We start from the raw sequence: 288,358 nt of genomic DNA, 5'->3' as shown, positions 1-288,358 counted from the left end.
CCTTATTCGGAAATCACCTGTGAAAAGCCTTAATTGGCCTTGAGGCTGACACGTCCTCAGCTTTCACCCAGGAATTATCCTTGGGACCGAAACCCTTCCAGGACACGAGATACTGCAACCTTCCTCTGTGACACCTGGAATCTAAAATGCGTGAAATCTCAAGCCTCATCAACTGGAGGAACAGTCGGCATCGCCTCCTTATCTGGTGTGTCAACTTTATTCAGTAAAGATACATGAAAAACTGAATTAATTCTCCAGGACGAGGGGATATCCAATCTCATCGCTGCCGACTTGACAACCTGAACCACTTTGAAGGGTCCTACAAACTTAGGCCCCAGTTTTTTAGAAGGGATCTTCAAACGCAGATTCCTAGATGACAACCGGACCATGTCCCCAACTGCAAACAACGCCTCCCTTCTTTTATAGTCAAAATATTTCTTTGACCTCCTATCTGCCTCTTTCAGATTATGGCATTGGTTCAAACCCTGTCCAAATTTCCAGAAAAACTTTCCTCCTCAGGCACCGCTGCCCCAATCTTTGAAAATGGACCAAAAGATAGATGCCTCCCTGTACAGCAAAAAAAGAAAGGAGAACACCCAGCCGAGGAAGACGTATGATTATTAAGAGCTAGTGGTACATATTCCGACCACACCTGATTGTCTGCTACAAAACAACCCAAAAACTGCTCGACGTCCTAATTTTTCCTTTCGGTCTGTCCATTGGACTCCGGATGATAACCTGACGAAAATGACAAATGAACCTTTAATTTGTCACAAAAAGCATGCCAAAAGCGAGCCACAAAGTGTGGTCCTCTATCAGAAACAATGTCCGTGGGAACCCCATGGAGCCTGACAATCTCTTTCACAAATGCCTTAGCTAGAGTCATGGCACAGGGTAATTTATTGAAGAGGACCAGATGACTAGGGTTGAGCGAAACGGGTCGTTCATTTTCATAAGTCGCCGACTTTTGGCAAAGTCGGGTTTCATGAAACCCGACCCGATCCCTGTGTGGGGTCGGCCAAAGTCGCGTTTCAATGACGCGAAAAGCGCCATTTCTCAGCCAATGAAGGTGGACGCAGAGTATGGGCAGCGTGATGACATAGGTCTCAGTCCCCACCATCTTAGAGAAGGGCATTACAGTGATTGGCTTGCTTTCTGCGGCATCACACACAGGGGCTATAAAGTGGCGTTCCCGCCGACCGCCATCTTCCTGCTGCTGATCTGAGCATAGGGAGAGGTTGCTGCTGCTTCGTCAGAAGCAGGGATAGCGTTAGGCAGGGTCCATTAACCCCCAAACCTCTTGTGCTGTAGCGATTTCCACTGTCCAACACCACCTTTTCTTAGCAGGGACAGTGGAGGCTACATTTTCTTTTCCTTAGCGCTGTAGCTCATTGGGCTGCCCTAGAAAGCTCCCTGATAGCTGCATTGCTGTTTGTACACCGCTGTGCAAACCATCTGCTTTTTTCAAAGCACAAATCCTGTTGTTCCTTCCTTTCTGCACAGCTTTCTTGTTTGTTTGTCCACACTGTTGACTTTTTTTGTGCAGCAGTCAACTCCTTGTTATTGCTGGCTGCCATACATTGCTGAGATTACTGCAGGGAGATAGTAATTGTAGTACAGTCCCTTTTTTTTTTTGTTTGTTTCGTTATATCTCTTCAAGCCACTTTCTGCCACAGAAAATAGACTCTAATACAGCGGGCCAGATTTATTCACTAGTCTCCCTGAAGAAAAAAAAAGGGTGCAGATTAAAATTGGCAAATCTGTATGAGTGCCACTCCAGTGTGTGCCACCTGTCTCAAATTGTGTGCCACATTAAACCCAGTGTGTAATACTGGGTCAGATTTCTTTTAAATTCTCCCTGAAAAAAAAAAAGTTGTGGGAGATTAAGATTGGCATTTCTGCTTCTGTGCCACTCCAGTGTGTGCCACCTGTCTCAAATTGTATGTCACATTAATCCCAGTGTGTAACACTGGGTCAGATTTCTTTTAAATTCTCCCTGAAAAAAAAAAATAGTGGGAGATTAAGATTGGCATTTCTGCTTCTGTGCCACTCCAGTGTGTGCCACCTGTCTCAAATTGTGTGCCACATTAAACCTAGTGTGTAATACTGGGTCATATTTCTTTTAAATTCTCCCTGAAAAAAAAAATTGTGGGAGATTAAGATTGGCATTTCCGCTTCAGTGCCACTCCTGTGTGTGCGCCACCTGTCTCAAATTTTGTGCCACAGAACATATACTGTATGAGAGTTGGCCCCATTTCTTCAATATTCTCCCAGAAAAAATAAAAAGGGGGAGATTTGAATTGTTAGTGTCTGCATCTGCGTCAGTCCTGTTAGTGGCATATCTGTCTGCCACTGAAGCTGTGTACTGTTATACATTGGGCCTGATTTCCCCTGCAGTCTGACCCACCTATAAAGGGATATATAAATCCAACAGAAGTTTGAGTTCACCTTGTAACTGGTTTTACAGTAACAAATACAGTTAGTTTGCTTACGTTTTTCAAACAATGAGGAAGTCTGGTGGAAGAGGTCGTGGCCGTGGGCGGTCATTGCCAGCTGGTAATGATGGTAGTGGTGGTGGAGCATCAGGTGGTCGTGGGAAAAGCAATATAGCACCTAAGTCTCGAGTTGTTGAGCCAGGTTCGTCGTCTGGCTACACAAGGCCTCGAACGCTCCGTTTTCTGGGAGTAGGAAAACCGCTTTTAAAGCCGGAGCAGCAAGAACAAGTTTTGGCTTTCCTTGCTGACTCAGCCTCTAGCTCTTTCGCCTCCTCTTCTGAAACTGGTAAATGTAAAAGCAGCGCGTCGTTAGTGGATGTTCACGGTCAGAGACAAGTCACTTCCTTTGTCTTATTCACCAAGAACAACAGAGAAGGATGCGTCAGGCGACACAAAGGGTTACTCCATGGAGCTCTTTACACATACTGTTCCTGGGTTAGAAAGTGAAACAGTTAACAGGCCATCAGCGTCGGACTGGAGAACCTTGGGCACACCAGAGAAAATCATTCTTGGGGCCCACTATGTAGCTACATAGAAATAGATACAAGACCACCAATTGTGCGGTAAAAAGCGCTAATATCAGGGTATAAGATAAGGTAGTTCACGTCTTAATAATGTAGCAAGGGTTGGGGTAGCCCCCTCACAGAATATAATGTAGCCCCCTCATAAAATATAATGCAGTCCCCTCTCATAGAATATAATGCAGCACCCCACAAAATATAATGCAACCCTCTCAGGTATGACGCAGTCCCACCATAGAATATAATGTAGCACCCCATAGGGTATAATGCAGCCCCCCCTCATATAGTATAATGCCACCCACCACAGAATATAATGTAGTCCCCTGAGAGAATGCAGTTCCACCACAGAATATAATGCAGCCCCCCATAGAGTATACTGTAGCCCCCTCATATAGTATGATGTAGCCCCAATAATATTATGTACTCCCCTGAGAGAATAATGCAGCCCCACCACAAAATATAATGCAGCCCCCCATAGAGTATACTGTAACCCCTCATATAGTATGATGTAGTCCCCCATAATATAATGTAGTACCCTGAGTATAATGCAGTCCCCCCACAGAATATAATGTAGCCCCCCAGGGCCGTATTTAGAGTTTCTGCTGCCCTAGGCACTTTTAGCGCTGCCTCCCCTTTTGGTGAGTATGACACTATCGGCAGTGACTTTGGCAAGAATTGCTGATGTGAAAGTCGCCCTTTTAAGCAGATCGGGCAGTTTTTCTGCATCTGCCGCGTAACGGATCACTTATGGCAACACTGCGTTTGGCCTCATTCATTCATTCCCTATGGGATTTGCGGCACTTGCCGTGATTTGGCAAATGCGGTGCCATACCTCCCAACTTTTGAAGAAGGGAAGGAGGTATAAAGTCTGCAAATTTTAGGCCACGCCTCTGACCACACCCATTTCACAACTAGTCACACCCATATCCACGTCTCAACTGCAGCCATTTAGCACTGCTGATCACACTGTTTTATATACAATAATTATAAGCAAACAAAAATGTGGCCACACAGTGCTCCATACTGTATAACGGCCACACATGATGCTCAATACTGTATAACGGCCACACATAGTGCTCCATACTGTATAATGGCCACACATGATGCAGCATACTGTATAATGGCCACACACAGTTCTTCATACTGTATAATGGCCACACATGATGCTCCATAGTGTATAATGGCCACACATGGTGCTCCATAGTGTATAATGGCCACACATTGCTCCATACTGTATAATGGCCAGACAGTGCTCCATACTGTATAATAACCACCCACACATAGTGCTCCATACTGTATAACGGCCACACAGTTCTCCATACTGTATAATGATCCCACATAATGCTTAATACTGTATAATGGCCACAAATGATGCTCCATACTGTATAACGGCCACACATGATGCTCAATACTGTATAATGACCCCCCTCCTGTATGCATGGCTCATCTCCCTCCCATCCCATATACATAGCTCATATTACCCCTCCTGTATGCATGACTCATATCTCCCCATGTATGCATGGCTCATATCCCCCCCCTGTATGCATGGCTCATATTCCGCCCCTGTATGCATGGCTTATATTCCCCACTGTATGTATGGCTCATATTCCCCACTGCGTGCATGGCTCATATTCCCCCCTGTATGCCTGGCTTATATTCCCCCCTGTATGCATGGCTTATATTCCCCCCTGTATGCATGGCTCATATTCCCCCCTGTATGTATGGCTCATATTCCCCCCTGTATGCATGGCTTATATTCCCCCCTGTATGCATGGCTTATATTCCCCCCTGTATGTATGGCTCATATTCCCCCTGTATGCATGGCTTATATTCCCCCCTGTATGCATGGCTTATATTCCCCCCTTTATGCCTGGCTTATATTCCCCCCTGTATGCATGGCTTATATTCCCCCCTGTATGCCTGGCTTATATTCCCCCCTGTATGCATGGCTTATATTCCCCCCCTGTATGCCTGGCTTATATTCCCCTCTGTATGCATGGCTTATATTCCCCCCTGTATGCATGGCTTATATTCCCCCCTGTATGCATGGCTTATATTCCCCCCTGTATGCCTGGCTTATATTCCCCCCTGTATGCATGGCTTATATTCCCCCCTGTATGCATGGCTCATATTCACCCCTGTATGTATGGCTCATATTCCCCCTGTATGCATGGCTTATATTCCCCCCTGTATGCATGGCTTATATTCCCCCCTGTATGCATGACTTATATTCCCCCCTGTATGCCTGGCTTACATTCCCCCCTGTATGCATGGCTTATATTCCCCCCTGTATGCATGGCTTATATTCCCCCTGTGTGCATGGCTTATATTCCCCCCTGTATGCATGGCTTATATTCCCCCCTGTATGCCTGGCTTATATTCCCCCCTGTATGCATGGCTTATATTCCCCCCTGTATGCATGGCTTATATTCCCCCCTGTATGCATGGCTTATATTCCCCCCTTTATGCCTGGCTTATATTCCCCCCTGTATGCATGGCTTATATTCCCCCCTGTATGCCTGGCTTATATTCCCCCCTGTATGCATGGCTTATATTCCCCCCTGTATGCCTGGCTTATATTCCCCTCTGTATGCATGGCTTATATTCCCCCCTGTATGCATGGCTTATATTCCCCCCTGTATGCATGGCTTATATTCCCCCCTGTATGCCTGGCTTATATTCCCCCCTGTATGCATGGCTTATATTCCCCCCTGTATGCATGGCTTATATTCCCCCCTGTATGCATGGCTTATATCCCCCCTGTATGCCTGGCTTATATTCCCCCCTGTATGCATGGCTTATATTCCCCCCTTTATGCCTGGCTTATATTCCCCCCTGTATGCATGGCTTATATTCCCCCCTTTATGCCTGGCTTATATTCCTACCTGTATGCATGGCTCATATTCCCCCTGTATGCATGGCTTATATTCCCCCCTGTATGCATGGCTTATATTCCCCCCTGTATGCATGGCTATATTCCCCCCTGTATGCCTGGCTTATATTCCCCCCTGTATGCATGGCTTATATTCCCCCTGCATGCATGGCTTATATTCCCCCCTGTATGCATGGCTTATATTCCCCCTTTTATGCCTGGCTTATATTCCCCCCTGTATGCATGGCTTATATTCCCCCCTGTATGCATGGCTTATATTCCCCCCTATATGCATGGCTTATATTCCCCCCTGTATGCCTGGCTTATATTCCCCCCTGTATGCATGGTGTTCTGTCTTCATACACGTTGATACAGTGTGTGATCCGACACACGGCATAAACCACTTCTGTCTCCCAAATAAGCAGACTGTTCTCTGTAGTCTAACTTGTTTATTGGTAAACATGAGCGCGGTAAAACTATAAGAATACAAATGATTTGAGTAAGTATTGGGCAAATAATAACATGACTGCAACTAACAGGGAAAGCATACAGCATGATGCAACTACTATAATAACTACATACAGCAGGTAACCTAAAATCACATTTCCTGTGTACTGGCTGCTATACAGTTAATCATACTCTATAGAATATTACATAGCAAGAACAAGGATAATGATCTTACCGGATAAACTTAACCGGAATGGCAAGTAAGTGAGGTAGTTCCAACACAACAGAAAAGCACGTGTGTCCAGGAAGAACACAGAGAGAAAATGGAGTTTCCCCTTCCCATGATACCTTGGTGAATCCCAGAATGCAACACTCTAATAATTACTGAAAAACACAGGTAATAAATTTAACCACCACTGGGTGGTGCTACAACACAGCAAAACCAAAACTATGGTATTAAACCTTTTTAAACCTAGATACGAAACCCTGACCTTCGCTAGAATGGGCAGAACACTCCCCGCTTGGCATCAACCGATGCCACCCACAGGTTCTTTTGGCGAAAACAATAAGACAAGTTCCGTAACTGGTCTGAGGAATAGTTTACTCTCCCCGGACTTGCCTACTTTGACCTCGACCTTACGCACCTTCCCATCTTTGCTTGGGAGTATCTTAGTGATGAGGCCTAGTGGCCACTCATTACGGTGAGACTGGCTGTCTTTCATGAGAACGGCATCACCGGTTTTCATGTTTGGTTTGTCTGTCTGCCACTTCTTCCTGGGTTGTAAGGTGGACAGGTACTGCTTCCTCCATCTGTCCCAGAAGGTATTGGAGAGACTTTGGACCTGTCTCCATTGTCATCTGTAGAGGTCCTTGTTGCTAAATTCTCCAGGTGGAGCGCTGAGAACGCTAGCTTTCTGAGTAAGTAACATGGCAGGAGTGAGAATGGTCTGATCCTCAGAGTCACTAGAAAGTGAAGTCAATGGTCTAGAATTAATGATGGCCGAAACTTCTGCCAGGAATGTGGTCAAACTTTCATGTGTGAGTCTTGCGCTACCTGCTTACAAGAAGATGGAGTCAAGGATTCTGCGTGCTATTCCTATCATCCTCTCCCAAGCACCTCCCATGTGAGAAGAGTGTGGAAGATTGAAAGTCCAGGTGTATCCCTGCTCATTCAAGTATCTTTCCACCCTGGTGGTGTCTAGGTTGGAAGGAATTTGAAGTTCTTTCACTGCTCCTACAAAGTTGGTACCTCTTTCGGAGCGTATGTGCTTCACGGGTCTGGTTGCATGGTCCACAGGATTGTGGTTTGTGGACACATAATGCCACTGTTTAGGGTTGGTGGATCTCCTGATCCTTAGCATCTGATTGCTGACATAGACATAGAAACGACGAGTTTCATTGCAAATGTACCCCAACACTACCTTGCTGTCAGTGTAGAACTCGATTTCTTTGACCTCCAGGTCCATTTCTGTCGAGATAAGCTCAGCTAACTCTACTGCTAACACAGCTGCATAGAGTTCCAGTCTGGGTACTGTGTGTTCACAGAGTGGGGCCAGTTTTGTCCAGCTCATAACAAGCCTCACGTGGCATTGTTCGTTGATGTCAGTAGTTTTCAAATACGCCACTGCTGCAATTGCTTTGGTTGAGGCATCGCAGAAGATACAAAGCCTTTGCATCTTGATTTCTGTTGATGGCACATAAGCATATGGTTGTGCAACGTAGAGACTTGACAGGGCTTCTAAAGAGTTCTTCCATCTTACCCACAAGTCTCTTTTCTCACTGGGAAGCGGATCATCCCAATCGGACGTCTCTTGGGTGAAGTCTCTCAACATCATTTTACCTTGGATAGTTACAGGAGTTACAAATCCCAGAGGATCGTACAAGCTGTTCACAACGGACAGGACGCCTCTACGCGTGAAAGGTTTCTCTTCTTCGCTGATCTGGAAGGTGAATGCATCCTTTTTCAAATCCCAAAGTAAACCCAGGCTCCGCTGCATAGGAAGGGAGTCCGTGCTTAAATCCAAGTCTTTTAAATCGGTTGAGTAATCTTGAGAGGCAAAGGCTGCCATTAGTTTTTGGCTGTTGGAAGCAATTTTGTGCAACCTCAAATTGGATGAAGCGAGCATTTCTTGCGCCCTTTTCAGGAGACTGACTGCCAACTCATCTGTGGGTGTGGATTTCAGGCAGTCATCTACGTAGAAATCCTTTTCCACAAAAGATCTTACATCCGATCCGTACTTTGCTTCACCCTCTCTGGCTGAATGTCTAAGCCCATAGATAGCGACAGCAGGGGAAGGGCTGTTCCCGAAGATGTGTACCTTCATACGATATTCCACGATGTCCTTGTGGGGGTCATTATCGGGGTACCAGAAAAACCTCAAGTAGTTTCTGTGTTCTTCTTTAACAAGGAAGCAGTGAAACATCTGTTGTATGTCGGCCATAAATGCTACTGCATCTTTGCGGAAACGAAGAAGTACTCCCAGAAGTCTGTTGTTGAGGTCTGGACAAGACAGAAAGACGTCGTTTAAAGAAACACCTTCGTATCTGGCACTTGAGTCAAATACCACTCTTATCTGACCTGGTTTCTTTGGATGATACACGCCGAAAATTGGTAAATACCAACATTCCTCGAAATCTTGAAGTGCAGGTGCAATTTTCGCGTGGCCACTCTGGAATATTCTCTCCATGAAGGTAAAGAAGTGTTCTCTTGTTTCTGTAGCCTTCTGCAGTTTGCGTCTAAGGGAGACAAATCGACTGTAGACAAGTTCTCTGTTGTTGGGTAAGAGTTGCCTCTGTGGTTTGAATGGTAAGAGTGCAACCCAACTCTTTGATTCATCTCTTACTATCTCCCGCTCCATGATGTCCAAGAACAGTCTGTCCTCTATGGACGTTGCTACCTGGTTGTCTTCTCTTGGCCTGTGGAAAACTGTGCACCCTATATGATCTTCCTCACCGTCGCATGCATGGTATTCACAGGAAGGATCTGACAAAGGAAAAGAGGAAGGGTAGACTAAAAATGGTATGCACAACCCCAAATATAAAGACAATCGGTAGCTACATAAAGCAAAACACCTTTATTAAACACCTCAAAAAACATGTTAAAAACATTTAAAATCAAATATCCAAATCCCTATACCCACCATATCCCACAATAAATGACAGTCCCATAATACAATATGTTAACAGTAAACATATATCCTACCCTAGGTGCACCTAATCAAATGTGCTCTCCTGCAAAATGTGCCTATACAGGCCGCAAAGGACTTGACCACAATATGTCGGTATCCACTGCTAATAACCAGAAAATGCAACATCAATGCCATACATGGTCCTAGGATAAAAATGTAGTGGCATACTATATAACAGCCGTGGATACAACCTGTCCTGCGTAAATTCTGGTATATGGAGATGCAGCGATGTCAAAAGGCACAGGGCACCACAGGGGTTAAATCCACATAGAGCCAGGGAACAAAAGAGCCCCAAAATGGCCCTGAGGTAGGAGGAGGATAGGGTGGGAACGCACCCCACGCGTATCGCTGCCGCAGCAGCTTCGTCAGGGGAAGTGAAGCTGACGAAGCTGCTGCGGCAGCGATACGCGTGGGGTGCGTTCCCACCATATCCTCCTCCTACCTCAGGGCCATTTTGGGGCTCTTTTGTTCCCTGGCTCTATGTGGATTTAACCCCTGTGGTGCCCTGTGCCTTTTGACATCGCTGCATCTACATATACCAGAATTTACGCAGGACAGGTTGTATCCACGGCTGTTATATAGTATGCCACTACATTTTTACCCTAGGACCATGTATGGCATTGATGTTGCATTTTCTGGTTATTAGCAGTGGATACCGACATATTGTGGTCAAGTCCTTTGCGGCCTGTATAGGCACATTTTGCAGGAGAGCACATTTGATTAGGTGCACCTAGGGTAGGATATATGTTTACTGTTAACATATTGTATTATGGGACTGTCATTTATTGTGGGATATGGTGGGTATAGGGATTTGGATATTTGATTTTAAATGTTTTTAACATGTTTTTTGAGGTGTTTAATAAAGGTGTTTTGCTTTATGTAGCTACCGATTGTCTTTATATTTGGGGTTGTGCATACCATTTTTAGTCTACCCTTTCTCTTTTCCTTTGTCATGTTCCATATGTAGACTAAGTATTGCACCCCTTGATGGTTATTGTGACATTATACATTGGTGCGCCCCTTTCTATCTTTACTCTTTCACAGGAAGGATCAGCTAATGGACAAGGTGGAGGGGCGTTGTGTGGCAATTCTTTAATCAGGAAACTGCTCTCGCATGGCTGGAAGAGAGACGGACGTCCATTCTCGAGGGTATTGGTGAGCATGCTGTTGACTGATGTCGGCCTGTGTGCTCCACCCAAACAGACGTCTCCCACAATGACCCATCCTAGGTCAAGTCTCTGAGCATATGGGGCGTTTTGTGGGCCGTTGATCTGTCCTCTAGCCTTGTGGACCCGTAGAATGTCTCTTCCGAGGAGTAAGACGATAGGGGCCCCTTGGTCAAGCTCCGGTATCAGGTGAGCTATACGTCTCAAGTGGGTGTGATGAGCTGCTACCTCCGGTGTAGGTATCTCAGACCTGTTGTCGGGAATTTGGTTACACTCCAGTATTGATGGCAAGGATAAGCAGGTTTGACCGTCTATAGACTCAACTTTGAATCCGGTCGCTTTTCTCCCCGCCGTCTCGACAGTACCTGCACATGTCTTCAAGGAGTACGGAGAACCGGGACCAGCAATGTTGAAGGTGTTGAAGAAAAAGGGCTTAGCTAGAGACCTGTTGCTCTGATCGTCCAATATTGCATATACCTTGATTGCCTTATCCCGTTGGCTCGCTGGGAATACTCTGACAAGACAGATCTTCGAGCAGGATCTTCCTGCTACAAATTCCTTGCAGATCTCTGTACATTGAGAAGTGACCACTGGGGTGTCAATGTCAGTGTCCGTCTGTTTTTCGGCAGACTCTTCTACTCGCGACGATACCCCTGAGGGTGGTCCAGGGTGTAAAGCCGTGTTGTGCTCCACACTACTGCATTCTGCGCATTTCACACTGGTTTCACAGTTCTTGGCAAAGTGTGAGGTAGTCGCGCAGCATCTGAAGCATATTTTTTTTTCCTTTAGGAAGCTCTTACGGTCTTCTAGAGGCTTCTCCCTGAAGGCTCTACATTTTAGTAGAGGGTGAGGTTTCTTGTGTAAGGGGCAGTGTTTGCTGAGATCCTGAGTAGTGTTGAGCGATACCGTCCGATACTTGAAAGTATCGGTATCGGATAGTATCGGCCGATACCCGAAAAGTATCGGATATCACCGATACCGATATCCGATACCAATACAAGTCAATGGGACACCAAGTATCGGAAGGTATCCTGATGGTTCCCAGGGTCTGAAGGAGAGGAAACTCTCCTTCAGGCCCTGGAATCCACATAAATGTGTAAAATAAAGAATTAACAATAAAAAATATTGATATATTTACCTCTCCGGCGGCCCCTGGACATCGCAGCGTGTAACCGGCAGGCTTCTTTGTTTAAAATGAGCGCGTTTAGGACCTGCGAATGACGTCACGGCTTCTGATTGGTCGCGTGCCGTTCATGTGACCGCCACGCGACCAATCAGAAGCCGCGACGTCATTCGCAGGTCCTAAATTCCTAGAATGAGGAGTTTAGTGCCTGCGAATGACGTCGCCGCTTGTGATTGGTCGCGTGGCGGTCACATGAGCGGCACGCGACCAATCAGAAGCCGCGACGTCATTCTAAGGTCCTAAACGCGCTCATTTCAAAGAAAGAAGCCTGCCGGTTACACGCTGCGATGTCCAGGGGCCGCCGGAGAGGTGAATATATCAAAATTTTTTATTTTAATTCTTTATTTTACACATTTATGTGGATCCGATACCAATACCCGATACCACAAAAGTATCGGATCTCGGTATCGGAATTCCGATACCGCAAGTATCGACCGATACCCGATACTTGCGGTATCGGAATGCTCAACACTAATCCTGAGGTTTGTCCTCCTCTGGAGAGGACTTACTTGCCCTGTAAGGAAAACCTGTGGAGGTAACATTAGTTTTGTGTACTGCCACTGGTGCTTTACTGGGTTTTACACCGGAGGCAGTGGTACATGACATAGTGAAATCAAAACTGGGGTCAGTTCTAACTTTAGCCTGCTGAGCAACAAAGTCTACAAACACCCTGAAAGGAGGAAATGGCACCTTATGAGCCTGTTTGTAACGGGACCCGTGACGGACCCACTTTTCTTGTAAGTTGTAAGGGAGCTTTTGGACAATCGGGTTGACACCTCTGGCAGTGTCCAGGAATGCCAACCCTGGTAGGTCACCTTCTGCCTGAGAAGCATGTACCTCCATTAACAAGTCGCTCAGTTCCCTGAGCTTTTGATAACCCTTATTTGCTATCTTGGGGAAATCATCAATTCTTTTATACAAAGCATTTTCTATAGCTTCTATTGAACCATAACATTCTTCTAGTCTCTCCCACACCATGCGAAGTCCTGTGTGTGGATATTTTATGTTAATGTTCCTGATTCTTTTGGCGTGTTCAGCTGACTCGCTCCCAAGCCACTTAACCAGTAGATCTAACTCTTCACTACTGGAAAGATGCAAGTCTCTGATGGCATTCTGGAAGGAGGCTCGCCATGCTCTGTAGCTTTCAGCTCGATCAGTGACCTTTACAAGTCCCTTCGTCACCAGCTCCCGGTGGGTAAAGAACCTTGCAAAGTTCATAGTGGCTGAGTCAGTGCCGACATGAGCTGGTGTGCTGTTGTCATGCGGTGTGTGTGGTGCATCTTCATACCTGGTAGGAGCTTCTGGCTTAGGAAAGTCTGTATAAAACCGTTCTGAAGCGAAGGGTGTCCCTGTCAGTCTGGGAGGAGGCCGTACCTTCTGTTCTGTAAGACGGTAGTGGTGGTCGACGTCGTTGCGCAGTATACCTTCCTGCTTCCAGTACGGTGTTTGGAGGAAGGATCTCTGGTAATCTGTATAGGCTGGTTGGTGTAACGGATCAGGGTTATCGTCTATTCTAGAATGTTGGTGGACATATTCTGAGACGCGTTGAGCTGGGTCCTGATGATCGAGGTCTGGTCCACGTATGTCGCTGTCACGCTCGGATTCAGGACACTCCATGGCTTCTAAGAACTCAGCTTTGACTACTGCGGCTGCTGCTTCTTTTTCAGCGGAAAGCCTTTCTAAGGTCGCTCGCAGGCGTGCTGTATCTGCGTCTCTATCGGCTTGCAGGCGGGCTCTTTCTGCTTCTTGCTCAGCTTGCAGGCGGGCTCTTTCTGCTTCTTGGCAGGCTCTTTCTGCTTCTCTATCTGCTTGCAGGCGGGCTCTTTCTGCTTCTTGCTCTGCTTGTCTTAACTTTAACTGCATCTCTTGTGCAGCGAAGGAGGATCTTACCTTCGACGCCTCAGCTTCTGCTTGGGCGAGGGTGACAGACCTTTTCGAGGAAGACTTGCTAGAGCGGCTTGTTTGGGACCTCGTCCTGAGTGAGGATGCTCGACTTGCAGACATTGTGTGTCCGTTTGCAAGCTGCAGGACGTCTCAGCGTGGGTAGGAATTACTTCAGCGTGGACTGAGATGTGTAGCGCTTGGCGGGCAATATGGCGGCCGCTGCGGTATCTGCAGGCTGTGCGGTGTGGTACAAGCGGCTCTGTAAGTGGTCTTTGTTATTGCTGGCGTCTAGCCTGGTTTTGCTAGCCTCCGCTGGTATTTAGCTTCTGTTTTACTGCTTGCTGGTATCTAGCCTGCGTTTTACTGGCCTCCGCTGGTATCTAGAATCCGTTTTACTGTTCTGTCTTCATACACGTTGATACGGTGTGTGATCCGACATACGGCATAAATCACTTCTGTCTCCCAAATAAGCAGATTGTTCTCTGTAGTCTAACTTGTTTATTGGTAAACATGAGCGCGGTAAAACTATAAGAATACAAATTATTTGAGTAAGTATTGGGCAAATAATAACATGACTGCAACTAACAGGGAAAGCATACAGGATGATGCAACTACTAAAATAACTACATGAAGACACAAAAGAGAATAGTAAAACCAAAAACACTCAGTTTGAAAAAATGTTGCAGTAATCCGCAAGTGCTAGTAAAAGATGTAAAAAACAGGGTATTTGGTTGATACTTTTTTGCAAAAAATGTATACTAAGCTGCTCTACCAATCTTCACGGTATACCCTTATCAGAGCAGTCCTAACTAATGTATGCAATCCCTATCTGATATATTTAAAAACCTGATCATCTGTATATAACCTGTGTGAACAGGGTTCAGAGAGGAAAAATCCATGTGTGCATACAGGGTAGAACAGCTTTTGTGCAGATAGCCCAAGAGGAGTGGTGGAACTCCCCAGTCTTGTAGACACAAGAGAACAATTATGGAAACAGGAACACATGGGCTACTTGCACAGTGAACAAGTCTGTATGATCATGTTCACACACCACCAAGAAACCTGAAGACACAAAAGAGAATAGTAAAACCAAAAACACTCAGTTTGAAAAAATGTTGCAGTAATCCGCAAGTGCTAGTAAAAGATGTAAAAAACAGGGTATTTGGTTGATACGTTTTTTGCAAAAAATGTATACTAAGCTGCTCTACCAATCTTCACGGTATACCCTTATCAGAGCAGTCCTAACTAATGTATGCAATCCCTATCTGATGTATTTAAAAACCTGATCATCTGTATATAACCTGTGTGAACAGGGTTCAGAGAGGAAAAATCCATGTGTGCATACAGGGTAGAACAGCTTTTGTGCAGATAGCCCAAGAGGAGTGGTGGAACTCCCCAGTCTTGTAGACACAAGAGAACAATTATGGAAACAGGAACACATGGGCTACTTGCACAGTGAACAAGTCTGTATGATCATGTTCACACACCACCAAGAAACCTGAAGACACAAAAGAGAATAGTAAAACCAAAAACACTCAGTTTGAAAAAATGTTGCAGTAATCCGCAAGTGCTAGTAAAAGATGTAAAAAACAGGGTATTTGGTTGATACGTTTTTTGCAAAAAATGTATACTAAGCTGCTCTACCAATCTTCACGGTACCGATACCCTGCTTGGGCTATCTGCACAAAAGCTGTTCTACCCTGTATGCACACATGGATTTTTCCTCTCTGAACCCTGTTCACACAGGTTATATACAGATGATCAGGTTTTTAAATACATCAGATAGGGATTGCATACATTAGTTAGGACTGCTCTGATAAGGGTATACCGTGAAGATTGGTAGAGCAGCTTAGTATACATTTTTTGCAAAAAACGTATCAACCAAAACTTAACCGGAATGGCAAGTCAGTGAGGTAGTTCCAACACAACAGAAAAGCACGTGTGTCCAGGAAGAACACAGAGAGAAAATGGAGTTTCCCCTTCCCATGATACCTTGGTGAATCCCAGAATGCAACACTCTAATAATTACTGAAAAACACAGGTAATAAATTTAACCACCACTGGGTGGTGCTACAACACAGCAAAACCAAAACTATGGTATTAAACCTTTTTAAACCTAGATACGAAACCCTGACCTTCGCTAGAATGGGCAGAACACTCCCCGCTTGGCATCAACCGATGCCACCCACAGGTTCTTTTGGCGAAAACAATAAGACAAGTTCCGTAACTGGTCTGAGGAATAGTTTACTCTCCCCGGACTTGCCTACTTTGACCTCGACCTTACGCACCTTCCCATCTTTGCTTGGGAGTATCTTAGTGATGAGGCCTAGTGGCCACTCATTATGGTGAGACTGGCTGTCTTTCATGAGAACGACATCACCAGTTTTCATGTTTGGTTTGTCGGTCTGCCACTTCTTCCTGGGTTGTAAGGTGGACAGGTACTGCTTCCTCTGTTATGAACAGGTGATTCAGAACCACAATGGACCTAGTGGTTAAGAGCACACAAAGTGACCTGACAGTTACCAATAACATAGGACGAGCTCTGAGACGTGGGAACTCTGCTGACCGCAATCCCTAATCCTATCAAACCACACTAGATGTAGCCGTGGAGCGCTCCTGACCAGTCCTAGGCGCCTCGGGCACAGCCTGAGAAACTAGCTAGCCCTAAGATAGAAATATAAGCCTACCTTGCCAAAGAGAAATTCCCCAAAGGAAAAGGCAGCCCCCTGTTGAGATGAAAATACAAACACAGAGATGAAATAGATTTTAGCAAAGTGAGGCCCAACTTACTGAACAGACCGAAGATAGGAAAGATAGCTTTGCGGTCAACACAAAACCCTACAAACAACCACGCAGGGGGCGCAAAAAGACCCTCCGTACCGACTAACGGTACGGAGGTACACCCTCTCCGTCTCAGAGCTTCCAGCAAACGAGAAAAACCAATATAGCAAGCTGGACAGAAAATAAAGCGAGCAAAATTAACACAAGCAAATCTTAGCTTATGCAGGATAGACAGGCCACAGGAATGATCCAGGAGAGAGCAAGACCAATACTAGAACATTGACTGGAGGCCAGGAGCAAAGCACTAGGTGGAGTTAAATAGAGCAGCACCTAACGACTTAACCTCGTCACCTGAGGAGGGAAACTCAGAAGCCGCAGTACCACTCACATCCACCAAAGGAAGCTCATAGACAGAACCAGCCGAAGTACCACTCATGACCACAGGAGGGAGCTTGACCACAGAATTCACAACAGTACCCCCCCTTGAGGAGGGGTCACCGAACCCTCACCAGAGCCCCCAGGCCGACCAGGATGAGCCATATGAAAGGCGCGAACCAGATCGGCAGCATGGACATCAGAGGCAAAGACCCAGGAATTATCTTCCTGACCATAACCTTTCGACTTAACCAGATACTGGAGTTTCCGTCTCGAAACACGAGAATCCAAAATCTTCTCCACTATATACTCCAACTCCCCCTCAACCAAAACCGGGGCAGGAGGATCAACGGATGGAACCACAGGTGTCACGTATCTCCGCAACAATGACCTATGGAATACGTTATGGATGGAAAAAGAAGCTGGAAGGGTCAAACGAAAAGACACAGGATTAAGAACCTCAGAAATCCTATACGGACCAATGAAACGAGGCTTAAACTTAGGAGAGGAAACTTTCATAGGAATATAACGAGATGACAACCAAACCAAATCCCCAACACTAAGTCGGGGACCCACACAGCGCCTGCGGTTAGCGAAACGTTGAGCCTTCTCCTGGGACAAAGTCAAATTGTCCACTACATGAGTCCAAATCTGCTGCAACCTGTCCACCACAGTATCCACACCAGGACAGTCCGAAGACTCAACCTGCCCTGAAGAGAAACGAGGATGGAACCCAGAATTGCAGAAAAATGGCGAAACCAAAGTAGCCGAGCTGGCCCGATTATTAAGGGCGAACTCAGCCAAAAGCAAAAAGGACACCCAATCATCCTGATCAGCAGAAACAAAACATCTCAGATATGTTTCCAAGGTCTGATTGGTTCGTTCATTCTGGCCATTTGTCTGAGGATGGAAAGCCGAGGAAAAAGACAAATCAATGCCCATCCTAGCACAAAAGGCTCGCCAAAACCTCGAAACAAACTGGGAACCTCTGTCAGAAACGATGTTCTCTGGAATGCCATGTAAACTAACCACATGCTGGAAGAACAATGGCACCAAATCAGAGGAGGAAGGCAATTTAGACAAGGGTACCAAATGGATCATCTTAGAAAAGCGATCACAAACCACCCAAGTGACTGACATTTTTTGAGAGACGGGGAGATCCGAAATAAAATCCATAGAGATATGTGTCCAAGGCCTCTTCGGGACCGGCAAGGGCAAAAGCAACCCACTGGCACGAGAACAGCAGGGCTTAGCCCGAGCACAAATCCCACAGGACTGCACAAAAGAACGCACATCCCGCGACAGAGACGGCCACCAAAAGGATCTAGCCACTAAATCTCTGGTACCAAAGATTCCAGGAAGACCAGCCAACACCGAACAATGAACCTCAGAGATAACTCTATTCGTCCACCTATCAGGGACAAACAGTTTCTCCGCTGGGCAACGGTCAGGTCTATTAGCCTGAAATTTTTGCAGCACCCGCCGCAAATCAGGGGAGATGGCAGACAAAATTACCCCCTCTTTAAAAATACCCGCCGGCTCAGGTAAACCCGGAGAGTCGGGCACAAAACTCCTAGACAGGGCATCCGCCTTAACATTTTTAGAGCCCGGAAGGTACGAAACCACAAAGTCGAAACGGGAGAAAAACAGCGACCAACGAGCCTGTCTAGGATTCAACCGTTTGGCAGACTCGAGATAAGTCAAGTTCTTGTGATCAGTCAAGACCACCACGCGATGCTTAGCTCCTTCAAGCCAATGACGCCACTCCTCGAATGCCCACTTCATGGCCAGCAACTCTCGAATGCCAACATCATAATTTCGCTCAGCAGGCGAAAACTTCCTGGAAAAGAAGGCGCATGGTTTCATCACCGAGCAATCCGAGCTTCTTTGCGACAAAACAGCCCCTGCTCCAATTTCAGAAGCATCAACCTCGACCTGGAACGGGAGCGAAACATCTGGTTGGCACAACACAGGGGCAGAAGAAAAACGACGCTTCAACTCTTGAAAAGCTTCCACAGCAGCAGAAGACCAATTGACCACATCAGCACCCTTCTTGGTTTAAATCAGTCAACGGTTTAGCAATACTAGAAAAATTATTGATGAAGCGCCGCTAAAAATTAGCAAAGCCCAGGAACTTTTGCAGACTCTTCAGAGATGTCGGCTGAGTCCAATCAAAAATGGCCTGAACTTTAACAGGGTCCATCTCGATAGTAGAAGGGGAAAAAATGAACCCCAAAAATGAAACCTTCTGAACACCAAAGAGACACTTTGACCCCTTCACAAACAAAGAATTTGCACGCAGGACCTGGAAAACCATTCTGACCTGCTTCACATGAGACTCCCAATCATCCGAGAAGACCAAAATATCATCCAAGTATACAATCAGGAATTTATCCAGGTACTCTCAGAAGATGTCATGCATAAAGGACTGAAACACTGATGGAGCATTAGAAAGCCCGAATGGCATAACCAGGTACTCAAAATGGCCCTCGGGCGTATTAAGTGCATTTTTCCATTCATCGCCTCGTTTAATACGCACAAGATTATACGCACCACGAAGATCTATCTTGGTGAACCAACTAGCCCCCTTAATCCGAGCAAACAAATCAGACAGCAGCGGCAAGGGATACTGAAATTTGACCGTGATTTTATTTAGAAGGCGGTAATCAATACAAGGTCTCAGCGAACCGTCCTTCTTGGCCACAAAAAAGAACCCTGCTCCCAATGGCGACGATGACGGGCGAATATGACCCTTCTCCAAGGATTCTTTTACGTAACTCCGCATAGTGGCGTGCTCAGGCACAGATAAATTAAACAGTCGACCTTTAGGAAACTTACTACCAGGAATCAAATCGATAGCACAATCACAATCCCTATGCGGAGGTAGGGCATTGGACTTGGGCTCATCAAATACATCCCGGTAATCTGACAAGAACTCTGGGACCTCAGAAGGGGTAGATGACGAAATAGAAAAAAATGGAACATCACCATGTACGCACTGACAACCCCAGCTGGACACAGACATAGATTTCCAATCTAATACTGGGTTATGGACTTGTAGCCATGGCAACCCCAACACGACCACATCATGCAGATTATGCAACACCAGAAAGCGAATATCCTCCTGATGCGCAGGAGCCATGCACATGGTCAGCTGGGTCCAATACTGAGGCTTATTCTTGGCCAAAGGAGTAGCATCATTTCCTCTCAATGGAATAGGACACTGCAAGGGCTCCAAGATAAACCCACAGCGCCTAGCATACTCCAAGTCCATCAAATTCAGGGCAGCGCCTGAATCCACAAATGCCATGACAGAATAGGAAGACAAAGAGCAGATCAAAGTAACGGACAAAAGAAATTTCGACTGTACCGTACCAATGGTGGCAGACCTAGCGAACCGCTTAGTGCGCTTAGGACAATCAGAGATAGCATGAGTGGAATCACCACAGTAGAAACACAGCCCATTCTGACGTCTGTGTTCTTGCCGTTCAGCTCTGGTCAAAGTCCTATCGCACTGCATAGGCTCAGGTTTACGATCAGATAATACCGCCAAATGGTGCACAGTTTTACGCTCACGCAAGCGTCGACCGATCTGAATGGCCAAAGACATAGACTCATTCAGACCAGCAGGCATAGGAAATCCCACCATGACATCCTTAAGGGCTTCAGAGAGACCCTTTCTGAAAATTGCTGCCAGCGCACATTCATTCCATTGAGTGAGCACAGACCACTTCCTAAAATTCTGACAATAAATCTCTATCTCATCCTGACGCTGACACAGAGCCAGCAAATTTTTCTCTGCCTGATCCACTGAATTAGGTTCATCATACAGCAATCCGAGCGCCAGAAAAAACGCATCAATATTACATAATGCAGGATCTCCTGGCGCAAGGGAAAATGCCCAGTCTTGAGGGTCGCCACGTAATAACGAAATAATGATCTTAACTTGTTGAACTGGGTCACCAGAGGAGCGGGGTTTCAAAGCCAGAAATAGTTTACAATTATTTTTAAAATTCAGAAACTTAGCTCTATTTCCAGAAAACAACTCAGGAATAGGAATTTTAGGTTCCAACATAGGATTCCGAACCACTAAATCTTGAATGTTCTGTACATTTATAGCGAGATTATCCATCAAAGAGGACAGACCTTGAATGTCCATGTCTACACCTGTGTTCTGAACCAGCCTGATATAAAGGGGAAAAAAGAGACAAAACACAGTGCAAAAAAAAAAAAATGGTCTCAGAACTTCTCTTTTCCCTCTATTGAGAAGCATTAGTACTTTGGGCCTCCAGTACTGTTATGAACAGGTGATTCAGAACCACAATGGACCTAGTGGTTAAGAGCACACAAAGTGACCTGACAGTTACCAATAACATAGGATGAGCTCTGAGACGTGGGATCTCTGCTGACCGCAATCCCTAATCCTATCAAACCACACTAGATGTAGCCGTGGAGCGCTCCAGACCAGTCCTAGGCGCCTCGGGCACAGCCTGAGAAACTAGCTAGCCCTAAAATAGAAATATAAGCCTACCTTGCCTCAGAGAAATTCCCCAAAGGAAAAGGCAGCCCCCCACATATAATGACTGTGAGTTGAGATGAAAATACAAACACAGAGATGAAATAGATTTTAGCAAAGTGAGGCCCAACTTACTGAACAGACCGAAGGTAGGAAAGATAGCTTTGCGGTCAACACAAAACCCTACAAACAACCACGCAGAGGGCGCAAAAAGACCCTCCGTACCGACTAACGGTACGGAGGTACACCCTCTGCGTCTCAGAGCTTCCAGCAAGCGAGAAAAACCAATATAGCAAGCTGGACAGAAAATAAAGCGAGCAAAAATAACACAAGCAAAACTTAGCTTATGCAGGATAGACAGGCCACAGGAACGATCCAGGAGAGAGCAAGACCAATACTAGAACATTGACTGGAGGCCAGGAGCAAAGCACTAGGTGGAGTTAAATAGAGCAGCACCTAACGACTTAACCTCGTCACCTGAGGAAGGAAACTCAGAAGCCGCAGTACCACTCACATCCACCAAAGGAAGCTCATAGACAGAACCAGCCGAAGTACCACTCATGACCACAGGAGGGAGCTTGACCACAGAATTTACAACATTCCTCCATCTGTCCCAGAAGGTATTGGAGAGACTTTGGACTTGTCTCCATTGTCGTCTGTAGAGGTCCTTGTTGCTAAATTCTCCAGGTGGAGTGCTGAGAACGCTGGCTTTCTGAGTAAGTAACATGGCAGGAGTGAGAATGGTCGGATCCTCAGAGTCACTAGAAAGTGAAGTCAATGGTCTAGCATTAATGATGGCCGAAACTTCTGCCAGGAATGTGGTCAAACTTTCATGTGTGAGTCTTGCGCTACCTGCTTACAATTAGATGGAGTCAAGGATTCTGCGTGCTATTCCTATCATCCTCTCCCAAGCACCTCCCATGTGAGAAGAGTGTGGAAGATTGAAAGTCCAGATGCATCCCTGCTCATTCAAGTATCTTTCCACCCTGGTGGTGTCTAGGTTGGAAGGAATTTGAAGTTCTTTCACTGCTCCTACAAAGTTGGTACCTCTTTCGGAGCGTATGTGCTTCACGGGTCTGGTTGCATGGTCCACAGGATTGTGGTTTGTGGACACATAATGCCACTGTTTAAGGTGGTGCTACAACACAGCAAAACCAAAACTATGATATTAAACCTTTTTAAAGCTAGATACGAAACCCTGACCTTCGCTAGAATGGGCAGAACACATGGCTTATATTCCCCCCTGTATGCATGGCTTATATTCCCCCCTGTATGCATGGCTTATATTCCCCCCTGTATGCATGGCTTATATTCCCCCCTGTATGCCTGGCTTATATTCCCCCCTGTATGCATGGCTTATATTCCCCCCTGTATGCATGGCTTATATTCCCCCCTGTATGCATGGCTTATATTCCCCCCTGTATGCATGGCTTATATTCCCCCCTGTATGCATGGCTTATATTCCCCCCTGTATGCCTGGCTTATATTCCCCCCTGTATGCATGGCTTATATTCCCCCCTGTATGCATGGCTTATATTCCCCCCTGTATGCCTAGGTTATATTCCCCCCTGTATGCATGGCTCATATTCCCCCCTGTATGCATGGCTCATTTTCCCCCCTGTGTGAATGGCTTATATTCCCCCCTGTATGCCTGGCTTATATTCCCCCCTGTATGCCTGGCTTATATTCCCCCCTGTATGCCTGGCTTATATTCCCCCCTGTATGCATGGCTTATATTCCCCCTGTATGCATGGCTTATATTCCCCCCTGTATGCATGGCTTATATTCCCCCCTGTATGCATGGCTTATATTCCCCCCTGTATGCTTGGCTTATACTGCCCCCTGTATGCATGGCTCATATTCCCCCCTGTATGCATGGCTTATATTCCCCCCTGTATGCCTGGCTTATATTCCCTCCTGTATGCATGGCTTATTTTCCCCCCTGTATGCATGGCTTATATTCCCCCCTGTATGCATGGCTTATATTCCCCCCTGTATGCATGGCTTATATTCCCCCCTGTATGCATGGCTTATATTCTCCCCTGTATGCATGGCTTATCTCTCTGCACCCGCACCTGCTCCTGCTCCTGCTCAGCGCGCTGGCTTATGTCCTCCTTCATTCCCCCCGTCCCTCATACTCACCTGTCCCACTGTACGGCCGTGCCGACATCCCTCGCGCTCTGTCCCGACTCCAGGCGGCGGTGGCGCCGGCGCAGCACCTTCTTCCTGCTTGAGCGGTCATGTGACACCGCACATTTAAGGTCATGAATATGCGCATATTCAATGACCTTAATGAGCGGTGTCACGTGGCCGCTCGTTCAGGATGAGCTGCAGTGCAGATGCCGAGACCATCGCTGGAGCAGGTGGGTGAGTATTCAAGGCGGGCGGCGGGGGGGCCCTGGAGCAGTTGGGGCCCTGCCAGTAGGTGTCAGTGCCAGGGCCCACCGGAGGATCCACCGGTTCCCCGGTGGGCCAGTCCGAGCCTGCAGGCCATGCCCATTACAAGTTGAATCGGACATGGAGTGCACAGATGCACAGCCACAGCCAGATTACTATGCTGTTCCTTTGACTCAGACCACAACATTGCCCTCGCGGTGTACTGATCCAGAATCAGACCCTGATGAGTCTATGGTGCCCCGTCACGAATGCTATACCACCGGCTTACACGGTGACACAGATGAAGTTGCACACGAGATAGAAGAGGAGGTCATAGATGACCCAGTTGCTGACCCCAATTGGCAGCCATTGGGGGAACAGGGTGCAGGCGGCAGTAGCTCTGAAGCAGAGGAGGAGGAACTGCAGAAGGCATCAACATCGCAACAGGTTCCATCTGCCACGCCCGTATCTGGCCAAAACCAATTGTAGGACAGCGTGGACATACGTTTAAAGAAGCTCAGTCTGCAATGCCTGAAAAGGTATCCGATAGTAGAAAGAGTGCAGTCTGGCATTTTTTAAAACAACATCCAAATGATCAGCGCAAAGTCATCTGTCAAAAATGTTCAACTACCTTAAGCAGAGGTCAGAATCTTAAAAGTCTAAATACAAGTTGCATGCGTAGACATTTAACCACCATGCATTTGCAAGCCTGGACTCAGTACCAAACGTCCCTTAAGGTTGTAGCACCCTCGGCCAATGAAGCTAGTCAGCAACGCTACATCCCTTCCCTCACTGTAAGCCCACCATTTCCCGCACCACCTGCAGCAAATGTGCAGATTTCGTCGCCAGGCCAAAGCAGTCAGGGAATCACCATTTCGTAGTAGGAAACACTGCATGTAGGGCACCAGCAAGAATACCATCTCCAACCCTCTCTCAGTCTGCCATGTCCACCGGCACCCCCGCTAGTTCCACGATCTGCAGCTCTCCAGTCCAGCTCACCCTACATGAGACTCTCGTTAGGAAAAGGAAGTACTCATCCTCGCATCCGCGTACACAGGGTTTCAACGCTCATATTGCTAGACTAATCTCATTAGAGATGATGCCCTACCGGTTAGTTGAAAGCGAAGCTTTCAAAGCCCTGATGGACTATGCTGTACCACGCTACGAGCTACCCAGTCGACACTTCTTTTCGAGAAAAGCCATCCCAGCCCTCCACCAGCATGTAAAATACCTCATCGTCCATGCACTCAGGCAATCTGTGAGTACAAAGGTGCACCTGACAACAGATGCATGGACCAGTAGGCATGGCCAGGGACGTTACGTGTCCATCACGGCTCACTGGGTTAATGTGGTGGATGCAGGGTCCACAGGGGACAGCAATATTGGGACAGTTCTGCCTAGCCCACGGTCTAGGAAACAGTTGGCTGTAGGCGTTCGCCCCCCCCTCCTCCTCCTCGTCCTCCTGCAGAAGCGAGAGCTCGTCCGCAGACCGCAGTCGCACGAGCACTTCATCCGCAGCTGCCACTGTTGCACACGAGGTGTGCCATTATGGGACACCTAGTAGCAAGCGTCAGCAGGCTGTATTGGCAATGAAGTGTTTGGGCGACAACAGACACACCGCGGAAGTTCTGTCCGAGTTCTTGCAGAAAGAAACTCAGTCATGGCTGGACACTGTACATCTTGAGGCAGGCAAGGTAGTGAGTGATAACGGAAGGAATTTTATGGCTGCCATAGCCCTTTCACAACTGAAACACATTCCTTGCCTGGCTCACACCTTAAACCTGGTGGTGCAGTGCTTCCTGAAAAGTTATCCGGGGTTACCCGACCTGCTCAGCCAAGTGCGCAGACTTTGCTCGCATATCTGCCGTTTGCCCGTGCACTCCAGCCGTATGCAGAACCATCAGCGGTCTTTGAACCTTCCCCAGCATCGCCTAATCATCGACGTTGCAACAAGGTGGAACTCCACACTGCACATGCTTCAGAGACTGTGCGAACAGAGGCGTGCTGTTATGTATTTGTGGGAGGATACACATACACGGGCAGGCAGTTGGATGGCAGACAGGGAGTTGTCAGGTGTGCAGTGGTCGCAGCTACAAGACCTGTGTTAAGTCCTTCAATGTTTTGAGGAATGCACAAGTTTGACGCACATAAAGGAGCAGGCGTCTGCAGCCGAGGAAGAGGGAAGCCTTGATGACAGTCAGCCATTGTCTGGTCAGGGCAGTCTACAGGACGAGGTAGCGGGCGAAGAGGAGAAGGACGAGGGGGATGATGGGGATGAGTATTTTTTGAATGAGGAAGCTTCTCCGGTGCCAATAGCAACTGGTGGCATTGCAAGGCCGGGTTCAGTTTTTTTTAGGGAGACAAGTGACGTAGATTTGCCTGAAACTGCCGCTCAACCCAGCACAACCGCAGATATGACAACTGGAACTTTGGCCCACATGGCGGATTATGCCTTACGTATCCTCAAAAGGGACCCACGCATTAGTAAAATGATGAGCGATGACGATTACTGGTTGGCCTGCCTCCTTGATCCTCGCTATAAAGGCAAATTGCAAAATATCATGCCACATGAGAGCCTCGAAAAAATATTAGCAACCAAACAAGCAACTCTTGTAGACCGTTTGATTCAGGCATTCCCAGCACACAGCGCCGGTGATGGTTCTCACAAGAGCTGCAGGGGGCAACAGGGCAGAGGTGTTAGAGTTGCACAAATCAGAAGTGGCGTTGGACAGAGGGGTTTTCTGACCAGGTTGTGGAGTGATTTCGCAATGACCGCAGACAGGACAGGTACTGCAGCATCAATTCAGAGTGACAGGAGACAACATTTGTCCAGCATGGTTACTAACTATTTTTCATCCCTTATCGATGTTCTCCCTCAACCGTCATTCCCATTTGATTACTGGGCATCCAAAATAGACACCTGGCCTGAATTGGCAGAATATGCATTGCAGGAGCTTGCTTGCCCAGCAGCTAGTGTGTTATCAGAAAGAGTATTCAGTGCTGCTGGCTCAATAGTGACCGAAAAAAGAACTCATCTGGCTACCCAAAATGTTGATGATCTAACCTTCATTAAAATGAACCACTCATGGATTTCGAATTATTTTGCCCCACCTTTCCCGGCTAACACCTAGCTGTCCTATAAAAAGGTCTTGCTTGTGGAATCGTCTTACTGACTGTTCCAATCTTTTAATTTGCAGCAGCTGTTTGTCCAGCATACAACATGTTTACACCTCCCTAAATGGGCTAACTCCCCCCACGGGGCCGTGGTCGTGCCACTTGGCGCAAGCACCCGTGAGAGTGCCGTTTGTCTGAAGAGGTGGGTGTGCCCGCTTTTGGTCGACGGCACTGCAACTGGGTCCCTCATAGTACAATAAAGTGTCTCTGGCGGTGGTGGTGCGCACCCAACGTCAGACACACCATTGTAACATGAGGGGCCCTGGGCCTGTACCACTGGCTACAAGAGAGTTCCCCCCCAGCTCAAACAGTGCTCTACCACTTGCAAAATTATCTCTCACAGCTCCACCAATGTTTAGTCTATGCGCTGACATCCTTCAATGCCTGTCACTGACAATACCAATTTGTTGACATGTATGATGCTAGTTAAAATAGTCAGGGTCAGTGTCCTATATTGACACCAGTAAATACTTAGCGCCAAATTGCTATGTTTGAAACTCAGCAGAGGAGCCCACCCCTGTACCTAAGTATGCCACCCTTTAGTTTTTGGGTTTTGTTGTTTTGTGAGACATTAACATCTATTTATTTTTTGGGAGTACTAACTGTGTCAGACACCCCTTCCAATCGTCCTCCGCTGACCACACCAATGCTGCCTGTGTACCTATGCAAGATAATGGAAACTGCTTTGAGCTTAATTTTTTTTATTTTAGGCCTCCTAAATCTGTCTGCGGTCTCTCCTTCCATTTGTCCTCCGCTGAGCACACCAATGCCGACCGTGTACCCATGTAACTTTTTGTCATCCTGCAGTGAGCCTACTTTGTGGTGTAAGGCCTACTAGCAGTTTCTGTCTGCACCACTTAATACAGCTGTCCTCCTCTAAAAAAAAAAAAAAAAAGGCGGATTTTCAGCTTGTCAGAATTATAAAACTGCATTGGGGCCACAAGTTTTGTCGTGGTCTACAAACTGAGTTTTCCGCTACTAGGTGTTCTCCAGGTTGCCTCTCCATAGCTTCTATCTTCTAGCTCTTGTTAAGTAGTTGTTGAAACAACACTGCTTTAGGCCTACAAGTTGGGTCTGGGTTGTAGAGACGGTGTCTGCCGCTCCAAGGTGTTCTCCAGGGTGCCTCTTCCGAGCTTCAATCTTCATGCTCTTGTTAAGTAGTTGTTGAAACAACACTGCAATAGGCCTACAAGTTGGGTCTGGGTTGTAGAGACGGTGTCTGCCGCTCCAAGGTGTTCTCCAGGTTGCCTCTCCATAGCTTCAATCTTCTTGCTCTTGTTAAGTAGTTGTTGAAACAACACTGCATTAGGCCTACAAGTTGGGTCTGGGTTGTAGAGACGGTGTCTGCCGCTCCAAGGTGTTCTCCAGGTTGCCTCTCCCGAGCTTCAATCTTCATGCTGTTGTTAAGTAGTTGTTGAAACAACACTGCAATAGGCCTACAAGTTGGGTCTGGGTTGTAGAGACGGTGTCTGCCGCTCCAAGGTGTTCTCCAGGTTGCCTCTCCATGGTGTTCTCCAGGTTGCCTCTCCATAGCTTCTATCTTCTAGCTCTCGTTAAGTAGTTGTTGAAACAACACTGCATTAGGCCTACAAGTTGGGTCTGGCTTATAGAGACGGTGTCTCCCACTCCAAGGTGTTCACCAGGTTGCAACATAATCGAAGCTGCATAGAGCCTATTTTGTTATTTTAGGCCTACTAAGTCTTTCTGCGGTCCCTCCTTCCAATTGTCCTCCACTGAGCACACCAATGCAGACCGTGTACCCATGTAACCTTTTTTAAACCTGCATCGAGCCAACTTTGTGGTGTAAGGTCTACTTGCAGTGTCTGGCTGCGCCACTCAATACAGCTGTCCTCTTTAAAAAAAATGACCTGCAATTATCAGGTTTTCAGCCTATCGGAATTTTAAAACTGCAGTGGGGCTACTAGTTTGGTTGGGGCCTACTAACAGTGTCTGCCGCTCCAAGGTGTTCTCCTGGTTGCCTTTTCTGAGCTTCTATCTTCAGGCTCTTGTTAAATAGTTGTTAAATGGAACAACTGCATTTGGCCTACTAGTTGGGTTGGGGCCTATTAACAGTGTCTGCCGCTCCTTGCTGTTCTCCTGGTTTCCTGTCCTGAAATTCCATTTTCAGGCTCTCGCTAAGTAGTTGTTAATGTTAGACTGCATTTGGCCTACTAGTTGTGTTGGGGCCTACTAACAGTGTCTGCAGCTCCTTGCTGTTCTCCACTGAACAAAGCTGTGCCGCCTGTTTACTACTGTTGCTTATTTTGAACTGCATTTAGAGTACTTACTGATTTGCGCCTACTCTCTGTGTCAGCCTCTCATTACAGTTGTCCTCTACTGAACAAAGCAATGCCCCCTGGTTAGTCCTGTTACCATTTTTGAACTGCATTTAGCCCACTTTATTCTTTGGGCCTATATATGTGTTTCCTCCTCATCTTGCCCATTGCCCAGCCAGTGATAGATGAGTCTGCTGGTAAATTGACCCATAACGCAACATTCCCCTTGCACGCTACACAGCCAGATTCTGACCCTGCTGAAAGTGAGGTTCCCCTTCCCGCCTACTATGCCACCTTACACGGGGACAAAGAGGAAGGTGCAGATGAAAGTGCAGGTTCCTTCATCAGGTGGGGGGGCATACTTGTTGGTGACGTCACTGGCACAGGGCCCCTCATGGTACGCAAAAGTGTCGCTGCCGGTGGGAGGCGCCCCCGCCGTGCAAACACACCACCGTAATTTGAGGGGCCCTGGGCCAGTGCCAATGCCAACAAGTGCCCCCCCCCCTGCTTGCTCAGGATCACAGCACTTGCAAAGTTGAAATACTTACCTCTCCCTGCTCCACTGCCGTGACGTGGTCCAGATTTCCTGGACCCACTAAATACTTGAACCAGCCCTGCCCCCCACAACTTTAGCCAAATGACCCCCAATTTCCAATGCCTTACTATTATTATAAGGTAAATTAAGATTGACAAGCTTCAGTAACAAGAATGTATGTTTTTGCCATTAAAATGGGCATTGTACATGTTTTCCTGGCCTCCACTCACTGCCGACTATGCTCTCCCATTGACTTGCATTGGGTTTCGTGTTTCGGTCGATCCCCGACTTTTCGCGATAATCGGCCGATTCCACTCGACTCGACTTTTGAGATAGTCGGGTTTCGCGAAACCCGACTCGACCCTAAAAAATAAAAGTCGCTCAACCCTATAGATGACACATCTTAATAAATCGGTTCACAACAACCCAGATGACAGAAAAACCCTCAGAGACCGGCAGATCAGTGATAAAATCCATAGCAAGATGTGACCATGGCGAACTAGGAACCTCCAAAGGGCACAGCAACCCTGCAGCCGGGGCATGTGAGTAGTGTTGAGCGATACCGTCCGATACTTGAAAGTATCGGTATCGGATAGTATCGGCCGATACCCGAAAAATATCGGATATCGCCGATACCGATATCCGATACCAATACAAGTCAATGGGTATTCTCATGTTTCCCAGGGTCTGAAGGAGAGGAAACTCTCCTTCAGGCCCTGGGATCCATAGGGATGTGTAAAATAAAGAATTAAAATAAAAAATATTGATATGCTCACCTCTCCAGCGGCCCCTGGACATCACACTGCTAACCGGGAGGCTTCTTTGTTTAAAATGCGCGCCTTTAGGACCTGCGAATGACGTCCCGGCTTCTGATTGGTCGCGTGCCGCCCATGTGACCGGCACGCGACCAATCAGAAGCCGGGACGTCATTCGCAGGTCCTAAAGGCGCATTTTAAAAAAAGAAGCCTCCCGGTTAGCAGCGTGATGTCCAGGGGCCGCCGGAGAGGTGAGCATATCAATATTTTTTATTTTAATTCTTTATTTTACACATCCCTATTGATCCGATACCGATACCCGATATCACAAAAGTATCGGATCTCGGTATCGGAATTCCGATACCGCAAATATCAGCCGATACCCGATACTTGCGGTATCGGAATGCTCAACACTACATGTGAGGCCTTCGACCTAGCGCACACAGTACACTGACGCACCCACTTGATGATTTCTCTTTGCCACCCTGGCCACCACAAACTTTGAGCGATCGACTTTCTAGTTTCTGAAATCCATGGATGACCAGCCAACCGAGATTCATGACATTCAGCAAACAAAGCTCCCCGCAAGGTTCTAGGCACAAATAATTTACCATATGGAGTGTTAGTTGGTGCAGCATACTGGGCCTCTAGGATGTTACTCTCCAACTCAGAACCCAATCCTGCCACCACCACCCCTTTCTGGAAAATAGATTCCTCCTTCTCAGTATTAACTGCTGAAGAGAAACTATGAGACAAAGCATCCGCTTTAACATGCTTTGTCCCAGGGATATATGTTACGGAGAAATGAAACTGGGCAAAAAACAGTGCCCACCTAGCTTGACAGGCATTCAAACATTTAACAGCATCCAGATACAGTATATCAGATTCTTATGATCAGTAAAAACCTGTATCGGATGTCTGGCCCCCTCCATAAAATGTCGTCAATGCTCAAACGTGAGTTTAACCCCTTCATGACCTTGGGATTTTCTGTTTTTCTGTGTTCGTTTTTCGCTCCCCTCTTATTTTTTGCGGGATGAGTTGTACTTTTGAACGACATCATTAGTTTTATCATGTCATGTACTAGAAAATGGGAAAAAAATTCCAAGTGCGGTGAAATTGCTAAAAAGTGCAATCCCACACTTGTTTTTTGGTTGGCTTTTTTGCTAGGTTCACTGAGTGCTAAAACTGACCTGCCATTATGATTCTCCAGGTCATTACGAGTTCATAGACACCAAACATGTCTAGGTTCTCTTTTATCTAAATGATGACAACAAATTCCAAATTTTGCTAAAAAAAACAAAAAAAAAAAACGCCATTTTCCGATACCCGTAGCGTCTTCATTTTTCGTGATCTGGGGTCGATGAAGGGCTTTTTTTTACGTGCTGAGCTGGCGTTTTCATTGATACCACTTTTGTGCAGATACATTCTTTTGATTGCCCGTTATTGCATTTTAATGGAGGTCTCAAGGACCTCTATGGTTAGAATGCAGAAGCATCGCTGACCCCCGATCATGTGACGGGGGTCGGTGATGCGCTCATTTCCGGCCCGATGGCTGGAAGCGCTGGTTAAATGCCGCTGTCTTCGTTTGATAGCGGCATTTAACTAGTTAATAGTAGCGGGTGAATCGCAATTTCACCCGCCGCTATTGCGGGCACATGTCAGCTGTTCAAAACAGCTGACATGTCCCGTAGCTAGCAACTCTCTGTTCCCAACATCATAGTTGAGCTCAGTCTCCGAAAAACTTTTAGAAAAGAAAGCACAGAGATGCCCCCCATCCTCTCCCTCCTGGGACAGAACTGCCCCCACCCCTACTAAAGAAGCATCAACCTCTACCAGAAATGGCTTGGTCTCATCTGTATGGATCAAAACAGGAGCAATAATGGGTAATAAAGGGTGATACAATCACCTGACCTAAGACAACCCAGCACCAGGGAAAAAAGACTAGCAGCGAGAAACCACCACAATAAGATGGCGGATGGTCAAAAACAAAACAGATTCTAACATTAACACTTGAAGGCTCAAAGTTCTCATAAAACATCTAGACAAGTTCCTTGGGGGGTCTAGTTTCCAAAATGGGGTCACTTATGGGGGGTTTCTACTGTTTAGGTACATCAGGGGCTCTGCAAACGCAATGTGACGCCTGCAGACCATTCCATCTAAGTCTGCATTCCAAACGGCGCTCCTTCCCTTCCGAGCTCTGCTGTGCACCCAAATGGTGGTCCCCCCACATATGGGGTATCTGCGTACTCAGGATAAATTGGACAACAACTTTTGGGGTCCAATTTCTCCTGTTACCCTTGGGAAAATAAAACAAATTGGATCTGAAATAAATTTGTGGTGAAAAAAAATTAAATGTTCATTTTTTTTAAACATTCCAAAAATTGCTGTGAAGCACATGAAGGGTTAATAAACTTCTTGAACTTTTTTTTGAGCACCTTGAGGGGTGCAAGTTTTAGAATGGTGTCACTTTGGGGCATTTTCTATCACATAGACCCCCTCAAAGAGACGTCAAATGTGATGTGGTCCCTAAAAAAAAATGGTGTTGAAAAAATGAGAGATTGCTGGTTAACTTTTAACCCTTATAACTTCCTAACAAAAAAAAAATCTCGTTTCTAAAATTGTGTTGATGTAAAGAAAACATGTGGAAAATGTTATTTATTAAGTATTTTTTGTGGCATATCTCTAATTTATGGGCATGAAAATTCAAAGTTGGAAAATTGCAAAATTTTCTAAATTTTCGCAAAATTTCAATTATTTTCACAAATAATGCAAGCAATATTGAGGAAATTTTACCAATATCATGAAGTACAATATGTCACTAGAAAATATTGTCAGAATCACCGGGATCCGTTGAAGCATTCCAGAGTTATAGCCTCATAAAGGCACAGTGGTTAGAATTGTAAACATTGGCCTGGTCATTAACGTGCAAACCACCCTTGGGGGTAAAGGGGTCAAGTGGTGAAAAAAAATTCCAAAGTTTGTTAAAAAAAAATTGCGCCATTTTATGATAACTGTAGCATCTCCATTTTTTGCAATCTCAATTTTGGTACAGATACGATTTTTTGATCTCCTGCTATTGCATTTTAATGCAATGCTGCGGTGACCAAAAACACATAATTCTGGCGTTTTTACTTTTTCTCGTGCCATTTAGTGATCGGGTTAATTTTTTTTCATAGTGATAATTTGGCAATTCTGAACACGGTGATACCAAATATTTGTGAATGTTTGATTTTTTTTTATTTTTATTTTTTGAATGGGGTGAAAGGGGGGTGATTTGAACATGGGAGACTAGAAGCTACCATAACCTGACCGACTCTGCTACATACAGGCGATGATCAGATTGCCTGTATGTAGCAGAATTGCGGACTTGCTATGAACACCGACCACCATGTCCATCACAATCCAGCAGTGACAACCATAGAAGTCTGCAGGTGGCCTCTGGTTGGCATGCCAATCCATTGGGGTCACCAATGGGTGGATTTCCGGCGTGGTTGCCGGAAGCGCATGTTAAATGTCACTGTCAGAGTTTGACAGCGACATGTAACGGGTAATAGCCACGGGTAGATCACGAATCCACCTGTGGACGTTCCAGGCACATGTCAGCTGTTCAAAAGATGTGAGCTCACCGCTGGAGCCCACATAAAAGGGAGAGTGTATGACAATGGCGTATTATTATGCCCGATGTCGGAAATGAGTTAATTGGGCCTCGTGGCTGCACCACTATTTTAGGCCTAACAATTTATACGAGGAAATCTGGCCTACTGATTTGCCAATGAAATACAGTTTTAGCACTAACAATTTGAAGTAGCTAATTGGGCCTTATGACTGCACCACTATATTGGTCTAAACATTTAAAACTGACACATATACCATACATAAATAGTGCACACTAGGTTCACACCACGTGAAGAACCCTCAACCTGATCACTAACTACCAGCGGAGGTTGGCACCCTAATTATATCAATACGAAAATGGTGTCCCCGTTCCTCGGTGGCTGACCCTTACTGCCCTGTTTAACCCTCTACATAAGTGAAACCAATCAACCACTCATGCATTAATGAGGATAAAGGTGAAAATTATCAAGGCCAGAGGACAACTAAAGCTCAATGTAGGTAGGTCTGTGTCAAATAATAGGTGAGTAAACCATTAAGCATCATTTAGATATTAAATAGATATAATGTTGATATCTGACATTAATTATGTGTATAAATAGTTTCTCTCCCTATAGTGTCTCCTGTGTAAATTGACCTGCCTAGCAGCGGAGGTTGGCACGTTGCTTGATAGCGGATATGGTGACCCTGCTCAACAATGGCCGACCCTGGGAGTCCCTATAATAGAGGATGTGACCACCAAGGAAGAATGCAGGCAGACAGCTTTGGTTCCATGATGAAGAATAGAACAATCACAATAAGGAATTAATGGTCTAGGAACAGTATATAAGATAACTGATATAAGGCAGAAAGCAGAAAGAGGTACTTATCATATCAGTAGCTTGTAACCTCTACGTGTTTCACCACAAATGGCTAATCAGGAGGTAGGATGAATTGATGCTACAAACTTTCAGCACCAGCACTAGCACAGGAGCGACCTCTATGCACTGTGCAAATGGTGCCGGCAAAGCAAAATTAAACTTTTTTTTTAAATGTAAAAAATTTTAAAAGAATACAAATAATAATAATATCAAAATCAAAACAATAAAAGTAAATATATTTGGTGTTGCTGCATCCGCAAGGACCCGACCTATGAAATTGTCCCACTAGTTAACCCCTTTAGTGAACGCCAAAAAAATAAAACAACAAGGCAAAAAACAATACTTTTATCATCATACCTCTGAAGAAACAGTGGAATAAAATGTGATCATAAAGACAAATATAAATAAACATGGTGCTGCTGAAAATGTCATCTTGTCCCGCAAAAAGAAGCCCCCATACAGATCCATCAGTGGAAAAATAAAAAAGTTTTAGCTCTTAGAATAAAGTTTTTCTCTATAAAATATTTTTTCTGTGTAAAAGCGCCAAAACATAAAAAGAGATATAACTGTGGTATCGCTGTAATTGTACTGACCAGTAGTATAAAACTGCCTTATCAATTTTACCACATGTGAAACTACATAAAAAAACCTCCCAAAATTCCTGAATTGATGGATTTTGTTCATTCTGCCTAACAAAAATCAAAATAGAAGGCGATCAAAAAAGTCTTGTGTCTGAAAATGCTACCAATAAAAACGACAACTCGTCCTGCAAAATACAAGCCCTCACATGACTGTCAGCTGAAATATGGAAAAATTATAACTCTCAAAATATAGTGATGTAAAAACTGGTTTTTCAATAAAAAGTGCTTTCTAGTGTGTGACAGCAGCCAAAAAAAACAAAAACGGATATCGATTTGGTTTGGCTGTAATCGCACCACCGCAAAGAATAAAGTCACCATATCACTTATACAGCATGAGGTGCGGCGTAAAAAATAAATACAACAAATTCTTCACCTGCTGTTTTGTTCACTCTACCTCCCAAAGATTGCAGTAAGGCTCGGTACACATTTATCCTGCTCTCTGCGCTGAGCTCTTAAAAGAGGGCTTCCATGTAAATCTATGAAAGACATGATTCAAATGGAACCTCCGATGGAAGATTCCCTATAATGAGGCAAATGGAGGCACTGTGGATGCCATAGGAGATCCAGCGCTGACCACCTTTTTAGGATTGCATAAAAATGCCATCTGCTGCAGTTTTGCGCACATCTGAAAAGAAGGACACCACTGAACAGAGGCCAGACAGAGTCCAGAGTAACTCAGCTGCCTCATTATAGTGAATGGATCCCTCGATGGTTTCATCTGAATCACGTTACTCGGAGATTTAGATGGAAACCCCTAAGTAAGTGTTCAGCATAGAGTGCTGGATAAATGTGATCCTAAATCTACTATATAAAGCTGAATGTGTGTATGTGTGTGTGTATGTGTGTGTGTGTGTATGTCCGGGATTGGCATCTGCACCGTCGCAGCTACAGCCACAAAATTTTGCACAGTCACACGTCTGGACCCCGAGAGCGTCATAGGCTACGTGGTGAGGCGAAATTTTAACCCCGCGCTTTCCAATTCACCAAACAATTTTGCCCCTATCTACATAATGGGGAAAAGGTGAAAGGAAAAGTGTTGGAGGCGTCGAAGCTACAGCCACAAAATTTTGCACAGTCACACGTCTGGACCCCGAGAGCATCATAGGCTACGTTGTGAGGTGAAATTTTAACCCCGCGCTTTCCAATTCACCAAACAATTTTGCCCCTATCTACATAATGGGGAAAAAGTGAAATGAAAAGTGTTGGAGGCGTCGCAGCTACAGCCACAAAATTTTGCACAGTCACACGTCTGGACCCTGAGAGCGTCATAGGCTACGTTGTGAGGTGAAATTTTAACCCCGCGCGTTCCAATTCACCAAACAATTTTGCCCCTATCTACATAATGGGGAAAAAAGTGAAAGGAAAAGTGTTGGAGGCGTCGCAGCTACAGAAACAAAATTTTGCACAGTCACACGTCTGGACCCTGAGAGCGTCATAGGCTACGTTGTGAGGTGAAATTTTAACCCCGCGCTTTCCAATTCACCAAACTATTTTTCCCCTATCTACATAATGGGGAAAAGTGAAAGGAAAAGTGTTGGAGGCAAATTGACAGCTGCCTGATGTGAACAAGGGGGACTTAAAGAATGAGAGCGATAGCGCCAAAGGGTATATACCGATCAGTTGCTAAGGTGGGGCCCCGACATGAGATACTCACCACACATGGGGATATGAACACACACACAAAATGCGCCACACACTACCACGTGCTTGAACACATATACCACCCTCAGCACACATTTCACCACAGATACACCAACCTCGCCACATAAAAGTCGAAACACAAAAGTCGCCGCTCAAAACTCACCACGCGCAAAACTCGCCACATGCAAAAACTAGGCTCACGCAAAACTCGCCACAAGTGCAAAACTCACCTCATGGAAAACTCGCCACACGCAAAACTTGCACACGCGGAAAAATTGCCACATGCACAAAATTTGCAACACATGCAAAAGTTGCCTCACACAAAACTTGCACATACTCAAAAGGCACCAGACATAAAACTTACCACGTGCAAAACTCGCCATGCGCAAAACTTGCTGCACACAACTTGCTACTAATAAATCGTTTTCACGGTTACAATTGTTTCTACGGTTACTGAAGTTGAGTGCTAGACTTTTATATTACACATATTGACGGTTTGTGAACCTAAGTCTTAGCACCAGTCTGTGAGCTGTGCACACGGTGTTTTCTCTTAACTTGCTACACTAACCTGTCACATGCAACTCGACACACAAAAAGTTGCTACACGCATGTTGCCACACAAAACTCATCTCACAAAAGTCGCTACATACATGTCGCCACACACAACTCAATACACACAACTTGACAGACGAAACTCGCCCTAAAACACACACAAGTCTGGTATTAGCCTTCAAAAATAAAAATCTGAGTAATAAGCAGACAAACTACAAGAGCAACAAATGTACCATATAGGAAATACAGCAGATGTCAGTCACATAACCTGTCTATTATGTGTATGTGTGAGCTAATATATACTGCCAGGGGGAGGGCTTCCTGTTGGCTGGGGATTTATCAGGCTGCCAATTTATCTTACAAATACTGAGGTAAAAATACTGAGCAAATAACGTGTTAACGAGGTCTAATACAGGAGATCACACAGGTATATACTATATACAGGGGAGATGACACACAGATATATACTATATATAGGAGAGATGACACACAGGTATATACTATATAGAGGAGGAGATGACATACAGGTACATACTATATACAGGAGGAGATGACATACAGGTATATACTATATACAGGAGGAGATGACACACAGATATCTAATATATAAAGCTGAATGTGTGTATGTGTGTGTGTGTGTATGTGTGTGTGTGTGTGTATGTCCGGGATTGGCATCTGCACCGTCGCAGGTACAGCCACAAAATTTTGCACAGTCACACGTCTGGACCCCGAGAGCGTCATAGGCTATGTTGTGAGGCAAAATTTTAACCCTGCGCGTTCCAATTCACCAAACAATTTGGCCCCTATCTACATACAGGGGAAAAAGGCAGCTGCCAGATGTGAACAAAGGGGACTTAAACAACAAGAGCGATGGCGCCAAAGAGTATATACCGTACAGATGCTAAGGTGGGGCCCCGACATGGGATACTCGCCACACACGGGGATATGAACACACACACAAAATGCGCCACACACTACCACGTGCTTGAACACATATACCACCCTCAGCACATATTTCACCACACATACACCAACCTCGCCACATAAAAGTTAAAACACAAAAGTCACCGCTCAAAACTCGCCACACGCCAAATTCCCCACATGCAAAACTAGGCTCACGCAAAACTCGCTACACGTGCAAAACTCACCTCAAGGAAAACGCGCCACACGCAAAACTTGCACACGTGGAAAAATTGCCACATGCACAAAAGTTGCAACACATGCTAAAGTTAATCCGATAAATAACCACTTGTATGAAAAATAAATGTCCGGGGACCCCGGAAGAAGGCATTCAGCCGAAACGTACGTAGGGACTGAGCACCTATAGGTATGTGGAGCCCCTTTTAATTATCTAGATCCTATTCATATTATTTTTGCCACTAGTGGTGTTTAAATAGCAGCGGATATTACATGGCACTGCCTGCACTTTAGTTTTTTTACCATCTCTCTTTCTGCTATGTGAGTTTACCAGTCCCAGTAGTTAAGTGTGCAATACAAAATATTAAGTGATACCTTTTAGTATATCCGCATTTCAAATGCGGTATTGAGTATAGTATATGCATTTTATATTTTTGCACCTTCTAATACGTTTGGTATTTGTACCAGGGACCTAGTTTTCTCTCCAATTATATGACACTGTTGCACCTTATATTGGCACACCCTATATTTTATGCTGAGATCTGCAGTGTGGTTTTGTGCTACATGAATAGCTAGTGTTACATTTTTATATAGTTGTATTTTTATTAGTGGTACTTTGTATATTATATTTGCTTGTGGTTGCATTACTTGGGACCCAGATTTATATTATATTGTCACTGTTGCACTTTATGTTTGCACATAATATATAATTTTTCTTCATTATATGCAGGAATTTTCTGCATATTCTATATTATATATATACACATTTTTTATATATTTTTTTATCTTTTTATTTTTCTAAATTTTGTATTTCACTTTTTACACATATCATAGTTGGGTAGTGCAACATATGCATATTATATATACTTTTTATTATGCACAGTAGTATCTGTTATATTTTATATATATTTTTATTTTTTATTTTAGTACTTGCAGTGTATAATATAGTGTGTATCTGGGTATCCATTAATATATATTTCTGTGCAATATTTTTGTGTAACTTTGTTGTACTGTATAGGGTCTATTTTGTGGGGTATTTTATCATACCATTATAGTGTGCTCTTATTTTTATCAGCCATATTGTGTATTATATTATTTTTCTATATTTTGTATTAATACAATTAATTATTTTTATATCAGTCTTTGTGTTGCACGTTTTCTTTGGGATGATTTATGCTAAAGTTGCCTCACACAAAACTTGCACATACTCAAAACGCACCACACATAAAACTCGCCATGCGCAAAACACACTAACCTGTCACATGCAACTCGAAACACAAAAAGTTGCTACACACATGTCGCCACACAAAAATCATCTCACAAAAGTCGCTACATGCATGTCGCCACACGCAACTCAACACACACAACTTGACAAACGAAACTCGCCCTAAAACACACACAAGTCTAGTATTATCCTTCAAAAATAATAATCTGATTAATAAGCAGACAAACTACAAGAGCAACAAATGTACCATATAGGAAATACGACAGCTGTCAGTCACATGACCTGTCTATTATGTGTATGTATGAGCTAATACATATACTGTCGGGGGGAGGGCTTCCTGTTGTCTGGGGATTTATCAGGCTGCTAATAGCAACCAAACACATCTCAGCTTCTACTTTGCTACAGTTAATTAATCTGAGCTCTGATTGGTTAATATAGGCAGGACATTCTCAGTATAACAAAGCTTGTGTGAGGTAATAGCATGTTAGGGTGTGTTGGTGGAAAGGCTGATGTCAGTCACATTACCTCTATGTGAGAGGATATAGAAACTGCCAGTTACAGACTATTTTTACCACAATTATGTGTATGTGTGAGCTAATATATACTGTCGGGGGGAGGGCTTCCTGTTGGCTGGCGTTTATCAGTCTGCCAATAGCAACCAATCACAGCTCAGCTTCTACTTTGCTACAGTTAATTAATCTGAGCTCTGATTGGTTAATATAGGCAGGACATTCTCAGTATAACAATGCTTGTGTGAGGTAATAGCATGTTGTTAGGGTGTGTTGGTGGACAGGCTGATGTCAGTCACATTACCTCTATGTGAGAGGATATAGAAACTGCCAGTTACAGACTATTTTTACCACAAAAATGCCTCATAAGAATAGGAATTCCATGGCACGAATATCAGCTGATGCGAAAAGAAAAGCTGCATTACGAGCCAATGAAAAATGTGAAAACCGAGAAACAAGGCTGACACACATGAGAACAGCAGCTGCTTTCTCAAGGGCCAATGAACTTTCTGAGGAGAGGGAAGCAAGGCTTGCAGACAAGAGAACAAGAACTGCTTCCTCAAGAGCCAATGAATTTTCTGAGGAGAGGGAAGCGAGGCTTGCAGACAAGAGAACAAGAACTGCTTCCTCAAGAGCCAATGAATTTTCTGAGGAGAGGGAAGCGAGGCTTGCAGACAAGAGAACAAGAACTGCTTCCTCAAGAGCCAATGAATTTTCTGAGGAAAGGGAAGCGAGGCTTGCAGACATGAAAACAAGAGCTGCTTCCTCAAGAGCCAATGAACTTTCTGAGGAGAGGGAAGCGAGGCTTGCAGACAAGAGAACAAGAACTGCTTCCTCAAGAGCCAATGAACTTTCTGAGGAGAGGGAAGCGAGGCTTGCAGACAAGAGAACAAGAACTGCTTCCTCAAGAGCCAATGAATTTTCTGAGGAGAGGGAAGCGAGGCTTGCGGACATGAAAACAAGAGCGGCTTCCTCAAGAGCCAATGAGTCATCTCAGCAGAGAGAAGGCCGACTTGCCGCTAAGAGAATTGCTATTTCTTCCACCAGGGCACAGGAAATGGTTGGAGATTTGAAACATGCTGCCTTTTGTTACCTGTCAGACATAAACTATCAGGATAATCCTAAAGTTCAGATAGGAAAAATGGATGTGGTTTGCATGTACTGCAGTACCCTGAAATGGAAAGATGAACCGCCAGGTTTATGCTGTGCAAATGGCAAGATAAAACTTCCACCTCTCCTGTCACCACCAGATCCCCTAAAGTCTCTGATGATGGGTACCAGTACAATATCAAAGCATTTCTTGGACAACATCAGGAAGTACAACTCCTGCTTCCAAATGACATCATTTGGTGCAACAAAAATGTTTACAACAGGATTTCTGCCGACATTCAAAGTTCAAGGACAGGTTTACCACTCAATTGGCTCACTGCTTCCATTACAAGGAGAAGAACCTCAATTTCTTCAACTCTTCTTCATGGAAAATGCAGAAGCAGAGGCTCAGCGGAGATGCTCTTTAATTCCTAACACTCGCCTTGATATTGTCACTATTTTGCAGCAGTTCCTTCACACCAACAATCCATATGTTCAACTTTTCAAGACTGCACTTGAATGCATGCCAATTGACGATTACAAAGTTGTAATTCGAGCTGACAAAACACCACAAGGTGAACATCAGCGACGTTTCAATGCTCCCACATTTGATGATGTAGCAATCTTGATTGTAGGCAATGATTTTCAAAGCCGTGACATTGTGCTTCAGAAAAGGAACAATAGTTTGCAACGAGTAGCAGAAACTCACAGGTCCTATGATGCACTGCAATATCCAATCATCTTTTGGCAAGGACAGGATGGCTATCACTTTGGAATACCTCAGACAGATCCTACAACAGGCAAACCTTAAGGAAAAAAAGTGTCTGCCATTGACTTCTATGCATATAGGATCATGACAAGATTTGCAGAGGAAAATCACATCTTGAAATGCAAACACCTCTTCCACCAATTTATTGTTGACATGTATGCAAAGATTGAGAGTGAACGTCTTTTATATATCCGACTAAATCAAAAGAAGCTCAGGCAGAGGAATATATTCACCTTAGAGATGCTGTTGCAAATGATGCTGATCCAAAAGAGTTGGGGAAAATGGTTATTCTTCCATCAACTGTCACTGGAAGCCCACGACACATGTATGAATACACACAGGATGCAATGACTTATGTGAGAAAGTATGGCCGTCCAGATCTTTTCATCACCTTTACTTGCAATCCTGCCTGGGAGGAAATTGGAGGGCACCTGTTGCCGGGCCAAAAATCAATGAATCGCCATGACCTTATTGCTCGGGTTTTCAAACAGAAACTTTCAAAAATGACTAATCTCATCACAAAATCACATATTTATGGTGAGACGCAATGCTGGATGTATTCAGTTGAATGGCAAAAAGGAGGCCTTCCTCACGTCCACATCTTGATCTGGCTGAAGCAAAAAATACAGCCTACCGAAATTGACAATATCATCAGTGCCGAATTGCCAGACCTTCGGATTGACCCATTGCTGTTTGACACCATCACAAAAAACATGATCCATGGTCCGTGTGGGAGTCTCAACAAAAATTCTCCCTGTATGATTGATGGCAGGTGTTCAAAGCATTACCCACGATCCCTGGTTCAAGAAACCCAAACAGGACAAGATGGATATCCAGTCTACCGAAGAAGAAAGCCAGGGGATGGTGGTTTCACAGCAAAGGTTAAAATGCGTGTTGGATCATCACTCCAAGAGATAGAAATTGACAACAGGTGGGTAGTGCCTTACAACCCTTTGCTCTCAAAAATCTTCCAGGCCCACATAAATGTTGAATCTTGCCACTCTGTGAAATCTATCAAGTATATCTGCAAATATGTCCACAAAGGAAGTGATCAAGCAGTTTTTGAACTCCAGAAAAATGGACCTATTATTGAAGAAGTGGAGGCATTCCAGATGGGCAGGTACATAAGCAGCAATTAAGCTGTTTGGAGAATACTAGGCTTCTCCATTCATGAGCGCTACCCACCAGTTGTGCATCTGAGTGTGCACTTGGAAAATGGACTGAGAATTTATTTTAACCCAGCAAACTTGCAGCAGCAGCTCCTAACACCACCTAAGACCACCCTCTTGGCATTTTTTGAGCTGTGTCAAAAAGACCCTTTTGCAAAAACAATTCTCTACTGTGATTTACCAAAGTACTACACTTGGAATGAAAAACACTGGAACAGAGGAAACGGGGCCTTGATATTGAAGGCTATCCAGGGGTGAAAGCAACTGATACGCTTGGTTACGTCTACACTGTTCATCCGTCAAATGCAGAGTGCTTCTACCTGCGCATGTTACTTCATGTTGTCAAAGGCCCTACATCATTTTCTGACTTGAAGACCGTCGGAGGCCATGTGTGTGAAACATTCAGGGAAGCTTGCCAAAGAAAAGGACTTCTGGAAAATGATGGACACTGGGACATGACCCTCAGTGAAGCTGCAGCCACACAAACCCCAAAGCGACTAAGACACCTCTTTGCTATTATTCTAACAACATGTAGCATTTCAAATCCTCTTGCGATTTGGACAAAGTTCAAAACTGATCTCAGTGAGGACATCCTCATGCAGATTAGAAGGGAAAATCCTCAGCAACTCATCAACTTCACTGAGGAAATGTTCAATGAAACTTTAATGCTCCTTGAAGACCAGTGCATAGCAATGTCAGGAAAAGCCTTACAGTTGCTTGGTTTGCCTGCTCCAATAAGAAATCCTGAAGGCATCCAAATGTGTAGGGAGATTTTCATAGAAACAAACTATAATATTGATGAACTGACAGCATGTGTGTCTCAGAACGAGCCAATATTGGTACCAGATCAAAGGGACGCCTATAACTATATTTTAAGTTTCAGTGAAACCAACAAAGGTGGGATTGTCTTCCTCGATGCTCCAGGTGGAACAGGAAAGACATTTGTAATCAACTTGCTCCTGGCAAAATTTCGACAACAAAAAAAGATTGCACTTGCAGTGGCATCTTCTGGAATTGCAGCTATGCTTTTAAACGGTGGCAGGACAGCACATTCGACATTCAAACTACCACTTAACCTGTCTCATAGTGACAGCCCCGTGTGTAATATTGCCAAGGGATCAGGACTGGCCAAATTGCTTCAAAAATGCAGTGCTATCATTTGGGATGAATGCACCATGTCACACAAAAGGGCTCTGGAAGCAGTGGACAGACTTCTGCAAGACCTGCGTAGCAACAAATATATCATGGGAGGAGTAGTTGTTGTTTTGGCAGGTGACTTCCGCCAAACACTACCTGTTATTCCAAGATCAACCCCTGCAGACGAACTCAATGCCTGTCTGAAAGCATCGTACCTTTGGAGAAAAGTAAACAAAATGTCACTGAACACAAACATGAGGGTCTACATGACAGGCGATGTTTCTGCTGGACTGTTTTCGAGCCAGCTGTTGACTATTGGAGATGGCAAGGCACCAGTAAACTCAACCACTGGACAGATCACCTTCCCAAGCAACTTTTGTTGCATTCTGACTTCCATTGAGGAGTTGAAAGCAAAGGTTTTTCCAAACATTCAACTCCACTTCAAAAATTCTGGCTGGCTGTGTGAAAGGGCTATTCTAGCTCCCAAAAATGACAGCATCAACAAGATCAATCTTCAAATTCTAAATCTCCTTCCAGGTGTGTGCACAACCTACAAGTCAGTAGATACAGTAATAGACCCTGCTCAAGCATTATTTTATCCAACTGAGTTCCTCAATTCCTTGGAGCCACAAGGACTTCCTCCTCACAACCTCTTTCTAAAACCTGGAGCACCTATTCTGTTATTGAGAAATTTGGATCCACCAAAGCTGTGTAATGGAACAAGACTCTTGATTAAGAACCTGTTTCCACATGTAATTGAGGCAACCATTTTGACAGGATGTGCCACAGGAGAAGATGTTTTCATTCCAACAATTCCTCTCATTCCATCTGATTTGCCGTTTGATTTTAAACGCCTCCAGTTTCCTGTTCGACTGGCATTTGCTATGTCCATCAACAAGGCTCAGGGACAGTCCTTGAAAGTAGTTGGAATCGATTTACAGTCTCCATGCTTTTCTCATGGTCAACTTTATGTCGCCTGTTCAAGAGTTGGAACAGCCAAAAATCTGTTTGTCTTTGCACCTGAAGGAAAAACTAAGAATGTCGTTTATCAAAAGGCTCTCGAATAGGTTGTAGAAGATTACTTCATATTACTTGGCCAATTTAGTTAAATCTATGTGAAATATCTCTGGTGCTGAAATATATGTTCTAAAATGCTTATATTATCTTAGTTTTTGCCTTTTAATAATTACATTTCTATCTATTTGTTTGGTGTTTTTTGTGTGCAGAATAAATTTTTGTTAACACATTCTATTTTGCTTACAGCAGTTATTAACCCGGGCGAAGCCAGGTAGTACAGCTAGTCTACTATATAAAGCTGAATGTGTGTATGTGTGTGTGTATGTGTGTGTGTGTGTATGTCCGGGATTGGCATCTGCACCGTCGCAGCTACAGCCACAAAATTTTGCACAGTCACACGTCTGGACCCCGAGAGCGTCATAGGCTACGTTGTGAGGCGAAATTTTAACCCCGCGCGTTCCAATTCACCAAACAATTTTGCCCCTATCTACATAATGGGGAAAAAAGTGAAAGGAAAAGTGTTGGAGGCGTCGTAGCTACAGAAACAAAATTTTGCACTACGTTGTGAGGTGAAATTTTAACCCCGCGCTTTCCAATTCACCAAACAATTTTGCCCCTATCTACATAATGGGGAAAAAGGTGAAAGGAAAAGTGTTGGAGGCGTCGAAGCTACAGCCACAAAATTTTGCACAGTCACACGTCTGGACCCCGAGAGCGTCATAGGCTACGTTGTGAGGTGAAATTTTAACCCCGCGCTTTCCAATTCACCAAACAATTTTGCCCCTATCTACATAATGGGGAAAAAGTGAAATGAAAAGTGTTGGAGGCGTCGCAGCTACAGAAACAAAATTTTGCACAGTCACACGTCTGGACCCTGAGAGCGTCATAGGCTACGTTGTGAGGTGAAATTTTAACCCCGCGCTTTCCAATTCACCAAACTATTTTTCCCCTATCTACATAATGGGGAAAAGTGAAAGGAAAAGTGTTGGAGGCAAATTGACAGCTGCCAGATGTGAACAAGGGGGACTTAAAGAATGAGAGCGATGGCGCCAAAGAGTATATACCGATCAGTTGCTAAGGTGGGGCCCCGACATGAGATACTCACCACACATGGGGATATGAACACACACACAAAATGCGCCACACACTACCACGTGCTTGAACACATATACCACCCTCAGCACACATTTCACCACACATACACCAACCTCGCCACATAAAAGTCGAAACACAAAAGTCGCCGCTCAAAACTCACCACGCGCAAAACTCGCCACATGCAAAAACTAGGCTCACGCAAAACTCGCCACAAGTGCAAAACTCACCTCATGGAAAACTCGCCACATGCAAAACTTGCACACGCGGAAAAATTGCCACATGCACAAAATTTGCAACACATGCAAAAGTTGCCTCACACAAAACTTACACATACTCAAAAGGCACCAGACATAAAACTCACCACGTGCAAAACTCGCCATGCGCAAAACTTGCTGCACACAACTTGCTACACTAACCTGTCACATGCAACTCGACACACAAAAAGTTGCTACACGCATGTTGCCACACAAAACTCATCTCACAAAAGTCGCTACATGCATGTCGCCACACACAACTCAACACACACAACTTGACAGACGAAACTTGCCCTAAAACACACACAAGTCTGGTATTAGCCTTCAAAAATAAAAATCTGATTAATAAGCAGACAAACTACAAGAGCAACAAATGTACCATATAGGAAATACAGCAGCTGTCAGTCACATGACCTGTCTATTATGTGTATGTGTGAGCTAATATATACTGCCAGGGGGAGGGCTTCCTGTTGGCTGGGGATTTATCAGGCTGCCAATTTATCTTACAAATACTGAGGTAAAAATACTGAGCAAATAACGTGTTAATGAGGTCTAATACAGGAGATCACACAGGTATATACTATATACAGGGGAGATGACACACAGATATATACTATATACAGGAGAGATGACACAAAGGTATATACTATATAAAGGAGGAGATGACATACAGGTACATACTATATACAGGAGGAGATGACATACAGGTATATACTATATACAGGAGGAGATGACACACAGGTATATACTATATACAGGAGCAGATTACCTACAGGTATATATTATATACAGGAGGAGATGACATACAGGTATATGCTATATATAGAAGATGACATACAGGTATATACTATATACAGGAGGAGATGACACACAGATATATACTATATACAGGGGAGATGACACACAGGTATATACTATATACAGGAGGAGATGACATACAGGTATATAGTATATATAGAAGGAGATGACATACAGGTATATACTATATATAGGAGGAGAGGACATACAGGTATATACTATATATAGGAGGAGATGACATACAGGTATTTATTATATATAGTAGGAGATGACATACAGGTATATACTATATACAGGGGAGATGACATACAGGTATATACTATATACAGGAGATGACATACAGGTGTATACTATATATAAGGGAGATGACAAACATGTATATACTGAGGTGAAAATGAGAGGTGTGAGGTGAAAATGAAAAGGTGTGAGTGCAAAATGAGAGGAGTGAGGGAAAATAGTGTAGTGATCGGAAAATGACAGATGTGAGGTCGAAATGACAAGTGTTAGGCGGGAATGAGGAGTGAGGGAGAAAATGAGAGGTGTGAGGGAGAAAATGAAAGATGTGAGGGGGAAAATTAAAGATGTGATTGGGAAAATGAGAGGAGTGATGGGAAAATAAGAGAAGTGACGTGCTATAACTAACCACAGATATTTACTATGCCCAGGCAACGCCGGGCTCTTCAGCTAGTGTTATATAACATAGTTCTAGCAAAAGGTTAAACTCAATCCACAAAAAAGCAAGTCCCCACTCAGATCCATCATCTGTCAAAGGAAATTTAAGAGGCTTTCATGTTACTGGTAGCACAAATGCTCTGGAAAAGTAAAATGGCCCCTTACCCCTTAAATGAAATTCAGCACCCAGAATATGTTGTGCAGTTATATGTACATATAATAGGTTCCATGTGAGATGCATGTCCCTAATGCATCAGCCCACAGGCTGTGCCCCTGGGCAGAGGGGACACGATATTCCCCTTTTGTCCGCCCCCCACCTTTGTAAATCCCACAGTTAAAATCGGCAGGCTCCGGCCACCTGCGGCTATTGTAATGTATGTCTGGCCTGCCGCTTTTCTATTGGCCTGCCCTCTGTATCTGTGTGATATATTCTGTGTCCTGTGAGTAAAGTGTTGTCAGACTGGAAATAGGTGGAGAAGTAGTGATCTTTTATATGTGCCCATGTAACCAAGGAACTCCAGCCAGCGTCCTTCATTCAGACTCCAGCCAAAGCAGAGTGAACCACCGGAAACACGGGGTGGTACTGAAAGAGGTACCCCAGATTGGTAGACCCTGTTACACTGGTGGCAGACAGCGGGATATGATACCCCTTCTACAGGAGGAAAGGAATGAATGGAAAACAACTACCAGAAGTTAAAGAGGACTACATTAAAAGATCTGGTGGAAGCCCGAGGGTTGATCGCCAGCAACAAAACAAAAGCGGATTTGATAGCAGCCATCATGGAACACGACAGTGCAGTGCCCCCCAATGTGAACGTGGAGGAGACTGAATTGCAGAGGGAGGTAAAGAACAGACTGGCGTTCTATGGCCCAAACCCTGCAGTAGAGATCATACGAGAGGTGATGGCTGATGTGTGTACTGATCTGAAGGAAAAGATGGCCGAGCGGACCAGGATAGAGCTAACGAAGATGGAGATGGCAGAGCGGACCAAAGTGGAGCTGGCCAAGATGGAGATGGCAGAGCGGAGAGAGGAGAGTCAGCAAGCAGGGGGAGCTCTGGCCTTTGACCAGGTAACTTCAACAGTAAGCCACAAAAAGATCCAGTATAATGCCTTCCGACAGTTGGGGGAGGCAGAGGAAGACATTGATGGCTTTCTGCAGGACTTTGAGCGGCAGTGTGCCCTTCATCAAGTGAAGCCGGAGGAACGGGTTCAGATTCTGGCCAGCAAGCTGACAGGCCGGGCAGCGGACGCCTATCGCACGGTACCTGATGAGGACTGTATGGACTATGAGTGGATCAAAGAAGTGATCTTGGCCCGGTATGCGCTGACACCAGAGGCATACAAAAGTTCAGCGGACTTATAAAACGTGTAACCGATACCCACACTGAATGGGCCTGTAAATTACGGCGGTCACTGTTACAGTGGGTACAAGGGAGCCAAGCAACCATTAAGGAGGACATCATCCAGCTCTTCTTGTTAAAATGATTCTTTAATGGACTAACTCCCGAGACAAAGGAATGGCTTCGGGACAGGAGGCCAACAACTCTTGAGAAAGCCGCTCATCTGGCCGATGAACATTATGATGCCAGGAGGACGCAGTTGTCCGGATCAAAGATGGTCACTAGGGGCCCACCCATGGACCTGGAGGGCCCCAAACCACCGAAGATTATAGGGGGGACCAGCTAGAAACCCGGCCTACCACAGTCCCCCTGGGGAGCAATGCCACACCTGCCGTCAGCTGGGCTACCTGCAAAGACAATGTCCCAACCAGACTCAGCATACCCAGTGGCCAAAGGCGGGAACAGCTACCTTCAGCCGGGCTGCTGTACACTGCTACCAAGGTGAAGCTGACCCGGCATTGAGGGCTACGACTAACCAAAGGGTGAAAGAGATGGAGGAAGTGCTGCATGAAGTAGACCCCGTGCAGGCAGCCCGGGCAGATAATCGACAACAGCATCGACAGGTCGTGTGGGTTAATGGGAAACGTATGCTGGGACTAAGAGATTCCCGGGCAACTTTGACCCTTGTGAAGCCTCATCTCGTCCGGGACCAAGAGAAGACGGACCGGACAATGGCAATCCGTGTAGCAGGGGGAGCTATACATCAACTGCCCACTGCCAGGATTCACCTGAACTGGGGAGTCGGGGATGGCCTTGTTGAGGTCGGCTTGATGAAGGATTTGCTGCAGACTTCTTGCTGGGAAATGACTTGGGGCCCATGTTGTCTGCATTCTCGGTTGCCTCTCTGGCTGAGACATATCCTGTGACCACCCGGAGACAAGCTCGAGCTGTGGAGGCAGAATCACACTCAGAGGAGGCCCAGGTAAGACATCCCAACCCTACACGTATTCCCATAGCCAGACATATTTCTTGGGCCACCCCTGATGAATTTAAGAGGGAGTTATTTGAGGATCGTTCATTGGTGGGATATCGTGGGAAGGCACAGGAGGGGAGAGGGGTACTGGAAGGGGAACAGTTTGTATTGAAGCAGGGACTCCTCTACCGGATCACAGAGCAGCACCACACAGGGACGAGCCCCACTATAAAACGACAGTTGGTAGTCCCAAGAAGTATAGACAGGAGTTACTGCGAATCTCTCATGACATACCCATGGACGGGCACTTCGGCGTCAGTTGCACCAGGCATAGTCTGACACAACACTTCTTTTGGCCGGGGGTAACCTATGATGTTCGTCAGTACTGCCAGACCTGTGACAGTTGCCAGCGCATTGGCAAGAGGGGGGATCGATGCATGGCCAAATTACGCCCCCTCCCCATTGTGGAGGAATCATTTAGACCAGTAGCGATCGATCTGATTGGGCCTTTAGCCAAACCCAGTCCGTCAGGGAAAAGGTATATATTGACAGTGGTAGATTAGGCCACACGATATTCAGAGGCGGTTTCATTACCTAACATACTGGCAGAGGCGGTGGTGGCTGCCCTGCTCCAGGTTTTCTCACGGGTTGGATTTCCCCGGGAGATTATCTCGGACCAGGGTACCCAGTTTACAGCAGAGGTGACCAACCAACTGTGGAAGCTGTGCGGCGTAAAGTCCATTAGAAGTGCCTCGTACCACCAGCAAACCAATGGGTTGTGTGAACGCTTTAACGAGACATTAAAACAGCTCATTGGGACTTTTACCAGGACCTACAGGGACTGGGAGAAATTCTTGCCACACCATCTGTTTGCCTATCGGGAGGTGCCCCAAAAAGCCATGGGGTTCTCCCCGTTCGAGCTGGTATACGGGAGACAGGTAAGGGGACCTCTAGACTTAGTGCTAGAACACTGGGAAGGGGAGGGCCTCATAGAAAGGGTACTTATTGTAGCCTATGTGCTGGAATTCCAGGACCACCTACAGGAGCTGACCCAGGCTGTACGTGAGAACATGCAGGCGACCCAGCGGCGCCAGCGTGTATAGTATGATCGGAGGGCCAGAGAGCACACCTTGGAAATAGGACAGAAGGTCCTGGTGTTAGAGCCCTCTAAGCAGAACAAGTTCCAAGCTGCATGGCAGAGGCCCTACCAGGTAGTAGGGAAAATAGCCGACACAACCTATAATGTCGCCGATTGTGACGACCCCAGGGTCAGCATGTTCCATGTGAATATGATGAAGCCCTACCGGGAGCGCCCTGAAGAGATAGTGGCCATCTGTGCACCTGAAGCAGAGGATTTAGCTGGACTTCCCTTGCCGGATGTCTTAGGGGAAAGGACTCAGTCTAAAACATGGGACCAGGTACACTTGGGTGAAGACCTAGGACCCCGGGAGAGAAAGCAGGTGGAGGAGTTGTTGAGGCAGCGACAGAGGATGTTTTCGGGGAGACCAGGGTACAGGTGCCTGGCGCAACACAAGGTGGACACCCAGGATCAGACCCCCCAGCGACAAAACCCCTTCCGCGTCCCTGAGTCTGTACGAGAGGGGATGCGACAAGAGATGTTGCGTTTAGGGGTCATTGAAGAGTCAGATAGTCCCTGGGAATCCCCCGTAGTGTTAGTGCCCAAGAAGGATGGGACTGCATGGTTTTGTGTAGACTATCGTAAGCTCAATGAGAAAACAGTGACAGATGCATATCCCATGCCGCGTGTGGATGAGTTGTTAGACCGGTGGGGGCAAAGTATTTGACCAGCATCGATCTATGCAAAGGCAACTGGCAGATTCCCCTTAGTCCTGACGCTATTCCCAAGTCGGCATTTGTCACCCCATTCTTCTTATTACAGTTTCGAGTTATGCCATTCGGGATGAAGAATGCCCCAGCGACCTTTCAAAGGCTGGCTGACCGGCTTCTGGATGGTCTCCAGGACTATGCTTGTGCCTACCTGGATGACATCGCCATCTACAGTGCGACATGGGAAGAGCATCTAAATCACCTAGAGACAGTATTGGACAGGATCCACCAGGCCAGGAATTACCCTGAACCCAAACAAGTGTCACGTGGGCAAAGCAGAGGTTCAGTATTTAGGGCATTGGGTGGGAAGTGGGAAACAGCGACCAGAACCAGCCAAGATTGAGGCCATAGCCAAATAGCCCACCCCACGCACTAAAACTCAGCTCATGGCGTTCCTAGGGACAGTGGGGTATTGCAGGAAATTCGTTCCCAATTACAGCAGCGTAGCCAAGCCCCTCACTGATCTGACTCATAAGAACCAACCCCGCCAGGTAACCTGGACCCCAGAGTGTGAGGAAGCCTTCCGACAACTAAAGGACGCCCTCACCAATACCCCTGTATTGGCCGCACCCGATCCAACTAAACGTTTCCTTGTTCACACAGACGCTTCTATGTTTGGATTGGGGGCAGTACTGAGCCGAGTCAGGCCGGATGGCCAAGAACACCCGGTAGCTTACCTGAGTCGGAAACTACTGCCCCGTGAAGTAAGCTATGCGGCCATCGAAAAAGAGTGTCTGGCGGTAGTATGGGCACTCAAAAAGTTGCAACCATATTTGTATGGATGACAGTTTTCCCTCCTAACGGACCATAATCCCCTTGCCTGGCTTAATCGGGTTCGGAGACAATGCCAGATTGCTGCCGTGGAATTTAGCCCTACAACCTCTGGACTTCACCATCCACTACAGAACCGGCAAACAAAAAGGTAACGCCGATGGACTAAGTCAACAAACGGAACTTGTACCAACCCCATAAACTTCGGTCATCCCCAAACCGATCCATTAAGGATCAGACTGTGCATGCCGATCGCGTCGCTGAAAAGGGGAGCCGATTTACGTGTTACGGAACCACTCAGCACCCAGAATATGTTGTGCAGTTATATGTATGTATAATAGGTTCCATGTGAGATGCATGTCCCTAATGCATCAGCCCACAGGCTGCGCCCCTGGGCAGAGGGGACACGATATTCCCCTTTTGTCCGCCCCCCCACCTTTGTAATTCCCACAGTAAATATCGGCAGGCTCCGGCCACCTGCGGCTATTGTAATGTATGTCTGGCCTGCCGCTTTTCTATTGGCCTGCCCTCTGTATCTGTGTGATATATTCTGTGTCCTGTGAGTAAAGTGTTGTCAGACTGGAAATACGTGGAGAAGTAGTGATCTTTTATATGCACCCATGTAACCAAGGAATTCCAGCCAGTATCCTTCATTCAGACTCCAGCCAAAGCAGAGTGGACCTCCAGAAACACGGGGTGGTACTGAAAGAGGTACCTCAGATTGGTAGACCCCGTTACATACTACATTTTGAATTATTGCCGCAACAATACCCCACCGATCGGGCTAAAGTGGCTTTTGCTGTGTCTCACTTGGAGGTGGAGGCTTTGGCCTGGGTGAATCCAGTCTGGGAGCGGGATGATCCTCTGGTTTCCCAACTCTCCTCTTTTTTGGAGATTTTTAGGAAAGTCTTCGACGAACCCGGTCGTCTGGCCTCTACTACTGAGTCCCTATTCAATCTACACCAAGGTTCTCTTTCTGTTGGCCAGTAAACAATACCGTTTCGTACTTTATCCTCAGAGCTGGGGTGAAACAATGGGGCTTTGGTGGGGGCCTTTTGGCGCGGTCTGTCTTCCCGAATCAAAGATGAGTCGCGGGTCGAGACACACCAACCTCCTTGGAGGACCTCATATCTCTTGCAACTTGCATTGATTTGCGTTTCCAGGAACGTCTCGGCGAAGCTGCTAGAGAGAAAAAAACCTCTCCATTTATCATCTGCCTCTCGCAGTCCTCCTCGTTTATGACTTGCCTCTTCATTTCCGGTGTTGGCACCAGAACCCATGCAAGTGGATCGTCTCAGGTCAGCAGAACAACGCCGTAAGGAGAGAATCGCACAGGTCTCTACTTTTACTGCGGCAGAGCTTCCCATCTCCTGCATTCTTGTCAGGTGAGGCCGGGAAACGCCTCCACCTAGGCCAGGTAAGAGAGGCCTCCCAAGGTATCACTGATTCCTCTCTACCTTGAACTCTTTTTGTTTTAGTAAATTTTGGTACAAGTCGTTTTTCTTAGGTGGCTTATATTGATTCTGGTGGGTGCAGCAGGAAATTTCATCCAGTTGGAGGCGGTCGAGAGACTTGGTATTCCTGTCAGATCCCTGGAGACTCCTCGGCGGATAGCTTCGGTCGATGGTAGGCCTTGTGGGAGACCGTTACCCTGGTCACAGAGGAGCCCTGCATCGGGAGAGAATTGCCTTCTACGTGCTGTCCTCGTTGTCTCATACATTCCTTTTGGGTCTTCCCTGGTTAAAAACTCATGAACCCGTCCTGAACTGGCGATCTGGTGATGTTTTACGTTGGAGTCATGCCTGTCACTCCAGATGTCTACTTTCCATTCAACCGGTGAGAAATCCTCGGTCTACCTTGGTACCTACAGACTTGCCTTCGGAATACTGGTCCTTTGCGGATGTCTTTGACAAGAAGGAGGCGGAGAACTTGCCCCCGCATCGCCCATACGATTGCCCTATCAACCTTGTTCCAGGTATTACTCCGCCCAGGGGTCAAATTTATCCACTGAATACTTTAGAATCGCAAGCCATGACTGAGTATGTTCAGGAGAACTTTGCTAGAGGTTTTATCCGGAAGTTTTCTTCACCCATGGGTGCTTCTTTTTTGTCAAGAAGAAGGATAGTTCCCTTCGTTCCTGCATCGACTTCCGGGGTCTCAATAATATCACAATTAAGAACAAGTACTCACATCCTCTTATTCTGGAGCTATTTGACCTTCTACGGGGAGCACATATCTTCACCAAACAGGGTCTGTGTGGAGCTTACAATCTAGTCCGTATTCGCTCCAGTGACGAGTGGAAGACTGCCTTTAACCCCTTCACCCCAAAGCCTGTTTTCACCTAAGTGACAGGGCCAATTTTTACAATTCTGACCACTGTCACTTTATGAGGTCATAACTCTGAAACGCTTCAACGGATCCTGGTGATTCTGACAAAGTTTTCTCGTGACATATTGTACTTCATGATAGTGGTAAAACTTCTTCGATATGACTTGCATTTATTTGTGAAAAAAACAAAAATTTGTCGGAAATTATTAAAATTTAGCAATTTTAAAACTTTTAGTTTTTATGCCCTTAAATTAGAGAGTTATATCACACAATATAGTTAATAAACAACATTTCCCACATGTCTTCTTTACATCAGCACAAGTTTGGAAACATCATTCACTTGAAGTGACTTTGAGGGGTCTATATAACAGAAAATGCCCAAAAGTGACACCATTCTAAAAACTGCACCCCTCAAGGTACTCAAAACCTCATTCAAAAAGTTTATTAACCCTTCAGGTGCTTCACAGGAATTTTTTGAATGTTTAAAAAAAATTGAACATTTAACTTTTTTTTCACAACATTTTTAATTCAGGTCCAATTTGTTTCATTTTACCAAGGGTAACAGGAGAAATTGGACCACAAAAGTCATTGTACAATTTGTCCTGAGTACGCCGATACCCCATATGTGGGGGTAAACCACTGTTTGGGCACATGGCAGAGCTCGGAAGGGAAGGAGTGCCATTTGACTTTTCAATGCAAGATTTGCTGGAATTGAGATCGGAGCCCATGTCACGATTGGAGAGCCACTGACGTGCCTAAACAGGGGAAACCCCCACAAGTGACATCAATTTGGAAAGTAGACCCTCTAAGGAACTAATCTAGATGTGTGGTGAGCACTTTGAACCTCCAAGTGCTTCACAGAAGTTGATAATGTAGAGCCGTAAAAAAAAATTCAAATTAATTTTCACAAAAAATGAACTTTTTGCCCCCAATTTTTTTTCCCCAAGGGTAATAGGATAAATTGGACCCCAAATGTTGTTGTGCAATTTGTCCTGAGTACGCTGATACTTCATATATGGGGATAAACCACTGTTTGAGCGCATGGCAGAGCTCGGAAGGGAAGGAGCGCCATTTGACTTTTCAGTGCAAAATTGGCTGGATTTGACATCGGAACCCATGTCGCATTTGGAGAGCCCCTGACGTGCCTTAACAGTGGAAACCCCCCATAAGTGACCCCATTTTGGAAATAAGACCCCCTAAGGAACTTATCTAGATGTGTGGTGAGCACTTTTAACCCCCAATTGTTTCACTAAAGTTTAGAATGTAGCGGCGTGAAAATTAAAAAATCATTTTTTCTTTCCACAAAATTATGTTTTAGCCTGCAATTTTTTTCCCCAAGGGTAACAGGAGAAATTGGACCACAAATGTTATTGTCCAATTTGTCCTGAGTACGCTGATACCCCATATGTGGGGGGGAACCACCGTTTGAGTGCATGGCAGAGCTCGGAAGGGAAGGAGCGCCGTTTGAAATGCAGACTTAGAAGGATTGGTCTGCAGGTGTCATGTTGTATTTGCAGAGCCCCTGATGTACCTAAACAGTAGAAACCCCCCACAAGTGACCCCATATTGGAAACTAGACCCCCCAAGGAACTTATCTAGATGTGTTGTGAGTAGGGTTGAGCAAAACGGATCGTTCATTTTCAAAAGTCGCCGACTTTTGGCACAGTCGGGTTTCATGAAACCCGACCCGATCCCTGTGTGGGGTCGGCCATGCAGTACGTGACTTTCGCGCCAAAGTCGTGTTTCAATGACGCGAAAAGCGCCATTTCTCAGCCAATGAAGGTGGACACAGATTGTGGGCAGCGTGATGACATAGGTCCTAGTCCCCACCATCTTACAGAAGGGCATTGCAGTGATTGGCTTGCTGTCTGCGGCGTCACAGGAGCTATAAAGGGTCGTTCCCGCCGACCGCCATCTTACTGCTGCTGATCTGAGCATAGGGAGAGGTTGCTGCCGCTTCGTCAGAAGCAGGGATAGCGTTAGGCAGGGTCCATTAACCCCCAAACCGCTTGTGCTGTAGCGATTTCCACTGTCCAACACCACCTTTTGTTTGCAGGGACAGTGGAAGCTACATTTTTTTTCCTCAGCGCTGTAGCTCATTGGGCTGCCCTAGAAGGCTCCCTGATAGCTGCATTGCTGTGTGTACGCCGCTGTGCAAACCAACTGCTTTTTTCAAAGCACAAATCCTGTTGTTCCTTCCTTTCAGCACAGCTATCTTGTTTGTTTGTCCACACTTTTGATTTAATTTGTGCAGCAGTCCACTCCTTGTTATTGCTGCCTGCCATACCTTGCTGAGATAACTGCAGGGAGATAGCAATTGTAGGACAGTCCCTGTTTTTTTTTTTTTTTTTAATTCTCCCTGAAAAAAAATATATAGTGGGAGATTAATCTTGGCATTTCTGCTAGAGTGCCAGTCCTGTGTGTGCCATCTCTCTCCAATTTTGGGGCACAGAAAGCCTAGTGTGTAATACTGGCCATGATTTCTTGGCAATTCTCCCTAACAAAAAAAAGTAGTGGGAGATTAAGATTGGCATTTCTGCTAGAGTGCCAGTCCTGTGTGCCATCTCTCTCCAATTTTGGGGCACAGAAAGCCTAGTGTGTAATACTGGCCCTGATTTCTTGGCAATTCTCCCTAACAAAAAAAAGTAGTGGGAGATTAAGATTGGCATTTCTGCTAGAGTGCCAGTCCTGTGTGTGCCATCTCTCTCCAATTTGGGGGCACAGAAAGCCTAGTGTGTAATACTGGCCCTGATTTCTTGGCAATTCTCCCTAACAAAAAAAAGTAGTGGGAGATTAAGATTGGCATTTCTGCTAGAGTGCCAGTCCTGTGAGTGCCATCTCTCTCCAATTTTGGGGCACAGAAAGCCTAGTGTGTAATACTGGCCCTGATTTCTTGGCAATTCTCCCTAACAAAAAAAAGTAGTGGGAGATTAAGATTGGCATTTCTGCTAGAGTGCCAGTCCTGTGTGTGCCATCTCTCTCCAATTTTGGTGCACAGAAAGCCTAGTGTGTAATACTGGCCCTTGACAATTTCTTGACAATTCTCCCAGAAACAAAAAAAAAGTGGGAGATTAAGATTGGCATTTGTGCTTGAGTGACAGTCCTGCGTGTGGCATCTCTCTCAAATTGTGGGCCACAAAAAGCCTAGTGTCTGTTTTTTTTTATTTTGGTTTTTAAATTCTCCCTGAAAAAAATAAATAGTGGGAGATTAATATTGACATTTGTGCTTCAGTGCAAGTCGTGTGTGCCATCTCTCTCAAATTGTGGGCCACAGAAAGCCTAGTGTTTTTTTTTTTGGGGGGGAGGGGGTTAAAATTCTCCCTGAAAAAAAATAAATAGTGGGAGATTAATATTGGCATTTGTGCTTCAGTGCAAGTCGTGTGTGCCATCTCTCTCAAATTGTGGGCCACAGAAAGCCTAGTGTTTTTTTTTTTTTGGGGGGGGGGTTAAAATTCTCCCTGAAAAAAAATAAATAGTGGGAGATTAATATTGGCATTTGTGCTTCTGTGCCAGTTGTGTGTGCCATCTCTCTCAAATTGTGGGCCACAGAAAGCCTAGTGTCTGTTTTTTTTTTATTTTGGTTCTTAAATTCTCCCTGAAAAAAAAAAATAGTGGGAGATTAATATTGGCATTTGTGCTTCAGTGCCAGTCGTGTGTGCCATCTCTCTCAAATTGTTTGCCACAGAAAGCCTAGTGTCTTTTTTTTTATTTTGGTTTTTAAATTCTCCCTGAAAAAAAATAAATAGTGGGAGATTAATATTGGCATTTGTGCTTCAGTGCAAGTCGTGTGTGCCATCTCTCTCAAATTGTGGGCCACAGAAAGCCTAGTGTTTTTTTTTTGGGGGGGGGGGGTTAAAATTCTCCCTGAAAAAAAATAAATAGTGGGAGATTAATATTGGCTTTTGTGCTTCTGTGCCAGTCGTGTGTGCCATTTCTCTCAAATTGTGGGCCATAGAAAGCCTAGTGTCTGGTTTTTTTTTTTTTTTGGTTTTTAAATTCTCCCTGAAAACAAATAAATAGTCGGAGATTAATATTGGCATCTGTGCTTGAGTGCCAGTCCTGCGTGTGTGGCATCTGTCTCATTTTGTGCCACAGAAAACCGAGTGTGTAACATTGTGCCTGATTTTCCTTGCAGTCTCACCCACCTATAAAGGGATATCTAAATCCTATAGAAGTTTGAGTTCACCTTGTAAGTTGTTTTACAGTAACAAATACCGTTACTTTGGTTACATTTTTAAAACAATGAAGAAGTCTGGTGGAAGAGGTCGTGGCCGTGGGCGTTCATTGCCAGCTGGTAATGATGGTAGTGGTGGTGGAGCATCAGGTAGTCGTGGGAAAAACAATATAGCACCTAAGTCTCGAGCTGTGGAGCCAGGTTTGTCGTCTGGCTACACAAGGCCTCGAACGCTCCCTTTTCTAGGAGTAGGAAAACCGCTTTTAAAGCCGGAGCAGCAAGAGCAAGTTTTGGCTTACCTTGCTGACTCAGCCTCTAGCTCTTTTGCCTCCTCTTCTGAAACTGGTAAATGTAAAAGTAGCGCGTCGTTAGTGGATGTTCACAGTCAGGAACAAGTCGCTGCATTGTCCTGTTCAGCAAAAACAACAACAGAGAAGGATGCGTCAGGCGACACAACGGGTTACTCCATGGAGCTCTTTACACATACCATTCCTGGGTTAGAAAGTGAAACAGTTAACAGGCCATGCCCATTACAAGTTGAATGGGACATGGAGTGCACAGATGCACAGCCACAACCAGATTACTATGCTGTTCCTTTGACTCAGACCACCACATTCATCCAGAATCAGACCCGGATGAGACTATGGTGCCCCGTCACAAACGCTATACCACTGGCTTACACGGTAACACAGACGAAGTAGCACATGAGATAGAAGAGGAGGTCATAGATGACCCAGTTGTTGACCCCGATTGGCAGCCATGGGGGGAACAGGGTGCAGGCGGCAGTAGTTCTGAAGCGGAGGAGGGGCCGCAGCAGGCATCAACATCGCAACAGGTTCCATCTGCCGGGCCCGTATCTGGCCCAAAAGCCGGGCCCGTATCTGGCCCAAAACGCGTGGCAAGGCCAAAACCAGTTGGAGGACAGCGTGGCCATCCGGTTAAAGAAGCTCAGTCTGCAATGCCTGAAAAGGTATCCGATGCTAGAAAGAGTGCAGTCTGGCATTTTTTTAAACAACATCCAATTGATCAGCGTAAAGTCATCTGTCAAAAATGTTCAACTACCTTAAGCAGAGGTCAGAATCTGAAAAGTCTAAATACAAGTTGCATGCATAGACATTTAACCACCATGCATTTGCAAGCCTGGACTAACTACCAAACGTCCCTTAAGGTTGTAGCACCCTCGGCCAATGAAGCAAGTCAGCAACGCTACATCCCTTCCGTCACTGTAAGGCCACCATTTTCCGCACCACCTGCAGTATCTGTGCAGGTTTCGTTGCCAGGCCAAAGCAGTCAGGGTCAGGGAATCACCAGTTTCGTAGTAGGAAACACTGCATATAGGGCACCGGCAAGAATACCGTCTCCAACCATCTCTCAGTCTGCCATGTCCACCGGCACCCCCGCTAGTTCCACGATCTCCAGCTCTCCAGTCCAGCTCACCCTACATGAGACTCTCGTTAGAAAAAGGAAGTACTCATCCTCGCATCCGCGTACACAGGGTTTTAACGCCCACATAGCTAGACTAATTTCGTTAGAGATGATGCCCTACCGGTTAGTTGAAAGCGACGCTTTCAAAGCCCTGATGGACTACGCTGAACCACGCTACGAGCTACCCAGTCGACACTTCTTTTCGAGAAAAGCCATCCCAGCCCTCCACCAGCATGTTAAAGAGCGCATCGTCCATGCACTCAGGCAATCTGTGAGTACAAAGGTGCACCTGACAACAGATGCATGGACCAGTAGGCATGGCCAGGGACGTTACGTGTCCATCACGGCACACTGGGTGAATGTGGTGGATGCAGGGTCCACAGGGGACAGCAATATTGGGACAGTTCTGCCTAGCCCACGGTCTAGGAAACAGTTGGCTGTAGGCGTTGGCCCCCCCCTCCTCCTTGTCCTCCTGCAGAAGCGAGAGCTCGTCCACAGACCGCAGTGGCACAACCACTCCATCCGCAGCTGCCACTGTTGCACACCAGGTGTCACATTATGGGGCAGCTACTGCCAAGCGTCAGCAGGCTGTATTGGCTATGAAGTGTTTGGGCGACAACAGACACACCGTGGAAGTTCTGTCCGAGTTCTTGCAGAAAGAAACGCAGTCGTGGCTGGGCACTGTAGATCTTGAGGCAGGCAACGTAGTGAGTGATAACGGAAGGAATTTCATGGCTGCCATCGCCCTTTCCCAACTGAAACACATTCCTTGCCTGGCTCACACCTTAAACCTGGTGGTGCAGTGCTTCCTGAAAAGTTATCCGGGGTTATCCGACCTGCTCCTCAAAGTGGGCAGACTTTGCTCGCATATCCGCCGTTCGCCCGTACACTCCAGCCGTATGCAGACCTATCAGCGGTCTTTGAACCTTCCCCAGCATCGCCTAATCATCGACGTTGCAACAAGGTGGAACTCAACACTGCACATGCTTCAGAGACTGTGCGAACAGAGGCGGGCTGTTATGTATTTGTGGGAGGATACACATACACGGGCAGACAGTAGGATGGCAGACATGGAGTTGTCAGGTGTGCAGTGGTCGAAGGTACAAGACATGTGTCAAGTCCTTCAGTGTTTTGAGGAATACACACGGCTGGTAAGTGCAGACAACGCCATAATAAGCATGAGCATCCCCCTAATGCGTCTGCTGATGCAAAGTTTGACGCACATAAAGGAGCAGGCGTCTGCAGCAGAGGAAGAGGAAAGCCTTGATGACAGTCAGCCATTGTCTGGTCAGGGCAATGTACAGGATAAGTGTTATGGTCTGGTGATTAAGGAGCGACATGCGACTAGCTCTGAGCAGGTGGTAACTATACCGACCGCAGTCCCTGATCTTAACACATACACTAACAGTAGCCGTGGGATGTTCCTGTCACTCCCTGGACATCTCGTCACAGCCGGAGAACTAGCTACCCCTAAAGGTAGAAACAGGAAAGCTATCTTGCCTCAGAAAAAATCCCCAAAGGAAAGGACAGCCCCCCACAAATAATGACTGTGAGAGGAGAAGGAAATGACATACGTAGTATGAAACAAGATTTAGCAAAGGAGGCCACTTCTAGCTAGATAGAAATAGTACAGGACAGAACACTGTGCGGTCAGTAATAAAAACTAGAAAAAGTCCACCGCAGAGCATTGACTCCAGGCTGGAACAATTGACAACTGGCATTGAATGAGGGATAAGGCCAGACTAATATAGCCGAGCCAGAAAGACGATCAGTGAAAACAGCTGCTGAAGCTAAATCCAAGAAGCAGCCATACCACTCAAAACCACAGGAGGGAGCCCAAGAGCAGAACTCACAAAAATGCTACTTACAACCACTGGAGGGAGCCCAAGAGCGGAATTCACAACAGTACCCCCCCTTGAGGAGAGGTCACCAAACCCTCACCAGAGCCCCCAGGCCGATCAGGACGAGCCAAATGAAAAGCACGAACCAAATCAGCGGCATGAACATCGGAGGCAACAACCCAAGAATTATCCTCCTGGCCATAACCCTTCCACTTGACAAGATACTGAAGCTTCCACCTCGAAAAAAGAGAATCCAAAATTTTCTCAACCACATATTCCAACTCCCCCTCAACCAACACCGGGGCAGGAGGATCAACAGATGGAACAACGGGCACCACATAACTCCGCAACAAAGATCTATGGAAAACATTGTGGATGGCAAAAGAGGCTGGAAGGGCCAAACGAAAAGAAACTGGATTGATAATCTCAGAAATCTTATAAGGACCAATAAACCGAGGCTTGAACTTAGGAGAAGAAACTTTCATAGGAACATGACGAGAGGACAGCCAGACCAAATCCCCCACACGAAGCCGAGGACCAACACACCGACGGCGGTTAGCAAAACGCTGAGCCTTTTCCTGGGACAACGTCAAATTGACTACCACATGAGTCCAAATCTGCTGTAACCTGTCCATCACAGAATCTACACCAGGACAATCAGAAGGCTCAACCTGCCCTGAAGAAAAACGAGGCTGGAAACCAAAATTACAAAAGAAACGCGAAACCAAAGTAGCCGAACTGGCCCGATTATTAAGGGCAAACTCGGCCAACGGCAAGAAAGTCACCCAATCATCCTGATCAGCAGACACAAAGCATCTCAAATAGGTTTCCAAGGTTTGATTAGTTCGCTCAGTTTGGCCATTTGTCTGAGGATGGAACGCCGAAGAAAAAGACAATTCAATACCCATCTTAGCACAAAAGGCCCGCCAAAACCTGGAAACAAACTGGGAACCTCTGTCAGACACAATATTCTCCGGAATGCCATGCAAACGAACCACATGTTGAAAAAGCAATGGAACCAAATCAGAGGAGGAAGGCAATTTAGGCAAAGGTACCAAATGGACCATTTTAGAGAACCGGTCACAAACCACCCAGATAACAGACATCCTCTGGGACACAGGAAGATCCGAAATAAAATCCATGGAAATATGCGTCCAAGGCCTCTCCGGGACGGGCAAAGGCAAAAGCAACCCACTAGCGCAGGAACAGCAAGCCTTAGTCCCACAGGACTGCACAAAAGAACGCACATCCCGCGACAAGGAAGGCCACCAAAAGGACCTAGCAACCAAATCTCTGGTACCAAAAATCCCAGGATGACCAGCCAACACAGAACAATGGACCTCAGAAATTACCTTACTTGTCCATCTATCAGGAACAAACAGCTTCCCCACAGGACAGCGGTCAGGTTTATCAGCCTGAAAATTCTGAAGTGCCTGCCGCAAATCTGGGGAGATGGCAGACAGAATCACCCCTTCCCTAAGAATGCCAACCGGCTCAAGGACTCCAGGAGAATCAGGCAAAAAACTCCTAGAGAGGGCATCCGCTTTAACATTCTTAGATCCTGGAAGATACGAGACCACAAAATCAAAACAGGAGAAAAACAGGGACCACCGAGCCTGTCTAGGGTTCAGCCGCTTGGCCGACTCAAGTTAAATCAGATTCTTATGATCAGTCAAGACCACAATGCGGTGCTTGGCACCCTCAAGCCAATGTCGCCACTCCTCAAATGCCCACTTCATAGCCAACAACTCACGATTGCCGACATCATAATTGCGTTCCGCAGGCGAAAACTTTCGGGAAAAGAAGGCACATGGCTTCATCAAGGAACCATCAGAATTCCTCTGTGACAAAACGGCCCCGGCCCCAATCTCAGAAGCGTCAACCTCAACCTGAAAAGGGAAAGAAACATCCGGCTGACGCAAGACAGGGGCAGAAGTAAATCTGCGTTTAAGCTCCTGAAAGGCCTCAACAGCCTCAGAGGACCAATTTGTCACATCAGCGCCTTTCTTCGTCAAATCGGTCAGGGGTTTAACCACACTAGAGAAGTTGGCAATGAAACGGCGATAAAAATTAGCAAAGCCCAAAAATTTCTGAAGGCTCTTCACAGATGTGGGTTGAATCAAATCATGAATGGCTTGGACCTTAACAGGATCAATTTCTATAGACGAAGGAGATAAAATAAACCCCAAAAAAGAGACCTTCTGAACTCCAAATAGGCACTTAGACCCCTTCACAAATAGAGCATTATCACGAAGGATATGGAATACCATCCTGACCTGCTTCACATGAGACTCCCAATCATTGGAAAAAATCAAAATATCATCCAAATACACAATCAAGAATTTGTCAAGATAATTGCGGAAAATATCATGCATAAAGGACTGAAACACAGAAGGAGCATTAGAAAGCCCGAAAGGCATCACCAGGTATTCAAAATGGCCTTCGGGCGTATTAAATGCAGTTTTCCATTCGTCACCCTGTTTAATACGAACAAGATTATATGCCCCTCGAAGGTCAATCTTAGTAAACCAACTAGCCCCCTTAATCCTAGCAAACAAATCAGAGAGCAAAGGTAAAGGGTATTGGAATTTGACCGTGATCTTATTAAGAAGGCGATAATCAATACAGGGTCTTAAGGAGCCATCCTTCTTGGCAACAAAAAAGAATCCCGCTCCCAATGGTGACGAAGACGGCCGAATATGCCCCTTCCCTAAAGACTCCTTAACATAGCTCCGCATGGCGGCATGCTCTGGCACAGACAGATTGAAAAGTCGGCCCTTAGGGAACTTACAGCCAGGAATCAAGTCAATAGCACAATCACAGTCCCTATGTGGAGGAAGGGAACTGGACTTGGGCTCATCGAATACATCCTGGAAATCTGACAAAAATTCAGGAACATCAGAAGAGGGGGAAGAGGAAATTGACATTAAAGGAACGTCACTATGTACCCCTTGACAACCCCAACTAGTTACAGACATTGATTTCCAATCCAGCACTGGATTGTGTACTTGTAACCATGGAAAACCCAGTACAACAACATCATGTAAATTATGCAACACCAGAAAACGGCAATCTTCCTGATGTGCAGGAGCCATGCACATAGTCAGCTGAGTCCAATACTGAGGTTTATTCTTGGCCAATGGTGTAGCATCAATACCCCTCAAGGGTATGGGACTCTGCAAAGGCTGCAAAGAAAAACCACAGCGCCTAACGAATTCTAAGTCCATTAAGTTCAGAGCAGCGCCTGAATCCACAAATGCCATGACAGAAAAAGATGACAATGAGAAAATCAGGGTCACAGACAGGAGAAACTTAGGCTGCACAGTACTAATGGTAACAGATCTAGCAACCCTCTTAATACGCTTAGGGCAATCAGAAATAGCATGAGCAGAATCACCACAGTAAATACACAGCCCATTCTGACGTCTGTATCCCCTCTGTTCCGCTCTAGTCAAAATCCTATCACATTGCATGGGCTCAGGACTCTGCTCAGAGGACGCTGCCATATGGTGCACCACTTTGCGTTCGCGCAGTCGCTGATCAATCTGAATGGCCAGAGACATAGATTCGCTCAAACCAAGAGGCGTGGGAAACCCCACCATAACATCTTTAAGGGCTTCAAAAAGACCCTTTCTGAAAATTGCTGCCAGAGCGTCCTCATTCCATTTAGTGAGCACAGGCCATTTTCTAAATTTCTGGCAGTATAATTCTGCCGCTTCCTAACCCTGACACAGGGCCAATAGTGTTTTCTCAGCATGCTCTACAGAGTTAAGTTCGTCATACAATAATCCGAGCAATTGAAAAAAATGCATCTACATTAAGCAATGCCGGATCCCCTGACTCAAGGGAGAATGCCCAGTCCTGAGGGTCGCCACGCAGCAGAGAAATAACTATTTTTACTTGCTGAATGGGGTCACCAGAGGAACGGGGTTTCAGAGCAAAAAACAATTTGCAGTTATTTTTAAAGTTCAAAAACTTAGATCTATCCCCGTAAAACAAATCCGGAGTAGGAATTCTAGGCTCTAAGGCCGGAGTCTGAACAACATAATCTTGAATACTCTGTACTCTTGCAGCAAGCTGATCCACACGAGAAATCAACCCCTGAACATCCATGCCCGCATCCAAATCCTGAATCACCCAGAGATTAAGAGGAAGGAAAAAGACAAAACAAACTAAAGAAAAAAAAATGGCTCAGAACTCTTTTTCTTTTCCTTCTTTTGAGATGCATTCAGCTAATTTTTGGCCAGTTGTACTGTTATGGTCTGGTGATTAAGGAGCGACATGCGACTAGCTCTGAGCAGGTGGTAACTATACTGACCGCAGTTCCTGATCTTAACACAAACATTAGCAGTAGCCGTGGGACGTTCCTGTCACTCCCTGGACATCTCATCACAGCCGGAGAACTAGCTACCCCTAAAGGTAGAAACAGGAAAGCTATGTTGCCTCAGGGAAAATCCCCAAAGGAAAGGGCAGCCCCCCACAAATAATGACTGTGAGAGGAGAAGGAAATGACATACGTAGTATGAAACAAGATTTAGCAATGGAGGCCACTTCTAGCTAGATAGAAATAGTACAGGACAGAACACTGTGCGGTCAGTAATAAAAACTAGAAAAGTCCACCGCAGAGAAATGCAAAAATCTCCACACCTGACTAAAGGTGTGGAGGGCAAACTCTGCTGCCCAGAGCTTCCAGCTTAGCTGAATAGATCCATACTGATAAGCTGGACAAATGAGCAAAAACATAGAAAGTGCTGAACAACAAAGTCCACAACAAGTGAACTGCAAAAGGACAAGCAAGGACTTAGCTTTGCTGAAATGGTCAGAGTGTCAGGGAAATCCTAAGAGCAATGACTCCAGGCTGGAACAATTGACAACTGGCATTGAATGAGGGATAAGGCCAGACTAATATAGCCGAGCCAGAAAGACGATCAGTGAAAACAGCTGCTGAAGCTAAATCCAAGAAGCAGCCATACCACTCAAAACCACAGGAGGGAGCCCAAGAGCAGAACTCACAAAAATGCTACTTACAACCACCGGAGGGAGCCTAAGAGCAGAATTCACAACAGATGAGGTAGCGGGCGAACAGTAGGAGGAGGACGAGGAGGATGATGGGGATGAGTATTTTTTTAATGAGGAAGCTTTTCCTGGGCCACTGGAAATTGGTGGCGTGGCAAGGCCGGGTTCTGGTTTTTTGAGGGACACAAGTGACGTAGATATGCCTGAAACTGCCCCTCAACCCAGCACAACCGCAGATTTGACAACTGGAACTTTGGCCCACATGGCGGATTATGCCTTACGTATTCTCAAAAGGGACACACGCATTACTAAAATGATGACCGATGACGATTACTGGTTGGCCTGCCTCCTTGATCCTTGCTATAAAGGCAAATTGCAAAATATTATGCCACATGAGAACTTGGAACTAATATTAGCAACCAAACAATCAACTCTTGTTGACCGTTTGATTCAGGCATTCCCAGCACACAGCGCCGGTGATTGTTCTCACAAGAGCTGCAGGGGGCAGCAGACCAGAGGTGTTAGAGGTGCACAAATCAGAAGTGGCGTTGGACAGAGGGGTTTTCTGACCAGGTTGTGGAGTGATTTTGCTATGACCGCAGACAAGACAGGTACTGCAGCATCAATTCAAAGTGACAGGAGACAACATTTGTCCAGTATGGTTACTAACTATTTTTCATCCCTTATCGATGTTCTTCCTCAACCGTCATTCCCGTTTGATTACTGGGCATCCAAATTAGACACCTGGCCAGAATTGGCAGAATATGCATTGCAGGAGCTTGCTTGCCCAGCAGCTAGTGTGCTATCAGAAAGAGTATTCAGTGCTGCTGGTTCAATATTAACCGAAAAAAGGACTCGTCTGGCTACCCAAAATGTCTCTGGCGGTGGTGGCGCGCAACCAACGTCAGACACACCGTTGTAACATGAGGGGCCCTGGGCCTGTACCGCCGGCCACAAGACAGTTCCCCCCCCAGCTCAAACAGTGCTCTACGATTTGCAAAATTATCTCTCACAGCTCCACCAATGTTTAGTCTATGCGCTGACATCCTTCAATGCCTGGCACTGACAATACCAATGTGTTGACATGTATGATGCTACTTAAAATAGTCTGGGGCACTGTCCTATATTTACACCAGTAAATACTTTGCGCCAAATTACTAGGTCAGAAACACAGCAGAGGAGCCCACCCCTGTACCTAAGTATGCCACCCTTTTGTTTTTTGGTTTTATTGTATTGCGAGACATTAACATCTATTTATTTTTTGGGAGTACTAACTGTCAGACACTCCTTACAATCGGCCTCCGCTGACAACACCAATGCTGCCTGTGTACCCCTGCAAGATAATTCCAAGTGCATAGAGCCTACTTTTGTTATGTTAGGCCTACTAAGCCTATCTGCGGTCCATCCTTCCAATAGTCCTCCACTGACCACACCACTGCTGCCCGTGTACCCCTGGAACCTATTTTAAAGTGCCTACAGCCAACTTTTGTTATGTTAGGCCTACTAAGCCTGTCTGCGGTCCATCCTTCCAATAGTCCTCCACTGACCACATGACTACTGCCCGCGTACCCCTGGAACCTATTTTAAAGTGCCTACAGCCAACTTTTGTTATGTTAGGCCTACTAAGCCTGTCTGCGTTCCATCCTTCCAATAGTCCTCCACTGACCACACCACTGCTGCCCATGTACCCCTGGAACCTATTTTAAAGTGTCTACAGCCAACTTTTGTTATGTTAGAAACCAGAACACATGAGCTGCGCGCACAGTGAACAAGCCCGTAGAGACATGTTCACACCACCAAGAGACTTGAAAACACAAAAAAGCACAGTAAAACCAAAAACACACTGTTGCAAAAAAATCACAGTGGACAGCAAGTGCTAGTAAAAAGATGGAAAAAACAGGGTATTTGGTTGATACGTTTTTTGCAAAAAATGTATATTAAGCCGCTCTACCAAACGTCAAGGTATACCCATATCAGAGCAGTCCTAACTAATGTATGTAATCCCTATATGATGTATTTAAAACCTGGTCATATGTACAATACCTGTATGAGCAGGATTCAGAAAAGGAATGTCCATGTGGACACGCTGGACAGAACGGCTCCTGTGCGCACTGCTCAAAAAAAGAGGGGTGGAGGCCTCCCCAGTCTTGTGGACACAAGAAAACAATTATATGAAACCAGAACACATGAGCTGGGGAGGCCTCCACCCCTCTTTTTTTGAGCTGTGCGCACAGGAGCTGTTCTGTCCAGCGTGTCCACATGGACATTCCTTTTCTGAATTCTGCTCATACAGGTATTGTACATATGACCAGGTTTTAAATACATCATATAGGGATTACATACATTAGTTAGGACTGCTCTGATATGGGTATACCTTGACGTTTGGTAGAGCGGCTTAATATACATTTTTTGCAAAAAACGTATCAACCAAATACCCTGTTTTTTCCATCTTTTTACTAGCACTTGCTGTCCACTGTGATTTTTTTGCAACAGTGTGTTTTTGGTTTTACTGTGCTTTTTTGTGTTTTTTTGTTATGTTAGGCCTACTAAGCCTGTCTGCGGTCCCTCCTTCCAATAGTCCTCCACTGACCAGACCAATGCTGCCCGTGTACCCCGGGAAGCTATTTTACAGTGCCTACAGCCTACTTTTGTTATGTTAGGCCTACTAAGCCTGTCTGCGGTCCCTCCTTCCAATAGTCCTCCACTGACCACACCACTGCTGCCCGTGTACCCCTGGAACCTATTTTAAAGTGTCTACAGCCAACTTTTGTTATGTTATGCCTACTGTTGTGAATTCCGTTCTTGGGCTCCCTCCGGTGGTTGTAAGTAGCATTTTTGTGAGTTCTGCTCTTGGGCTCCCTCCTGTGGTTTAGAGTGGTATGGCTGCTTCTTGGATTTAGCTGCTCAGCTGTTTTCACTGATCGTCTTTCGGGCTCGGCTATATTAGTCTGGCCTTATCTCTCTTTCAATGCCAGTTGTCAATTGTTCCAGCCTGGAGTCATTGCTCTTTGGATTTCCCTGACACTCTGACCAGTTCTGCAAAGCTAAGTCCTTGCTTGTACTTTTGCAGTTCACTTGTCGTGGACTTTGTTGTTCAGCTCTTTCTATGTTTTTGTTCATTTGTCCAGCTTATCAATATGGATCTATTCAGCTAAGCTGGAAGCTCTGGGCAGCAGAGTCTGCCCTCCACGCCTTTAGTTAGGTGTGGAGATTTTTGCATTTCTCTGCGGTGGACTTTTTCTAGTTTTTATTACTGATCGCACAGTGCTCTTTCCTGTACTTTCCTATCTAGCTAGAAGTGGCCTCCTGTGCCAAATCTTGTTTCATACTATGTATGTCATTTCCTTCTCCTCTCACAGTCATTACATGTGGGGGGCTATCTATCCTTTGGGGAATTTCTCTGAGGCAAGATAGTTTTCCTGCTTCTATCTTTAGGGGTAGTTAGCTCTTAGGCTGTGACGAGTTGCCTAGGCAGTGTTAGGAGCATCCCACGGCTACCGCTAGTGTTGTGTTGAGCTTAGGGACTGCGGTCAGTATAGTTCCCACCTGCTCAGAGATAGTCTCATGTCGCTCCTTAATCACCAGATCATAACAGCCTACTAAGCCTGTCTGCGGTCCATCCTTCCAATAGTCCTCCACTGACTACACCACTGCTGCCCGTGTACCCCTGGAACCTATTTTAAAGTGCCTACAGCCAACTTTTGTTATGTTAGGCCTACTAAGCCTGTCTGCGGTCCATCCTTCCAATAGTCCTCCACTGACCACACCACTGCTGCCCGTGTACCCCTGGAACCTATTTTAAAGTGCCTACAGCCAACTTTTGTTATGTTAGGCCTACTAAGCCTGTCTGCGGTTTCTCCTTCCAATAGTCCTCCACTGACCAGACCAATGCTGCCCGTGTACACCTGGAAGCTATTTTACAGTGCCTACAGCCTACTTTTGTTATGTTAGGCCTACTAAGCCTGTCTGCGGTCCCTCCTTCCAATAGTCCTCCACTGACCAGACCAATGCTGTCCGTGTACCCCTGGAACCTATTTTTAATTGCATAGAGCATCCTTTTTTTAATTGTAGGCGTACTAAGTCTGTCTGCGGTCCATAATTGAAATTGTCCTCCACTGACCAGACCAATGCTGCCTGTGTACCCCTGTAACCTTTTTTAAACTGCATTGAGCCAAATTTTTTGTTTTAGGCCTACTACCTGTGTCTGTCTGCGCCACTCAATACAGCTGTCCTCCTCTGAAAAAAGCTGAGCGTCAATAGTCTGGTTTTCAGCCTATAGGAATTTGAAAACTGCATTGGGGCTACTACTTCGGTAGGGCCTATGTTGTGACCTGGTGGTTAGGACAATAATGGACCTGGTGGTTAAGAGCACACGGAAAGACCTGATAGTTACAATAATACAGGACAAGCTCTGGGAAGTGGGAACTCTGCTGACCGCAATCACTAATCCTATCACACACACTAGAAATAGCCGTGGATTGCTCCTAACGCTCCCTATGCCACTCGTCACAGCCTCAGAACAAGCTAGCCCTAAAGATAGAAAAATAAAGCCTACCTTGCCTCAGAGAAATTCCCCAAAGGTAAAGGCAGCCCCCCACATATATTGACTGTGAGTTAAGATGAAAATCACAAACACAGAGATGAAATAGATTTTAGCAAAGAGAGGCCCGACTTACTGAACAGACAGAGGATAGGAAAGGTAACTTTGCGGTCAGCACAAAAACTACAAAAAACCACGCAGAGTGCGCAAAAGACCTTCCGCACCGACTCACGGTGCGGAGGCGCCACACTGCATCCCAGAGCCTCCAGCAAGCAAGACAAAATCAAAATAGCAGGCTGGACAGAAAAATAGAAAACAAATAATACTAGCAGGAACTTAGCTTCTGCTGGAGTAGACAGGTCACCAGAAAGATCCAGTAGCGAACTATACCGATACTGGAACATTGACAGGTGGCATGGAGCAAAGATCTAAGTGGAGTTAAATAGAGCATCCAGCTAACGAATTAACCTCATCACCTGTGGAAGGAAACTCAGAAGCAGCAGCTCCACTCACAGCCACCAGAGGAAATCCATGGACAGAACCAGCCTAAGTACCATTCATGACCACAGGAGGGAGCTTGACAACAGAATTCACCACAGTACCCCCCCCTTGAGGAGGGGTCACCGAACCCTCACCAGAGCCCCCAGGCCGACCAGGACAAGCCAAATGAAAGGCACGAACCAGATCGGCAGCATGAACATCAGAGGCAAAAACCCAGGAATTATCTTCCTGACCATAACCCTTCCACTTGACCAGATACTGGAGTTTCCATCTCGAAACACGAGAATCCAAAATCTTCTCCACCACATACTCCAACTCCCCCTCGACCAACACCGGGGCAGGAGGATCAACGAGGGAACCATAGGCGCCACGTATCTCCGCAATAACGACCTATGGAACACATTATGGATGGCAAAAGAAGCTGGAAGGGCCAAACGAAATGACACAGGATTGAGAACCTCAGAAATCTTATACGGACCAATGAAACGAGGCTTAAACTTAGGAGAGGAAACCTTCATAGGAACATAACGAGACGACAACCAAACCAAATCCCCAACACGAAGTCGGGGACCCACACAGCGCCGGCGGTTAGCGAAACGTTGAGCCTTCTCCTGGGACAATGTCAAATTGTCCACCACATGAGTCCAAATCTGCTGCAACCTATCCACCACAGTATCTACACCAGGACAGTCTGAAGACTCAACCTGCCCTGAAGAGAAACAAGGATGGAAACCAGAATTGCAAAAAAACGGCGAAACCAAAGTAGCTGAGCTGGCCCGATTATTAAGGGCGAACTCAGCCAAAGGCAAAAAGGACACCCAATCATCCTGATCAGCAGAAACAAAGCATCTCAGATATGTTTCCAAAGTCTGATTAGTTCGTTCGGTTTGGCCATTTGTCTGAGGATGGAAAGCCGAGGAAAAAGACAAATCAATGCCCATCCTAGCACAAAAGGATCGCCAAAACCTCGAAACAAACTGGGAACCTCTGTCCGAAACGATGTTCTCCGGAATGCCATGTAAACGAACCACATGCTGGAAAAACAATGGCACCAAATCAGAGGAGGAAGGCAATTTAGACAAGGGTACCAAATGGACCATCTTAGAGAAGCGATCACAAACCACCCAAATGACCGACATCTTTTGAGAGACAGGGAGATCCGAAATAAAATCCATAGAAATATGCGTCCAGGGCCTCTTCGGGACCGGCAAGGGCAAAAGCAACCCACTGGCACGAGAACAGCAGGGCTTAGCCCGAGCACAAATCCCACAGGACTGCACAAAAGAACGCACATCCCGTGACAAAGACGGCCACCAAAAGGATCTAGCCACCAAATCTCTGGTACCAAAGATTCCAGGATGACCAGCCAACACCGAACAATGAACCTCAGAGATAACTCTACTAGTCCATTTATCAGGGACAAACAGTTTCTCCACTCGGCAACGGTCAGGTCTATCAGCCTGAAATTTTTGCAGCACCAGCCGCAAATCAGGGGAGATGGCAGACAAAATTACCCCCTCTTTGAGAATACCCGCCGGCTCAGGAACACCCGGAGAGTCAGGCACAAAACTCCTTGACATTGCATCAGCCTTCACATTTTTAGAGCCCGGAAGGTACGAAACCACAAAATCAAAACGGGAGAAAAATAGCGACCATCGAGCCTGTCTAGGATTCAACCGTTTGGCAGACTTGAGATAAGTCAAATTCTTGTGATCCGTCAAGACCACCACGCGATGCTTAGCTCCTTCAAGCCAATGACGCCACTCCTCGAATGCCCACTTCATGGCCAACAACTCTCGATTGCCAACATCATAATTGTGCTCAGCAGGCGAAAACTTTCTAGAAAAGAAAGCACATGGTTTCATCACCGAGCCATCAGAACTTCTTTGCTACAAAACAGCCCCTGCTCCAATCTCAGAAGCATCAACCTCAACCTGAAATGGGAGCGAAACATCTGGCTGGCACAACACAGGGGCAGAAGAAAAACGACGCTTCAACTCCTGAAAAGCTTCCACAGCTGCAGAAGACCAATTGACCACATCAGCACCCTTCTTGGTCAAATCAGTCAACGGTTTAGCAACAGTAGAAAAATTAGCGATGAAACGACGATAAAAATTAGCAAAGCCCAGGAACTTTTGCAGGCTCTTCACAGATGTCGGCTGAGTCCAATCATAAATGGCCTGGACTTTAACAGGATCCATCTTGATAGTAGAAGGGGAAAAAATGAAACCCAAAAATGAAACCTTCTGAACTCCAAAGAGACACTTTGACCCCTTCACAAACAAGGAATTCGCACGAAGGACCTGGAACACCATCCTGCCCTGCTTCACATGAGACTCCCAATCATCTGAAAAGACCAAAATATCATCCAAATATACAATCAGGAATTTATCCAGGTACTCTCGGAAGATGTCATGCATAAAGGACTGAAATACTGATGGAGCATTGGAAAGCCCGAATGGCATAACCAGGTACTCAAAATGGCCCTCGGGCGTATTAAATGCTGTTTTCCATTCATCGCCCTGTTTAATACGCACAAGATTATATGCCCCTCGAAGATCTATCTTGGTGAACCAACTAGCCCCTATAATACGAGCAAACAAATCAGACAGCAGCGGCAAAGGATACTGAAATTTGACAGTAAGTTTATTAAGAAGGCGGTAATCAATACAAGGTCTCAAAGAACCATCCTTCTTGGCCACAAAAAAGAACCCTGCTCCTAACGGTGATGACGACGGGCGAATATGACCTCTCTCCAAGGATTCCTTTATATAACCGCATAGCGGCGTGTTCTGGCACAGATAAATTGAACAGTCGGCCCTTAGGAAACTTACTACCAGGAATCAAATTAATTGCACGATCGCAATCCCTATGAGGAGGTAGGGCACTGGATTTGGGCTCATCAAATACATCCCGGTAATCCGACAAAAACTCCGGGACTTCAGAAGGAGTGGAAGACGAAATTGACAAAAATGGAACATCACCATGTACCCTGTTATGGCTGGCAATCAGGCAACACAGCGTGCAGTAATCAGCGCACATACAGAGATCTGGCAATAACCAAAAACAATAGGACGAGCTCTGAGACGTGGAATCTCTGTAGACTGCAGTACCTGATCTATCCTCACACAACTATAAGCAGCAGTGGATTGCGCCAATCACTACCTATGCAACTCGGCACTGCCTGAGGAGCTGACTAGCCTGAAGATAGAAATACAAGCCTGACTTACCTCAGAGAAATACCCCAAAGGAATAGGCAGCCCCCCACATATAATGACTGTTAGCAAGATGAAAAGACAAACGTAGGAATGAAATAGATTCAGCAAAGTGAGGCCCGATATTCTAGACAGAGCGAGGATAGCAAAGAGAACTATGCAGTCTACAAAAAACCCTAAAACGAAAACCACGCAAAGGGGCAAAAAGACCCACCGTGCCGAACTAACAGCACGGCGGTGCACCCCTTTGCTTCTCAGAGCTTCCAGCAAAAGTTAATAGCAAGCTGGACAGAAAAAACAGAAAACAAACTAGAAGCACTTATCTAGCAGAGCAGCAGGCCCAAGGAAAGATGCAGTAGCTCAGATCCAACACTGGAACATTGACAAGGAGCAAGGAAGACAGACTCAGGTGGAGCTAAATAGCAAGGCAGCCAACGAGCTCACCAAAACACCTGAGGGAGGAAGCCCAGAGACTGCAATACCACTTGTGACCACAGAAGTGAACTCAGCCACAGAATTCACAACAGTACCCCCTGACAACCCCAGCTGGACACAGACATAGATTTCCAATCCAATACTGGATTATGGACCTGTAGCTATGGCAACCCCAAAACGACCACATCATGCAGATTATGCAACACCAAAAAGCGAATATCCTCCTGATGTGCAGGAGCCATGCACATGGTCAATTGGGTTCAGTACTGAGGCTTATTCTTGGCCAAAGGCGTAGCATCAATTCCTCTCAATGGAATAGGATACTGCAAGGGCTCCAAGAAAAAACCACAGCGCCTAGCAAACTCCAAGTCCTTCAAATTCAGGGCAGCGTCTGAATCCACAAACGCCATAACAGAATAGGACGACAAAGAGCAAATCAGAGTAACAGACAAAAGAAATTTCGACTGTACCGTACCAATGGTGGCAGACCTAGCGAACCGCCTAGTGCGCTTAGGACAATCGGAGATAGCATGAGTGGAATAACCACAGTAAAAACACAGCCCATTCCGACGTCTGTGTTCTTGCCGTTCAGCTCTGGTCAAAGTCCTATCACACTGCATAGGCTCAGGCCTATGCTCAGATAATACCGCCAAATGGTGCACAGCTTTACGCTCACGCAAGCGTTGATCCACCTGAATGGCCAAAGACATAGACTCATTCAGACCAGCAGGCATGGGAAATCCCACCATGACATCCTTAAGGGCTTCAGAGAGACCCTTTCTGAAAATTGCTGCCAAGGCACACTCATTCCACTGAGTGAGCAGAGACCACTTCCTAAACTTCTGACAAAATATCTCTACCTCATCCTGACCCTGACACAGAGCCAGCAAAATTTTCTCTGCCTGATCCACTGAATTTGGTTCATCATAAAGCAATCCAAGCGCCAGAAAAAACGCATCAACATCACGCAATGCCGGATCTCCTGGCGCAAGGGAAAATGCCCAGTTTTGAGGGTCGCCACGTAACAAAGAAATAATGATTTTCACTTGTTGAACAGGGTCACCTGAGGAGCGAGGTTTCAAAGCTAGAAACAATTTACAATTATTTTTGAAATTCAGAAACTTAGATCTATCCCCAAAAAAGCAAATCAGGAATTGGAATCCTAGGCTCTGACATCGGATTCTGAACCACAAAATCTTGAATGTTTTGTACCCTTGCAGTGAGATTATCCATCCAAGAGGACAGACCTTGAATGTCCATATCTACACCTGTGTCCTGAACCACCCAGAGGTAAAGGGGAAAAGAGAGACAAAACACACTGCAAAGAAAAACAAATGGTCTCAGAACTTCTCTTATCCCTCTATTGAGATGCATTAATACTTTGGGCCACTTGTACTGTTGTGACCTGGTGGTTAGGACAATAATGGACCTGGTGGTTAAGAGCACACGGAAAGACCTGATAGTTACAATAATACAGGACAAGCTCTGGGAAGTGGGAACTCTGCTGACTGCAATCATTTATCCTATCACACACACTAGAAATAGCCGTGGATTGCTCCTAGCGCTCCCTATGCAACTCGTCACAGCCTCAGAACTAGCTAGCCCTAAAGATAGAAAAATAAAGCCTACCTTGCCTCAGAGAAATTTCCCAAAGGTAAAGGCAACCCCCCACATATATTGACTGTGAGTTAAGATGAAAATCACAAACACAGAGATGAAATAGATTTTAGCAAAGAGAGGCCCGACTTACTGAACAGACAGAGGATAGGAAAGGTAACTTTGCGGTCAGCACAAAAACTACAAAAAACCACGCAGAGTGCGCAAAAGACCTTCCGCACCAACTCACGGTGCGGAGGTGCCACTCTGCATCCCAGAGCCTCCAGCAAGCAAGACAAAATCAAAATAGCAGGCTGGACAGAAAAATAGAAAACAAATAATACTAGCAGGAACTTAGCTTCTGCTGGAGTAGACAGGTCACCAGAAAGATCCAGTAGCGAACTAGACCGATACTGGAACATTGACAGGTGGCATGGAGCAAAGATCTAAGTGGAGTTAAATAGAGCAGCCAGCTAACGAATTAACCTCGTCACCTGTGGAAGGAAACTCAGAAGCAGCAGCTCCACTCAGCCACCAGAGGAAATCCATGGACAGAACCAGCCGAAGTACCATTCATGACCACAGGAGGGAGCTTGACAACAGAATTCACAACAGGCCTACTAACGGTGTCTGCCGCTCCAAGGTGTTCTCCAGGTTGCCTCTCCATAGCTTCGATCTTCTAGCTCTCATTCAGTTGTTGTTGAAACAACACTGCATTAGGCCTACAAGTTGGGTCTGGGTTGTAGAGACGGTGTCTGCCGCTCCAAGGTGTTCTCCAGGTTGCCTCTCCATAGCTTCGATCTTCTAGCTCTCGCTCAGTAGTTGTTGAAACAACACTGCATTAGGCCTACAAGTTGGTCTGGGTTGTAGAGACGGTGTCTTCCGCTCCAAGGTGTTCTCCAGGTTGCCTTTCCTGAGCTTCTATCTTGAGGCTCTTGTTAAATAGTTGTTAAATGGAACAACTGCATTTGGCCTACTAGTTGGGTTGGGGCCTACTAACAGTGTATGCCGCTCCTTGCTGTTCTCCTGGTTTCCTGTCCTGAAATTCCATTTTCAGGCTCTCGTTAAGTAGTTGTTAATGTTAGACTGCATTTGGCCTACTAGTTGGGTTGGGACCTACTATCGGTGTCTGTCGCTCCTTGCTGTTCTCCTCCACTGAACAAAGCTGTGCCGCCTGTTTACTACTGTTGCCAATTTTGAACTGCATTTAGACTACTTACTGATTTGGACTGTGTCAGCCTCTCATTACAGTTGTCCTCCACTGCAATGCCCCCTGGTTAGTCCTGTTACCAATTTTGAACTGCATTTAGCCCACTTTATTCTTTGGGCCTATATCTGTGTTTCCTCCTCATCCTGCCCATTGCCCAGCCAGTGATAGATGAGTCTGCTGGTACATTGACCCATAATGCAACATTCCCCGTGCACGCTACACAGCAAGATTGTGACCCTGCTGAAAGTCAGGTTCCTCTTCCCACATACCATATCACCTTACACGGGGACAAAGAGGAAGGTGCAGATGAAAGTGCAGGTTCCTTCATCAGGTGTGGGGAGGAATACTCGTTGGCGGCGTCACTGGCACAGGGCCCCTCATAGTACGCAAAAGTGTCGCTGCCGGTGGGAGGCGCCCCCGCCGTGCAAACACACCGCCGTACTTTGAGGGGCCCTGTGCCAGTGCCAATGCCAACGAGTGGGCCCCCCCTGCTTGCTCAGGATCACAGCACTTGCAAAGTTGAAATACTTACCTCTCCCTGCTCCACTGCCATGAAGTGGTCCAAATTTCCTGGGCCCACTTAATACTTGAACCAGCCCTACCCCCCACAACTTTAGCCAAATGACCCCCAATTTCCAATGCCTTACTATTATTATAAGGTAAATTAAGATTGACAAGCTTCAGTAACAAGAATGGATGTTTTTGCCATTAAAATGGGCACTGTACATGTTTTCCTGGCCTCCCCTCACTGCCGACTATGCTCCCCCATTGACTTGCATTGGGTTTCGTGTTTCGGTCGATCCCCGACTTTTCGTGATAATCGGCCGATTCCACTTGACTCAACTTTTGAGATAGTCGGGTTTCGCGAAACCCGACTCGACCCTAAAAAACTAAAAGTCGCTCAACCCTAGTTGTGAGAACTTTGAACCAACAAAGTGTTTCACTACAGTTTATAACGCAGAGCCGTGAAAATAAAAATATTTTTTTTTCCACGAAAATTATATTTTAGCCCCCACGTTTTTATTTTCCCAAGGGTAACAGGACAAATTGGACCCCAAAAGTTGTTGTCCAACTTGTCCTGAGAACGCTGATACCCCATATGTTGGGGGGAACCACTGTTTGGGCACACAGGAGAACTCGGAAGGGAAGGAGCACTGTTTTAGTTTTTCAAAGCAGAATTGGCTGGAATTGAGATCGGACGCCATGTCGCGTTTAGAGTGCCCCTGATGTGCCGAAACAGTGGAAACTCCCCAATTCTAACTGAAACCCTAATCCAAACACACCCCTAACCCTAATCCCAACGGTAACCCTAACCCCAACCCTAACCCTAGCCCCAACCCTAACCCTAACCCTAGCCCTAACCCTAGCCCTAACCCTAGCCCTAACCCTAGTCCTAACCCTAGCCCTAACCCTAGCCCTAACCCTAGCCCTAACCCTAGCCCTAACCCTAGTCCTAACCCTAGCCCTAACCCTAGCCCTAACCCTAATGGGAAAATGGAAATAAATACATTTTTTTACATTTTATTATTTTTCCCTAACTAAAGGGGTGATGAAGGGGGGTTTGATCTACTTTTATAGCGTTTTTTTGGCGGATTTTTAGGGTTGGCAGCTGTCCCACACTAAAAGACGCTTTTTATTGCAAAAAATAGTTTTTGCATCACCACATTTTGAGAGCTATAATTTATCCATATTTTGGCCCACAGAGTCATGTGAGATCTTGTTTTTTGCGGGACGAGTTGACGTTTTTATTGGTACCATTTTCGGGCAGATGACATTTTTTTATCGCTTTTTATTCCGATTTTTGTGAGGCGGAATGAACAAAAACCATCAATTCCTGAAATTCTTTTAGGGGGGGCGTTTATACCTTTCCACGTGGGGTAAAATTGAAAAAGCAGCTTTATTCTTCAGGTCAGTACGATTACAGCGATTCCTCATTTATGTGATTTTTTTTATGTTTTGGCGCTTTTACACAATAAAAACTATTTTATATAAAAAAAATTGTTTTTGCATCGCTTTATTCTGAGAGCTATAACTTTTTTATTTTTCTGCTGATGATGCTGTATGGCAGCTTTTTTTTTGCGGGACAAGATGCCGTTTTCAGCGGTACCATGGTTATTTATAGCCGTCGTTTTGATCGCGTGTTATTCCACTTTTTGTTCGCCTGTATCATAATAAAGCAATGTTTTTTGCCTTGTTTTTTTTTTTTTTTTTGGCGGTGTTCACTGAAGGGGTTAACTAGTGAGATAGTTTTATAGAGCGGGTCGTTACGGACGCGGCGATACCAAATATGTGTACTTTTATTGTTTTTTTTTATTTACATAAATAAATGGATTTACTGGGAAATGTTTTCTTTTTTCTTTATTTGGGGATTTTTTTTATTTTTTTTTATACATTCTATTTTTTTTTTTTTACTTTCTACCATTGTCCCAGGGTGGGACATCACTGTATTAGAGCAGATCGTTGATCTGACAGAGTGCATAGCACTCTGTCAGATCAACGATCTGACAGGCAAGCTCAGGAGGCTTTCCGGCGCCTGCTCTCAGCAACTCTCAGCAGGCGCCGGCTAGCCAGGTCATTTCATGACCCGGAAGGAGTCCCGCGGCCATCTTGGATCCGGGGACTCCTTCCGGATCACCGGAGCAACGCGATCTCATCGCGTTTCTCCGGTGGGAGAGCGCAGGGAGCCCCCGTACCTGCGCGATCCCCCTCTATGCCGCTGTCACTACTGACAGCGGCATCACAGAGGTTAAATGCCCGCGATCGGCGCTACCGCCGATCGTGGGCATTGCTGCGGGGTGTCAGCTGTCATGTACAGCTGACACCCGCACCCGATCACCGCGGCGTTCAGCGCGAGACCGTGGTGATCGGTGCGCCGTACTAGTACTGCTGCTGGCACAAATGCAGTGCCAGCAGCGCAGTACTAGTACGGTGCATGTTGCGAAGGGGTTAACACCAGGGGCGGGCACTATGAGTATTTGGTCATGCCCTTCGGTTTGTGCAATGCTTCAGCAGTATTCCAAGAGTTTGTTAATGATGTTTTCTGAGACCTCCTGTACTCCTGTGTGGTGGTATACTTGGACGATATCATTATCTTCTCTCCGGATCTGTCCACCCACAGAAAGCATGTCCAACTGGTACTTCAGCGTCTAAGAGAGAATCGGCTTTATGCCAATCTTGAGAAGTGCGCCTTTGAGCAGTCGTCTCTTCCTTTCCTGGGTTACATTATCTCTGACTCTGGTTTACGCATGGATCCGGAGAAGGTATCTGCCATTCTCAACTGGCCACGTCCTAACGGTGTCAAAGCTATCCAGTGATTCATCGGTTTCGCAAATAATTACCGGCAGTTCATTCCTCACTTCTCCTCTCTGACCGGTCCTATCATTTCTCTGATACTCAAGGAAGCCAAACCTTACAGCTGGTCTTCTGAGGCCAAAGACGCATTCTTGTCTCTGAAACAGGCCTTCGCCTCTACTCCTGTACTACATCGTCCTGAGGTAAACAAACCTTTTGTCCTTGAGGTAGATGCCTCTGCTGTCTTCGGTTTGTGCAATGCTTCAGCAGTATTCCAAGAGTTTGTTAATGATGTTTTTCGAGACCTCCTGTACTCCTGTGTGGTGGTATACTTGGACGATATCGTTATCTTCTCTCCGGATCTGTCCACCCACAGAAAGCATGTCCAACTGGTACTTCAGCGTCTAAGAGAGAATCGGCTTTATGCCAATCTTGAGAAGTGCACCTTTGAGCAGTCGTCTCTTCCTTTCCTGGGTTACATTATCTCTTACTCTGGTTTACGCATGGATCCGGAGAAGGTATCTGCCATTCTCAACTGGCCACGTCCTAACGATGTCAAAGCTATCCAGCGATTAATCGGTTTCGCAAATAATTACCGGCAGTTCATTCCTCACTTCTCCTCTCTGACCGGTCCTATCATTTCTCTGATACTCAAGGGAGCCAACCCTCACAGCTGGTCTTCTGAGGCCAAAGAGGCATTCTTGTCTCTGAAACAGGCCTTCGCCTCTGCTCCTGTACTACATCGTCCTGAGGTAAACAAACCTTTTGTCCTTGAGGTAGATGCCTCTGCTGTTGGAGCTGGAGCGGTACTTTCACAGAGGTCCTCCTCTGGGAAGCTTGTCACCTGTGGTTTCTTTTCCAAGACATTCTCCTCATCGGAACGGAACTATTCCATTGGCGACAGGGAGCTGTTGTCCATCTAATTGGCCATTGGAGGAGTGGATATACCTTTTGGAGTGAGCCATTCACCCTTTCAAGGTCTTCATGGATCATAAAAACCTGGCATATATCCGTTTAAACCCAGAGACTTAATCCTTGGCAAGCTAGATGGTCTCTGTTCTTTGCCCGTTTTAATTTTGAACTGCATTTTTGTCCTGGCAATAAGAACCTCAAGGCCGACGCACTGTCCAGGTCCTTTTTGTCTACTGACACAGAGGAGGAACCCTCGCATATCCTGGATCCTTCCAAGGTCATTATGGTAGCACCTGTTACTCTGTCTTCTTTACCTCCAGGTAAAACCTTTGTTCCAGTACGCAACAGGAGACTAATCCTACGCTGGGGACATGCTTCCAAGTTGGCCGGTCATGTCGGTATCAAGAAGACTTTCTTACTCGTCTCTCGCTTCTACTGGTGGCCCACTCTTCTACAAGATGTCTGAAGTTTTATCACTTCCTGTCCATCTTGTGCCAAGAACAAGACTCCTACAGGGCTACCCTCCGGTCTGCTACATCCGCTTCCTGTTCCATCCGCTCCGTGGCAACATATTGCAATGGACTTTATTACCGATTTGCCTCTTTCTTCTGGTTGTACTGGTATTCTCGTCGTCATTGACAGATTCTCCAAGATGGCTCACTTCATACCTCTTTCTGGTTTACCCTTGGCTCTTGAATTGGTGAAAGTTTTTTCCACCATATTTCTCGTATTCATGGTCTTCCTCAACATATCGTTTCAGACAGAGGAGTCCAGTTCACCTCTCGGTTTTGGAGAGCTCTCTGTAGCTTTATGGACATCACCCTTGATTTTTCTTCTGCCTACCATCCACAAACCAATGGTCAAGTGGAATGCACCAATCAGACTTTGGTAACTTATCTTCGTCATTTTTCTAACTCCCATCAGAATGACTGGACAGACTTATTCCCGTGGGCCGAATTCGCATACAACAATCATACCAGCGAATCTTCTTCCAAGTCTTTCTTTATCGTCTACGGGCAACATCCTGGTATACCTCTTCCGGTTCCTCCTGTCTCGGGTGTCCCAGCAGCTGATCATCTGTCCGATGAGTTCTCCAGAATTTGGCAGGAAGCCAAGTTCGCTCTCGAACAAGCCTCCGACAAAATGAAGAGACATGTGGACAAGACTATTTCACCCCAGTGATAAAGTGTGGCTATCTTCTAAGTACGTCTGCTTAAAAACCCCTCGCACAAATTGGGTCCTCGTTATATTGGACCTTTCGAGGTTTTGACTCGTATCAACAATGTCTCTTATAAGTTGAGGTTACCCACCTCACTCCATATTCCCAATTCCTTTCACATTTCTCTTCTGAAACCTGTGGTTCTTAATCAGTTCCATACCACTTCCACTCGTTCTCCACAGCCTATTTTTTGTAATGACGTCTTTGAAGTTAAGGACATTCTTGCTATGAAAAAGATAAGAGGGAGGACCTTTTTCTGGTTGATTGGAGGGGTTTTGGTCCTGAAGATAGATCTTGGGAGCCTCGGGAGAACATTCACGCTCCTCGAATCTTTGCAAAATTTCTTTCTGGTCTTAGGAGGGAGGAGCATAAAGAGGGGGGTACTGTTATGCTCCCGCTCACCTTGCCGCCTGTATCCTGTGATACTCACCGCTCTGCGGCTTCTGGGCGCGTTCCTGCTTGTCCTCGGGCTTCTCCTCTCGCACGGCCGGCTCCTCCTTCTTCTCGGGCACGTGCACGCACTGGATTCTGCGGCTCGCGCGCACTCGTCCCTCGTTGAGCCTGGCCGCTCTTGCTTGCCCACTCTGTGCTCCTGGAGGACTCTGAATCGGAAGGTATGCCACCACCTTCCTTATCTGCCGGCCTCTTCCTTCCAGCGGTGCCTGTTGATCATTTGTATTCTACATGTGACTCTGGCCCCACGTTCTTCGGACATCCCGTCCTCCAGCCTGTTCCTGTAGCTTGCTACCCTTAGTGTGCCTCATTGTCTGGTTTTCCTCACCTGACCTCTCTCCTTTGTTTCCTTTATAGTTCCATTCTCCCTGTGTCTCCTGGTAGTCCTCGCTGCATTGCCTTAGTCTCTCCAGTCGTCCGTCAGCTTTCCTTTCCCGTCCTTGTGTCCCACCGTTTTTACCTACACCTCTTCTCAGTCCGTTTTATTGTACTCCAGCCTTGTTACCCCTTTTCTGGACATCTTCTTTAGGTACTAGATGCCGCAGCAATAGTCTCCCTTGGGCCTGCCCCAAACGCTCCCTATATAGTGGGTGGGTCTCTGGGTCTACTCGATCTAGGAAGGTTCACTGTCGCGGTCCAGCGGGTTCACCTTTGGAGTTCCTCTAGCATCCTCATAGTTATAAACTTCTGTGAAGCACATGAGTGTTTAATGTGCTCACCATGAATCTAGATCAGTTCCCTGAGGGGTCTAGTTTTCAAAATGAGGTCACTTGTGGGGGGTTTCCACTGTTTAGGCACATCAGGAGCTCTCCAAATGGGACATGACGTCAGCTAATGATTCCAGCAAATTTTACATTCAAAAAGTCAAATGATGCTCCTTCTGTTCCAAGCCCAGCCGTGTGCCCAAACAGTTGCTTTCTCTCTCATATGGGGTTTGGTTACAATAAGGAGAAATTGCACTACAAATTGTATAGAGCAATGTCTCCTGTTTACCTTATGAAAATGCAATATTTGTTACTAAAAATAATTTTTGTGGGGAAAATGTTATTTTTTTTAAATTTTCATGGCTCAATGTTATAAACTTCTGTGAAGCACATGGGGGTTCAATGTGCTCACCACACATCTATATCAGTTCCCTGAGGGGTCTAGTTTTGGGATTTTCACTATTTATGCACATCAGGGGCTCTCCAAACGTGAGATAGTGTCAGCTAATTGTTCCAGCAAACTGTAAATTCAAAAAGTCAAATGGCGCTCCTTCCCCTCCGAGCTCTGCTGTGTACCCAAACAGTGGTTTTCATCCACATATGGGGTATCGGCATGCTAAAGAGAAATTGCACAATAAATTTTGGGATCCATTTTTTCCAAGTTAAAATAAAAAAAATTGGGTGTAAAGTAATTATTTTGTGAATAAAAGTTAAATGTTCATTTTTTTCCCCACATTTCAAAAATTCTTGTGAAGCACCTGAAGGGTTAATAAACTTCTTGAATGTAGTTTTGAGCACCTTGAGGGTGTAGTTTTTATAATGGTGTAACTTTGGGGTATTTTCTATTATATGGACCCCTCAAAGTCACTTCAAAAGTGAGGTGGTCCCTAAATAAATGGTTTTGTAAATTGTTTTAGAAAAAGGAGAAATCGCTGGTCAAATTTTAACCCTTATAACTTCCTAACAAAAAAAATTGTTGCAAAAATTTTACTGATGTAGAGTAGATATGTGGGAAATGTTATTTATTAACTATTTTGTGTGACACATCTCTCTGATTTAAGGGCATAAGAATTCATATTTTGAAAATTGCAAAATTTTTTCAAATTTTCCTTTTTTATTTACACATAAAGGCAAGTTATATAGAAGAAATTTTACCCCTACCATGAAGTACAATTTGTCATGGTAAAATAGTCTCAGAATCAGTGGGATACATTAAAGCATTCCAGAGTTATGACTTCATAAAGTGACACTGGTCAGAATTGTAAAAATTGGCCTAGTCATTATTGTGCAAACCACCTTTGGGGGGTAAAGGGGTTAAACTGTATGGATGACAATTTTCAATTTTTGAAAAAAAAAATTTGGTCACCTGTAGCAAGCTAAGTGCTTTTTTAAAATTTTAAACCACCATTATTTCACTTAAAGCAAGTTAAACTGTATGGATGACAATTAGGGTATGTTTCCACGTTCAGGAAACGCTGCGTTTTTGACGCTGCATTTTTAGGAAGCGTGAAAAACGCAGCGTCCAGATGTTACAGCATAGTGAAGGGGATTTAATGAAATCCCGTCTCCACTATGCAGGAAAAAACGCATGCGTTTTTGCCGTGAAAACGCACATGCGGCGCGTTTTTTCAGAACGCAGCATGTTGTTACAATGAGCAAAACATGCAAGAACACCGCAGGTGACCTGCCAGTGACCTCAGGTGCAGATTTGGTCAGGATTTTACCTGCATAAAATCCTGACCAAATCCTGAAGCAAGCCTGAACGTGGACACATACCCTTAGGGTATGTGTCCACGTTCAGGAAACGCTGCGTTTTTGACGCTGCATTTTTCCGCAGCGTCAAAAACGGAGCGTACAGATGTTACAGCATAGTGGAGGGGATTTAATGAAATCCCGTCTCCACTATGCAGGAAAAAACGCATGCGTTTTTGCCGTGAAAACGCACATGCGGCGCGTTTTTTCAGAACGCAGCATGTTGTTACAATGAGCAAAACATGCAAGAACACCGCAGGTGACCTGCCAGTGACCTCAGGTGCAGATTTGGTCAGGATTTTACCTGCATAAAATCCTGACCAAATCCTGAAGCAAGCCTGAACGTGGACACATACCCTTAGGGTATGTGTCCACGTTCAGGAAACGCTGCGTTTTTGACGCTGCATTTTTCCGCAGCATCAAAAACGGAGCGTACAGATGTTACAGCATAGTGGAGGGGATTTAATGAAATCCCGTCTCCACTATGCAGGAAAAAACGCATGCGTTTTTGCCGTGAAAACGCACATGCGGCGCGTTTTTTCAGAACGCAGCATGTTGTTACAATGAGCAAAAAACGCAAGAACACCGCAGATGACCTGCCAGTGACCTCAGGTGCAGATTTGGTCAGGATTTTACCTGCATAAAATCCTGACCAAATCCTGAAGCTAGCCTGAACGTGGACACATACCCTTAGAGTTGAGCGACTTTTACTTTTTTAGGATCGAGTCGGGTTTTGCGCAACCCGACTTTGTCAAAAGTCGGGTCGGGTGAAATCGGCCGATTATTGCAAAAAGTCGTGGATCGACCGAAACACGAAACCCAATGCAAGTCAATGGGGACTGAAAGTCGGCAGTGAGTGGAGGACAGGAAAACACCTACTGTGCCCATTTTTATGCCAAAAACATCAATTCTTATTTCTTAAGCTTGTCAATCTTAATTTACTTTATAATAATAGTTAGGCATTGAAAACAGAGGGTCATTTGGTTAAGGTTGTGGGGGGTAGGGCTGGCTCAAGATTTTCGTGGGCCCAGGAAATGCAGACTACATCACGGCGGTGGAGCAGGGAGAGGTAAGTATTAAAACTTTGCAAGTGCTGTGATCCCGAGCAAGCAGGGGGGGCCCACTTGTTCGCATTGGCACTGGCACAGGGCCCCTCAAAGTACGGCGGTGTGTTTGACGGCGGGGGCGCCTCCCACCGGCAGAGACACTTTTGCATACTATGAGGGGCCCTGTGCCAGTGACGTCGCCAACGAGTATGCCCCCCCACCTGATGAAGGAACCTGCACTTTCATCTGCACCTTCCTCTTTGTCCCCGAGTAAGGTGGTATAGTATGCGGGAAGGGGAACCTGACATTCAGCAGGGTCAGATTCTGGCTGTGTAGAGTGCAAGGGGAATACAGTGGTCTGGGTCAATGTACCAGCAGGCTCATGTAGCAGTGGCTGGACAATGGGCAGGATGAGGAGGAAACACAGATATACTGTAGTCCCAAAGAATAAAGTAGGCTAAATGCAGTTAAAAATTGGTAACAGGACTAAACAGGCGGCATAGCTTTGTTCAGTGGCGTAAAACTGTAATGAGTGGCAGACACAGTTAGTAGGCCCAAGTAATAAAGTGGGCCAAATGAAGTTCACAGCTTTGTTCAGTGGAGGAGAACAACAAGCAGCGGCAGACAGCGCTAGTACGCCCAACCAAACCAGTAGCACAAATGCAGTGTAATATGTGATGTAGGCCGAAAGCCTGAAGATTGAAGCTCAGCTTTGTAAAGTGGAGGAGAACACCAAGCAGCAGCAGACACCATAAGTACGCCCAACCAAACCAGTAGCCCAAATGCAGTGTAATATGTGATGTAGGCCGAAAGCCTGAAGATTGAAGCTCAGCTTTGTAAAGTGGAGGAGAACACCAAGCAGCAGCAGACACCGTTAGTATGCCCAACCAAACCAGTAGCCCAGATGCAGTGTAAAATGTGATGTAGGCCGAAAGCCTGAAGATTGAAGCTCAGCTTTGTAAAGTGGAGGAGAACACAAAGCAGCGGCAGACACCTTTAGTACGCCCAACCAAACCAGTAGCCCAAATGCAGTGTAATATCTGATATAGGCAGAAAGCCTGAAGATTGAAGCTCAGCTTTGTAAAGTGTAGGAGAACACCAAGCGGCCGCAGACCCCATTAGTACGCCCAGCCAAACCAGTAGCCCAAATGCAGTGTAATATGTGATGTAGGCCGAAAGCCTGAAGATTGAAGCTCAGCTTTGTAAAGTGGAGGAGAACACCAAGCAGCGGCAGACACCGTTAGTACGCCCAACCAAACCAGTAGCCCAAATGCAGTGTAATATGTGATGTAGGCCGAAAGCCTGAAGATTGAAGCTCAGCTTTGTAAAGCGGAGGAGAAAATCAAGCAGCCGCAGACACCGTTAGTACGCCCAACCAAACCAGTAGCCCAAATGCAGTGTAATATGTGATGTAGGCCGAAAGCCTGAAGATTGAAGCTGAACTTTGTAAAGTGGAGGAGAACACCAAGCAGCCGCAGACACCATTAGTACGCCCAACCAAACCAGAAGCCCAAATGCATTGTAATATGTGATGTAGCCCGAAAGCCTGAAGATTGAAGCTCAGCTTTGTAAAGCGGAGGAGAACACCAAGCAGCCGCAGACACCGTTAGTACGCCCAACCAAACCAGTAGCCCAAATGCAGTGTAATATGTGATGTAGGCCGAAAGCCTGAAGAATGAAGCTGAGCTTTGCAAAGTGGAGGAGAACACCAAGCAGCCGCAGACACCATTAGTATGCCCAACCAAACCAGAAGCCCAAATGCATTGTAATATGTGATGTAGGCCGAAAGCCTGAATATTGAAGCTCAGCTTTGTAAAGCGAAGAACACCAAGCAGCCGCATACACCGCTAGTACGCCCAACCAAACCAGTAGCCCAAATGCAGTGTAATATGTGATGTAGGCCGAAAGCCTGAAGATTGAAGCTCAGCTTTGTAAAGTGGAGGAGAACACCAAGCAGCGGCAGACACCCTTAGTACGCCCAACCAAACCAGTAGCCCAAATGCAGTGTAATATGTGATGTAGGCCGAAAGCCTGAAGATTGAAGCTCAGCTTTGTAAAGCAGAGGAGAACACCAAGCAGCCGCAGACACCATTAGTACGCCCAACCAAATCAGTAGCCCAAATGCAGTGTAATATGTGATGTAGGCCGAAAGCCGGAAGATTGAAGCTCAGCTTTGTAAAGCGGAGGAGAACACCAAGCAGCTGCAGACACCGTTAGTATGCCCAATGAAACCAGTAGCCCAAATGCAGTGTAATATGTTTTGTAGGCCGAAAGTCTGAAGATTGAAGCTCAGCTTTGTAAAGTGGAGGAGAACAGCAAGCAGCGGCAGACACCGTTAGTACGCCGAACCAAACCAGTAGCTCAAATGCAGTGTAATATCTGATATAGGCAGAAAGCCTGAAGATTGAAGCTCAGCTTTTTAAAGCGGAGGAGAACACCAAGCAGCCGCAGACACCGTTAGTACGCCCAACCAAACCATTAGCTCAAATGCAGCGTAATATCTCATATAGGCCGAAAGCCTGAAGATTGAAGCTCAGCTTTGTAAAGCAGAGGAGAACACCAAGCAGCCGCAGACACCGTTAGTACGCCCAACCAAACCAGTAGCTCAAATGCAGTGTAATATCTGATATAGGCAGGAAAGCCTGAAGATTGAAGCTCAGCTTTGTAAAGTGGAGGAGAACACCAAGCAGCCGCAGACACCAATGTGTGGCGCAGACAGAGGCCTAAAATAAAAAAAGGTGGCTAAATGCATTTCAAAACTGCTACCAGGACTAAACAGGCGGCCTAGCTTGTTTCAGAGGGGGACAGTTGTAATGCGTGGCGCAGACAGACAGACAGACAGAGGCCTAAAATAAAAAAGGTGGCTAAATGCAGTGCAAAACTTCTACCAGGACTAACCAGGCGGCCTAGCTTGTTTCAGGGGGGGAGAGTTGTAATGTGTGGCGCAGACAGACAGACAGACAGACAGAGGCCTAAAATAAAAAAGGTGGCTAAATGCAGTTCAAAACTGCTACCAGGACTAACCAGGCGGCCTAGCTTGTTTCAGGGGTGGAGAGTTGTAATGTGTGGCGCAGACAGACAGACAGACAGACAGAGGCCTAAAATAAAAAATGGTGGCTAAATGCAGTTCAAAACTGCTACCAGGACTAACCAGGCAGCCTAGCTTGTTTCAGAGGGGGAGAGTTGTAATGTGTGGCGCAGACAGACAGACAGACAGACAGGGGCCTAAAATAAAAAAAGGTGGCTAAATGCAGTTCAAAACTGCTACCAGGACTAACCAGGTGGCCTAGCTTGGTTCTGCGTGTGAGGACAACTGTTATGAGAGGCTGACACATTAACTAGGCACAAATAAGTAAGTAGGCTACATGCAGTCACAATTGGTAACAGGAGTACACAGGTGGCATAGCTTTGTTCAGCGGAGGACAACAGTTATAAGTGGCTGACACAGTTAGTAGGCCAAAAAACTAAATTGGGCTAAATGTCTGCCAAGGAATTGTTCATAAATAAACTGGTGGCATAGCGAGGTACAGGGGTGGGCTCCTCTGCAGAGTTGCAGACAGTGGTATTTGGTGAAAAGTATTAAGGGGTCTAAATGGAGGCCAGGGCCTCTGTATATTTTTAATATCATCTATCATTGCAACAAATTTGTAATGGTAGTGCCATTTAAGTATTTAATAGCACAGACTACACGGTGGTGGAGCAGGGAGATGTAAGTATTGCAAGTGGTAGAAGTAGTGTATCATAACTACCATTTGTCAAACTCAATCTGACAGGTGCCCCGCCCCCTAGCAAAGTGTATCAAAGTGTGTAACCCCTCCTCCTGTCAGCCAGCTGTCCCTGAGTCTGGCTGACTTCCCCTTTTGATATAGTTTGATATTGTTTGATATTATTCCAGTATTTGTTTTATATTAGATTTTGATAACCTCCTATTAGATGGTCCGGTTATATAATAATATCCTAGTTGTTTGGGAGCTCTGTAATATGTAATTTAGAAGCAGTGTTCTCTAATTTTCCAATGTGTCCAGATTAGATTTTTTTGTAATAAAACCCAATACATGGTGTTTTGAGAACCAGGAGAATTAAAGGCAAAGACAAGCTTAGATATGTTCAGTTCTAGATGCAACAAAGAATATTCCTAACATGATCTGTCAGTTTTTTTTTTTCAGATGAACACAGACACTTCCTCCTTTGTTCATATGTGCATAGGAATTTAATATTTTTCATTTTCATGCTTTTTTTTATTATGATTTATTTATTTTTTTTAAATATATACTATGCTATGGGGAAAAAATACCCTATAATGACAGCTCTGGCAATGTTTATTTTCAAAGAAAGCATTTGTAATGCTCAGATAAAATTATTTACTTTTTATTACAGAATCCTTTGTAAATGTACATTACCTTGAAATATTATTCATACCCTGTGTACTTTTCCACATTTTTTTTTACACTTAAATGTATTTTATGTGATATACAGCAGGGCTGTGTGAAATAAAAATACGCTCCTTAATAATTAAAATGCTATCCCATTTGTTTCTACTACTTGTCAATTGTTACATTCAGTTATTTTTATTTTTTCCTTGGATTTTGCTAGTCATTACAATTATTTTGCAGTGGCAGCATAATTTTTCAGCGTGTCCTGGGGCTGTGTTAGCTGTTATGATCTGGTGGTTTAGGAGCAACATGGGACGAGCTCTGAAGGAGGTGGTATCTGTACTGACCGCAAACCCTGATCCTAGCAGCGCAACTAAAAATAGCCGTGGGGGGTACCTGACTCTCCCTAGACCCCTCGGCACAGCTTAAGATCTAACTTCCCCTAAAGATGGAAACAGGAAACCTATCTTGCCTCAGAGAAAATCCCCAAAGGAAAGATAGCCCCCCGCAAATATTGACGGTGAGAGGAGGGTAAAATAACATATGCAGAAATGAAATCAGATTTTAGCATAGGAGGCCATACTAGCTAGATAGATAGGACAGGAAAGGATACTGTGCGGTCAGTATAAAAACTACAAAAAATCCACACAGAATTTACAAAAATCTCCACACCTGACTAAATGTGTGGAGGGTAAATCTGCTTCCCAGAGCTTCCAGCTAACAGAAATAATCCATACTGACAAGCTGGACAAACATAGAATGCACAGAACAATAAGTCCACAACGTGTGGACAGAAATGAGCAAGCCAGGACTTATCTTTGCTGAACTGGTCAGGAAATCAGGGAAATTCAAGCAGAGATGTGAATCCAGCCAGGAAACATTGACAAGTGGCACTGGCTGAAGGGAAGAGCCAGGAAAAAAAGCCGAGCAGAAAGACAATTAGTGGAAGCAGCTGCAGACTGCTAAATACAAGGAGCAGCCATTCCACTTAAAACCACCGGAGGGAGCCCAAGAGCAGAACTCACAAAAGTGCCACTTACAACCACCGGAGGGAGCCCAAGAGCGGAATTCACAACAGTTAGCTGTGATAACCACCACATTTTTTTTTTCAGTGTGCATGAGAAAGATTTTAACAAGTAAGTAGAAATTTTTCTTAACTATATATTAAATGTAAACACCTGGCCTATTTATAATACACTTTATATACTCTATATATGTGCACCGGTACGCATGTGTAAGAATAAATTTAAATCTTAGCCAGAAATCTAAAAATCGAGTGTTTTTTTATAATCACTAGTATTCATATTAAATGCCTATTTAGCTTTATGAGTAAGAGACATCCTACAAATAGAACCCTTTTCCCTAGTAGTTTTATGACATTTCAATAATATAAAAATTCTTACAGAATATAAAAAGTAAAAGCATTAAATAGTACAATGAACATACACCAGCACACTTCAAATAGTATCACAAGTACAATTAACATACATCATTACATAGCTTCTGCTGTGTAGATACAGAGCGTGTCTCACTGCTGGAAAGTAAAAGCATTAAATAGTACAATGAACATACACCAGCACACTTCAAATAGTATCACAAGTACAATTAACATTAGTGTTGAGCGATACTGTCCAATACTTGAAAGTATCGGATATCGCCGATACCGATATCCAATACCAATACAAGTCAATGGGACACCAAGTATCGGAAGGTATCCTCATGGTTCCCAGGGTCTGAAGGAGAGGAAACTCTCCTTCAGGCCCTGGGATCCATATTAATGTGTAAAATAAAGAATTAAAATAAAAAATATTGATATATTCACCTCTCCGGCGGCCCCTGAACATCACGCTGGTAACCGGCAGGCTTCTTTGTTTAAAATGAGCGCGTTTAGGACCTGAGAATGACGTCGCGGCTTCTGATTGGTCGCGTGCCGCTCATGTGACCGCCACGCGACCAATCAGAAGCCGCGACGTCATTCGCAGGTCCTAAATTCCTAGAATGAGGAGTTTAGTGAATGAGAATGACGTCACGGCTTCTGATTGGTCGCGTGGCGGTCACATGAGCGGCACGCGATCAATCAGAAGCCGCGACGTCATTCTCAGGTCCTAAACGCGCTCATTTTAAACAAAGAAGCCTGCCGGTTACCAGCGTGAAGTCCAGGGGCCGCCGGAGAGGTGAATATATCAATATTTTTTATTTTAATTCTTTATTTTACACATCCCTATGGATCCGATACCGATACCCGATACCACAAAAGTATCGGATCTCGGTATCGGAATTCCGATACCGCAAGTATCGGCCGATACCCGATACTTGCGGTATCGGAATGCTCAACACTAATTTACATACATCATTACATAGCTTCTGCTGTGTAGATACAGAGCGTGTCTCACTGCTGGAAATTTTGCAGAAGCAGTGTTCGGTGCTGTGAGATTAACACAAATAACTCTGTAATATGTATTATAGAAAGTGCTGACCCCTACACATTTAGAATCAGAGTGGCCAGGGCTGTGCCATGTGTGATAACGCCCCACCCTGTACAGATAATGGCCACGGTATCATTCTCAATATTATGAAAAATGACAGTCATTGTATGAGTTTTAAAAGATTCTATTAAAGTATGTATCAGACACAATACACTATATGTGGATTACAGACCGATATACAGCAACATTCAGCATGGCTGAGTGTAATAAAAACGATCCTTAATAATTAAAATGCTATCCCATTGCCTGTTACAAGGGGCTGCGCAGAGCGCTGACATTGCACATTTAGATTTTAGTACTGTCAGCATAACTTACAGTATTTCTTTTTTATATTAGATTTTCATATGTAGTTGTTGGGCGATTACATAGGCTCTGTTCAGACTATTGTAATATCTGCAGGTTAAAATAGAGCCAAATAGCTACTTTCAAATCCGAAAATACACCACTGATGTGATTTAATATAGCACGCCAAACAAATGTATAACTTTTAGCGCTGCCACAACCACATATATTATTCCAGCTTTCTTTAATTTTACATTATTTTATCACATATTAATTTCACAGCTGGCGGGGCTATCTATAATTCTGTTTATACCTTTTTAGCTCTGCCACAACCACATATATTATTCCAGCTTTCTTTAATTCTGCATTATTTTATCACATATTAATTTCACAGCTGGCTGGGCTATCTATAATTCTGCTTATACCTTAGTCGTGTAAAATGACAGTCATTGTATGGGTTTAAAAGGCTGAAATTTTGCATAAAAATCTTTAGATTTCCATCTGTAGCTGTTTGTGTGACTGTTTCTCTAGGCTGCATCTTCCTGCTGACAGTCCATAATGCTCCGCTTGTGGTTATGTTATCTCATCTAAACAGAGTGCAGTGCTTAATAGTGTAGCATAGTATAATTCTCAATATTATGAAAAATGACAGTCATTGTATGAGTTTTAAAAGATTCTATTAAAGTATGTATCAGACACAATACACTATATGTGGATTACAGCCCGATATACAGTAACATTCAGCATAGCTGAGTGTAATAAAAACGTTCCTTAATAATTAAAATGTTATCCCATTGCTTGTTACAAGGGTCTGCACAGAGCGTCGACATTGCACATTTAGATTTTAGCACTGTCAGCATAACTTACAGTATTTCTTTTTTATATTAGATTTTCATATGTAGTTGTTCCTTTTTATTCAAAGACAGTTAACTTATGGAAACTTTTAAAGTTTTGTTACATTTCCATCCAGTCTACACCTATACACCTCCCTTTTAGGGGACTCTGGGTTTATTTAATGGCACACAGCAAGCACAATGGTGCAAAGTACGCCATATAACTAATATCATATCATAACTAATAACAGAGCCAATTTGCTACTTAATGACCGAGCCAATTTTTGCAATTCTGACCACTGTCACTTTATGAGGTTATAACTCTGGAACGCTTCAACGGATCCCGCTGATTCTGAGATTGTTTTTTCATGACATATTGTACTTCATGTTAGTGATAACATTTCTTCGATATTACTTGCAGATATTTATGAAAAAAACGGAAATATGGCGAAAATTTTTAAAATTTTGCAATTTTCAAACTTTGTATTTTTATGCCCTTAAATCAGAGAGATATGTCACGAAAAATAGTTAATAAATAACATTTCCCACATGTCTACTTTACATCAGCACAATTTTGGAAACAAAATTTTTTTTGTTAGGGAGTTATAAGGGTTAAAAGTTGACCAGCAATTTCTCATTTTTACAAAACCATTTTTTTTTAGGGACCACATCACATTTGAAGTCATTTTGAGGGGTCTATATGATAGAAAATAACGAAGTGTGACACCATTCTAAAAACTACACCCCTCAAGGCTCTCAAAACCACATTCAAGAAGTTTATTAACCCTTTATGTGCTTCACAGGAACTAAAACAATGTGGAAGGAAAAAATGAACATTTAACTTTTTTTTTGCAAACATCTTAATTCAGAACCATTTTTTTTTATTTTCACAAGTGTAAAAACAGAAATGTAACCATAAATTCTGTTATGCAATTTCTCCTGAATACGCCAATACCCCATATGTGGGGGTAAACCACTTTTTGGGCGCACCGCAGAACTTAGAAGTGAAGGAGCGCCGTTTGACTTTTTAAATGCAGAATTGGCTGGAATTGAGATCGGACGCCATGTCACGTTTGGAGAGCCCCTGATGTGCCTAAACAGTGGAATCTCCCCACAATTGGCACCATTTTGGAAACTAGACCCCTTAAGGAACTAATCTAGATGTGTGGTGAGCACTTTGAACCCCCAAATGCTTCACAGAAGTTTATAATGTAGAGCCGTGAAAATAAAAAATCGCTTTTGTTTACACAAAAATGATCTTTTCGCCCACAAATTCTTATTTTCACAAGGGTAACAGGAGAAGTTAGACCAAAAAGTTGTTGTGCGATTTCTCCTGAATACGTCGATACCCCATATGTGAGGGTAAACCACTGTTTGGGCGCACGGCAGAGCTTGGAAAAGAAGGAGCGCCGTTTTACTTTTTCAATGTAGAATTGGCTGGAATTGAGATTGGACGCCATGTCGCGTTTGGAGAGCCCCTGATGTGCCTAAACAGTGGAAACCCCCCACAAGTGACACCATTTTGGAAACTAGACCCCTTAAGGAACTTATCTAGATGTGTGGTGAGCAATTTGAACCCCCATGTGCTTCACAGAAGTTTATCGTAGAGCAGTGAAAAAAAAATCGCATTTTTTCTACAAAAATGATCTTTTTGCCCACAAATTTTTATTTTCACAAGGGTAACAGGAGAAATTAGACCACTATAGTTGTTGTGCAATTTCTGCTGAGTACGTCGATACCCAATATGTGGGGGTAAACCACTGTTTGAGCGCACCGCAGAGCTTGGAAGAGAAAGAGTGCCGTTTTACTTTTTCAATGTAGAATTTTGGAGAGCCCCTGATGTGCCTAAACAGTAGAAACCCCCCACAAGTGACCCCATTTTGGAAACTAGACCCCCCATGGAACTTATCTAGATGTGTGGTGAGAACTTTGAATGCCCAAGTGCTTCACAGAAGTTTATAATGCAGAGTCGTGAAAATAAAAAATATTTTTTTTTCCACAAAAAAGATTTTTTAGCCCCCAAGTTTTTATTTTCACAAGAGTAACAAGAGAAATTGGACCCCAAAAGCTGTTGGCCAATTTGTCCTGAGTATGCTGGTACCCCATATGTGGGGGTAAACCACTGTTTGGGCGCACGGCAGAGCGCGGAAGGAAGGAGCGCCGTTTTGGAATGCAGACTTTGATAGAATGGTCTGTGGGCATTATGTTGCGATTGCAGAGCCCCTGATGTACCTAAACAATAGTAACCCCCCACAAGTGACCCCATTTTGGAAACTAGACCCCCCATGGAACTTATCTAGATGTGTGGTGAGAACTTTGAATGCCCAAGTGCTTCACAGAAGTTTATAATGCAGAGTCGTGAAAATAAAAAATATTTTTTTTCACAAAAAAGATATTGTAGCCCCCAAGTTTTTATTTTCACAAGGGTAACAGGAGAAATTGGACCACTAAAGTTGTTGTCCAATTTATCCTGAGTATGCTGATGCCCCATATGTGGGGGTAAACCACTGTTTGGGCACACGGCAGAGCTCGGAAGGGAAGGAGCACCATTTGACTTTTTGAGCGCAAAATTGGCTGTCGTGTTTGGAGACCCCCTGACGTACCTAAACAGTGGAAACCCCCCAATTCTAGCTCCAACCCTAACCCCAACACACCCCTAACCCTAATCCCAACCCGATCCATAATCCTAATCACTAACTCTAACGATAATCACAACCCTTACCCCAAAACAACCCTAATGTCAACCCTAACCATAACCCTAATCATAACCCTAAATCCAACACACCCCTAATCCTAATCTCAACAATAACCTCAAACCTAACCCTAATCCCAATACATCCCTAATCACAACCCTAACCCTAACCTTAACCCTAATCCCAAATCTAACCCTAATCCCAAGCGTAACCTGTTGTGAATTCTGTGGCAGAGCTCCCTCCTGTGGTCACAAGTGGTACTTTGGCTGATTCTCTCTGTGAGCTTCTGTTGGTGGAGGGAAGTGGTACTGCGGCTTCTGAGTTTCCTCTCTCAGGTGATCTGGTGAGGTCGTTAGGTGCTTCTCTACTTAACTCCACCTAATGCTTTGATCCTGGCTTCCTGTCAATGTTCCAGTGTTGGACTTGCTTTTCCCTGGATCATTCCTGTGGCCTGCTGCTCTGCATAGCTAAGTTCTTCTTTGCTATTTGTTTGCTATTTTTTCTGTCCAGCTTGTCTAATTTGTTGCTGGAAGCTCTGGGACGCAAAGGGTGTACCTCCGTGCCGTTAGTTCGGTACGGAGGGTCTTTTTGCCCCCTTTGCGTGGTGTTCTTTAGGGTTTTGTGTAGACCGCAAAGTTAACTTTTCTATCCTCGATCTGTTAAGAAAGTCGGGCCTCACTTTGCTGAATCTATTTCATCTCTACGTTTGTCTTTTCATCTTAACTCACAGTCATTATATGTGGGGGGCTGCCTTTTCCTTTGGGGTATTTCTCTGAGGCAAGGTAGGCTTATTTTCTATCTTCAGGCTAGTTAGTTTCTCAGGCTGTGCCGAGTTGCATAGGCAGAGTTAGGCGCAATCCACGGCTGCCTCTAGTGTTGTTTGGAGAGGATTAGGGATTGCGGTCTGCAGAGTTCCCACGTCTCAGAGCTCGTTCTATGATTTTGGGTTATTGTCAGATCACTGTATGTGCTCTGACCGCTATGTCCATTGTAGTACTGAATTGCCTTTCATAACAGTAACCCTAATCCCAACCCTAACCCTAATACCCACCCTAATCCAAACCCTAACCCTAATCCCAACTCTAACCCTAACTTTAGCCCCAACCCGAGCCCTAAATTTAGCCCCAACCCTAACCCTAAATTTAGCCCCAACCCTAACCCTAAATTTAGCCCCAACCCTAACCCTAAATTTAGCCCCTAACCCTAGCCCTAACCCTAGCCCTAACCCTAGCCCCAACCCTAGCCCCAACCCTAGCCCTAACCCTAGCCCTAACCCTAGCCCTAACCCTAGCCCTAATCCTAACCCTAGCCCTAACCCTAGCCCTAACCCTAGCCCTAACCCTAACCCTAACCCTAACCCTAGCCCTAACCCTAGCCCTAACACTAACCCTAGCCCTAACCCTAACCCTAGCCCTAACCCTAGCCCTAGCCCTAACCCTAGCCCTAACCCTAGCCCTAACCCTAGCCCTAACCCTAATTTTAGCCCCAACTGCTGTTCTCCTGCCGGCCAGCAGATGGAGACAGATGGCGGGCGCACTGCGCATGCGCCCGCCATTTTCTTTTGCCGGCGGCCAGGAGGAGCAGCAGGAGGATCCAGGGACACAGGTGAGTATGATAGGGTCCCCGAATCCCCCTATTTCTCTGTCCTCTGATGTGCGATCACATCAGAGGACAGAGAATTACACTTTACTTTTTTTTTTTTTTTTTTTTTTGCGGTCGCCGGTAAACAGTTAGTTACCGGTGATCGCAAAACAGGGGTCGGTAAAACCGACCCCGATCATGTTCTTTGGGGTGTCGGCTACCCCCGGCAGCCGAGACCCCAAAGATTCTACCGGCGCCCACCGGGAGACACGAGGAGCATTTGGGGAGATAGGTAAGTATTGGGGGGCTACCTGTGACCCCTTTTCTCTGTCCTCCGATGTGCGATCACATCGGAGGACAGAGAAATTAAAAAGAGATCGCGTTTTTGGTTTTTTTTGCGATCGCCGGTAAACGGTTAATTACCGGCGATCGCAAATGCGGGGTGGATTAAAACCCCCCGAATCATGTTCTCTGGGGTCTCGGCTACCCCCGGCAGCCGAGACCCTGGAGAAAATCCGACTCTGGGGGGCGCTATTCACTTTTTCCACAGCGCCGTTAATTAACGGCGCTGTGGTTTAAGTACCCTTAGCGGCCGCCGTTAAAAGGCGTATCGGCGGTCGCTAAGGGGTTAATATACCTTTTTGCATGAGATTCTACATTGATTCAATGGTACATAGTAAGCATATTGCTGCACAAATATTTATTTATTTTCATATATAGCTTTTATGGCTGGCACATTGTGTAAATATTTTTTACATGTATTCTGTCGAAATGTATTTTAATGGGCTATATATTATACTACATATTGAGTGGGGAATTTATACAGGAGGCATATTAATTATACACTGGGATTTACTTTTGGAAACTTACAAATTCATTGGGAATTTTTAACCCATTAATGCTTATGAAAATTCATTGGAAATTATAAATTTATTATACTAACAATAGGCACTCATATTGATAAAACTTTACCTCAGCCTCATTGACCCATGTAATTTTTTGCTGAATTAAAAATTATACAGTTATTTCATATTTTTGGTGTTTACTTCCATGAGAAATTATTGGTTGTATTGATATTGGAAGCGCCAGCTATCTAGGCCTAGTATTTTTGATAGCTCAAAAGGGGCGCTTGTACTCAATACTGAGCAAAGGGTCTGAATACTTATGTCCATGTGATATTTCAGTTTTTCTTTTTAATAAATTTGTAAAAAATTCTACATTTCTGTTTTGTTCAGTCATGATGGAGTGCAGAGTGTACATTAATATATATCTCAGAATGCATCTGAATAGTATTGCAAATTATTCCATATAAATAGAAAATTATGTAGAAACCCAAAGTTTTGATAAGTATATGAAAATGCACCAATATTAACTATTTGGGCTATTTTTGGCTCAAATTTGGTCTATATGTATAACAGTCAGGAGTGGAGAGAAGAAATATGTGGTACAAGCGTAGTGAATAGCAAATATATTCTGCAGTGTATGTCATTTTGAGAAATGTATAGCATAACCAATTACCTATCACGACCACTAGATGGCAGAATATCATATCAAATGACAATGCCAAATTCTGAAAATAGCCATTTTATATTGAATTACCGCAGCTCGCTGAGCGTTACCACTGGGCTCGTTTCTCACTGCTGCTTCTGAATGTATACTATTCTCACCCATGGCCAGTTTTCCTTTAAAAATATGAATATTATTGAATATAATGTTTTACTTATGTTACAGTATTTTATCTTCCTGGTGTTACTTTGTTCATGTATTAAAGGCGGCTTCTTCAGCTGTGATTCTTACCTTTTTCTATATAGATATGGGTAAATGAATTCACCATTATAGAGCCATTATGAATCCATGTTTTGTAGCCCTTAAACATTTTGTATAACAGATGTGATTTCTCCTGATTTTTCGTGGTTAAGGGATCACTGATGTTTTAATAAACTTTGAATAAATAACTGGACATACATAAGAAACCTTGCAATATATCTTTATAGAAATAATACTTCTGCACTCACGAACACTTCTCAGCCACCGGTGCTTCCCGAGCTCATCAATCACCGTGAAATAATGCAAAAAAAAATCCATCTTTGTGCGGTTGGCAGTATCAACATGCAACACACGCACACAACACACGCAACAAACACATATTATGAAAAATGACAGTCATTGTATGTGTTTTAAAAGACTTTATTCACTCATACGTATCACAGAAATAGTTTAATGCCCGGTTTAGTCAGGGGGATTTAGATTTATTTAAATTCACAGGCGGTGTGTATGTGCACAGGTATGCCTTATTTTAAAAGCATACAGCTCGGCGATAATGTCAGGTGTTGGACAAGCATTTAGCAGTCTCTCATAGGTATCACAAAAAGATTTTTAGCTTGAGCTGGGCGAGTTTGATTTCCGTGTACTGCCCAGCCATGTCAGTAAACATTTTGACATGGTCATCATCCCACGAGGGACTACCTGCGAAAGTTGCCTGCTCAGCAACTTTCTGTTTTACACTGTCAGGACTTGTGGTCAGTGTTTTTTCTTTAAATACAGGCCAGCCCCCCTCCAGATTGACACGCAGAATCTTAAAGTCCATTTTCTGTGAGTCTGAACAGCCGCGCTACTCTTTGAAAAAGTAAGTGTTTACTGTTTTATTTGTTGCCTAATATTATCATTGCCTGTAACGCATATATTTGTAACGTAGTTTTAAACTGTATTTATCGACGGAGTAGATATAGATAAAACTTTTCCCCTTTTTATTTAAGATGGAGGCCCAATATCCTCGCGATCAATACAGGCCCCTTCTTACAAGCACACAATTAGGTATTATACGCGTATAATGTACAGAGTATTGGCTCATTCTGATTGCGTCATTATATTATAAGTAATTTATATTAATTATATATTCTTGCTTTCTTTCTTATTTAAGAGGAATGTATGTCTCCCGATTATCGCAATAATTTCGTAACGCAGAATTATGACCGCATTGAACTCGCACCGGCCCTTCACCTTATCATGGGTAATTAGGTTCTCCTTTTTGCATTTAGATAGGGAAAAATGTCATTGTAACACGGTACAAAGATATCTATCTTTCATGTATCACATGTAAGAAAGCTATATATATATATATATATATATATATATATATTATCTGTGTTAATTCCACACCGCCAAAGTCAGATGTTATAGCGTAAAACTATATTATACTATGTCAGCTGCTTTAATCCTTTGTATGTAAACACGAACTAAGTGCAATTTCTCATACAGATACTGACATGGAGACATCGGTCGATATGCCGGAAAACTGGGGTGTCCCCGAACAGTGTGAAAATCTGGATTCAGATGTCGAGATCATAGATGTCAAGAAAGCTACAATTTCACCGCTACCCGGTGCTCCTAAAAGACGCGGAAGTTCGTTAAGCACGTGTCTCAAGAATAGAAAAGGTAACGGTTCACTTGAAATACATGCGATTCTCGTGTATAGTGTGTGTTATGTGTACTATGTGCTGCCTGCGAGCTATGTGTATGTGTTTATGTGAATCACATGTAACAAATTTGTTGTGCAGCGTGTGTGTGCCATTTATGCATGTATGTATAAATGCGTGTTGTGTGTGTGTATAAGTGCTTGCCATGTGTGTGTGTATATATATATATATATATATATATATATATATATAATGTAATGTAACTGCATTATTCTAACTTGAATATATGTTATTGGTATATGTAGATGGTCGGGTATAGACACAGTGATAGTATCTGTGTGTGTTTGCGTGTCATGCACATTTTTTAAATACTGGCTGTACAGCCGAGAGTTCATATATATATAAACATAATAATAATAACCTTCTCACATTATTATGAAAAAATTACAGCACTAGTATAAAGAGGCCGAGAAACAAGAGACGGTTTCGCGGATAACCGACGCTTGTATCTTTTCTTTTAGATACGCCTGATCGTCAGCCACGAGTTTTGCAGCGGCGTAATTATGGATCTGCGCAGAATCAACCACAAAGAAAGAACGTTTCAAGAGAGAGACGTGCAGCGCAGAACGCTAGTCCCTGCATAACTCAGGAAGCCAATAGCCCAAGCAGCATTCCGCAAGTCACTCCTGAAAGCAGAGAAATTGAACAGCTCTCCGAGGGTATGTGGTCACCCATAGATCCGGTCAATATACCGGTGTGCCAGTCTGTAAAATCTGCAGATACTGCTCTTGCAGGCTCTTTAAGCGAATTTGGATCAGTATCACGCCGCCATGTAGGTAAAAAACAGAAAGTTGCTGAGCAGGCACCTTACGCAGGTAGTCCTTCGTGGGATGATGACCACGTCAAAATGTTTACTGACATGGCTGGGCAGTACGCGGAGATCAAACGCGCCCAGCTCAAGCTAAAATCTTTCTGTGATACCTATGAGAGACTGCTAAATGCTTGTCCAACACCTGACATTATCACCGAGCTGTATGCTGTTGCGTGTGTTGTGTGCATGTGTTACATGTTGATACCGCCATCCGCACATTATTTCACGGTGATTGATGAGCTCGGGAAGCACCGGTGGCTGAGAAGTGTTCGTGAGTGCAGAAGTATTATTTCTATAAAGATATATTGCAAGGTTTCTTATGTATGTCCAGTTATTTATTCAAAGTTTATTAAAACATCAGTGATCCCTTAACCACGAAAAATCAGGAGAAAACACATCTGTTATACAAAATGTTTAAGGGCTACAAAACATGGATTCATAATGTCTCTGTAATGGTGAATTCATTTACCCATATCTATATAGAAAAAGGTAAGAATCACAGCTGAAGAAGCCGCCTGTAATACATGAACAAAGTAACACCAGGAAGATAAAATACTGTAACATAAGTAAAACATTATATTCAATAATATTAATATTTTTAAAAGAAAACTGGCCATGGGTGAGAATAGTATACATTCAGAAGCAGAAGTGAGAAACGAGCCCAGTGGTAACGCTCAGCGAGCTGCAGTAATTCAATATAAAATGACTATTTTCAGAATTTGGCATTGTCATTTGATATGATATTCTGCCATCTAGTGGTCGTGATAGGTAATTGGTTATGCTATACATTTCTCAAAATGACATACACTGCAGAATATATTTGCTATTCACTACGCATGTACCACATATTTCTTCTCTCCACTCCTGACTGTTATACATATAGACCAAATTTGAGCCAAAAATAGCCCAAATAGTTAATATTGGTGCATTTTCATATACTTATCAAAACTTTGGGTTTCTACATAATTTTCTATTTATATGGAATAATTTGCAATACTATTCAGATGCATTCTGAGATATATATTAATGTACACTCTGCACTCCATCATGACTGAACAAAACAGAAATGTAGAATTTTTTACAAATTTATTAAAAAGAAAAACTGAAATATCACATGGACATAAGTATTCAGACCCTTTGCTCAGTATTGAGTACAAGCGCCCCTTTTGAGCTATCAAAAATACTAGGCCTAGATAGCTGGTGCTTCCAATATCAATACAACTGTTGTGAATTCTGTGGTTGAATTCACTCCTGTGGTCACAAGTGGTACTGCAGCTTCTGGGCTTCCTCCCTCAGGTGTTCTGGTGAGCTCGTTGGCTGCCTTGTTATTTAACTCCACCTGATTCTGTCTTCCTTGCTCCTTGTCAATGTTCCAGTGTTGGATCTGAGCTTCTGGATCTTTCCTGTGGCCTGCTGCTCTGCTTCGATAAGTGCTTCTTTGCTTTTGTTGCTGTTTTTTCTGTCCAGCTTGTCTATTCGTTTTTGCTGGAAGCTCTGAGACGCAAAGGGTGTACCGCCGTGCCGTTAGTTCGGCACGGTGGGTCTTTTTGCCCCCTTTGCGTGGTTTTTTGCTTTAGGGTTTTTTGTAGACTGCAAAGTTCTCTTTGCTATCCTCGCTCTATCTAGAATATCGGGCCTCACTTTGCTGAATCTATTTCATCCCTACGTTTTGTCTTTTCATCTTGCTAACAGTCATTATATGTGGGGGGCTGCCTTTTCTTTTGGGGTATTTCTCTGAGGCAAGTCAGGCTTGTATTTCTATCTTCAGGCTAGTCAGTTCCTCAGGCTGTGCCGAGTTGCATAGGTAGTGTCAGGCGCAATCCACAGCTGCCTTTAGTTGTGTTTAGGTTAAGTTCAGGTATTGCGGTCTACAGAGATTCCACGTCTCAGAGCTCGTTCTATTGTTTTTGGGTTATTGTCAGATCACTGTATGTGCTCTGATTACTGGCACACTGTGTTACTGGATTGCCTTCATAACAGTACAAGGAGCCCAAACTAATGATTCTCAATAGAGGGAAAAAAGAAGTTCTGACATCATTTTTTTTTCTCAGCTCTGTGTTCAGTCTTTTTTTTTCCCCTAGACATTAGGGTGCTTCAGGACACAGCTGTGGACATGATCAGAAATCTATGCTAGAACCAAGAATTCCTATTCCTGATTTGTTTTTTGGTGATAGAACTAAGTTTCTGAGCTTCAAAAATAATTGTAAGCTATTTCTGGCCTTGAAACCTCATTCTTCTGGTAATTCAGTTCAACAAGTTTTGATTATTATTTCTTTTTTGCGCGGCGACCCTCAGGACTGGGCATTTTCTCTTGCGCCAGGAGACCCTGCATTGAGTGGTGTCGATGCGTTTTTCCTGGCGCTCGGATTGCTGTACGATGAGCCTAATTCAGTGGATCAGGCTGAGAAAAATTTGCTGGCTTTGTGCCAGGGTCAGGATGATATAGAAGTATATTGTCAGAAATTTAGGAAGTGGTCAGTACTCACTCTGTGGAATGAATCTGCGCTGGCAGCTTTGTTCAGAAAGGGTCTCTCTGAGGCTCTTAAGGATGTCATGGTGGGTTTTCCTATGACTGCTGGTTTGAATGAGTCTATGTCTTTGGCCATTCAGATCGGTCGTCGCTTGCGCGAGCGTAGATCTGTGCACCATCTGGCGGTATTGTCTGAGATTAAACCTGAGCCTATGCAGTGCGATAGGACTATGACCAGAGTTGAACGGCAAGAACACAGACGTCTGAATGGTCTGTGTTTCTACTGTGGTGATTCCACTCATGCTATTTCTGATTGTCCTAAGCGCACTAAGCGGTTCGATAGGTCTGCCGTCATTGGTACTGTACAGTCCAAATTCCTTCTGTCCATTACCTTGATATGCTCTTTGTCATCGTATTCTGTCATGGCGTTTGTGGATTCAGGCGCTGCCCTGAATCTGATGGATTTGGATTATGCTAAACGTTGTGGGTTTTTCTTGGAGCCTTTGCGGTGTCCTATTCCGTTGAGAGGAATTGATGCTACACCTTTGGCCAAGAATAAACCTCAGTACTGGGCCCAGCTGACCATGTGCATGGCTCCTGCACATCAGGAAGTTATTCGCTTTCTGGTGCTACATAATCTGCATGATGTGGTCGTGTTGGGGTTGCCATGGCTACAAACCCATAATCCAGTATTGGATTGGAACTCTATGTCGGTATCCAGCTGGGGTTGTCAGGGGGTACATGGTGATGTTCCATTTTTGTCTATTTCGTCATCCACTCCTTCTGAGGTCCCAGAGTTCTTGTCTGATTATCAGGATGTATTTGAAGAGCCCAAGTCCGATGCCCTACCTCCGCATAGGGATTGTGATTGTGCTATCAATTTGATTCCTGGTAGTAAATTCCCTAAAGGTCGTTTATTTAATTTATCCGTGCCTGAACACACCGCTATGCGCAGTTATGTGAAGGAATCCCTGGAGAAGGGACATATTCGCCCATCATCATCACCACTGGGAGCAGGGTTCTTTTTTGTAGCCAAGAAGGATGGTTCGCTGAGACCGTGTATTGATTACCGCCTTCTTAATAAGATCACTGTTAAGTTTCAGTATCCCTTGCCATTGTTATCTGACTTGTTTGCTCGGATTAAGGGGGCTAGTTGGTTCACTAAGATAGATCTTCGTGGTGCGTATAATCTGGTGAGAATCAGGCAAGGAGATGAATGGAAAACGGCATTTAATACGCCCGAGGGTCATTTTGAGTATCTAGTGATGCCGTTCGGACTTGCCAATGCTCCATCTGTTTTTCAGTCTTTTATGCATGACATCTTCCGTGAGTATCTGGATAAATTCCTGATTGTTTACTTGGATGACATTTTGATCTTCTCAGATGATTGGGAGTCTCATGTGAAGCAGGTCAGAATGGTTTTCCAGGTCCTGCGTGCTAATTCTTTGTTCGTGAAGGGATCAAAGTGTCTCTTCGGTGTGCAGAAAGTTTCATTTTTGGGGTTCATCTTTTCCCCTTCTACTATCGAGATGGATCCGGTTAAGGTCCAAGCCATCCAGGAATGGACTCAGCCGACATCTCTGAAAAGTCTGCAAAAGTTCCTGGGCTTTGCTAATTTTTATCGTCGCTTCATCTGTAATTTTTCTAGCATTGCCAAACCATTGACCGATTTGACCAAGAAGGGTGCTGATTTGGTTAATTGGTCTTCTGCTGCCGTGGAAGCTTTTCAGGAGTTGAAGCGTCGTTTTTCTTCTGCCCCTGTGTTGTGTCAACCAGATGTTTCTCTTCCGTTCCAGGTCGAGGTTGATGCTTCTGAGATTGGAGCAGGGGCGGTTTTGTCACAGAGAGGTTCTGGTTGCTCAGTGTTGAAACCATGTGCTTTCTTTTCCAGGAAGTTTTCTGCTGCTGAGCGTAATTATGATGTGGGCAACCGAGAGTTGCTGGCCATGAAGTGGGCATTCGAGGAGTGGCGTCATTGGCTTGAAGGAGCTAAGCATCGCGTGGTGGTATTGACTGATCATAAGAACCTTACTTATCTCGAGTCTGCCAAGCGCTTGAATCCTAGACAGGCCCGTTGGTCGTTATTTTTTGCTCGCTTCGATTTTGTGATTTCGTACCTTCCGGGCTCTAAAAATGTTAAGGCGGATGCTCTGTCTAGGAGTTTTGTGCCCGACTCTCCGGGTTTATCTGAGCCGGCGAGTATCCTCAAGGAAGGAGTCATTGTGTCTGCCATCTCTCCTGATTTGCGGCGAGTGTTGCAAAAATTTCAGGCTAATAAACCTGATCGTTGTCCGGCCGAGAAACTGTTCGTCCCTGATAGGTGGACTAGTAAAGTTATCTCTGAACTTCATTGTTCGGTGTTGGCTGGTCATCCAGGAATCTTTGGTACCAGAGAGTTAGTGGCTAGATCCTTCTGGTGGCCATCTCTGTCACGGGATGTACGTACTTTTGTGCAGTCCTGTGGGATTTGTGCTAGGGCTAAGCCCTGCTGTTCACGTGCCAGTGGGTTGCTTTTGCCCTTGCCGGTCCCGAAGAGGCCTTGGACACATATTTCGATGGATTTCATTTCTGACCTTCCCTTTTCTCAAAAGATGTCAGTCATTTGGGTGGTCTGTGATCGCTTTTCTAAAATGGTCCATCTGGTGCCCTTGGTTAAATTGCCTTCCTCCTCTGATTTGGTGCCTTTGTTCTTCCAGCATGTGGTTCGTTTGCATGGCATTCCTGAGAATATTGTTTCTGACAGAGGTTCCCAGTTTGTTTCAAGGTTCTGGCGAGCCTTTTGTGGTAGGATGGGCATTGACCTATCTTTTTCCTCGGCTTTCCATCCTCAGACTAATGGCCAGACCGAACGAACCAATCAGACCTTAGAAACATATCTGAGATGTTTTGTTTCTGCAGACCAGGATGATTGGGTGTCCTTTTTTTCGTTGGCTGAGTTCGCCCTTAATAATCGGGCCAGCTCGGCTACCTTGGTCTCTCCATTTTTCTGCAATTCTGGGTTCCATCCTCGTTTCTCTTCAGGACAGGTTGAGTCTTTGGACTGTCCTGGTGTGGATTCTGTGGTGGACAGGTTGCAGCAGATCTGGACTCAGGTAGTGGACAATTTGACCTTGTCCCAGGAGAAGGCTCAACTTTTCGCTAATCGCAGACGCCGTGTGGGTCCCCGACTTCGTGTTGGGGATCTGGTTTGGTTATCTTCTCGTCATATTCCTATGAAGGTTTCCTCTCCTAAATTTAAACCTCGTTTTATTGGTCCGTATAGGATTTCTGAGATTTTCAATCCTATGTCCTTTCGTCTGACCCTCCCGGACTCCTTTTCCATACATAATGTATTCCATAGGTCGTTGTTGCGGAGATACGTGGCACCTATGATTCCATCTGTTGAGCCTCCTGCCCCTGTTTTGGTGGAGGGGGAATTGGAGTATATTGTGAAGAAAATTTTGGATTCTCGTGTCTCTAGACGGAAACTCCAGTATCTGGTTAAATGGAAGGGTTATGCTCAGGAAGATAATTCCTGGGTTTTTACCTCTGATGTCCATGCTCCAGATCTTGTTCGTGCCTTTCATGTGGCTCATCCTGGTCGGCCTGGGGGCTCTGGTGAGGGTTCGGTGACCCCTCCTCAATGGGGGGGTACTGTTGTGAATTCTGTGGCTGAATTCACTCCTGTGGTCACAAGTGGTACTGCAGCTTCTGGGCTTCCTCCCTCAGGTGTTCTGGTGAGCTCGTTGGCTGCCTTGTTATTTAACTCCACCTGATTCTGTCTTCCTTGCTCCTTGTCAATGTTGCAGTGTTGGATCTGAGCTTCTGGATCTTTCCTGTGGCCTGCTGCTCTGCTTAGATAAGTGCTTCTTTGCTTTTGTTGCTGTTTTTTCTGTCCAGCTTGTCTATTCGTTTTTGCTGGAAGCTCTGAGACGCAAAGGGTGTACCGCCGTGCCGTTAGTTCGGCACGGTGGGTCTTTTTGCCCCCTTTGCGTGGTTTTTTGCTTTAGGGTTTTTTGTAGACTGCAAAGTTCTCTTTGCTATCCTCGCTCTATCTAGAATATCGGGCCTCACTTTGCTGAATCTATTTCATCCCTACGTTTTGTCTTTTCATCTTGCTAACAGTCATTATATGTGGGGGGCTGCCTTTTCTTTTGGGGTATTTCTCTGAGGCAAGTCAGGCTTGTATTTCTATCTTCAGGCTAGTCAGTTCCTCAGGCTGTGCCGAGTTGCATAGGTAGTGTCAGGCGCAATCCACAGCTGCCTTTAGTTGTGTTTAGGTTAGGTTCAGGTATTGCGGTCTACAGAGATTCCACGTCTCAGAGCTCGTTCTATTGTTTTTGGGTTATTGTCAGATCACTGTATGTGCTCTGATTACTGGCACACTGTGTTACTGGATTGCCTTCATAACATACAACCAAAAATTTCTCATGGAAGTAAACACCAAAAATATGAAATAACTGTATAATTTTTAATTCAGCAAAAAATTACATGGGTCAATGAGGCTGAGGTAAAGTTTTATCAATATGAGTGCCTATTGTTAGTATAATAAATTTATAATTTCCAATGAATTTGCATAAGCATTAATGGGTTAAAAATTCCCAATGAATTTGTAAGTTTCCAAAAGTAAATCCCGGTGTATAATTAATATGCCTCCTGTATAAATTCCCCACTCAATATGTAGTATAATATATAGCCCATTAAAATACATTTCAACAGAATACATGTAAAAAATATTTACACAATGTGCCAGCCATAAAAGCTATATGTGAAAATAAATAAATATTTGTGCAGCAATATGCTTACTATGTACCATTGAATCGACGTAGAATCTCATGCAAAAAGGTATATTAAATATCCAAGTGAATAAAAGTATACACACAAAGGTCCAGGATTAAGGTGCCATGTGCCCGATTAAGTATACAGGGGAACAGATATTAGTTATATGGCGTACTTTGCACCATAGTGCTTGCTGTGTGCCATTAAATAAACCCAGAGTCCCCTAAAAGGGAGGTGTATAGGTGTAGACTGGATAGAAATGTAACAAAACTTTAAAAGTTTCCATAAGTTAACTGTCTTTGAATAAAAAGGAACAACTACATATGAAAATCTAATATAAAAAAAGAAATACTGTAAATTATGCTGACAGTGCTAAAATCTAAATGTGCAATGTCAACGCTGTGCGCAGCCCCTTGTAACAGGCAATGGGATAACATTTTAATTATTAAGGATGCTGAATGTTACTGTATATCGGGCTGTAATCCACATATAGTGTATTGTGTCTGATACATACTTTAATAGAATCTTTTAAAACTCATACAATGACTGTCATTTTTCATAATATTGAGAATTATACTATGCTACACTATTAAGCACTGCACTCTGATTAGATGAGATAACATAACCACAAGCGAAGCATTATGGACTGTCAGCAAAAAAATGCAGCCTAGAGAAATAGTCACACAAACAGCTACAGATGAAAATCTAAAGATTTTTATGCAAAATTTCAGCCTTTTAAACCCATACAATGACTGTCATTTTACACGACTAAGGTATAAGCAGAATTATAGATAGCCCAGCCAGCTGTGAAATTAATATGTGATAAAATAATGTAGAATTAAAGAAAGCTGGAATAATATATGTGGTTGTGGCAGCACTAAAAGTTATACATTTGTTTGGCGTGCTATATTAAATCACATCAGTGGTGTATTTTCGGATTTGAAAGTAGCTATTTGGCTCTATTTTAACCTGCAGATATTACAATAGTCTAATCAGAGCCTATGTAATCGCCCAACAACTACATATGAAAATCTAATATAAAAAAGAAATACTGTAAGTTATGCTGACAGTGCTAAAATCTAAATGTGCAATGTCAGCGCTCTGCGCAGCCCCTTGTAACAGGCAATGGGATAGCATTTTAATTATTAAGGATCGTTTTTATTACACTCAGCCATGCTGAATGTTGCTGTATATCGGTTTGTAATCCACATATAGTGTATTGTGTCTAATACATACTTTAGTATAATCTTTTAAAACTCATACAATGACTGTCATTTTTCATAATATTGTTATAGTGTGTAAAAGTGAGAATTACAGTGCCAAATAAATACACGACTAAGGTATAAGCAGAATTATAGATAGCTGTTGTGAATTCTGTTATCGAACTCCCTCCTGTGGTCATGAATGGTACTTCAGCGAGTTCTGTCCATGGACTCCCTCTGGTGGCTGTGAGTGGAGCTGCTGCTTCTGAGGTTCCTTCCACAGGTGACTTAGTTTATTCTTTGGCTGGCTGCTCTATTTATCTCCACTCAGATCATTACTCCATGCCAGCTGTCAATGTTCTTGTACTGGTTCAGTTCGCTCCTGGATCTTTCTGGTGACCTGTCTACTCCAGCAGAAGCTAAGTCCCTGCTAGTTAATTATTTGTTCATTGTTTTCTTGTCCAGCTTGCTATTATGATTTTGTCTTGCTAGCTGGTAGCTCTGGAATGCAGAGTGGCACCTCCACACCGTGAGTCGGTGCGGAGGTCTTTTTGCACACTCTGCGTGGTTTTTTGTAGTTTTTTGTGCTGACCGCAAAGATACCTTTCCTATCCTCAGTCTGTTTAGTAAGTCTGGCCTCCCTTTGCTGAAACCTATTTCATTTCTGTGTTTGTGACTTTCATCTTACTCACAGTCAATATATGTGGGGGGCTGCCTTTTCCTTTGGGGAATTTCTCTGAGGCAAGATAGGCTTTATTTTCTATCTTTAGGGCTAGTTAGCTCTTAGGCTGTGAAGAGGCGTCTAGGCAGAGTTAGGTACGCTCCACGGCTATTTCTAGTGTGTGTGATAGGATTAGGGGTTGCGGTCAGCAGAGCTCCCACTTCCCAGAGCTTGTCCTGTGTTAGTTTAACTATCAGGTCATTCCGGGTGCTCCTAACCACCAGGTCCATAACAGTACAGCTGGCCCAAAGTGTTAATGCATCTCAATAGAGGGATAAGAGAAGTTCTGAGACCATTTTTTTTCTCTGCAGTGTGTTTTGTCTTTCTTTTCCCCTTAACCTCTGGGTGGTTCAGGACACAGGTGTAGATATGGACATTCAAGGTCTGTCCTCTTGGATGGATCATCTCACTGCAAGGGTACAAAACATTCAAGATTTTGTGGTTCAGAATCTGATGTCAGAGCCTAGGATTCCAATTCCTGATTTGTTTTCTGGGGATAGATCTAAGTTCCTGAATTTCAAAAATAATTGTAAACTGTTTCTTGCTTTGAAACCCCGCTCCTCTGGTGACCCCGTTCAACAAGTAAAAATCATTATTTCTTTGTTACGTGGCGACCCTCAAGACTGGGCATTTTCCCTTGCGCCAGGAGATCCTGCATTGCGTGATGTAGATGTGTTTTTTCTGGCGCTTGGATTGCTTTATGATGAACCTAATTCAGTGGATCAGGCAGAGAAAATCTTGCTGGCTTTGTGTCAGGGTCAGGATGAAGCGGAGGTATATTGTCAGAAGTTTAGAAAATGGTCTGTGCTTACTCAGTGGAATGAGTGTACCCTGGCAGCAATTTTCAGAAAGGGTCTTTCTGAAGCCCTTAAGGATGTCATGGTTGGATTTCCCATGCCTGCTGGTCTGAATGAGTCTATGTCCTTGGCCATTCAGATCGATCGGCGCTTGCGTGAGCGCAAAGCTGTGCACCATTTGGCGGTATTCTCTGAGCATAGGCCTGAGCCTATGCAATGTGATAGGACTTTGACCAGAGCTGAACGGCAAGAACACAGACGTCGGAATGGGCTGTGTTTTTACTGTGGTGATTCCACTCATGCTATCTCCGATTGTCCTAAGCGCACTAAGTGGTTCGCTAGGTCTGCCACCATTGGTACGGTACAGTCTAAATATCTTCTGTCCGTTACTCTGATTTGCTCTTTGTCATCCTATTCTATTATGGCATTTGTGGATTCAGGCGCTGCCCTGAATTTGATGGACTTGGAGTTTGCTAGGCGCTGTGGTTTTTTCTTGGAGCCCTTGCAGTATCCTATTCCATTGAGAGGAATTGATGCTACGCCTTTGGCCAAGAATAAGCCTCAGTACTGGACTCAATTGACCATGTGCATGGCTCCTGCACATCAGGAGGATATTCGCTTTTTGGTGTTGCATAATCTGCATGATGTGGTCGTTTTGGGGTTGCCATGGCTACAGGTCCATAATCCAGTGTTGAATTGGAAATCTATGTCTGTGTCCAGCTGGGGTTGTCAAGGGGTACATGGTGATGTTCCATTGCTGTCAATTTCGCCTTCCACTCCTTCTGAAGTCCCTGAGTTTTTGTCGGATTACCGGGATGTATTTGATGAGCCCAAATCCAGTGCCCTACCTCCTCATAGGGATTGCGATTGTGCAATTAATTTGATTCCTGGTAGTAAGTTTCCTAAGGGGCGACTGTTCAATTTATCTGTGCCAGAGCACACCGCTATGCGGAGTTATATAAAGGAATCCTTGGAGAAAGGTCATATTCGCCCGTCGTCATCACCGTTGGGAGCAGGGTTCTTTTTTGTGGCCAAGAAGGATGGTTCTTTGAGACCTTGTATTGATTACCGCCTTCTTAATAAGATCACAGTCAAATTTCAGTACCCTTTGCCGCTGCTGTCTGATTTGTTTGCTCGAATTAAGGGGGCTAGTTGGTTCACCAAGATAGATCTTGGAGGAGAGTATAATCTTGTGCGTATTAAACAGGGCGATGAATGGAAAACAGCATTTAATACGCCCGAGGGCCATTTTGAGTACCTGGCTATGCCATTCGGGTTTTCTAATGCTCCATCAGTATTTCAGTCCTTTATGCATGACATCTTCTGAGAGTACCTGGATAGATTCCTGATTGTATATTTGGATGATATTTTGGTCTTTTCGGATGATTGGGAGTCTCATGTAAAGCAGGTCAGAATGGTGTTCCAGGTCCTTCGTGCAAATTCCTTGTTTGTGAAGGGGTCAAAGTGTCTCTTTGGAGTTCAGAAGGTTTCATTTTTTGGGTTTCATTTTTTCCCCTTCTACTATCGAGATGGACCCTGTTAAAGTTCAGGCCATTTATGATTGGATTCAGCCGACATCTGTGAAGAGCCTGCAGAAGTTCCTGGGCTTTGCTAATTTTTATCGTCGCTTCATCGCTAATTTTTCTAGTGTTGCTAAACCGTTGACTGATTTGACCAAGAAAGGTGCTGATGTGGTCAATTGGTCTTCTGCGGCTGTAGAGGTTTTTCAGGAGTTGAAGCGTCGTTTTTCTTCTGCCCCTGTGTTGTGCCAGCCAGATGTTTCGCTCCCGTTTCAGGTCGAGGTTGATGCTTCTGAGATTGGAGCAGGGGCTGTTTTGTCGCAAAGAAGTTCTGATGGCTCGGTGATGAAACCATGTGCTTTCTTTTCTAGAAAGTTCTCGCCTGCTGAGCGCAATTATGATGTTGGCAATCGAGAGTTGTTGGCCATGAAGTGGGCATTCGAGGAGTGGCGACATTGGCTTGAAGGAGCCAAGCATCGCGTGGTGGTCTTGACGGATCACAAGAATTTGACTTATCTTGAGTCTGCCAAACGGTTGAATCCTAGACAGGCTCGATGGTCGCTGTTTTTCTCCCGTTTTGATTTTGTGGTTTCGTACCTTCCGGGCTCTAAGAATGTGAAGGCTGATGCCCTGTCAAGGAGTTTTGTGCCTGACTCTTCGGGTGTTCCTGAGCCTGCGGGTATTCTCAAAGATGGGGTAATTTTGTCTGCCATCTCCCCTGATTTGCGGCGGGTGTTGCAGAAGTTCCAGGCTGATAGACCTGACCGTTGTCCAGCGGAGAAACTGTTTGTCCCTGATAGATGGACTAGTAGAGTTATCTCTGAGGTTCATTATTCGGTATTGGCTGGTCATCCTGGAATCTTTGGTACCAGAGATTTGGTGGCTAGATCCTTTTGGTGGCCTTCTTTGTCACGGGATGTGCGTTCTTTTGTGCAGTCCTGTGGGACTTGTGCTCGGGCTAAGCCCTGCTGTTCTCGTGCCAGTGGGTTGCTTTTGCCCTTGCCGGTCCCGAAGAGGCCCTGGACGCATATTTCCATGGATTTTATTTCAGATCTCCCTGTCTCTCAAAGGATGTCGGTCATTTGGGTGGTTTGTGGTCGCTTCTCTAAGATGGTCCATTTGGTACCTTTGTCTAAATTGCCTTCCTCCTCTGATTTGGTGCCATTGTTTTTCCAGCATGTGGTTCGTTTGCATGGCATTCCGGAGAACATCGTCTCGGACAGAGGTTCCCAGTTTGTTTCGAGGTTTTGGCGGTCCTTTTGTGCTAGGATGGGCATTGATTTGTCTTTTTCTTCGGCTTTCCACCCTCATACAAATGGCCAAACTGAACGAACTAATCAGACTTTGGAAACATATCTGAGATGCTTTGTTTCTGCTGATCAGGATGATTGGGTGTCCTTTTTGCCTTTGGCTGAGTTCGCCCTTCAAGGGAACCTGTCACCCCGTTTTTTCAGATTAAGCTATAAATACTGTTAAATAGGGCCTGCGCTGTGCGTTACTATGGTGTATGTAGTGTACCCTGATTCCCCATGTATGCTGAGAAATACATTACCAAAGTCGCCGTTTTCGCCTGTCAATCAGGCTGGTCAGGTCGGGTAGGCGTGTTCACAGCGCTCTTTTCTTCCCCAGCTTTCCGTTGGTGGCGTAGTGGTGTGCGCATGTCCAAGGTCCGAATTCCCTGCGCCCACGTGAAGACACAGCGCGCGATCTGCGCTGTCATCCCTTTCATCGGTGGGGGCGGCCATCTTCCTGGGGCCGCGCGTGCGCAGATGGAGTGCTCTGCTGCACGGGGCTTCAGGAAAATGGCCGCGGGATGCCGCGCGTGCGCACAAGAGATCGCGGCGGCCATTTTCCCAAAGCCGAGATGCAAACTCGGCTTTGGGAAAATGGCCGCCGCGATCTCTTGTGCTCACGCGCGGCATCCCGCGGCCATTTTCCTGAAGCCCCGTGCAGCAGAGCACTCCATCTGCGCACGCGCGGCCCCAGGAAGATGGCCGCCCCCACCGATGAAAGGGATGACAGCGCAGATCGCGCGCTGTGTCTTCACGTGGGCGCAGGGAATTCGGACCTTGGACATGCGCACACCACTACGCCACCAACGGAAAGCTGGGGAAGAAAAGAGCGCTGTGAACACGCCCACCCGACCTGACCAGCCTGATTGACAGGCGAAAACGGCGACTTTGGTAATGTATTTCTCAGCATACATGGGGAATCAGGGTACACTACATACACTATTGTAACGCACAGCACGGGCCCTATTTAACAGTATTTATAGCTCAATCTGAAAAAACGGGGTGACAGGTTCCCTTTCATAATCAGGCCAGCTCAGCTACTTTGGTTTTGCCGTTTTTCTGTAATTCTGGTTTACATCCTCGTTTCTCTTCAGGGCAGGTTGAGCCTTCGGACTGTCCTGGTGTGGATACTGTGGTGGACAGGTTGCAGCAGATTTGGACTCATGTGGTGGACAATTTGATGTTGTCCCAGGAGAAGGCTCAACGTTTCGCTAACCGCCGGCGCTGTGTTGGTCCCCGACTTCGTGTTGGGGATTTGGCTTGGTTGTCGTCTCGTTATGTTCCTATGAAGGTTTCCTCTCCTAAGTTTAAGCCTCGTTTCATTGGTCCGTATAAGATTTCTGAAGTTCTCAATCCTGTGTCATTTCGTTTGTCCCTTCCAGCTTCTTTTGCCATCCATAATGTGTTCCATAGGTCGTTATTGCGGAGATACGTGGCGCCTATGGTTCCCTCCGTTGATCCTCCTGCTCCGGTGTTGGTCGAGGGGGAGTTGGAGTATGTGGTGGAGAAGATTTTGGATTCTCGTATTTCGAGACGGAAACTCCAGTACCTGGTCAAGTGGAAGGGTTATGGTCAGGAAGATAATTCCTGGGATTTTGCCTGTGATGTTCATGCTGCCGATCTAGTTTGTGCCTTTCATTTGGCTCGTCCTGGTTGGCCTGAGGGCTCTGGTGAGGGTTCGGTGACCCCTCCTCAAGGAAGGGGGGTACTGTTGTAAATTCTGTTATCGAACTCCCTCCTGTGGTCATAAATGGTACGTCGGCGAGTTCTGTCCATGGACTCCCTCTGGTGGCTGTGAGTGGAGCTGCTGCTTCTGAGGTTCCTTCCACAGGTGACTTAGTTTATTCTTTGGCTGGCTGCTCTATTTATCTCCACTCAGATCCTTTACTCCATGCCAGCTGTCAATGTTCTTGTACTGGTTCAGTTCGCTCCAGGATCTTTCTGGTGACCTGTCTACTCCAGCAGAAGCTAAGTCCCTGCTAGTTAATTATTTGTTCATTGTTTTCTTGTCCAGCTTGCTATTATTATTTTGCCTTGCTAGCTGGTAGCTCTGGAATGCAGAGTGGCACCTCCGCACCGTGAGTCGGTGCGGAGGTCTTTTTGCACACTCTGCGTGGTTTTTTGTAGTTTTTTGTGCTGACCGCAAAGATACCTTTCCTATCCTCAGTCTGTTTAGTAAGTCTGGCCTCCCTTTGCTGAAACCTATTTCATTTCTGTGTTTGTGACTTTCATCTTACTCACAGTCAATATATGTGGGGGGCTGCCTTTTCCTTTGGGAAATTTCTCTGAGGCAAGATAGGCTTTATTTTCTATCTTTAGGGCTAGTTAGCTCTTAGGCTGTGAAGAGGCGTCTAGGCAGAGTTAGGTACGCTCCACGGCTATTTCTAGTGTGTGTGATAGGATTAGGGGTTGCGGTCAGCAGAGCTCCCACTTCCCAGAGCTTGTCCTGTGTTAGTTTAACTATCAGGTCGTTCCGGGTGCTCCTAACCACCAGGTCCATAACAGATAGCCCAGCCAGCTGTGAAATTAATATGTGATAAAATAATGTAGAATTAAAGAAAGCTGGAATAATATATGTGGTTGTGGCAGAGCTAAAAGTTATACATCTGTTTGGCGTGCTATATTAAATCACATCAGTGGTGTATTTTCGGATTTGAAAGTAGCTATTTGGCTCTATTTTAACCTGCAGATATTACAATAGTCTGAACAGAGCCTATCTAATCGCCCAACAACTACATATGAAAATCTAATATAAAAATGAAATACTGTAAGTTATGCTGACAGTGCTAAAATCTAAATGTGCAATGTCAGCGCTCTGCGCAGCCCCTTGTAACAGGCAATGGGATAGCATTTTAATTATTAAGGATCGTTTTTATTACACTCAGCCATGCTGAATGTTGCTGTATATCGCTCTGTAATCCACATATAGTGTATTGTGTCTGATACATACTTTAATAGAATCTTTTAAAACTCATACAATGACTGTCATTTTTCATAATATTGAGAATTATACCGTGGCCATTATCTGTACAGGGTGGGGCGTTATCACACATAGCACAGCCCTGGCCACTCTGATTCTAAATGTGTAGGGGTCAGCACTTTCTAAAATACATATTACAGAGTTATTTGTGTTAATCTCACAGCACCGAACACTGCTTCTGCAAAATTTCCAGCAGTGAGACACGCTCTGTATCTACATAGCAGAAGCTATGTAATGATGTATGTTCATTGTACTTGTGATACTATTTGAAGTGTGCTGCTGTATGTTCATTGTACTATTTAATGCTTTTACTTTCCAGCAGTGAGACACGCTCTGTATCTACACAGCAGAAGCTATGTAATGATGTATGTTAATTGTACTTGTGATACTATTTGAAGTGTGCTGGTGTATGTTCATTGTACTATTTAATGCTTTTACTTTTTATATTCTGTAAGAATTTTTATATTATTGAAATGTCATAAAACTACTAGGGAAAAGGGTTCTATTTGTAGGTTGTCTCTTACTCATAAAGCTAAATAGGCATTTAATATGAATACTGGTGATTATAAAAAACACTCGATTTTTAGATTTCTGGCTAAGATTTAAATTTATTCTTACACATGCGTACCGGTGCACATATATAGAGTATATAAAGCGTATTATAAATAGGCCAGGTGTTTACATTTAATATATAATTAAGAAAAAGTTCTACTTACTTGTTAAAATCTTTCTCATGCACACTGAAAAAAAAATGTGGTGGTTATCACAGCTAACACAGCCCCAGGACATGCTGAAAAATTATGCTGCCACTGCAAAATAATTGTAATGACTAGCAAAATCCAAGGAAAAAATAAAAAAAACTGAATGTAACAATTGACAAGTAGTAGAAACAAATGGGATAGCATTTTAATTATTAAGGAGCGTATTTTTATTACACACAGCCCTGCTGTATATCACATAAAATACATTTAAGTGTAAAAAAAAAATGTGGAAAAGTACACAGGGTATCAATAATATTTCAAGGTAATGTACATTTACAAAGGATTCTGTAATAAAAAGTAAATATTTTTATCTGAGCATTACAAATGCTTTCTTTGAAAATAAACATTGCCAGAGCTGTCATTATAGGGTATTTTTTCCCCATAGCATAGTATATATTTTACAAAAAATAAATCATAATAAAAAAAGCATGAAAATGAAAAATATTAAATTCCTATGCACATATGAACAAAAGAGGAAGTGTCTGTGTTCATCTAAAAAAAAAACCTGACAGATCATGTTAGGAATATTCTTTGTTGCATCTAGAACTGAACATAACTAAGCTTGTCTTTGCCTTTAATTCTCCTGGTTCTCAAAACACCATGTATTGGGTTTTATTACAAAAAAATCTAATCCGGACACATTGGAAAATTAGAGAACACTGCTTCTAAATTACATATTACAGAGCTCCCAAACAACTAGGATATAATTATATAACCGGACCATCTAATAGGAGGTTATCAAAATCTAATATAAAACAAATACTGGAATAATATCAAACAATATCAAAAGGTTAAGTCAGCCAGACTCAGGGTCTGCTGGCTGACAGGAGGAGGGGAGAGGTTACACACTTTAATACACTTTGATAGGGGGCGGGGCACCTGTCAGATTGAGTTTGACGAATGGTAGTTATGATACACTACTGGTAGAGCACTGTTGGAGCTTGGGGGGAACACTCTTTCGTGGGCGGCGGTACTGGCACAGGGCCCCTCATAGTACGACGGTGTGTCTGACGTTGGTTGTGCACCACCACTGTCAGAGACACTTCATTGTACTATGTGGGACCCTGTGCCAGTGCCGTCGCCCAAGAGTGGGCACACACACCTGTCCAGGCAAACGGCACTCGCACGGGTGCTTGCGCCAAGTTGTGACCACCGACCTGTGGGGGGAGTCAGCCCATTTAGGGAGGTATAGAAATGGCCTATGGTGGACATTCGGCACCTGCAAATGGCGGAATTGGATCAGTCAGTAAGAGGAGGCCAAATACAAGCAATTTTTCTGACAAGCTACGTGTCAGCAGGGGAAGGTGCGGCTAAATAATTTGAAATCCATGATTGGTTCATTTTAATGAAGGTTAGATCATCAACATTTCGGGGAGCCAGACGTGTCCTTTTTTCGGTCAGTATTGAACCAGCAGCACTGAAGACTCTTTCTGAGAGCATACTAGCAGCTGGGCAAGCGAGCTCCTGTAATGCATATTCTGCCAATTCGGGCCAGGTGTCTAGTTTAGATGCCCAGTAATCAAAGGGGAATGACCTGTGAGGGAGAACATCGATAATGGCAGAAAAATAGTTGGTAACCATACTGGACAAGTGCTGTCTCCTGTCACTTTGAATCGATGCAGCAGCACCTGTCGTGCCTGCGGTCATTGCAAAATCACTCCACAACCTGGTCATAAATCCCCTCTGTCCACTTCGGATTTGTGCACCTCTAACACCTCTGCAATGTTGCCCCCTACAGCTCGTGTAAGAACCATCAGCGCCGCTGTGTGCTGGGAATGCCAGAACTAGAGTTGAGCGACCTTGACCTTTTTAGAGTCGAGCCGGGTTTCGCGAAACCCGACTATCTCAAAAGTCGAGTCGAGTGGAATAGGCCGATTATCTCGAAAAGTCAGGGATCGACCGAAACACGAAACCCAATGCAAGTCAATGGGGGAGCATAGTCGGCAGTGAGTAGAGGCCAGGAAAACATGTACAGAGCCCATTGTATTGGCAAAAACATCCATTCTTGCTACTGAAGCTTGTCAATCGTAATTTAGCTTATAATAATTGTAAGGCATTTGAAATTGGGGGTCATTTGGCTAAAGTTGTGGGGGGTAGGGCTGGTTCAAGTAATTAGTGGGCCCAGGACATCTGGACCACGTCACGGCAGTGGACCAGGGAGAGGTAAGTATTTCAACTTTGCAAGTGCTGTGATCCAGAGCAAGCAGGGGGGGCCCACTCGTTGGCATTGGCACTGGCACAGGGCCCCTCAAAGTACAGCGGTGTGTTTGCACGGCGGGGGCGCCTCCCACCGGCAGCAACACTTTTGCGTACTATGAGAGGCCCTGTACCAGTGACGTCGCCAACGAGTATTCCTCCCCCCACCTGATGAAGGAACCTGCACCTTCATCTGCACCTTCCTCTTTGTCCCCGTGTAAGGTGGTATGGTATGCGGGAAGGGGGACCTGACTTGCAGCAGGGTCACAATCTTGCAGTGTAGCGTGCACGGGGAATGTTGCGTTATGGGTCAATGTACCAGCAGACTCATCTATTACTGGCTGGGCAATGGGCAGGATGAGGGGGAAACAGATATGGGCCCAAAGAATAAAGTGGCCTAAATGCAGTTCAAAATTGGTAACAGGACTAACCAGGGGGCATTGCTTTGTTCAGTGGAGGACAACTGGAATGAGAGGCTGACACAGAGAGCAGGCCCAAATCAGTAAGTATTCTAACTGCAGTTCAAAATTGGCAACAGTAGTAAACCGGCGGCACAGCTTTGTTCATTGTAGGAGAACAGCAAGGAGCGGCAGACACAGATAGAAGGCCCCAACCCAACTAGTAGGCCTAATGCAGTGTTGTTTTCAACAACTACTAAATGAGAGTCAGAACATCGAAGCAATGGCGAGGAAACCTGGGGAACACCTTGGAGTGGAACACACCGTCTCTACACCCCATACCCAATTTGTAGGCCTAATGCAGTGTAGTTTTCAACAACTACTAAACGAGAGTCGGAAGATCGAAGCAATGGCGAGGAAACCTGGGGAACACCTTGGAGTGGAACACACCGTCTCTACACCCCATACCCAATTTGTAGGCCTAATGCAGTGTAGTTTTCAACAACTACTAAACGAGAGTCGGAAGATCGAAGCAATGGCGAGGAAACCTGGGGAACACCTTGGAGTGGAACACACCGTCTCTACACCCCATACCCAATTTGTAGGCCTAATGCAGTGTAGTTTTCAACAACTACTTAAGAAGAGTCAGAAGATTGAAGCAATGGCGAGGAAACCTGGGGAACACCTTGGAGTGGAACACACCGTCTCTACACCCCATACCCAATTTGTAGGCCTAATGCAGTGTAGTTTTCAACAACTACTTAAGAAGAGCCAGAAGATCGAAGCAATGTAGACGAAACCTGGGGAACACCTTGGAGTGGAACACACCGTCTCTACACCCCATACCCAATTTGTAGGCCTAATGCAGTGTAGTTTTCAACAACTACTAAACGAGAGTTGGAAGATCGAAGCAATGGCGAGGAAACCTGGGGAACACCTTGGAGTGGAACACACCGTCTCTACACCCCATACCCAATTTGTAGGCCTAATGCAGTGTAGTTTTCAACAACTACTTAAGAAGAGTCAGAAGATTGAAGCAATGGCGAGGAAACCTGGGGAACACCTTGGAGTGGAACACACCGTCTCTACACCCCATACCCAATTTGTAGGCCTAATGCAGTGTAGTTTTCAACAACTACTTAAGAAGAGCCAGAAGATTGAAGCAATGTAGACGAAACCTGGGGTACACCTTGGAGTGGAACACACCGTCTCTACACCCCATACCCAATTTGTAGGCCTAATGCAGTGTAGTTTTCAACAACTACTTAAGAAGAGTCAGAAGATTGAAGCAATGGCGAGGAAACCTGGGGAACACCTTGGAGTGGAACACACCGTCTCTACACCCCATACCCAATTTGTAGGCCTAATGCAGTGTAGTTTTCAACAATTACTTAAGAAGAATCAGAAGATCGAAGCAATGGCGAGGAAACCTGGGGAACACCTTGGAGTGGAACACACCGTCTCTACACCCCATACCCAATTTGTAGGCCTAATGCAGTGTAGTTTTCAACAACTACTAAACGAGAGTCAGAAGATCGAAGCAATGGCGAGGAAACCTGGGGAACACCTTGGAGTGGAACACACCGTCTCTACACCCCATACCCAATTTGTAGGCCTAATGCAGTGTAGTTTTCAACAACTACTTAAAAAGAGTCAGAAGATTGAAGCAATGGCGAGGAAACCTGGGGAACACCTTGGAGTGGAACACACCGTCTCTACACCCCATACCCAATATGTAGGCCTAATGCAGTGTAGTTTTCAACAACTACTAAACGAGAGTCAGAAGATCGAAGCAATGTAGACGAAACCTGGGGAACACCTTGGAGTGGAACACACCGTCTCTACACCCCATACCCAATTTGTAGGCCTAATGCAGTGTAGTTTTCAACAACTACTTAACAAGAGTCAGAAGATTGAAGCAATGTAGACGAAACCTGGGGAACACCTTGGAGTGGAACACACCGTCTCTACACCCCATACCCAATTTGTAGGCCTAATGCAGTGTAGTTTTCAACAACTACTAAACGAGAGTCGGAAGATCGAAGCAATGGCGAGGAAACCTGGGGAACACCTTGGAGTGGAACACATTGTCTCTACACCCCATACCCAATTTGTAGGCCTAATGCAGTGTAGTTTTCAACAACTACTTAAGAAGAGCCAGAAGATCGAAGCAATGTAGACGAAACCTGGGGTACACCTTGGAGTGGAACACACCGTCTCTACACCCCATACCCAATTTGTAGGCCTAATGCAGTGTAGTTTTCAACAACTACTTAAGAAGAGTCAGAAGATTGAAGCAATGGCGAGGAAACCTGGGGAACACCTTGGAGTGGAACACACCGTCTCTACACCCCATACCCAATTTGTATGCCTAATGCAGTGTAGTTTTCAACAATTACTTAAGAAGAATCAGAAGATCGAAGCAATGGCGAGGAAACCTGGGGAACACCTTGGAGTGGAACACACCGTCTCTACACCCCATACCCAATTTGTAGGCCTAATGCAGTGTAGTTTTCAACAACTACTAAACGAGAGTCAGAAGATCGAAGCAATGGCGAGGAAACCTGGGGAACACCTTGGAATGGAACACACCGTCTCTACACCCCATACCCAATTTGTAGGCCTAATGCAGTGTAGTTTTCAACAACTACTTAACAAGAGTCAGAAGATTGAAGCAATGTAGACGAAACCTGGGGAACACCTTGGAGTGGAACACACCGTCTCTACACCCCATACCCAATTTGTAGGCCTAATGCAGTGTAGTTTTCAACAACTACTTAAGAAGAGTCAGAAGATTGAAGCAATGGCGAGGAAACCTGGGGAACACCTTGGAGTGGAACACATTGTCTCTACACCCCATACCCAATTTGTAGGCCTAATGCAGTGTAGTTTTCAACAACTACTTAAGAAGAGCCAGAAGATCGAAGCAATGTAGACGAAACCTGGGGTACACCTTGGAGTGGAACACACCGTCTCTACACCCCATACCCAATTTGTAGGCCTAATGCAGTGTAGTTTTCAACAACTACTTAAGAAGAGTCAGAAGATTGAAGCAATGGCGAGGAAACCTGGGGAACACCTTGGAGTGGAACACACCGTCTCTACACCCCATACCCAATTTGTAGGCCTAATGCAGTGTAGTTTTCAACAATTACTTAAGAAGAATCAGAAGATCGAAGCAATGGCGAGGAAACCTGGGGAACACCTTGGAGTGGAACACACCGTCTCTACACCCCATACCCAATTTGTAGGCCTAATGCAGTGTAGTTTTCAACAACTACTAAACGAGAGTCAGAAGATCGAAGCAATGGCGAGGAAACCTGGGGAACACCTTGGAGTGGAACACACCGTCTCTACACCCCATACCCAATTTGTAGGCCTAATGCAGTGTTGTTTTCAACAACTACTTAAGAAGAGTCAGAAGATTGAAGCAATGGCGAGGAAACCTGGGGAACACCTTGGAGTGGAACACACCGTCTCTACACCCCATACCCAATATGTAGGCCTAATACAGTGTAGTTTTCAACAACTACTAAACGAGAGTCAGAAGATCGAAGCAATGTAGACGAAACCTGGGGAACACTTTGGAGTGGAACACACCGTCTCTACACCCCATACCCAATTTGTAGGCCTAATGCAGTGTAGTTTTCAACAACTACTAAACGAGAGTCGGAAGATCGAAGCAATGGCGAGGAAACCTGGGGAACACCTTGGAGTGGAACACACCGTCTCTACACCCCATACCCAATTTGTAGGCCTAATGCAGTGTAGTTTTCAACAACTACTTAAGAAGAGTCAGAAGATTGAAGCAATGGCGAGGAAACCTGGGGAACACCTTGGAGTGTAACACACCGTCTCTACACCCCATACCCAATTTGTTGGCCTAATGCAGTGTAGTTTTCAACAACTACTAAACGAGAGTCGGAAGATCGAAGCAATGGCGAGGAAACCTGGGGAACACCTTGGAGTGGAAAACACCGTCTCTACACCCCATACCCAATTTGTAGGCCTAATGCAGTGTAGTTTTCAACAACTACTTAAGAAGAGCCAGAAGATCGAAGCAATGTAGACGAAACCTGGGGTACACCTTGGAGTGGAACACACCGTCTCTACACCCCATACCCAATTTGTAGGCCTAATGCAGTGTAGTTTTCAACAACTACTTAAGAAGAGTCAGAAGATTGAAGCAATGGCGAGGAAACCTGGGGAACACCTTGGAGTGGAACACACCGTCTCTACACCCCATACCCAATTTGTAGGCCTAATGCAGTGTAGTTTTCAACAATTACTTAAGAAGAATCAGAAGATCGAAGCAATGGCGAGGAAACCTGGGGAACACCTTGGAGTGGAACACACCGTCTCTACACCCCATACCCAATTTGTAGGCCTAATGCAGTGTAGTTTTCAACAACTACTAAACGAGAGTCAGAAGATCGAAGCAATGGCGAGGAAACCTGGGGAACACCTTGGAGTGGAACACACCGTCTCTACACCCCATACCCAATTTGTAGGCCTAATGCAGTGTAGTTTTCAACAACTACTTAAGAAGAGTCAGAAGATTGAAGCAATGGCGAGGAAACCTGGGGAACACCTTGGAGTGGAACACACCGTCTCTACACCCCATACCCAATTTGTTGGCCTAATGCAGTGTAGTTTTCAACAACTACTAAACATAGTAACATAGTAACATAGTAACATAGTAACATAGTTAGTAAGGCCGAAAAAAGACATTTGTCCATCCAGTTCAGCCTATATTCCATCATAATAAATACCCAGATCTACGTCCTTCTACAGAACCTAATAATTGTATGATACAATATTGTTCTGCTCCAGGAAGACATCCAGGCCTCTCTTGAACCCCTCGACTGAGTTCGCCATCACCACCTCCTCAGGCAAGCAATTCCAGATTCTCACTGCCCTAACAGTAAAGAATCCTCTTCTATGTTGGTGGAAAAACCTTCTCTCCTCCAGACGCAAAGAATGCCCCCTTGTGCCCGTCACCTTCCTTGGTATAAACAGATCCTCAGCGAGATATTTGTATTGTCCCCTTATATACTTATACATGGTTATTAGATCGCCCCTCAGTCGTCTTTTTTCTAGACTAAATAATCCTAATTTCGCTAATCTATCTGGGTATTGTAGTTCTCCCATCCCCTTTATTAATTTTGTTGCCCTCCTTTGTACTCTCTCTAGTTCCATTATATCCTTCCTGAGCACCGGTGCCCAAAACTGGACACAGTACTCCATGTGCGGTCTAACTAGGGATTTGTACAGAGGCAGTATAATGCTCTCATCATGTGTATCCAGACCTCTTTTAATGCACCCCATGATCCTGTTTGCCTTGGCAGCTGCTGCCTGGCACTGGCTGCTCCAGGTAAGTTTATCATTAACTAGGATTCCCAAGTCCTTCTCCCTGTCAGATTTACCCAGTGGTTTCCCGTTCAGTGTGTAATGGTGATATTGATTCCCTCTTCCCATGTGTATAACCTTACATTTATCATTGTTAAACCTCATCTGCCACCTTTCAGCCCAAGTTTCCAACTTATCCAGATCCATCTGTAGCAGAATACTATCTTCTCTTGTATTAACTGCTTTACATAGTTTTGTATCATCTGCAAATATCGATATTTTACTGTGTAAACCTTCTACCAGATCATTAATGAATATGTTGAAGAGAACAGGTCCCAATACCGACCCCTGCGGTACCCCACTGGTCACTTCGACCCAGTTAGAGACTATACCATTTATAACCACCCTCTGCTTTCTATCGCTAAGCCAGTTACTAACCCATTTACACACATTTTCCCCCAGACCAAGCATTCTCATTTTGTGTACCAACCTCTTGTGCGGCACGGTATCAAACGCTTTGGAAAAATCGAGATATACCACGTCCAATGACTCACCGTGGTCCAGTCTATAGCTTACCTCTTCATAAAAACTGATTAGATTGGTTTGACAGGAGCGATTTCTCATAAACCCATGCTGATATGGAGTTAAACAGTTATTTTCATTGAGATAATCCAGAATAACATCCCTCAGAAACCCTTCAAATATTTTACCAACAATAGAGGTTAGACTTACTGGCCTATAATTTCCAGGTTCACTTTTAGAGCCCTTTTTGAATATTGGCACCACATTTGCTATGCGCCAGTCCTGCGGAACAGACCCTGTCGCTATAGAGTCACTAAAAATAAGAAATAATGGTTTATCTATTACATTACTTAGTTCTCTTAGTACTCGTGGGTGTATGCCATCCGGACCCGGAGATTTATCTATTTTAATCTTATTTAGCCGGTTTTGCACCTCTTCTTGGGTTAGATTGGTGACCCTTAATATAGGGTTTTCATTGTTTCTTGGGATTTCACCTAGCATTTCATTTTCCACCGTGAATACCGTGGAGAAGAAGGTGTTTAATATGTTAGCTTTTTCCTCGTCATCTACAACCATTCTTTCCTCACTATTTTTTAAGGGGCCTACATTTTCAGTTTTTATTCTTTTACTATTGATATAGTTGAAGAACAGTTTGGGATTAGTTTTACTCTCCTTAGCAATGTGCTTCTCTGTTTCCTTTTTGGCAGCTTTAATTAGTTTTTTAGATAAAGTATTTTTCTCCCTATAGTTTTTTAGAGCTTCAATGGTGCCATCCTGCTTTAGTAGTGCAAATGCTTTCTTTTTACTGTTAATTGCCTGTCTTACTTCTTTGTTTAGCCACATTGGGTTTTTCCTATTTCTAGTCCTTTTATTCCCACAAGGTATAAACCGCTTACACTGCCTATTTAGGATGTTCTTAAACATTTCCCATTTATTATCTGTATTCTCATTTCTGAGGATATTGTCCCAGTCTACCAGATTAAGGGCATCTCTAAGCTGTTCAAACTTTGCCTTCCTAAAGTTCAATGTTTTTGTGACACCCTGACAAGTCCCCCTAGTGAAAGACAGGTGAAACTGCACAATATTGTGGTCGCTATTTCCTAAATGCCCAACCACCTGCAGATTTGTTATTCTGTCAGGTCTATTAGATAGTATTAGGTCTAAAAGTGCTGCTCCTCTGGTTGGATTCTGCACCAATTGTGAAAGATAATTTTTCTTGGTTATTAGCAGAAACCTGTTGCCTTTATGGGTTTCACAGGTTTCTGTTTCCCAGTTAATATCCGGGTAGTTAAAGTCCCCCATAACCAGGACCTCATTATGGGTTGCAGCTTCATTTATCTGCTTTAGAAGTAGACTTTCCATGGTTTCTGTTATATTTGGGGGTTTGTAACAGACCCCAATGAGAATTTTGTTACCATTTTTCCCTCCATGAATTTCGACCCATATGGACTCGACATCCTCATTCCCTTCGCTAATATCCTCCCTTAAAGTGGACTTTAGACAAGACTTTACATAGAGACAAACCCCTCCTCCTCTCCGATTTTTACGATCCTTTCTAAACAGACTGTAACCCTGTAAGTTAACTGCCCAGTCATAGCTTTCATCTAACCATGTCTCGGTTATTCCCACTATGTCAAAGTTACCTGTAGATATTTCTGCTTCTAGTTCTTCCATCTTGTTTGTCAGGCTTCTGGCGTTTGCGAGCATGCAGTTTAGAGGATTTTGTTTTGTTCCAATCTCCTCACTGTGGATTGTTTTAGAAATGTTCTTACCTCCCTTCTGAGTATGTTTTCCTGGGTCGTCTTTGTTCGAGTCTAATGTTTTTCTTCCCGTCCCCTCTTCTTCTAGTTTAACGAGAGTCGGAAGATCGAAGCAATGGCGAGGAAACCTGGGGAACACCTTGGAGTGGAAAACACCGTCTCTACACCCCATACCCAATTTGTAGGCCTAATGCAGTGTAGTTTTCAACAACTACTTAAGAAGAGTCAGAAGATCGAAGCAATGGTGAGGAAACCTGGGGAACACCTTGGAGTGGAACACACCGTCTCTACACCCCATACCCAATTTGTAGGCCTAATGCAGTGTAGTTTTCAACAACTACTTAAGAAGAGCCAGAAGATCGAAGCAATGTAGACGAAACCTGGGGAACACCTTGGAGTGGAACACACCGTCTCTACACCCCATACCCAATTTGTAGGCCTAATGCAGTGTAGTTTTCAACAACTACTTAAGAAGAGTCAGAAGATTGAAGCAATGGCGAGGAAACCTGGGGAACACCGTGGAGTGGAACACACCGTCTCTACACCCCATACCCAATTTGTAGGCCTAATGCAGTGTAGTTTTCAACAACTACTAAACGAGAGTCAGAAGATCGAAGCAATGTAGACGAAACCTGGGGAACACCTTGGAGTGGAACACACCGTCTCTACACCCCATACCCAATTTGTAGGCCTAATGCAGTGTAGTTTTCAACAACTACTTAAGAAGAGTCAGAAGATCGAAGCAATGTGGACGAAACCTGGGGAACACCTTGGAGTGGAACACACTGTCTCTACATCCCATACCCAATTTGTAGGCCTAATGCAGTGTAGTTTTCAACAACTACTAAACGAGAGTCGAAGATCGAAGCAATGGCGAGGAAACCTGGGGAACACCTTGGAGTGGAACACACCGTCTCTACACCCCATACCCAATTTGTAGGCCTAATGCAGTGTAGTTTTCAACAACTACTTAAGAAGAGCCAGAAGATCGAAGCAATGTGGACGAAACCTGGGGATCACCTTGGAGTGGAACACACCGTCTCTACACCCCATACCCAATTTGTAGGCCTAATGCAGTGTAGTTTTCAACAACTACTAAACGAGAGTCGGAAGATCGAAGCAATGGCGAGGAAACCTGGGGAACACCTTGGAGTGGAACACACCGTCTCTACACCCCATACCCAATTTGTAGGCCTAATGCAGTGTAGTTTTCAACAATTACTTAAGAAGAGTCAGAAGATTGAAGCAATGGCGAGGAAACCTGGGGAACACCTTGGATTGGAACACACCGTCTCTACACCCCATACCCAATTTGTAGGCCTAATGCAGTGTAGTTTTCAACAACTACTAAACGAGATTCGGAAGATCGAAGCAATGGCGAGGAAACCTGGGGAACACCTTGGAGTGGAACACACCGTCTCTACACCCCATACCCAATTTGTAGGCCTAATGCAGTGTAATTTTCAACAACTACTTAAGTAGAGTCAGAAGATTGAAGCAATGGCGAGGAAACCTGGGGAACACCTTGGAGTGGAACACACCGTCTCTACACCCCATACCCAATTTGTTGGCCTAATGCAGTGTAGTTTTCAACAACTACTAAACGAGAGTCGGAAGATCGAAGCAATGGCGAGGAAACCTGGGGAACACCTTGGAGTGGAAAACACCGTCTCTACACCCCATACCCAATTTGTAGGCCTAATGCAGTGTAGTTTTCAACAACTACTTAAGAAGAGTCAGAAGATCGAAGCAATGGTGAGGAAACCTGGGGAACACCTTGGAGTGGAACACACCGTCTCTACACCCCATACCCAATTTGTAGGCCTAATGCAGTGTAGTTTTCAACAACTACTTAAGAAGAGCCAGAAGATCGAAGCAATGTAGACGAAACTTGGGGAACACCTTGGAGTGGAACACACCGTCTCTACACCCCATACCCAATTTGTAGGCCTAATGCAGTGTAGTTTTCAACAACTACTTAAGAAGAGTCAGAAGATTGAAGCAATGGCGAGGAAACCTGGGGAACACCGTGGAGTGGAACACACCGTCTCTACACCCCATACCCAATTTGTAGGCCTAATGCAGTGTAGTTTTCAACAACTACTAAACGAGAGTCAGAAGATCGAAGCAATGTAGACGAAACCTGGGGAACACCTTGGAGTGGAACACACCGTCTCTACACCCCATACCCAATTTGTAGGCCTAATGCAGTGTAGTTTTCAACAACTACTTAAGAAGAGTCAGAAGATCGAAGCAATGTGGACGAAACCTGGGGAACACCTTGGAGTGGAACACACCGTCTCTACACCCCATACCCAATTTGTAGGCCTAATGCAGTGTAGTTTTCAACAACTACTAAACGAGAGTCGAAGATCGAAGCAATGGCGAGGAAACCTGGGGAACACCTTGGAGTGGAACACACCGTCTCTACACCCCATACCCAATTTGTAGGCCTAATGCAGTGTAGTTTTCAACAACTACTTAAGAAGAGCCAGAAGATCGAAGCAATGTGGACGAAACCTGGGGAACACCTTGGAGTGGAACACACCGTCTCTACACCCCATACCCAATTTGTAGGCCTAATGCAGTGTAGTTTTCAACAACTACTAAACGAGAGTCGGAAGATCGAAGCAATGGCGAGGAAACCTGGGGAACACCTTGGAGTGGAACACACCGTCTCTACACCCCATACCCAATTTGTAGGCCTAATGCAGTGTAGTTTTCAACAACTACTTAAGAAGAGCCAGAAGATCGAAGCAATGTGGACGAAACCTGGGGAACACCTTGGAGTGGAACACACCGTCTCTACACCCCATACCCAATTTGTAGGCCTAATGCAGTGTAGTTTTCAACAACTACTAAACGAGAGTCGAAGATCGAAGCAATGGCGAGGAAACCTGGGGAACACCTTGGAGTGGAACACACCGTCTCTACACCCCATACCCAATTTGTAGGCCTAATGCAGTGTAGTTTTCAACAACTACTTAAGAAGAGTCAGAAGATCGAAGCAATGGTGAGGAAACCTGGGGAACACCTTGGAGTGGAACACACCGTCTCTACACCCCATACCCAATTTGTAGGCCTAATGCAGTGTAGTTTTCAACAACTACTTAAGAAGAGCCAGAAGATCGAAGCAATGTAGACGAAACTTGGGGAACACCTTGGAGTGGAACACACCGTCTCTACACCCCATACCCAATTTGTAGGCCTAATGCAGTGTAGTTTTCAACAACTACTTAAGAAGAGTCAGAAGATTGAAGCAATGGCGAGGAAACCTGGGGAACACCGTGGAGTGGAACACACCGTCTCTACACCCCATACCCAATTTGTAGGCCTAATGCAGTGTAGTTTTCAACAACTACTAAACGAGAGTCAGAAGATCGAAGCAATGTAGACGAAACCTGGGGAACACCTTGGAGTGGAACACACCGTCTCTACACCCCATACCCAATTTGTAGGCCTAATGCAGTGTAGTTTTCAACAACTACTTAAGAAGAGTCAGAAGATCGAAGCAATGTGGACGAAACCTGGGGAACACCTTGGAGTGGAACACACCGTCTCTACACCCCATACCCAATTTGTAGGCCTAATGCAGTGTAGTTTTCAACAACTACTAAACGAGAGTCGAAGATCGAAGCAATGGCGAGGAAACCTGGGGAACACCTTGGAGTGGAACACACCGTCTCTACACCCCATACCCAATTTGTAGGCCTAATGCAGTGTAATTTTCAACAACTACTTAAGTAGAGTCAGAAGATTGAAGTAATGGCGAGGAAACCTGGGGAACACCTTGGAGTGGAACACACCGTCTCTACACCCCATACCCAATTTGTAGGCCTAATGCAGTGTAGTGTTCAACAACTACTAAACGAGAGTCAGAAGATCGAAGTAATGTAGACAAAACCTGGGGAACACCTTGGAGTGGAACACACCGTCTCTACACCCCATACCCAATTTGTAGGCCTAATGCAGTGTAGTTTTCAACAACTACTAAACGAGAGTTGGAAGATCGAAGCAATGGCGAGGAAACCTGGGGAACACCTTGGAGTGGAACACACCGTCTCTACACCCCATACCCAATTTGTAGGCCTAATGCAGTGTAGTTTTCAACAACTACTTAAGAAGAGTCAGAAGATTGAAGCAATGGCGAGGAAACCTGGGGAACACCGTGGAGCGGAACACACCGTCTCTACACCCCATACCCAATTTGTAGGCCTAATGCAGTGTAGTTTTCAACAACTACTAAATGAGAGTCAGAAGATCGAAGCAATGTAGACGAAACCTGGGGAACACCTTGGAGTGGAACACACCGTCTCTACACCCCATACCCAATTTGTAGGCCTAATGCAGTGTAGTTTTCAACAACTACTAAACGAGAGTCGGAAGATCGAAGCAATGGCGAGGAAACCTGGGGAACACCTTGGAGTGGAACACACCGTCTCTACACCCCATACCCAATTTGTAGGCCTAATGCAGTGTAGTTTTCAACAACTACTAAACGAGAGTCAGAAGATTGAAGCAATGGCGAGGAAACCTGGGGAACACCTTGGAGTGGAACACACCGTCTCTACACCCCATACCCAATTTGTAGGCCTAATGCAGTGTAGTGTTCAACAACTACTAAACGAGAGTCAGAAGATCGAAGTAATGTAGACGAAACCTGGGGAACACCTTGGAGTGGAACACACCGTCTCTACACCCCATACCCAATTTGTAGGCCTAATGCAGTGTAGTTTTCAACAACTACTAAACGAGAGTTGGAAGATCGAAGCAATGGCGAGGAAACCTGGGGAACACCTTGGAGTGGAACACACCGTCTCTACACCCCATACCCAATTTGTAGGCCTAATGCAGTGTAGTTTTCAACAACTACTTAAGAAGAGTCAGAAGATTGAAGCAATGGCGAGGAAACCTGGGGAACACCTTGGAGTGGAACACACCGTCTCTACACCCCATACCCAATTTGTAGGCCTTATGCAGTGTAGTTTTCAACAATTACTTAAGAAGAATCAGAAGATCGAAGCAATGGCGAGGAAACCTGGGGAACACCTTGGAGTGGAACACACCGTCTCTACACCCCATACCCAATTTGTAGGCCTAATGCAGTGTAGTTTTCAACAACTACTAAACGAGAGTCAGAAGATCGAAGCAATGGCGAAGAAACCTGGGGAACACCTTGGAGTGGAACACACCGTCTCTACACCCCATACCCAATTTGTAGGCCTAATGCAGTGTAGTTTTCAACAACTACTAAACGAGAGTCGGAAGATCGAAGCAATGGCGAGGAAACCTGGGGAACACCTTGGAGTGGAACACACCGTCTCTACACCCCATACCCAATTTGTAGGCCTAATGCAGTGTAGTTTTCAACAACTACTAAATGAGAGTCAGAAGATCGAAGCAATGTAGACGAAACCTGGGGAACACCTTGGAGTGGAACACACCGTCTCTACACCCCATACCCAATTTGTAGGCCTAATGCAGTGTAGTTTTCAACAACTACTAAACGAGAGTCGGAAGATCGAAGCAATGGCGAGGAAACCTGGGGAACACCTTGGAGTGGAACACACCGTCTCTACACCCCATACCCAATTTGTAGGCCTAATGCAGTGTAGTTTTCAACAACTACTAAACGAGAGTCAGAAGATTGAAGCAATGGCGAGGAAACCTGGGGAACACCTTGGAGTGGAACACACCGTCTCTACACCCCATACCCAATTTGTAGGCCTAATGCAGTGTAGTGTTCAACAACTACTAAACGAGAGTCAGAAGATCGAAGTAATGTAGACGAAACCTGGGGAACACCTTGGAGTGGAACACACCGTCTCTACACCCCATACCCAATTTGTAGGCCTAATGCAGTGTAGTTTTCAACAACTACTAAACGAGAGTTGGAAGATCGAAGCAATGGCGAGGAAACCTGGGGAACACCTTGGAGTGGAACACACCATCTCTACACCCCATACCCAATTTGTAGGCCTAATGCAGTGTAGTTTTCAACAACTACTTAAGAAGAGTCAGAAGATTGAAGCAATGGCGAGGAAACCTGGGGAACACCTTGGAGTGGAACACACCGTCTCTACACCCCATACCCAATTTGTAGGCCTTATGCAGTGTAGTTTTCAACAATTACTTAAGAAGAATCAGAAGATCGAAGCAATGGCGAGGAAACCTGGGGAACACCTTGGAGTGGAACACACCGTCTCTACACCCCATACCCAATTTGTAGGCCTAATGCAGTGTAGTTTTCAACAACTACTAAACGAGAGTCAGAAGATCGAAGCAATGGCGAAGAAACCTGGGGAACACCTTGGAGTGGAACACACCGTCTCTACACCCCATACCCAATTTGTAGGCCTAATGCAGTGTAGTTTTCAACAACTACTAAACGAGAGTCGGAAGATCGAAGCAATGGCGAGGAAACCTGGGGAACACCTTGGAGTGGAACACACCGTCTCTACACCCCATACCCAATTTGTAGGCCTAATGCAGTGTAGTTTTCAACAACTACTTAAGAAGAGTCAGAAGATTGAAGCAATGGCGAGGAAACCTGGGGAACACCTTGGAGTGGAACACACCGTCTCTACACCCCATACCCAATTTGTAGGCCTAATGCAGTGTAGTTTTCAACAACTACTTAAGAAGAGTCAGAAGATCGAAGCAATGGCGAGGAAACCTGGGGAACACCTTGGAGTGGAACACACCGTCTCTACACCCTATACCCAATTTGTAGGCCTAATGCAGTGTAGTTTTCAACAATTACTTAAGAAGAGTCAGAAGATTGAAGCAATGGCGAGGAAACCTGGGGAACACCGTGGAGTGGAACACACCGTCTCTACACCCCATACCCAATTTGTAGGCCTAATGCAGTGTAGTTTTCAACAACTACTAAATGAGAGTCAGAAGATCGAAGCAATGTAGACGAAACCTGGGGAACACCTTGGAGTGGAACACACCGTCTCTACACCCCATACCCAATTTGTAGGCCTAATGCAGTGTAGTTTTCAACAACTACTTAACAAGAGTCAGAAGATCGAAGCAATGTAGACGAAACCTGGGGAACACCTTGGAGTGGAACATACCGTCTCTACACCCCATACCCAATTTGTAGGCCTAATGCAGTGTAGTGTTCAACAACTACTAAACGAGAGTCAGAAGATCGAAGTAATGTAGACGAAACCTGGGGAACACCTTGGAGTGGAACACACCGTCTCTACACCCCATACCCAATTTGTAGGCCTAATGCAGTGTAGTTTTCAACAACTACTAAACGAGAGTTGGAAGATTGAAGCAATGGCGAGGAAACCTGGGGAACACCTTGGAGTGGAACACACCGTCTCTACACCCCATACCCAATTTGTAGGCCTAATGCAGTGTAGTTTTCAACAACTACTTAAGAAGAGTCAGAAGATTGAAGCAATGGCGAGGAAACCTGGGGAACACCGTGGAGTGGAACACACCGTCTCTACACCCCATACCCAATTTGTAGGCCTAATGCAGTGTAGTTTTCAACAACTACTAAATGAGAGTCAGAAGATCGAAGCAATGTAGACGAAACCTGGGGAACACCTTGGAGTGGAACACACCGTCTCTACACCCCATACCCAATTTGTAGGCCTAATGCAGTGTAGTTTTCAACAACTACTAAACGAGAGTCGGAAGATCGAAGCAATGGCGAGGAAACCTGGGGAACACCTTGGAGTGGAACACACCATCTCTACACCCCATACCCAATTTGTAGGCCTAATGCAGTGTAGTTTTCAACAACTACTAAACGAGAGTCAGAAGATTAAAGCAATGGCGAGGAAACCTGGGGAACCCCTTGGAGTGGAACACACCGTCTCTACACCCCATACCCAATTTGTAGGCCTAATGCAGTGTAGTGTTCAACAACTACTAAACGAGAGTCAGAAGATCGAAGTAATGTAGACGAAACCTGGGGAACACCTTGGAGTGGAACAAACCGTCTCTACACCCCATACCCAATTTGTAGGCCTAATGCAGTGTAGTTTTCAACAACTACTAAACGAGAGTTGGAAGATCGAAGCAATGGCGAGGAAACCTGGGGAACACCTTGGAGTGGAACACACCGTCTCTACACCCCATACCCAATTTGTAGGCCTAATGCAGTGTAGTTTTCAACAACTACTTAAGAAGAGTCAGAAGATTGAAGCAATGGCGAGGAAACCTGGGGAACACCTTGGAGTGGAACACACCGTCTCTACACCCCATACTCAATTTGTAGGCCTAATGCAGTGTAGTTTTCAACAATTACTTAAGAAGAATCAGAAGATCGAAGCAATGGCGAGGAAACCTGGGGAACACCTTGGAGTGGAACACACCGTCTCTACACCCCATACCCAATTTGTAGGCCTAATGCAGTGTAGTTTTCAACAACTACTAAACGAGAGTCAGAAGATCGAAGCAATGGCGAGGAAACCTGGGGAACACCTTGGAGTGGAACACACCGTCTCTACACCCCATACCCAATTTGTAGGCCTAATGCAGTGTAGTTTTCAACAACTACTTAAGAAGAGTCAGAAGATTGAAGCAATGGCGAGGAAACCTGGGGAACACCTTGGAGTGGAACACACCGTCTCTACACCCCATACCCAATTTGTAGGCCTAATGCAGTGTAGTTTTCAACAACTACTAAACGAGAGTCGGAAGATCGAAGCAATGGCGAGGAAACCTGGGGAACACCTTGGAGTGGAACACACCGTCTCTACACCCCATACCCAATTTGTAGGCCTAATGCAGTGTAGTTTTCAACAACTACTTAAGTAGAGTCAGAAGATTGAAGCAATGGTGAGGAAACCTGGGGAACACCTTGGAGTGGAACACACCGTCTCTACACCCCATACCCAATTTGTAGGCCTAATGCAGTGTAGTGTTCAACAACTACTAAACGAGAGTCAGAAGATCGAAGTAATGTAGACGAAACCTGGGGAACACCTTGGAGTGGAACACACCGTCTCTACACCCCATACCCAATTTGTAGGCCTAATGCAGTGTAGTTTTCAACAACTACTAAACGAGAGTTGGAAGATCGAAGCAATGGCGAGGAAACCTGGGGAACACCTTGGAGTGGAACACACCGTCTCTACACCCCATACCCAATTTGTAGGCCTAATGCAGTGTAGTTTTCAACAACTACTTAAGAAGAGTCAGAAGATTGAAGCAATGGCGAGGAAACCTGGGGAACACCGTGGAGTGGAACACACCGTCTCTACACCCCATACCCAATTTGTAGGCCTAATGCAGTGTAGTTTTCAACAACTACTAAATGAGAGTCAGAAGATCGAAGCAATGTAGACGAAACCTGGGGAACACCTTGGAGTGGAACACACCGTCTCTACACCCCATACCCAATTTGTAGGCCTAATGCAGTGTAGTTTTCAACAACTACTAAACGAGAGTTGGAAGATCGAAGCAATGGCGAGGAAACCTGGGGAACACCTTGGAGTGGAACACACCGTCTCTACACCCCATACCCAATTTGTAGGCCTAATGCAGTGTAGTTTTCAACAACTACTTAAGAAGAGTCAGAAGATTGAAGCAATGGCGAGGAAACCTGGGGAACACCGTGGAGTGGAACACACCGTCTCTACACCCCATACCCAATTTGTAGGCCTAATGCAGTGTAGTTTTCAACAACTACTAAACGAGAGTCGGAAGATCGAAGCAATGGCGAGGAAAGCTGGGGAACACCTTGGAGTGGAACACACCGTCTCTACACCCCATACCCAATTTGTAGGCCTAATGCAGTGTAGTTTTCAACAACTACTAAACGAGAGTCAGAAGATTGAAGCAATGGCGAGGAAACCTGAGGAACACCTTGGAGTGGAACACACCGTTTCTACACCCCATACCCAATTTGTAGGCCTAATGCAGTGTAGTGTGCAACAACTACTAAACGAGAGTCAGAAGATCGAAGTAATGTAGACGAAACCTGGGGAACACCTTGGAGTGGAACACACCGTCTCTACACCCCATACCCAATTTGTAGGCCTAATGCAGTGTAGTTTTCAACAACTACTAAACGAGAGTTGGAAGATCGAAGCAATGGCGAGGAAACCTGGGGAACACCTTGGAGTGGAACACACCGTCTCTACACCCCATACCCAATTTGTAGGCCTAATGCAGTGTAGTTTTCAACAACTACTTAAGAAGAGTCAGAAGATTGAAGCAATGGCGAGGAAACCTGGGGAACACCTTGGAGTGGAACACACCGTCTCTACACCCCATACCCAATTTGTAGGCCTAATGCAGTGTAGTTTTCAACAATTACTTAAGAAGAATCAGAAGATCGAAGCAATGGTGAGGAAACCTGGGGAACACCTTGGAGTGGAACACACCGTCTCTACACCCCATACCCAATTTGTAGGCCTAATGCAGTGTAGTTTTCAACAACTACTAAACGAGAGTCTGAAGATCGAAGCAATGGCGAAGAAACCTGGGGAACACCTTGGAGTGGAACACACCGTCTCTACACCCCATACCCAATTTGTAGGCCTAATGCAGTGTAGTTTTCAACAACTACTAAACGAGAGTCGGAAGATCGAAGCAATGGCGAGGAAACCTGGGGAACACCTTGGAGTGGAAAACACCGTCTCTACACCCCATACCCAATTTGTAGGCCTAATGCAGTGTAGTTTTCAACAACTACTTAAGAAGAGTCAGAAGATTGAAGCAATGGCGAGGAAACCTGGGGAACACCTTGGAGTGGAACACACCGTCTCTACACCCCATACCCAATTTGTAGGCCTAATGCAGTGTAGTTTTCAACAACTACTTAAGAAGAGTCAGAAGATCGAAGCAATGGCGAGGAAACCTGGGGAACACCTTGGAGTGGAACACACCATCTCTACACCCTATACCCAATTTGTAGGCCTAATGCAGTGTAGTTTTCAACAATTACTTAAGAAGAGTCAGAAGATTGAAGCAATGGCGAGGAAACCTGGGGAACACCGTGGAGTGGAACACACCGTCTCTACACCCCATACCCAATTTGTAGGTATAATGCAGTGTAGTTTTCAACAACTACTAAATGAGAGTCAGAAGATCGAAGCAATGTAGACGAAACCTGGGGAACACCTTGGAGTGGAACACACCGTCTCTACACCCCATACCCAATTTGTAGGCCTAATGCAGTGTAGTTTTCAACAACTACTTAACAAGAGTCAGAAGATCGAAGCAATGTAGACGAAACCTGGGGAACACCTTGGAGTGGAACACACCGTCTCTACACCCCATACCCAATTTGTAGGCCTAATGCAGTGTAGTGTTCAACAACTACTAAACGAGAGTCAGAAGATCGAAGTAATGTAGACGAAACCTGGGGAACACCTTGGAGTGGAACACACCGTCTCTACACCCCATACCCAATTTGTAGGCCTAATGCAGTGTAGTTTTCAACAACTACTAAACGAGAGTTGGAAGATCGAAGCAATGGCGAGGAAACCTGGGGAACACCTTGGATTGGAACACACCGTCTCTACACCCCATACCCAATTTGTAGGCCTAATGCAGTGTAGTTTTCAACAACTACTTAAGAAGAGTCAGAAGATTGAAGCAATGGCGAGGAAACCTGGGGAACACCGTGGAGTGGAACACACCGTCTCTACACCCCATACCCAATTTGTAGGCCTAATGCAGTGTAGTTTTCAACAACTACTAAATGAGAGTCAGAAGATCGAAGCAATGTAGACGAAACCTGGGGAACACCTTGGAGTGGAACACACCGTCTCTACAGCCCATACCCAATTTGTAGGCCTAATGCAGTGTAGTTTTCAACAACTACTAAACGAGAGTCGGAAGATCGAAGCAATGGCGAGGAAACCTGGGGAACACCTTGGAGTGGAACACACCATCTCTACACCCCATACCCAATTTGTAGGCCTAATGCAGTGTAGTTTTCAACAACTACTAAACGAGAGTCAGAAGATTGAAGCAATGGCGAGGAAACCTGGGGAACACCTTGGAGTGGAACACACCGTCTCTACACCCCATACCCAATTTGTAGGCCTAATGCAGTGTAGTGTTCAACAACTACTAAACGAGAGTCAGAAGATCGAAGTAATGTAGACGAAACCTGGGGAACACCTTGGAGTGGAACACACCGTCTCTACACCCCATACCCAATTTGTAGGCCTAATGCAGTGTAGTTTTCAACAACTACTAAACGAGAGTTGGAAGATCGAAGCAATGGCGAGGAAACCTGGGGAACACCTTGGAGTGGAACACACCGTCTCTACACCCCATACCCAATTTGTAGGCCTAATGCAGTGTAGTTTTCAACAACTACTTAAGAAGAGTCAGAAGATTGAAGCAATGGCGAGGAAACCTGGGGAACACCTTGGAGTGGAACACACCGTCTCTGCACCCCATACCCAATTTGTAGGCCTAATGCAGTGTAGTTTTCAACAATTACTTAAGAAGAATCAGAAGATCGAAGCAATGGCGAGGAAACCTGGGGAACACCTTGGAGTGGAACACACCGTCTCTACACCCCATACCCAATTTGTAGGCCTAATGCAGTGTAGTTTTCAACAACTACTAAACGAGAGTCAGAAGATCGAAGCAATGGCGAGGAAACCTGGGGAACACCTTGGAGTGGAACACACCGTCTCTACACCCCATACCCAATTTGTAGGCCTAATGCAGTGTAGTTTTCAACAACTACTTAAGAAGAGTCAGAAGATTGAAGCAATGGCGAGGAAACCTGGGGAACACCTTGGAGTGGAGCACACCGTCTCTACACCCCATACCCAATATGTAGGCCTAATGCAGTGTAGTTTTCAACAACTACTAAACGAGAGTCAGAAGATCGAAGCAATGTAGACGAAACCTGGGGAACACCTTGGAGTGGAACACACCGTCTCTACACCCCATACCCAATTTGTAGGCCTAATGCAGTGTAGTTTTCAACAACTATTAACAAGAGTCAGAAGATCGAAGCAATGTAGACGAAACCTGGGGAACACCTTGGAGTGGAACACACCGTCTCTACACCCCATACCCAATTTGTAGGCCTAATGCAGTGTAGTTTTCAACAACTACTAAACGAGAGTCGGAAGATCGAAGCAATGGCGAGGAAACCTGGGGAACACCTTGGAGTGGAACACACCGTCTCTACACCCCATACCCAATTTGTAGGCCTAATGCAGTGTAGTTTTCAACAACTACTTAAGAAGAGTCAGAAGATTGAAGCAATGGCGAGGAAACCTGGGGAACACCTTGGAGTGGAACACACCGTCTCTACACCCCATACCCAATTTGTAGGCCTAATGCAGTGTAGTTTTCAACAACTACTTAAGAAGAGTCAGAAGATCGAAGCAATGGCGAGGAAACCTGGGGAACACCTTGGAGTGGAACACACCGTCTCTACACCCTATACCCAATTTGTAGGCCTAATGCAGTGTAGTTTTCAACAACTACTAAACGAGAGTCAGAAGATCGAAGCAATGGCGAGGAAACCTGGGGAACACCTTGGAGTGGAACACACCGTCTCTACACCCCATACCCAATTTGTAGGCCTAATGCAGTGTAGTTTTCAACAACTACTAAACGAGTGTCGGAAGATCGAAGCAATGGCGAGGAAACCTGGGGAACACCTTGGAGTGGAACACACCGTCTCTACACCCCATACCCAATTTGTAGGCCTAATGCAGTGTAGTTTTCAACAACTACTAAACGAGAGTCGGAAGATCGAAGCAATGGCGAGGAAACCTGGGGAACACCTTGGAGTGGAACACACCGTCTCTACACCCCATACCCAATTTGTAGGCCTAATGCAGTGTAGTTTTCAACAACTACTTAAGAAGAGTCAGAAGATCGAAGCAATGGTGAGGAAACCTGGGGAACACCTTGGAGTGGAACACACCATCTCTACACCCCATACCCAATTTGTAGGCCTAATGCAGTGTAGTTTTCAACAACTACTTAAGAAGAGCCAGAAGATCGAAGCAATGGCGAGGAAACCTGGGGAACACCTTGGAGTGGAACACACCGTCTCTACACCCCATACCCAATTTGTAGGCCTAATGCAGTGTAGTTTTCAACAACTACTAAACGAGAGTCAGAAGATCGAAGCAATGGCGAGGAAACCTGGGAAACACCTTGGAGTGGAACACACCGTCTCTACACCCCATACCCAATTTGTAGGCCTAATGCAGTGTAGTTTTCAACAACTACTTAAGAAGAGTCAGAAGATTGAAGCAATGGCGAGGAAACCTGGGGAACACCTTGGAGTGGAACACACCGTCTCTACACCCCATACCCAATTTGTAGGCCTAATGCAGTGTAGTTTTCAACAACTACTTAAGAAGAGCCAGAAGATCGAAGCAATGGCGAGGAAACCTGGGGAACACCTTGGAGTGGAACACACCGTCTCTACACCCCATACCCAATTTGTAGGCCTAATGCAGTGTAGTTTTCAACAACTACTAAACGAGAGTCAGAAGATCGAAGCAATGGCGAGGAAACCTGGGAAACACCTTGGAGTGGAACACACCGTCTCTACACCCCATACCCAATTTGTAGGCCTAATGCAGTGTAGTTTTCAACAACTACTTAAGAAGAGTCAGAAGATTGAAGCAATGGCGAGGAAACCTGGGGAACACCTTGGAGTGGAACACACCGTCTCTACACCCCATACCCAATTTGTAGGCCTAATGCAGTGTAGTTTTCAACAACTACTAAACGAGAGTCAGAAGATCGAAGCAATGTAGACGAAACCTGGGGAACACCTTGGAGTGGAACACACCGTCTCTACACCCCATACCCAATTTGTAGGCCTAATGCAGTGTAGTTTTCAACAACTACTAAACGAGAGTCAGAAGATTGAAGCAATGGCGAGGAAACCTGGGGAACACCTTGGAGTGGAACACACCGTCTCTACACCCCATACCCAATTTGTAGGCCTAATGCAGTGTAGTTTTCAACAACTACTTAAGAAGAGTCAGAAGATTGAAGCAATGGCGAGGAAACCTGGGGAACACCGTGGAGTGGAACACACCGTTTCTACACCCCATACCCAATTTGTAGGCCTAATGCAGTGTAGTTTTCAACAACTACTAAATGAGAGTCAGAAGATCGAAGCAATGGCGAGGAAACCTGGGGAACACCTTGGAGTGGAACACACCGTCTCTACACCCCATACCCAATTTGTAGGCCTAATGCAGTGTAGTTTTCAACAACTACTAAACGAGAGTCAGAAGATCGAAGCAATGGCGAGGAAACCTGGGAAACACCTTGGAGTGGAACACACCGTCTCTACACCCCATACCCAATTTGTAGGCCTAATGCAGTGTAGTTTTCAACAACTACTTAAGAAGAGTCAGAAGATTGAAGCAATGGCGAGGAAACCTGGGGAACACCTTGGAGTGGAACACACCGTCTCTACACCCCATACCCAATTTGTAGGCCTAATGCAGTGTAGTTTTCAACAACTACTTAAGAAGAGCCAGAAGATCGAAGCAATGGCGAGGAAACCTGGGGAACACCTTGGAGTGGAACACACCGTCTCTACACCCCATACCCAATTTGTAGGCCTAATGCAGTGTAGTTTTCAACAACTACTAAACGAGAGTCAGAAGATCGAAGCAATGGCGAGGAAACCTGGGAAACACCTTGGAGTGGAACACACCGTCTCTACACCCCATACCCAATTTGTAGGCCTAATGCAGTGTAGTTTTCAACAACTACTTAAGAAGAGTCAGAAGATTGAAGCAATGGCGAGGAAACCTGGGGAACACCTTGGAGTGGAACACACCGTCTCTACACCCCATACCCAATTTGTAGGCCTAATGCAGTGTAGTTTTCAACAACTACTATACGAGAGTCAGAAGATCGAAGCAATGTAGACGAAACCTGGGGAACACCTTGGAGTGGAACACACCGTCTCTACACCCCATACCCAATTTGTAGGCCTAATGCAGTGTAGTTTTCAACAACTACTAAACGAGAGTCAGAAGATTGAAGCAATGGCGAGGAAACCTGGGGAACACCTTGGAGTGGAACACACCGTCTCTACACCCCATACCCAATTTGTAGGCCTAATGCAGTGTAGTTTTCAACAACTACTTAAGAAGAGTCAGAAGATTGAAGCAATGGCGAGGAAACCTGGGGAACACCGTGGAGTGGAACACACCGTTTCTACACCCCATACCCAATTTGTAGGCCTAATGCAGTGTAGTTTTCAACAACTACTAAATGAGAGTCAGAAGATCGAAGCAATGTAGACGAAACCTGGGGAACACCTTGGAGTGGAACACACCGTCTCTACACCCCATACCCAATTTGTAGGCCTAATGCAGTGTAGTTTTCAACAACTACTAAACGAGAGTTGGAAGATCGAAGCAATGGCGAGGAAACCTGGGGAACACCTTGGAGTGGAACACACCGTCTCTACACCCCATACCCAATTTGTAGGCCTAATGCAGTGTAGTTTTCAACAACTACTAAACGAGAGTCAGAAGATTGAAGTAATGGCAAGGAAACCTGGGGAACACCTTGGAGTGGAACACACCGTCTCTACACCCCATACCCAATTTGTAGGCCTAATGCAGTGTAGTGTTCAACAACTACTAAACGAACGTCAGAAGATCGAAGTAATGTAGACGAAACCTGGGGAACACCTTGGAGTGGAACACACCGTCTCTACACCCCATACCCAATTTGTAGGCCTAATGCAGTGTAGTTTTCAACAACTACTAAACGAGAGTTGGAAGATCGAAGCAATGGCGAGGAAACCTGGGGAACACCTTGGAGTGGAACACACCGTCTCTACACCCCATACCCAATTTGTAGGCCTAATGCAGTGTAGTTTTCAACAACTACTTAAGAAGAGTCAGAAGATTGAAGCAATGGCGAGGAAACCTGGGGAACACCTTGGAGTGGAACACCGTCTCTACACCCCATACCCAATTTGTAGGCCTAATGCAGTGTAGTTTTCAACAATTACTTAAGAAGAATCAGAATATCGAAGCAATGGCGAGGAAACCTGGGGAACACCTTGGAGTGGAACACACCGTCTCTACACCCCATACCCAATTTGTAGGCCTAATGCAGTGTAGTTTTCAACAACTACTAAACGAGAGTCAGAAGATCGAAGCAATGGCGAAGAAACCTGGGGAACACCTTGGAGTGGAACACACCGTCTCTACACCCCATACCCAATTTGTAGGCCTAATGCAGTGTAGTTTTCAACAACTACTAAACGAGAGTCGAAAGATAGAAGCAATGGCGAGGAAACCTGGGGAACACCTTGGAGTGGAACACACCGTCTCTACACCCCATACCCAATTTGTAGGCCTAATGCAGTGTAGTTTTCAACAACTACTTAAGAAGAGTCAGAAGATTGAAGCAATGGCGAGGAAACCTGGGGAACACCTTGGAGTGGAACACACCGTCTCTACACCCCATACCCAATTTGTAGGCCTAATGCAGTGTAGTTTTCAACAACTACTAAACGAGAGTCGGAAGATCGAAGCAATGGCGAGGAAACCTGGGGAACACCTTGGAGTGGAACACACCGTCTCTACACCCCATACCCAATTTGTAGGCCTAATGCAGTGTAGTTTTCAACAACTACTTAAGTAGAGTCAGAAGATTGAAGCAATGGCGAGGAAACCTGGGGAACACCTTGGAGTTGAACACACCGTCTCTACACCCCATACCCAATTTGTAGGCCTAATGCAGTGTAGTGTTCAACAACTACTAAACGAGAGTCAGAAGATCGAAGTAATGTAGACGAAACCTGGGGAACACCTTGGAGTGGAACACACCGTCTCTACACCCCATACCCAATTTGTAGGCCTAATGCAGTGTAGTTTTCAACAACTACTAAACGAGAGTTGGAAGATCGAAGCAATGGCGAGGAAACCTGGGGAACACCTTGGAGTGGAACACACCGTCTCTACACCCCATACCCAATTTGTAGGCCTAATGCAGTGTAGTTTTCAACAACTACTTAAGAAGAGTCAGAAGATTGAAGCAATGGCGAGGAAACCTGGGGAACACCGTGGAGTGGAACACACCGTCTCTACACCCCATACCCAATTTGTAGGCCTAATGCAGTGTAGTTTTCAACAACTACTAAATGAGAGTCAGAAGATCGAAGCAATGTAGACGAAACCTGGGGAACACCTTGGAGTGGAACACACCGTCTCTACACCCCATACCCAATTTGTAGGCCTAATGCAGTGTAGTTTTCAACAACTACTAAACGAGAGTTGGAAGATCGAAGCAATGGCGAGGAAACCTGGGGAACACCTTGGAGTGGAACACACCGTCTCTACACCCCATACCCAATTTGTAGGCCTAATGCAGTGTAGTTTTCAACAACTACTTAAGAAGAGTCAGAAGATTGAAGCAATGGCGAGGAAACCTGGGGAACACCGTGGAGTGGAACACACCGTCTCTACACCCCATACCCAATTTGTAGGCCTAATGCAGTGTAGTTTTCAACAACTACTAAACGAGAGTCGGAAGATCGAAGCAATGGCGAGGAAAGCTGGGGAACACCTTGGAGTGGAACACACCGTCTCTACACCCCATACCCAATTTGTAGGCCTAATGCAGTGTAGTTTTCAACAACTACTAAACGAGAGTCAGAAGATTGAAGCAATGGCGAGGAAACCTGAGGAACACCTTGGAGTGGAACACACCGTTTCTACACCCCATACCCAATTTGTAGGCCTAATGCAGTGTAGTGTGCAACAACTACTAAACGAGAGTCAGAAGATCGAAGTAATGTAGACGAAACCTGGGGAACACCTTGGAGTGGAACACACCGTCTCTACACCCCATACCCAATTTGTAGGCCTAATGCAGTGTAGTTTTCAACAACTACTAAACGAGAGTTGGAAGATCGAAGCAATGGCGAGGAAACCTGGGGAACACCTTGGAGTGGAACACACCGTCTCTACACCCCATACCCAATTTGTAGGCCTAATGCAGTGTAGTTTTCAACAACTACTTAAGAAGAGTCAGAAGATTGAAGCAATGGCGAGGAAACCTGGGGAACACCTTGGAGTGGAACACACCGTCTCTACACCCCATACCCAATTTGTAGGCCTAATGCAGTGTAGTTTTCAACAATTACTTAAGAAGAATCAGAAGATCGAAGCAATGGCGAGGAAACCTGGGGAACACCTTGGAGTGGAACACACCGTCTCTACACCCCATACCCAATTTGTAGGCCTAATGCAGTGTAGTTTTCAACAACTACTAAACGAGAGTCAGAAGATCGAAGCAATGGCGAAGAAACCTGGGGAACACCTTGGAGTGGAACACACCGTCTCTACACCCCATACCCAATTTGTAGGCCTAATGCAGTGTAGTTTTCAACAACTACTAAACGAGAGTCGGAAGATCGAAGCAATGGCGAGGAAACCTGGGGAACACCTTGGAGTGGAACACACCGTCTCTACACCCCATACCCAATTTGTAGGCCTAATGCAGTGTAGTTTTCAACAACTACTTAAGAAGAGTCAGAAGATTGAAGCAATGGCGAGGAAACCTGGGGAACACCTTGGAGTGGAACACACCGTCTCTACACCCCATACCCAATTTGTAGGCCTAATGCAGTGTAGTTTTCAACAACTACTTAAGAAGAGTCAGAAGATCGAAGCAATGGCGAGGAAACCTGGGGAACACCTTGGAGTGGAACACACCGTCTCTACACCCTATACCCAATTTGTAGGCCTAATGCAGTGTAGTTTTCAACAATTACTTAAGAAGAGTCAGAAGATTGAAGCAATGGCGAGGAAACCTGGGGAACACCGTGGAGTGGAACACACCGTCTCTACACCCCATACCCAATTTGTAGGCCTAATGCAGTGTAGTTTTCAACAACTACTAAATGAGAGTCAGAAGATCGAAGCAATGTAGACGAAACCTGGGGAACACCTTGGAGTGGAACACACCGTCTCTACACCCCATACCCAATTTGTAGGCCTAATGCAGTGTAGTTTTCAACAACTACTTAACAAGAGTCAGAAGATCGAAGCAATGTAGACGAAACCTGGGGAACACCTTGGAGTGGAACACACCGTCTCTACACCCCATACCCAATTTGTAGGCCTAATGCAGTGTAGTGTTCAACAACTACTAAACGAGAGTCAGAAGATCGAAGTAATGTAGACGAAACCTGGGGAACACCTTGGAGTGGAACACACCGTCTCTACACCCCATACCCAATTTGTAGGCCTAATGCAGTGTAGTTTTCAACAACTACTAAACGAGAGTTGGAAGATCGAAGCAATGGCGAGGAAACCTGGGGAACACCTTGGATTGGAACACACCGTCTCTACACCCCATACCCAATTTGTAGGCCTAATGCAGTGTAGTTTTCAACAACTACTTAAGAAGAGTCAGAAGATTGAAGCAATGGCGAGGAAACCTGGGGAACACCGTGGAGTGGAACACACCGTCTCTACACCCCATACCCAATTTGTAGGCCTAATGCAGTGTAGTTTTCAACAACTACTAAATGAGAGTCAGAAGATCGAAGCAATGTAGACGAAACCTGGGGAACACCTTGGAGTGGAACACACCGTCTCTACAGCCCATACCCAATTTGTAGGCCTAATGCAGTGTAGTTTTCAACAACTACTAAACGAGAGTCGGAAGATCGAAGCAATGGCGAGGAAACCTGGGGAACACCTTGGAGTGGAACACACCATCTCTACACCCCATACCAAATTTGTAGGCCTAATGCAGTGTAGTTTTCAACAACTACTAAACGAGAGTCAGAAGATTGAAGCAATGGCGAGGAAACCTGGGGAACACCTTGGAGTGGAACACACCGTCTCTACACCCCATACCCAATTTGTAGGCCTAATGCAGTGTAGTGTTCAACAACTACTAAACGAGAGTCAGAAGATCGAAGTAATGTAGACGAAACCTGGGGAACACCTTGGAGTGGAACACACCGTCTCTACACCCCATACCCAATTTGTAGGCCTAATGCAGTGTAGTTTTCAACAACTACTAAACGAGAGTTGGAAGATCGAAGCAATGGCGAGGAAACCTGGGGAACACCTTGGAGTGGAACACACCGTCTCTACACCCCATACCCAATTTGTAGGCCTAATGCAGTGTAGTTTTCAACAACTACTTAAGAAGAGTCAGAAGATTGAAGCAATGGCGAGGAAACCTGGGGAACACCTTGGAGTGGAACACACCGTCTCTACACCCCATACCCAATTTGTAGGCCTAATGCAGTGTAGTTTTCAACAATTACTTAAGAAGAATCAGAAGATCGAAGCAATGGCGAGGAAACCTGGGGAACACCTTGGAGTGGAACACACCGTCTCTACACCCCATACCCAATTTGTAGGCCTAATGCAGTGTAGTTTTCAACAACTACTAAACGAGAGTCAGAAGATCGAAGCAATGGCGAGGAAACCTGGGGAACACCTTGGAGTGGAACACACCGTCTCTACACCCCATACCCAATTTGTAGGCCTAATGCAGTGTAGTTTTCAACAACTACTTAAGAAGAGTCAGAAGATTGAAGCAATGGCGAGGAAACCTGGGGAACACCTTGGAGTGGAACACACCGTCTCTACACCCCATACCCAATATGTAGGCCTAATGCAGTGTAGTTTTCAACAACTACTAAACGAGAGTCAGAAGATCGAAGCAATGTAGACGAAACCTGGGGAACACCTTGGAGTGGAACACACCGTCTCTACACCCCATACCCAATTTGTAGGCCTAATGCAGTGTAGTTTTCAACAACTATTAACAAGAGTCAGAAGATCGAAGCAATGTAGACGAAACCTGGGGAACACCTTGGAGTGGAACACACCGTCTCTACACCCCATACCCAATTTGTAGGCCTAATGCAGTGTAGTTTTCAACAACTACTAAACGAGAGTCGGAAGATCGAAGCAATGGCGAGGAAACCTGGGGAACACCTTGGAGTGGAACACACCGTCTCTACACCCCATACCCAATTTGTAGGCCTAATGCAGTGTAGTTTTCAACAACTACTTAAGAAGAGTCAGAAGATTGAAGCAATGGCGAGGAAACCTGGGGAACACCTTGGAGTGGAACACACCGTCTCTACACCCCATACCCAATTTGTAGGCCTAATGCAGTGTAGTTTTCAACAACTACTTAAGAAGAGTCAGAAGATCGAAGCAATGGCGAGGAAACCTGGGGAACACCTTGGAGTGGAACACACCGTCTCTACACCCCATACCCAATTTGTAGGCCTAATGCAGTGTAGTTTTCAACAACTACTAAATGAGAGTCAGAAGATCGAAGCAATGTAGACGAAACCTGGGGAACACCTTGGAGTGGAACACACCGTCTCTACAGCCCATACCCAATTTGTAGGCCTAATGCAGTGTAGTTTTCAACAACTACTAAACGAGAGTCGGAAGATCGAAGCAATGGCGAGGAAACCTGGGGAACACCTTGGAGTGGAACACACCATCTCTACACCCCATACCAAATTTGTAGGCCTAATGCAGTGTAGTTTTCAACAACTACTAAACGAGAGTCAGAAGATTGAAGCAATGGCGAGGAAACCTGGGGAACACCTTGGAGTGGAACACACCGTCTCTACACCCCATACCCAATTTGTAGGCCTAATGCAGTGTAGTGTTCAACAACTACTAAACGAGAGTCAGAAGATCGAAGTAATGTAGACGAAACCTGGGGAACACCTTGGAGTGGAACACACCGTCTCTACACCCCATACCCAATTTGTAGGCCTAATGCAGTGTAGTTTTCAACAACTACTAAACGAGAGTTGGAAGATCGAAGCAATGGCGAGGAAACCTGGGGAACACCTTGGAGTGGAACACACCGTCTCTACACCCCATACCCAATTTGTAGGCCTAATGCAGTGTAGTTTTCAACAACTACTTAAGAAGAGTCAGAAGATTGAAGCAATGGCGAGGAAACCTGGGGAACACCTTGGAGTGGAACACACCGTCTCTACACCCCATACCCAATTTGTAGGCCTAATGCAGTGTAGTTTTCAACAATTACTTAAGAAGAATCAGAAGATCGAAGCAATGGCGAGGAAACCTGGGGAACACCTTGGAGTGGAACACACCGTCTCTACACCCCATACCCAATTTGTAGGCCTAATGCAGTGTAGTTTTCAACAACTACTAAACGAGAGTCAGAAGATCGAAGCAATGGCGAGGAAACCTGGGGAACACCTTGGAGTGGAACACACCGTCTCTACACCCCATACCCAATTTGTAGGCCTAATGCAGTGTAGTTTTCAACAACTACTTAAGAAGAGTCAGAAGATTGAAGCAATGGCGAGGAAACCTGGGGAACACCTTGGAGTGGAACACACCGTCTCTACACCCCATACCCAATATGTAGGCCTAATGCAGTGTAGTTTTCAACAACTACTAAACGAGAGTCAGAAGATCGAAGCAATGTAGACGAAACCTGGGGAACACCTTGGAGTGGAACACACCGTCTCTACACCCCATACCCAATTTGTAGGCCTAATGCAGTGTAGTTTTCAACAACTATTAACAAGAGTCAGAAGATCGAAGCAATGTAGACGAAACCTGGGGAACACCTTGGAGTGGAACACACCGTCTCTACACCCCATACCCAATTTGTAGGCCTAATGCAGTGTAGTTTTCAACAACTACTAAACGAGAGTCGGAAGATCGAAGCAATGGCGAGGAAACCTGGGGAACACCTTGGAGTGGAACACACCGTCTCTACACCCCATACCCAATTTGTAGGCCTAATGCAGTGTAGTTTTCAACAACTACTTAAGAAGAGTCAGAAGATTGAAGCAATGGCGAGGAAACCTGGGGAACACCTTGGAGTGGAACACACCGTCTCTACACCCCATACCCAATTTGTAGGCCTAATGCAGTGTAGTTTTCAACAACTACTTAAGAAGAGTCAGAAGATCGAAGCAATGGCGAGGAAACCTGGGGAACACCTTGGAGTGGAACACACCGTCTCTACACCCTATACCCAATTTGTAGGCCTAATGCAGTGTAGTTTTCAACAACTACTAAACGAGAGTCAGAAGATCGAAGCAATGGCGAGGAAACCTGGGGAACACCTTGGAGTGGAACACACCGTCTCTACACCCCATACCCAATTTGTAGGCCTAATGCAGTGTAGTTTTCAACAACTACTAAACGAGTGTCGGAAGATCGAAGCAATGGCGAGGAAACCTGGGGAACACCTTGGAGTGGAACACACCGTCTCTACACCCCATACCCAATTTGTAGGCCTAATGCAGTGTAGTTTTCAACAACTACTAAACGAGAGTCGGAAGATCGAAGCAATGGCGAGGAAACCTGGGGAACACCTTGGAGTGGAACACACCGTCTCTACACCCCATACCCAATTTGTAGGCCTAATGCAGTGTAGTTTTCAACAACTACTTAAGAAGAGTCAGAAGATCGAAGCAATGGTGAGGAAACCTGGGGAACACCTTGGAGTGGAACACACCATCTCTACACCCCATACCCAATTTGTAGGCCTAATGCAGTGTAGTTTTCAACAACTACTTAAGAAGAGCCAGAAGATCGAAGCAATGGCGAGGAAACCTGGGGAACACCTTGGAGTGGAACACACCGTCTCTACACCCCATACCCAATTTGTAGGCCTAATGCAGTGTAGTTTTCAACAACTACTAAACGAGAGTCAGAAGATCGAAGCAATGGCGAGGAAACCTGGGAAACACCTTGGAGTGGAACACACCGTCTCTACACCCCATACCCAATTTGTAGGCCTAATGCAGTGTAGTTTTCAACAACTACTTAAGAAGAGTCAGAAGATTGAAGCAATGGCGAGGAAACCTGGGGAACACCTTGGAGTGGAACACACTGTCTCTACACCCCATACCCAATTTGTAGGCCTAATGCAGTGTAGTTTTCAACAACTACTTAAGAAGAGCCAGAAGATCGAAGCAATGGCGAGGAAACCTGGGGAACACCTTGGAGTGGAACACACCGTCTCTACACCCCATACCCAATTTGTAGGCCTAATGCAGTGTAGTTTTCAACAACTACTAAACGAGAGTCAGAAGATCGAAGCAATGGCGAGGAAACCTGGGAAACACCTTGGAGTGGAACACACCGTCTCTACACCCCATACCCAATTTGTAGGCCTAATGCAGTGTAGTTTTCAACAACTACTTAAGAAGAGTCAGAAGATTGAAGCAATGGCGAGGAAACCTGGGGAACACCTTGGAGTGGAACACACCGTCTCTACACCCCATACCCAATTTGTAGGCCTAATGCAGTGTAGTTTTCAACAACTACTAAACGAGAGTCAGAAGATCGAAGCAATGTAGACGAAACCTGGGGAACACCTTGGAGTGGAACACACCGTCTCTACACCCCATACCCAATTTGTAGGCCTAATGCAGTGTAGTTTTCAACAACTACTAAACGAGAGTCAGAAGATTGAAGCAATGGCGAGGAAACCTGGGGAACACCTTGGAGTGGAACACACCGTCTCTACACCCCATACCCAATTTGTAGGCCTAATGCAGTGTAGTTTTCAACAACTACTTAAGAAGAGTCAGAAGATTGAAGCAATGGCGAGGAAACCTGGGGAACACCGTGGAGTGGAACACACCGTTTCTACACCCCATACCCAATTTGTAGGCCTAATGCAGTGTAGTTTTCAACAACTACTAAATGAGAGTCAGAAGATCGAAGCAATGTAGACGAAACCTGGGGAACACCTTGGAGTGGAACACACCGTCTCTACACCCCATACCCAATTTGTAGGCCTAATGCAGTGTAGTTTTCAACAACTACTAAACGAGAGTTGGAAGATCGAAGCAATGGCGAGGAAACCTGGGGAACACCTTGGAGTGGAACACACCGTCTCTACACCCCATACCCAATTTGTAGGCCTAATGCAGTGTAGTTTTCAACAACTACTAAACGAGAGTCAGAAGATTGATGTAATGGCAAGGAAACCTGGGGAACACCTTGGAGTGGAACACACCGTCTCTACACCCCATACCCAATTTGTAGGCCTAATGCAGTGTAGTGTTCAACAACTACTAAACGAACGTCAGAAGATCGAAGTAATGTAGACGAAACCTGGGGAACACCTTGGAGTGGAACACACCGTCTCTACACCCCATACCCAATTTGTAGGCCTAATGCAGTGTAGTTTTCAACAACTACTAAACGAGAGTTGGAAGATCGAAGCAATGGCGAGGAAACCTGGGGAACACCTTGGAGTGGAACACACCGTCTCTACACCCCATACCCAATTTGTAGGCCTAATGCAGTGTAGTTTTCAACAACTACTTAAGAAGAGTCAGAAGATTGAAGCAATGGCGAGGAAACCTGGGGAACACCTTGGAGTGGAACACACCGTCTCTACACCCCATACCCAATTTGTAGGCCTAATGCAGTGTAGTTTTCAACAATTACTTAAGAAGAATCAGAATATCGAAGCAATGGCGAGGAAACCTGGGGAACACCTTGGAGTGGAACACACCGTCTCTACACCCCATACCCAATTTGTAGGCCTAATGCAGTGTAGTTTTCAACAACTACTAAACGAGAGTCAGAAGATCGAAGCAATGGCGAAGAAACCTGGGGAACACCTTGGAGTGGAACACACCGTCTCTACACCCCATACCCAATTTGTAGGCCTAATGCAGTGTAGTTTTCAACAACTACTAAACGAGAGTCGAAAGATAGAAGCAATGGCGAGGAAACCTGGGGAACACCTTGGAGTGGAACACACCGTCTCTACACCCCATACCCAATTTGTAGGCCTAATGCAGTGTAGTTTTCAACAACTACTTAAGAAGAGTCAGAAGATTGAAGCAATGGCGAGGAAACCTGGGGAACACCTTGGAGTGGAACACACCGTCTCTACACCCCATACCCAATTTGTAGGCCTAATGCAGTGTAGTTTTCAACAACTACTTAAGAAGAGTCAGAAGATCGAAGCAATGGCGAGGAAACCTGGGGAACACCTTGGAGTGGAACACACCGTCTCTACACCCCATACCCAATTTGTAGGCCTAATGCAGTGTAGTTTTCAACAACTACTTAAGTAGAGTCAGAAGATTGAAGCAATGGCGAGGAAACCTGGGGAACACCTTGGAGTGGAACACACCGTCTCTACACCCCATACCCAATTTGTAGGCCTAATGCAGTGTATTGTTCAACAACTACTAAACGAGAGTCAGAAGATCGAAGTAATGTAGACGAAACCTGGGGAACACCTTGGAGTGGAACACACCGTCTCTACACCCCATACCCAATTTGTAGGCCTAATGCAGTGTAGTTTTCAACAACTACTAAACGAGAGTTGGAAGATCGAAGCAATGGCGAGGAAACCTGGGGAACACCTTGGAGTGGAACACACCGTCTCTACACCCCATACCCAATTTGTAGGCCTAATGCAGTGTAGTTTTCAACAACTACTTAAGAAGAGTCAGAAGATTGAAGCAATGGCGAGGAAACCTGGGGAACACCGTGGAGTGGAACACACCGTTTCTACACCCCATACCCAATTTGTAGGCCTAATGCAGTGTAGTTTTCAACAACTACTTAAGAAGAGTCAGAAGATCGAAGCAATGGCGAGGAAACCTGGGGAACACCTTTGAGTGGAACACACCGTCTCTACACCCTATACCCAATTTGTAGGCCTAATGCAGTGTAGTTTTCAACAACTACTAAACGAGAGTCAGAAGATCGAAGCAATGACGAGGAAACCTGGGGAACACCTTGGAGTGGAACACACCGTCTCTACACCCCATACCCAATTTGTAGGCCTAATGCAGTGCAGTTTTCAACAACTACTAAACGAGTGTCGGAAGATCGAAGCAATGGCGAGGAAACCTGGGGAACACCTTGGAGTGGAACACACCGTCTCTACACCCCATACCCAATTTGTAGGCCTAATGCAGTGTAGTTTTCAACAACTACTAAACGAGAGTCGGAAGATCGAAGCAATGGCGAGGAAACCTGGGGAACACCTTGGAGTGGAACACACCGTCTCTACACCCCATACCCAATTTGTAGGCCTAATGCAGTGTAGTTTTCAACAACTACTTAAGAAGAGTCAGAAGATCGAAGCAATGGTGAGGAAACCTGGGGAACACCTTGGAGTGGAACACACCGTCTCTACACCCCATACCCAATTTGTAGGCCTAATGCAGTGTAGTTTTCAACAACTACTTAAGAAGAGCCAGAAGATCGAAGCAATGTAGACGAAACCTGGGGAACACCTTGGAGTGGAACACACCGTCTCTACACCCCATACCCAATTTGTAGGCCTAATGCAGTGTAGTTTTCAACAACTACTTAAGAAGAATCAGAAGATCGAAGCAATGGCGAGGAAACCTGGGGAACACCTTGGAGTGGAACACACCGTCTCTACACCCCATACCCAATTTGTAGGCCTAATGCAGTGTAGTTTTCAACAACTACTAAACGAGAGTCAGAAGATCGAAGCAATGGCGAGGAAACCTGGGGAACACCTTGGAGTGGAACACACCGTCTCTACACCCCATACCCAATTTGTAGGCCTAATGCAGTGTAGTTTTCAACAACTACTTAAGAAGAGTCAGAAGATTGAAGCAATGGCGAGGAAACCTGGGGAACACCTTGGAGTGGAACACACCGTCTCTACACCCCATACCCAATTTGTAGGCCTAATGCAGTGTAGTTTTCAACAACTACTAAACGAGAGTCAGAAGATCGAAGCAATGTAGACGAAACCTGGGAAACACCTTGGAGTGGAACACACCGTCTCTACACCCCATACCCAATTTGTAGGCCTAATGCAGTGTAGTTTTCAACAACTACTAAACGAGAGTCGGAAGATCGAAGCAAAGGCGAGGAAACCTGAGGAACACCTTGGAGTGGAACACACCGTCTCTACACCCCATACCCAATTTGTAGGCCTAATGCAGTGTAGTTTTCAACAACTACTTAAGAAGAGTCAGAAGATCGAAGCAATGTGGACGAAACCTGGGGAACACCTTGGAGTGGAACACACCGTCTCTACACCCCATACCCAATTTGTAGGCCTAATGCAGTGTAGTTTTCAACAAATACTAAACGAGAGTCGGAAGATCGAAGCAATGGCGAGGAAACCTGGGGAACACCTTGGAGTGGAACACACCGTCTCTACACCCCATACCCAATTTGTAGGCCTAATGCAGTGTAGTTTTCAACAATTACTTAAGAAGAGTCAGAAGATTGAAGCAATGGCGAGGAAACCTGGGAAACACCTTGGAGTGGAACACACCGTCTCTACACCCCATACCCAATTTGTAGGCCTAATGCAGTGTAGTTTTCAACAACTACTTAAGAAGAGTCAGAAGATCGAAGCAATGTGGACGAAAGCTGGGGAACACCTTGGAGTGGAACACACCGTCTCTACACCCCATACCCAATTTGTAGGCCTAATGCAGTGTAGTTTTCAACAACTACTAAACGAGAGTCGGAAGATCGAAGCAATGGCGAGGAAACCTGGGGAACACCTTGGAGTGGAACACACCGTCTCTACACCCCATACCCAATTTGTAGGCCTAATGCAGTGTAGTTTTCAACAACTACTAAACGAGAGTCAGAAGATCGAAGCAATGGCGAGGAAACCTGGGGAACACCTTGGAGTGGAACACACCGTCTCTACACCCCATACCCAATTTGTAGGCCTAATGCAGTGTAGTTTTCAACAACTACTTAAGAAGAGTCAGAAGATTGAAGCAATGGCGAGGAAACCTGGGGAACACCTTGGAGTGGAACACACCGTCTCTACACCCCATACCCAATTTGTAGGCCTAATGCAGTGTAGTTTTCAACAACTACTAAACGAGAGTCGGAAGATCGAAGCAATGGCGAGGAAACCTGGGGAACACCTTGGAGTGGAACACACCGTCTCTACACCCCATACCCAATTTGTAGGCCTAATGCAGTGTAGTTTTCAACAACTACTTAAGTAGAGTCAGAAGATTGAAGCAATGGCGAGGAAACCTGGGGAACACCTTGGAGTGGAACACACCGTCTCTACACCCCATACCCAATTTGTAGGCCTAATGCAGTGTAGTGTTCAACAACTACTAAACGAGAGTCAGAAGATCGAAGTAATGTAGACGAAACCTGGGGAACACCTTGGAGTGGAACACACCGTCTCTACACCCCATACCCAATTTGTAGGCCTAATGCAGTGTAGTTTTCAACAACTACTAAACGAGAGTTGGAAGATCGAAGCAATGGCGAGGAAACCTGGGGAACACCTTGGAGTGGAACACACCGTCTCTACACCCCATACCCAATTTGTAGGCCTAATGCAGTGTAGTTTTCAACAACTACTTAAGAAGAGTCAGAAGATTGAAGCAATGGCGAGGAAACCTGGGGAACACCGTGGAGTGGAACACACCGTCTCTACACCCCATACCCAATTTGTAGGCCTAATGCAGTGTAGTTTTCAACAACTACTAAATGAGAGTCAGAAGATCGAAGCAATGTAGACGAAACCTGGGGAACACCTTGGAGTGGAACACACCGTCTCTACACCCCATACCCAATTTGTAGGCCTAATGCAGTGTAGTTTTCAACAACTACTAAACGAGAGTTGGAAGATCGAAGCAATGGCGAGGAAACCTGGGGAACACCTTGGAGTGGAACACACCGTCTCTACACCCCATACCCAATTTGTAGGCCTAATGCAGTGTAGTTTTCAACAACTACTTAAGAAGAGTCAGAAGATTGAAGCAATGGCGAGGAAACCTGGGGAACACCGTGGAGTGGAACACACCGTCTCTACACCCCATACCCAATTTGTAGGCCTAATGCAGTGTAGTTTTCAACAACTACTAAACGAGAGTCGGAAGATCGAAGCAATGGCGAGGAAAGCTGGGGAACACCTTGGAGTGGAACACACCGTCTCTACACCCCATACCCAATTTGTAGGCCTAATGCAGTGTAGTTTTCAACAACTACTAAACGAGAGTCAGAAGATTGAAGCAATGGCGAGGAAACCTGAGGAACACCTTGGAGTGGAACACACCGTTTCTACACCCCATACCCAATTTGTAGGCCTAATGCAGTGTAGTGTGCAACAACTACTAAACGAGAGTCAGAAGATCGAAGTAATGTAGACGAAACCTGGGGAACACCTTGGAGTGGAACACACCGTCTCTACACCCCATACCCAATTTGTAGGCCTAATGCAGTGTAGTTTTCAACAACTACTAAACGAGAGTTGGAAGATCGAAGCAATGGCGAGGAAACCTGGGGAACACCTTGGAGTGGAACACACCGTCTCTACACCCCATACCCAATTTGTAGGCCTAATGCAGTGTAGTTTTCAACAACTACTTAAGAAGAGTCAGAAGATTGAAGCAATGGCGAGGAAACCTGGGGAACACCTTGGAGTGGAACACACCGTCTCTACACCCCATACCCAATTTGTAGGCCTAATGCAGTGTAGTTTTCAACAATTACTTAAGAAGAATCAGAAGATCGAAGCAATGGCGAGGAAACCTGGGGAACACCTTGGAGTGGAACACACCGTCTCTACACCCCATACCCAATTTGTAGGCCTAATGCAGTGTAGTTTTCAACAACTACTAAACGAGAGTCAGAAGATCGAAGCAATGGCGAAGAAACCTGGGGAACACCTTGGAGTGGAACACACCGTCTCTACACCCCATACCCAATTTGTAGGCCTAATGCAGTGTAGTTTTCAACAACTACTAAACGAGAGTCAGAAGATCGAAGCAATGGCGAGGAAACCTGGGGAACACCTTGGAGTGGAACACACCGTCTCTACAGCCCATACCCAATTTGTAGGCCTAATGCAGTGTAGTTTTCAACAACTACTAAACGAGAGTCGGAAGATCGAAGCAATGGCGAGGAAACCTGGGGAACACCTTGGAGTGGAACACACCATCTCTACACCCCATACCCAATTTGTAGGCCTAATGCAGTGTAGTTTTCAACAACTACTAAACGAGAGTCAGAAGATTGAAGCAATGGCGAGGAAACCTGGGGAACACCTTGGAGTGGAACACACCGTCTCTACACCCCATACCCAATTTGTAGGCCTAATGCAGTGTAGTGTTCAACAACTACTAAACGAGAGTCAGAAGATCGAAGTAATGTAGACGAAACCTGGGGAACACCTTGGAGTGGAACACACCGTCTCTACACCCCATACCCAATTTGTAGGCCTAATGCAGTGTAGTTTTCAACAACTACTAAACGAGAGTTGGAAGATCGAAGCAATGGCGAGGAAACCTGGGGAACACCTTGGAGTGGAACACACCGTCTCTACACCCCATACCCAATTTGTAGGCCTAATGCAGTGTAGTTTTCAACAACTACTTAAGAAGAGTCAGAAGATTGAAGCAATGGCGAGGAAACCTGGGGAACACCTTGGAGTGGAACACACCGTCTCTACACCCCATACCCAATTTGTAGGCCTAATGCAGTGTAGTTTTCAACAATTACTTAAGAAGAATCAGAAGATCGAAGCAATGGCGAGGAAACCTGGGGAACACCTTGGAGTGGAACACACCGTCTCTACACCCCATACCCAATTTGTAGGCCTAATGCAGTGTAGTTTTCAACAACTACTAAACGAGAGTCAGAAGATCGAAGCCATGGCGAGGAAACCTGGGGAACACCTTGGAGTGGAACACACCGTCTCTACACCCCATACCCAATTTGTAGGCCTAATGCAGTGTAGTTTTCAACAACTACTTAAGAAGAGTCAGAAGATTGAAGCAATGGCGAGGAAACCTGGGGAACACCTTGGAGTGGAACACACCGTCTCTACACCCCATACCCAATATGTAGGCATAATGCAGTGTAGTTTTCAACAACTACTAAACGAGAGTCAGAAGATCGAAGCAATGTAGACGAAACCTGGGGAACACCTTGGAGTGGAACACACTGTCTCTACACCCCATACCCAATTTGTAGGCCTAATGCAGTGTAGTTTTCAACAACTATTAACAAGAGTCAGAAGATCGAAGCAATGTAGACGAAACCTGGGGAACACCTTGGAGTGGAACACACCGTCTCTACACCCCATACCCAATTTGTAGGCCTAATGCAGTGTAGTTTTCAACAACTACTAAACGAGAGTCGGAAGATCGAAGCAATGGCGAGGAAACCTGGGGAACACCTTGGAGTGGAACACACCGTCTCTACACCCCATACCCAATTTGTAGGCCTAATGCAGTGTAGTTTTCAACAACTACTTAAGAAGAGTCAGAAGATTGAAGCAATGGCGAGGAAACCTGGGGAACACCTTGGAGTGGAACACACCGTCTCTACACCCCATACCCAATTTGTAGGCCTAATGCAGTGTAGTTTTCAACAACTACTTAAGAAGAGTCAGAAGATCGAAGCAATGGCGAGGAAACCTGGGGAACACCTTGGAGTGGAACACACCGTCTCTACACCCTATACCCAATTTGTAGGCCTAATGCAGTGTAGTTTTCAACAACTACTAAACGAGAGTCAGAAGATCGAAGCAATGGCGAGGAAACCTGGGGAACACCTTGGAGTGGAACACACCGTCTCTACACCCCATACCCAATTTGTAGGCCTAATGCAGTGTAGTTTTCAACAACTACTAAACGAGTGTCGGAAGATCGAAGCAATGGCGAGGAAACCTGGGGAACACCTTGGAGTGGAACACACCGTCTCTACACCCCATACCCAATTTGTAGGCCTAATGCAGTGTAGTTTTCAACAACTACTAAACGAGAGTCGGAAGATCGAAGCAATGGCGAGGAAACCTGGGGAACACCTTGGAGTGGAACACACCGTCTCTACACCCCATACCCAATTTGTAGGCCTAATGCAGTGTAGTTTTCAACAACTACTTAAGAAGAGTCAGAAGATCGAAGCAATGGTGAGGAAACCTGGGGAACACCTTGGAGTGGAACACACCATCTCTACACCCCATACCCAATTTGTAGGCCTAATGCAGTGTAGTTTTCAACAACTACTTAAGAAGAGCCAGAAGATCGAAGCAATGGCGAGGAAACCTGGGGAACACCTTGGAGTGGAACACACCGTCTCTACACCCCATACCCAATTTGTAGGCCTAATGCAGTGTAGTTTTCAACAACTACTAAACGAGAGTCAGAAGATCGAAGCAATGGCGAGGAAACCTGGGAAACACCTTGGAGTGGAACACACCGTCTCTACACCCCATACCCAATTTGTAGGCCTAATGCAGTGTAGTTTTCAACAACTACATAAGAAGAGTCAGAAGATTGAAGCAATGGCGAGGAAACCTGGGGAACACCTTGGAGTGGAACACACCGTCTCTACACCCCATACCCAATTTGTAGGCCTAATGCAGTGTAGTTTTCAACAACTACTTAAGAAGAGCCAGAAGATCGAAGCAATGGTGAGGAAACCTGGGGAACACCTTGGAGTGGAACACACCGTCTCTACACCCCATACCCAATTTGTAGGCCTAATGCAGTGTAGTTTTCAACAACTACTAAACGAGAGTCAGAAGATCGAAGCAATGGCGAGGAAACCTGGGAAACACCTTGGAGTGGAACACACCGTCTCTACACCCCATACCCAATTTGTAGGCCTAATGCAGTGTAGTTTTCAACAACTACTTAAAAAGAGTCAGAAGATTGAAGCAATGGCGAGGAAACCTGGGGAACACCTTGGAGTGGAACACACCGTCTCTACACCCCATACCCAATTTGTAGGCCTAATGCAGTGTAGTTTTCAACAACTACTAAACGAGAGTCAGAAGATCGAAGCAATGTAGACGAAACCTGGGGAACACCTTGGAGTGGAACACACCGTCTCTACACCCCATACCCAATTTGTAGGCCTAATGCAGTGTAGTTTTCAACAACTACTAAACGAGAGTCAGAAGATTGAAGCAATGGCGAGGAAACCTGGGGAACCCCTTGGAGTGGAACACACCGTCTCTACACCCCATACCCAATTTGTAGGCCTAATGCAGTGTAGTGTTCAACAACTACTAAACGAGAGTCAGAAGATCGAAGTAATGTAGACGAAACCTGGGGAACACCTTGGAGTGGAACACACCGTCTCTACACCCCATACCCAATTTGTAGGCCTAATGCAGTGTAGTTTTCAACAACTACTAAACGAGAGTTGGAAGATCGAAGCAATGGCGAGGAAACCTGGGGAACACCTTGGAGTGGAACACACCGTCTCTACACCCCATACCCAATTTGTAGGCCTAATGCAGTGTAGTTTTCAACAACTACTTAAGAAGAGTCAGAAGATTGAAGCAATGGCGAGGAAACCTGGGGAACACCGTGGAGTGGAACACACCGTTTCTACACCCCATACCCAATTTGTAGGCCTAATGCAGTGTAGTTTTCAACAACTACTAAATGAGAGTCAGAAGATCAAAGCAATGTAGACGAAACCTGGGGAACACCTTGGAGTGGAACACACCGTCTCTACACCCCATACCCAATTTGTAGGCCTAATGCAGTGTAGTTTTCAACAACTACTAAACGAGAGTTGGAAGATCGAAGCAATGGCGAGGAAACCTGGGGAACACCTTGGAGTGGAACACACCGTCTCTACACCCCATACCCAATTTGTAGGCCTAATGCAGTGTAGTTTTCAACAACTACTAAACGAGAGTCAGAAGATTGAAGTAATGGCAAGGAAACCTGGGGAACACCTTGGAGTGGAACACACCGTCTCTACACCCCATACCCAATTTGTAGGCCTAATGCAGTGTAGTGTTCAACAACTACTAAACGAACGTCAGAAGATCGAAGTAATGTAGACGAAACCTGGGGAACACCTTGGAGTGGAACACACCGTCTCTACACCCCATACCCAATTTGTAGGCCTAATGCAGTGTAGTTTTCAACAACTACTAAACGAGAGTTGGAAGATCGAAGCAATGGCGAGGAAACCTGGGGAACACCTTGGAGTGGAACACACCGTCTCTACACCCCATACCCAATTTGTAGGCCTAATGCAGTGTAGTTTTCAACAACTACTTAAGAAGAGTCAGAAGATTGAAGCAATGGCGAGGAAACCTGGGGAACACCTTGGAGTGGAACACACCGTCTCTACACCCCATACCCAATTTGTAGGCCTAATGCAGTGTAGTTTTCAACAATTACTTAAGAAGAATCAGAATATCGAAGCAATGGCGAGGAAACCTGGGGAACACCTTGGAGTGGAACACACCGTCTCTACACCCCATACCCAATTTGTAGGCCTAATGCAGTGTAGTTTTCAACAACTACTAAACGAGAGTCAGAAGATCGAAGCAATGGCGAAGAAACCTGGGGAACACCTTGGAGTGGAACACACCGTCTCTACACCCCATACCCAATTTGTAGGCCTAATGCAGTGTAGTTTTCAACAACTACTAAACGAGAGTCGAAAGATAGAAGCAATGGCGAGGAAACCTGGGGAACACCTTGGAGTGGAACACACCGTCTCTACACCCCATACCCAATTTGTAGGCCTAATGCAGTGTAGTTTTCAACAACTACTTAAGAAGAGTCAGAAGATTGAAGCAATGGCGAGGAAACCTGGGGAACACCTTGGAGTGGAACACACCGTCTCTACACCCCATACCCAATTTGTAGGCCTAATGCAGTGTAGTTTTCAACAACTACTTAAGAAGAGTCAGAAGATCGAAGCAATGGCGAGGAAACCTGGGGAACACCTTGGAGTGGAACACACCGTCTCTACACCCCATACCCAATTTGTAGGCCTAATGCAGTGTAGTTTTCAACAACTACTTAAGTAGAGTCAGAAGATTGAAGCAATGGCGAGGAAACCTGGGGAACACCTTGGAGTGGAACACACCGTCTCTACACCCCATACCCAATTTGTAGGCCTAATGCAGTGTAGTGTTCAACAACTACTAAACGAGAGTCAGAAGATCGAAGTAATGTAGACGAAACCTGGGGAACACCTTGGAGTGGAACACACCGTCTCTACACCCCATACCCAATTTGTAGGCCTAATGCAGTGTAGTTTTCAACAACTACTAAACGAGAGTTGGAAGATCGAAGCAATGGTGAGGAAACCTGGGGAACACCTTGGAGTGGAACACACCGTCTCTACACCCCATACCCAATTTGTAGGCCTAATGCAGTGTAGTTTTCAACAACTACTTAAGAAGAGTCAGAAGATTGAAGCAATGGCGAGGAAACCTGGGGAACACCGTGGAGTGGAACACACCGTTTTTACACCCCATACCCAATTTGTAGGCCTAATGCAGTGTAGTTTTCAACAACTACTAAATGAGAGTCAGAAGATCGAAGCAATGTAGACGAAACCTGGGGAACACCTTGGAGTGGAACACACTGTCTCTACACCCCATACCCAATTTGTAGGCCTAATGCAGTGTAGTTTTCAACAACTACTAAACGAGAGTTGGAAGATCGAAGCAATGGCGAAGAAACCTGGGGAACACCTTGGAGTGGAACACACCGTCTCTACACCCCATACCCAATTTGTAGGCCTAATGCAGTGTAGTTTTCAACAACTACTAAACGAGAGTCAGAAGATTGAAGTAATGGCGAGGAAACCTGGGGAACACCTTGGAGTGGAACACACCGTCTCTACACCCCATACCCAATTTGTAGGCCTAATGCAGTGTAGTTTTCAAAAACTACTTAAGAAGAGTCAGAAGATTGAAGCAATGGCGAGGAAACCTGGGGAACACCTTGGAGTGGAACACACCGTCTCTACACCCCATACCCAATTTGTAGGCCTAATGCAGTGTAGTTTTCAACAACTACTAAACGAGAGTCAGAAGATCGAAGCAATGTAGACGAAACCTGGGGAACACCTTGGAGTGGAACACACCGTCTCTACACCCCATACCCAATTTGTAGGCCTAATGCAGTGTAGTTTTCAACAACTACTAAACGAGAGTCAGAAGATTGAAGCAATGGCGAGGAAACCTGGGGAACCCCTTGGAGTGGAACACACCGTCTCTACACCCCATACCCAATTTGTAGGCCTAATGCAGTGTAGTGTTCAACAACTACTAAACGAGAGTCAGAAGATCGAAGTAATGTAGACGAAACCTGGGGAACACCTTGGAGTGGAACACACCGTCTCTACACCCCATACCCAATTTGTAGGCCTAATGCAGTGTAGTTTTCAACAACTACTAAACGAGAGTTGGAAGATCGAAGCAATGGCGAGGAAACCTGGGGAACACCTTGGAGTGGAACACACCGTCTCTACACCCCATACCCAATTTGTAGGCCTAATGCAGTGTAGTTTTCAACAACTACTTAAGAAGAGTCAGAAGATTGAAGCAATGGCGAGGAAACCTGGGGAACACCGTGGAGTGGAACACACCGTTTCTACACCCCATACCCAATTTGTAGGCCTAATGCAGTGTAGTTTTCAACAACTACTAAATGAGAGTCAGAAGATCAAAGCAATGTAGACGAAACCTGGGGAACACCTTGGAGTGGAACACACCGTCTCTACACCCCATACCCAATTTGTAGGCCTAATGCAGTGTAGTTTTCAACAACTACTAAACGAGAGTTGGAAGATCGAAGCAATGGCGAGGAAACCTGGGGAACACCTTGGAGTGGAACACACCGTCTCTACACCCCATACCCAATTTGTAGGCCTAATGCAGTGTAGTTTTCAACAACTACTAAACGAGAGTCAGAAGATTGAAGTAATGGCAAGGAAACCTGGGGAACACCTTGGAGTGGAACACACCGTCTCTACACCCCATACCCAATTTGTAGGCCTAATGCAGTGTAGTGTTCAACAACTACTAAACGAACGTCAGAAGATCGAAGTAATGTAGACGAAACCTGGGGAACACCTTGGAGTGGAACACACCGTCTCTACACCCCATACCCAATTTGTAGGCCTAATGCAGTGTAGTTTTCAACAACTACTAAACGAGAGTTGGAAGATCGAAGCAATGGCGAGGAAACCTGGGGAACACCTTGGAGTGGAACACACCGTCTCTACACCCCATACCCAATTTGTAGGCCTAATGCAGTGTAGTTTTCAACAACTACTTAAGAAGAGTCAGAAGATTGAAGCAATGGCGAGGAAACCTGGGGAACACCTTGGAGTGGAACACACCGTCTCTACACCCCATACCCAATTTGTAGGCCTAATGCAGTGTAGTTTTCAACAATTACTTAAGAAGAATCAGAATATCGAAGCAATGGCGAGGAAACCTGGGGAACACCTTGGAGTGGAACACACCGTCTCTACACCCCATACCCAATTTGTAGGCCTAATGCAGTGTAGTTTTCAACAACTACCAAACGAGAGTCAGAAGATCGAAGCAATGGCGAAGAAACCTGGGGAACACCTTGGAGTGGAACACACCGTCTCTACACCCCATACCCAATTTGTAGGCCTAATGCAGTGTAGTTTTCAACAACTACTAAACGAGAGTCGAAAGATAGAAGCAATGGCGAGGAAACCTGGGGAACACCTTGGAGTGGAACACACCGTCTCTACACCCCATACCCAATTTGTAGGCCTAATGCAGTGTAGTTTTCAACAACTACTTAAGAAGAGTCAGAAGATTGAAGCAATGGCGAGGAAACCTGGGGAACACCTTGGAGTGGAACACACCGTCTCTACACCCCATACCCAATTTGTAGGCCTAATGCAGTGTAGTTTTCAACAACTACTTAAGAAGAGTCAGAAGATCGAAGCAATGGCGAGGAAACCTGGGGAACACCTTGGAGTGGAACACACCGTCTCTACACCCCATACCCAATTTGTAGGCCTAATGCAGTGTAGTTTTCAACAACTACTTAAGTAGAGTCAGAAGATTGAAGCAATGGCGAGGAAACCTGGGGAACACCTTGGAGTGGAACACACCGTCTCTACACCCCATACCCAATTTGTAGGCCTAATGCAGTGTAGTGTTCAACAACTACTAAACGAGAGTCAGAAGATCGAAGTAATGTAGACGAAACCTGGGGAACACCTTGGAGTGGAACACACCGTCTCTACACCCCATACCCAATTTGTAGGCCTAATGCAGTGTAGTTTTCAACAACTACTAAACGAGAGTTGGAAGATCGAAGCAATGGCGAGGAAACCTGGGGAACACCTTGGAGTGGAACACACCGTCTCTACACCCCATACCCAATTTGTAGGCCTAATGCAGTGTAGTTTTCAACAACTACTTAAGAAGAGTCAGAAGATTGAGCAATGGCGAGGAAACCTGGGGAACACCGTGGAGTGGAACACACCGTTTTTACACCCCATACCCAATTTGTAGGCCTAATGCAGTGTAGTTTTCAACAACTACTAAATGAGAGTCAGAAGATCGAAGCAATGTAGACGAAACCTGGGGAACACCTTGGAGTGGAACACACTGTCTCTACACCCCATACCCAATTTGTAGGCCTAATGCAGTGTAGTTTTCAACAACTACTAAACGAGAGTTGGAAGATCGAAGCAATGGCGAAGAAACCTGGGGAACACCTTGGAGTGGAACACACCGTCTCTACACCCCATACCCAATTTGTAGGCCTAATGCAGTGTAGTTTTCAACAACTACTAAACGAGAGTCAGAAGATTGAAGTAATGGCGAGGAAACCTGGGGAACACCTTGGAGTGGAACACACCGTCTCTACACCCCATACCCAATTTGTAGGCCTAATGCAGTGTAGTTTTCAAAAACTACTTAAGAAGAGTCAGAAGATTGAAGCAATGGCGAGGAAACCTGGGGAACACCTTGGAGTGGAACACACCGGCTCTACACCCCATACCCAATTTGTAGGCCTAATGCAGTGTAGTTTTCAACAACTACTAAACGAGAGTCAGAAGATCGAAGCAATGTAGACGAAACCTGGGGAACACCTTGGAGTGGAACACACCGTCTCTACACCCCATACCCAATTTGTAGGCCTAATGCAGTGTAGTTTTCAACAACTACTTAACAAGAGTCAGAAGATCGAAGCAATGTAGACGAAACCTGGGGAACACCTTGGAGTGGAACACACCGTCTCTACACCCCATACCCAATTTGTAGGCCTAATACAGTGTAGTTTTCAACAACTACTAAACGAGAGTCGGAAGATCGAAGCAATGGCGAGGAAACCTGGGGAACACCTTGGAGTGGAACACACCGTCTCTACACCCCATACCCAATTTGTAGGCCTAATGCAGTGTAGTTTTCAACAACTACTTAAGAAGAGTCAGAAGATTGAAGCAATGGCGAGGAAACCTGGGGAACACCTTGGAGTGGAACACACCGTCTCTACACCCCATACCCAATTTGTAGGCCTAATGCAGTGTAGTTTTCAACAACTACTTAAGAAGAGTCAGAAGATCGAAGCAATGGCGAGGAAACCTGGGGAACACCTTGGAGTGGAACACACCGTCTCTACACCCTATACCCAATTTGTAGGCCTAATGCAGTGTAGTTTTCAACAACTACTAAACGAGAGTCAGAAGATCGAAGCAATGGCGAGGAAACCTGGGGAACACCTTGGAGTGGAACACACCGTCTCTACACCCCATACCCAATTTGTAGGCCTAATGCAGTGTAGTTTTCAACAACTACTAAACGAGAGTCAGAAGATCGAAGCAATGGCGAGGAAACCTGGGGAACACCTTGGAGTGGAACACACCGTCTCTACACCCCATACCCAATTTGTAGAAGAGTCAGAAGATCGAAGCAATGGCGAGGAAACCTGGGGAACACCTTGGAGTGAAACACACCGTCTCTACACCCTATACCCAATTTGTAGGCCTAATGCAGTGTAGTTTTCAACAACTACTAAACGAGAGTCAGAAGATCGAAGCAATGGCGAGGAAACCTGTGGAACACCTTGGAGTGGAACACACCGTCTCTACACCCCATACCCAATTTGTAGGCCTAATGCAGTGTAGTTTTCAACAACTACTAAACGAGTGTCGGAAGATCGAAGCAATGGCGAGGAAACCTGGGGAATACCTTGGAGTGGAACACAGCGTCTCTACACCCCATACCCAATTTGTAGGCCTAAAGCAGTGTAGTTTTCAACAACTACTAAACGAGAGTCGGAAGATCGAAGCAATGGCGAGGAAACCTGGGGAACACCTTGGAGTGGAACACACCGTCTCTACACCCCATACCCAATTTGTAGGCCTAATGCAGTGTAGTTTTCAACAACTACTTAAGAAGAGTCAGAAGATCGAAGCAATGGTGAGGAAACCTGGGGAACACCTTGGAGTGGAACACACCGTCTCTACACCCCATACCCAATTTGTAGGCCTAATGCAGTGTAGTTTTCAACAACTACTTAAGAAGAGCCAGAAGATCGAAGCAATGTAGACGAAACCTGGGGAACACCTTGGAGTGGAACACACCGTCTCTACACCCTATACCCAATTTGTAGGCCTAATGCAGTGTAGTTTTCAACAACTACTTAAGAAGAATCAGAAGATCGAAGCAATGGCGAGGAAACCTGGGGAACACCTTGGAGTGGAACACACCGTCTCTACACCCCATACCCAATTTGTAGGCCTAATGCAGTGTAGTTTTCAACAACTACTAAACGAGAGTCAGAAGATCGAAGCAATGGCGAGGAAACCTGGGGAACACCTTGGAGTGGAACACACCGTCTCTACACCCCATACCCAATTTGTAGGCCTAATGCAGTGTAGTTTTCAACAACTACTTAAGAAGAGTCAGAAGATTGAAGCAATGGCGAGGAAACCTGGGGAACACCTTGGAGTGGAAAACACCGTCTCTACACCCCATACCCAATTTGTAGGCCTAATGCAGTGTAGTTTTCAACAACTACTAAACGAGAGTCAGAAGATCGAAGCAATGTAGACGAAACCTGGGGAACACCTTGGAGTGGAACACACCGTCTCTACACCCCATACCCAATTTGTAGGCCTAATGCAGTGTAGTTTTCAACAACTACTAAACGAGAGTCGGAAGATCGAAGCAAAGGCGAGGAAACCTGAGGAACACCTTGGAGTGGAACACACCGTCTCTACACCCCATACCCAATTTGTAGGCCTAATGCAGTGTAGTTTTCAACAGCTACTTAAGAAGAGTCAGAAGATCGAAGCAATGTGGGTGAAACCTGGGGAACACCTTGGAGTGGAACACACCGTCTCTACACCCCATACCCAATTTGTAGGCCTAATGCAGTGTAGTTTTCAACAACTACTAAACGAGAGTCGGAAGATCGAAGCAATGGCGAGGAAACCTGGGGAACACCTTGGAGTGGAACACACCGTCTCTACACCCCATACCCAATTTGTAGGCCTAATGCAGTGTAGTTTTCAACAATTACTTAAGAAGAGTCAGAAGATTGAAGCAATGGCGAGGAAACCTGGGGAACACCTTGGAGTGGAACACACCGTCTCTACACCCCATACCCAATTTGTAGGCCTAATGCAGTGTAGTTTTCAACAACTACTTAAGAAGAGTCAGAAGATCGAAGCAATGTGGACGAAAGCTGGGGAACACCTTGGAGTGGAACACACCGTCTCTACACCCCATACCCAATTTGTAGGCCTAATGCAGTGTAGTTTTCAACAACTACTAAACGAGAGTCGGAAGATCGAAGCAATGGTGAGGAAACCTGGGGAACACCTTGGAGTGGAACACACCGTCTCTACACCCCATACCCAATTTGTAGGCCTAATGCAGTGTAGTTTTCAACAACTACTTAAGAAGAGTCAGAAGATCGAAGCAATGTGGACGAAACCTGGGGAACACCTTGGAGTGGAACACACCGTCTCTACACCCCATACCCAATTTGTAGGCCTAATGCAGTGTAGTTTTCAACAACTACTAAACGAGAGTCAGAAGATCGAAGTAATGTAGACGAAACCTGGGGAACACCTTGGAGTGGAACACACCGTCTCTACACCCCATACCCAATTTGTAGGCCTAATGCAGTGTAGTTTTCAACAATTACTTAAGAAGAGTCAGAAGATTGAAGCAATGGCGAGGAAACCTGGGGAACACCTTGGAGTGGAACACACCTTCTCTACACCCCATACCCAATTTGTAGGCCTAATGCAGTGTAGTTTTCAACAACTACTAAACGAGAGTCGGAAGATCGAAGCAATGGCGAGGAAACCTGGGGAACACCTTGGAGTGGAACACACCGTCTCTACACCCCATACCCAATTTGTAGGCCTAATGCAGTGTAGTTTTCAACAACTACTTAAGAAGAGTCAGAAGATTGAAGCAATGGCGAGGAAACCTGGGGAACACCTTGGAGTGGAACACACCGTCTCTACACCCCATACCCAATTTGTAGGCCTAATGCAGTGTAGTTTTCAACAATTACTTAAGAAGAGTCAGAAGATTGACGCAATGGCGAGGAAACCTGGGGAACACCTTGGAGTGGAACACACCGTCTCTACACCCCATACCCAATTTGTAGGCCTAATGCAGTGTAGTTTTCAACAACTACTTAAGAAGAGTCAGAAGATCGAAGCAATGTGGACGAAAGCTGGGGAACACCTTGGAGTGGAACACACCGTCTCTACACCCCATACCCAATTTGTAGGCCTAATGCAGTGTAGTTTTCAACAACTACTAAACGAGAGTCGGAAGATCGAAGCAATGGTGAGGAAACCTGGGGAACACCTTGGAGTGGAACACACCGTCTCTACACCCCATACCCAATTTGTAGGCCTAATGCAGTGTAGTTTTCAACAACTACTTAAGAAGAGTCAGAAGATCGAAGCAATGTGGACGAAACCTGGGGAACACCTTGGAGTGGAACACACCGTCTCTACACCCCATACCCAATTTGTAGGCCTAATGCAGTGTAGTTTTCAACAACTACTAAACGAGAGTCAGAAGATCGAAGTAATGTAGACGAAACCTGGGGAACACCTTGGAGTGGAACACACCGTCTCTACACCCCATACCCAATTTGTAGGCCTAATGCAGTGTAGTTTTCAACAATTACTTAAGAAGAGTCAGAAGATTGAAGCAATGGCGAGGAAACCTGGGGAACACCTTGGAGTGGAACACACCTTCTCTACACCCCATACCCAATTTGTAGGCCTAATGCAGTGTAGTTTTCAACAACTACTAAACGAGAGTCGGAAGATCGAAGCAATGGCGAGGAAACCTGGGGAACACCTTGGAGTGGAACACACCGTCTCTACACCCCATACCCAATTTGTAGGCCTAATGCAGTGTAGTTTTCAACAACTACTTAAGAAGAGTCAGAAGATTGAAGCAATGGCGAGGAAACCTGGGGAACACCTTGGAGTGGAACACACCGTCTCTACACCCCATACCCAATTTGTAGGCCTAATGCAGTGTAGTGTTCAACAACTACTAAACGAGAGTCAGAAGATCGAAGTAATGTAGACGAAACCTGGGGAACACCTTGGAGTGGAACACACCGTCTCTATACCCCATACCCAATTTGTAGGCCTAATGTAGTGTAGTTTTCAACAACTACTAAACGAGAGTCAGAAGATCGAAGCAATGTAGACGAAACCTGGGGAACACCTTGGAGTGGAACACACCGTCTCTACACCCCATACCCAATTTGTAGGCCTAATGCAGTGTAGTTTTCAACAACTACTTAAGAAGAGTGAGAAGATTGAAGCAATGGCGAGGAAACCTGGGGAACACCGTGGAGTGGAACACACCGTCTCTACACCCCATACCCAATTTGTAGGCCTAATGCAGTGTAGTTTTCAACAACTACTAAATGAGAGTCAGAAGATCAAAGCAATGTAGACGAAACCTGGGGAACACCTTGGAGTGGAACACACCGTCTCTACACCCCATACCCAATTTGTAGGCCTAATGCAGTGTAGTTTTCAACAACTACTTAAGAAGAGTGAGAAGATTGAAGCAATGGCGAGGAAACCTGGGGAACACCGTGGAGTGGAACACACCGTCTCTACACCCCATACCCAATTTGTAGGCCTAATGCAGTGTAGTTTTCAACAACTACTAAATGAGAGTCAGAAGATCAAAGCAATGTAGACGAAACCTGGGGAACACCTTGGAGTGGAACACACCGTCTCTACACCCCATACCCAATTTGTAGGCCTAATGCAGTGTAGTTTTCAACAAGTACTAAACGAGAGTCGGAAGATCGAAGCAATGGCGAGGAAACCTGGGGAACACCTTGGAGTGGAACACACCGTCTCTACACCCCATACCCAATTTGTAGGCATAATGCAGTGTAGTTTTCAACAACTACTAAACGAGTGTCGGAAGATCGAAGCAATGGCGAGGAAACCTGGGGAACACCTTGGAGTGGAACACACCGTCTCTACACCCCATACCCAATTTGTAGGACTAATGCAGTGTAGTGTTCAACAACTACTAAACGAGAGTCAGAAGATCGAAGTAATGTAGACGAAACCTGGGGAACACCTTGGAGTGGAACACACCGTCTCTACACCCCATACCCAATTTGTAGGCCTAATGCAGTGTAGTTTTCAACAACTACTAAACGAGAGTCGGAAGATCGAAGCAATGGCGAGGAAACCTGGGGAACACCTTGGAGTGGAACACACCGTCTCTACACCCCATACCCAATTTGTAGGCCTAATGCAGTGTAGTTTTCAACAATTACTTAAGAAGAGTCAGAAGATTGAAGCAATGGCGAGGAAACCTGGGGAACACCTTGGAGTGGAACACACCGTCTCTACACCCCATACGCAATTTGTAGGCCTAATGCAGTGTAGTTTTCAACATCTACTTAAGAAGAGTCAGAAGATCGAAGCAATGTGGACGAAAGCTGGGGAACACCTTGGAGTGGAACACACCGTCTCTACACCCCATACCCAATTTGTAGGCCTAATGCAGTGTAGTTTTCAACAACTACTAAACGAGAGTCGGAAGATCGAAGCAATGGCGAGGAAACCTGGGGAACACCTTGGAGTGGAACACACCGTCTCTACACCCCATACCCAATTTGTAGGCCTAATGCAGTGTAGTTTTCAACAACTACTTAAGAAGAGTCAGAAGATCGAAGCAATGTGGACGAAAGCTGGGGAACACCTTGGAGTGGAACACACCGTCTCTACACCCCATACCCAATTTGTAGGCCTAATGCAGTGTAGTTTTCAACAACTACTAAACGAGAGTAGGAAGATCGAAGCAATGGCGAGGAAACCTGGGGAACACCTTGGAGTGGAACACACCGTCTCTACACCCCATACCCAATTTGTAGGCCTAATGCAGTGTAGTTTTCAACAACTACTTAAGAAGAGTCAGAAGATTGAAGCAATGGCGAGGAAACCTGGGGAACACCTTGGATTGGAACACACCGTCTCTACACCCCATACCCAATTTGTAGGCCTAATGCAGTGTAGTTTTCAACAACTACTTAAGAAGAGTCAGAAGATTGAAGCAATGGCGAGGAAACCTGGGGAACACCTTGGAGTGGAACACACCGTCTCTACACCCCATACCCAATTTGTAGGCCTAATGCAGAGTAGTGTTCAACAACTACTAAACGAGAGTCAGAAGATCGAAGTAATGTAGACGAAACCTGGGGAACACCTTGGAGTGGAACACACCGTCTCTACACCCCATACCCAATTTGTAGGCCTAATGCAGTGTAGTTTTCAACAACTACTAAATGAGAGTTGGAAGATCGAAGCAATGGCGAGGAAACCTGGGGAACACCTTGGAGTGGAACACACCGTCTCTACACCCCATACCCAATTTGTAGGCCTAATGCAGTGTAGTTTTCAACAACTACTTAAGAAGAGTCAGAAGATTGAAGCAGTGGCGAGGAAACCTGGGGAACACCGTGGAGTGGAACACACCGTCTCTACACCCCATACCCAATTTGTAGGCCTAATGCAGTGTAGTTTTCAACAACTACTAAATGAGAGTCAGAAGATCAAAGCAATGTAGACGAAACCTGGGGAACACCTTGGAGTGGAACACACCGTCTCTACACCCCATACCCAATTTGTAGGCCTAATGCAGTGTAGTTTTCAACAACTACTAAACGAGAGTCGGAAGATCGAAGCAATGGCGAGGAAACCTGGGGAACACCTTGGAGTGGAACACACCGTCTCTACACCCCATACCCAATTTGTAGGCCTAATGCAGTGTAGTGTTCAACAACTACTAAACGAGAGTCAGAAGATCGAAGTAATGTAGACGAAACCTGGGGAACACCTTGGAGTGGAACACACCGTCTCTACACCCCATACCCAATTTGTAGGCCTAATGCAGTGTAGTTTTCAACAACTACTAAACGAGAGTTGGAAGATCGAAGCAATGGCGAGGAAACCTGGGGAACACCTTGGAGTAGAACACACCGTCTCTACACCCCATACCCAATTTGTAGGCCTAATGCAGTGTAGTTTTCAACAACTACTTAAGAAGAGTCAGAAGATTGAAGCAATGGCGAGGAAACCTGGGGAACACCGTGGAGTGGAACACACCGTCTCTACACCCCATACCCAATTTGTAGGCCTAATGCAGTGTAGTTTTCAACAACTACTAAATGAGAGTCAGAAGATCGAAGCAATGTAGACGAAACCTGGGGAACACCTTGGAGTGGAACACACCGTCTCTACACCCCATACCCAATTTGTAGGCCTAATGCAGTGTAGTTTTCAACAACTACTAAACGAGAGTCGGAAGATCGAAGCAATGGCGAGGAAACCTGGGGAACACCTTGGAGTGCAACAAACCGTCTCTACACCCCATACCCAATTTGTAGGCCTAATGCAGTGTAGTTTTCAACAACTACTTAAGAAGAGTCAGAAGATCGAAGCAATGGTGAGGAAACCTGGGGAACACCTTGGAGTGGAACACACCGTCTCTACACCCCATACCCAATTTGTAGGCCTAATGCAGTGTAGTTTTCAACAACTACTTAAGAAGAGCCAGAAGATCGAAGCAATGTAGACGAAACCTGGGGAACACCTTGGAGTGGAACACACAGTCTCTACACCCCATACCCAATTTGTAGGCCTAATGCAGTGTAGTTTTCAACAACTACTTAAGAAGAATCAGAAGATCGAAGCAATGGCGAGGAAACCTGGGGAACACCTTGGAGTGGAACACACCGTCTCTACACCCCATACCCAATTTGTAGGCCTAATGCAGTGTAGTTTTCAACAACTACTAAACGAGAGTCAGAAGATCGAAGCAATGGCGAGGAATCCTGGGGAACACCTTGGAGTGGAACACACCGTCTCTACACCCCATACCCAATTTGTAGGCCTAATGCAGTGTAGTTTTCAACAACTACTTAAGAAGAGTCAGAAGATTGAAGCAATGGCGAGGAAACCTGGGGAACACCTTGGAGTGGAACACACCGTCTCTACACCCCATACCCAATTTGTAGGCCTAATGCAGTGTAGTGTTCAACAACTACTAAACGAGAGTCAGAAGATCGAAGTAATGTAGACGAAACCTGGGGAACACCTTGGAGTGGAACACACCGTCTCTACACCCCATACCCAATTTGTAGGCCTAATGCAGTGTAGTTTTCAACAACTACTAAACGAGAGTTGGAAGATCGAAGCAATGGCGAGGAAACCTGGGGAACACCTTGGAGTGGAACACACCGTCTCTACACCCCATACCCAATTTGTAGGCCTAATGCAGTGTAGTTTTCAACAACTACTTAAGAAGAGTCAGAAGATTGAAGCAATGGCGAGGAAACCAGGGGAACACCGTGGAGTGGAACACACCGTCTCTACACCCCATACCCAATTTGTAGGCCTAATGCAGTGTAGTTTTCAACAACTACTAAATGAGAGTCAGAAGATCGAAGCAATGTAGATGAAACCTGGGGAACACTTTGGAGTGGAACACACCGTCTCTACACCTCATACCCAATTTGTAGGCCTAATGCAGTGTAGTTTTCAACAACTACTAAACGAGAGTCGGAAGATTAAAGCAATGGCGAGGAAACCTGGGGAACACCTTGGAGCGGCAGACACCGTTAATAGGCCCTACCGAATTAGTAGCCCCAATGCATTTTTCAAATTCCTAGAGGCTGAAAACCAGACTATTGACGCTCAACTTTTCTCAAAGGAGGACAGCTGTATTGGGTGGCGCAGACTGACACAGGTAGTAGGCCATAAACCAAAAATGTGGCTCAATGCAGTTTAAAAAAGGTAACAGGGGTACACAGGTAGCATTGGTCTGGTCAGTGGAGGACTATTTCAATTATGGACCGCAGACAGACTTTGTACGCCTACTATTAAAAAAAGGAAGCTCTATGCAATTAAAAATAGGTTCCAGGGGTACACGGGTAGCAGTGGTGTGGTCATTGGAGAAGTATTGGAAGGCCCAACCTAACAAAATTTGGCTGTAGGCACTTTAAAATTGGTTCCAGGGGTACACGGGCAGCAGTGGTGTGGTCAGCGGAGGACAATTTGAATTAGGGACTGCAGACAGACTTTGTAGGCTGTCCCCTGTGGACCATGCATCCAACACATTAACCCAGTGCGCCGTAATGGACATGTAACTTTTTGTGGACATGCCTACTGATCCATGCGTCTCTTGTCAGGTGCACCTTTCTACTGTTTGATTGCCTGAGTGCTATGACAATGCAGACTTTTTCATGCTGGTGGAGGGTTGGGATGGCTTTTCTCGCAAAAGAAGTGTCGACTGGGTAGCTTGAACCGTGGTACAGAGTAGTTCATCTGGGCTTTATAAATACAAAACAAAGAAAAAAGTAGGCTCCATGCACTTTCAGCTGTGTTCCAGGGGTACACGGCCAGCATTGGTCTGGTCAGTGGAGAACTATTGGAAGGAGGGCCCGCAGACAGGCTTCGAAGGCCTAACATAAAAAAATTGGGCTGTAGGCACTTTATAATTGGTACCAGGGGTACACGGGCAGCAGTGGTCTGGTCAGTGGAGGACTATTGGAAGGAGGGCCCGCAGACAGGCTTCGAAGTCGTAACATAATAAAATTGGGCTGTAGGCACTTTAAAATTGGTTCCAGGGGTACACGGGCAGCAGTGGTCTGGTCAGTGGAGGACTAGTGGAAGGAGGGACCGCAGACAGGCTTCGAAGGCCTAACATAAAAAAATTGGGCTGTTGGCACTTTATAATTGGTACCAGGGGTACACGGGCAGCAGTGGTCTGGTCAGTGGAGGACTAGTGGAAGGAGGGACCGCAGACAGGCGTAGTAGGCCTAACATAATAAAATTGGGCTGTAGACACTTGGAATTCTCTTGCAGGGGTACACAGGCAGCATTGGTGTTGTCAGCGGAGGCCGATTGTAATGAGTGTCTGCCAGTTAGTAGTCTCAAACAATAAATACATGTTAATGTCTCGCATTACAACAAAACGAAAACACTAAAGGGTGCAATCATTAGGTACAGGGGTGGGCTCCTCTGCGTAGTTTCAGACCTAGTAATTTGGGGCAAAGTATTTACTTGGGTTAATATAGGACACTGCCTCTGACTATGTTAAGTACCATCATACATGGAGTATAGCTAAGGCATATAATGAAATAAGCCGTGTCTATATCCTCAGGATCAAGTATAACAATAGCTGTGGAGGATATCCGTTATATAAAACGTAACTTTTAATACATCTAGTTAAAATATGGATCCTAACAAACACAAACAAAAAGAAAAAAACGTGCTCAAGTGAAACACTGCTCAAGGTAAAAAATTGGAGCAGTCTTACCAATTGGACGGACGTATAAGGGAAATCCCTCAGATTGTAGAAGGAAGGTGGTACCAATTGTAGTAGCCAGGTAAGAGGGTAGGGAAATATGTCACCACTGCCTTCCCTGTGCACCCTCCACGAGCTCCTGTCCTGACAAGGACAAGCCCCAAGTAGATCCTGCTATGGATACCCACCAACCAAAAAAAGAAAAAAAGAAAATAATGTCTCTTATCTCCCAACGCGTTTCAACTCCGATGGGGGAGAATCATCAGGGGAGTTGTATGAGTCACGACCAATGGGTCTACAATAGTCCACAGAAAAAATAATCAAATCTCATTCATGAGGGTCCGTATAAAGCCTGGGTCCCGCAGTGGCAAGGAATACCCATGTGAGGTTAACAGATGTCAGTTGTGTCCGCAACTTGTAAAGAGTCCCTGCATGCTGATCAAAGTACCCTCCCTATATAGCCCCCCCCTTTACGTCAGCTGTTCAGAATGATTACCCCAATGAATGGGTTGGTAATACATACTCTGTTCAATGCCGTGTGTGCTATTTCGCCGCATGGTGGGCAGTTCCGGTCGCTAGAACGCTTGTTACCGGAAGTATAGACGCCATATTGCGCGCGTCATTTCCGCCCACCATATTATCGGAGCCGAATGGCGCTCCCTATAATCTCTCGTGCCGCCGAGCGGCACCAACACTCGATACCGGAAGTTTAGACGCCATATTGGAAGCGTCACTTCCGCCCACCATATTGTCGGAGCACAGTGCTCCCCATAGTCCGTTCTGTCGCTGGGGAGTACCAGCCGCCATAGCACACTTAACCGGTGACTACGAAACCATATTGAGGGCGTAGGTATCGTCCACCATTATCCCGGAGCACGCAACCCCCCTAAATACATTGTAATACCCAATAGTGGGATAATTCCGGCCACCATCCGTACACCCTCGGAAACTTCAGTGCCCTGTATGAGGCATAATACTCGCCCACCGTATTATCAGGGCACAATGCTCACACTATTTGTGAACATTATTATATATATATTATCCATGTCCATTGATGTACCACATAGACCTTCAATAACCAGTACAAGCACACTATATATTGGGTGTCCCATGGGCACATGTTCTTTCTGAATATAAATATACCAATGAACACCATCAATATAGCAACTCTTTGTATCCACATATGGGTGCAGAAGAAGTCAAGTGGCCTGGTAGTAATTTGCTAAGAGGAGAGGGGGGGGGAGGGGGGTGGAGGGGCATAAGAACAAGGAGGTGTCAGCATGCAAGGCGCATCGGTTACTATATTAGTTAGGTCCTTAAACGAATTCCATGCTGAAATGGGAGAAAAGAAAACCCAAATGGATCCCCATTATATGCAGTCCCTGGAAATCACAATAGAAATGAGCAGTGGCTCCATTGCTATATAATAGATACAGAAAAAAAGACTAATTTTGTTTTCTTTGGCCGTTCTCGCAGCTTCAAGTCCTTAGACAGAAATCAAATATGGAGATGGAACAGATATGTGAATTACCTCCCAATACATATGTACAGATATCTCAAAGGAAAAGGGGGAATAAAACTCAGTAACAACTAATAACCCACGTCTCAGAACAAAGGCATACAATGAGAAAGTACACTTATAACTGTAAAGAGGGAGGGGGACAAAAAAGAGAGAGAGAGAGAGAGGAGAAGGAAATTATCAGGGGGAGCTTATTATAAAAAACATCCAAAATTGATCTGATCATTCAGACCTCTGGGGTGGCAAGTATCAAGCACAAATATCCAACTGGCTTCTTTCTGAAGCAACAATCTGTCCAAGTCACCACCTCTAGCTGGCGTATCAATTCTGTCAATCCCCATAAATCGTATGGCTCTAAGATCTCCTCCATGTATGTTATTAACATGTTTAGCAATTGGGGTATCCCTGTGATTTCGTATGTCTTCCAAATGCTCCCCCACCCTCCTCCTCAATTCTCTAGTTGTTTTCCCTACATACGTAATGCCACATTGGCACAGAGCTCGATAGACAACTCCTGTGCTCTTGCAATTCACGAATTTCTTTAGTTTAAAAGTCTCTTGTGTATTCTCATTATAAAACTCCTTGCCTGTATTTATTGAGTCACACGCTACGCATCCGCCACACCTAAAGCATCCCGCTGGTCTCTGTGGGAGCCAAGTAGTCCCCCTAGGTGTAGTAAAGTGACTATGGACGAGTCTATCACCCAAGGTCCTGGCCCTACGGTAAGTAATAACTGGTTCTGTTCCCAAGGTGTCTCTCAGGTCCTCATCCATCCTGAGAATATCCCAGTGTTTTCTGATGATGTTTTTGACCGATGATGCACCGTTGTCATATGTACAGATGATTCTAGTTGTTCTTGAGGGTTCGGTCTCCTCCCTTCGGGGTATTAGGAGGTTCCCCCTTTCCTGTTGGTTAGCATAACGAAATGCCTCCCGCAGGATTCGATCCGGGTACCCTCTAGCCAAAAATCTCTGTCTCAGGTCATCGGCCATCACTTTAAAGTCCCTCTGATTAGAACAGTTGCGTCGTAGTCGCAAGTAATGGCCCTTTGGGATGCCTTTCTTTAGGGAATAGGGATGATTACTGTCCCACCTCAAAAGCGAGTTGGTTGCGGTGGGCTTCCTATATATGGTACTCTCCAAGTGTTCTCCATCCTGTGATTTGGAGATCAATACATCCAGGAAAGGTAACTGAAATTCTTGTATATCATAAGTAAATTTGAGTCCCACCCCATTGTTGTTAAGGGATTCGATGAATTGATTAAACACATCCCTGGATCCTCTCCATATCACAAAAATGTCATCAATATACCTGACCCATAAATCAATATGGGCCAGGTATTGGGCGTGTGACTCAGAAAAGACGATGCAGTCCTCCCACCAGCCCAGGAACAGATTGGCGTACGTGGGCGCACAGGGATTACCCATAGCGGTGCCCCTGATCTGGTGGAAGGTTCTGCCGTCAAAAGTAAAATAGTTGTTACTGAGTACAAACTCCAAAAGAGTCAGAATGAGTTTGTTATGGGCATTGAATTGACAACCCCTAGTGTTAAGGAAATGGCGCACACCCCCAATCCCATGTTCATGTGGGATTGAGGAGTACAAGGCCTCAACATCAATACTCGCAAGCAATGTGCCTGGTTCCAGGGAAATACCCTCCAACTTACGGAGCAGGTCCATCGTGTCCCTGATATACGACGGGAGTGATACCACAAATGGTCTAAGTACATCATCCAAATAGATACCAACATTCTGTCCAACACTCCCTATGCCGGACACGATGGGCCTGCCCCTCAGAGGGTCCAGACCCTTATGGACCTTCGGCAAGGCATAAAAAGTAGCCATAACTGGATGGCGGGGTAGAAGGAAGGATAGTTCATCTTCACTAATGAGCATATCATCTTTCGCTTTTGTTAAAATCACCCCAAGAGTTTTTACACAGTCACCAACTGGGTTGGAGGTCACCCGTGTATATGTGGTACGATCATTTAGGAGCGATAGACAAAGATCTCTATATTTGTCTACATCCATCACGACCACATTCCCTCCTTTGTCGGATGGCTTTAGGATCAGAGATGTATCTGTTTCTAGGTTACGGAGTGCTGTCATCTGTTCCTAGTCAGATTATGCCTAGACTCATTTGTAGCATGTCTTTTGATATCGGCAATGCTAAGATTAAGAAAGACATCTATTGCCGATAAATCGCCCCCTATCGGTGCCATTTTCTTAATTGTATTTTTGAGCTGGGTGAATGGGCCACATCCATTGCTGTTATCATGTACTATATCTAAACCCGCCAAAAGTCGTACATCCGATAACATGTCCTGTGGGATATTAAGATCACCACACATTCTTCTGTCCTTAAGTTTGAAAAATGTATGCCATCTAAGTTTACGGACAAAAAGGTTAAGATCTTTCACCATTTCGAAAACCTTAAAATCCGTACTTGGAACAAAAGAGAGTCCTTTGGACAGTACCGCCATTTCTGCTGTGGATAACTGTCTACTAGATAAGTTCAGAACCTGTGACTCTCCTCCCTGTTGAGGGGGGTCTGGCTCCGGAGTTGGTAAGGCCGATCTAAAAAACCTATTCGTGGGTTAGAAGTGTGGTATTTGTTACCCCTTCGATAGTTGCCTCCTCTCCCCCTATTACGACCCTTAGAGTAGTTACTTCTACCCTCAGCGTCTGAAATATCCGTTTCTGTGGAGGACAGATCAGTCTCTCTGTCCCTCTCTGTTCTATCCACTGCTACTTGGTAAACCTTTCCCTCTTTAAAATCCTGCAGGTCTCTGAGAAATTGTTTGTGTTTTCTCTCTTTGAGATTATACTGGAACTTTTCAATGGAATTTTGCAGTTGACTTTCCGTAACGGTAAAGTCACTTTCAGATTTGAATTTTTTTGTAATTTCAACGTGTTCTTTAAGTTTGTTATTTAATTTTTCAAGATTAATTTTCTCCTCGTTTGCCAGTATCTGCATAAATCTCAGAGAGCTGCAGGTAGCCTCTTTTTCCCAGAGGCTCATAAGTTGGGGGGTCCTACACCGTGTAGCTGGGAGCAGGGGGATACGTAGTCCCCTTGGGACGATGCCGTGTTTTATGTAATTTTCTAAACTTTGTAGTTCCAACCACGAGACTATCTGCTCCCTATAGATTCTGTTCAAATCCTTGAACGCTGAAGTATATGTGGGAGTATATTTTTTGGGGGCAAATTCCTTTTCTGAAAAAATATCCCTGGCTTCAGTAAGCCATGACTCTGTATCCGGACCTGTCGCCAAAAAACCAGCCATAACAAAAACACAAAGCTAATAGAGTATAGCTAAGGCATATAATGAAATAAGCCGTGTCTATATCCTCAGGATCAAGTATAACAATAGCTGTGGAGGATATCCATTATATAAAACGTAACTTTTAATACATCTAGTTAAAATATGGATCCTAACAAACACAAACAAAAAGAAAAAAACGTGCTCAAGTGAAACAGTGCTCAAGGTAAAAAATTGGAGCAGTCTTACCAATTGGACGGACGTATAAGGGAAATCCCTCAGATTGTAGAAGGGAGGTGGTACCAATTGTAGTAGCCAGGTAAGAGGGTAGGGAAATATGTCACCACTGCCTTCCCTGTGCACCCTCCACGAGCTCCTGTCCTGACAAGGACAGGCCCCAAGTAGATCCTGCTATGGATACCCACCAACCAAAAAAAGAAAATAATGTCTCTTATCTCCCAACGCGTTTCAACTCCGATGGGGGAGAATCATCAGGGGAGTTGTATGAGTCACGACTAGTGTTGAGCATTCCGATACCGCAAGTATCGGGTATCGGCCGATATTTGCGGTATCGGAATTCCGATACCGAATTCCGATACTTCCCGCGTATCGGATACCGGAATCGGAAGTTCCCAGAATTCAAACAGAACGCAGCAGCCAATGAGGAATGATTGGAAGTGTGGGCACATCCTGTTTAGCATGGTGGGCATGTAAGTACTGGCAAGGCTGTGATTGGCTGCTGAAATTATGTCACTCTGCACTATAAAAAACGCTGCCGCCATTTTGCGCTCACTCTGCTGTGATTTCAGTTAGGGACAGGACGCTGTGTTCTAACTGAGGGCCAGTTGAGCTAGCTAATTGCTTTATTTTCCTTTCCAAAGGCTAATTTAGCAAAACGCTGTGTGTTCTTCACTGTTCACCTTGCTCTTGCCTTGCAGCGCTGTTTTAACAGCGTTCTGCAAGGTCTCTGTGTGTGTGTGTGTGCAGCTCACTCTGTAGTCTGTGTGCAGCCATATACCCGGTTGTATTCAGCTCAGGGGGGGTTCACACTGCCTCACACAGTTGTCCTTTTTTGCTCATAGTGCAGCCTGCTGCACATTTTTTCTCAAATTTCCTATTAGTGTTTTTCCACCCGTCTCCAGCTAAATTGTGGAAAAACACTACATAGGATAACCTAGAGGGGGGTTTTTGGGCCTTGCAGCGCCGTTGTCTGCACGGTCTCCGTGTGAGCCCAGCTCGCCCTGTAGTCTGTGTGCAGCCATAGCCGGTTGGATTCAGCTCAGGGTTCGTTACTGGCTCATACCTTGAGAAAAAATTTCCTTTCTTTCAAATAGTGCAGCCTGTTTAAAAATTTTAAAAAAAATTCCCTATTAGTGTTTTTCCACCTGTCTCCAGCTAAATAGTGGAAAAACACTACATAGGATAACCTAGAGGGGGTTTATTGGGCCTTGCAGCGCCGTTTACAGCTGTCTGCACGGTCTCTGTGTGAGCGCAGCTCGCCCTGTAGTCTGTGTGCAGCTATAGCCGGTTGGATTCAGCTCAGGGTGCGTTACTGCCTCATACCTTGAAAAACAATTTCCTTTTTTTCAAATAGTGCAGCCTGTTTAAAATTAAAAAAAAAAAATTCCTATTAGTGTCTTTCCACCCGTCTCCAGCTAAATAGTGGAAAAACACTACATAGGATAACCTAGAGGAGGGTTTTTTGGCCTTGCAGCGCCGTTTACGGCTGTCTGCACGGTCTCCGTGTGATTTAAACTAGCTCTGTAGCCCGATCTGCACAAAAAAAAAAGTAAAGTTCACCAAACACAACTTAACACTTGTGTAGGCCACATTTGAAAAATAATAAAGTTTAGTCCACACTTTACAACATTAGTGTTTCTTACACCTGTTAGGAGGAGCATTTCAGGAATAAGCACGCTAAGGCCTTAGTACTTTTCTGCTTATCTTTATCTGTCAACCAAGATGAAGAGGGCAGGGAGTAAGGCACGTGGGCGTGGGCGCGGAGCAGGGAGAGGAGCAGGGAGAGGACGTGGTGATTCTGTGCCTGCTGCGGGCGCCGGTGACTCGTCGTCACTCAGTTTCAGCAGGGAACAGTCCTTCATGCGCAGCTTTGTCGGAGAGCGCCGTGCACCACTGCTGCGTGAAGACCAAATTGAAGCCGTTGTCGGGTGGATGGCAGCTAACGCCTCGGCATCGACTTCAGTTAGTGCCACATCCTCTCAGGCACAGAGCACTGGAGAGCAGCCATCTGTCTCTTCACCACCTGCCAAATTGGCCAGGCAGTCAGAGAGCCCAGGACAGGAGCCGTCTCTACTTCTGTTCTCTGTATCTCTTGGCTTGGAAACAGGGGGCCAGCCAAGCAGCATTGGAGAAATGGAAGAAGAGGCAGTGTGCAGTGATGCCCAACAGCTTTTTCTCTCTGACTCTGAAGAGGCAGGCGGGCCAGTGCCTCCGGTGACCACAGCGCAGTACGCATCTGATGATGAAACTCAGGTGCCGCTTTCTGATGCGTACTGTGCTGCCGAGACTACCCAGGAGGAGCAGTTGGTGGCAGAGGGTAGTGGAGATGATGAGGTCCTTGACCCATCGTGGCGTGAGGAACAGGAAGGTGGTGGGAGCAGCTCTGAGGAAGAGCTTCCCCTTACGGGCCAAAGAGGGAGAGGGAGGGGGAAGACTGCGGAGCCTGTAGCCTCCACTTTGGCACCCGTTAGGAGCCTGTCTCTTTCCAAAGCCAAAAAGGGCGCTCCCAAGACTTGCAGTGCCTGGTCCTTTTTTGACACAGTTGCAGATGACATTTGTTTTGTCAAATGCAAGCTGTGTCATCAGAAAGTAAAAAGAGGTAAAAGTGTCAGCAACCTCAATACCACAAATATGTGGAAACATGTGCGGACCAGGCACGCGGTGGAGTTACAGAAACACAGTGAAGACGTAGGCCAACCAACAGCGGCAGCTACCACCTCTTCATCTCGTGTTGCCTCTTCCTCCACTGTTGTCCAGAGACCTAGTGTAATTCCACCCACAGCACCACCTTCCCAGTCATCCTCACACTCCCAGTCTACTCTACAGCCATCGGTAGTACAGGCATGGGAGAAAAGGCGGGCATTCTCGGCCAACCACCCCCGAGCACAGGCTCTAAATGCAAGCATTGCCAAACTGTTGTCCCTGGAAATGCTCTCGTTCAGGCTGGTGGAGACTGACAGCTTCCGTGACTTGATGGCATTGGCAGTCCCACAGTACAAGGTGCCCAGCCGCTTTTACTTCAGCAGGCAGGCTGTCCCTGCCCTGCACAGGCATGTTGAGGCAAACATAAAACATGCGCTACTGAATGCCGTCAGTAGCAAGGTCCACCTCACCACCGATGCGTGGACCAGTCAGCATGGACAGGGGCGATATGTTTCCCTCACTGCCCATTGGGTTAGTGTTGTTAAGCCAGGTACAGATCGTGCGAGTGGCGCAGGACGTGTCCTGCCCACTCCAAGGATTGCAGGAATCCAGTCTGTACACATCGACTCCTCCTCTTACACCAGTTCCTCAGATTCCTCTCTGCAGGATCCGTCACAGTCCACCTCCACATGGACCCGTGAACGTTTACCTATGACCGACATGAGCACAGCCGTGGCCAAACGTCAGCAGGCCATCTTGAAACTAGTTTCATTGGGGCATCGAAGCCACACAGCGCAGGAGCTCTGGAATGCCATCAAGCAGGAGAGCGATGTGTGGTTACTGCCAGCGAATCTCCAGCCAGGCATGGTAGTGTGTGACAATGGCCGAAATCTGGTGGCAGCTTTGGCCCTTGGCAACCTCACTCACATCCCATGTCTGGCACATGTGCTCAATTTGGTTGTGCAGAGTTTTCTGAGGGACTATCCGGATCTTGATGCCCTGCTGCACAAGGTCCGCCTAGAGTGTGCTCACTTGCGGCGTTCCAGCTTGGCCAGATCCCGCATTGCTGCTCTGCAGCGCCGATTCCGCCTTCCGGAACACCGCATCATATGTGACCTACCTACCCGGTGGAATTCCACGTTACATATGTTGGAGCGGTTGTGTGAGCAGCAGCAAGCAGTTATGGAGTACCAGCTGCATCAGGCGCAAAGAAGTCGCAGTCAGCGCCGATCAGACTTCACAACCACAGAGTGGGCCACTGTGAAGGACGTCTGCCAGGTTTTGCGTCCTTTTGATTATTCCACGCGGATGGCAAGTGCAGATGATGCACTAGTCAGCATGACTGTCCCCCTTATCTGCCTGCTTCAGCAAACTTTGCAAGGGTTAAGGGATGATGTTGTGGAAGAGGTGGAGGATGAGGAGTCACCTTTTCCATCAGCTTCTGGAGAGTCAGCGCCACGTGGTTCCTCACAAAGGGGTACGCAGGGGCCAATTTGTGAGGAGGATGAGGAGGAGTCAATGGAGGAGGAAGAGCTCCGTCCAGAGGAGGGAGCGACACAATTGTCCAGTGGTCAGTGTGTACAGCGAGGGTGGGGTGATGACGAGCGGGCAGAGATCATGTCTCAAGCAGGGGACAGCGTTTCTGGGCCAGTTGGCACTCTGCAGCACATGGTGGATTTCATGCTGCAGTGCCTGAGAAATGACCGCCGCATCGACCACATTCTCAACATGCCTGATTATTGGGTGTTCACCCTCCTCGATCCTCGCTACCGGGACAACGTCCAAAACCTCATCCCTGCGTTGACCCGGGAGCGTAAATTGCGGGAGTACCACGACACACTGGTGAATTCCATCATCTTCTCCTGTCCAACTGAGAGGAGTGCTGCTAGTGCTTTACAAAGCAGCTCAGTGCGTCGAGGCAGTGGGGGAGGCTCTGCCCAAAGAGGGAGCAGAAGCAGTGCCTCTGCCCAAGGCAAGCCCAGTATGGCACAACCCTGGCACACTTTTGTGTGCCCGCCCCAAATGTCTACACCATCACCGGCGGCTCCAGTCAGCAGGAGGCAACGGTTCCGTCAGATGGTGACAGACTACATGGCTTGCCCTCTTACTGTACTCCCAGACGGCTCTTCCCCGTTCAAGTTTTGGGTCTCTAAGCTGGATACATGGCCAGAGCTAAGCCAGTATGCATTGGAGGTGCTGGCTTGCCCTGCGGCTAGTGTCTTATCGGAACGTGTCTTTAGTGCCGCAGGTGGTGTACTAACAGACCGTCGCATGCGACTATCCTCCGATAACTGTTGTGAATTCTGTGGCTGAATTCACTCCTGTGGTCACAAGTGGTATTGCAGCCTCTGGGCTTCCTCCCTCAGGTGTTTTGGTGAGCTCGTTGGCTGCCTTGCTATTTAACTCCACCTGAGTCTGTCTTCCTTGCTCCTTGTCAATGTTCCAGTGTTGGATCTGAGCTCCTGGATCTTTCCTGTGGCCTGCTGCTCTGCTAGATAAGTGTTACTTTGTTTTTGTTTCCGTTTTTTCTGTCCAGCTGTGCTATTCTCTTTTGCTGGAAGCTCTGAGACGCAAAGGGTGCACCGCCGTGCCGTTAGTTCGGCACGGTGGGTCTTTTTGCCCCCCTTTGCGTGGTTCTGCTTTAGGGTTTTTTGTAGACTGCATAGTTCTCTTTGCTATCCTCACTCTGTCTAGAATATCGGGCCTCACTTTGCTGAATCTATTTCATTCCTACGTTTTGTCTTTTCATCTTGCTAACAGTCATTATATGTGGGGGGCTGCCTATTCCTTTGGGGTATTTCTCTGAGGCAAGTCAGGCTTGTATTTCTATCTTCAGGCTAGTCAGCTCCTCAGGCAGTGCCGAGTTGCATAGGTAGTGTTAGGCGCAATCCACTGCTGCTTTTAGTTGTGTGAGGATAGGTTCAGGTATTGCAGTCTGCAGAGATTCCACGTCTCAGAGCTTGTTCTATTGTTTTTGGGTTATTGCCATATCACTGTATGTGCGCTGATTACTGCACACTGTGTTGCCTGATAGCACAGCATAACAGTACAAGGAGCCCAAACCAATGATTCTCAATAGAGGGAAAAAAGAAGTCCTGACATCATTTTTTTTTTCTCCTCAGCTCTGTCTTCAGTTTTTTTTTTTTTTTTTTCCCCTAGACATTAGAGTGCTTCAGGACACAGCTGTGGACATGGATATTCAGGCTCTGTGCTCCTCAATGGATAATCTCGTTATAAATGTACAAAAGATTCAAGATACAATTGATCAGAAATCTATGCTAGAACCAAGAATTCCTATTCCTGATTTGTTTTTTGGTGACAGAACAAAGTTCCTGAGCTTCAAAAATAATTGTAAGCTATTTCTGGCCTTGAAACCTCATTCTTCTGGTAATCCTATTCAACAGGTTTTGATTATTATTTCTTTTTTGCGCGGCGACCCTCAAGACTGGGCGTTTTCTCTTGCGCCAGGAGACCCTGCATTGAGTAATGTTGATGCGTTTTTCCAGGCGCTTGGATTGCTTTACGATGAGCCTAATTCAGTGGATCAGGCTGAGAAAAATTTGCTGGCTTTATGCCAGGGTCAGGATGATGTAGAAGTATATTGTCAGAAATTTAGGAAGTGGTCAGTACTTACTCTGTGGAATGAATCTGCGCTGGCAGCTTTGTTCAGAAAGGGTCTCTCTGAAGCTCTTAAGGATGTCATGGTGGGATTTCCTATGCCTGCTGGTTTGAATGAGTCTATGTCCTTGGCCATTCAGATCGGTCGTCGCTTGCGCGAGCGTAAATCTGTGCACCATCTGGCGGTATTGTCTGAGAGTAAACCTGAGCCTATGCAGTGCGACAGGACTATGACTAAAGTTGAACGGCAAGAACACAGACGTCTGAACAGGCTGTGTTTCTACTGTGGTGATTCCACTCATGCTATTTCTGATTGTCCTAAGCGCACTAAGCGGTCCGCTAGGTCTGCCGTCATTGGTACTGTACAGTCCAAATTCCTTCTGTCCATTACCTTGATATGCTCTTTGTCATCGTATTCTGTCATGGCGTTTGTGGATTCAGGCGCTGCCCTGAATCTGATGGATTTGGATTATGCTAAACGTTGTGGATTTTTCTTGGAGCCTTTGCGGTGTCCTATTCCGTTGAGAGGAATTGATGCTACACCTTTGGCCAAGAATAAGCCTCAGTACTGGGCCCAGCTGACCATGTGCATGGCTCCTGCACATCAGGAAGTTATTCGCTTTCTGGTACTGCATAATCTGCATGATGTGGTCGTGTTGGGGTTGCCATGGCTACAAACCCATAATCCAGTATTAGATTGGAACTCTATGTCGGTAACCAGCTGGGGTTGTCAGGGAGTACATGGTGATGTTCCATTTTTGTCTATTTCGTCATCCATTCCTTCTGACATCCCAGAGTTCTTGTCTGACTTTCAGGATGTATTTGAAGAGCCCAAGTCTGATGCCCAATTTGATTCCTGGTAGTAAATTCCCTAAGGGTCGTTTATTTAATTTGTCCTTGCCTGAACACACCGCTATGCGCAGTTATGTGAAAGAATCCCTGGAGAAGGGACATATTCGCCCATCGTCATCACCACTGGGAGCAGGGTTCTTCTTTGTAGCCAAGAAGGATGGTTCGCTGAGACCGTGTATTGATTACCGCCTTCTTAATAAGATCACTGTTAAGTTTCAGTATCCCTTGCCATTGATATCTGACTTGTTTGCTCGGATTAAGGGGGCTAGTTGGTTTACTAAGATTGATCTTCGTGGTGCGTATAATCTGGTGAGAATCAGGCAGGGAGATGAATGGAAAACAGCATTTAATACGCCCGAGGGTCATTTTGAGTATCTGGTGATGCCGTTCGGACTTGCCAATGCTCCATCTGTTTTTCAGTCTATTATGCATGACATTTTCCGTGAGTATCTGGAAAAATTCCTGATTGTTTACTTGGATGACATTTTGATCTTCTCTGATGATTGGGAGTCTCATGTGAAGCAAGTCAGAATGGTTTTCCAGGTACTGCGTGCTAACTCTTTGTTTGTGAAGGGATCAAAGTGTCTCTTCGGTGTGCAGAAAGTTTCATTTTTGGGGTTCATCTTTTCCCCTTCTACTATCGAGATGGATCCGGTTAAGGTCCAGGCCATCCAGGATTGGACTCAGCCGACATCTCTGAAAAGTCTGCAGAAATTCCTGGGCTTTGCTAATTTTTATCGTCGCTTCATCTGTAATTTTTCTAGCATTGCCAGACCATTGACCGATTTGACCAAGAAGGGTGCTGATTTGGTTAATTGGTCTTCTGCTGCCGTGGAAGCTTTTCAGGAGTTGAAGCGTCGTTTTTGCTGTGCCCCTGTGTTGTGTCAACCAGATGTTTCTCTTCCGTTCCAGGTCGAGGTTGATGCTTCTGAGATTGGAGCAGGGGCGGTTTTGTCACAGAGAGGTTCTGGTTGCTCAGTGTTGAAACCATGTGCTTTCTTTTCCAGGAAATTTTCTGCTGCTGAGCGTAATTATGATGTGGGCAACCGAGAGTTGCTGGCCATGAAGTGGGCATTCGAGGAGTGGCGTCATTGGCTTGAGGGAGCTAAGCATCGCGTGGTGGTATTGACTGATCATAAGAATCTTACTTATCTCGAGTCTGCCAAGCGCTTGAATCCTAGACAGGCCCGTTGGTCGTTATTTTTTGCTCATTTTGATTTTGTGATTTCGTACCTTCCGGGCTCTAAAAATGTGAAGGCGGATGCTCTGTCTAGGAGTTTTGTGCCCGACTCTCCGGGGTTATCTGAGCCGGCGAGTATCCTCAAGGAAGGAGTCATTGTGTCTGCCATCTCTCCTGATTTGCAGAGAGTGTTGCAGAAATTTCAGGCTAATAAACCTGATCGTTGTCCGGCCGAGAAACTGTTCGTCCCTGGTAGGTGGACTAGTAAAGTTATCTCTGAACTTCATTGTTCGGTGCTGGCTGGTCATCCAGGAATCTTGGGTACCAGAGAGTTAGTGGCTAGATCCTTCTGGTGGCCATCTCTGTCACGGGATGTGCGTGCTTTTGTGCAGTCCTGTGGGATTTGTGCTAGGGCTAAGCCCTGCTGTTCACGTGCCAGTGGGTTGCTTTTGCCCTTGCCGGTCCCGAAGAGGCCTTGGACACATATTTCGATGGATTTCATTTCTGACCTTCCCGTTTCTCAAAAGATGTCGGTCATTTGGGTGGTCTGTGATCGCTTTTCTAAAATGGTCCATCTGGTGCCCTTGGTTAAATTGCCTTCCTCCTCTGATTTGGTGCCTTTGTTCTTCCAGCATGTGGTTCGTTTGCATGGCATTCCTGAGAATATTGTTTTTGACAGAGGTTCCCAGTTTGTCTCGAGGTTCTGGCGAGCCTTTTGTGGTAGGATGGGCATTGACCTATCTTTTTCCTCGGCCTTCCATCCTCAGACTAATGGCCAGACCGAACGAACCAATCAGACCTTGGAAACATATCTGAGATGTTTTGTTTCTGCTGACCAGGATGATTGGGTGTCATTTTTGCCGTTGGCTGAGTTCGCCCTTAATAATCGGGCCAGCTCGGCTACCTTGGTCTCTCCATTTTTCTGCAATTCTGGGTTCCATCCTCGTTTCTCTTCAGGACAGGTTGAGTCTTCGGACTGTCCCGGTGTGGATTCTGTGGTGGATAGGTTGCAGCAGATCTGGACTCAGGTAGTGGACAATTTGATCTTGTCCCAGGAGAAGGCTCAGCTTTTCGCTAATCGTAGACGCCGTGTGGGTCCCCGACTTCGTGTTGGGGATCTGGTTTGGTTATCTTCTCGTCATATTCCTATGAAGGTTTCCTCTCCTAAATTTAAACCTCGTTTTATTGGTCCGTATAGGATTTCTGAGATTCTCAATCCGGTGTCTTTTCGTCTGACCCTCCCAGACTCCTTTTCCATACATAATGTATTCCATAGGTCGTTGTTGAGAAGATACGTGGCACCTATGGTTCCATCTGTGGAGCCTCCTGCCCCTGTTTTGGTGGAGGGGGAATTGGAGTATATTGTGGAGAAAATTTTGGATTCTCGTGTCTCTAGACGGAAACTCCAGTATCTGGTCAAATGGAAGGGTTATGCTCAGGAGGATAATTCCTGGGTTTTTGCCTCTGATGTCCATGCCCCAGATCTTGTTCGTGCCTTTCATGTGGCTCATCCTGGTCAGCCTGGGGGTTCTGGTGAGGGTTCAGTGACCCCTCCTCAAGGGGGGGGTACTGTTGTGAATTCTGTGGCTGAATTCACTCCTGTGGTCACAAGTGGTATTGCAGCCTCTGGGCTTCCTCCCTCAGGTGTTTTGGTGAGCTCGTTGGCTGCCTTGCTATTTAACTCCACCTGAGTCTGTCTTCCTTGCTCCTTGTCAATGTTCCAGTGTTGGATCCGAGCTCCTGGATCTTTCCTGTGGCCTGCTGCTCTGCTAGATAAGTGTTACTTTGTTTTTGTTTCCGTTTTTTCTGTCCAGCTGTGCTATTCTCTTTTGCTGGAAGCTCTGAGACGCAAAGGGTGCACCGCCGTGCCGTTAGTTCGGCACGGTGCGTCTTTTTGCCCCCCTTTGCGTGGTTCTGCTTTAGGGTTTTTTGTAGACTGCATAGTTCTCTTTGCTATCCTCGCTCTGTCTAGAATATCGGGCCTCACTTTGCTGAATCTATTTCATTCCTACGTTTTGTCTTTTCATCTTGCTAACAGTCATTATATGTGGGGGGCTGCCTATTCCTTTGGGGTATTTCTCTGAGGCAAGTCAGGCTTGTATTTCTATCTTCAGGCTAGTCAGCTCCTCAGGCAGTGCCGAGTTGCATAGGTAGTGTTAGGCGCAATCCACTGCTGCTTTTAGTTGTGTGAGGATAGGTTCAGGTATTGCAGTCTGCAGAGATTCCACGTCTCAGAGCTTGTTCTATTGTTTTTGGGTTATTTCCATATCACTGTATGTGCGCTGATTACTGCACACTGTGTTGCCTGATAGCACAGCATAACAGATAACGTTGACCGGCTTACTTTCCTGAAAATGAACCAGGCCTGGATCTCGCAGGAATTTGCCACTCCTCTGCCTGATTAAGTAATTGGGTGTCATCCAGGTCTCCTGCTGTGTTCATCTTTCTACCACCTGAACTGCTATTCCTGGGCTCCAACACCGCCAGTTGCGGCTCAGAAGTGCAGGCTGCACAGTAAAAACATACGACCCAGTGTTATTGGGTTTCAGTAACGTCAGCTGATCCCCAGCTGTGTAGCCGGCAATGTGTCCTGCGACCGCCACGCTGGCACAACAACCTAAATGTAAGGGAACCGTTCCCCCCTCCCCCCCCCGTCGTTTGTTACTGAAAGAGCCATCTTGTGCAGCAGTAATGCTGCACAAGGAAAAGGTAGCTCTTTTTTTTTAGCTCCTTGCACACACAGAACTTAACACTTATAAAATGTGTTCACTGATACCGTTATACTGTCCCGGAGCTGGGACTTTCCTTCGCAATGTGACGCAGCACAGCCGTCATTCCTACCCCCTTGGTGCCATGCGCTGCCTCCTCAGCGTTGTTTTAAGCTGTCACGGAGCCTGCGCTGTTCTGTTATCCCTTGGGCATGCCCTATTTGCGTTGCCTGTCTTCTGACATAATTTGGTGTCAGGCTGGCTGCGCCTGTGCGGCCGCGCTGCCCGAGATCCCGCCTCGCTGTGTCTTCTGATTGAGTCACACTGCGGGCTTGGGATCCATGGGCATGCGCAGTGCATATCTTCCCCTCGGGCTCTCGCTCATTTCCCTCCGCCTTCTTTAGACTGTGCGCCGTCAGCTGATCCCTAATAGCATGCCACGGCCGTGACACCGCACAGTCTGAAGAAGAGGGAAGGAGGGGAGTGAGAGTCGAGGATATGCACTGTGCATGTCCATGGTTCCAAGGCCCGCAGTGGGATTACGTTGGACGAGACTGCGAGGTGGGATCTGGAGCAGCGTGGACGCACAGGCAGTGACAGCCTGACACCAAATTATGTCAGAAGACAGGCAGCGCTAATTGGGCATGGCCAAGGGCTAACAGAACAGCGCAGGCTCCGTGACAGCTTAAAACAACGCTCAGGAGGCAGCGCACGGCACCAAGGGGATAGGAATGACAGCTGTGCTGTGTTCCATTACGAAGGAAATTCGCACCTCCGGGACGGTTTAACGGTATAAGGGGACACATTTTTAGTGTTTACTTCGGTGTTTGCAAGGAGCATAATTAAAAGAACCACCTTTTCCTTTTGCATCGTTAGTGCTGCACAAGATGGCTCTTTCAGCTACAAACGTCTTGGGGGGGGGGTTAAAGGTTCCCTTTCAACTTGCTCCAATCAGGCTTCGGCCTACACTCTGTTCCTCTGCTCCTCCTGCTGTCCCTGGGCTCTAACACCGCCAGTTGGTGCCTGGAAGTGCTGTGTGCACAGTCAACAGTCGCTCCTCTGTTATTGGGGTTCAGTAACGTCAGCTGATCCCCAGCTGTGTGTGCGGCAATACCTCCAATCTGCTCCTCCTGCTGTCCCTGGGCTCTAACACCGCCAGTTGGTGCCTGGAATTGCTGTGTGCACAGTCAACAGTCGCTCCTCTGTTATTGGGGTTCAGTAACGTCAGCTGATCCCCAGCTGTGTGTGCGGCAATACCTCCAATCTGCTCCTCCTGCTGTCCCTGGGCTCTAACACCGCCAGTTGGTGCCTGGAAGTGCTGTGTGCACAGTCAACAGTCGCTCCTCTGTTATTGGGGTTCAGTAACCTCAGCTGATCCCCAGCTGTGTGTGCGGCAATACCTCCAATCTGCTCCTCCTGCTGTCCCTGGGCTCTAACACCGCCAGTTGGTGCCTGGAAGTGCTGTGTGCACAGTCAACAGTCGCTCCTCTGTTATTGGGGTTCAGTAACGTCAGCTGATCCCCAGCTGTGTATCCGGCAACGTGTCATGCGACCGCCACGCTGGCACAACTAAAATGTAAGGGGACCTGTCCCCCCCCCCCCTAGGCGTTTGTTACTGAAAGAGCCACCATGTGCAGCACTAATACAGCACAAGGGAAAGGTCGCTCTTGAAATTATGCTCCTTGCAAACGCTGAACTACACACTCATGTAATGTGTCCCCTCACACCGTCCAACCGTCCCGGAGGTGGGACTTTCCTTTGTAATGTGACGGAGCACAGCCGTCATTGCTACCCCCTTGGCACCGTGCGCTGCCTCCTTAGCGTTGTTTGATTCCGTCATGGACCCTGCGCTGTTATGTTATCCCTTGGCCATGCACAGTTTGCGCTGCCCGTCCTCTGACATCATTTGTTGTCGTCCTGGCTGCGCCTGTGCGTCCACGCTGCCCGAAATCACACCTCGCAGTGTCGTCTAATGTGATCCCACAGTGGGCCTGGTATCCATGGCCATGCGCAGTGCATATACTAGCCTCTCACTCCCCTTCTTCACGCTTCTTCAGACTAGGCGGTGTCAGCTGATCCCTAATAGCATGCCACGGCTGTGACGCCGCACAGTCTGAAGAAGCAGGAAGGAGGTGAGTGAGAGGCGATGATATGCACTGCGCATGCCCATGGATCCCTGGCCCGCAGTGGGACTACATTAGATGACACTGCGAGGTTGGATCTCGGGCAGCTTGGACGCACAGGCACTGCCAGCCTGACACCTACATGATGTCAGAAGACGGGCACCGCTAACTGTGCATGGCCAAGGGATAACATTACAGCGCGGGCTCCGTGACAGAACCAAGCAACGTTGAGGAGGTGGCGCCCGGCACCAAGGGGGTTGGAATGACGGCTGTGCTGTGTCACATTACAAAGGAAAGTCCCACTTCCGGGATGGTTTGACGGTGTGAGGGGACACATTATATGAGTGTGTACTTCAGCGTTTGCAAGGAGCATAATTTTCGGAGCCACCATTTTCCATGTGCAGTATTACTGCTGTACAAGATGGCTCTTTCAGCAACAAATGCCTGGGGGGGGGGGGTTAAAGGTTCCCTTTCGACTTGCTCCACTGCAGGCTTCGGCCTACACTCTGCTCCTCTTTGATTCCCTGGGTTTCAACACTGTCAGTTGCCACCTGGAAGTGTTGTCTACACAGAAAAAACACTAGGTGATGTGTCAGTGGGGTTCAGCACCGCCAGCTGTTCCCCTGCTGTGTAGTCGGCAACGTGTCCAGCACAAGCCACGCTGGCACAACAGAACAAAAGCTGCCACCAGTGCAGGCTTCGGCCTACACTCTGCTCCTCTCCTCCTCCTGCTGACCCTGGGCTCAAACACCTCCAGTTTCTGCCCGGAAGTGCTAGCTGCACAGAGAAAAACACCAGCCAATGTGTTAGTGGGGTTCAGCAACGCCAGCTGTTCCCCTGCTGTGTAGCCAGCAACGTGACCTGCAAACGCCACGCAGGCACATGAACTGAAATTAAAGGGAACCTGGCCCCACCCCCCCAGGTGTTTCTATGTATAACAGCCACCTAGTACAGCAGTACTGCTGCATTTGTACAAGGTGGCTGACTTTTTCTCCTTGCCCACGTGGAACTCAACACGTACAAAATGTGTCTCATTGAGACCATTCCACTGTCCCTGAGGTGTGACTTTCCTTTCTAATGATACGCAGCACCCCCCTTGGTAGCGTTTCCCGTCTTTTGTCATCATGGTTAGCTGGCTGCGCCTGTGCATCCGCCCTGCTAGAAACAACGCCCCTCGTTGTCATATTTATTTTGTCAGCGAAGTTGTGGTTTATGGGCACGAGCAGTGCATATGTTCGCCTGTCTTAACTCATCTCCTTCCGCCTTCTTCAGACTGTGCGGCCTCCTGGCCGTGGTAGGCGATAAGGGATCAGCTGAGGCCGCCCAGTCTGAAGCAGGTGTAAGGACATGTGTGAGCGGCAAACCTATTTACTGCACAAGGCCACGAATCCCAGCCACGCAGTGCGATTTTTTGAAAACACACTGTGGGTCTGGGATTCATGTCCATCGCTAACCGCAACGGCCGACATGAAATGAGGTCAGAAGACAGGAAGCGCTCACAGCGCATGGCCAAGGGATCACAATAGCGCAGACTCCTGTACAGCAAATAACAACGCTCAGGAATCTGCGCCCAGTACCTAGGTGCAAATTTTGACACCTGTGCTGTGTCTCCTTAAAAAGACAAGTCACGCCTCCACAACTGTTTGACAGTATAATGGGCTAAATAGTGTACGTGTTTTATTCAGCGTGTGCAAGGAGCAAACTAAATAGAGCAACCTTTTACTTGTGCAGCATTAATGCTGCACAAGGTGTGGCTCTTGTACCTTGCAACACCTGAGGGGGGGTTAAAGGTAACCTTTGAAATTGGTTCAACTAGGCTTCGGCCTACACTCTGCTCCTCTCCTCCTCCTGCTGACCCTGGGCTCTAACACCGCCAGTTTTTGCCCGGACATGCGATCTGCACAGAGAAAAACACCAGTCAATGTGTCAGTGGGGTTCAGCAACGCCAGCTGTTCCCCTGCTGTGTAGCTTGCATCGTGTCCAGCACAAGCCACGCTGGCACAACCGACCAAAAGCTGCCACCAGTGCAGGCTTCGGCCTACACATTTCTCCTCTCCTCCTCCTGCTGACCCTGGGCTCTAACACCGCCAGTTTTTGCCCGGACATGCGATCTGCACAGAGAAAAACACCAGTCAATGTGTCAGTGGGGTTCAGCAACGCCAGCTGTTCCCCTGCTGTGTAGCTTGTAACGTGACCTGCAAACGCCACGCAGGCACATGAACTGAAATTGAAGGGAGCCTGCCCCCCACCCCCAGGTGTTTCTATGTATAACAGCCACCTTGTACAGCAGTACTGCTGCATTTGTACAAGGTGGCTGACTTTTTCTCCTTGCCCACGTGGAACTCAACACGTACAAAATGTGTCTCATTGAGACCATTCCACTGTCCCTGAGGTGTGACTTTCCTTTCTAATGATACGCAGCACCACCCTTGTTAGCGCTGCCCATCTTTTGACATCATTGGTTAGCTGGCTGCGCCTGTGCGTCTGCCCTGCTCGAAACAACGCCCCTCGGTGTCTTATTTTTTTGGACAGCGAGGGTGTGATTGATGGGCATGTGCAGTGCATATGTTTGCCTGTGTTCACTCATCTCCTTCCGCCTTCTTCAGACTGGGTGTCTTCATGGCCGCGGCAGGCGATAAGGGATCAGATGAGGCCGCCCAGTCTGAAGCAGGTGTAAGGACATGTGTGAGTGTCAAACATATTTACTGCACAAGGCCACGAATCCCAGCCACGCAGTGTGATTTTTTGAAAACACACTGTGGGTCTGGGATTCATGTCCATCGCTAACCGCAACGGCCGACATGAAATGAGGTCAGAAGACAGGAAGCGCTCACAGCGCATGACCAAGGGATCACAATAGCGCAGACTCCTGTACAGCAAATAACAACGCTCAGGAATCTGCGCCCAGCAGCTAGGTGTAAATTTTGACACCTGTGCTGCATCTCCTTAAAAAGACAAGTCACGCCTCCACTACTGTTTGACAGTATAGTGGGCTAAATAGTGTACGTGTTTTATTCAGCGTGTGCAAGGAGCAAATTAAATAGAGCAACCTTTTACTTGTGCAGCATTAATGCTGCACAAGGTGTGGCTCTTGTACCTTGCAACACCTGAGGGGGGGTTAAAGGTAACCTTTGAAATTGGTTCAGCTAGGCTTCGGCCTACACTCTGCTCCTCTCCTGCTGACCCTGGGCTCAAACACCGCTAGTTTTTGCCCGGAACTGCTAGCTGCACAGAGAAAAACACCAGTCAATGTGTTAGTGGGGTTCAGCACTGCCAGCTGTTCCCCTGCTGTGTAGTCGGCATCGTGTCCAGCACAAGCCACGCTGGCACAACTGACCAAAAGCTGCCACCAGTGCAGGCTTCGGCCTACACTCTGCTCCTCTCCTCCTCCTGCTGACCCTGGGCTCAAACACCTCCAGTTTCTGCCCGGAAGTGCTAGCTGCACAGAGAAAAACACCAGCCAATGTGTTAGTGGGGTTCAGCACCGCCAGATGTTCCCCTGCTGTGTAGCCGGCAACGTGTCCTGCAAACGCCACGCAGGCACATGAACTGAAATTGAAGGGAGCCTGCCCCCCACCCCCAGGTGTTTCTATGTATAACAGCCACCTTGTACAGCAGTACTGCTGCATTTGTACAAGGTGGCTGACTTTTTCTCCTTGCCCACGTGGAACTCAACACGTACAAAATGTGTCTCATTAGAGACCATTCCACTGTCCCTGAGGTGTGACTTTCCTTTCTAATGACACGCAGCACCCCCATTGTTAGCGCTGCCCGTCTTCTGACATCATTGGTTGGCTGGCTGTGCCTGTGCGTCCGCCCTGCCCGACACAACGCCCCTCGTTGTCTCATATATTTTGACTGCGAGGGTGTGATTGATGGGCACGAGCAGTGCATATGTTCCCCTGTCTTCACTCCCCTCCTTCCGCCTTCTTCTGACTTTGCGGCCTCATGGCCGCGGCATGCGATAAGGGATCAGCTGAGGCCGCCCAGTCTGAAGCAGGTGTAAGGACATGTGTGAGCGGCGAACATATTTACTGCACAAGGCCACGAATCCCAGCACCGCAGTGTGACTTTAGGAAAAGGCACTGTGGGTCTGGGATTTATGGCCATCGTTAACCGCACCGGCCAACATGAAATGAGGTCATGAGACGGCCTGCACTAACAGGGTATTGCCAAGGGATAACACAAGAGCGCAGTTTCCTGTACTGCAAATAACAACGGTAAGGAATCTGCGCCCAGCACCTAGGTGTAAATTTGTACACCTGTGCTGCGTCTCCTTAAAAAGACAAGTCACGCCTCCACTACTGTTTGACAGTATAATGGGCTAAATAGTGTACGTGTTTTATTCAGCGTGTGCAAGGAGCAAAATTAAGAGAGCAACCTTTGACTTGTGCATCATTAATGCAGTTCAAGGTGTGGCTCTTGTACCTTGCAACACCTGAGGGGGGGTTAAAGGTTACCTTTGAAATTGGTTCAACTAGGCTTCGGCCTACACTCTGCTCCTCTCCTCCTCCTGCTGACCCTGGGCTATAACACAACCAGTTGTAGCCTGGAAGTGCTAGCTGCACAGAGAAAAACACCAGCCAATGTGTTAGTGGGGTTCAGCACCGCCAGCTGTTCCCCTGCTGTGTAGCCGGCATCGTGTCCAGCACAAGCCACGCTGGCACAACCGACCAAAAGCTGCCACCAGTGCAGGCTTCGGCCTACACTCTGCTCCTCTCCTCCTCCTGCTGACCCTGGGCTCAAACACCTCCAGTTATATATTATTTTGACTGCGAGGGTGTGATTGATGGGCATGAGCAGTGCATATCTTCGCCTGTCTTAACTCATCTCCTTCCGCCTTCTTCAGACTGTGCAGCCTCATGGCCGCGGCATGCGAGAAGGGATCAGCTGAGGCCGCCCAGTCTGAAGCAGGTGTAAGGACGTGTGTGAGCGGCCAAAATATTTACTGCTCAAGGCCACGAATCCCAGCACCACAGTGTGACTTTATGAAAAGGCACTGTGGGTCTGGGATTTATGGCCATCGTTAACCGCACCGGCCAACATGAAATGAGGTCATAAGACGGGCAGCTCTAACAGGGCATTGCCAAGGGATAACACAAGAGTGCAGACTCCTGTACAGCAAATAACAACGCTCAGGAAGCTGCGCCAAGCACCAAGGCGTTATTTGGGACACCTGTGCTGCGTCTCCTTAAAAAGCCAAGTCACGCATCCACTACAGTTTGACTGTAGAATGGGCTAAATTGTGTACGTCTTTCATTCAGCGTGTGCAAGTAGACAAATTAATAGAGCAACCTTTCACTTGTGCAGCATTAATACTGCACAAGGTGTGTCTCTTGTACTTTGTAACACCTGAGGGGGGGTTAAAGGTTTCCTTTGAAATTGGTTCAACTAGGCTTCGGCCTACACTCTGCTCCTCTCCTCCTCCTCCTGCTTCACCACGGGCTCTAACATCGCTAGTTTTTGCCCGCAAGTGCTAGCTGCACAGAGAAAAACACCCGCCATTGTGTTAGTGGGGTTCAGCAACGCCAGCTGTTCCCACACTGTGTAGCCGGCAAAGTGTCCTGCAAACGCAACGCTGACACAAAGCTGCCTCCAGTGCAGGCTTCGGCCTACACTCTGCTCCCCCTGCTTACCCTTTGCTCCAGCACCGCTAGTTGGGGCTCTAGGAAGACAATCTTTAATAGGCAACGCATCTGGGTTCCAGCACCGCCAGCTGGTTTTCGGCAGTGTTTTTGTCACTGGTACTCCCTCGTGCCAAACCTGGTTCCAGCACCGTCAGCTGTTTCCGGATAGTGTCAAGCTCACTGAGACGCCTATGCTTGCCCCGTCGTGGTGCGGTCGGGTTAGCCAACTCCAGGGTGCCTCCAGTTTAGGAGCTTCCTATGTGGGCTGCGTGAACTGGTAGTCAAGGCTGGTTCTGTAGTGCCAGTAGGCCCAGCTCCCCCTGTAGGACTGTTGGGGTTCGGTAACTGCGGCTGCCTCGCGGCCTAGCTGTTCTCTCCTCTCCTGTGGGCCTTGGGGTCCACCACCTGGTTCCAGCACCGTCAGCTGGTTCCGGGCCGAGCCTTTGGCTTAGGTGCCTCCTCGTGGGTATCCGAGTTCCGCCAACGTCAGGCGGTCCTTGGTAGTGCTTTTAAGCGCGGGCACCTACAGCTTAGTAACCGGGTTCCAGCACCATCAGCTGGTCCTCGGTCGTGCCATTGGCTCTTGCACACTGGGGCAACGCATCTGGGTTCCAGCACCGCCAGCTGGTTCTCGGCAGTGTTTTTGTCACAGGTACTCCCTCGTGCCAAACCTGGTTTCAGCACCGTCAGCTGTTTCCGGGTTGTGTCAAACTCGCTGAGACGCCTATGCTTGTCCCGTCGTGTTGCGGTCGGGTTAGCCAACTCCAGGGTGCCTCCAGTTTAGGAGCTTCCTATGTGGGCTGCATGAATTGGTAGTCAAGGCTGGTTCTGTAGTGCCAGTAGGCCCAGCTCCCCCTGTAGGACTGTTGGCGTTCGGTAACTGCGGCTGCCTCGCGGCCTAGCTGTTCTCTCCTCTCCTGTGGGCCTTCGGGTCCACCACCTGGTTCCAGCACCGTCAGCTGGTTCCGGGCCGAGCCTTTGGCTTAGGTGCCTCCTCCTGGGTATCCGAGTTCCGCCAACGTCAGGCGGTCCTTGGTAGTGCTTTTAAGCGCGGGCACCTACAGCTTAGTAACCGGGTTCCAGCACCGCCAGCTGGTCCTCGGTCGTGCCATTGGCTCTTGCACACTGGGGCAACGCATCTGGGTTCCAGCACCGCCAGCTGGTTCTCGGCAGTGTTCTTGACACAGGTACTCCCTCGTGCCAAGCCTGGTTTCAGCACCGTCAGCTGTTTCCGGGTTGTGTCAAGCTCACTGAGACGCCTATGCTTGCCCCGTTGTGGTGCGGTCGGGTTAGCCAACTCCAGGGTGCCTCCAGTTTAGGAGCTTCCTATGTGGGCTGCGTGAACTGGTAGTCAAGGCTGGTTCTGTAGTGCCAGTAGGCCCAGCTCCCCCTGTAGGACTGTTGGGGTTCGGTAACTGCGGCTGCCTCGCGGCCTAGCTGTTCTCTCCTCTCCTGTGGGCCTTCGGGTCCACCACCTGGTTCCAGCACCGTCAGCTGGTTCCAGGCCGAGCCTTTGGCTTAGGTGCCTCCTCCTGGGTATCCGAGTTCCGCCAACGTCAGGCGGTCCTTGGTAGTGCTTTTAAGCGCGGGCACCTACAGCTTAGTAACCGGGTTCCAGCACCGCCAGCTGGTCCTTGGTCGTGCCATTGGCTCTTGCACACTCGGGCAACGCATCTGGGTTCCAGCACCGCCAGCTGGTTCTCGGCAGTGTTCTTGACACAGGTACTCCCTCGTGCCAAGCCTGGTTTCAGCACCGCCAGCTGTTTCCGGGTTGTGTCAAGCTCACTGAGACGCCTATGCTTGCCCCGTCGTGGTGCGGTCGGGTTAGCCAACTCCAGGGTGCCTCCAGTTTAGGAGCTTCCTATGTGGGCTGCGTGAACTGGCAGTCAAGGCTGGTTCTGTAGTGCCAGTAGGCCCAGCTCCCCCTGTAGGACTGTTGGGGTTCGGTAACTGCGGCTGCCTCGCGGCCTAGCTGTTCTCTCCTCTCCTGTGGGCCTTCGGGTCCACCACCTGGTTCCAGCACTGTCAGCTGGTTCCAGGCCGAGCCTTTGGCTTAGGTGCCTCCTCCTGGGTATCCGAGTTCCGCCAACGTCAGGCGGTCCTTGGTAGTGCTTTTAAGCGCGGGCACCTACAGCTTAGTAACCGGGTTCCAGCACCGCCAGCTGGTCCTCGGTCGTGCCATTGGCTCTTGCACACTGGGGCAACGCATCTGGGTTCCAGCACCGCCAGCTGGTTCTCGGCAGTGTTCTTGACACAGGTACTCCCTCGTGCCAAGCCTGGTTTCAGCACCGTCAGCTGTTTCCGGGTTGAGTCAAGCTCACTGAGACGCCTATGCTTGCCCCGTCGTGGTGCGGTGGGGTTAGCCAACTCCAGGGTGCCTCCAGTTTAGGAGCTTCCTATGTGGGCTGCGTGAACTGGTAGTCAAGGCTGGTTCTGTAGTGCCAGTAGGCCCAGCTCCCCCTGTAGGACTGTTGGGGTTCGGTAACTGCGGCTGCCTCGCGGCCTAGCTGTTCTCTCCTCTCCTGTGGACCTTCAGGTCCACCACCTGGTTCCAGCACAGTCAGCTGGTTCTCGGCAGTGTCTTTTGCTCTTGTACCTTCTGCTCCCCATCCTGGTTCCAGTACCGTCAGCTGGTTCCGGGCAGAGCCTTTGGCTTAGGTGCCTCCTTCTGGGTATCCAAGTTCCACCAACGTCAGGTGGTCCTTGGTAGTGCTTTCGGGCACGGGTACCTCCTGCTTAGTAACCGGGTTCCAGTAACGTCAGCTGGTCCTCGGTAGTTCCATTGGCTCTTGGACCTTCGGCTACCCATCCGGGTTCCAGTACCGTCAGCTGGTTCTCGGCAGTGTCTTTTGCTCTTGTACCTTCTGCTCCCCATCCTGGTCCCAGTACCGTCAGCTGGTTCCGGGCAGAGCCTTTGGCTTAGGTGCCTCCTTCTGGGTATCCGAGTTCCGCCAACGTCAGGCGGTCCTTGGTAGTGCTTTTTAGCACGGGTACCTCCTGCTTAGTAACCGGGTTCCAGTAACGTCAGCTGGTCCTCGGTAGTTCCATAGGCTCTTGAACCTTCGGGTAGCCATCCGAGTTCCAGTTCCATCAGCTGGTTCTTGGCATTTTCTCAGCCTTCTTGTACCTTCTGCTACATTTCCAAGTTGAAGACCCTAAAGTCGACGACCCGGAAGACCACCCCGATGACGACGACGACGACGACCCGGAAGACCACCCCGATGATGATGACGACGACGGCGGAGACGACGACGGCTGAGACGACGACGGCGGAGATGACGACACTGGAGACGACGACCCTGGAGACGACGACATGGAAGACCGAGAAGCAGAAGAACAAGAGGCTGCAGAACAAAGAGCAGAAGAACATTAAGCATAAGACTTAATATCAGAGCAAAAGATATTATCTAAATTATATGCAGAAGAAGACTAAGCAGTGTATGGGGGTGAGTCCGTTCCTCCTTGTGGTGCCCCTGGATAAAGCCTGATGCTGCAGGCCAAACTGAACGCGGACAAATGTAACTTTTGTGACTGGCAGAACGGAAGGTGTAATCTTCCAACTTTTATAGATAACAACTACGGGAATGCCTGTCACAAATGAGAATATGATGAAGAAGTAGAATAGGAAGAATAATAACAGTGGAATAAAAAGAATATGTAGAATAGGAAGAATAATAATAGTTGAATAAAATGAATATGAAGAATGTAATAAAAAAAAAAAAAAAATAGGTAAAGGATGAAGAAGAAGATGAATAAGGTGAAGAAGAAGTTGATGTCAAAGATGCTGATGATGATGAAGATGAAAGTGTGGGAACAGAAAAAAAAAAAAGAAAAAAAAGAAGGGGAAGGGCGTGGAATAGTGAAACATCAATATCTGACAAAATAAAAAAAAAAATTTACATAGTCAATATCTTTGTCACTCCGAACGTCTTAAAAAAAAACATGCTATTCTATTTGATTGGGATAAACCTCTATGACTTTAATGTCTCCGCCACCTCCCCAAATATATCCGGCATTATTCTTAGTTGTTTTCCTTCATGTAGAATGAACCTACAAGGCAAGAAAGGGTTTATTTTAATTCCGATATTTTGGTCCCATTGACTTGCATTGGGATCGGGTATCGGTATCGGCGATATCCGATATTTTTTGAATATCGGCCGATCCTATCCGATACCGATACTTTCCGATATCGGAAGGTATCGCTCAACACTAGTCACGACCAATGGGTCTACAATAGTCCACAGAAAAAATAATCAAATCTCATTCATGAGGGTCCGTATAAAGCCTGGGTCCCACAGTGGCAAGGAATACCCATGTGAGGTTAACAGATGTCAGTTGTGTCCGCAACTTGTAAAGAGTCCCTGCATGCTGATCAAAGTACCCTCCCTATATAGCCCCCCCCTTTACGTCAGCTGTTCAGAATGATTACCCCAATGAATGGGTTGGTAATACATACTCTGTTCAATGCCGTGTGTGCTATTTCGCCGCATACATGTCAACACAATGGTATTGTCAGTGGCAGGAATGTAAGGATGTCAGCGCATAGACTAAACATTGGTGGAAGTGTGAGAGATAATTGTGCAAGTGGTAGAGCAATGTTTGACCTGGGGGTGGGTGAACTCTCTTGTGGCCGGCGGTACAGGCCCAGGGCCCCTCATGTTACAACAGTGTGTCTGACGTTGGGTGCGCACCACCACCACCAGAGACACTTTATTGTACTATGAGGGACCCAGTGGCAGTGCTGTCGAATAAAAGCGGGCACACCCACCCCTTCAGACAAACAGCACTCTCACGGGTGCTTGCGCCAAGTGGCGATACCACGGCCCCGTGTTGGGAGTTTGGCCATTTAGGGAGGTGTAAACATGTCGTATGCTGGACAATCAGCTGCTGCAAATTACGACATTTGAAAAGTCATTCACAGTAGTCCACAGGCAAGAGCTTTTCATAGGAAAGCTAGGTGTCGGCCGGGCAAGGTGGGGCAAAAGAATTCGAAATCCAGTTGTGGTTCATTTTAATGAATGTTAGATCATAAACATTTTGGGTAGCCAGACGAGTCCTTTTTTCGGTTAATATTGAACCTGCAGCACTGAATACTCTTTCTGATAGGACACTAGCTGCCGGGCAAGCAAGCTCCTGCAATGCATATTCTGCCAATTCTGGCCAGGTGTCTAATTTGGATGCCCAGTAATCAAATGGGAATGACGGTTGAGGGAGAACATCGATAAGGGCTGAAAAATAGTTAGTAACCATACTGGACAAATGTTGTCTCCTGTCACTTTGAATTGATGCAGCAGTACCTGTCCTGTCTGCGGTCATAGCAAAATCACTCCACAACCTTGTCAGAAAACCCCTTTGTCCAACGCCACTTCTGATTTCTGCACCTCTAACACCTCTGGTCTGCTGCCCCCTGCAGCTCGTGTGAGAACGATCACGGGCGCTGTGTGCTGGGAATGCCTGAAGCAAACGGTCAACAAGAGTTGATTGTTTGGTTGCTAATATTAGTTCCAAGTTCTCATGTGGCATAATATTTTGCAATTTGCCTTTATAGCGAGGATCGAGGAGGCAGGCCAACCAGTAATCGTCATCGTTCATCATTTTAGTAATGCGTGTGTCCCTTTTGAGGATACGTAAGGCATAATCCACTGCATGACCAGCTCTATCCTCACCTATGTATCCTCACCCATCCCTTGTAGATTGTGAGCCTTCGCGGGCAGGGTCCTCATTCCTCCTGTACCAGTTATGACTTGTATTGTTTAAGATTATTGTACTTGTTTTCATTATGTATACCCCTCCTCACATGTAAAGCGCCATGGAATAAATGGCGCTATAACAATAAATAATAATAATAATAATAATAATCCGCCATGTGGGCCAAAGTTCCTGTTGTCAAATCTGCGGTTGTGCTTGGTTGAGGGATAGTTTCAGGCAAATCTACGTCACTTGTGTCCCTCAAAAAACCAGAACCCGGCCTTGCCACGCCACCAATTTCTAGTGGCCCCGGAAAAGCTTCCTCATTACAAATATACTCATCCCCATCATCCTCCTCGTCCTCCTCCTCCTCTTCGCCTGCTACCTCGTCCTGTACACTGCCCTGACCAGACAATGGCTGACTGTCATCAAGGCCTTCCTCTTTCTCTGCTGCAGACGCCTGATCCTTTATGTGCGTCAAACTTTGCATCAGCAGACGCATTAGGGGGATGCTCATGCTTATTATGGCTTTATCTGCACTAACCAGCCGTGTGCATTCCTCAAAACACTGAAGGACTTGACACATGTCTTGTATCTTCGACCACTGCACACCTGACAACTCCATGTCTGCCATCCTACTGCCTGCCCGTGTATGTGTATCCTCCCACAAAAACATAACAGCCCGCCTTTGTTCGCAGAGTCTCTGAAGCATGTGCAGTGTTGAGTTCCACCTTGTTGCAACGTCTATGATTAGGTGATGCTGGGGAAGGTTCAAAGACCGCTGATAGGTCTGCATACGGCTGGAGTGTACGGGTGAACGGCGGATATGTGAGCAAAGTCCGCGCACTTTGAAGAGCAGGTCGGATAACCCCGGATAACTTTTCTGGAAGCACTGCACCACCAGGTTTAAGGTGTGAGCCAGGCAAGGAATGTGTTTCAGTTGGGAAAGGGAGATGGCAGCCATGAAATTCCTTCCGTTATCACTCACTACCTTGCCTGCCTCAAGATCTACTGTGCCCAGCCACGACTGCGTTTCTTTCTGCAAGAACTCGGACAGAACTTCCGCGGTGTGCCTGTTGTCGCCCAAACACTTCATAGCCAAAACAGCCTGCTGACGCTTGCCAGTAGCTGCCCCATAATGGGACAACTGGTGTGCAACAGTGGCAGCTGCGGATGGAGTGGTTGGGCGACTGCGGTCTGTGGACGAGCTCTCGCTTCTGCAGGAGGACGAGGAGGAGGGGGTGCGAACGGCTACAGCCAACTGTTTCCTAGACCGTGGGCTAGGCAGAACTGTCCCAAAATTGATGTCCCCTGTGGACCCTGCATCCACCACATTCACCCAGTGTGCCGTGATGGACACGTAACGTCCCTGGCCATGCCTACTGGTCCATGCATCTGTTGTCAGGTGCACCTTTGTACTCACAGATTGCCTGAGTGCATGGACGATGCACTCTTTAACATGCTGGTGGAGGGCTGGGATGGCTTTTCTCGAAAAGAAGTGTCGACTGGGTAGCTCGTAGCGTGGTTCAGCGTAGTCCATCAGGGCTTTGAAACCTTCGCTTTCAACTAACCGGTAGGGCATCATCTCTAAAGAGATTAGTCTAGCTATGTGGGCGTTGAGACCCTGTGTACGCGGATGCGAAGATAAGTACTTCCTTTTTCTAACGAGTGTCTCATGTAGGGTGAGCTGGACTCGAGAGCTGGAGATCGTGGAACTAGCGGGTGTGCCGGTGGACATGGCAGACTGAGAGACGGTTGGAGACGGTATTGTTTAGGCCGGTGCCCTAGATGCAGTGTTTCCTACTACGAAACTGTTGATTCCCTGACCCTGACTGCTTTGGCCTGGCAAAGAAACCTGCACAGATACTGCAGGTGGTGCGGAAAATGGTGGCCTTACAGTGACGGAAGGGATGTAGCGTTGCTGACTAGCTTCATTGGCCGAGGGTGCTACAACCTTAAGGGACGTTTGGTAGTTAGTCCATGCTTGAAAATGCATGGTGGTTAAATGTCTATGCAAGCAACTTGTATTGAGACTTTTCAGATTCTGACCTCTGCTTAAGGTAGTTGAACATTTTTGACAGATGACTTTGCGCTGATCAATTGGATGTAGTTTAAAAAAATGCCAGACTGCACTCTTTCTAGCATCGGATCCCTTTTCAGGCATTGCAGACTGAGCTTTAACCGGATGGCCACGCTGTCCTCCAACAGGTTTTGGCTTTGCCACGCGTTTTGTGCCAGATACGGGCCCGGCAGATGGAACCTGTTGCGATGTTGATGCCTGCTGCGGCCCCTCCTCCTCCGTTTCAGAACTACTGCCGCCTGCACCCTGTTCCCCCAATGGCTGCCAATCGGGGTCAACAACTGGTCATCTATAACCTCCTCTTCTATCTCGTGTGCAACTTCGTCTGTGTCACCGTGTAAGTCGGTGGTATAGCGTTCGTGACGGGGCACCATAGTCTCATCAGGGTCTGATTCTGGATCAGTACACTGCGAGGGCAATGTTGTGGTCTGAGTCAAAGGAACAGCATAGTAGTCTGGCTGTGGCTGTGCATCAGTGCACTCATGTCCGATTCAACTAGTAATGGGCATGGCCTGTTAACTGTTTCACTTTCTAACCCAGGGACGGTATGTGTAAAGAGCTCCATGGAGTAACCCGTTGTGTTTCCTGATGCATCCTTCTCTGTTGTTGTTTTTGCTGAAGAGGACAAGGAAGCGACTTGTCCCTGACCGTGAACATCCACTAACGACGCGCTGCTTTTACATTTACCAGTTTCAGAAGAGGAGGCAAAAGAGCTAGAGGCTTAGTCAGCAAGGTAAGCCAAAACTTGCTCTTGCTGCTCCGGCTTTAAAAGTGGTTTTCCTACTCCCAGAAAAGGGAGCGTTTGAGGCCTTGTGTAGCCAGACGACGAACCTGGCTCCACAGCTCGAGACTTAGGTGCTATATTGTTTTTCCCACGACCACATGATGCTCCACTACCACTACCATCATTACCAGCTGGCAATGAACGCCCACGGCCACGACCTCTTCCACCAGACTTCCTCATTGTTTTAAAAACGTCACCAAAGTAACGGTATTTGTTACTGTAAAACAACTTACAAGGTGAACTCAAACTTCTGTATGATTTAGATATCCCTTTACAGGTGGGTGAGACCGCAAGGAAAATCAGGCACAATGTTACACACTCTGTTTTCTGTGGCACCAAATAAGAGAGATGCCACACACGCAGGACTGTCACTCAAGCACAAATGTCAATATTAATCTCCCACTGTTTTTTTTTTTTTCAGGGAGAATTTAGAAACCAAATATATATAAAAAAAAGGGTTTTTTCTATGGCCCACTATTTGAGAGAGAGAGATGGCACACTCAGGACTGGCACACAAGCAGAAAGGCCAATATTAATCTCCCACTGATTTTTTTTTATTTTTTCAGGGAGAATTTGGAAACCAAATAAAAAATAAATAAATAGGCTTTCTATGGCCCAATGTTTGAGAGAGAGAGATGGCACACTCAGGACTGGCACACAAGCAGAAAGGCCAATATTAATCTCCCACTGATTTTTTTTTATTTTTTCAGGTAGAATTTAGAAACCAAATAAAAAAAATAAATAGGCTTTCTATGGCCCACTATTTGAGAGAGAGATGGCACACTCAGGAGTCAGGACTGGCACACAAACAGAAAGGCCAATATTAAACTCCGACTGATTTATTTTTTTTTTCAGGGAGAATTTAGAAACCAAATAAAAAAAAATAAATAGGCTTTCTATGGCCCACTATTTGAGAGAGAGAGAGAGATGGCACACTCAGGACTGGCACACAAGCAGAAAGGCCAATATTAATCTCCCACTGATTTTTTTTTTATTTTTTCAGGGAGAATTTAGAAACCAAATATATATATATATATATATATATATATATATAAAGGGGGGTTTTATGGCCCACTATTTGAGAGAGAGAGATGGCACACTCAGGACTGGCACACAAGCAGAAAGGCCAATATTAATCTCCCACTGATTTTTTTTTTATTTTTTCAGGGAGAATTTAGAAACCAAATAAAAAAAAAATAGGCTTTCTATTGCCCACTGTTTGAGAGAGAGAGATGGCACACTCAGGACTGGCACACAAGCAGAAAGGCCAATATTAACCCCTTTCTGCCAGTGGACGTAATATTCCGTCCATGTGGGGTGGGCCTTAATTCCCAAGGACGGAATATTACGTCCAGCGCGATCGGCCGCGCTCACGGACCGCCCCCGGCACATTAACCCCCCGGCACACCGCGATCAAAGATGATCGCGATGTGCCGGCAGTGCAGGGAAGCATCGCGCAGGGAGGGGGCTCCCTGCGGGCTTCCCTGAGACCCCCGCAGCAACGCGATGTGATCGCGTTGCTGCGGGAGTCTCGTACCTCCTCCCTGCAGCAAGTCCCAGATCCAAGATGGCCGCGGATCCGGGTCCTGCAGGGAGGGAGGTGGCTTACCAAGTTTCTGCTCAGAGCAGGCACTTGGTAACGCTGCACTGCTCTCAGACAGATCGGTGATCTGTCAGAGTGCTGTGCAAACTGGCAGATCACCGATCTGTGATGTCCCCCCCTGGGACAAAGTACAAAAGTTAAAAAAAAAAATTCCAAGTGTGTAAAAAAAAAAAAAAAATCCTAAATAATGAAAAAAAAATATATATATTATTCCCATAAATACATTTCTTTATCTAAATAAAAAAACAAACAATAAAAGTACACATATTTAGTAGCGTCGCGTCCGTAACAACCCGACCTATAAAGCTGTCCCACTAGTTAACCCTTTCAGTAAACACCGTAAGAAAAAAAAAAAAAAACGAGGCAAAAAACAACGCTTTATTATCGTACCGCAGAACATAAAGTGGAATAACACGTGATCAAAAAGACGGATATAAATAAGCATGGTACTGCTGAAAGCGTCATCTTGTCCCGCAAAAAACGAGCCACCATACAGCAACATCAGCAAAAAAATTAAAAAGTTATAGTCCTCAGAATAAAGCGATGCAAAAATCATTTTTTTTTCTATAAAATAGTTTTTATCGTATATGAGCGGCAAAACATTAAAAAAATGATATAAATGAGGTGTCGCTGTAATCGTACTGACCCGAAGAATAAAACTGCTTTATCAATTTTACCAAACGCGGAACGGTATAAACGCCTCCCCCAAAAGAAATTCATGAATAGCTGGTTTTTGGTCATTCTGCCTCACAAAAATCAGAATAAAAAGCGATCAAAAAATGTCACGTGCCCGAAAATGTTACCAATAAAAACGTCAACTCGTCCCGCAAAAAATAAGACCTCACATGACTCTGTGGACTCAAATATGGAAAAATTATAGCTCCCAAAATTTGGTTACGCAAAAAATATTTTTTGCAATAAAAAGCGTCTTTCAGTGTGTGACGGCTGCTAATCATAAAAATCCGCTAAAAAACCTGCTATAAAAGTAAATCAAACCCCCCTTCATCACCCCCTTAGCTAGGGAAAAATTAAAAAAAATGTATTTACTTCCATTTTCCCATTAGGGTTAGGGCTAGGGTTAGGGCTAGGGTTAGTGCTAGGGTTAGGGTTAGGGCTAGTGTTAGGGCTAGGGTTAGGGCTAGGGTTAGGGTTAGGGCTAGGGTTAGGGTTGGGGCTAGGGTTAGGGCTAGGGTTAGGGCTAGGGTTAGGGTTAAGGCTACAGTTAGGGTTGGGGCTAAAGTTAGGGTTAGGGTTTGGATTACATTTGAGGTTGGGATTAGGATTAGGGGTGTGTCTGGGTTAGAGGTGTGGTTAGGGTTACCATTGGGATTAGGGTTAGGGGTGTGTTTGGATTAGGGTTTCAGTTATAATTGGGGGGTTTCCACTGTTTAGGCACATCAGGGGGATCTCCAAACGCGACATGGGGACCGATCTCAATTCCATCCAATTCTGCATTGAAAAAGTAAAACAGTGCTCCTTCCCTTCCGAGCTCTCCCGTGTGCCCAAACAGGAGTTTACCCCAACATATGGGGTATCAGCGTACTCAGGACAAATTGGACAACAACTTTTGGGGTCCAATTTCTCCTGTTACCCTTGGGAAAATGCAAAACTGGGGGCTAAAAAATAATTTTTGTGGGAAAAAAAGAGATTTTTTATTTTCACGGCTCTGCGTTATAAACTGTAGTGAAACACTTGGGGGCTCAAAGTTCTCACAACACATCTAGATAAGTTCGTGGGGGGGTCTAGTTTCCAATATGGGGTCACTTGTGGGGGGTTTCTACTGTTTAGGTACATTAGGGGCTCTGCAAACACAATGTGACGCCTGCAGACCATTCCATCTAAGTCTGTATTCCAAATGGCGCTCCTTCCCTTCCGAGCCCTCCCATGCGCCCAAACGCTGGTTCTCCCCCACATATAGGGTATCAGCGCACTCAGGACAAATTGCACAACAACATTTAGGGTCCAATTTCTCCTGTTACCCTCAGGAATATACAAAACAGGGGGCTAAAAATTATTTTTGTGGGAAAAAATTTTTGTTTTATTTTTACGGCTCTGCATCATAAACTTCTGTGAAGCTCTTATTGGGTCAAAGTGCTCACCACACCTCTAGATAAGTTCCTTAGGGGGTCTACTTTCCAAAATGGTGTCATTGTGGGGGGTTTCAATGTTTAGGCACATGAGTGGCTCTCCAAACGCAACATGGCGTCCCATCTCAATTCCTGTCAATTTTGCATTGAAAGGTCAAACGGCGCTCCTTCCCTTCCGAGTTCTCCCATGCGCCCAAACAATGGTTTACCCCCACATATGGGGTATCAGCGTACTCAGGACAAATTGTGCCACAACTTTTGTGGTCCAATTTCTTCTCTTACCATTGGGAAAATAAAAAATTGGGGGAAAAAAATAATTTTTGTGAAAAAAATGATTTTTTATTTTTACGGTTCTGCATTATAAACTTCTGTGAAACACTTGGTGGGTCAAAGTGCTCACGACACCTCTAGATAAGTTCCTTAGGGGGTCTACTTTCCAAAATGTTGTCACTTGTGGGGGGTTTCAATGTTTAGGCACATCAGTGGCTCTCCAAACGCAACATGGCGTCCCATCTCAATTCCAGTCAATTTTGCATTGAAGAGTCAAATGGCGCTCCTTCCCTTCCGAGCTCTGCCATGCGCCCAAACTGTGGTTAACCCCCACATATGGGGTATCAGCGTACTCAGGACAAATTGTACAACAACGTTTGGGGTCCATTTTCTCCTGTAACCCTTGGTAAAATAAAACAAATTGGAGCTGAAGTAAATTTTTTGTGAAAAAAAGTTAAATGTTAATTTTTATTTAAACATTCCAAAAATTCCTGTGAAGCACCTGAAGGGTTAATAAACTTCTTGAATGTGGTTTTGAGAACCTTGAGGGGTGCAGTTTTTAGAATGGTGTCACAATTGGGTATTTTCTATCATATAGACCCCTCAAAATGACTTCAAATGAGATGTGGTCCCTAAAATAAAATGGTGTTGTAAAAATGAGAAATTGCTGGTCAACTTTTAACCCTTATAACTCCCTAACAAAAAAAAATTTTGGTTCCAAAATTATGCTGATGTAAAGTAGACATGTGGGAAATGTTACTTATTAAGTATTTTGTGTGACATATCTCTGTGATTTAATTGCATAAAAATTCAAAGTTGGAAAATTGCGAAATTTTCAAAATTTTCGCCAAATTTCCATTTTTTTCAGAAATAAACGCAGGTAATATCAAATAAATTTTACAACTATCATGAAGTACAATATGTCACGAGAAAACAATGTCAGAATCACCGGGATCCGTTGAAGCGTTCCAGAGTTATAACCTCATAAAGGGACAGTGGTCAGAATTGTAAAAATTGGCCTGGTCCATAACGTGCAAACCACCCTTGGGGGTAAAGGGGTTAATCTCCCACTGATTTTTTTTTTATTTTTTCTGGGAGAATTTAGAAACCAAATAAAAAATAAATAAATAGGCTTTCTATGGCCCACTATTTGAGAGAGAGATGGCACAATCAGGAGTCAGGACTGGCACACAAGCAGAAAGGCCAATGTTAATCTCCCACTGATTTTTTTTTTTTTTTTTTTTCAGGTAGAATTTAGAAATCAAATTAAAAAAAAATAAATAGGCTTTCTATGGCCCACTATTTGAGAGAGAGATGGCACACTCAGGAGTCAGGAGTGGCACACAAGCAGAAAGGCCAATATTAATCTCCCACTGATTTTTTTTTAATTTTTTCAGGGAGAATTTAGAAACCAAATAAAAAAAAATAAATAGGCTTTCTATGGCCCACTATTTGAGAGAGAGATGGCACTCTCAGGAGTCAGGAGTGGCACACAAGCAGAAAGGCCAATATTAATCTCCCACTGATTTTTTTAAATTTTTTCAGGGAGAATTTAGAAACCAAATAAAAAATAAATAAATAGGCTTTCTATGGCCCACTATTTGAGAGAGAGATGGCACATTCAGGAGTCAGGACTGGCAGACAAGCAGAAAGGCCAATATTAATCTCCGACTGATTTTTTTTTATTTATTCAGGGAGAATTTAGAAACCAAATAAAAAAAATAAATAGGCTTTCTATGGCCCACTATTTGAGAGAGAGAGATGGCACACTCAGGACTGGCACACAAGCAGAAAGGCCAATATTAATCTCCCACTGATTTTTTTTTTATTTTTTCAGGGAGAATTTAGAAACCAAATAAAAAAAATAAATAGGCTTTCTATGGCCCACTATTTGAGAGAGAGATGGCACACTCAGGAGTCAGGACTGGCACACAAGCAGAAAGGCCAATATTAATCTCTGACTGATTTTTTTAAAAATTTTTCTGGGAGAATTTAGAAACCAAATAAAAAATAAATAAATAGGCTTTCTATGGCCCACTATTTGAGAGAGAGATGGCACACTCAGGAGTCAGGAGTGGCACACAAGCAGAAAGGCCAATATTAATCTCCCACTGATTTTTTTTTTTATTTTTTTCAGGGAGAAGTTAGAAACCAAATAAAAAAAAATAAATAGGCTTTCTATGGCCCACTATTTGAGAGAGAGATGGCACACTCAGGAGTCAGGACTGGCACACAATCAGAAAGGCCAATATTAATCTCCGACTGATTTTTTTAAATTTTTTTCTGGGAGAATTTAGAAACCAAATAAAAAATAAATAAATAGGCTTTCTATGGCCCACTATTTGAGAGAGAGAGATGGCACAATCAGGAGTCAGGACTGGCACACAAGCAGAAAGGCCAATATTAATCTCCCACTGATTTTTTTTTTATTTTTTCAGGTAGAATTTAGAAACCAAATTAAAAAAAAAAAATAGGCTTTCTATGGCCCACTATTTGAGAGAGAGATGGCACACTCAGGAGTCAGGAGTGGCACACAAGCAGAAAGGCCAATATTAATCTCCCACTGATTTTTTTTTTATTTTTTTCAGGGAGAAGTTAGAAACCAAATAAAAATAAATAAATAGGCTTTCTATGGCCCACTAATTGAGAGAGAGATGGCACACTCAGGACTGGCACACAAGCAGAAAGGCCAATATTAATTTCCCACTGATTTTTTTTTTATTTTTTCAGGTAGAATTTAGAAATCAAATAAAAAAAAAATAAATAGGCTTTCTATGGCCCACTATTTGAGAGAGAGATGGCACACTCAGGAGTCAGGAGTGGCACACAAGCAGAAAGGCCAATATTAATCTCCCACTGATTTTTTTTTTATTTTTTCAGGGAGAATTTAGAAACCAAATAAAAAAAAATAAATAGGCTTTCTATGGCCCACTATTTGAGAGAGAGATGGCACTCTCAGGAGTCAGGAGTGGCACACAAGCAGAAAGGCCAATATTAATCTCCCACTGATTTTTTTAAATTTTTTCAGGGAGAATTTAGAAACCAAATAAAAAATAAATAAATAGGCTTTCTATGGCCCACTATTTGAGAGAGAGATGGCACATTCAGGAGTCAGGACTGGCAGACAAGCAGAAAGGCCAATATTAATCTCCGACTGATTTTTTTTTATTTATTCAGGGAGAATTTAGAAACCAAATAAAAAAAAATAAATAGGCTTTCTATGGCCCACTATTTGAGAGAGAGAGATGGCACACTCAGGACTGGCACACAAGCAGAAAGGCCAATATTAATCTCCCACTGATTTTTTTTTTTTTTTCAGGGAGAATTTAGAAACCAAATAAAAAAAATAAATAGGCTTTCTATGGCCCACTATTTGAGAGAGAGATGGCACACTCAGGAGTCAGGACTGGCACACAAGCAGAAAGGCCAATATTAATCTCCGACTGATTTTTTTAAATTTTTTTCTGGGAGAATTTAGAAACCAAATAAAAAATAAATAAATAGGCTTTCTATGGCCCACTATTTGAGAGAGAGATGGCACACTCAGGAGTCAGGAGTGGCACACAAGCAGAAAGGCCAATATTAATCTCCCACTGATTTTTTTTTTTATTTTTTTCAGGGAGAAGTTAGAAACCAAATAAAAAAAAATAAATAGGCTTTCTATGGCCCACTATTTGAGAGAGAGATGGCACACTCAGGAGTCAGGACTGGCACACAATCAGAAAGGCCAATATTAATCTCCGACTGATTTTTTTAAATTTTTTTCTGGGAGAATTTAGAAACCAAATAAAAAATAAATAAATAGGCTTTCTATGGCCCACTATTTGAGAGAGAGAGATGGCACAATCAGGAGTCAGGACTGGCACACAAGCAGAAAGGCCAATATTAATCTCCCACTGATTTTTTTTTTATTTTTTCAGGTAGAATTTAGAAACCAAATTAAAAAAAAAAAATAGGCTTTCTATGGCCCACTATTTGAGAGAGAGATGGCACACTCAGGAGTCAGGAGTGGCACACAAGCAGAAAGGCCAATATTAATCTCCCACTGATTTTTTTTTTTATTTTTTTCAGGGAGAAGTTAGAAACCAAATAAAAAAAAAATAAATAGGCTTTCTATGGCCCACTAATTGAGAGAGAGATGGCACACTCAGGACTGGCACACAAGCAGAAAGGCCAATATTAATTTCCCACTGATTTTTTTTTTATTTTTTCAGGTAGAATTTAGAAACCAAATAAAAAAAAATAAATAGGCTTTCTATGGCCCACTATTTGAGAGAGAGATGGCACTCTCAGGAGTCAGGAGTGGCACACAAGCAGAAAGGCCAATATTAATCTCCCACTGATTTTTTTTAATTTTTTCAGGGAGAATTTAGAAACCAAATAAAAAATAAATAAATAGGCTTTCTATGGCCCACTATTTGAGAGAGAGATGGCACATTCAGGAGTCAGGACTGGCACACAAGCAGAAAGGCCAATATTAATCTCCGACTGATTTTTTTTTATTTTTTCAGGAGAGAATTTAGAAACCAAATAAAAAAAAATAAATAGGCTTTCTATGGCCCACTATTTGAGAGAGAGAGATGGCACACTCAGGACTGGCACACAAGCAGAAAGGCCAATATTAATCTCCCACTGATTTTTTTTTATTTTTTCAGGGAGAATTTAGAAACCAAATAAAAAAAAAAAAATAGGCTGTTAGAGGTCGAGTTCCCGCTTCTGCACAGGGGGAATCTCGAGCCATCTCCACTGCGGTCTCCCATTCTGTTCCAGCCGCAGTGGAGTCTGCTCAGCAAAGACGTCGGTCCCAGCGTCTTGCTCAATCTCACTCTGTTCTAAGAGTTACTGCTGCTTCTCCAGCTTCTGCCATTAAAGCCAGTACTGGTCAGCAGCAAGCGGACTTCTCTGGGACTAAGTCCTTGTTTGCACATACTGAGCATGCCCAGGGCAAGATCTCCCATTGGAGATCGAGGGTCAGGTGCTCAGGCTCTGCGGCACATCCCATTGGTCCTCTTGGCAGGTCTTGGAAGGGCAAAAGTTCTGTAGCCACTTCCTGTGCTGCAACTATATAACTGCGCATGACCGCACGGCCATGCGCTAGTATTGTCTCATAATTATATATGTGTGTGTGTAGATGGATGTATGTCGATGGATGAAAGCTCCTAAATATCCCTCCCTAGAGTTGTTGTCTGCTCGCGGATGTTGGTAGCTATCTAGCGCGCCCGACTAACCATCTGCACGATACACACATTACAGCGTCCTCTTGCTGTGTTCGCCTGTACGGCGCCGTGCGCTTGCCTAGCGCTTTCCATACACAAGTCTGTGTGGTTGGTGGCGTCCGTCAGTGCGGCATTGCTCGCACTCCTGTGCATTTATATATTTCTTATTAGTTTCCTTACACACCCAGTTGCGGTGTAGTGCCAGCAAGGGTCTAATCGGACTTCAATCCCAGTTGGGGTTAAGTACGCTGACTGCTTGCTCGCGCTTTAGGTGCGGTACCGCGGTCCTGTGACACAACAGGATTGCTTCCTTCACGCTGGGTGAGGTTGAACCCACGTGTGTTTACTTTAGTGTACCGCCATATAGTCTGCAATTTACTAGCAGCGGGTTTTCACCTGCACGGTGGACCTCGGACTGCGAACGCATCTATATCATCTTTCTGGGTGCGTTCCGCCAGTCCTAACATAGGCTTTCTATGGCCCACTATTTGAGAGAGAGAAATGGCACAATCAGGAGTCAGGACTGGCACACAAGCAGAAAGGCCAATATTAATCTCCCACTGATTTTTTTTTTATTTTTTCAGGTAGAATTTAGAAACCAAATAAAAAAAAAAATAAATAGGCTTTCTATGGCCCACTATTTGAGAGAGAGATGGCACACTCAGGAGTCAGGAGTGGCACACAAGCAGAAAGGCCAATATTAATCTCCCACTGATTTTTTTTTTTATTTTTTTCAGGGAGAAGTTAGAAACCAAATTAAAAAAAAATAAATAGGCTTTCTATGGCCCACTATTTGAGAGAGAGATGGCACACTCAGGAGTCAGGACTGGCACACAAGCAGAAAGGCCAATATTAATCTCTGACTGATTTTTTAAAAAAATTTTCTGGGAGAATTTAGAAACCAAATAAAAAATAAATAAATAGGCTTTCTATGGCCCACTATTTGAGAGAGAGAGATGGCACAATCAGGAGTCAGGACTGGCACACAAGCAGAAAGGCCAATATTAATCTCCCACTGATTTTTTTTTCAGGTAGAATTTAGAAACCAAATTAAAAAAAAAAATAGGCTTTCTATGGCCCACTATTTGAGAGAGAGATGGCACACTCAGGAGTCAGGAGTGGCACACAAGCAGAAAGGCCAATATTAATCTCCCACTGATTTTTTTTTTATTTTTTTCAGGGAGAAGTTAGAAACCAAATAAAAAAAAAATAGGCTTTCTATGGCCCACTAATTGAGAGAGAGATGGCACACTCAGGAGTCAGGACTGGCACACAAGCAGAAAGGCCAATATTAATCTCCGACTGTTTTTTTTTTATTTTTTCAGGGAGAATTTAGAAACCAAATAAAAAAAAAATAGGCTTTCTATGGCCCACTATTTGAGAGAGAGAGATGGCACACTCAGGACTGGCACACAAGCAGAAAGGCCAATATTAATTTCCCACTGATTTTTTTTTTATTTTTTCTGGGAGAATTTAGAAACCAAATAAAAAAAAAATAGGCTTTCTATGGCCCACTATTTGAGAGAGAGATGGCACACTCAGGAGTCAGGACTGGCACACAAGCAGAAAGGCCAATATTAATCTCCGACTGATTTTTTTTTTTTTTTTTTCAGGGAGAATTTAGAAACCAAATAAAAAAATAAATAAATAGGCTTTCTATGGCCCACTATTTGAGAGAGAGAGATGGCACACTCAGGACTGGCACACAAGCAGAAAGACCAATATTAATCTCCCACTGATTTTTTTTTTATTTTTTCAGGGAGAATTTAGAAACCAAATAAAAAAAAAATAAATAGGCTTTCTATGGCCCAATATTTGAGAGAGAGATGGCACACTCAGGAGTCAGGACTGGCACACAAGCAGAAAGGCCAATATTATTCTCCGACTGATTTTTTTTAAATTTTTTCTGGGAGAATTTAGAAACCAAATAAAAAAAAAATAAATAGGCTTTCTATGGCCCACTATTTGAGAGAGATGGCACACTCAGGACTGGCACACAAGCCCAAAGGCCAATATTAATCTCCCACTGTTTTTTTTTTCTGGAAGAATTTATAAACCCCCCCCCCCAAAAAAAAAAAAAAAAGGCTTTCTATGGCCCACTATGTGAGAGAGATGGCACACACAGGGATGGCACTCTAGCAGAAATGCCAATCTTAATCTCCCACAACTTATTTTTTGTAGGGAGAATTAAAAAAAAAAAGGGACTGTCCTACAATTACTATCTCCCTGCAGTAATCTCAGCCAGGTATGGCAGGCAGCAATAAGGAGTGGACTGTTACACAAATTAAATAAAAAGTGTGGACAAACAAAAAAGATAGCTGTGCAGAAAGGAAGGAACAACAGGATTTGTGCTTTGAAAAAAGCAGTTGGTTTGCACAGCGGCGTACACACAGCAATGCAGCTATCAGGGAGCCTTCTAGGGCAGCCCAATGAGCTACAGCGCTGAGGAAAAAAAAATGTAGCTTCCACTGTCCCTGCAAACAAAAGGTGGTGTTGGACAGTGGAAATCGCTACAGCACAAGCGGTTTGGTGGTTAATGGACCCTGCCTAACGCTATCCCTGCTTCTGACGAAGCGGCAGCAACCTCTGCCTATGCTCAGATCAGCAGCAGTAAGATGGCGGTCGGCGGGAACACCTCTTTATAGCCCCTGTGACGCCGCAGACAGCAAGCCAATCACTGCAATGCCCTTCTGTAAGATGGTGGGGACCAGGACCTATGTCATCACGCTGCCCACACTCTGCGTCCACCTTCATTGGCTGAGAAATGGCGCTTTTAGCGTCATTGAAACGCGACTTTGGCACGAAAGTCGCGTACCGCATGGCCGACCCCACACAGGGGTCGGGTTTCATGAAACCCGACTTTGCCAAAAGTCGGCGACTTTTGAAAATGAACGATCCGTTTCGCTCAACCCTAGCCAGAACCAAACGGTCTACAAGAGTTGCTTGTTTGGTAGCCAATATTTGCTCAAGGTTCTCATGTGGCATGATACTTTGTAAATTGCCTGTGTATCGTGGATCCAGGAGGCAAGCTAACCAGTAATCATCATCGGTCATCATTTTGATAATGCAGGGGTCCCGTTTTAGGATACGCAAGGCATACTCTGCTATGTGGGCCAAAGTTCAAGGTGTCAATTCACTGCTTGTGCTGGGTTGAGGAGCACTTTCTTGAAAATCTACATCACTTGTGGCCCGCAAAAACCCTGTACCTGACCTTGCAACGCCAACAGTTTCTATTGCCCCCTGAGAAGCATCCTCCTCCCATAAATATTCATCCCCATCCTCCTCCTCCTCTTTGTCCACCACCTCGTCCAGGAAAGTTCACTGAGCAGACAATGGCTGGCTGTCATCAAGGCTTCCCTCCTCCTCGGCCGCAGACCCCTGCTCCTTGATGTGCGTCAAACTTTGCATCAGCAGACACATTAGTGGGATGCTCATGCTTATGATGGTGTCGTCCGCACTGACCAGCCGTGTGCATTCCTCAAAACACTGAAGGACTTGACAGAGGTCTTGGAGCTTCGACCACTGCACACCAGACAACTCCATGTCTGCCATCCAACTGCCTGCCCGTGTAGGTGTATCCTCCCACAAATACATGACAGCACGCCTCTGTTCGCACAGCCTCTGAAGCATGTGCAGTGTGGAATTCCACCTTGTTGCCACGTTGATTATTAGGCGGTGCTGGGGAAGATTCAGCGATCGCTGACGGTTAAGCATACGGCTGGAGTGTACGTGCGACCGGCGGATGTGCGAGCAAAGTCTGCGCACCTTCAGGAGCAGGGCTGGTAAATCAGGGTAATTCTTGAGGAAGCACTGCACCACCAGGTTCAATGTGTGAGCCAGGCAAGGTATGTGTTTCAGTTCTGAAAGGGCTATGGCAGCCATAAAATTCCTTCCGTTATGACTGACTACCTTGCCTACCTCAAGATGTACACTGCCCAGCCATGACTGAGTTTCTTGCTGCAAGTACTCGGCCAGCACTTCCACGGTGTGTCTGTTGTCGCACAAACACTTCATTTGCAGCACAGCCTGCTGACGCTTCCCACTAGCTGTTCCATAATGGGACACCATGGGTGCAACACTGACAGCTGTGGATGGAGTGGTCGTGCCACTGCGCTCTGTGGACGAGCTTTCGCTTCGGTAGGATGAGGAGGAGGAGGAGGAGCAATGCCTACAGCCAACTGTTTCCTAGACCGTGGGCTAGGCAGAACTGTGCCACTATGGCTGTCCCCTGTGGACCCTGCATCCACCACATTAACTCAGTGCGCCGTGATGGACACGTAACGTCCCTGGCCATGCCTACTGGTCCATGCATCTGTTGTGAGGTGCACCTTTCTACTGACTGATTGCCTCATTGCATGGACAATGCGGTCTTTGACATGCTGGTGGAGGGCTGGGATGGCTTTTCTCACAAAGAAGTGTCGACTGGGTAGGTCATAGCGTGGTACTGCGTAGGCCATCAGGGCTTTGAAAGCTTCGATTTCAACCACCCGGTATGGAATCATCTCTAACGAGATTAGTCTAGCAATGTGGGCGCTCAAACCCTGTGTACGTGGATGACAGAAGTACTTTCTTTTCCTAATGAGAGTCTCTTGTAGGGTGAGCTGGACTGGAGAGCTGCATATGGTGGAACTAGCGGGGGTGGTGGTGGACATGGCAGATTGAGAGAGGCTTGGTGATGGTATTCTTGATGTGGGCCTACCTACAGTGTTTCCAACCCTGAACATTGTGATTCCCTGACTGCTTTGGCCTTGCGACAATACCTCCATATTTGCTAGTGGTGGTGTCATAACTGGTGGGCTTCCAGTTAGGGAAGCAATGCTGTGTTGCTGACTAGCTTCAATATGAGCAGGTGCACCAATGGTACGGGACGTTTGGTAGTTAGTCCATGCTTCCAAGTGCCTGCTGGTTAGATGTCTACGCATGCACGTTGTATTTAAATTTTGAACATTCTTCCCTCTGCTAAAGGTCTTGGAGCATTTCTTACATATAACTTTGGACTGATCATTTGGATCTTGGTTAAAAAATTGCCACACTGCACATGTCCTACTATGGAATACCTTTTCAGGCTTTGCACGCCGTGCTACTGTCACCGGATTGCAATGCTGTCCTACACCTGTTGTGGTTTTTGACACGCGTTTTGGGCCTGCCAGATGACAACTTTTGCGATGTAGATGGCTGCTGCAGATCATCCTCCTCCTCCTCTGAGCTCCAGGCTGCGGCACCCTCTTCCCCAATGGCTGCCAATCTGGGTCAAAAACTGGGTCATCTATCACCTCCTCTTCAATGTCATGTGCACCGTCCTCTGTGTCACCGTGTAAGGTGCTATAGCGTTCGGGACTGGGCACCATAGACTCATCAGAGTCAGATTCGGGCTCAGTACACTGCGAGGGCAAAGTGATCTGAGTCAATGGAACAGCATAATAATCAAGCTGTGGCTGTGCATCTGTGCACTCCATGTCCGATTCTTCCTGTAATGGGCTTTTAACTATTTCCCTCTCTAACCCAGGCACAGTGTGTGTAAAGAGCTCTATGGAGTAAAGTGTAGTGTTGCCTGCCGCATCCTTCACTTTTGTTTTGGGTGAAGGACACAAGGAAGCAACTTTTTCCCGACCTGGAGCATCCACTGACGACTCGCTGGTTTTAGATTTCGAAGTTTCTGAAGAGGAGTTGAAAGAGCTGGAGGCTGAGTCAGCAAGGAAAGCCAAAACTTGTTCCTGCTGCTCCGGCTTTAACAGCTGTTTTCCTACTCCCAGATAAGGGAGCCTTCGAGACCTTGTGTAGCCAGACGATGACGCTGCCTCAACACCTCGAGCATTTGGTGCTATCTTGCTTTTCCCAGTACCACCAGATGCTCCACTACCACCACCACCATCAGTACCAGCTGGCAACGACCGCCCACGGCCTCTTCCACCTGACTTCCTCATTTTTGTGGAAATGTTACCAAAACAACAACCGTTATATGCTACTGTTAAACAAGGTAGAAGGTGTATATTAAATATTGGAGAATTTATATCTCCCTTTTTTTGGTGGGAAGACAGCAGGAAAAAAACAGGTCCTGTGTATTACACAACACAATGTACAAGGCAGAACGTGGCTGGCAGATATACGCCAAACAGAACTCACATAGATCCACTTAGTGGCTATTTAAAGCTCCCTTTTCTTTTTTTGGATGGGAGACTGCAGGAAAAAACAGGCCCTGTGTATTACACCACACAATGGACAAGGCAGAACGTGGCTGGCAAATATACGTCAAACAGAACTCACGTAGATCCACTAAGTGGCAATTTAAAGCTCTCTTTTTTGGGGGGCGGGAGACTGCAGGAAAAACAGGCCCTGTGTATTACACCACACAATGTACAAGGCAGAAAGTGGCTGGCAGATATACGCCAAACAGAACTCACGTAGATCCACTTAATGGCTATTTAAAGCTCCCTTTTTTTTGGGGGGGGGGAGACTGCAGGAAAAAACAGGCCCTGTGTATTACACCACACAATGGACAAGGCAGAACGTGGCTGGCAGATATACGCCAAACAGAACTCACGTATATCCACTTAATGGCTATTTAAAGCTCCCCCTTTTTTTGGGGGGGAGACTGCAGGAAAAAACAGGCCCTGTGTATTACACCACTCAATGGACAAGGCAGAACGTGGCTGGCAGATATATGCCAAACAGAACTCACGTAGATCCACTAAGTGGCAATGTAAAGCTCCCTTTTTTGGGGGGGATGGGAGACTGAAGGAAAAAACAGGCCCTGTGTATTACACCACACAATGGTCAAGGCAGAACGTGGCTGGCAGATATACGCCAAACAGAACTCATGTAGATCCACTTGGTGGCAATTTATAGCTCCCTTTTTTGGGGGAGGCGGGAGACTGCAGGAATAAACAGGCCCTGTGTATTACACCACACAATGGACAAGGCAGAACGTGGCTGGCAGATATATACGCCAAACAGAACTCACATAGATCCACTTAGTGGCTATTTAAAGCTCCCTTTTTTTTTTGGGGGGGGGGGACTGCAGCAAAAAACAGGCCCTGTGTATTGCACCACACAATAGACAAGGCAGAACGTGGCTGGCAGATATACGCCAAACAGAACTCACCTAGATCCACTAAGTGGCAATGTAAAGCTCCCTTTTTTTTTTTGGACAGGAGACTGCAGGAAAAAACAGGCCCTGTGTATTACACCACACAATGGACAAGGCAGAAAATGGCTGGCAGATGTACGCCAAACAGAACTCACGTATATCCACTAAGTGGCAATGTAAAGCTCCCTTTTTTGGGGGGGACGGGAGACTGCAGGAAAAAACAGGCCCTGTGTATTGCACCACACAATGGACAAGGCAGAACGTGGCTGGCAGATATACGCCAAACAGAACTCACCTAGATCCACTAAGTGGCAATGTAAAGCTCCCTTTTTTTTTGGACAGGAGACTGCAGGAAAAAACAGGCCCTGTGTATTACACCACACAATGGACAAGGCAGAAAGTGGCTGGCAGATATACGCCAAACAGAACTCAGGTAGATCCACTAAGTGGCAATGTAAAGCTCCCTTTTTTGGGGGGGACGGGAGACTGCAGGAAAAAACAGGCCCTGTGTATTGCACCACACAATGGACAAGGCAGAACGTGGCTGGCAGATATATCAAAAAATACAAGGGCTGTAGTAGAATTTCAATCTCCCTACAATGATCAAAGGACTAGTATGGCAGCAATAAAAAGGACTTCTGCACAGTGCACACAAAAGACTGTGGACAAAGAAACAACAGAACTGTGCAGAAAGCAGCAACAGGATTTTTGCTTTGAAAAAAGCAGCTGGTTTGCACAGCGGCGTACACACAGCAATGCAGCTATCAGGGAGCTTTAGAATGCAGCCCAAGAAGCTACAGAGCTGATGCACCTCCCCCCAAAAAAAACACTGTCTTTGCAAAGAAAAGGTGGTGTTGGACAGTGGAAATCGCTACAGCACAAGAGGTTTGAGGGTTAATCTTCGCTCCCTAACTATATTCCTGCTTCTGACGAAGCTGCAGCAACCTCTCCCTATGCTCAGATCGGCAGAAGTAAGATGGCGGTCGGCGTGCACGCCCCTTTATAGCCCCTGTGACGCCACAGAAAGCAAGCCAATCACTGTAATGCCCTTCTCTAAGATGGTGGAGACCGAGACCTATGTCATCACGCTGCCCACACTCTGCATGTACCTTCATTGGCTGAGAAATGGCGCTTAAAGCATCATACGAAACGTGACTTTGGCGCGCAGATCGTCGACCTCATGGCCGATCCCACAGTGGGATCGAGTCGGGTTTCACGAAACCCGATTTTGCCAAAAGTCAACGATTTCTGAAATTGACCGATCCGTTTCACTCAACCCCAATGACAATAGTTAATTTTTGGACCAAAAATGTTGGTCACCTATCGCAGGACATGCATTTTTTAAATATTTCATACCACTGTAATTTCACACAAGGCACATTAAACTTTATGGATGACAATAGCCAATTTTTGGACAATAAAAACTTTGGTCACCTGTAGCAGGCCAAGTGTTTTTTTTACATTTCAAACCACCATAACTTCACACAAGGCAGGTTAAACCGTATGGATGACATTAGTCAATTTTTGGACCAAAAATGTTGGTCACCTGTTGCAGGACTTGCATTTTTTTTATATTTCAAGCCACCATAATTTCCCACAAGGCACAGTAAATTGCATGGATGACAATAGTCAATTTTTGGAAAACAAAATGTTGCCACCTGTAGCAGGCCAAGTGTTTGTTTGTTTTTTTAAATTTAATCCACCATAATTTTACACAAATCAGGTTAAACTGTGTTAGGAGTCGAGTTACCGCTGCTGCACAGGGGGAATCTCAATCCATGTCTGCTGCGGTTTCTCATTCTGCATCAGCCGCAGTGGAGCCTGCTCGGTGGAGACGTCGGTCCCAGTGTCTCGCTCAGTCTGATTCTGTGCAAAGGGTTACTGCTGCCTTTCCAGGCTCTGCCATTGTTTCCTGTACTGATCAGCGGCGAGTAGACGTCTCTGGGACTAAGTCCTGCTTTTCCCCTTCTGAGCATGCCCAAAGGAAGACCTCTCAGTGGAGGTCTGGGGTCACATGCTCAGGTACTACAGTAGCTCCTATTGGTTCTCTAGGAAGGTCCTGAAGCAGCTCAGTTAATGTAGCAGTTCTCATTGGTCCTCTAGGAAGGTCCTAAACTTGCTGCAGCTATAAAAGGTTCGCATGGCCGCACGGCCATGCGCTAGTATACACTTGTTTATGTGTGTGTGTTGTGAGTGAAAGTCACTCTTTAATCATCCCCTCCCTTGTGTTTGAATGCTCGCGTAAGGAAGATGATTTTAATCTAGCGACCGACTTGTAACCAACACTGGTACACAAACAGCGTCTATTGCTGTGACCGCCAGTGCGGCGCCATGCGCTATCACCGCGCTTTCCAAACCCAAGTCTGGGTGGTTAGTGGAGTCCGCCAGTGCGGCATCGCATGCACTCTCGTGCTATTTAATTATTATTTCTGTTACATGCGGTACTGCGGCCCTGTGACGCAACAGGGTTCGCTTCTTTCACACAGGGTGAAGCTAACCCGTGTGTATCCTCATTGTCCTGCCATATAGTCCATCATTGCTTAGCAGCAGGTACCATCTCTGCACGGTGGACCCTGGGCTGCGAACGCACCTTATTCCTTTTCTCTAATTATTTGGTGCGTTCCGCTAGCCCTAACAAACTGTATAGATAACAGTAGTCAAATTTTGGACCAAAAAATATTGGTCACTTAGCAGCTTACGGGTCTGGTTACGATTTCAAACCACCATAATTTCACACAATGCAGGTTAAACTGGTTAAACTGTATGTATAACAATTAGCGATGAACGAGCACTAAAATGCTCGGGTGCTCATCGGGTCTAGCAAATTGGTATACTCGGGTACTCGACCAGAGCAACGAGCCCAATATGAGTCTATAGGATACCCAAGCATTTTTGCCGCTATCCCCCGGAGGTCCTTTTAGGGTCTAAAAACATCTGAAATCGATAGGAACTGTGCTCAAATGACACGGGAACATCATGCGAAAGACCCCTGTAAGCATTTTTGACTGGTAGGTCATAGCTGTGACCAATGTTGTCAGAGTGTGACTTTTACAGGCGCACACTAAAACATACAAAAACGAAACCAAAATAGATTTTCCCGGGAAATATGTTAAAGAACATCCTTTCCAGGGTAATAATTTGTATGTAAGGAAAAATAAAGAACCCCCCCAAAAAAAGTATACCTCCACTCAGTAGCGTAGCTACCGGGGGGGCAGAGGGGGCAGAGGGGGCAGAGGGGGCCATCGCCCCGGGCCCCGCGCTCTGAGGGGGCCCACCCGGAGCTACGCTACTGTAACTGCATCGGCGCGTGCAGGTGCTGCCTTATTTATAGGATCTGTCTATTGGGGGGGTGCTGCCTTATTTATAGGATCTGTCTATTGGGGGGGGGGTGCTGCCTTATTTATAGGATCTGTCTATGGGGGGGGTGCTGCCTTATTTATAGGATCTGTCTATTGGGGGGGTGCTGCCTTATTTATAGGATCTGCCTATTGGGGGTTGCTGCCTTATTTACAAGATCTGTCTATTGGGGGGGGGGTGCTGCCTTATTTACAGGATCTGTCCATTGGGGGGGTGCTGCCTTATTTACAGGATCTGCCTATAGGGGGAGTGCTGCCTTATTATACAGGATCTGCCTATGGGGGAGTGCTGCCTTATTCTGCAGGATCTGCCTATGGGGGAGTGCTGCCTTATTCTAAAGGATCTGCCTATGGGGGGGGTGCTGCCTTATACTACAGGGTCTGCCTATGGGGAGTGCTTTAAACTACAGGGTCTGCCTATAGGGGTGCTGCCTTGTGCTATATTGAGGACTATCTGGCACATTATACTATATGGCGTTTATCTATGGGGCCATCATACAGTATGGGGATTACAGTGTTGGAGCCATCAAACAGTTTGAAGGCTACTAAGGCGTCAGTATACTGTGTGGGTGGTACTATACAGTTAGGGGGCATTATACTGTGTATAGGGGAGCTGTACGGAGGGGAGACTCGGGACATTATTAAATGTAAAGTGGGCACTTATTGAAATAGGGGAAATCAGGTTACTGTGACTATCAAAGGGGCACACAGAGGGCATTATTACTTTGGAAACAGGAACACATGGGCTACTTGCACAGTGAACAAGTCTGTATGATCATGTTCACACACCACCAAGAAACCTGAAGACACAAAAGAGAATAGTAAAACCAAAAACACTCAGTTTGAAAAAATGTTGCAGTAATCCGCAAGTGCTAGTAAAAGATGTAAAAAACAGGGTATTTGGTTGATACGTTTTTTGCAAAAAATGTATACTAAGCTGCTCTACCAATCTTCACGGTATTCCCTTATCAGAGCAGTCCTAACTAATGTATGCAATCCCTATCTGATGTATTTAAAAACCTGATCATCTGTATATAACCTGTGTGAACAGGGTTCAGAGAGGAAAAATCCATGTGTGCATACAGGGTAGAACAGCTTTTGTGCAGATAGCCCAAGAGGAGTGGTGGAACTCCCCAGTCTTGTAGACACAAGAGAACAATTATGGAAACAGGAACACATGGGCTACTTGCACAGTGAACAAGTCTGTATGATCATGTTCACACACCACCAAGAAACCTGAAGACACAAAAGAGAATAGTAAAACCAAAAACACTCAGTTTGAAAAAATGTTGCAGTAATCCGCAAGTGCTAGTAAAAGATGTAAAAAACAGGGTATTTGGTTGATACGTTTTTTGCAAAAAATGTATACTAAGCTGCTCTACCAATCTTCACGGTATACCCTTATCAGAGCAGTCCTAACTAATGTATGCAATCCCTATCTGATGTATTTAAAAACCTGATCATCTGTATATAACCTGTGTGAACAGGGTTCAGAGAGGAAAAATCCATGTGTGCATACAGGGTAGAACAGCTTTTGTGCAGATAGCCCAAGAGGAGTGGTGGAACTCCCCAGTCTTGTAGACACAAGAGAACAATTATGGAAACAGGAACACATGGGCTACTTGCACAGTGAACAAGTCTGTATGATCATGTTCACACACCACCAAGAAACCTGAAGACACAAAAGAGAATAGTAAAACCAAAAACACTCAGTTTGAAAAAATGTTGCAGTAATCCGCAAGTGCTAGTAAAAGATGTAAAAAACAGGGTATTTGGTTGATACGTTTTTTGCAAAAAATGTATACTAAGCTGCTCTACCAATCTTCACGGTATACCCTTATCAGAGCAGTCCTAACTAATGTATGCAATCCCTATCTGATGTATTTAAAAACCTGATCATCTGTATATAACCTGTGTGAACAGGGTTCAGAGAGGAAAAATCCATGTGTGCATACAGGGTAGAACAGCTTTTGTGCAGATAGCCCAAGAGGAGTGGTGGAACTCCCCAGTCTTGTAGACACAAGAGAACAATTATGGAAACAGGAACACATGGGCTACTTGCACAGTGAACAAGTCTGTATGATCATGTTCACACACCACCAAGAAACCTGAAGACACAAAAGAGAATAGTAAAACCAAAAACACTCAGTTTGAAAAAATGTTGCAGTAATCCGCAAGTGCTAGTAAAAGATGTAAAAAACAGGGTATTTGGTTGATACGTTTTTTGCAAAAAATGTATACTAAGCTGCTCTACCAATCTTCACGGTATACCCTTATCAGAGCAGTCCTAACTAATGTATGCAATCCCTATCTGATGTATTTAAAAACCTGATCAACTGTATATAACCTGTGTGAACAGGGTTCAGAGATTGGTAGAGCAGCTTAGTATACATTTTTTGCAAAAAACGTATCAACCAAATACCCTGTTTTTTACATCTTTTACTAGCACTTGCGGATTACTGCAACATTTTTTCAAACTGAGTGTTTTTGGTTTTACTATTCTCTTTTGTGTCTTCAGGTTTCTTGGTGGTGTGTGAACATGATCATACAGACTTGTTCACTGTGCAAGTAGCCCATGTGTTCCTGTTTCCATAATTGTTCTCTTGTGTCTACAAGACTGGGGAGTTCCACCACTCCTCTTGGGCTATCTGCACAAAAGCTGTTCTACCCTGTATGCACACATGGATTTTTCCTCTCTGAACCCTGTTCACACAGGTTATATACAGATGATCAGGTTTTTAAATACATCAGATAGGGATTGCATACATTAGTTAGGACTGCTCTGATAAGGGTATACCGTGAAGATTGGTAGAGCAGCTTAGTATACATTTTTTGCAAAAAACGTATCAACCAAATACCCTGTTTTTTACATCTTTTACTAGCACTTGCGGATTACTGCAACATTTTTTCAAACTGAGTGTTTTTGGTTTTACTATTCTCTTTTGTGTCTTCAGGTTTCTTGGTGGTGTGTGAACATGATCATACAGACTTGTTCACTGTGCAAGTAGCCCATGTGTTCCTGTTTCCATAATTGTTCTCTTGTGTCTACAAGACTGGGGAGTTCCACCACTCCTCTTGGGCTATCTGCACAAAAGCTGTTCTACCCTGTATGCACACATGGATTTTTCCTCTGTGAACCCTGTTCACACAGGTTATATACAGATGATCAGGTTTTTAAATACATCAGATAGGGATTGCATACATTAGTTAGGACTGCTCTGATAAGGGTATACCGTGAAGATTGGTAGACAAGCTTAGTATACATTTTTTGCAAAAAACGTATCAACCAAATACCCTGTTTTTTACATCTTTTACTAGCACTTGCGGATTACTGCAACATTTTTTCAAACTGAGTGTTTTTGGTTTTACTATTCTCTTTTGTGTCTTCAGGTTTCTTGGTGGTGTGTGAACATGATCATACAGACTTGTTCACTGTGCAAGTAGCCCATGTGTTCCTGTTTCCATAATTGTTCTCTTGTGTCTACAAGACTGGGGAGTTCCACCACTCCTCTTGGGCTATCTGCACAAAAGCTGTTCTACCCTGTATGCACACATGGATTTTTCCTCTCTGAACCCTGTTCACACAGGTTATATACAGATGATCAGGTTTTTAAATACATCAGATAGGGATTGCATACATTAGTTAGGACTGCTCTGATAAGGGTATACCGTGAAGATTGGTAGAGCAGCTTAGTATACATTTTTTGCAAAAAACGTATCAACCAAATACCCTGTTTTTTACATCTTTTACTAGCACTTGCGGATTACTGCAACATTTTTTCAAACTGAGTGTTTTTGGTTTTACTATTCTCTTTTGTGTCTTCAGGTTTCTTGGTGGTGTGTGAACATGATCATACAGACTTGTTCACTGTGCAAGTAGCCCATGTGTTCCTGTTTCCATAATTGTTCTCTTGTGTCTACAAGACTGGGGAGTTCCACCACTCCTCTTGGGCTATCTGCACAAAAGCTGTTCTACCCTGTATGCACACATGGATTTTTCCTCTCTGAACCCTGTTCACACAGGTTATATACAGATGATCAGGTTTTTAAATACATCAGATAGGGATTGCATACATTAGTTAGGACTGCTCTGATAAGGGTATACCGTGAAGATTGGTAGAGCAGCTTAGTATACATTTTTTGCAAAAAACGTATCAACCAAATACCCTGTTTTTTACATCTTTTACTAGCACTTGCGGATTACTGCAACATTTTTTCAAACTGAGTGTTTTTGGTTTTACTATTCTCTTTTGTGTCTTCAGGCATTATTACTTTCTAGGGGGCAAAATGTGGGCTCTGTTTTCTAGGGCACTTGCACCCGGCATTACTATATTATAGAGGGGTGCTTTAGAATTTAGAGGGTACAGAGAACCACAGAGTAGGTGCAGTAATAGGGACACATACGGCAGCAGTGGCTCAGTATTGGGGTATCACGTGCAGTAATAGGGACAAATACGGCAGCAGCAGCTCAGTATTGGGGTATCAGGTGCAGTAATAGGGACACATATGGCAGCAGCGGCTCAGTATTGGGGTATCAGGTGCAGTAATATGGACACATATGGCAGCAGCGGCTCAGTATTGGGGTATCAGGTGCAGTAATATGGACACATACGGCAGCAGCGGCTCAGTATTGGGGTATCAGGTGCAGTAATAGGGACACATATGGCAGCAGCGGCTCAGTATTGGGGTATCAGGTGCAGTAATAGGGACACATATGGCAGCAGTGGCTCAGTATTGGGGTATCAGGCAGTAATATCGAGAAATAGGGCAGCAGCGGCTCAGTATTGGGGTATCAGGTGTAGTAATAGGGACACATACGGCAGCAGGGGCTCAGTATTGGGGTATCAGGGGCAGTAATAGGGACACATACGGCAGCAGCGGCTCAGTATTGGGGTATCAGGTGTAGTAATAGGGACACATACGGCGGCAGCGGCTCAGTATTGGGGTATCAGGTGCAGTAATAGGGACACATACGGCAGCAGCGGCTCAGTATTGGGGTATCAGGTGTAGTAATAGGGACACATATGGCAGCAGCGGCTCAGTATTGGGGTATCAGGTGTAGTAATAGGGACACATACGGCAGCAGCGGCTCAGTATTGGGGTATCGGGCAGTAATAGGGAGAAATAGGGCAGCAGCGGCTCAGAATTGGGGTATCAGGTGTAGTAATAGGGACACATACGGCAGCAGGGGCTCAGTATTGGGGTATCAGGGGCAGTAATAGGGACACATACGGCAGCAGTGGCTCAGTATTGGGGTATCAGGTGTAGTAATAGGGACACATACGGCAGCAGCGGCTCAGTATTGGGGTATCAGGTGCAGTAATAGGGACACATACGGCAGCAGCGGCTCAGTATTGGGGTATTGGGCAGTAATAGGGACACATAGGGCAGCAGCGGCTCAGTATTGGGGTATCAGGTGTAGTAATAGGGAAATATATGGCAGCAGGGGCTCAGTATTGGGGTATCAGCAGGATTAGGGGTTTGTGCAGGTTGAGAATAGATGGTGATGGCTGGAATGTGAGAAGTGAAACGTGTCTTTGTTGTTTTCTCTGCAGACAAGTTGTAGCTGGAAGACGTTGTCATGTCGGTCTGGGCTAGATGGAAAAGACGGGAAAAGTGACGATTCCATCATAAAGAACGTCAATGGTAAGTCCTTATCTGTAACTGTGCTGTGATCTCTTATATGCTCTGTAGGGCTGGTATTTACCACTGACCATATGGCGGTAATATCCATGTTGGTCGTTATATAGAGATTATCTTCAGTAACAGCGCAGTCATCTGCTGAGGTTCTCCACTATTAGGGGGCGTCATCGAGTTGTAATCAAGGTCACCTGGTTAGGGGCCCACTCAGAAGCTTTGCCCCCCCTGGACCAAAACCCTAGCTACGCCTCTGCCTCCACTACTTGGGCTATTGCTCACACGTACCGGTTTAGATGCGTTTTTCAACTTTACCATTGCTTTCAACAAATACATTCACTGGTGAATGTCATTGTAACATTTAACAACCTTAGCTGGCCATGTGGCTGTGACACATCATCAGACACATCTTGTTTCATTTATGAAGGAGGGACTCTTAAAGTCACAAAGCCTATTTTTAAAGGAGCATCAGGCGCATTAATATTCTTTAAGTTCCATTACTAAACAGTGTGTCTCCTATACTGTTATTGCCTATGCAGTGAGTGGCTGGGCTGCAAAAAATTAGGATGCACCCCAATAGCCCTTTCACGAGACGTACAGGAGGGCCTCCTGAAAAAATGTTTCCATTATAAGAAAGTGGGTCTTCCATAGTGTTTGCCTATGCATTGCATGCAAGACTTACCCTGCCCCAACCTTTCAGGCACCCCAATAAGCCTTTAAAACAACGAAGTGGTTGGCTACATGAAAACCAAGTTCACATTATTCATTTGGTACTCCTATACTGTTTGCTTTTGCATTGAATGCAAGGCCTGCCCTGAAAGACTTCACACGCACCCCAATAAGCCTTTGGAACAGCGTGCTGGGTGGCCACATGAAAAACCAAGTTCATATTATTCATTTGGTACTCCCATACTGCTTGATTTTGCATTGAATGCAAGGCCTGCCCTGCACCAAATTCACACGCACCCCAATAAGCCTTTGAACCCACGTACTGGATGGCCACAGGAAAACCAAGTTCACATTATTCATTTGGTACTGCCATACAGTTTGCTTATGCATTGTATGCAAAGCCTGCCCTGCACCAATGTTGCACACACCCAAATAAGCCTTGGAAGAGATGAAGAGGCGGGCCTCCTGAAAACAATTTTCCCATTTTTAGGAAGTGTGTCTCTACTAGTGTTTGTCTATGCAGTGAATGCAAGGCCTGCCAAAAATTAGGAGGCACTCCAATGCATCTTGAAAGAAATGTGGAGGATGGCCTCATAAAAAAGTTCCCATTATAATGGAGCAGGTCTCCTATACTTGTAATGCACATACACTAAGTGTATGGGCTGAGAAGCATTTCCCCCTGGGCGGTTCACATGAGCTTTTTTTTTATTTATTTTTTTAGGGTCATCATAAACACCATTGCCAAAAACTGGAGTGGCTGTTGCATCACAGAATACGTTCACCTTCGTGTTCTAGTGGTGGTGTCGATGTCTGAAGAAATGTGGAGGATGTCCTCATATGAATTTTTTCCCAATTTTAAAGAGCGGGTCTCCGATACTTGTAATACCCATACACTAAGTGTATGGGCTGACAAACATTTCCCCCAGAAGGGTACACTTTTTTTTCATTTTGTTTGCGGGTATCATAAACACCTTTGCAAAAAACTAGAGTAGCTGTAGCATCACTGAACATGTTCACTCTGGTGTTCTAGTGGTGGAGGATGATGAGGATGAGGAGAAGGAGGAGGATTACAACAAATAGCCAAAATCAGGAAGCGTATACCCATGTGTGGGTGTGAAGAGGTGCATGGGAATACACCTCCCAAAAAAGACACTGTATTGGAGGTTATGTGTCGCTGTTATCATTCGGTGGTGTAGAGAAGTCTGGCCCAATCCAGCCCTTGTTCATTTTTATTAAAGTCAGCCTGTCAGCATTTTTCGGTTGACAGGCGGAAGTGCTTATCAGTTATACAGTAATTCCACCAGCGGCACTAAAAACACGCTCTGACAAAATGCTAGCAGCAGGGCAAGCCAGGACCTCCAAGGCATAGAGAGCCAATCCATGCCATGTGTCCAGCTTGGATACCCAATAATTAAAAGGCACAGAGGAATAACAGATGACGTTGGTATGGTCAGCAAGGTACTCCCTCAGCATCTTCCCAAACATTGCACTCCTTATGACAGTACCCTGTGCCTCTGGGCCAGGGCAATGGGAGGGTCTGAAAAAACTCTACCAGATCTTTGCCAGTGTTCCCCTGCCTCTGCTGGATTGGAGTTGTGTCTCTCTCACCTGTACTCCTTGGTTGACAAAAGAACTGTGATGTCTGCAATGCATCCTCTTTCATTGTGAGCAGAGAGTTTTTAAGAATGCAGAGAATCGGGATGGTGACGCTAATTATGGTGTCATCGCCGCTCACCATCTTGGTGCAGTCCTCAAAGTTTTGTAGGATGGTACATATGTCTGACATCTATGTCCTGAGGTCTCATGTGTGGAGTCTGAAATGAATAACAATGGCCTTGTTGATGCTGGTAGTCAACAACTGCCATCTTCTGCTCACAAATCCTTTCCAACATATGCAGTGTGACATTCCAACGGATGGGGACATCACACACCAGTCTGTGTGCTGGCGGCTGAAGCTGTAGCTGACTTTCTAAAATGGGCACACAGGCGGCGTACTTTCACAAGCAGATGCGGCAGCTCCGGGTAGCTTTTGAGAAACCATTGAACGACAAGGTTAAGCACATGGGCCAGACATGGTACGTGTGTGAGCTCGCCTCGCGTCAGAGCCGCCACCAGGTTCTGGCCATTGTCACACACGAGCATTTCGGCTTGTGGGTCGTTGGCTGCGTATTTCCCCTTGCATTCCAATGACTGGGATATGGACAACTGAAGGTTGCGCTGGGACAAGGACGTGGATGTGCTTTATGATGGTGCTAGTTGCAGGGCGGGAGGCATCTACGCATGCACCGTGGATAGGGGAATGGCTTGCACTCACAACAGTGGAAGAAGCAGTGGTGTCACCCACGGACACTGTTAGTGGAGCCTGGTTTTCAGCCCACAAAGTCGGGTGCTTTGTTGCCATGTGCCTGATCATGCTCAGGCTGGTAGTTTTGCTACCCCTCCTGATGCGGGCATGGCATGTGCTGCAAATGGCCTGTTTGGGGTTATCGGCAGAGTCTTTAAAAAATAACCGACTTGGGAAGATCTAACAGTTGGACTGGCAACTTCCGTCATGTTGGTGTTACGGGGAATGGTTTCCCTCCTTCTGTCTGCGGCCACCACACTGCTTCTTCCTTCCTGTTGGGGTGCTACGCCTCCTTCTCCATGTGAGCTGCTGTTCTCGCTCTGCATGTCCTCCTGCCAGGTTGAGTCGGTTACTACATCATCCACCACCTCATCTTCCATATCTGCACCCTGGTCCTCCTCCTGACTTTCTGGCAATTGTGTCTCATCATCGTCCACCTCTTGTGACACTTTCCCACCGTTGCCTTCATTTGATCGTGGCTGCTCAAATATTTAGCAAAGTGACTGGAAGCATTATCCGCTATCCAACCAATAACCTTTTGACACTGCTCTAGCTGCAATAGTCTTATTTTGCATTCCCCTATTTTTGGACAGAAAGGTTGGGCGAGAAGATGTGGTTCAGAATCATAGAATCATGGAATGATAGAGTTGGACGGGAACTCCTGGGTCATCTGATCCAACCCCCTGCTCAAAGCAGGATTTACAAAATCATTCCAGACAGATGTCTGTCCAGCCTCTGTTTGAAGGATTCCATTGAAGGAGAACTCACTGCCTCTCGTGGTAGCCTGTTCCACTCATTGATTACCCTAAGGCTGCCGTCACACTAGCAGTATTTGGTCTGTATTTTACATCAGTATTTGTAAGCCAAAACCAGGAGTGGAACAAATAGAGGAAAAGTATAATAGAAACATATGCACCACTTCAGCATTTATCACCCACTCCTGGTTTTAGCTGAGAAATACTGATGTAAAATACTGACCAAATACTGCTAGTGTGACGGCAGCCTAACTGTCAAAAAGTTTTTTCTAATATCTAATCTGTGTCTCCTCCCATTCAGTTTCATCCCATTGTTTCTAGTCTTTCTTTGTGCAAATGAGAATAAAGATGATCCTTCTACAATGTGACAGCCCTTGAGATATTTGTAGACAGCTATTCAGTCTCCTCTCAGTCTTCTTTTTTGCAAGCTAAACATTCCCAAATCCTGCAACCATTCCTCATAGGACATGGTTTGCAGACCAGTCACCATTCTGGTTACTCTTCTCTGAACTTGCTCCAGTTTGTTGATGTCTTTTTTAAAATGTGGTGCCCAAAACTGGACACAGTATTCCAGGTGAGGTCTGACCAAAGAGGTATAAAGGGAAGTAATGACTTCGTGTGATCTAGACTGTATGCTCCTGTTAATACATTCCAGAATTGCATTTGCCTTTTTGCTGCTGCATCACACTGTTGACTCATATTCAGTTTATGATCTATTAGTATACCCAAGTCTTTTTCACATGTGTTGTTGCTTAGCCCTATTCCTCCCATTCTGTAAATGCTTTTTTCATTTTTATAGTCCAGATGTAGTAATTTGCATTTTCCTTGTTAAAAACCATTCTGTTAGTTGTTGCCCACTGCTCCAGTTTATTTATATCTTTCTGAATCCTCTCTCTCTCTCTCTTCTCTAGTATTAGCTATCCCTCCTAGCTTTGTGTCATCAGCAAATTTAATTAGTGTACCCTCAATTTCTTCATCTAAATCATTGATAAGATGTTAAACAATACAGGGCCCAGGACAGAACCTTGTGGTACCCCACTTGAGACATTGTTCCAACTGGATGTGCAGCCATTTACGACCACTCTTTGGGTCCGATCACTAAGCCAGTTATGAGTCCACCTAACAGTTGCCTTGTCCATTCCATTCTTGCTGAAGTCAAGATATACTATATTTACAGCATTTCCCTCATCCACCCAGTCAGTGATTCTGTCATAGAAGGAAATTAAGTTAGTCTGACATGACTTATTAGTTACAAACGCATGCTAACTCTGGTTAATCACTTAATTCTTATCCAGGTACTTACACACAGTACATGTTGTTAAATAATGGTCCTACACTTTTGGTATAAGAGAGATGCCCTTAAGTGGCTACCAGGTATGGAGACGTTTATTCTCAGCGAGGAAAGGAAAGTGTTGGACCTGGTATAAAAGAGATGCCCTAAAGTGGCTACCAGGTACACATAAAATTGGCCATTTTTATGCGCTAAACGCTCTCATTTTTCATTTTTCTAGCGCAGTAATGCAGTTCAATTTTCGTGTTTCATGTTTGCATGTTTCAGCGCTGCAGTGTGCTGCCTTATTTACTTGACTGTATACAAGTTGGTGATTCTAGGTTCAGCACCTGTTCACACTTAGTCTATGTTTGGATGTGACAGTCAGTTTTTTGAAATGTATTCTTTAGCCTTCTGACCGAGCACTCCGCCTCCTAGACACAGGTGTTTTAATCGCAGCAGGTCCAATACCCCTCCACAGAGAGAGAGAATTTTAGTCTAAGAAGAGGTTTCACAGGTACCCATTCAGATGGAGACGTTTATTCTCAGCAAGGAAAGGAATGTGTAGGACCTGGTATAAGAGAGATGCCCTAAAGTGGCTACCAGGTACACATAAAATTGGCCATTTTTATGTGCTAAACGCTCTCATTTTTCATATTTCTAGCGCAGTAATGCAGTTCAATTTTCGTGTTTCATGTTTGCTTGTTTCAGCGCTGCAGTGTGCTGCCTTATTTACTTGACTGTATACGAGTAGGTGACTCTAGGTTCAGCACCTGTTCACACTTAGTCTATGTTTGGATGTGACGGTCAGTTTTTTGAAATGTATTCTTTAGCCTTCTGACCGAGCACTCCGCCTCCTAGCCACAGGTGTTTTAATCGCAGCAGGTCCAATACCCCTCCACAGAGAGAGAGAATTTTAGTCTAAGAAGAGGTTTCACAGGTACCCATTCAGATGGAGACGTTTATTCTCAGCGGGGAAAGGAAAGTGTAGGACCTGGTATAAGAGAGATGCCCTAAAGTGGATACCAGGTACACATAAAATTGGCCATTTTTATGCGCTAAACGCTCTCATTTTTCATATTTCTAGTGCAGTAATGCAGTTCAATTTTCGTGTTTCATGTTTGCATGTTTCAGCGCTGCAGTGTGCTGCCTTATTTACTTGTCTGTCTGCTGTAAGTCGTAGAGTTCCTTACTATGTCGATGGTCCGGCTACCGCTTATCTGCACCTCAGAGGGAGGCAGCCTGCTCATAGCTGGTCTCCCCTGATATATCCTCTCCTGTGCTGCGCTTTCCTGCACACTCACTGAACAATGTTCGGCTTTCTTTGTGTCTCTTTCCAGGAGCTGTGGTGCTTCAGACTACACGGCCCCTTCAGACGTTCTGACCCTCTAGGTCCATCTGCTCTCTTCAGTGTCTCTCACAATCTGATCTCTCTTTCCCTCCAAACCACAATGTATATAGGGGAGTCACCTATTAAATAGGATCAAACGCTCCCCCCTTGTGGTCCGGAGTGTGAACATGTTTTGTGTATGGTGATTAACTGATAAGAGTTATTTTTCATCGCTTCCAAACGTAACATCACTCTCCCCATGAGGAAAGCAATGCTACTGTGACGACAAAGACCCTGGGGCGCCAAACCTGCATGCCTTGTATTGATATGTATAGAGCCACGTACACCTAGCACTGCTATCATTATACACCGTAATTAGTCCCTAGAAGGACTGTTGGTTTAGCTGGATTTGTGTAAAATATGATGGTGTACCCACACTAACTGATAAACCCCCAAATCTGATCCTATCTCGGCAGCACCTCTCCCTACACTGTCTGAATCAGAAGCTGAATGCAATGAGCAGGGCGGCGCCAGGTCTCTTATATACCTGATGACACTGTGCAGCCAGCCAATCACTGTAATGCCACAACCAAGATGGCTACGGCATTACAGTACGTGGCAGACAACCCCAGCATGTTGACTGGCTCTCTAAAGAGTGCCAAACATGCAGGGCAGGGACCAGAGCTCCCGAAGAGCAAACACCGAAATGATCGGTGCTCGCCGAGTACCACAAGTACAGCGATGCTCGGGCGAGTAATGAGCATTACCAAATATGCTCACTCATCACTAACAACAATTGTCAATTTTTGGACAAAAAAATGTTGGTCTCCTGTATCAGGCCATGTGTTTTTTTTTTTATTTCAAAGCATCATAATAGCAGGTTAAACTGTATGGATGACAATAGTCAATTTTTAAACAAAAAACATTGGGTCACTTGTAGCAGGCAAAGCGTTTTTGTTTTTATTTCAAACCACCATAATTTCACACAAATCAGAATAAACTGCATGGGTGACCATACATTTGGTCACCTACAGTGATGGATGAACCCTTTTATATTTGAGTCCGGTGGGTTCAGCCAAACATCTAATAAAAGCTTGGCCCAGGTACCAGAATTATACCTGAGTTTGGACCCAGCCCCCTTCATATGAATGGGGGGACTGAACATCTGTGGTTTCCCATGCTGTCATATGTGTGACAGCGTGGGTAACAAGGGCTCTGATCAGCGGTAAGATAGTTACAGCTGGTCAGAGCATTGAGAGCTCACCCTGTCAGATGATGGACTGACCCCCAACTGTGACCAGAGCTAAAAAGCTTATCGTCGATCACAGACATTGGCTGATAGGACTACTATTCCCATCAGAGTACGCCTGATGTGGTTGATAACAGCGAGAGCATGCACCACTGATGGGAGAATTCATCAACCAGCGCCTGTGCTCCAAGTAAAAAAATTAAAAAATTAAATAAATAAATATTGAAATAAAATTGAAAGAGCATTTTACTCGCCTTAACGGCTAATCCCCGATGACCTTGTCACCTATAAAAGAGAAAGAATAATAAACCACAATAATGTGTAATCACTGATGCATTGTGTAGCACTGAGCTGTGGTGGGAAAGTTCACCTGAGTTCATCAGCTGAAAAACCCCAGTGATCTCACTCACGGCACCTCTCACTGTGTGAGAAAGTTCTCATGCAGGAGCGGTGCCGTAAGCTCACTGGGGTATATATTTAATTTTTTTTTTACAGGGAACAAGGACATCGGGGATTAGGAATTAAGGTGAGCATAATGTGTTTTTTATTTTTAAATAAATGTGTAAATATGAATATGGGGTTCGTAATGGGTTATCTTATAGGTGCCTCTCCATTACTAACCTCTGGGCTTCATGGCAGCTGACAATACAAGACTGACATGAAACCACCAACCCTATTACCCTACTTGCCACCACACCAGGGCAATTGGGAAAAGCAAGGCTAAGGCTATAAATATCAGCCCACAGCTGTCTGTTTAGTCTTTGGTGATTAGAATTTATAGGGGGACCCTATGTAAATTTTTTTCTTGGGTCCCTCTGTAAACTAGTCAGTAATGGCTAAGCAAACAGATGTGAGCTGATATTAATAGCCTGGGAACCTTTAATACTATTGGCTCTGTCCCAGAATATTAACAGCAGCCCTTAGTCGTCGGCTTTCCCTCTGCTGCTTATGAAAATTACCTGGGAGCCCACACCATTTTTAATATTTATAAGTGTACTTGTTAATAAATAAAAACCAAAATGAATAAAATATTGAGGGTTTAACTTGGAGCACAGGTGCTGGCTGATCAATACTCCCATCAGCAGCTCCTGCTTCCACTGTTATCAGCGACAGCAGGCGTACGCTGATGGAAGTAGTAGTTCCATCAACCGATGCCTGTGAAATGCTGTAAGCTTTTTAGCACCAGTCACAGCTGCACAGCTGCTGGTTCACGCTGTTATCTGACAGGGTGAGCCCGCTTTGCTCTGACAAGCGGTAACGAACTAACCGCTGATCAGAGTCTGTGGTTACCACACTGTTAAGGTACAAGCTCTGAACTTAACTGTTCGGATTAGCAATGGACTACAAAGCCCAAAGCTCTGCTTAGAGGCTTTACTCAGCCACTCTTCCTGCTCCAGCAGCTGTCCCTAGGCTAAATGCAGAATGTATAGCAAAGATGCAGCAAAGCACAATATTAGCCCTTAGAAGGATATGATGGTTCAGCAAAGTATCACCACCAGAGGACTCTGATTTTTAAAACTGTGCACACAGGCCTGGACAACTACTTTCTCCTTCCAATCAGAACTGTCCCTGAGCTGTGCAATGGCATCAGTGTGCAGAGCGTGGTGGTGTCTGTCCTTTTATAATCAAGATGGATTCGGTATTACAGTGACTGGCATTCAATCCCCATATGTTTATTAGCTGTGTAACGATGCACAATAACAAATTGTATTGTGGTACCGTGTTAGCCTGTTAGCCAGAAAAATGTAATCTTGCTTGAAGAAGGAGCCACTGTGCTCTGAAAGCTTGCAAACATATTATTTTCTAGTTAGCCAATAAAGGTATCACTCCTAGAATACTTCTGTCATCATTGGGCACAAAAATATTCACATCGATTAGCTGTGTAACAGAAGCCAAATATGCAGGATGGGGATTCCAGCATTAAATCTGAACAAGAGCCAATGCTCAACAAGTACGGAACACACCCAAGCACCCAGATACTAGAGTGATATCCGAATACCACCAAGCACGTGCACCAAGCACCCCATAGTCCTCCAAACAGTATAATGCACTCCTCATAGGCCTTCATATAGTATAATGCACATCTAATATCCTCCTTAGGCTGGAGTCACATTTAACGTATAAAAAAATTGGTCCGATTTTGACAGCCGAGAATTGCACAAATGTTCCCTGAACAGTGATCCTTATGTAATCCATTTGCAATGCGAGGATGTGATTTTTCTCGCATCTAGTAACAGTGTAACAGTGTGACATCTGTATGGCATCCGTAGGCAATGCGATTTTAACATGAGCTTTTAGATACAGCAGTTCTCTCTCTGTAAACAGCAGAGAAGAAGAAAATATGCGGCACTCACCCCGGGATAACTGTGAAGATTGTGGTCTTTATTGGAGAAAAATGCAAGTTACATCCATCAGGACATCAGGTATATACGAGGGTGCAGTATAGGAGCTCGGACGACGGCCGTTTCGCACACACAGGTGCTTCGACGGGTCCGGATAGTAGATTACAACACGTCATTTCCTTTTAAAGGATATCTGACGTATAATAAAGAACGTGATCTGAATAAACTAATCAATGTGCACAAACTGTGAAAGTGATAATGCATATAAATAATACATATAAATAATCTACATTGCAGACTGACATATATCTGAAGAATATATTAATCTAATTATCATAGTGTTATTTACGAAAATCATCCGGAATATCAATTATAACACTAACCAAGACTATTGCCTATAAGGAATTTACAAGAATACGGACATATCAAGACGGTCATTTAGACCAATAGGTCCTTGTGCATTTGCATTAAGGATCCATTTGGCTTCTTTTTGTAATAGAATCCTATTTTGATCTCCTCCCTTTTGCGGGTATGGGACTATTTCAATGCCGGCAAAGCAAAGTGAGTCTGGGTTAGCGTTATGTTTTTCTCTAACGTGCTGAATTAATCTTAAGCACCCTTTTCCTGACATAATAGAGTTATAATGCTCTTTAAAACGCACAATCAACGGTCTGATTGTCTTGCCTATGTAGAAATATCGGCACGGGCAAAACAAAACATAAATCACAAACTTGCTTTTACAAGAGATAAAATCTGTCACGACATGAGTGATAGAACCTATCTGCAGTGGATTATTAGTAACATGTAAGCTGCAAAATCTACAGCTGCCACATTTATGATTGCCGGCTGGAGGAGTATAAGTGAGCCAAGTTTTACTGGGTGCGGTAATTCTATTATGCACTAATAAATCTGACAGGTTGTGAGCACGTCTATATGTAAATCTTGGGGTATATTTATTAAAAGAAGCCAGGTCTTTATCTGTCTGCAGAATGTGCCAGTTTTTACGGACTGAGGCATGAATTACTTTGTCCAAATTGCTATGTCTAAAACAAAAAGAAAAACTATTAATATCTTCATTATCTGACCGAGATTTATTATTTCTTTTTCTTTGTAAGAAATTTTGTTGAGTACATTTGCTAATTCGGGTTTCAGCTTCCTGTAATATTTTTATAGGGTAACCTCGCATAACTAGACGAGATTTTAGTTCATTAATTTGCTCATTAAATATCTTATTATTATTATTAATTTTTCGCAATCTCACCATCTGACTATAAGGCAAACCCTTTTTTGTATGGAGCGGGTGAGCGCTCTCAAAATGCAGGATATTATTAGTTGCTGTTTCTTTTCTAAACACCTTGGTCAATATGTCTCCCTCAACGATTTCTATTTTAACATCTAGATATTCAAGGTTATCATATCCAAAAGACGAAGTAAATTTCATATTGAAATCATTCTAAATATTCAAATGTTCAACGAAGTTATTAAATTCTGTTTCAGTACCATCCCATATTATCATGATGTCATCCACGAATCTAGTATAGAAACGAATGTGCTTAATAAACGGGTTATTAATGTTATTAACATAAATTTCCTCAAACATTGCTAAAAACAAATTAGCATATGTACATGAAGTGGGCGTACCCATTGCAGTTCCAGTAACTTGAGTGTACCATTTATTCATGAATTTGAATGAATTATTAGATAAAATAAAATCCAAACTTTCCAATATGAATGATATGATATCTGAATCCACACCTCTTTTTATTAGAATATTGTGAATTGCTTGTATGCCTTTCTCTTTTGGAATACGGGTATATAAATTCACTACATCTATAGATGCTAGGGCAAATGTAGGTTGCCAATTTATTTCCTTAAGAGCTACCACCAGATCGCCTGAGTCCTTTATATATGATGGAATAGAGTATAACAATGGTTTTAATAACCAATCAATATATTGGGATAAACTTTCAGTAACTGAGTTTATACCAGAAATTATAGGGCGACCTGGTGGTTCTCTCAAGTCTTTGTGAATTTTAGGTATGCTATACCAGTATGGAAATTGTGGATGTTCAGGTAAAAGGCTTTCAGCTCTTTTTCTAGGCAATACTCCTTTTTCAACATATTTCTTTGATAACGATCTTAATTTTACTACATATTTATGTGTGGGATTGCTTGGAAGTACTTCATAAGTTGACCGGTCATTCAATTGGGACAAGGCTTCTGCTATATAATAATCTCTGTCCAAATTAACAATGTTGCCCCCCTTATCGGCTCTCCTGATAACGACATCGTCCCAATTTTGCAATTCTTTTAGAGCAAACAGCTCTTTGTTACTCAAGTTTTTACTAGGAGTTTTATACAATATTGCTTCCACGTCTTTGATAACTAAATCTTGGAACAAATCTATGACGTTACCAGGAGAGACGGGGGGGATGAACCGCGATTTTATGCCACCCATAAATGGTTTTCTCATGGGGACACCCACTAGATCGGTGGATTGAGCTTCAAATGAATCATTCAACCCGAATAATAAATCTGTGTCGTCCCTATCATTATCGGCTTCTGGTGGACATATCATAAAGCCTAAAGGTCCTATCATATTCTCTGATGGTCTCGTGGGGCACATATCTGTTTGGGGATCACATCTATTTATTGCCGATTTTTTATCCTTCTGATAATATTTATAAAGATGGAGTTTTCTTATACCCTTGAATAAATCAATTTTAAAGGTGGTTAAATCGAATGATTCTGGGAGACAATAATTTAGACCTTTTGATAATAAAGAAATATGCTCGGTATTTAATGTTCTTCTAGACAAGTTCACTATTTGTAGATCATCTTTATGGCTTTTAACTGTAGGATTATCTTCTTCTATAATTGTCCCACTTATTTCCTCCAAGAGACCTGCTTGCGTTTTTTCTTTGCGGTTGCGCTTTCCTCTCCCTCGTCTGATTTTTCCTCTAAAGGGGATATTCCATCAGATTTGCGCGGAGTGATGAGATTAATTTCACCTATATCTTCTGCTGCACTTGAATCAGAATCGGTAATCCATCCATCTTGTCTCTTTTTCTTATGGGTCTTACCAGATTTAAAATTCTTAAAGGGTGCTTAAAGGTGGGATGGTACTGAAACAGAATTTAATAACTTCGTTGAACATTTGAATATTTAGAATGATTTCAATATGAAATTTACTTCGTCTTTTGGATATGATAACCTTGAATATCTAGATGTTAAAATAGAAATCGTTGAGGGAGACATATTGACCAAGGTGTTTAGAAAAGAAACAGCAACTAATAATATCCTGCATTTTGAGAGCGCTCACCCGCTCCATACAAAAAAGGGTTTGCCTTATAGTCAGATGGTGAGATTGCGAAAAATTAATAATAATAATAAGATATTTAATGAGCAAATTAATGAACTAAAATCTCGTCTAGTTATGCGAGGTTACCCTATAAAAATAATACAGGAAGCTGAAACCCGAATTAGCAAATGTACTCAACAAAATTTCTTACAAAGAAAAAGAAATAATAAATCTCGGTCAGATAATGAAGATATTAATAGTTTTTCTTTTTGTTTTAGACATAGCAATTTGGATAAAGTAATTCATGCCTCAGTCCGTAAAAACTGGCACATTCTGCAGACAGATAAAGACCTGGCTTCTTTTAATAAATATACCCCAAGATTTACATATAGACGTGCTCACAACCTGTCAGATTTATTAGTGCATAATAGAATTACCGCACCCAGTAAAACTTGGCTCACTTATACTCCTCCAGCCGGCAATCATAAATGTGGCAGCTGTAGATTTTGCAGCTTACATGTTACTAATAATCCACTGCAGATAGGTTCTATCACTCATGTCGTGACAGATTTTATCTCTTGTAAAAGCAAGTTTGTGATTTATGTTTTGTTTTGCCCGTGCCGATATTTCTACATAGGCAAGACAATCAGACCGTTGATTGTGCGTTTTAAAGAGCATTATAACTCTATTATGTCAGGAAAAGGGTGCTTAAGATTAATTCAGCACGTTAGAGAAAAACATAACGCTAACCCAGACTCACTTTGCTTTGCCGGCATTGAAATAGTCCCATACCCGCAAAAGGGAGGAGATCAAAATAGGATTCTATTACAAAAAGAAGCCAAATGGATCCTTAATGCAAATGCACAAGGACCTATTGGTCTAAATGACCGTCTTGATATGTCCGTATTCTTGTAAATTCCTTATAGGCAATAGTCTTGGTTAGTGTTATAATTGATATTCCGGATGATTTTCGTAAATAACACTATGATTATTAGATTAATATATTCTTCAGATATATGTCAGTCTGCAATGTAGATTATTTATATGTATTATTTATATGCATTATCACTTTCACAGTTTGTGCACATTGATTAGTTTATTCAGATCACGTTCTTTATTATACGTCAGATATCCTTTAAAAGGAAATGACGTGTTGTAATCTACTATCCGGACACACACCTGTGTGTGCGAAACGGCCGTCGTCCGAGCTCCTATACTGCACCCTCGTATATACCTGATGTCCTGATGGATGTAACTTGCATTTTTCTCCAATAAAGACCACAATCTTCACAGTTATCCCGGGGTGAGTGCCGCATATTTTCTTCTTCTCTGCTGTTGATGGATTTCTTGTTGGATATTTATGCAGAGCACCGGTTCCCATACTGATTGTGGCGCCTGTATACACAGCTGTCTGCTAATAGTCCTGACTGCTTGGAGACGTTCTACTCTAGTGCCGTTCTACTCTCTGTATTTTCTCTCTCTGTAAAGGCTCATGTTAAAATTGCATTGTAAAACACAACTGTAAACATCGTTTCAATACCAAATATTCTTCAAAATATATATATATATATATATATATGAATATCTCTATATATATAATATAGATATAGATAGATAGATTAAAAGCCAGCAAATGATTTGCCACGTACAGTATAGAATAGAATAGGTTAGAATAGGATAGATAGAATAGATGTATACACATAGAATAGGTGTATATATACATATATATGTGTGTCAGTGACACACATATATATAACTACGGTATTTCATAGAGAGATAGATAGCAGAAAAGCTTCATTTATCGGTTTATGTAAAATCAGTGCAGAAGCTGACAGGATAGGAGACATGGCCTCCACCCCTCTTTTTTTTTAGCTGTGCGCACAGGAGCCGTTCTGTCCAGCGTGTCCACATGGACATTCCTTTTCTGAATCCTGCTCATACAGGTATTGTACATAAGTAGTGTAGCATCGGGTGGTTTCGTCAAACTCAATCTGACAGGTGCCCCGCCCCTATCAAAGTGTATCAAAGTGTGTAACCCCTCCCCTCCTCCTGTCAGCCAGCTGTCCCTGAGGCTGGCTGATTTCCCCTTTTGATATCGTTTGATATACTTTAATTTGTTGCAGTTTGATATTATTCACGTATTTGTTTTATATTTTTATACGTAGCTCGAGTTTGATTCTGTAAGCTGTATTTTATTCACAGTGTATCCATATAGTTCAGAACTTAAAGCTGTTTATTTGTGGCTCTACTGAACACTAGTACTAAATGGTGAACATTAACTAAATGTTTATTTTCACAAACAGAAAATCTGCTGTGGGTCAGAGGTTTATAACACCTAGGCCAATTGTTGTTGTATTTGCTTTCCCAATAAATGCTTATTTACACAAACCGAAAAGACAGATTTTCTGTTTGTACCTGTATTGTACCTGAAGGTTATGTAGGGTTATCTGCGGGTCATGTGCCCAGGCATTGTGTATTATTTATGTTTTTATAACGCAGAATGTTTGATATTTGCTTTCTCTTTTTTGTGTCTGTAGATGTCATCTGAGAAGTTATTTGTGTTTCTACTGAGCATTAACTAAATTGGGGTCAGCTGTGTTATCTGAGGGTCAGATATTTTTGTACAAATTCATGCTGTTTGGTGATCTTTGTGAAGCAGAACTTTGTTTTATAACACATTTGTGCCTGTAGATGTTATCTGTGGGTCATCGGTGTTATCTGCGGGGCAGCTGCCTGGAGGTGTTATGGTATATAATTATATCCTAGGATCTGTACGACTACATACAGCGTGTTATGTTCATTAAAATGTTTTATTGTCAGAACTAATTGGAAATAAAGAACACATTTTAAGCTAACCGCACTCACTTTACACAAACAGAAAAAAGGAAACACACTTTAAGTTAGCTAACAGCATAATGCTGACAAATGCATCTTTGCGGAATCTGATAACGACACGATGAACAAAGGACTGCGCCTGAAAATCTTGATGTCATCTGAGAAGTTGGCAAGTGGTAATGCCAAATTCTGAAAATAGCCATTTTATATTGAATTACTAACATTTTTAACATTTTTCTATTTTAGCGCTGCAACATCCACATATATTATTCCAGCTTTCTTTAATTCTGCATTATTTTATCACATGATGAAAATAGACATTTTATATTGAATTACTAACATTTTTCTATTTAGCGATGCCACATCCACATATATTATTACAGCTTTCTTTAATTCTGCATTATTTTATCACATGATGAAAATAGCCATTTTATATTGAATTACTGCAGATCGCTGAGCGTTACCACCGGCCTCGTTTCTCAATTAATTTCTCAGCTGACTGCGCTATCTATAATTATGCTTATACCTTAGGCGTGTATTTACATGGCACTGTAATTCGCACTTTTACAGACTATATGTGGATTACAGCCGGTATACAGTAACAGCCGGCATGACTGAGTGTAATATTGTACTCAATACTGTGCAAAGGGTCTGAATACTTATGTCCGTGTGATATTTCAGTTTTTCTTTTTAATAAATTCGCAAAAAATCTACATTTCTGTTTTGTTCAGGCATGATGGCGTGCAGGGTGTACAATAATATATATATCTCAGAATGCAGCTGAATAGTATTGCTAATTAGTCCATATAAATAGAAAATTATGTAGAAACCCAAAGTTTTGATAAGTGTATGAAAATACACCAATATTAACTATTTGTGCTATTTTAGGCGTAAATTTGGCCTATATGTATAGCAGACAGGAGTTGGGGCGATGAAATATGTGTTACAAGCGTAGTGAATTGCAGATATATTCTACAGTGTATGGCATTTTGAGAAATGTGTGGCATAACCAATTACTTATCACGGCCACTAGATGGCATAATATCATATTAATTATACATTGGGGTATACTTTTGGAAACTTACAAATTCATTGGAAATTTTTAAGCCATCATTGCTTAGGCAAATACAGAATATAAAAAGTAAAAACATTAAATAGTACAAAAATGTTTTATTGTCAGAACTAATTGGAAATAAAGAACACATTTTAAGCTAACCGCACTCACTTTACACAATCAGAAAAAAGGAAACACACTTTAAGTTAGCTAACAGCATGATGCTGACAAATGCATCTTTGCGGAATCTGAACACAACACATACAACACACACGACAAGCATACACACACAACATACAGAGCACATACAACACATGCGACACACGCAACAAACACACATAACATACAAAACACACACATCACATACAACACACACGACAAGCATACACACACAACATACAGAACACATACAACACATGCGACACACACAACACACACAACAAATACACATGATTTTTGCACTTTATTAATATGCGGGCCACATATAGTATTTTTTGATATCTCTTATTTCCCTGGTGTTACTTTTGTACATGTATTACTGTTTTTCTTGTTTTTGTCTAAAATCTCGGTCAGGCAGGCACGAACACACACACACAACACAGAACCCACACACAACAAACACACATAACATACAAAACACACACACAACACATACAACACGCACGCCAAGCATACACAAACAACATACAGAACACATAAAACACATGCGACACACACAACACACACAACAAATACACATGATTTTTGCACTTTATTAATATGCGGGCCACATATAGTATTTTTTGATATCTCTTATTTCCCTGGTGTTACTTTTGTACATCTATTACTGTTTTTCTTGTTTTTGTGTAAGATCTCGGTCAGGCAGGCACGAAAACACACACACACACACACAACACAGAACCCACACACAACAAACACACATAACATACAAAACAAACACACAACACATACAACACACACGACAAGCATACACACACAACATACAGAACAGATACAACACATGCGACACACACAACACACACACACACAACAAATACACATGATTTTTGCACTTTATTAATATGCTGGCCACATATAGTATTTTTGATATCTCAAAAGGGTGTGACACATTCCCGTATATTATTCCAGTTTTCTTTAATTCTACATTATTTTAGCACATATTAATTTATGCAACACACACGACAAGCATACACACACAACATACAGAGCACATACAACACATGCGACACACACAACAAACACACATAACATACAAAACACACACATCACATACAACACACACGACAAGCATACACACACAACATACAGAACACATACAACACATGCGACACACACAACACACACAACAAATACACATGATTTTTGCACTTTATTAATATGCTGGCCACATATAGTATTTTTGATATCTCAAAAGGGTGTGACACATTCCCATATATTATTCCAGTTTTCTTTAATTCTACATTATTTTAGCACATATTAATTTTACAGGTGCCTGTGTTGTCTATAATTTGACTCCTTTTTATTCAAAGACATCTATCATATACAGACTTTTAAAGCTTTTTTTACATTTCTATTGGCGTCAATGAACATACATCATTACACTTCTTACAAGCGTCTTTAAAAATATGAATATTATCTAGTTTACTTATGTTGCAGATTATGTTACAGTATTTTATTTCCCTGGTGTTACTTTTGTACATGTATTACTGTTTTTCTTGTTTTTTGTGTAAAATCTCGTTGATGGCTTACAAAGACATTTCAATACTATAAAAATTCTTACAGAATATAAAAATGGTTTACTGGCAGTACTATACTGCGACTGGCTTATTTTTGTACAAATTCAGGCTGTTTGCTGATCCCCTTTCTGTATTTGCAAACCGTGCAATATATCTTTATAGAAATAACACTTCTGCACCCACGGGCGCTTCTCAGCCAACCAGGCATCCTGTACTCATCAGGAACTGTGAAATAATGCAAAAATACATCTGTGTGCGGCTGGCTGCATCAACATTTTGCTATTATAAGTTTATGGTTTGTAAAGAACACGCATCACATACAGAACTCACACACACACACACACACACACACAACACACAACACGCACATATGAAAAATGACAATCATTGTATGTGATTTAAAAGACTTTAGTTAGATTTATCAGGTGTGATCTAGTTTGAAAGCCCGCAGTTCCGCGGTAATGTCAGGTGTTGGACATGCATTTAACAGTCTTTCATATGTATCGCAGAAAGATATTAGTTCCATCTGTGCGAGTTTGCTTTGAGCGTACTGCGCAGACATGTCAGTAAACATTTTGACATGGGCAGCATCCCACGAAGGATGACCTGTGTAAGGTGTATGTACAGCAACTTTCTGCTTTCTACCTACACGGCGCCGGGATACGGCGCGTTTCTTTAGAGGTAATACAGGGGCAAAAACGCTAGAAGAGCCTGCAAGAGCAGTATCTGCAGATTGCACAGTCTGGCACACAGGTATATTGAGGGGCTCTATGGGTGACCACATACCCTCGGAGAGCTGTTCAATTTCTCTGTTTTCAGGAGTAACTTGTGGTATGGCGTCTGGGCTATTGGAGGACCGTGTTATGCGGGGCCTAGCGTTCTGCGCTGCCCGTTTCTCTCTTGAAACGCTCGTATATTTCTGATGTGAAATCTTGGGGCTTGGATTCCCGGGTTGTTTTGGTGCCGCGTAGCATTCATCACGATCCACAACACAGATGGGCAAAAGAGATGTTGCGCGCACCGCCGTATTAGCTCTTTGTGGTTGATTCTCTGCAGCGCCGTAATTACGCCGTTGCAAAACTCGTTGCTGAAGAGGCGACGTATCTAAAAGAAAAGATACGAGTGGCGGTTAGCCGCGAAATGGAGCAAAATTGGAAAAGCTAAACGGCGACGCATAGCTATGATCCTGCGTAATATTTGAAAAGTTAACGGGGACAGCTACCCATGAAATCATTGTAACAATATTTACATAAACCTGTATAGAGCAGTCCAGATATATACTTACAAGTATGAAGCGGGAATTGTTCCACAACAGCTCCTGATTTAACGGGCGGCGCAATGCTCAAACTCGCAGAGGCGGGAATATTCTCTTTTTCAAGCTGTATTTTCCGGGCAACTAGATTAGTGGGTGTAAGTAAAAATATAACGATTAGCGAACACAGAATTGATTTTCTACACAAAACTGCAGCATTGAGACGGTTATATATATATATATATTTATATATATATATATATATATATATATTTTCAAAAATGAATTTTCTGACAGTTAGCTAGCAGCTGTAAGTAAATAAGAGCATTACACAAAAGTGAGAATCGCCTGTATTCCAGGTGAACAGATACCTTTTCTATTCTTGAAACACCTGCGTAACGAGCTGCCGCGTCTTTTAAGAGCATCGGGTGGCGATGAAATTGCAGGGTTCTTGACATCTATGATCTCCACGTCGGAACCCAGCGTATCGCATGGTTTGGGAACACACCAGTTTTCAGGCATATCGTGCGATGTCTCCGTGTCAGTATCTGTATGAGAAATTGCGCGTAGTTCGTGTTTACAGACAAAGGATTAAAGCAACTGACATAGTATAATATAGTTTTACGGCATAAACATATTTGCGGTGTAAATTAATATAGCAAGACTTATGCCGCTATATATTAATAATTCAGTATTATATTGGTGGCTACCGCTATTATTTGTTTTATTAATTTAAGCATATATTTATTATGACATAATTTGTGTAATACAATAGATAATAGCGGCTATAGTTTTACGGCATAAACAGTATATATTAACATAGATTATATATATATATATATATATATATATATATATATATATATATATATATATTAGAATGCAGAATGTAAGCCCGCAAGGCCTGGGTCCTCTGTATCAGTCCGTCATTGTTAGTTTGTTTACTGTATGTGCTATTTGTAACGTGTATGTAACCCCTTCTCATGTACAGCACCATGGAATCAGTGGTGCTATATAAATAAATAATAATAATAATATATATATATATATATATATATATATTTAGCTTTCTTACATGTGATACATGAAAGATAAATATCTTTGTACCGTGTTACAATGAAATTTTTCCCTATCTAAAAGCAAAAAGGCGCGCCTAGTTACCCATGATGAGGTGAAGTGCAGGGCCATTATCGGTTAGCGGCTCCACGGCTTCAATGCGCTCATAATTATGCGTTATGAAATTATTGCGCCAATCGGGCGACATACACGGCTCTTAAATAAGAAAGAATGCATGAATATATAATTAATATAAATTACTTATAATATAATGACTCAATCAGAATGAGTCAATACTCTGTACATTATACGCGTATAATACTGAGTTAATACATGCATTAATTGCATGTATGACTGTGTTCTGGGTGTTAACAGAAGGCGTGTGATGTGGCGTAACTGGGTGTGTTTCTGGGTGTTAACAGCTGAGTTGCTTTCTGACACTCAGGATAAATACAACTGACTGTACCACTACAGTACAACAGACATCCACCAGAAACCAGACTAGGCTAAAAGAAGGACTATTCTAAATGTAAGTATATAAGACACTTGTCTTATTATTCGCAAATGCTTAATTATATTTAACTATGCATCTCTAAACCATAATTAAGGATGTTATTTGTTTAATAAGTTAGTGTTATACTGGAAGCTAACTGCATATTTAGTAGCGCTGTATAATATAGTTTTTACTGTATAAACCATACAGGCGATTCTCACTTTTGTGTAATGCTCTTATTTACTTACAGCTGCTAGCTAACTGTCAAAAAATTCATTTTTGAAAAAATATATATATATATAAATATATATATATATATAACCGTCTCAATGCTACAGTTTTGTGTAGAAAATCAATTCTGTGTTCGCTAATCGTTATATTTTTACTTACACCCACTAATCTAGTTGCCCGGAAAATACAGCTTGAAAAAGAGAATATTCCCGCCTCTGCGAGTTTGAGCATTGCGCCGCCCGTTAAATCAGGAGCTGTTGTGGAACAATTCCCGCTTCATACTTGTAAGTATATATCTGGACTGCTCTATACAGGTTTATGTAAATATTGTTACAATGATTTCATGGGTAGCTGTCCCCGTTAACTTTTCAAATATTACGCAGGATCATAGCTATGCGTCGCCGTTTAGCTTTTCCAATTTTGCTCCGTTTTGCGGCTAACCGCCACTTGTATCTTTTCTTTTAGATATGTCGCCTCTTCAGCAACGAGTTTTGCAACGGCGTAAATACGGCGCTGCAGAGAATCAACCACAAAGAGCTAATACGGCGGTGCGCGCAACATCTCTTTTGCCCATCTGTGTTGTGGATCGTGATGAATGCTACGCGGCACCAAAACAACCCGGGAATCCAAGCCCCAAGATTTCACATCAGAAATACACGAGCGTTTCAAGAGAGAAACGGGCAGCGCAGAACGCTAGGCCCCGCATAACACGGTCCTCCAATAGCCCAGACGCCATACCACAAGTTACTCCTGAAAACAGAGAAATTGAACAGCTCTCCGAGGGTATGTGGTCACCCATAGAGCCCCTCAATATACCTGTGTGCCAGACTGTGCAATCTGCAGATACTGCTCTTGCAGGCTCTTCTAGCGTTTTTGCCCCTGTATTACCTCTAAAGAAACGCGTCGTATCCCGGCGCCGTGTAGGTAGAAAGCAGAAAGTTGCTGTACATACACCTTACACAGGTCGTCCTTCGTGGGATGCTGCCCATGTCAAAATGTTTACTGACATGTCTGCGCAGTACGCTCAAAGCAAACTCGCACAGATGGAACTAAAATCTTTCTGCGATACATATGAAAGACTGTTAAATGCATGTCCAACACCTGACATTACCGCGGAACTGCGGGCTTTCAAACTAGATCACACCTGATAAATCTAACTAAAGTCTTTTAAATCACATACAATGATTGTCATTTTTCATATGTGCGTGTTGTGTGTTGTGTGTGTGTGTGTTAGGGACTGGCGGAACGCACCATGTATAGATGGTACGAAACTAGGTGCGTTCGCAGTCCGAGGTCCACCGTGCAGGTAAAAGACCCTGCAGCTAGCAAGACGGACAATATGGCGGTACACTAAAGGATACACGCGTGGGTTAAACCTCACCCAGCGTGAAGAAAGCGATCCTGTTAATCCACAGGACCGCAGTACCGCACTAGTGCGCGAGCAAGTGGTCAGCGGACTTAACCCCAGAAGGGATTGGAGCCCGATTAGACCCTTGCTGGCGTAACACCGCAACTGGGTGTGTAGAGAACCTTAAGAAGTATAAGTGCACAAGAGTGCGAGCGATGCCGCACTAACGGACGCCACTAACCACCCAGACTCGGGTATGGAAAGCGCAAGGCAGGCGCACGGCGCCGTACTGGCAGGCACAGCTACAGGACGCTGAGATGTGTGTCTAGTGCTGTAGGCTAAGTCGGGCGCTAGGTAGCAGCCATACACCTTCCGCGAACAGACATTCAATAGGGAAGGGGTTTCCAAGGACGACTTGCACTCACAACATACACACATCAACAATTGTTAGACAATACTAGCGCATGGCCGTGCGGTCATGCGCAGTTTATATAGGAGCAGCACAGGAAGTGGCCACAGCACTTTTGCCCTTCTAGGACCTGCCAAGAGGACCAATGGAATGTGCTGCAGAGCCTGAGCACATGACCCTCGATCTCCAACGGGAGACCTTACGCTGGGCATGCTCAGTATATGCAGACAAGGACTTAGTCCCAGAGAAGTCCGCTCGCTGCTGACCAGTACTGACTTTAATGGCAGAGACTGGAGAAGCAGCACTAACTCTCTGAACAGAGTGAGAATGAGCAAGACGCTGGGACCGACGTCCTTGCTGAGCAGGCTCCACTGCGGCTGGACAAGAATGGGAGACCGCAGCGGAAGTGGCTCGAGATTCCCCCAGTGCAGAAGCGGGAACTCGACCCCTAACATTACCCCCCCTCCTAGGGCCCCCCCCTCCTTGGGCCTCGCTACGTTCAAAGGCAGCAATGAGCTGCGGAGCCCGAATGTGCTCCACAGGCTCCCAGGTTCTATCCTCTGGACCATGACCCTTCCAATCCACCAAAAAAAATTTTTTGCCACGTACCACCTTGCTTCCCACAATAGCATTCACCTCAAATTCATCCGTGGATGAACCCGATGTCCCAGCAGATGACTCAGAAAACTGAGACAAACGAACGGGCTTTAAGAGGGAAACGTGAAAGGTATCGGTGATACCAAGGCGTGGAGGAATGGCCAAACGGTAAACCACAGGGTTGACCTGTTCCAGAACTTTAAACGGGCCAATGTAGCGAGGAGCAAACTTAGTGGACTCAACTCGCAGCCTGATGTTACGGGCGGAGAGCCACACTAAGTCGCCGGGAGCAAAGACCGGAGCGGGGCGCCGGTGTGTGTCAGCCGAAACCCTCATTCTCTCCTTGGAGGCCCGGATAGCATCCTGTGTGCGGTCCCAGATGTCACGTGCCTCCACCGCCCAGTCTGCCACCCTAGAATCGGTGGAGGACACGGGCATGGGCACAGGGACACGCGGATGCTGGCCGTAATTAAGGAGAAAAGGAGTTTGACCAGTGGAATCGGCTACGGCGTTGTTCAGGGCAAATTCCGCCCAAGGTAGCAAAGATGCCCAGTCATCCTGCCTAGCAGAGACGAAATGTCGCAAATATGTCACCAGAGTCTGGTTGGTTCTCTCCACCAACCCATTCGTCTCGGGATGGTAAGCAGAGGAGAGGTTTAACTCTACGCTGAGTAAACGGCAGAGCTCTCTCCAAAACCGAGATGCGAACTGGGGACCCCGATCGCTGACAATTTTATCAGGCATACCATGCAAACGGAAAACGTGTTTAACGAACAACACCGCCAAGGCCCGTGCTGAGGGTAACCGAGGAAGCGGCACCAAATGCACCATCTTAGAGAAATGGTCAGTGACAACCCAAATAATGGAGCAGCCACGCGACTTGGGTAGACCCACCACAAAGTCCATTCCGACCATCTCCCAGGGCCTGTCTGCCACCGGTAGAGGGTAAAGCAACCCAGCAGGCCGTTGCCGAGGAGACCGATTCTGGGCGCAAGAAACGCACGCCTGAATGTAGTCCCTGACATCTCGGGCCATATGCGGCCACCAGTATGTTCTCGCCAAAAGCTCTGATGTCCTCTTGGTCCCAAAATGCCCCCCCACTCTGGAGGAGTGAGCCCAAGAGAGAACCTCCGGTCGCAAGTTAGCTGGCACGAAAGTCTTGCCCGGGGGCACAGACTCTAGCGAAACCGGAGCTACAGTTCTCAGGCTCTCAGAAGGGACAATAAGCCGAGGCTCCTCCTCCTCCTCCTCAGATGACACTACGGAGCGGGAGAGAGCGTCGGCACGAACGTTCTTCTCCCCGGAGAGAAAATGGAGAGTAAAATGGAACCGGGAGAAGAACAGGGACCATCTAGCCTGGCGAGAATTCAGCCGCTGGGCCGTCTGTATATACACCAAGTTCTTGTGGTCAGTGAAGACTTGGAAGGGAAAGCGAGCTCCCTCCAAGAGGTGTCTCCACTCTGAAAAAGCCAACTTCATAGCTAGCAACTCCCTGTCCCCGATGGAATAATTCCTCTCCGCTGGTGTGAAGGTCTTGGAGAAGAAGAAGCAAGGATGCTTCCGACCTTGAGCATCCTTTTGGAAAAGGACTGCTCCAGCACCAACGGATGAGGCATCCACCTCCAAGATGAATGGTTTATCTACATCGGGGCGATGTAGGATGGGAGCGCTAGCGAAGTGTGACTTAATCGAGAGAAAGGCCTTGGAGACCTCCTCTGACCACAACTTGGGATTTGCTCCCTTCTTGGTGAGGGCGACCAAGGGAGCTACCAAAGTTGAGAAGTGTGGAATGAACTGGCGATAATAATTAATGAACCCCATAAAGCGCTGCACCGCTTTAAGAGAATGGGGTTCCTGCCAGTCCATTACAGCCTGTAGCTTGGCAGGATCCATAGCCAAACCCTGGGCAGAAATGATATATCCAAGGAAAGGCAAGGACTCCTGCTCAAACACACACTTCTCCAACTTAGCGTAGAGGGAGTTTGCCCGTAAGAGGTCGAAGACTTTGCGAACATCTCTCCGATGGGAGTCTATATCTGGAGAGTAGATGAGAATGTCATCCAGATAGACTACGACCGAGGTGGTGAGCATATCCCGAAAGATGTCGTTCACAAAGTCTTGGAAAACGGCTGGGGCATTACAGAGCCCAAAGGGCATCACTAGATATTCATAGTGCCCATCCCTGGTGTTAAAAGCCGTCTTCCATTCATCCCCCTCACGGATGCGAATCAGGTTGTAAGCACCCCGCAGATCTAACTTTGTAAATACCTTTGCTCCCCGTAGCCTATCAAAGAGCTCAGATATCAGGGGTAATGGATACTTGTTCTTAACGGTAATTGCGTTAAGACCCCTGTAGTCTATGCATGGACGTAAGTCTCCAGTCTTCTTCTGTACGAAGAAGAACCCAGCCCCTGCCGGTGACACTGACTTCCTAATGAATCCTCTTGCCAGATTCTCCTGAATATACTGGGACATTGCCTCCGTCTCCGGGAGAGATAACGGGTAGACTCGACCCCGGGGAGGCTCAGCACCAGGCAAGAGGTCAATAGGACAGTCATAGGGGCGGTGAGGCGGAAGGGTCTCCGCAGCTCTTTTGGAGAACACGTCTGCATGGGACCAATAGTGCTTGGGGAGAGAGGAAAGATCTGCGGGTACCTGTGTAGTAGCAACCTGAACGCACTCCCTCTGACATCTACCCTCACAGGATTTACTCCATCCCAAAATTCTCCCAGAGGACCACTCAATATGAGGAGAATGGTAGCGAAGCCATGGCATCCCCAACAGGACCTCATCAATTCCCTCAGGAATGACTAATAGGGAGATTATCTCCTGATGTGATGGAGACACAGATAGGGTGAAAGGAATGGTTTGGTGGGTAATCTGTGAAGGTAGTGTTGACCCATTTACCACTCGAACGGTCACTGGCTGGGCGAGCATCACCAAGGGTATTGCGTGACGCTGGGCAAAGGCGGAGGACATAAAGTTACCCTCTGCCCCAGAGTCCAAGCATAGCTCGACCGTGAGAGTGGATGGACCTATGGTAATTGTCCCCTTGAAGGACAACTTTGAGGCAAACGTCGCCGTGTCTAGTGTACCTCCTCCAACTGCCACTAGACGCTGACGTTTCCCCGACCGCTGAGGACTCTTGGAGGCAAGACGTCCTGACTGCTGGCAAACATGACGAACCTTATGTGCACGAGCGGACTGAGACTTGGATCCCGCTCGTGTCACCTCCAAGGTCTCATGTGACTCAGATGCCTGGACTGGAGATTTCAAAGGTTTGGCGAAGGTAGGAGCCAGCCGAAACCTCTGCCTACACTGGGCTCGTTCCAACCTCCGCTCGTTAAAACGGAGGTCTATACGAGTAGAAATAGATATTAACTCCTCCAGTGTGGCAGGAATCTCCCTAGTGGCCAGAGCGTCCTTAACATGGTCAGCCAGACCCCTCCAGAATATGGGGATAAGGGCTTTATCCGACCACTCCAGCTCGGAAGCTAAAGTACGGAATCGGACGGAAAAATGGCTGACCAAGGACTCACCCTGAGTTAATGCCAGTAGTTGGAGCGCTGTATCATGGGTGAGTTGAGGTCCTAGAAAGACCTTTTTCAGCGTGCCCAGAAACAACGGAGCACTCTGCACCACATGATCATCACGCTCCCACAGCGGCGTAGCCCACTCCAACGCCCTGTCCGACAACAGCGAGACAATAAATCCCACCTTAGCCCGCTCTGTAGGAAAACGTGCAGCCAGGAGCTCGAGGTGGATAGAGCACTGACTCACGAATCCCCTACAAGTTTTGCAATCTCCAGAAAATTTTTCTGGCAACGGGAGGCGGGATAATGTCGGAACAGGGGTGGCAGTGGACAAGGTTGCTGCCGCCACGCCAGCAGCCTTTACAGCAACTGCGGTAACATCCACAGCTGAGGTTGAGTTCTCGAGAACCTTCAACCTACCCTCCAACTGCTGGATATACCGCAAAGATTGCTGAATGTCCGCCATACTAGCCAGACCTTGGCGCTAGTATTATGTTAGGGACTGGCGGAACGCACCATGTATAGATGGTACGAAACTAGGTGCGTTCGCAGTCCGAGGTCCACCGTGCAGGTAAAAGACCCTGCAGCTAGCAAGACGGACAATATGGCGGTACACTAAAGGATACACGCGTGGGTTAAACCTCACCCAGCGTGAAGAAAGCGATCCTGTTAATCCACAGGACCGCAGTACCGCACTAGTGCGCGAGCAAGTGGTCAGCGGACTTAACCCCAGAAGGGATTGGAGCCCGATTAGACCCTTGCTGGCGTAACACCGCAACTGGGTGTGTAGAGAACCTTAAGAAGTATAAGTGCACAAGAGTGCGAGCGATGCCGCACTAACGGACGCCACTAACCACCCAGACTCGGGTATGGAAAGCGCAAGGCAGGCGCACGGCGCCGTACTGGCAGGCACAGCTACAGGACGCTGAGATGTGTGTCTAGTGCTGTAGGCTAAGTCGGGCGCTAGGTAGCAGCCATACACCTTCCGCGAACAGACATTCAATAGGGAAGGGGTTTCCAAGGACGACTTGCACTCACAACATACACACATCAACAATTGTTAGACAATACTAGCGCATGGCCGTGCGGTCATGCGCAGTTTATATAGGAGCAGCACAGGAAGTGGCCACAGCACTTTTGCCCTTCTAGGACCTGCCAAGAGGACCAATGGAATGTGCTGCAGAGCCTGAGCACATGACCCTCGATCTCCAACGGGAGACCTTACGCTGGGCATGCTCAGTATATGCAGACAAGGACTTAGTCCCAGAGAAGTCCGCTCGCTGCTGACCAGTACTGACTTTAATGGCAGAGACTGGAGAAGCAGCACTAACTCTCTGAACAGAGTGAGAATGAGCAAGACGCTGGGACCGACGTCCTTGCTGAGCAGGCTCCACTGCGGCTGGACAAGAATGGGAGACCGCAGCGGAAGTGGCTCGAGATTCCCCCAGTGCAGAAGCGGGAACTCGACCCCTAACAGTGTGTGTGTGTGTGTGAGTTCTGTATGTGATGCGTGTTCTTTACAAACCATAAACTTATAATAGCAAAATGTTGATGCAGCCAGCCGCACACAGATGTATTTTTGCATTATTTCACAGTTCCTGATGAGTACAGGATGCCTGGTTGGCTGAGAAGCGCCCGTGGGTGCAGAAGTGTTATTTCTATAAAGATATATTGCACGGTTTGCAAATACAGAAAGGGGATCAGCAAACAGCCTGAATTTGTACAAAAATAAGCCAGTCGCAGTATAGTACTGCCAGTAAACCATTTTTATATTCTGTAAGAATTTTTATAGTATTGAAATGTCTTTGTAAGCCATCAACGAGATTTTACACAAAAAACAAGAAAAACAGTAATACATGTACAAAAGTAACACCAGGGAAATAAAATACTGTAACATAATCTGCAACATAAGTAAACTAGATAATATTCATATTTTTAAAGACGCTTGTAAGAAGTGTAATGATGTATGTTCATTGACGCCAATAGAAATGTAAAAAAAGCTTTAAAAGTCTGTATATGATAGATGTCTTTGAATAAAAAGGAGTCAAATTATAGACAACACAGGCACCTGTAAAATTAATATGTGCTAAAATAATGTAGAATTAAAGAAAACTGGAATAATATATGGGAATGTGTCACACCCTTTTGAGATATCAAAAATACTATATGTGGCCAGCATATTAATAAAGTGCAAAAATCATGTGTATTTGTTGTGTGTGTTGTGTGTGTCGCATGTGTTGTATGTGTTCTGTATGTTGTGTGTGTATGCTTGTCGTGTGTGTTGTATGTGATGTGTGTGTTTTGTATGTTATGTGTGTTTGTTGTGTGTGTCGCATGTGTTGTATGTGCTCTGTATGTTGTGTGTGTATGCTTGTCGTGTGTGTTGCATGTGTTGTGTTCAGATTCCGCAAAGATGCATTTGTCAGCATCATGCTGTTAGCTAACTTAAAGTGTGTTTCCTTTTTTCTGATTGTGTAAAGTGAGTGCGGTTAGCTTAAAATGTGTTCTTTATTTCCAATTAGTTCTGACAATAAAACATTTTTGTACTATTTAATGTTTTTACTTTTTATATTCTGTATTTGCCTAAGCAATGATGGCTTAAAAATTTCCAATGAATTTGTAAGTTTCCAAAAGTATACCCCAATGTATAATTAATATGATATTATGCCATCTAGTGGCCGTGATAAGTAATTGGTTATGCCACACATTTCTCAAAATGCCATACACTGTAGAATATATCTGCAATTCACTACGCTTGTAACACATATTTCATCGCCCCAACTCCTGTCTGCTATACATATAGGCCAAATTTACGCCTAAAATAGCACAAATAGTTAATATTGGTGTATTTTCATACACATATCAAAACGTTGGGTTTCTACATAATTTTCTATTTATATGGACTAATTAGCAATACTATTCAGCTGCATTCTGAGATATATATATTAATGTACACCCTGCACGCCATCATGCCTGAACAAAACAGAAATGTAGATTTTTTGCGAATTTATTAAAAAGAAAAATTGAAATATCACACGGACATAAGTATTCAGACCCTTTGCACAGTATTGAGTACAATATTACACTCAGTCATGCCGGCTGTTACTGTATACCGGCTGTAATCCACATATAGTCTGTAAAAGTGCGAATTACAGTGCCATGTAAATACACGCCTAAGGTATAAGCATAATTATAGATAGCGCAGTCAGCTGAGAAATTAATTGAGAAACGAGGCCGGTGGTAACGCTCAGCGATCTGCAGTAATTCAATATAAAATGGCTATTTTCATCATGTGATAAAATAATGCAGAATTAAAGAAAGCTGTAATAATATATGTGGATGTGGCATCGCTAAATAGAAAAATGTTAGTAATTCAATATAAAATGTTTATTTTCATCATGTGATAAAATAGTGCAGAATTAAAGAAAGCTGGAATAATATATGTGGATGTTGCAGCGCTAAAATAGAAAAATGTTAAAAATGTTAGTAATTCAATATAAAATGGCTATTTTCAGAATTTGGCATTACCACTTGCCAACTTCTCAGATGACATCAAGATTTTCAGGCGCAGTCCTTTGTTCATCGTGTCGTTATCAGATTCCGCAAAGATGCATTTGTCAGCATTATGCTGTTAGCTAACTTAAAGTGTGTTTCCTTTTTTCTGTTTGTGTAAAGTGAGTGCGGTTAGCTTAAAATGTGTTCTTTATTTCCAATTAGTTCTGACAATAAAACATTTTAATGAACATAACACGCTGTATGTAGTCGTACAGATCCTAGGATATAATTATATACCATAACACCTCCAGGCAGCTGCCCCGCAGATAACACCGATGACCCACAGATAACATCTACAGGCACAAATGTGTTATAAAACAAAGTTCTGCTTCACAAAGATCACCAAACAGCATGAATTTGTACAAAAATATCTGACCCTCAGATAACACAGCTGACCCCAATTTAGTTAATGCTCAGTAGAAACACAAATAACTTCTCAGATGACATCTACAGACACAAAAAAGAGAAAGCAAATATCAAACATTCTGCGTTATAAAAACATAAATAATACACAATGCCTGGGCACATGACCCGCAGATAACCCTACATAACCTTCAGGTACAATACAGGTACAAACAGAAAATCTGTCTTTTCGGTTTGTGTAAATAAGCATTTATTGGGAAAGCAAATACAACAACAATTGGCCTAGGTGTTATAAACCTCTGACCCACAGCAGATTTTCTGTTTGTGAAAATAAACATTTAGTTAATGTTCACCATTTAGTACTAGTGTTCAGTAGAGCCACAAATAAACAGCTTTAAGTTCTGAACTATATGGATACACTCTGAATAAAATACAGCTTACAGATTCAAACTCGAGCTACGTATAAAAATATAAAACAAATACGTGAATAATATCAAACTGCAACAAATTAAAGTATATCAAACGATATCAAAAGGGGAAATCAGCCAGCCTCAGGGACAGCTGGCTGACAGGAGGAGGGGAGGGGTTACACACTTTGATACACTTTGATAGGGGCGGGGCACCTGTCAGATTGAGTTTGACGAAACCACCCGATGCTACACTACTTACATATGACCAGGTTTTAAATACATTAGATAGGGATTACATACATTAGTTAGGACTGCTCTGATATGGGTATACCTTGACGTTTGGTAGAGCTGCTTAATATACATTTTTTGCAAAAAACGTATCAACCAAATACCCTGTTTTTTCCATCTTTTTACTAGCACTTGCTGTCCACTGTGATTTTTTTGCAACAGTGTGTCTTTGGTTTTACTGTGCTTTTTTGTGTTTTCAAGTCTCTTGGTGGTGTGAACATGTCTCTACGGGCTTGTTCACTGTGCACGCAGCTCATGTGTTCTGGTTTCATATAATTGTTTTCTTGTGTCCACAAGACTGGGGAGGCCTCCACCCCTCTTTTTTTGAGCTGTGCGCACAGGAGCCGTTCTGTCCAGCGTGTCCACATGGACATTCCTTTTCTGAATCCTGCTCATACAGGTATTGTACATATGACCAGGTTTTAAATACATCAGATAGGGATTACATACATTAGTTAGGACTGCTCTGATATGGGTATACCTTGACGTTTGGTAGAGCGGCTTAATATACATTTTTTGCAAAAAACGTATCAACCAAATACCCTGTTTTTTCCATCTTTTTACTAGCACTTGCTGTCCACTGTGATTTTTTTGCAACAGTGTGTTTTTGGTTTTACTGTGCTTTTTTGTGTTTTCAAGTCTCTTGGTGGTGTGAACATGTCTCTACGGGCTTGTTCACTGTGCGCGCAGCTCATGTGTTCTGGTTTCATGGTTTACATACAGTAAACCATTGCAGAGCAGTTAGATTTATATATGTCAGTGACTAATACTGTTAGTAGTATTTGTGTGTAAAATTTGGAATATTGAAGAAAAAATCTGGCACTCAAAAATTCAGCAACAAATTGTATTTATTTCAGTATAATAATCCCAATAATTTATAATGTTTCTGTCTCAATTCAAACCTTGCACATGCAGCACGGAATTGTTGGGACCCCAACCATCGCAGCCATACGCAACTATTTGGGGCGTGTTCCCATATCCCTACAATATTTCACCACACATGGTGGGTCCCTTACCAGGATTTTAATCCATTTGAAGAAGGTCTGAATTGACACCGAAGTGTTATAAATTATTGGGATTATTATACTGAAATAAATACAATTTGTCGCTGAATTTTTGAGTGCCAGATTTTTTCTTCAATATTTTTGCTGGGAGTGGTACCCCTTTTCTATGCACCAAACTATGTATGACGGAGTGACGTGTCTGACTTATGATTAGATGTGTAAAATTTGGGACCTGCATGTTTTCAATGAAAAAATGTTTTCACTGAAAAAACTGGCAAGGGCTCTCGCGCAATTTTCTGCAATTTAGTTTTGTCTGAGAGAGATTCCCAACCTGTGTCTGGATAGTTGAAATCTCCCACCACAACTATGTCATATTTTTTGTAGAACTTGGCCATTTGATGAATAAAGAGTTCATCCATATCTTCCGCTTGCACAGGCGGCCAGTAGTAAATTATTATTATTATTTATTTATTTATATAGCACCATTGATTCCATGGTGCTTTACATGAGAAGGGGTTAAATACAAGTTACAGATATCACTTACAGTAAACAAACTAACAATGACAGACTGATACAGAGGGATGAGGACCATGCTCTTGCGGGCTTACATTCTACAGGATTATGGGGAAGGAGACAGTAGGTTGAGGGTTGCAGGAGCTCCAGTGTTGGTGAGGCGGTAGCTTCGGTAGTGATGAGGAGGTAGCGGGGTCAGTGCAGGCTGTGGGCTTTCCTGAAGAGATGGGTTTTCAGGTTCCGTCTGAAGGATCCGAATGTGGTTGATAGTCGGACGTGTCGGGGCAAAGAATTCCAGAGGATGGGGGATATTCGGGAGAAGTCTTGGAGGCGTTTGGATGAGGAGCGAATAAGTGTGGAGGAGAGAAGGAGGTCTTGGGAGGACCGGAGATCATGTGAGGGAAGATATCGGGAGATTAGTTCAGAGATATATGGAGGAGACAGGTTATGGATGGCTTTGTAGGTCAGTATTAGTAATTTGAACTGGATACGCTGAGGGAATGGGAGCCAGTGAAGAGATTTGCAGAGGGGGAAACAGAGGAGTAGCGAGGAGAGATATGAATTAGTCGGGCAGCAGAGTTAAGGATGGACTGGAGAGGTGCACAGGTGTTAGCAGGGAGGCCGCAGAAAAGGATGTTGCAGTAGTTAAGGCGGGAGATGATGAGGGCGTGCACAAGCATTTTAGTAGATTGACGGATGAGGAAAGGACGGATTCTGGAGATATTTTTGAGATGGAGGCGACAGGAGGTGGAAAGAGCTTGGATGTGCGGTTTGAAGGACAGGGCAGAGTCAAAGGTTAATCCGAGGCAGCGGACTTCCGGTACGGGGGAAAGCATGATGTCATTGATTGCGATAGATAGGTCAGGTAAGGAAGATCTATGGGATGGGGGAAAGATGATGAGTTCAGATTTGTCCACATTGAGTTTGAGGAAGAGAGAGGAGAAGAAGGAGGATATGGCTGATAGGCACTCTGGGATTTTGGGGGCAGCAGAGCGGTGACGTCTGGGCCACAGAGGAAGATCTAAGTGTCATAAGCATTGAGGTGGTACTGGAATCCATGGGACTTTATGAGTTGTCCCAAGCCAAGTGTATAGATTGAGAAGTGTTCTGTCTTCATACACGTTGATACGGTGTGTGATCCGACATACGGCATAAACCACTTCTGTCTCCCAAATAAGCAGACTGTTCTCTGTAGTCTAACTTGTTTATTGGTAAACATGAGCGCGGTAAAACTATAAGAATACAAATGATTTGAGTAAGTATTGGGCAAATAATAACATGACTGCAACTAACAGAGAAAGCATACAGGATGATGCAACTTCTATAATAACTACATACAGCAGGTAACCAAAATCACATTTCCAGTGTGCTGGCTGCTATACAGTTAATCACACTCTATAGAATATTACATAGCAAGCACAGGGATAATGCTCTTACCGGATAAACTTAACCAGATGGCAAGTAAGTGAGGTAGTTCAACACAGCAGATTAACACGTGTGTCCAGGAAATACACAGAGAGAAAATGGAGTTTTCCCTTCCCATGATACCTTGGTGAATCCCAGAATGCAACACTCTAATAATACTGAAAAACACAGGTAATAAATTTAACCACCACTGGGTGGTGCTTTAACACAGCAAAACCAAAACTATGGTATTAAACCTTTTTAAAGCTAGATACGAAACCTGACCTTCGCTAGAATGGGCAGAACACTCCCCGCTTGGCATCAACCGATGCCACCCACAGGTTCTTTTGGCGAAAACAGTAAGACAAGTTCCGCAACTGGTCTGAGGAATAGTTTACTCTCCCTGGACTAGCCTACTTTGACCTCGACCTTACGCACCTTCCAATCTTTGCTTGGGAGTATCTTAGTGATGAGGCCTATTGGCCACTCATTACGGTGAGACTGGCTGTCTTTCATGAGAACGACATCACCGGTTTTGATGTTTGGTTTGTCGGTCTGCCACTTCTTCCTGGGTTGTAAGGTGGAGAGGTACTGCTTCCTCCATCTGTCCCAGAAGGTATTGGAGAGACTTTGGACTTGTCTCCATTGTCGTCTATAGAGGTCCTTGTTGCTAAATTCTCCAGGTGGAGCACTGAGAACGCTGGCTTTCTGAGTAAGTAGCATGGCTGAAGTGAGAATGGTCGGATCCTCAGAGTCACTAGAAAGTGAAGTCAATGGTCTAGCATTAATGATGGGCGAGACCTCTGCCAGGAATGTGGTCAAACTTTCATGTGTGAGTCTTGCGCTACCTGCTTGCAAGAAGATGGAGTCAAGGATTCTGCGTGCCATTCCTATCATCCTCTCCCAAGCACCTCCCATGTGAGAAGAGTGTGGAAGATTGAAAGTCCAGGTGCATCCCTGCTCATTCAAGTATCTTTCCACACTGGTGGTGTCTAGGTTGGAAGGAATTTGAAGTTCTTTCACTGCTCCTACAAAGTTGGTACCTCTATCGGAGCGTATGTGCTTCACGGGTCTGGTTGCGTGGTCCGCAGGATTGTGGTTTGTGGACACATAATGCCACTGTTTAGGGTCGGTGGATCTCCTGATCCTTAGCACCCGATTGCTGACATAGACATAGAAACGACGAGTTTCATTGCAAATGTACCCCAACACTACCTTGGTGTCAGTGTAGAACTCGATTTCTTTGACCTCCAGGTCCATTTCTGTTGAGATAGGCTCAGCTAACTCTACTGCTAACACAGCTGCACAGAGTTCCAGTCTGGGTACTGTGTGTGTTCACGGAGCGGGGCCAGTTTTGTCCGGTTCATAACAAGCCTCACGTGACATTGTTCGTTGATGTTAGTAGTTTTCAAATACGCCACTGCTGCAATTGCTTTGGTTGAGGCATCGCAGAAGATACAAAGCCTTTGCATCTTGATTTCTGTTGATGGCACAGAAGCATATGGTCGTGCAACGTAGAGACTTGACAGGGCTTCTAAAGAGTTCTTCCATCTTACCCACAATTCTCTTTTCTCACTGGGAAGCGGATCATCCCAATCGGACGTCTCTTGGGTGAAGTCTCTCAACATCATTTTACCTTGGATAGTTACAGGAGTTACAAATCCCAGAGGATCGTACAAGCTGTTCACAACGGACAGGACGCCTCTACGCGTGAAAGGTTTCTCTTCTTCGCTGATCTGGAAGGTGAATGCATCCCTTTTCAAATCCCAAAGTAAACCCAGGCTCCGCTGCATAGGAAGGGAGTCCGTGGTTAAATCCAAGTCTTTTAAATCGGTTGAGTAATCTTGAGAGGGAAAGGCTGCCATTAGTTTTTGGCTGTTGGAAGCAATTTTGTGCAACCTCAAATTGGATGAAGCGAGCATTTCTTGCGCCCTTTTCAGGAGACTGACTGCCGACTCATCTGTGGGTGTGGATTTCAGGCAGTCATCTACATAGAAATCCTTTTCCACAAAAGATCTGACATCCGATCCGTATTTTGCTTCACCCTCTCTGGCTGAATGTCTAAGCCCATAGATAGCGACAGCAGGGGAAGGGCTGTTCCCGAAGATGTGTACCTTCACACGATATTCAACGATGTCCTTGTAGGGGTCATTATCACGGTACCAGAAAAACCTCAAGTAGTTTCTGTGTTCTTCTTTAACAAGGAAGCAGTGAAACATCTGTTGCATGTCGGCCATAAATGCTACTGCATCTTTGCGGAAACGAAGAAGTACTCCCAGAAGTCTGTTGTTGAGGTCTGGACAAGACAGAAAGACGTTGTCTAAAGAAACACCTTCGTATCTGGCACTTGAGTCAAATACCACTCTAATCTGACCTGGTTTCTTCGGATGATACACGCCGAAAATAGGTAAGTACCAACATTCCTCGGAATCTTGAAGTGCAGGTGCAATTTCCGCGTGGCCATTCTGGAAAATTCTCTCCATGAAGGTAAAGAAGTGTTCTCTTGTTTCTGGAGCCTTCTGCAGTTTGCATCTAAGGGAGACAAATCGACTGTAGACAAGTTCTCTGTTGTTGGGTAAGCATTGCCTCTGTGGTTTGAATGGTAAGGGTGCGACCCAACTCTTTGATTCATCTCTTACTATCTCCCGCTCCATAATGTCCAAGAACAGTCTGTCCTCTATGGACGTTGCTACCTGGTTGTCTTCTCTTGTCCTGTGGAAAACTGTGCACCCTATATGGTCTTGCTCACCGTCGCATGCATGGTCTTCACAGGAGGGATCAGCTAACGGACAAGATGGAGGGGTGTTGTGTGGCAATTCTTTAATCAGGAAACTGCTCTCGCATGGCTGGAAGAGAGACGGACGTCCATTCTCGAGGGTATTGGTGAGCATGCTATTGACTGATGTCGGCCTGTGTGCTCCACCCAAACAGACGTCTCCCTCAATGACCCATCCTAGGTCAAGTCTCTGAGCATATGGGGCGTTTTGTGGGCCATTGATCTGTCCTCTAACCTTGTGGACCCGTAGAATGTCTCTTCCGAGGATTAAGATGATAGGAGCTCCTTGGTCAAGCTCCGGTATCAGGTGAGCTATACGTCTCAAGTGGGTGTGATGAGCTGCTACCTCCGGCGTAGGTATCTCAGACCTGTTGTCCGGAATTTGATTGCACTCCAGTATTGATGGCAAGGATAAGCAGGTTTGACCGTCCATAGACTCTACTTTGAATCCGGTCACTTTTCTCCCCGCCGTCTCGACAGTACCTGCACATGTCTTCAAGGAGTACGGAGAGCCGGGACCAGCAATGTTGAAGGTGTCGAAGAGAAAGGGCTTAGCTAGAGACCTGTTGCTCTGATTGTCCAATATTGCATATACCTTGATTGCCTTATCCCGTTGGCTCGCTGGGAATACTCTGACAAGACAGATCTTCGAGCAGGATCTTCCTGCTACAAATTCCTTGCAGATCTCTGTACACTGAGAAGTGACCACTGGGGTGTCAATGTCAGTGTCCGTCTGTTTTTCGGCAGACTCTTCTACTCGCGACGATACCCCTGAGGGTGGTCCAGGGTGTAAAGCCGTGTTGTGCTCCACACTACTGCATTCTGCGCATTTCACACTGGTTTCACAGTTCTTGGCGAAGTGTGAGGTAGTCGCGCAGCATCTGAAGCATATCTTGTTTTCCTTTAGGAAGCTCTTACGGTCTTCTAGAGGCTTCTCCCTGAAGGCTCTACATTTTAGTAGAGGGTGAGGTTTCTTGTGTAGGGGGCAGTGTTTGCTGAGATCCTGAGGTTTGTCCTCCTCTGGTGAGGACTTACTTGCCCTGTAAGGAAAACCTGTGGAGGTATCATTAGTTTTGTGTACTGCCACTGGTGTTTTACTGGGTTTTACATCGAAGTCAGTGGTACATGACATAGTGAAATCAAAACTGGGGTCATTTCTAACTTTAGCCTGCTGAGCAACAAAGTCTACAAACACCCTGAAAGGAGGAAATGGCACCTTATGAGCCTGTTTGTAACGGGACCCGTGACTGACCCACTTTTCTTGTAAGTTGTAAGGGAGCTTTTGGACAATCGGGTTGACACCTCTGGCAGTGTCCAGGAATGCCAACCCTGGTAGGTCACCTTCTGCCTGAGCAGCATGTACCTCCATTAACAAGTCGCTCAGTTCCCTGAGCTTTTGATAACTCTTATTTGCTATCATGGGGAAATCATCAATTCTTTTATACAAAGCATTTTCTATAGCTTCTAATGACCCGGACCAGGACCTCATTATGGGTTGCAGCTTCATCTATCTAAAGCAGATAGATGAAGCTGCAACCCATAATGAGGTCCTGGTTATGGGGGACTTTAACTACCCGGATATTAACTGGGAAACAGAAACCTGTGAAACCCATAAAGGCAACAGGTTTCTGCTAATAACCAAGAAAAATTATCTTTCACAATTGGTGCAGAATCCAACCAGAGGAGCAGCACTTTTAGACCTAATACTATCTAATAGACCTGACAGAATAACAAATCTGCAGGTGGTTGGGCATTTAGGAAATAGCGACCACAATATTGTGCAGTTTCACCTGTCTTTCACTAGGGGGACTTGTCAGGGAGTCACAAAAACATTGAACTTTAGGAAGGCAAAGTTTGAACAGCTTAGAGATGCCCTTAATCTGGTAGACTGGGACAATATCCTCAGAAATAAGAATACAGATAATAAATGGGAAATGTTTAAGAACATCCTAAATAGGCAGTGTAAGCGGTTTATACCTTGTGGGAATAAAAGGACTAGAAATAGGAAAAACCCAATGTGGCTAAACAAAGAAGTAAGACAGGCAATTAACAGTAAAAAGAAAGCATTTGCACTACTAAAGCAGGATGGCACCATTGAAGCTCTAAAAAACTATAGGGAGAAAAATACTTTATCTAAAAAACTAATTAAAGCTGCCAAAAAGGAAACAGAGAAGCACATTGCTAAGGAGAGTAAAACTAATCCCAAACTGTTCTTCAACTATATCAATAGTAAAAGAATAAAAACTGAAAATGTAGGCCCCTTAAAAAATAGTGAGGAAAGAATGGTTGTAGATGACGAGGAAAAAGCTAACATATTAAACACCTTCTTCTCCACGGTATTCACGGTGGAAAATGAAATGCTAGGTGAAATCCCAAGAAACAATGAAAACCCTATATTAAGGGTCACCAATCTAACCCAAGAAGAGGTGCGAAACCGGCTAAATAAGATTAAAATAGATAAATCTCCGGGTCCGGATGGCATACACCCACGAGTACTAAGAGAACTAAGTAATGTAATAGATAAACCATTATTTCTTATTTTTAGTGACTCTATAGCGACAGGGTCTGTTCCGCAGGACTGGCGCATAGCAAATGTGGTGCCAATATTCAAAAAGGGCTCCAAAAGTGAACCTGGAAATTATAGGCCAGTAAGTCTAACCTCTATTGTTGGTAAAATATTTGAAGGGTTTCTGAGGGATGTTATTCTGGATTATCTCAATGAGAATAACTGTTTAACTCCATATCAGCATGGGTTTATGAGAAATCGCTCCTGTCAAACCAATCTAATCAGTTTTTATGAAGAGGTAAGCTATAGACTGGAACACGGTGAGTCATTGGACGTGGTATATCTCGATTTTTCCAAAGCGTTTGATACCATGCCGCACAAGAGGTTGGTACACAAAATGAGAATGCTTGGTCTGGGGGAAAATGTGTGTAAATGGGTTAGTAACTGGCTTAGTGATAGAAAGCAGAGGGTGGTTATAAATGGTATAGTCTCTAACTGGGTCGCTGTGACCAGTGGGGTACCGCAGGGGTCAGTATTGGGACCTGTTCTCTTCAACATATTCATTAATGATCTGGTAGAAGGTTTACACAGTAAAATATCGATATTTGCAGATGATACAAAACTATGTAAAGCAGTTAATACAAGAGAAGATAGTATTCTGCTACAGATGGATCTGGATAAGTTGGAAACTTGGGCTGAAAGGTGGCAGATGAGGTTTAACAATGATAAATGTAAGGTTATACACATGGGAAGAGGGAATCAATACCACCATTACACACTGAACGGGAAACCACTGGGTAAATCTGACAGGGAGAAGGATTTGGGGATCCTAGTTAATGATAAACTTACCTGGAGCAGCCAGTGCCAGGCAGCAGCTGCCAAGGCAAACAGGATCATGGGGTGCATTAAAAGAGGTCTGGATACACATGATGAGAGCATTATACTGCCTCTGTACAAATCCCTAGTTAGACCGCACATGGAGTACTGTGTCCAGTTTTGGGCACCGGTGCTCAGGAAGGATATAATGGAACTAGAGAGAGTACAAAGGAGGGCAACAAAATTAATAAAGGGGATGGGAGAACTACAATACCCAGATAGATTAGCGAAATTAGGATTATTTAGTCTAGAAAAAAGACGACTGAGGGGCGATCTAATAACCATGTATAAGTATATAAGGGGACAATACAAATATCTCGCTGAGGATCTGTTTATACCAAGGAAGGTGACGGGCACAAGGGGGCATTCTTTGCGTCTGGAGGAGAGAAGGTTTTTCCACCAACATAGAAGAGGATTCTTTACTGTTAGGGCAGTGAGAATCTGGAATTGCTTGCCTGAGGAGGTGGTGATGGCGAACTCAGTCGAGGGGTTCAAGAGAGGCCTGGATGTCTTCCTGGAGCAGAACAATATTGTATCATACAATTATTAGGTTCTGTAGAAGGACGTGGATCTGGGTATTTATTATGATGGAATATAGGCTGAACTGGATGGACAAATGTCTTTTTTCGGCCTTACTAACTATGTTACTATGTTACTATGTTACTATGACCCATAACATTCTTATAGTCTCTCCCACACCATGCGAAGTCCTGTGTGTGGGTATTTTATGTTATGTTCCTGATTCTTTTGGCGTGTTCAGCTGACTCGCTCCCAAGCCACTTAACCAGTAGATCTAACTCTTCACTGCTGGAAAGATGCAAGTCTCTGATGGCATTCTGGAAGGAGGCTCGCCATGCCCTGTAGCTTTCGGCTCGATCAGTGAACTTTACAAGTCCCTTGGTCACCAGCTCCCGTCGGGTAAAGAACCTTGCAAATTTCATAGTGGCTGAGTCAGTGCCGACATGGGCTGGTGTGCTGTTGTCATGCGGTGTGTGTGGTGCATCCTCATACCTGGTAGGAGCTTCTGGCTTAGGAAAGTCTGTATAAAACCGTTCTGAAGCGAAGGGTGTCCCTGTCAGTCTGGGAGGAGGCCATACCTTCTGTTCTGTAAGACGGTAGTGGTGGTCGACGTCGTTTTGCAGTATACCTTCCTGCTTCCAGTACGGTGTTTGGAGGAAGGATCTCTGGTTATCTGTATAGGCTGGTTGGTGTAACGGATCAGGGTTATCGTCTATTCCGGGATGTTGGTGGACATATTCTGAGACGCGTTGAGCAGGGTCTTGACGATCAAGGTCTGGTCCACGTACGTCGCTGTCACGTTCAGATTCGGGAAACTCCACGGCTTCTAAGAACTCTGCTTTGACTATTGCGGCTGCTGCTTCTTTTTCAGCGGAAAGTCTTTCTAAGGTCGCTCGCAGGCGTGCTGTATCTGCGTCTCTATTGGCTTGCAGACGGGCTCTTTCTGCTTCTTGCTCTGCTTGTCTTAACTTTAACTGCAACTCTTGTGCAGCGAAGGAGGATCTTACCTTCGCCGCCTCAGCTTCTGCTCGGGCGAGGGTGACAGACCTTTTCGAGGAAGACTTGCTAGAGCGGCTTGTTTGGGACCTCGTCCTGTGTGAGGATGCTCGACTTGCAGACATTGTGTGTCCGTTTGCAGGCTGTAGGATGTCTCAGAGCGGGTAGGAATGACTTCAGCGTAGACTGAGACGTGTAGCGCTTGGCGGGCAATATGGCGGCCGCTGTGGTAACTGCAGGCTGTGCGGTGTGGTACAAGCGGCTGTGTAAGTGGTCTTTGCTATTGCTGGCATCTAGTCTGGTTTTACTAGCCTCCGTTGGTATTTAGCCGCCGTTTTACTGCTTGCTGGTATCTAGCCTGGTTTTACTGGCCTCCGCTGGGGTATAGCTTCAGTTTTACTGCTTGCTGGTATCTAGCCTGCGTTTACTGGCTTCCGCTGGGGTATAGCTTCCGTTTTACTGTTCTGTCTTCATACACGTTGATACGGTGTGTGATCCGACATACGGCATAAACCACTTCTGTCTCCCAAATAAGCAGACTGTTCTCTGTAGTCTAACTTGTTTATTGGTAAACATGAGCGCGGTAAAACTATAAGAATACAAATGATTTGAGTAAGTATTGGGCAAATAATAACATGACTGCAACTAACAGAGAAAGCATACAGGATGATGCAACTTCTATAATAACTACATACAGCAGGTAACCAAAATCACATTTCCAGTGTACTGGCTGCTATACAGTTAATCACACTCTATAGAATATTACATAGCAAGAACAGGGATAATGCTCTTACCGGATAAACTTAACCAGATGGCAAGTAAGTGAGGTAGTTCAACACAGCAGATTAACACGTGTGTCCAGGAAATACACAGAGAGAAAATGGAGTTTTCCCTTCCCATGATACCTTGGTGAATCCCAGAATGCAACACTCTAATAACACTGAAAAACACAGGTAATAAATTTAACCACCACTGGGTGGTGCTATAACAGAGATGAGGGAGGTTGGAGGGGGCAGTGGGGGGCAGAAGAGGGAGTTAAAGGTTTTGAATAACTGGAGTTGTAGGATAGGGAAGATACAAGGGTTGTGAAGTAGACCTGTTTAGCAGAGGTGAGAGCAGATTTAAAAGCGAGTGTTGCCTGTTTGAATGCAGTGAAGTTGTCTTGCAAGTGTGTTTTCTTCCAACGCCGCTCCACAACCCTGGACACTTGCCGGAGCTTTTTAGTGGTGTTATTGTGCAAAGGTTGTCTATTGATACATTGCACTCTGCCATGGACGAAAGGGGCAACTGTGTCAATAGCTGATGCAAGAGTGGCATTGTAGAAAGCAGTTGCACTGTCTGTGTCATGGAGTGAGGATATGGATGTCAGTGGTAGGATAGAGTCAGAGAGTGTGTGGGTGTCTAGGTGTACAAGGTTTCAGGGAGGTTGCGCATTTTGCTGGACATGGATGACCGGTGAGGAGGACAGGGATGAGAAGGTGAGCAGATGGTGGTAGGATAGAGGGAGATGGGAAGTGGTGAAGTTAGATAGAGAGCAGAGACGGGTGAATACCAGGTCTAATGTATGTCCGTCTGTGTGGGTGGCTGCGGAGGACCACTGAGTAAGTCCAAAGGATGAGGTAAGGGACAGAAGTTTGGAGGCTGTTGACTGAAGAGTATCAATGGGGATGTTGAAGTCACCCATGATGGTGGGAATGTCAGCAGAGAGAAAGTGAAGAAGCCAGGTGGAGAATTGGTCAATAAAGGCAGTGGCCAGGCCTGGAGGTCGGTATATGATGGCCACTTGGAGGTTGGAGGGAGAGTAGATGCGGACAGAATGGGCTTCAAAAGAGAGGAGGATAAGGGAGGGTAGAGGTGGGATTGGGCTAAAGGTGCAGTTAGAAGAAAGGAGAAGACCCACTCCTCCACCATGTTTGTTGCCAGGTCGAGGGGTGTGGGTGAAGTGGAGGCCTCCGTAACACAGCGCAGCAGGGGAGGCGGTGTCAGAGGGTGTTAACCATTGTTTCTGTGAGGCCAAGGAAGGCAAGATTGCGAGAGAGAAAAAAGTTGTGAATCACGTGAAGCTTAATGCAGATTGAGCTGGCATTCCAGAGTGCTCCAGAGAGAGGGAGCAGGGAGGTGGGCGTCAGGGGCATGGGTTTTATGATGGAAAGATTGCGGTAGTTCATATTAGATAGGGAGCGATAGGAGGGGGTAGTAATGGGAGGTATGAGCTGTGGGGGTCCCGGGTTGGTAGATATGTCTCTAGCAGTGAGGAAAGGCAGAGAAAGTGAGAGCAGGTGGGAGAAAGAGAGTGGCCGACTTGTTTTATGTTTTATTAGGACAGATTTGAGGTTGAGGAGCAGGTCAGCGGAGGAGGACAGGTGGGGAGGTAAGAGGGAAGGGGAGATGATTATTAGGTTAGAAAGTGCTGGTGTTTGTGATAGTGAAGGAGAGAGAGGATTAGTGGATTAAATGCCTACAATGGTGTCCTTTCCATTGTTCTGTCCTTGTATTCTTACCCAAAAAGTTTCCACAGAACTCCCAGTCTCTGAAGCTTCAATCTCTGTGCAGATATATGCTTTTCTAAAGGTACCTTCACACATAACGATATCGTTAACGATATCGTTGCTTTTTGTGACGTAGCAACGATATCGTTAATGAAATCGTTATGTGTGACAGCGACCAACGATCAGGCCCCTGCTGGGAGATCGTTGGTCGCTGAACAAAGTCCAGAACTTTGTTTCGTCACTGGATCTCCCGCGGACATCGCTGGATCGGCGTGTGTGACACCGATCCAGCGATGTCTTCACTGGTAACCAGGGTAAACATCGGGTAACTAAGCGCAGGGCCGCGCTTAGTAACCCGATGTTTACCCTGGTTACCAGCGTAAAAGTAAAAAAAACAAACACTACATACTTACCTAACGCTGTCTGTCCCCGGCGCTGTCCTCTGCACTCCTCCTGCACTGGCTGTGAGCACAGCGGCCAGAAAGCAGAGCGGTGACGTCACCGCTCTGCTTTCCAGCTGACCGACGCTCACAGCCAGTGTAGGAGGAAAGCAGAGAAGCAGAGCGTCGGGGACAGACAGCGGTAGGTAAGTATGTAGTGTTTGTTTTTTTACTTTTAGGATGGTAACCAGGGTAAACATCGGGTTACTAAGCGCGGCCCTGCGCTTAGTAACCCGATGTTTACCCTGGTTACCGGCATCGTTGGTCGCTGGAGAGCTGTCTGTGTGACAGCTCTCCAGCGACCAAACAGTGACGCTGCAGCGATCCGGATCGTTGTCGGTATCGCTGCAGCGTCGCTTAATGTGAAGGGGCCTTTACATACAATGCGACACCTCCTCCTCGTTTATGAAGTCTGTTTCTTGCAAATAAATGGTATTCTTATAGCCTTGTATTCCAATCATGTGTATTGTCCCACCAAGTTTCAGTGATTCCAATGACATCATATTTATTTTCCTTCGTTAGTAGTTCCAATTCTCCTTGTTTGTTGCCCATGCTTTGTGCATTCGTATAGAAACATTTAGTTTGTGATTGGTTTCTCTTTCTCCAATATTTTTATTATTTTGATTTTGCTGTCTTTGTTCTTCCCTTCCTCTTCTAATAGCAGAGTTCTCAATAGTATTTGTCATGTGTAT

The 288,358-nt window shown here is 45.3% G+C and overlaps 1 long non-coding RNA gene across 1 annotated transcript; it reads left to right on the top strand.

The window, feature by feature from the left end:
* The first annotated feature begins 263,395 nt into the window (after positions 1-263,395).
* On the top strand, positions 263,396-264,759 carry LOC138672047 (uncharacterized). Its single transcript, XR_011319548.1, has 3 exons — positions 263,396-263,445; positions 263,814-263,924; positions 264,106-264,759. It is a non-coding gene; the product is annotated as an uncharacterized lncRNA (long non-coding RNA).
* The last annotated feature ends 23,599 nt before the right edge of the window (positions 264,760-288,358 follow it).

Source organism: Ranitomeya imitator, chromosome 3 (assembly GCF_032444005.1).
Source record: "Ranitomeya imitator isolate aRanImi1 chromosome 3, aRanImi1.pri, whole genome shotgun sequence".
In the NCBI taxonomy this organism is placed as follows: domain Eukaryota; kingdom Metazoa; phylum Chordata; class Amphibia; order Anura; family Dendrobatidae; genus Ranitomeya; species Ranitomeya imitator.
The sequence above is the reverse complement of the archived record's forward strand: the minus strand, read 5'-3'. Positions and strand labels throughout refer to the sequence as shown.